The sequence below is a fragment of the Wyeomyia smithii genome, chromosome 2, assembly GCF_029784165.1.
Source record: "Wyeomyia smithii strain HCP4-BCI-WySm-NY-G18 chromosome 2, ASM2978416v1, whole genome shotgun sequence".
NCBI lineage: Eukaryota > Metazoa > Arthropoda > Insecta > Diptera > Culicidae > Wyeomyia > Wyeomyia smithii.
Window position 1 is genome coordinate 267069053 of NC_073695.1, and position 288358 is coordinate 267357410.

At 38.5% G+C, this 288358-nt stretch overlaps 3 protein-coding genes and 1 long non-coding RNA gene across 8 annotated transcripts; 3 read left to right on the plus strand and 1 right to left on the minus strand.

The window, feature by feature from the left end:
* Window positions 1-34909: 34909 nt before the first annotated feature.
* LOC129720586 (uncharacterized) lies at window positions 34910-35359 on the plus strand. Its single transcript, XM_055672073.1, has one exon. It carries the CDS (start codon window positions 34910-34912, stop codon window positions 35357-35359), a length of 450 nt encoding a protein of 149 aa, XP_055528048.1.
* A 14807-nt stretch (window positions 35360-50166) lies between these two features.
* LOC129725070 (ecdysone-inducible protein E75) lies at window positions 50167-234412 on the plus strand. Of its 4 annotated transcripts, none has more exons than XM_055680473.1 (6): window positions 50167-51025; window positions 59331-61830; window positions 160192-160280; window positions 204518-204662; window positions 221847-222082; window positions 229825-234412. In XM_055680473.1, the coding sequence occupies exons 2-6, from the start codon at window positions 61038-61040 to the stop codon at window positions 232204-232206; spliced, it is 3645 nt and encodes a 1214-aa protein (XP_055536448.1). In that variant the 5' UTR covers window positions 50167-51025; window positions 59331-61037; the 3' UTR covers window positions 232207-234412. The 4 variants fall into 4 exon arrangements, with proteins under 4 accessions (XP_055536448.1, XP_055536447.1, XP_055536450.1 ...); XM_055680472.1 differs by having other exon boundaries at window positions 50167-51020; XM_055680475.1 differs by lacking the exons at window positions 50167-51025; window positions 59331-61830 and adding an exon at window positions 140850-141807.
* LOC129725071 (uncharacterized) lies at window positions 221337-222069 on the minus strand. Its single transcript, XR_008728012.1, has 3 exons — window positions 221762-222069; window positions 221609-221699; window positions 221337-221538 (listed from the first exon to the last, which is right to left on the minus strand). It is a non-coding gene; the product is annotated as an uncharacterized LOC129725071 (long non-coding RNA).
* Window positions 234413-258119: 23707 nt separating the features above from the next.
* Window positions 258120-261811, plus strand: LOC129722934 (transmembrane protein 145-like). Of its 2 annotated transcripts, XM_055676800.1 has the most exons (8): window positions 258120-258311; window positions 258369-258518; window positions 258580-259094; window positions 259159-259283; window positions 259442-259830; window positions 259884-260332; window positions 260386-260696; window positions 260755-260915. In XM_055676800.1, the coding sequence occupies exons 1-8, from the start codon at window positions 258222-258224 to the stop codon at window positions 260784-260786; spliced, it is 2061 nt and encodes a 686-aa protein (XP_055532775.1). In that variant the 5' UTR covers window positions 258120-258221; the 3' UTR covers window positions 260787-260915. The 2 variants fall into 2 exon arrangements, with proteins under 2 accessions (XP_055532775.1, XP_055532774.1); XM_055676799.1 differs by having other exon boundaries at window positions 260386-261811.
* The last annotated feature ends 26547 nt before the right edge of the window (window positions 261812-288358 follow it).

The window sequence follows — 288358 nt, forward strand, 5'->3', positions numbered from 1 at the left end:
CGACTTTGACATCCTCTTCTCGCTGATTGTCATCCACAGCAGCATGTTCTTGGGGACCATGGTGTGTGAAAATAACCTTACCGCGGTGCTCACTTGTGGGAAGTAAAATACGAAGTGCCCTGCCAGTCGTTGCCATCCAGGGTGCGATACCTAAGCAGCAAAATTTGTTTCGATTATGAACTTTGTGCATCACAGCAACAAATTCTTATGCGAAACTAAGTTGCAGTTACATCTCAGTTTCTTATACAATGACAAAAAAAAGCGCAGGAGGCGGAGCCAATTGCAACATTTTCGTTGTTTCATCACAAGTTTCAAGAATGAAACAGCAATGTGTATGTGTATGAATGCTGGAATTTGATAACAACATGGTAAATGCTGCATGGTCAAATTTCAGCAAAGAGGATGTATCGTGGCAGCGACTAGGGTGAAATAGCAACTACATGGCGTTGTAAAAAGATTGTAAAATGGCAAATGGTCAGAATGCAAAAAGATTGTCTGTATAGCGATTTATCTTTGATTATTTCCAGAAATTTCAACTGGATTCAACTCCTGTTATCAATTTCTTTTCGATTTCATCGTTTTTGCTATTTACGTCATTTGCTGTAGAAACGCTTGCTAGTTTATGGCTTAGTTTTTAATTTTGCTTCCCTTATCATGCTCATCATGCTCATGCTCATTCTCAGTTTTTATTTTGCTTCTTTAAGTTATCAGCACCTCAGCGTGATAATTAAATTCAAAGCAATTTATTTCATTTCGTTTTAGAGATCCACACTGTATGAACGACTTCCAATCCAAATATCCAAAAATTACAACGCAGTAAATAACCTCATCTCAAAAACAAATATAAGGCAAACGATCGAACAAAAGCTACTGTTACATAGCTTGAGAACATGACAGCAACTTTTAGAAGTATAGTTGTGTGTTTGTTTTGTGTGTCTCGCAAGCATCACGTTGGCAACTTATATGCTCCACCCACTAGATCTATTCAGTGAAGGTTAGGTTTTCAAATGCCGTTTACACGTTCCAACAACAAATCCAACCTCGCGAATTACGTTGTGGGTGTGAAGATTTTTGAAGCAGCGATGCAACTTTAGTTATTGCTTGTATCTTTACAATTTCATCGTAGTAACAAAAAATGTTTCTTGAAACCTCGAAATTTCATTAGTGCAACAAATGATCACAATTTGTTTTTTTGTTATGTTTCAATTGTTGCTTGGGTAGGTTTCATTACCATCACTACCGCCACGTCGTGATTCACCGGGAAATCGACTTGACCATCTTAATCAGGTGCCGTCACTGCGTCATTGCCTGCAGCTCTGAGACTGGTGAACGGGACTGCTGCTTCCTGATATCTATGTCAATGTTCGCCAGGTACTTTTGCACCGTTTGGCCGGTCGCACCGACCTCCCGGCCAACCGCACGCAATGATGTAGCCACTTTTCCCCTCGGTCTTCCCATTCAGTATCCTTTAGATCTTCTTTTCACTCTGATTCATCGGCCGTCTGGAATCGGGGCTTTCTTTTAATGCTCTTATTGTTGTCCAGTAGTGCCAAGATGTTGTAAATGCCGGAACGGGCGTATGCAGTGTTCACAAACTACCGCACAATGTCCGGTTTCGACGCGACGGGGTACAGTTTTTTGAACCGTTTTCGCCATCACGGTTAGAGTTCAACTGATATAGTTCTCAAATTTTTTCTGCTGATTCATGGGTCAATATTATTGATGCTGCATGCGTAGTTTCGTCAAAGCGTGTAAAGGTAAACCCACGAAAAATCGGCATTTTTTGTCCATTTTTTTAACGAACACGTTATTACAATTATTATTTTACGATATGCTACTTATGATTTATGATATTTTTATATTTTCGCTTACTGGTTATGATTTTTTTCATTTCTTTTTTTTTTTACAACAGTGGAGGCACCATATTTTTGTAGAAATTCATTCAGATTGTATATTTAGATTACTTTAATTAGAATAATTTAGACAAATCCATATATTCTTATTTATTAGTTGACTGTACACATTTAATGAGCTATGCATTTTTAAATGATGTCGAGCCAATTCGTTTGAGTTTTTCCTGAGACAATTGGTTGAAATTTAAACCTACAACATTTGTGGATTTCTAAGACTTTAGGTAAACCTAAACTATAAACAGTGAGTCAAACATTCTGTACGGGCTGGTAATACTGGTTCTCCGGATGGTGGTTGAAGTTGGATGCAGGACCGATCGTGATATCGCAGAGTCAAAATTCGACACTATCTAGTTCCACTGAACAATGCACAGTGGTCCAATAAGGCAAAAACTGGAACTTAATTCCATAGCGCCTTTTACCTTCATCCTAGCTTAAAAGTGTCTTCGGAACAATTGTTGGTATGAATGACCCGCATAATCGCAAATTGTCAAAAAGTATGAAAAAATTACTATACTTATAATAAAAAAATAACTTTTTTGTGTTAAGAGATAGAAGAATAGTTTGTTCAGCAAAGTTGTAGAAGATTCAAAAAAAAAATATGAAACTTTGTTGAACAAATGAAAATCCTATCTTCTTTCGGTACAAAGTTATAAATATATTACATGAAACTTACTTAAAAGTTAGTTTTTTGTACTTAACTTTTGTTAGTTGCATTTTACACGAAAGTATTGTTCGGAGGAATTGTTGGGGCACACAAAACACATATTTTTGCTAAAGGTCATATATCTCCAGAACTTTTCCTTACAAAGGTATGTCATATTTTGGCTTATTTTTTCGATAACTTCAAGAACGTATAAGTTGAAAAGGGGCAAGTGGAATCATGATGTCAATACTTTTTCTTGAAGTTAAGCAAAAGTACTATAAACTTTTTTAGGTTCCATTTGTCCCAATCCACCCATATTAGAGTACGGCGAGCATATGTTACAGTAGGTTTTCATATATCCAATATACTAACTTTTTTGTGTTAAGAGATAGAGGAAAAAATATGCTGAAATGTGCTATAACTTCGTAAGGAAAAGTCCTGGAGATGTGTGGTCTTCAACAAAAACGTGTGTTTTGTATGCCCAAATGTTCCTTTAAAACACCGTTTTCTTGTAAAATTTAGCTAACAAAAGTTAAATGCAAAAAATTAACTTTTAAGTAACTTTTACAGAAAATTCTCTGTAACTCTGTACCCAATGAAGATAGAAATTTTGTTTCTTCAGCAAAGATTCATATTTTTGCACGTTCTAAAACTTAACCGAATGAACCATTCCTCTATCTCTTAACACAAAAAAGTTCGTATTTTTGATATATGAAAACCTACTGTAACATATGCTCGCCGTAATCTAATATAGGTGGATTGGGACAAATGGAACCTAAAGGAGTTTATAGTACTTCAGCCTAACTTCAAAGAAAAGTATTGACATTATGATTCCACTTGCCCCTTTTTAACTTAAACGTTCTTGAATTTATCGAAAAAAATCACAGGAAGGTTGTGTGCAAAGCCACGACCGCAAGGTTGAAGTAGAATACTTTTACACAGCTCTACTTACGGCCGGCTGTACATTAACCTACGGCCGGGCGAATCGGTTCGCGCCGCTTTTCGCGTTCAGCCTGGCAGAGGTCTAATGCGCACGCCCAACACAATAGAAAGGTGTTTTCGCATTGAAATTAGACACGGCTTTACTAAAGTAAGTGTTGGCAATTGCATCTACCGCTAATACCGCCGCTATCGTACGAAAGCGCGTCGTTTCATGTGGGGAATAATATCAACAACGAAAAATGACGCGCGTCTAAGCACACCCGAACTGTTTCGCCGTGCCGCTTCCATTTTCCCTTATAACATCGGCCTCAGGGAAGTACTGGCTCCACCTACTGCTGAGGCTGTTACAATACTGCTACTGGTACCCAAAGCTATTAAATCTTTAAACTAAGTGTTTTATTTGTCCTCAAAAGAACAATTGTTCAAATACATATCGGATATGATGCAATCGCATCTCTCTAATATTACCGACAGTAATATTCTTCTGAACAAAATGATCCAAATTTTCCATTAAAGGGAGTGCCGGCTGATGTACGGCAAAAATCTCACCCGATCGCTCGCGTTGGCGTTCAGCATGGCAGAGGCCTGAGACGTGGTGACCAACCACAGGGCTAGTGATTTGTTTAATTTGAGGGCAGCTACAGGCGCAACCCGCTGCTATCCTCTGTTACTGCTGAGTGCTGATATCTGCTGCTACTGCTGTCAACGTTGTGGACAGCTCACCTTCCGACTAATGAATGTAGCTAGATTTCCCTGAAACACGCTTTTATAGTCGAATAGTGCTACGAAATAGGCCACGCCTTTCAGTTCAGTTTTTCCATTCTCTAATGTTCTTCAGACGAATTATTCCACAATTCGCAATTGATTTTTGTATCCAGCGAATAAACACCGATGGTACTCTCACACACGCAACGATTCATCCCTACACGCAAAAGTTGAAGTCTTGTACAATCATTGTGTCTTCCCGATTCGCACAAATGTTGCACATAAATCGCACAATAAATGTGTGAAACGCATAACGCAACAGTTGTACTGCGAATACATTGACATAGAATGGAATCAGAATATATATCATATACCGACACTTTATTTCTCACGTCGAGTGTATTAGTGACTGCTACTCATGGAACAGTGCAAGCAGCAAGTGCAGTGCAAGCGACGAGGGGAATTTCTCTCTCGCTCGTAGAATTTCGTCACATACAATTTGCAGGTTGCTCTTTCGCTTCTCTTTCGGTTCGGATTGCGACGCGCAGGGCGATACCTCTTTGTTTTACGAAATGAGCGAGACAGAATGGTTTTGCTTCTCGCTCGCTTTGCAATGCTGCTTGAACTGTTTAGGTGTAGTAGTTTGGAGCTGCCGAATACATTGGAGAAACTCTAGAGCATTAATTGCGTTATGCCCAACACGCAATCATTGTACTGGTTCCGAATTACATCAACAATTGCTCTAAAAACGCACAATTTTGTACTGGTTTCGCACCATCCAACTTTTGCGTGTAACCGTATTGCGGCTTATAACATCAAGTGATTACGTTTGCTTGCTGTTGCGTGTTGCATCATGTTGCAACTTGGCAGCTGGGAGACGACGAAATTCTGTTTATGCTGATTGATTGAATCGACTTCATATTAGCTCAGCATAGTCGAACTAACTGTCTTTGTGAATGCGTTCTAACAGGGCAGTTTGTTATTCAAAATCGATTATGCTGATCACAGCCTTTGCGCTGCCCCAACAGTGGGGGGTTAACTCAATAAAGTAAAAATTAGACAACTACAACAGAATTTGATTGCATCCCGCACAGAATGTCTGCTTGTGTTGATGCCAGAAAATTATTAACCTTCAATTATTTGTTTATTTGCCTTGAAAAAGGCATTTTGCGGTTCAAAGTCGGTTGTTAATCGCAACCTTTGAGCTGCCCTAACAGTAGGGGAATTAATGTCGTTTTCGTTTTTGCGGTGTAGCTACCCTGCGAACTATACTTTGTCCTATCACTGTTTTTTTTTTACATTTTCCGGATTATCCCGGACTACCCTTTTTCTGTCCCGGACAGTCCGCGCAAGAAACAGAGTGTAGTTTTGAAGACACCAACACATTCACACGTATGTGTCAAAATAAAAAAAAAATGTGTCAAAATCGGTTTGCTTTGATTATCGTTCTTCGCGTGTCAACCATCAGGTTGAATTTTATTTTGTTATTTTGTCATTTTTCAGTAAATTGGCAAATTTTCCGTACAGTAGCACAAATGCGATAAAAGACATTGGCGATAATGACCAAAACAAAAGTAACAGTTACCTCTGGTATTACGCACACCATTGCAACTGCTCGGAAAGTGTTTTTTTTTTCAGCTGCAAAGCGTAGTCCGGGACGGGATAGTCCTGCCGTAAAAACGAATTCGACATAAGATACACGGACAACATGCACTGTGGAAAATATTTCACATTCAGTTAATTAGACGGGTGCGACAGATTTAAATTGCTAGGATCCAACACAGAATGCTTGCTTGCGTTGTCAAAAATTATTAACTTACAATAACTTGTTTATTTGCCTTGAAAAAGGCATTTTAATGTTCAAAATTGGATTTCCTGATGGCAATCTTCATGCTGCCCCAACACGGGACAATAATGGCAGTCTGGCTACACACGCTGAGAAAAACCGCGCTGCTCCTGAGACGTGGAGACCAACCACAGGGCTAGTGCTGCTGCTAAGGAAGGACGACTGCTGTTGTCACTGTCTAGAACTATTATGAGCGGCTTCGGCTGAAACAGGCTCTTATTTTGGGCAAATAGCATGTTTTCAATTGCAAGGTATATGATTCTGTCGACCGTGCTTAGGAATCAATCATATAACGACCAATCAGAGGTCGAATTTTCCGTTTTGACAAGGCTTGACTATTTTCAATAGTACAATAGTGCGAATAATAAAATTACAATTATCTTCTTTTAGGAAGAATCTTAGAAGATTTTCCAATCTATTGCTACAAGAACGAAGGAAATCCATCGAATACTAACCGATTTATTAGCATTTGAAATTGGACATATTTTTCACTTTTTTTCGGTTTTAGATTTTCATTTCACATCCCTATGTAGCCGAACTTCCTGAGAGAAGTATTCTACTTCGAAAAAAAGCTAAAATATGATATAACTTTGTAAGGAAAAGTCCTGGAGATATATGACCTTTTGCAAAAATGTGTGTTTTGTGTGCCCCAACAATTCCTTCGAACAATACTTTCGTGTAAAATGCAACTAACAAAAGTTAAGTACAAAAAACTAACTTTTAAGCTAGGTCCATGTAATATACTTTATAACTTTGTACCGAAAGAAGATAGGATTTTCATTTGTTCAACAAAGTTTCATATTTCTGAATCTTTTACAACTTTTCTGAACAAACTATTCTTCTATCTCTTAACACAAAAAAGTTAATTTTTTTATTTTTAGTATAGTAAACTTTTCATACTTTCTGACAATTTGCGATTATGCAGGTCATTCATACCAACAATTGTTTCGAAGACACTTTTAAGCTAGGATGAAGGCAAAAGGCTCCATGGAATTAGGTTCCAGTTTTTGCCTTATTGGACCACTGTGCAATGTGGTTACTTTCTGCTCTAACCTTTATTGATCGCGATAGAGAATTAGATGTATGATGTGGTATCTATAACATACTTTATTCGAGTGAGGATGAAATGTTCTTTCGATCTAGCGCACAGTAAAGAGAGCGAATAAAATAATGAGTTTCTCTTTGTGTGGTGTGGAGTTGTGTAGAGTTACAGATGTTCTTTTTTGAGGTGATAGTCCTAATATAGCGTGAACAATTTTTAACTTTGGAATTTACACGTTTTTTACGTGGATTTCCCAAGAAGTCGAGTTTCACACAGTAAGTTTTTATTGTGTTTTTTTTTTCAATTTTCAATCTATTTTTTACAATGAAAATATTCTTATTTTGACGATGAAAATAACTATTCATCTCATGAAAAAACAAAATAGAACTGAAACAATAATCACAAAGAACAAACGTCTATTCAGAAATAATAGTTTATAAAACTCGTTTCCAAATGTCAAAAGCAAGGCCTGGTAAAGCAATTTTTATTCGAAAATCGTCAGGCGATAGTGACGCTGTTAACCTTCGCTTTCAATTTCAAATCATTAGTTTTATGTGAAAATATGTGATATGGAAACAACTCGAATACTCTTGCATTAATTTTGACAGCAGAAGGGTTCTGAAAGATAAAACACCAGATGTGAGAGAAACCCGTAATCAAACTCGATTTTAGAAGCTCCATTAAACTGTACAATATTTATATGGTTCCGCACCATCCAACTATTGCGTGTAAGATAAAGTTGTCAAAAACTGATATGGTTTTGAAAAACAAATACAGAAAACAAAATCTAAAATAAAACTGGTAGGGTATCGAACGGTTTTCTGCAGCAGTCTTACGCAAAAACCTGCCGGAAAAAATCACTACCTAAGACGCTTAATACATTCTTTAAAATCTTTAATGAGGATTTAGAACTTGATGATAAAATAATTAGAATTTTAGAGTTTTGTTGCCTTTTTTGTGTCCTAGCTATATACATTTTTATTTGATTTTTCTATTTTTATTATATACTGCGTCAAAAAGATTTTAAAAGCTTTTCATTTTTATGTTAGTAAAACTTCTTAGGAAAAAAACTGTGTGGTTAGGGTGTCCCAAAAAAATCGATGTTGAAAAAGTCAAGGTGCTCAGCCCTAAATTGAAAGATAATGTTATTTAAAGCATTTTTGTAGAACATTTCGACTTTCTGAAAAATTGTTTTCAGGTTACCTTAACTAGAATTATGAAAAAATGAGATTTTCAAGCTACGAAACCACTCTTTGACACTTTATGAGAAAAATTCACTTTTCTGCGATGTTCAATGGGCTCTGTGAGTCAAAAAATTTAATGCGATACTGAACTAAACCATGAAAAATATTCAAAAACAACTTCACAAAAATAAAAAAATATATGGGAAAATCTGGAAATCGAACAGAATTGGAAAAATGCAAAAAAGTGGTTTTGTAGCTTGAAAAAGTAATTTTTTTCATAAATCACGTTTGGGCAACCTGAAAACAATTTTTTAGAAAGTCGAAATGTTCTAAAAATAGTTATAAATAACATTATCTTTCAATCTAGAACCGAGCACTTTGACTTTTTCAACATCGATTTTTTTTGGGACAGCCTACTGTAGATGATAGATACACAGAAAAATGTTAAAAAAATCAGTTTGAAAACTCATTCAACTTGTTTTCTGATTTTATGTGTATAACTACAATCTAGTATTGTTAAATTTAAGCGAATTAAAAAATATAATATCATGAAAATCTACTGACCACCCGAAAAAAAATTTACAATGTATTTTGCGGTGAGAACAGCAAACGGACAATGTTTTTTATTGTAACCATAAAAAACACGATATTTTTACTGTAAGCTTGCAAACGATTGTTGTTATTACCATGTTTTAACAACGTTTTTTGTTGTTGAATCTACCACCGACAATAATTTTACCATGAAAAACATTGTCAGTGACTTCTAAATGTATGGGAAAAATGCCTGGAAAAATGCTGTTAAGATAACAGTCCACATAAGCACTGCTGATGGTTGCAGCCGAAATACGTATCTGCGGACGGTATTAGATTAAAGGGCATTAGATTTTTTGTAGTGGAATTAAATGGAAACGTAACCTATTCTCAATATACATAAAGACCCCCCTTTTTCATGGTAAAAATGGCGAAAACGATGTTTTTTATTGTTCTGGACAATGATATTCAATGTAAAACTGATGTATTTACAATTAAAAACATAGTTAAATTATGGTATAACTATGTACAATTACAGCAACTTTTAAGGTTTTTTAATGTTATTTTTTTTCGGGCAATCATAATCAAATGTTATTCGAATTTCCTACTAAAGGGTGAGCACAAAATTATCCGTACACACAAAAAAGCAGCTATTTATCTATGAGTAAAACTCATCAAAATTTTACTAAATTGGCACCAGTTGGCTATGGACTTTTTAATATTCGTAGAAATTCCGAAAAAAAAAACAATTCTTGAGCAAACACCATAACCGTTATGTGCTCTACGGGGTACCCGGGTACCCTTTTAGGTTTCATGAGACGAATATTCACAATTCACCTCAACCAATAAAGATAAAAATCAATGACTTCTCAAAACTTTTTAAAAGGCAACTTTAGTTTTTATATAGTATCAAGGGGGATTGTGTTATGTCGAAATTTATAAATACTTGAACAAAAATTGGTTGGTTCAAAGTTCATAAATCTACTTTCACATGTTATTCTATTCAGCAGGTCAGCTTCCAGCTTCCTGAAGAACAGTTAAAATTGACCAAATACCTTATATGAGTACTTTCGGAACCAGGATGCTGTCCAGAGACCTGAAAATGACCCAAAGCAACATTTTGAAATTTAAAGTAATCTAGCAGGCCGAAAATCATGTGTCACTTGACTCAGTTCGACGAGTTGAAAATTTTCTTTATGTGTAGGTATGTAACGCTCTCCATGCCGTTCACTTTCCTTAGAAAAGGCAAGACTTAATCTTGCAAACAATCAAACGATATTTACAAACTCAATTTCCTAGTTGTCTCATCGTAAGTTATTAAAAATCGAAAACTAAATGAAAAAAAAAGAAGCAACCACATTATCACATTAGCAATCTATAAATGGCGGCCATTATGCCACAAAATTAGATTTCTAATTCGATTGTTACAATTCTATTTACGTTTTAACGAGTTCTGGATAAAACTGTGAGTTTTTTAAAAGTTCCAAACCTGCCCATAATGAAAACCTTTGCTTTCAAAAGTAGACTATAAAATATAGCTTAATATATTCCACTTAGCCTAGACGTCACTATTGTTAGGGCTCATCACCGCCCTGCGTTGGCGGGAACCCGGACAAGAGTCACGAAGGCATTGACCACCAATTCTCTCAACCGAGCATCGACGCGTGAAGTGAAAGAACACACGGGCGCGCTCCAACGTCAAATTGTTCTGGAAGCACTGCCTGTTTGCCGGATATGCGATTATTAGGTACTGGTACATGCCGAAATGAGGCTATAGCGAGAAATTCCGTTCCTGCGCGGTCGCAGCCTGCTCGGTTGTTGGCACGTGACGTCCTGTTTGGTCGATGCCCTCGATGATGGTGGAAAGATAGTGCTTCGTTTTTTTGTTATGTCGAACAAAAGAATGACGTCCCAAAAACTCAAGTGTTCCCGGTAGCCACGTGCTTTTTTGGGTGGAAAGGGGAGTTTGAGGAAATTATTTGAATTTCGCCGGCAGTAATAGACGTCTGATTACCGGATTCAATTTAAAACCGTTGATTTCTTGGAATGCTACATAATGAATCGTTTTATCGTGCCGCCCTACATTGAAGGGATAATTTCGAAAAGCGTCGAGACGTCTGTTCGCTAGACGACGAGTGGGTACAGTAGCACTGAATCCCTATTTATCAGGCGACACATACCGGGTGACAGGCGGAGTCTGTCTTCGTTGGCAAAACTTATTTTAGTTATAGCTTTTAAATTGCTACCATGATTTTAAAATTTGACAAATAAAAAATCGAATTTCAACCTGTGTGCACTTGGGTAGCTGTCGTCACCAATCCAGTTGTTTTCTGGTTCGTCCACACAAAAGAAGCATCAATAGCAGGCATGAAACAACCACCAGAAGAACCCGTCATAGCGTTATAATAATAATAAAAATAATGATGCACATACCGAGGAAGTACGACGGGCAAGAAGGTGGTACGAGCGGGTTTCCACAAGGAACGAAAACCTTCTGCCGAGACAGGATGGCAAACGAAGCTAGCGAGAACTCGTTTTTAGAGGCGGACTTCCAAGGGCAAGGACATATCAAACATGCGCAGTTGCGCTTCGTCTAGCACTCTCCCGGTGTACGTTTTAAGCTGCACATTTTTCCTATATACATAACCTCTATTGAGTATAGCGACGTTTAGGGAACTGCTTTGCGGTAGACAGGGAATCTCACACCCGGCCGGCGACCTACTCTGTACGGATCGGAGGAGGCGTAGGTCGTGGCGACGGCGATGGTGACAGTGGCGGCGGCGGCGGCATTGACTGCGGCGACTAGGACCGTGATGTATGGAGGGAAGAATACAATAGCGATTATAGAAGAACGAAGAGAGGGATGAGGATGTCCCCCGTTCCAGTGCTGCGCTTCGGTAAAAACCTGGCGAGTCTGGAATGCACAATGTTGTGGGAGATCGGTTCTTTGCTGACTGACTGATTTGCCACTAATATGTGCATGATGGGTGGGGGACAAGGAGTTGTAACGGCGGTCCAATGAAACAGGTTCAAATGTCATTGATTCAGGGCTTATGTAGACAGTATAGGATTCGCCTCAATGAGGTCAGAATATATGACCGTTTTTTTCCTGGTTCACTGTGTTTGCATCCAGGGATGTTTTGATAAATTATATGTGGTTTCGATGTTGGATGTCGCGATCAAAATTGATGACAAAATTTGTCGGCTGTGATTAAATGAAATAGAAAAAATAATAGCGTGACAGGCAGTTTCGAGTCGTTGCACATTATTTACCGATCGCACATAAAACTAGCTGTGGAATCGTTTTGAATTATTTCACAACTAATGACTGAAATCCAGACCTAGATATGACATTACTATTTACCTAAGCAACAATAACGTAAGCAGCAGTGTCATCATACCACTAATGTCTGGCCGACTTCTGTGCCTACTGGGTGCAAAAAAATGGGTGGCCGACTTCGATGGCAGGGAAAGCTGGAGCCTGGTTCTGAGTAAACGGTTCTGCCGGTCGCACAGTGCGTGAAATTTGCAATGAAATCGCATTTTGTTACAATATTTTTTTAAAAGCTGTTTTAGAAATTATTCAAAGGTGGTCCCCGTGGCTCTGTGGTTAGCGATGTCGGTCGGCTAGCTCTCCCACACGGTTGTGATATCGGGTTCGATTCCCGATCGATTCGAGGATCTTTTCGAGCTGGAAATTTTCTTGACTCAGCACTGCATTGGGTCACGGTGTATCGTTGTACTTATCCTACACATGCAAAATGTGCCAAAAAAAAAACAATATCGATAACGTATTCTCCCCAAGGCTAAGCGTGCGATATTGTTTCAAAGGTTGAAAAAGTTATCCTGACAGGGATATTTAGACAAAACGTATTTGGTCATTGAATATCAGTAAAGCGGCTATTACACGAAGCAAATATTTGCATAAAATGACAGTTATTATTTGTTTGTCCGTGTAATATCAAAATATCATTTGCAAAAAAATATTCGCTGTTGTATTTGCTATATAAAATATTAGCAAAGGTTTGCTTCGTCTAATGTCTTTCTTTGCTAGTGAATTCACGACTGAGCGAATATTTGGTTGATTTTTTTCTTTGGTCATACTGAAACTGGGTATGAGCAAACTACAGCAAATGAGTATCAATGTGTCGAATCAGTTTTTCATGTAGCAGACTAGCCAGTGCGATATTTTATGATATATTTGAAAAATTATCAACTTGATACGATAAATTATGTTTACTTAAAACAGTGAAAAGAATTGATGTGCAAAAAAAACTAAACAATAATTTTTGAGACATAAACAGTTAAACAGTGTAATTTACGGGATTGTCCATGGTTCGTGTTCGTGATATCAACGTGAAAACCTTCGCGTTTCTTTTGTGATTTCGAATTAGCTGCTGCTATTTATTGGACTGCATTGATTGTCATTTTTGATTTTAAATACTAATTATCAATAATACAAATTACAAATAATATTGTTGTGCTCCTTAAAAAAACATTTCATTTTAGACTTTTTTCATAAAGTATTGGAATGATTTCGAACCTTTATGATTATAATAAACACTTCTTGAATGTGCTGGGGCTTTCATCACAATGTGCTTTCCATCTATAGCGCCGATACAATGAGAAAAATTCCATCTATTCTTGAAATTATCAGCTAATTCCAGCCAATTTTCTTCAGTTAATGGGAACTATGATATTGAATATCATCGTTAATTGTTGAGCTAGAAGATGTTTGAGAGAGTTTTACCTTTAAAAAATCAGGCTTCAAAGCTTTGTATGTTGCGTCACAAATTTCGGGAATTATAGTTGATATTGTTGATTGTGGGATACGAAAGAGATATTGTAACGACATGAAACTATCACCTGTTGCAAGAAAGCGCAATGTGAGAGCCAGCCTTTCACCGGCAGAAAGAGTTTCTCGCATATTGGAATCCTGCTTTTTGATTAATGAAGATACCAATTCTAAAAGGGTGTGCAAATCGTGTTCATGCGCAGGAAGTTCTGATATAACAGCGGCACCTCATCTTCGAGCTCTCGAATAAGTTGATTGTAGAATCCACGGTCTTTTTGTCGTTTCATCCAATCACGCACCCACACGCTGCGCATCCAACGACGTTTCCGATTCTCACCATGTTCAATGGTGAATTGGCAAGCATGACCAAAAACGCAAACCAACAGCGAATCTTCTTCTTCAAAATCAGCCATTCTCACTTAAAACAAAATATATAATGTCGAACACTACCGTTATTGAACCAAACCCACTAAACCACAGAAACAATGTTTTCGATTGACAGTTGAATTATTGTGCTGCGAATGAAAACTAGATTTGCTTCATATTTTTCGCATCGTGTAATAGCATAGCAAACATATTTACCATAAAATGAACAACTTTGCTGAGACTTTGCTAGCATTCAATTAAACAGGTTTTTAAGAAAATATTTGCTGTAGTGTAATAGCATAACAAATATATTTGCTCGTAGAAAAAAATTTCGCAAATGAATCCGGTATCAAAAATAACAAATATTTGCTTCGTGTAATAGCCGCTTAAGATTTGGTTGTTTAGCTGTCACGATAAACCCCAACCACCAGCGCACAGCTGGAACGAAAATGAGACAAAGAATAGCAGGAACAACTAGAAGTATTTCATATAAAAGGTACTCATAGTTAATTTAATAGGAGTATAAATTCATTACTTAAAATTGCAGAAAATGAAACGTCTTAGCTCAAACTAAGTAAATGCTTAACTAAGTAAAAGCCTAAATGTTACCTATCATTGTGAAGAAAATGTGTTAAAACCTGCTGTGTAGAATACAAACCAAGGTACGGTTAAAAATTAGGTTAGTAGTACATACATGCAGTAATTTGTGATTAAAGTGCTGTATCTGCTGTCCAAGAGTCTGTAGGAAATTTTCACAAATAATCAACACAAAAAATACACAAAAACAGTATTGCCTCCATCTCTGGGTAAACGTTAAAAAAGTTCCTAAATATAAGGTTTTTGGTTTGACTTGATTCTTCAATTATGTGTTACTCATGTTCACCTATATTACTTCATATTACTCATGTACAAAAGCTATCTATTGTGTTTCCAAAAAAACACAATTCTTGGTACGATTTTTAAACGCAGCCACCTACGTATATAAAACGTTAAAAAATCAGAAAATTGTTTACTTTTATTGCATCTTGAACAGGCACACTAGTTTTTTACTGGATGACGGGCCAACTGCAACATAAAAGCAAATATAAAAATTAGCAGCAATTGCTAACCGGTAAACAAATGTTTTGAATGGTTTCTCTTTGCTTTTTAATGTCTGTGTTAGAAAAGTGAGCCAATGAAATATGATGCATGGAATCATTATTCTTGAAACTTTTCCTCCTTTTTCGTAGTAAAATAGCGGTGGAAATAATTATATTATAAGAATCTTGAATATTTTAGCTATCCAAATACACATTTCTTATTATTATAATGTCGTACCATTCTTCAAAAAGCTGAAATCCTCTCAACTTTACATGCTTAATACAGTTCTTACAGAATGTACCCCGGTATAGAGTTACTACTTACAATTTGCCTGCGATTAGCCAATGTAAACAAATTTCTGATGTGTTGCCAAAAGAATTAAATCGATAAAATTTATGAGGACAAAGATAACAAAAAAAAATTAAAGATGGCAGCGCATCGTCCTGGCAATCTGCTTGATTATATTTTCTTGTTATGAATAATCAACATCTTGGAACAGTTTTTGCAATCTGGTAGACCGTTAAAAGTAAGATAATCCAGAAATGTTATGTCATATGCGGTTACATTATTATGGTGTCATTGAATCAAATTTTGTTAAATGTATTTTTGGGATTAGAAAAACTATAATGGTTTTGAACTGAGAATATTTTGCCCTGCTTCCAGCACTCAATCGGTTTTTTATCGTTATTTAAACTTACCTAGTAATTTTCATTTTTTTGGTCTTTTTTAGATGAGCTCACAATTTTGCTATTCCCAGTAAAAGGGAGTTCATAATCTTTACCTTCTAAAGCCTTTGATCGTCAATGTTTTTATTTTCAGGATGTATGACTGTAGCCTTCCAGCTAGTCTCGAGGTACGATGTTGGCCTAACAAGCCATTTGTCGTAGGTTTGAGTCTCGGCTCGGGAGAGACTGTTTGTATTAGTAGAATCGTGGCGCTAGCCCCGCAATTGTCCTGTACACTTAACAGTTGGCTGCGAAGTCTGTGTATAATTAACAGAGAAAGTCGAGTTCCAATGGAGTCTCTTTTCAGCGGCTCTTGCATCTCGATATCTACCCATGCTCTGACGAGTCACAGCCGTGGCCAACATGTGACCCCTGGCGCGGTTCTTCTCCTCCGTCACTCGCTGGCACTCAGCGTCAAACTACTCATTGGGCGCAGCTGCCTCAGTTGTACCCAACACTTTTCGCGCTGTAGTGCTGATCGAACTGTGGATGTGCCTCCACTGTTCATTCAGGTTCCCTTCAACTCTTTCCTCAATCCGTTCATACACTTTCTGCGAGTACTCTACAGCCACTCCTTCAGTTGATAGCCGCTGGATGTTCAACTGCATCCTCCTCGTTGCCTTGGATTTCAGCACGTTGGATAGCCGGGCGCGGATTTTGGCTACTACGAGATAGTGATCCGAGTCAACGTTCGGTCCTCTGAACGACCTCACGTCTGTAACGTCTGAAAAGTGCCGTCCATCAATCAGAACATGGTCAATTTGAGAGCAAAGATCTCCATTCGGGTGCATCCAGGTGTGCTTACGTATGTTCCGGCGTGCAAAATAAGTGCTACATATAGCCATCCCCCTAGCTGCAGCGACATTGACAAGCCTCAGGCCATTGTCGTTCGTAGTAGAGTGGAAGCTTTCCCTACCAGTTCGGGGCGGAAGAAGTCTTCCTGCCCGACCTGTGCATTTGCATCTCCGATGACAATCTTTATATCGTGTCCTGGGCACTCATTGTATGTCTTTTCCAGGAGCTCATAGAACTCCTCCTTTTCGTCATCGGGTTTCTCGTTGGTCGGTGCGTACACATTTATTAGGCTGTAGTTGAAGAATTTGCCCTTAATTCTCAACACGCATATACGGTCACTGATCGGCCCTAATCTAATGACACGCTTCATCTGTTTTCCAATTAGCACGAAACCGACTCCTCTTTCTGCTTTCACGCCGCCGCTATAGTAGATGTGATACTTAAACGAAGTGTCCGCAATAGGATCTACTGCTCGGAATTCGCGTTCTCCCGATTTCGGCCACCGCACCTCTTGGATAGCTGCAACCTGCACATTGACTTTCCGCAGCTCTCTAGAAGGAACACTTTAGTGTGCTGTTGAACGGTGAGGGAAACAGTGGAGTCGAAAGGAGCAGGATGACTATTGAGAATGATGGTCAAGCTGTGGATCCACCATCCATGGACGAGGTGAAGAAAGCAGTGAAAGAGCTGAGAAACTGCAAGGCAGCCGGGAAGGACGGCCGAACTCTTCAAAGTCGGGAGCGAACAGCTGTATCGTGCCACCCATCGGATCATGCTGAGAGTGTGGTCTGATGAAGAATTGCCCTCGGACTGGTTGAAGGGTCTCATATGCCCGATCTACAAAAAAGGCCATCGCCTGGACTGTAGCAATTATGGGGGCATAACTCTTCTCAATACCGTGTACAAAATTCTCTCCCGCATCCTGTTCCACAGACTGAGGCCGTTGCAGGAGACCTTTGTTGACCAGTACCAATGCGGTTCTCGAGGGGGACACTCCACGACGGACCAAATGTTTACCTTGCGATAAATCCTCGATAAATTTCGAGAGTACAACTTGCAGACGCATCATCTGTTCATAGACTTCAGGGCAGCGTACGATTCAGTCAAGAGAAATGAGTTATGGCAGATTATGATTAAACATGGCTACCCAACAAAGCTGATTAGGCTGATTCGTGCCACCCTTGAAGGTTCTACATCAAGCGTCAGGATAGCCGGTGAGATATCGGACTCGTTCGTGACGTTAGATGGTTTGAAGCAGGGTGACGGGCTGTCGAACTTATTGTTCAACATCGCATTGGAAGGTGCTATACGGAGGGCTGGTGTGCAGAGAAGCGGCACCATCATTACGAAGTCGCACATGCTTCTCGGTTTTGCGGACGATATCGACATCATTGGTATCAACTGTAGAGCTGTGGAAGAGGTCTTCGGACCTCTCAGAAGGAAAGCTGCGAGATTAGGGCTCGTCAAAAACTCTGCCAAAACGAAATACATGGTGGCTGGCAGAGTGCGTGGTAGTCCGTCGGAGGTTGGTGCTGCGGTGGTGCTAGATGGGGAAACATTTGAAGTAGTCGACGAATTTATTTACCTGGGAACTTTAGTGACAGGTGACAACGAGGTTGGCCGTGAGATAAAGAGGCGGATAGCAGCCGCAAACAGGGCCTTTTACGGACTACGCAACCAGCTAAGGTCCCGCAGTCTGCAAAACCGTACTAAACTTGCACTCTATAAAACACTGATTCTTCCGGTGGCTCTCTACGGCCATGAATCATGGACGCTGAAAGAGGCTGATCGGCGAGCTCTTGGTGTTTTTGAGCGTAGGATTTTGCGTTCAATCCTTGGCGGCAAACTAGAAAATGGTGTTTGGCGCAGACGCATGAACCATGAAGTGTACCAGGCATACAAATCGGCGGATATAGTCAAGCGGATAAAACACGGCAGGCTTCAGTGGGCTGGGCATGTAGCGAGAATGCCGGATGAGCGTCAAGCGAAGGCTATATTTATCAGGAATCCCGATAGAGGTCGTCGACTTTGGGGTAGACCCCGCACTCGTTGGATGTGTGCTGTCGACGAGGATGCACGCGAAATAGGTGTTAGGGGCGATTGGAGGATAGCAGCCCAAGACCGAGGGACATGGCGACGTATCCTGGATTCGGCACTGGATCGATAATCGGTCTGTCGCCTTAAAAGTAAAAGTAAGTAAGTCGAGTTCCGAATCGGAATGTAGCAACAAGGCTTTGCTTTGCTTTTTATGACTGTTTTTAGGGTAAAATGTACGGGACAAAATTGACCTTCAAAATTCACTTAGCGTTAGGGTTCAATAGTCTGGTCTTCTGGAAAATGTACTCATGCTAAACTTCAGCTTAAAGGCTTCTGGAAATGGACCCTCAAAGTGGTCGAAGTTCTACTTTTTTGAACGTTAAAAAATGTACAGGTTCATGAAAGGAAATTAGAACATTTTCGAGCTGGAAGACTTCTCCTTAATACCAACGTTTTCTGCATTTCTAAGACATTCAGCACCAAAAAAAAGTCGATTCCGTAAATTTCACGTGTCTTGTTTTCATCGGTCAAAAAAGTGGAACTTTGACCGCTTTGAGGCACGACTTTCCGACATCTGTTTGTAAAGGCTACGTTAATCTTTTAGATGTTTACCAGAAACTTGTGATATATAAGTCCTCATACGTACGGAGAAAATAACAACTACCCGAAATTAACTCTGTAACTAGATTAAATTTATTGAATAAATTCTGACCACTTCTTACCTGTAGATTTTTTCGGGGTGTAGGTGTCTAATATCAGCACTTTGTTCCGGCGAAAGTAGGTCGGGAAAATATACTGTTTCGGACTAAACAACCCAGCAAACAAATTGGTTCATATAACTCGTGCTCAACTCTGTTGAGTGGACCCTTATTCGATAAAAAAATACCATATAAGAAGCATGAAATGCGCCTAGAAGAATATATGTACTGGTAAATTGCTTCATATATAACCAAATATTGCGTTTTATAGGTTTGAGCGACTTAGAATAAATATTCTTATACGACTTCTGGTTTGCTGGGAATGGACTATGCATCGGATATCTGCCTGGCTTTTCCGAGAAGATGAAACATCTGAATTCTACTGCTAAAATCAAAATTCGAGGTAGGTATAACAAAATATTTTTAAAATATAATTGGATATTTCAGTGGAGAAGATTATGTGGTTAAACCGGGGTCTCAACCAAAAGGGTACTAGTAGTAAGGGGAGGGGTAAAATAATTATTTGAAATATGACCACGTGGTTTGAAAACAGCTTGGTTACTTTACCAACTTTTGGTCACTTTTTCGCGATTTTGGGGACTCTTTTAATCAACTCAGTCACTAAAATTGTTACTTAGTTGTTACTTCAATATTTGATTTTCTGCGTATTGTTTTTTTTGTTTTGCTATTAGTAAGTGTGGGGGGTACATGCTCCAAGTGCGAGTCCTTTAGTGTGGGGTGAGTTGAGGATAATTAAAAAATACTACAAGGTGTACAGCCCTAGGGGTTGTATGAAATGGTGACGTGGGACGAATATAAATATTGATTTCAACTCTTGCTTAACATATTCCACTACGCCTGTTATACACCGTGTATCTAACACAGGTATAAGGGCTCCACTTGCTATCGTGTTAAGAACAAGAATGAAGTTGAATTTTCTACACGCAGTCTTTTGTATCGAGTTGAGCGAGGATTTTTGTAATGAGGGCGGAGCGACGCAGATTCAAGAAAGAGAAACGAAACAAAACACCTTCAATACTACTGAATTATTGTCATGAGCACCAAACGAAAATTTGTGCTTTTCTGATGCGAAAATTACCCTGGTCCTAGATTAACTAATCTACGTTATCGATATTGCAATTATAAAGGTGTTCGACTGGGTACAAAGCAACAACTGAACCGGAAAATCACCAAATTTATCAGTGAAATTTCTTAAAATGAGGGTTATAACTTGCTGCGATAAACTGTTCATAAGTAACACTACCGTTTGGTGCCCTGGTCGTTATTGTAAAAATGATTATTGAGAAATACATGGAAATTTTACACTAGTAGTAGTTGCGAAAATTATCATAATTCTTATCTTCAAGCATTCATAGTTCTGAAACGAACTGATTCCATAATTCTCAAATAGAAATGTGTGCTACAGAACGCTGATGATCGCACCACCGCACAGTGGTCCAATAAGGCAAAAAGTGGAACTTAATTCCATAGCGCCTTTCACATTCATCCTAGCTTAATAGTGTCTTCGGAACAACTGTTTGAATAAATGTCCCGCATAATCGTAAATTGTCAAAAATTATGAAAAGTTTACCATACTAAAAATAGAAAAACTAACTCTTTTGTTTTAAGAGATATAGGGATGGTTTATTCAGAAAAGTTATAGAAGATTCAAAAATATGAAACTTTGTTGAACAAACAAAAATCCTATCTTCATTACGTACATTATATGGAACTTACTTAAAATTTAGTTTTTTGTACTTAACTTTAATTGGTTGCATTTTACATGAAAGTGTTGTTCGCAGGAATTATTGGGGCACATGAAACACACTTTTTTGCCGAAGACTATACATCCTTAGGACTTTTCCTTATAAAGTTATATCATATTTTAGCTTATTTTTTCGGTAACTTCAAGAACGTATAAGTTTAAAAGGGGCAAGTAGAATCATGATATCAATACTTTTCCTTGAAGTACAAGTACTATAAACTTGTACTATAATCTTGTAGGTTCCTTTTGTCCCAATCCAGCCATATTAGAGTATATTAACTTTGTGTTAAGAGATGGAGGCATGACTCATTTAGCAAAGTTTTAGAACTCACAAAAATATGAATCTTAGCTGAACAAACAAAATTTCTATCTTCATTTAGAACAGAGTCACAGAGTGTTTTATGTAATAGTTTATTGAAGTTAATTTTTTGTACTTAACCTTTGTTAGTTAAATTTTACGAGAAAACGTTGTTCTAAAGAAACATTTGAGCATATAAAACACGGGTTTTTATTGAAGACCACACATCGCTATGACTTTTCCTTACAAAGTTATAGCATATTTGAGCTTACTCCATACTCCATTCGTTACCGTGTGACGAACAAGAATGAAGCTAAATTTTATACATGCAGTCTTTTGTGTCGAGTTGAGCGTAGATTTTTACGTTGAAGGCGTGGCCACGCAGTCTCGAGAAAGAGAAACCAAACAAAACACTTTGTTGAGTTAGAATATGTAGGCAGTGGAATTTATTCCGTCCATGTTATTCCGTGCTCGGGAAGCAAGGCGAGAGAAATATATGGGGTACCTCGACCTTGGAACTTTTCACCAATTTTCACCATTAAGCAGTAGAGCAACAATGTTAAACATTGTGTCAAGCAATTGTCACACATTTTAACTATCCACCGACACCTGAATGACACCTGTTCGCTTGCTATTATCGTTTGGAATCTAACGCAACATTTGCCAGTTTCATTTTCAATTTTACAAAATGTAATCTAGCATAGAAAACAAAGACGTAGTCCCACGTCAAAACTCTATTTTTGAATTTCTTTGCCACTACCAGACCTCTTAAATGAAGCTCTCCAAGGGGAATCATGAATGAGTCGTTTACAGCAACAATTCGATTCTGACAGGAAAAACTTATATGCAAATGCGAAATTCCGTAACCCAGTTGATCTTATTTATGTTGTTCCTTCGGTTTTGAAGAATATTCGAATGTAACGGGTGAAAACTAAAAATTTGAATTATTTGTTTGAGGCTCTTTATTTATTTTTTTGAGGCTCTCTTACTCTACAACAAACAGGCTTAGAGAGAAATGAGAGTATGCATATGAAATTTTTCTCTCTCCTCTATTTTTTGTTTCGTTTATCCACGCCCAGTTCTGTTCACAAATGAATTCTGTTCGAAACAAAGAGCATTCCACAGGCGCATTGTACAGTTCGCTATGAACTTCACAACAATTTTGCCAGAAAGTTCACGGTAAACCATTTTGAAAGCGAAAATCTTCCGGTTTCAATTGTGTATGGTTTCCTGCAAACCTCAACTATAATCCGCCAGGAAGGTAGTGAAAAACCGGTCAGAGTAGTAGACGAAAAAGGATTTTTTTCCTTTTCGTCTTAATCATGGTTCCTAGTAGTTAGGCCATCAATCAAAATGAATGGGTTGAAAGGCCGTAAAAATAAATGAACAAATAAACTCAATTCGGCATGATGCTCAGAATCCAGAATCCAATCCAAGGTGCCATTATGAAATCAAGAATTGCAACTTCCGGTTCTCGAAAAACAAGTTAAAATAGCCCAATATGGCTATTTTCGAAGGCGGGATGTTATCTGGACGTTAGAATGCGATCTGAATGCGCGGTTGATATCCTGAGGCCGAAAGTCGAACTCAGATACCATTACGAAATTAGGCCTATTGCCGAGTATTTCCCGAATTAAAATGTTATTCGAAGGTCCCAAATTAGAAGGTGCTGTTAATTTGAAGATTCCAAGAATTGTATGTACCTTTTATCCCGCGCAAAATTAGGTACGTTTGACTAGTCTTCTCTACTACATAAAAATATAATTCCGTAACGCAGTTGACTTGTTGCTATTATTCCTCTCGTTTTTGAGGTGAATAGCATTCACCATGTAGATGTGTTTTTTGTTTAATTCGCCTATAACTCAAAAATCAAAACGATGATTTGGTTGAAAGGTCCTTAAAATAAATAATAATAATAATAATAAAACGATGATTTGTGATTCTTTTTTTGCATTACAATGTAAGTTGATATTTAGACAAGACATTTAAATTTAGATATCATCAACAAAACTACGTATAACATGTCAAACCATGACTTTTTATGCTCAATTTGACTCTAGGTCAGTGCTGAAAATTATCACCACCTAGAAACTCAAACAGACTGATATCAAGCCAACCTTAGCGTCAAATATCTTTTCTACGCACAAACATAAACTGTAGCTAGACAACGGTCGCTAGACAAATCGAAATGTTGATTTTCGATGAACACATTTGTTGGTATTCATTCCTCAGTCAAAGTTCACATTCGTTTATATATTGTCAAAAATGAAATTCATTATCATCATCACAGAAACGAAAACGAATATCAGTGCCGGTAACTTGTATTGAATATTTGTATTACGTTGAGCTCAGATGCAATATTCAATATTAAATTCTTGGGATTCGACAAGCAACTGACTGATCTAGACCAGTTCATACGTAATCACAGCAGCCATCATAGTATATATTTCATATAATTTATTTAAGTTATAACGTTTAATACGTTTGTTCTAATAAATGATATTTCTCATAAATAAGGTCAATCATAATCACAAACTTATTATTTGAATTCATGAGCAATTGATCAGCCAAAGCGACCTGTCTATTGGTGATGATTCTTGGTTTCTTCTGAGTAATTTCATCATCTTTGAATAAACCATGATCAAACGCTTCAGAAGAATGACTAGTACGGAAATGCCGGATGATATTCCCGATGTCCAAAACGACTTAGGAATGTTTGGATTCGCTCCCAACATCAATTTGACAACGCCCACGTGCAATCAGCGGTAAAGCAACTTCCTGTAGCGTACGCTTCCCTAAAAGAAGGTTTTTAATGTTGAAGCACTTTTTACAACGTTGAAAACACATGAACGATAACCATACATGCATAAAGCTTTCTAGTTCTGATAATAACGTCATCACGAGAAGAGCTTCCAGTTGGTATTGCTAACCATTTCAGATTATTTTCGAACTAAAAAAAACCCTTCAAAAAATATCAGTACCTCAAGTCGAAATTGATTTTTTTGCCTTTGAGTTTCATTTTCTCGGTTGCTATTTTTAAATTGATAGATGAACAGATCCGAATATCTTCTGTTTCGTTCTTGTTGGGTATTATATTCATTTTGAGACGTCAAGTAACGATGAACACTTTTGTTTACATCGCATATCGGATAGTGAAACCGATTGTCATGGTAATATGTATCACCTACACGACGAAAAAGCTGAGTTTCAATGTTATGAAACTCATTTGATAATTTTAACCACTGCTCTAGGTCAAAACTCGAAGCGATGATATGTATTTTATTTTTTTTACCTTTGTTATACTAAACAAAGGTTATAAAATCGGTCGAAAAAACGCAGAATAGATCCGAAGACCAGAGGGCCGAGTGGTATATACCATTCGACTCAGTTCGACGAACTGAGCAATGTCTGTTCGTGTGTATGTGTGTGTGTGTATGTATATGACGAAAAATACTAACGCACCTTTCTTATAGAGCGCAATATCTGATTTTGATGATTTTATGTGCAAATGAAAGCTACTGTGCTCCCCCAGAATGCTACCGAGTGGATATTTGATTATTGGCTTAGATTTTAAGATATTGATCAAAGAGTATTTTTTTACATAGTTTAACTTAAAACATAAAATAAATCTGTTGAGGGCCAAGTGACGTATACCAATCGACTCAGTTCGTCTGAATGAACATTGCCTGTATACATGTGTATGTGTGTATGTACGTTAGTATTTGTAAATATGTTGTTTTCATATGTAGTATATCAAAATCGAACAAAAAAAAATTTAAAAAAAAACCTAAATTAATCCACCTAGTGGTGCAGAAACCTTTGTTATACTATCTATTACTATATACTTATTATGTTATCAGGGGGTGTTTTTCGGCTTCGCAGTCGCAAGACTGCGAAGCCGAAAAACACCCCCTGATAAAATCCCTCAGTCGATAGCATAAATTGCTTATTATGTCAGTAAACCCAAAACGTAAATCGCCTTAAGAAGTCTGATTTCAGTAATAAATTAAATGAATTTAAAAGATAGTATTCCAGAGGTTGAACAAAACACGAAAGAAAGAATAGATAGAATCAAATGCTGATGTGGTTTTCACAAATATTCTGAATATTATCACTAGAGTATGTATATGAGTGATAATTTTTCGATCACAAACCAATTTTTTGAATGCTGGCTAGAAGAAACTTGAAATTTTTTGAAATAATCGAGCTGGGGGAAACGGTAATAGATAAAAAAAATACAGATTTCATACTAAAACTGCGAAACCAAGTTTGAATACCACAATGGTTTAGTTTTTAAAAATCGCAGGACCTAGAATTATGAACCAGCATCGTATATTTATCACGGATTGCAGCAAACTTCTACAAATCTCTAGGAATTATAGTTCAGAAATATACAGGAATACACTGAATGCTTCTCAATTACATCTTGAACACAATTACATCTTGAAGAATTTTTTCTAAGCTTTTCAATGCTTGTCTCAGATTGAAAATCGGTAGTTGCGAACAGGGTCAAAATTGCATTTTCCTGATATAATCCAAAATGGCGGCCAAATTCAAGATGGCGGCCCAAAATTTTGATCGCTTCAAATGAAAGCCCTGTCGTTCCTCTTTACAGAAAAGTGCTACTTGTAGTAGGTTTCATAACGAATTTCAGAGATATAGCTCAAACAAAACATCAAGAAATGCTAGAATTTCAACTTTTTTAGAAAATATTTCACCTCTTGGCGACCGAGAGGTCATCAAATGCGATCAAACAAAATTGGCATTATCTATTTTTCTCTATTTCTAACAACTATGTGAATTTATATTAAATTCGAAAGACCTTGTGCACCTAGTAGCTTGTTTTCAGCGAGAATTGCTCAATTATATAAACGTTTTTTTGAATCATGTTTCATTGAAATTCATCTACTGATGAAAGTTGTCAATACAATTTAAAAAATGAAGGTTCTTCGCAACATTCAAAAATATTGGCTTTTAAGAGTGTAGTCTAATTTTAATCTTTTTAAAGGCCTAAGCTGTAAGGTGAAATCCGAAACAGGGACTTCATGAAACTTGCTACAAGAAGTAAGAGAATTTGGATGGATACTCTGATTGCACTGAATTCGAAATGAGAAAGCAATATTTATATCTTACATAAGCACAGTGTATCATATCATACATCTTTGGTAAAGCTTTCTGAAATATCCGGATCGCTAATTGTATTACATTTGCATGCTGTGAGGTTAGATTTTGCTACGAGGCTTGATTTCAGAATACTGTAAATGCTTCTTTTTCTTCGCAAATCTGGGTTCTACGTACAATTTAATATAGGGTAATCGCTCCTATATTCATCTCAGTACCTATATTAATCTCATCACGCCTTTTTGATCAATTTATCGTCAAATTTAAATAGGTGCTCCTAGCTGTTGAGCTGAATAATGGAGCGATTACCTTATGTTTAAAAGGAAGTAAGAACGGAAGCTTCGCATGCGAGAACAGGAGCTAAGTAGGCATTGCAGTTTTCTCTAAATTATATTTAAAATTGTTCAGAAAAAGTTATTAAAACCAAAAAGTTCATTCATTTACAACAATTGAGCCGCACTACGAAGGGCTTTTTTTTTCCTGTATGGGCTTCCTCACTGCGACCAGAATCGTAGATCTATTGTGAGATATGCCCGGGTGTCTGCTGTATCCCGCACTTCTGTTAATGGCAATATCTCTATTGAGAAGTGACAGGCTCTCTTTTAAACCTGCGAACATTAAATAAATAAATAAAGTGTTTTTTGTTTTTTTTTTTTCGATTCGATTTTGAAATACTATACATAAACAACACACATACACATACATACAGAAATTGTTCAGTTTGTCGATCTGAGTCGATTGGTGTACAACACATGGCCCTCCGTGACATTTATTTTATCTTAAAAGTTAAATGTCTTATAGAGAAAATACTCTTCCACTCGGTAGCATTCTGGGGGAGCACAGTAGCTTTCGTTTGCGTATAAGATCATCAAAATCGGATATTCCGTTCTGTAAGAAAGGTGCGTTAGTATTTTGTGGCACATACATACAGACAACATACATACACACACACACACATACACACGAACAGACATTGCTCAGTTCGTCGAGCTGAGTCGAATGGTATATACGGTTCGGCCCTCCGGACCTTGGATCTATTTTGCGTTTTTCGACCGATTTTATAACCTTTGTTCTGTATAACAAAGGTAAAAATCACACCTTTCACAGAATGCATTATCTGATTCAAGTGTTAAGAAGTGCAGATGAAAGCTCCAAACCCTTTTGAAAATCATACTGAGCGAGTTCTTTATTGGTTGCTTGAATTTCAGAATATTTACGAAAGAATTTTTAAAAATGGAGTATTTTACTTTTTGGATCATTTCTCTCTCTATCCTTTTTTCATATCACTATCTCTCTTTCTCTCGGTCTCTCTTATTTTCAACTACTATTTATCGCTCAGAAGAAACTAAGAGTAAAGACATTTGTGCATAATTTTCATACTATGGTAGTTCGTTCTAACTACACCAGTAAATAAATAAATGAACCTAGTATTTTTAATAGTTTTTTCACTAACAATATGCAATAGATTTCAGAGGAAACTGCAATGATCCGGTTCACGTTAACTTGATACACTTCACTTCTGTATAATATAAATATTGTTTTCTAAATTTATATTAAATTTATTTTAAGGTCAGTACAAACAGAGTATACATGTTATCCCGATCCTCGTTTTGGCAGCAAGTTTTATAAAGTTCTGAAAGTGTTTCAGATTTTACCATACAGCCTAGGTCTCCAACAAGAGTTACGTTCCCGAGTACACTTTAAACAGTCAAAATCTCTGAGTCTTGCGAAAAAATTTAATTTTGAAAAAATGCATTTGAAATAGAATTATTTTTAACAATTCTTAACAGCATCTGATGTGAACTGGGAATTGACATTTCAACAGCAGTTATAAATATTTCAATAAAATCTTTTAGCACTTGATCCTCACAGATTTTATCAAAATTTTTGTTGATTTCTTGAAATAAACACACGTATGATTCAAGCATTTTTTCTATGGCAACAAAGCATTTAATGCGCTGTAAAATTCTGAACTATAATTTCTTGAGAGCAAGTTTGTAGGACTTTGCTGCAATTCGTAGGAAATCTTTGATGCTTATCCATAATCTATAATCATTGTGTTCTTTTCTGGGTTTTGCGATTTTTGAAAACGAAGCCGTTGTGGTATTGAAAATGTATGTGAGAACCTCATCGAGGTTTGATTCAGTGATGTTATTTAGTTCACCCTCTGGAAAACTATCTTTTGAATATAATTTCAAACGATTTATGGTTTACTGGCATTACAAATTTATATGTAGTAATAGTTAGTATAAATTTATATGTAGTAATAGCTAGTACAACGAAGGTTTCTGCACTGCTAGGTGGAATAATTTAGGTTTTTAATAAAATAACGGTTGATGTTCAGGCAAGACATTTGAAGAGAAATAATAAGTATCTGGTTACTAAAATTGAGATATTATTCAGCAAACTACGTAAAATATGCAAAATCATGACATGGAATCGAGATGATTATCTGGGACCGGTAATCAACTTCAGGCGCCATTTGAAATAGTATTTTCAGAAACAGGATGTTGCTCATAGACCAGAAATCATTCCCAAGAGCAAATCGTCTTAAGTGGTATTAAGTCAATAATTCCAATACTTTCAAAGTGGAACTCAACTCTAGACCTCATTTTGAAATCCGAAATGGCGACTTCCAGTTTCTGTAAAGCAGCCCAAAATAGTAAAATAAAACCGTATATAGGTATTTCCGCTGTGTGCGTTCTTGGAATACTGATGTTATATTTAAACAAATTAATGTAAATAATAAAAAAAAAAAATAAAATTCTTGCATAAACAAACATAAAAATACTTCGGGCGAAAAATATCGATTAGGCACAACATATCAAAAAAGTTTCCCGATGGATTTTTTTGCATAGAAAAAGAAAAAACAAACATCAAATTTGAAATGCGCTTTTGATGCAGAATTAGTGTAGGTTTTAAATCTTAAATCTTAAAACTAAAGTTGAGTATACTTTGCCAGCCGTATATGTTTTGTATAGGGTAAGAATTCGTGAAACGAATCACTATGAATAGCAATGTTTATTATTGTTTTAAAATAAGGCCGTTACAAGTTTAATTCTTATTTTATAACCTTAGAAACTAAATTAATGCGAAATTTGTATCAGCCTAATTATTAAAAACTTCAAGAGTTTTAATCGAGAGCATTTTTGAAAACTTACTCAAATTCAATAAAAATTGGAAAATCAAGTTCTCTAGTTTCCTTTTGAAGTTTTTTTATATTTATTTGAAAAAAATAGACATCGCGATTTTTAGTGATCCGTTTCACGAATTCTGACCCTATACATATTGTAAATTTATTTTAATATGGTGCACAGTTGCTAAATTCCGACCATTTCCTTACACAACTCTGACACTGTGCGCCAGTGGGGTACAGCGGCAATATTTAAGGAACTTTGTGTGCAAAAAGTAAACTGTCTACACCCTTAGCGTAGGGATTTGACATAATGTGATTCTTAGCATTCAACCAGGACCAGGGTATCCTGCGACGATTCGGCGAACATTTGGCCGGCTGAATTACGAAACTGGTATCATCACACTCCACACCACCCACCGCAACCCTCCAGGAAGTGTACACATTCCGGCTGAAAATATCGGCCGATTGCAGGAATAAATAACGAGGAAATATAAGAAAAAATCACCGCCGAGAAATAGAAGCATATATACGAAGGGAAAATCTATTTTTCGAGTTTACCGCAAGTACCGTCGGTCGGAGGCTTTGAAGAGAATCTCGACGAAGGACACGTTATCCAACCCTGACACAGGGACAGGAGCATCAGCAGAGTATCCTTGAGAAATAACGAAGTTCAATGCAACCCGGTATACCGGGATCGGATGAGAGCGAGAGAAGCCTTGCTCTTTTCTCCCTTGCTATCGCTCACTCGCTCTCGGTTCTTATGTAGTTATTGCATGCATGCATCGGTTGCTACTCTCGCTTCCCGTTCCGTTTTCAGGACATCGAACGAAGGATGAGAAGGAACCGGCACAAAACACGCGAAGGGCGGAAGTTGCCGGGAGCGCATATAATCATTGCCATCGCACCAATGTTGCAGCCGTGATATTGAAATTTTGCGACGCGCATAGCAGGCGGTGCGGAAGGTCGCCGAAGGTAATGACCGTGAGGTAGGGTAGGGTCAGGGCAGCAGCGCAAGGAATAACAAACTACGGTGGAAGGGCCACCGTTCTGTTGCACTGGCTGATGTAAATCCTTGGCGGTGGAGCACCCTAGCAGGGTGGGAAATTTTTCCGGCTTCTAAATGTTAGAAGTTGTTAGCCGTTTCGAATTGTTTCTGCTGCTATACGTAAGAGAGGAATCTCACCCAAACTTTTGTCTTATTGCTGCTGAATGCTGATTTTCGTAATTTTTTCTGTTCTACTGTTGTTTTGGTAGAAAATGGCCAGATTTTCAGATAAATTTATTGCACTTGTTTATTTGTACACAGGATCTCCAAAAATTGATACGCTAAAATCTGATGATAAATAGTTGAAAATTATAGCAACCATTATTGAAGGGACAATTGAATATAGATATATGCACACCTAATGAATGCATATTTTAAATTGTTGTCACAAAGTTTCCCTCAAATCTGAACGAGTATTACCAACACCTAGATGAATCAGTGTGAAATCTCTCGTCAAAACACACCGCGATCAAAGTTCATTCGATCTGTTGACCTTGAGATCGGAAACAACGCCCGCTAATGTAGCAGCATTAGTTTATGCTAATTTTTAACTCATAAGCTACTTGAACGTTCCGAAAACTGCTGCGCAATTCACATCTACCTAGCGTGAGCGGCTAGAACACCACCCCCTGGAACATGGATTACCCCAGCCACCCTTTGTCATCCACTAACTTCTGACAAATCCACCACAAAAAAAAAACAAACGAAAACAGTCCAATCAGCCGAATATTTGTAAACAACTTCCGCCTTGAATGAGACAAAGACCGCGACGACGCCGCCGATCAGTCTTTATTATAGAAGAGTAGACGTAGTGGCGATCTCCTTTAGGTCAACACGGAGAGTTATGCGTCCACATCAGCAGTGGCCCAGCGCATAGTGGGTAAACGCCGGTCAACGAACAAAAATTTCAAAATTTTCGATCAATTGTCAATTATGTTGTTTCTATATTCGGATCCTCTTCTTAGATATATATTCGTTTGTGTTCAAAGATGGAAAAACAATCGTTCGAGTGATAATTATTCAGCATTCCAAATTGTTTCTCAATCTCTTTCGATAATTTTATAAATATAAGTAGTGAAAAATGCTTATTTACGATTACTTGGAATTCTTCGTTTTGTTTCGTACATCATTTTAGACATGCAATACGTGCAACTAAGAAACTAATATTAGAGCAGGACCTTCTACGGAACCTTTACTGAAGGGCATTTGGGACATTTCAATACAATGCCAGGACGCGCTGCAAAATTTACCAGAAACCATGTGTTTCGAAAATTCTTCTCGGTAAAGGCGTTCTAAAGTACAAGCAAGGTTGAGAATTGTGTTGTCAAATTCATTGGTGCTTTCTAGGTAAGAAATGCACAGAAAATGATTGCGAGACTGGTTTGATATTCTCCATAGAGTTAAGGAGAGCTTTGAAGAATTATAAGTTATTAACTTACAAAAAGAGATCATGTTTACTTGTGTTGCAAAATCATTATAGTCTTTATGAGTGCATTTTTTTTCATGTTCAGACCGATCCATAAATTGTATTATCGATTTCTTGTTGATTCATTGCAAAAGTTAGAGCATAACATTAACAGTCGGTGAAATTAATTTTACAGCGAAAAGCGCAACCAAGCAAGCTTTTCTTATTTTTTCGAGTAAGTAGGTGAACAATTCGTTAACAGGTAACAAGCGTGAATCCTATATATTTAACTGCAATAGCCAACTACAAAAGGCAGCTAGTTATTCTTCGGGTTGCTTTATCTACACGGTGACAAAAAAGTCCGGTCACACTTTTTTGGGGTTGCCTGTAGCCTACACGTTGCATCTCTCTGGTGCCATCTATATGTCAAATGAAACGGTTAACTTTGCTGCCAAAAGTGGCACAGTTTCGTTTCTGTGCAGTTTGTTTACATTGAGTTGTGAGCCATGGCTTTAAGAGCAGCTGTTATCGCTGGATATGTGAAAGGGTACAAACCCGGACACATATTCAAACACCTAAAACCGCTCGGAATCAACCGGAAATTCGTGTACCGGACCATAAATCGGTACCTAGAGACCGGAGGCACCGAGGACAAGGCACGATATGGACGACCAAGGTCTGTGAGAACTCCAAGGCTGAAAAAGATTATACGAGACCGGATTCGCCGGAATCCCGCCCAATCTGCACGGAAGCTGGCCAGGAACCTTAAAATGAACCGAGAATCAATCCGCCTGCTTCTGCGCAAGGATTTGAAACTTACACCGTACAAAAAACAGGTGGTTCATGGGGTTACCAAAGCTATAAAGGACAAGAGGTACCAACAGTAGCGGAACTTTGCTCGGTTGGAGCGCAGATAACGAGATTATTTTTTCGGACGAGAAGTTGTTCGTTTTGGAGCAAAGAGTCAATCGCCAAAATGATCGAGTTCGGAGTGTGAGCCTCCAGTAAGCTCCTGCGGACAAGCTGAACGTTTCCCGGTTCCAAAAGAAGACGTCAGCGATGGTTTAGGGAGCCATTTGCAAGAGAGGTAAATTGCCTCTGATTTTTATCGATAAAGGGGTAAAAGTCAACACAGAGTACTACCTGGACACGGTTTTGAATAAAAATGTTCTGCATCAAGCTGAACTATTGTTTGAAGACGATTACTACTGCTTCCAGCAAGATGGCGCCCCATCCCACACCGCAAAGGTTGTTCAGGCGTGGTGTGAGGAAAACTTGACCGATTTCATTTCGAAGAATGAATGGCCTCCGTCGTCTCCGGATATGAATCCGCTGGATTATTTCGTGTGGGGATACATGATGTCGTGGCTGCACGACTATAAAATAACAAATTTGGAGCAATTCAAGCGAGTTATCACGAAAATCTGGGACGAGATGCCGATGGAGCACGTGCGCGCCGCTTGCGACGACATTCCGAGACGTCTGAAGCTGGTTCGATCAGAGAAAGGTGGTGTAATTCCGAGATATCGTCTGTGAAGTATCTTTATGAGTTACTGAATGAAGCAATGAAAGCCAGATTCAGATTTTCTTCATTTTCTTTGAAATATTGAGATTTTTCTGTGTGACCGGACTGTTTTGTCACCCTGTAAGTAGTTCATACTCATACCAAAAACATATTGCACCTATCTGACGTGATTATATCGTTCACAAACGAAAAAAACAAACGAAAATAAAATAATTTACGTGAACGATATTCAGTGCCAAGTGATGAGTAGTTGTCATGTTTAGTACACGCTCTTACAGCAGTACCTACAATCAGGGTAATTTTTTTCTCATTACTAAAATTGGAAATTGGAATCCTTCGATAAAAACAAATGTTGATATTGAAATGAAAGTTATTCGATTTTTTTCTTTTGCTTTTTCAAAATGTAACTTAATTTTCGAAACTACTAAATATTTTTCTATTTACTGAAAACATCGAGAGCATCACGAAAGTTGTCCACTTTATATATTTGAAATTCAGTCAGTTTCCCAACTAATTTCATTCTTTCACCCACCAGAACGCAGATATTGTAGTTCAATTGTTCGAATATTGTACTACTGAAAATTGGCAATACTTGTTAAACCGCACTCCTGATCGGTCACTTAATTCTGGTTTTCCCTGACACGGACGACAGAATATTGTAGCTAGTTAACCGAGAAAGCACTATTTCAGTTCGGTTTTACCTCACGAGAGAGAAACATCGTTTGATTGGAACTCTTGAAACCGATTTTTTCCATATTGTCTATAAGATTTTATACGTGATTGGAGTGAAATAAAGTAGCTACACAGGGGTGACCGCTGAAACATGACGGAGGATTCAGGCGGTAGAGATCCGCCTTGGGCCTTTGGATCCAGATTCAACGGCCTGAACTTGGACCAACAAGATTTGGATTGGACACAGACACATACGAAAGGAAACAATCGAGGAAACAAAGGAAACAAAAGAACGGCAACACGAGAAACGCAACGAGAATACCAGTTCACGGAACAATTGAAAGTGGATTCAATACCAACTCACAATGGACTACGCTATCTTTTTTTAAACCGTACCGATGGAAAAAAGACAATGACTACTGTCTCCCCATTTTTCATCAGGAAAGCAATAGACAGCATTACTACAAACGTTTCGATCACCAGAACGAAAGAAGGCGGATTACTACTAAAAACCGTAGACAGACAACAGGCAGTAAAACTACTTAAGCAGACCAAACTTGGCAAAACAATAGAGGTTTAAATAAAGGAACATCCAACACTAAACACAACACGTGGAACAATTTTCTGCCCAGACCTCAACATGCATACCGACCAGGAAATCGTCGAGGAAATGAAAGACATACACGTTATTGATGTCAAACGAATCAAGCGCCGTAAGGGTGATCAGTATGAAGACTCAGGAGCATTCATTCTAACGTTCAATCTCGGAACCCTCCCTGGTTCCATAGATGCCGGTTTTCATCGCTGTAAAGTCCGACAGTATGTACCACCTCCATTGCGTTGCATGAACTGTCTGAAATTTGGCCATAAGAAGGATCAATGCAAAGGAAATCAAGTTTGTGCTAACTGCGCCAGTTTATACCACGGTAAGACTGAATGCCAACAAAAAACCACGTGTGTTGTTTGCCTGGAAGACCACCACGCCTTATCTAAGAACTGTCCAGTATACATCGATGAACTCGAGATCCAGCGACTAAGAGTAATCGAAAAGATCACTTATCGTGAAGCAAGACAAAAGAGAAGATCGTAAGCACCAGACCCAAATCCACCTCAGCTGAGAGAACTGTTCTCTAGTCAACTCAAAATTCGAAACAATATCAACAACGAGAGACAAGCAGAGAACCCCACTGGAGACCAACGTACAGAGAGAACCGAACGTAACCCACGCAACTTTAACAGCAGCGATTCACTAGATGCAACTTCAACTACACAGCATAGACATCAACAGCAGACAGAAGCTCAATTTCAGAATGACTCACGATACAGTTCGATAAATACAGGTACCACTAACACGACTAACAACATGATTTACGGAATAAACGAAAATAAAACTGATCCTAACACTACTAACTCAATTAGAAACCTCAGTAATCTATCGCAAGCAATATCTCAGTCGATATTTGTCGATGAGATAGATATAGATAACATCTAGTTTTTCGAATTGCTCAAACCTCTTGGCTTACTCAACACAACCACAATGGAAAATTGCATTTTACAATGAAATATTAATGGATTTTACAATAATTTCAACGAGCTAAAATTGATTATAAAAGATTTCAACCCATTTGCAATATGCATCCAAGAGAGTCATTTTAATCACTCTAGGGCACCTACGCTAAAAGACTATTCAATTTTCTATAAACTTGATCAGTTTCACATGCGGGCATCAGGAGGTGTAGCCATATGTGTAAAAAACGAATTCCATACCAAAGAATTGAATCTCAACACAAACTTACAAGCTGTGGCGGTCAACATGTTTTACCCACTTGAATTTACACTTGTTTCACTATATTTACCCCCAGACCAACAAACCCAAAGAACAGACATAGATCATCTTATACAATAAATAAGTGTTCCATTTCTCATAACCACTGACTGCAACGCTCACAATGTTATGTGGGGAAGCAGACAGAACAGTACCCGTGGAAAAATGCTGGAATCAATCATAAACGACTGGAACTTGAACGTCTTTATTGATGGTTCACCCACACATTTCAGTGTGGGAAATAATAGCTATTCCGCCATTGATGTCTCATTTGGTACTCCATGCCTATCAAACCATTTCTGTTGGACTGTTCACTCTGACTTATGCTCGAGTGACCATTTTCCAATTATAATTTCACCGCTCTCGAAAATGCAAAATACTACAAGACGCCCCCGTTGGATAACTTCTTCAGCTAACTGGAACCAATACCAGACTAATATAACTCTTAGCTTGAACGAAAAATCTCCAATAGAACCATTAGGCCAACTCGATCATCTTACCTTAAGCATTACGAACGCAGCAAAGCAGTCAACTCCCCAGACATCGAGCATAGTAAAGAAATGCAAACCTCCCTGGTGGTGTAAAGATATACAAAACTGCATCAACGCACGAAATAAGGCATTAAGAGTATTTAACCAAAAAATGGACACTGAATCTGAAACAAAATATACACGCAAAACTTTTCCTTATTACTTTAGAAGCAATAGCGCAAAATTACCTTTTAGGTAACAAATCCATTACTTAAAAAGCAACAAAATTCTTACCCAGTCAAGTAACAACACATACTGTCATATATTTAGCACGTGTTATGAGAGTACGACTATCTAATAATGGTCGTTTCAACCACATGCAACGTTTTTTCTGTCGAAAAATGCTCCCTTTCCACCTCAAGTCAAAAAAAATCACACACCGTCGCATAAGTTGCACATGTTACAAGTTTTTTCAATCTCCAATTCATGCGGTGGGCGTGTATTAGTTCGCTTGTTGTATGCATACGGAGTAGCGAAAAAATATGACAAGAGCTGCCAAGCAACATTTTCCCCGTCATAGAGTATGCAAACGTTGATGATTTCAAAGACTTGAAATGCGCCTTAAAACGACATCACGATCTGTAAACTGCGTTAGAGAAAAATAAAAACATTCGCTTTCTTGCAAGCTATTTACAGCACATAATCATTGGTTCATGGAAACTCATTTGGACCTGTTTGAATATACAAAACTCGTGCCCATCCAGAACAATATTCGCAACTTCGGCAACTCTGGTCAGACAGTATTACATATTTCCATTTCAAGTAAACACTGGGGGACGAAACGAAAGTGTTTCTAATTGGACATTTGAGGTTGACGGTTGAGATTCTGATTACGTGTGGATGAAGAGAGACAAAAATGAACCAGATCGTTGCATCAATACAAATGCAGCGAGTGAAGTCTTGCCAACACATGCATTGCGGTGCTTGGCTGTATGTTCTCCTGCAGAAACACATACAAGCGTGTGACCGTCATAATTTTTATTACTTTTTGTGTATTATGCGCAGTCATAAGACACAAAAAGTAATAAAAAAATGCCCAAAAGTAATAAAATATTCCCCGTTTGCGTTGGGTGTAAACTTGCAAAAGCTAGAGCCCGACGACTTATTAGGCAACACCAACGAGAGTCCTGGCCAAGCATGGAAAAGTTCACTCCTGGCCAAGCATGGAAAAGTTCACTCACTAGCAATATTTCATGCAAATGTGTTCTTTGATTTATTAGTTATCGTTCAACTATTTCCACTCGCGTACAAGTTTTCCATAGAAACGCTGCTGATTGTTTTTCGCTTCTAAGAGTTCCGAATACCTTAGAAGGACACTGAATGATTCAAACACGATAGTATTTATTGTATCCAAGTTCACTTGCATTCAACATTATCGCGAGAAGCTTTGAGATATTATCGCCAGTGATACAAAATTATGAATCCAAATGAACGTTAGATTGCGTTCAATTGTTTGCTTGCCGGAGCAAATAGGTATCATCAACAGCGAAGGAAAAAAATCACCTCTAGCGATTAATGAATAGACATAAAACAAGCCTAAGATACGTTGAAATCGTCGTCAGTATGCAAAAAACAAAGTATCGGTGCTGGTGCACTCTCTTTGTTTTCCTCTTTACGATATATTTCTATTCATTAGTGTACACCACAACACGTGGTTCTCAAAGTGCACAACTCGGTATATGAAGTTATTCGTCTCTGTTACACAGAGGGATCAGAACTTGTTATATCCTTATTCATTTGACTCATGAATATGATTTTTTGTCAGAAAAAGAAAGAAAATGACAGTGTATGCCCTCCTACTCTCGCTTAAACTCAACCGCTGCCGAAGTAGTCACTTCCCCCACACATTCCCTCACACCGCACCCAACCTCTGCTGCTGTTCAGGTGACATGATATTCTCCTGTTGCTATCCTTTCTTCCCCTGACTACCGGCCTATGGTGAGACAAACGCAACGATCGAATCGCTTCTCAGAGCTGATGTAGTCTAGTAGTCATGTGTTTGTTTTCTCCCAGAAACCTATGCGCCATATCATCATTTCATTATGGGTTGAGAGGATTCAAGTTTAGTCCCGGCCTGTACACTTCGTGAAGTGCACAAGTGATGAATAAACGACGATTGCATCATATTCGTTTCGTTTCCATCACTGATCATCAATGCTTATAGAAATTGTAGCATGGTTCATTAGCATCTGATACTTGAAATCACCAAGAACCATCGTGGTATATCACGGTGAAAGCACGACGTGGAGTAGCCGAATTACACCTACAAGCAACCAACATTTGAAAGAATCATTGCGATCGCTTGAGTGCAATCGTTTACGATTCTTTCGTGAAACACTCGCTATATGTTGCTCGCTCCGCCTAAAGCAGACAATACTGAAACAAAATCATCAAAGAAAGCTACCATATATTTCTTTGCTCTAAGTTGTCTCTTGCAAGCTTGAGAATGTGTAACTTTTAATAGCGATGGTTTGCTAGGATTGAAAGCTTATAAATAGCACGTTCAGAAATGATACCCGAATGATTGTTATGCGATACGAGTTTTTCCATCCTTGGTCCTGGCAGAAGTATACAACATCAATCGATAATTTAACACCAATAAAAGAAGTTTGGTCTAAAGTACAAAAGATATCAGGAAAAACCAATTTTCAAGGAATAACCTGCCTCAAAAGTAATTCTAAATTGATTCACTCACCAGATGCAATTGCTGAAGAATTGGGCAGAACTTTTTCGTTATCAGCTAGTTCCTCGGTCTATTCCCCACAATTTATTAAATACAAAAATCATACACAAAATACTGACATAATTTTTTTTGAAGAAATTATTCAAAGTGATTTGAATGCAAATTTTTCAATGCAAGAGTTACAAATCGCCTTGAAAAGCTGCAAGGGCTCCTCCACTGGCCCAGATAATATACACTACGATATGCTCAAAAATTTACCAATAAATGCACACCACTATCTTCTGCAGGTATTTAATAATATATGGAGTCAGCGTTTGATTCCGGCACAGTGGAAAGAATCAATTGTAATAGCAATTAAAAAACCTACAAAACTCCGTTAAATCCCGCAAACTATCGTCCAATATCATTAACCTGTTGCATTTGCAAAGTCCTCGAAAAAAATGATAAATCGTAGACTAATGTGGTACATTGAATCCAATAATTTACTAGATAACACTCAATCGGGTTTCAGAAAGTATAGAAGTACAATAGACAACTTAGCTGTACTAGAAAATGATATCCAAGAAGCTTTTCATAAAAGAGAACACTTGGTGTGTATCTTTTTCGATATTGAAAAGGCTTATGACACTGCCTGGAGATTCAATATAATGAAAACACTTTCCTCTTACGAAGTTAGAGGTAACATGCTGTGGTTCATCCATAACTTTCTCCAAGATAGAAGTTTCCGTGTAGCAATTGGAAATACGTTCTCACCAAAATTTACACAAGAAAATGGGGTCCCACAAGGCTCAGTGTGACACTATTCCTAGTGGCAATGAACACTTTAAAAAACTGTATTCCGCAAGGTGTTAGGAAATACAAGTTTGCGGACGATGTAGCAGTTTATACGTCCGGATCAAGCCTAACAAAAATACAACAGCGTTTGCAGTCCACCTTAAATAACTTAGAAAAGTGGAGTGAAACTACAGGATTTCGTTTTTCCGTCAGCAAAACAAAAATTGTTCATTTCTGTCGTAAAACAAGCTGCAATACTAACCCTCATTTAACTCTCTACGAACAGGAAATTGAGGTAGTAAATACCCACAGATTTTTGGGAATGTTCTTTGATAGAAGGTTAAACTGGGATCGACACCTGAAACACGCTTAAACTAAAGCTCTGGGAGCCATAAAAATAATCCGCACTTTATTAAACACAAACTGGGGGTCAAATAGGAAAATACTTCTTACCTTACATAACACACTAGTTTTGTCAAGGCTAGAATATGGAAACATTGTATACAACTCGGCGTCAAATACACGGTTGAAACAACTGAACTCAGTTCACCACTTGGGTATTAGATTAGCAACAGGTGCATTTCGTACAAGTCCGACCGTTAGTTTACTTTGTGATGCAGGTATGATGAATTTATCTTTCAGAAGAGATCTTCACACACTAGTATACGGAATAAAATCAATGGCATTACCAGATCATGTGTTATTCAATTAACTATCTAATCGTCATAATTCATCCTCATCAAAAAACTCCAAATCTATAGAACAGCGATTCAAAATGTTATGCTCCACATACAATTTAGAAATTAAAGATATTTACTACCGTGGGTTCCACCTAAACCCCCCGTGGAATTTTGGAGAACTGAAAGTAGATTTTTCTATGAGCAAGACTTTAAAATCAAATACATCTTCTGGAATCTACCAGAAAGAGTTCCTGGAACGAATCTCTAAATATGATGGATTTTATCTTATCTATACAGATGGTTCAAGGCTTGCTAGTAACGTTGGCTGTGCTGTATTCAGTAGACTTTATCAAACGCAAATGCGTTTACCCAATCAAACATCAATTTACTCAGCGGAACTTATTGCAATAAAAATCGCTATAGAATATGCCATCAAAGACGATTTACATAATAAATTCTAAATTATTTCGGATTCGAAAAGCTCACTGGAAGCGATACAAGATCCTTTTTCGGAAAATGCATTGATACAAGAAATACACAAACTTTTGCAACATACTATACAGACACTCAAAACTATCAGATTTCTATGGATTCCAAGCCACAAAGGAATACGAGGAAACGAAATTGTCGATGAACTAGCAAAGGAAGCAACCGCCCTGCCCTTAAAACATACAACCAAAACACACAGTGATCAAATAACAGCTTGTAAACGAGCTGTGATAAATAAATGGCAACGTCTCTGGGAAAATGTTGAAAACAATAAATTAAGATCGATCAAATCTAATGTGTCGCATTGGAACACCTCCTATTGCTTGCAAAGAAAAGATTCAGTTGTGATTACCAGACTCAGGATTGGGCATACAAAAATGACCCACGAGTATGTTTTTAAGCGAGAAGAGCCCCCTCAATGCCTAACTTGTAATCTGCCACTAAGCGTCGAGCATATAATTATGCACTGTCCAGAATATGAAATTTTGCGAGCCAAACATAAAATCGATAGCCAAAGTTTGAGTGATAATTTTGATAGAGTAAATAATTTATTAAAATTTCTTAAAGAATCTTACCTTTATAATCAAATTTGATATTATACTTAGATAGATTAAAGTTACTTTTCTTATGAATCATTAAATTCATTGTAAAATTTATATTTGAGTAAGATGCAAATAGCCGTTAATGTGCTCGGCATCATAAATAAATTGTTATTATTATAGAAAGCACTATTTAAGCTTTAGCGCAGCCTGCTTCTGCTCAAACGTATCGGTTCACTCGTGGATGGCCATCCGCCCGGTCCTAACCAGGTAGCAGCAGGTAGCAGTAGTGGCAGCGACAGAAAATACCAGCAGCGGGTGTACTAACAGCTTCAGCGGTACTCTTCCTTCTGTAAAAGGCTACCTTTGGCAAGCGGCGGCATCAGCAGTGCCTACTGGCCCTTTAGTGAAAAGCTGGCATATTTTGGCAACACACAAACGCTCGACGGGGTACCCGGGTATCTTTTCAGGTTTCATAACACGAAATTCCATATTTCATTGCAATCAAAAGTTATAAGACTCTGTGACATCTCAAAGCTCATTAAAAGGCAACTATTGATAATAGTGGTTTTTATGTAGAAACAAGGGGGTTCGATGGGGGGAGTTGAATTTTTTTACTCCTTAAATGCCCGACGGGGTACCCGGGTACCCACAAATTGAAATTGTTGTAACTTTGACAATTTTTATCCGATTTTGATAATTCCAGCACCAAAAAATTCAGTAGCATCTCTACTTCGAAACCTATTTTAGCGGTGCCCCGAGAGAATTTTCTCGTTGCCGGAGTCCGTTTTTTGGGGATACGTTCTGAAACTGAGGAATTTTATGAATGTTTGTACAAAATCTTACAATTATTGGTTCTAAGTTCATAAAATTACTTCCCACCGGCCCACAAAATGGTCCTGCCGGAACAGATTCCAACGGGGTTTCCAAACGATTAAATAATACAACGTCACATATCATCCAATATGTGTATTTTCAGGATCGGGATGATGTCCAGAAATCGAAAATCGAATGCGACGCCATTTTGGATTCCAAAATGGCGACCTCTGGTATCTGGAAAAGAACCAAAATTGGCCTAATACCACTCAAGAAAGGTATTTACGAAATCGGGTTGATACCCAGAGAACTCAAAACGAAACCAGACGAACCGGAAGTAGCCACCTTGAATTTCAAAATGACGTGTGAAACTGGCTTCCGGGCTCTAGGAATTCTCTAGATTCCGAAGATATCCATCTTGGGTGGTGTTCGGTAATTTTTATTTTTCCAGAAACCAGCAGTCATCATTTTGGTAATTAAAAATGGCTGCTATGGTCGTTTTCAGATCTCTGGACATCATCTCGACTCCGAAAATACTCGTATTAGGTGGTATTTGGTCAACTTTAGCTGTTTTTCTAAAACCAGAAGTCACCATCTTGAAATTCAAAATGGTATCTGCAGTTGATTTCCGGTCTCTGAACATCATACTGATTCCGCAAATACCCATATTAGGTATAATTTGGTTCATTTCTAGACACCGGAAGTTGTCATCTTTATAATCAAAATGGCCTCTGGGGTCGTTTTCAGGTCTCTAGACATCATTTCGATTCAGAAACTACTCATATGAGGTAGTATTTGGCCAACTTTACTTGTTTTCCAAAAATCGGATGTCGCCATCTTGAAATTCAACATAGCACCTGAAGTTGATTTCAGGTCTCTGAGCCGATATCCCGATTTCGGAAATACCCATATTCGATGGTGTTCGGCCAATTTTGATTCATTCCCAGAAACCGGAAGTCGCCATTTGATGTTCAAAATGTCCAATACGATCGTTGGCCTCTGGAAATCATTACGATTTCGTGAGTACTCATATGAGGTATCAATTGTAACTATACCAATAATATTATTAAATATTCATAAAAAGCCCAAGTTTCGAAATATATCTTCGAAAAAAAAACCGGATTTCCAGAAATGAGAAATTTTTTCGGGGCACCGCTGGCTCTGATTTCAAGGTAGATAAGTTGCTGAATCTGTTAGTTCTAAAACCATTAAAATCGGATGAAACCTGTCAAAGTTACAAGAGTTGCAATTTGTCGGTACCCGGGTAACCCGTCGAGCATGTCAGAGTATCTTTTTATCGTGCATATAACGGTTATGCTAACACTGTACTAATTGGTCGAATAATGCTCAATTTCTCTAACACGGTCGGATAGAATATTATACCTAGTTTGCAGAGAAAGCACTCTTTGGACTATATAAGAGCCTGTTTCTGCTGTTTTTAATTGTAGTAGTAAAATATGAGTTCTCCACATCTAAGTACTACAGTGATCGTCATTTTGTAGTTCTGTGGATAAAATTGAGTTTTACCACTATCCGCCATGTTTTGGCGAGTAGCAGAAAAACCTACTACACGTACAGTCAACTGATTCTGGGGCGTTAGGAAACTGATTTCTCCTCCGTTTGCATGACGAGTGGGATGACTCTCATTCTGTTGTTGCCTTGGCAGCATTTGCTACGGTTTTCAGAACTTTATCAGCTACTAAGTTGTCTATGTGGACAACAGAATATTACAGAATATAAAAATAACTTAACACATTTTCTTTTCTTGTTTCTTTCAACAGAGTCAACACAAGAACATATCGATCGTATTCCTAAACGTATTACAAGAAATACATTAATATAGGACAGGCTGTCATAATTCTACGTTAACTTGTGGTCGTGTCTTACAAACAACCTCTTCAACTATTTTCCTAAATCTACTTTGTAGTCAAAGATTGATAGCGGCTAAAACCGATTTTTTTTCTCCTCTGAGTTTTTATGTTTTTGACGTAGAATAACGTTTTCCTTGAGTACCCGAGTAAATCCAGAATTAAGTGAAACGGCAGAATGAAAGATTTCAGATGCTTATAAATTTGTTGCCGATGAACGGATTTTGGTCTCGTTAGATAGAAAAAGGATTTCAGTCTCGTTAGATAGCGAGCAAATTACTCTAGTTTATGTAATCTTTTGTTTTTTTTATTCGTAAAGTGCTTAAAATTCATAGCCAATTTGAAGAGCTCAGTTACGTGTCCGTAATAATCTAATATAAACCAGCTCTCAGTGAGGGAGCAGCCTCGTAGACGACAGATTGGAAGAGAAAACGAAACATTTCTTTGCCGTTTCCTACCCGCAATATTTTGGCAAGTGGTTTAACATTGACCAATTCAAATAAATGATTTCGAAGTGCCATTAGTGTTGTTACCCGGGCAAGTCTGATAATTTTTTTGTTCAGTGTGAATTGCCATTTTTCATATTATCTGGAATGATTCTCGTTTTCTTATTACTAACAGTATATTTCTTATATCCAAATTACAGCGATAAACACAGGTTCTGCTCTAGAGCTCCAACTACAAAAAAAAAAGAAAAATTAGAGCTTTTAGCCCATTCTTGTGAATTTAGGTGCCCCTAGTAGAGGTAACTTTCTCAGAAACTTGAAAGAATTTTTCCATAAGCCAACGTAGAAGCGACGAACCCGGCGAGCAATTACTCTACGGCCTTTTGACGCCTTTTTCTGCATACACTGGGGGCACCAAAATTCACAGGAATGGTTAAAAAGCTGTATTAGTTTTAGGTCAATTTGTTTAAGCTTTTTTTTTCGCTTTCATCACACTGGTTGATTTGCTCGATTTATATAGATGCACCAATCTGGTGGTTTTTTTCTGTTTTACACATTACCAAATGACTCAATCACAACAATTTAAACCAGCTTGATAATAAAATATGATCACATTTTGTGGAAACCCGTTCTTTTCTAAGGATTTTTATGTCACTCTTCATTCGCTTGATAGAACTAGAACTGCTAGAATCCAGAATTGCTTCAAGAACGTGTTTGTGGTCTTGGGAAGTATCGATTGTAATTTGTACTCTGCAGGAGGAATTCACTTAGAATGTAATAATTCTAATAGCTTTCCAGCAACAGCAAACGTACGAAAGTCTGAACTTCACTGGCATAACTCTCCTTACGACGAAGCTTCTTCTGCTTCTTGTCACATTAGGTAATACTTTCATCGGTATGCTCGTTGATGGTATACAGTTGACGAAAAACTATTGTACTTTCTCACATAATGTTCATCTGTATATGTAAAAACAATGTGTCACGCAGTCCATCTGATTTTTTTTTGAATCCCCCATTCTATCACCTACGCTGCGCCGGCTGGTTTTTTGCGTTAGTCCTCTCCGTAGATATTTAAGAAATTATACGTGTTTCGTTCGCTGAGGTGACTCGTGCCGTATCAAGAATTTTGCTTTTTCACTTTTGTTTTGCTTTTGTTATACTAAACAAAGGTTATAAAATTGGTCGAAAAACGCAAAATAGATCCAAGCTCCGGGGGTATATACCATACCGACTCAGCTCGACGAACTGAGCAATGTCTGTTCGTGAGTGTTGGCAGCTTGAGTTTTAGAATCTTTACAAAAGAATTTTTAGACCTGGAATATTTAACTTTTTGGTCCATTTCTCTCTATTTTTTAATTTCATTCTATCCATCTTCTTTTCTCTCTCTTTCTCTCGTTCTCTCTGTTTTTCAACCGCTATTCATTTCCCAAAGGAAACTGAGAGTAAAAGACAACTGTGCATAATTTTCATACTCTATGTAATGTGTCCTAACTTGTTACGTTCTCGAGTACATTAGAAGCCAAAATCCGTAAGACTTGCGAAAAACCTTCATGTTCAAATAATGCATTTGAAATAGAACTGAATTGAAAACTTTCGACAGCAGTTGTATGAATTTCAATGAAAATTTGTAACATTTGATCTTTACAGATTTTACAACGATTTATGTTGATTTTTTGAAATAATCACACGTAAGATTCAAGCAACGTTTTTCTGATAACAATGCATTTAACGTATTACTGAATAATTCTGAACTATATTTTCATGAGAACCGGTTTGTAAAAGATTGCTGTAGTTCGTAGAAAATATTCGATGCTTATTCATAATCTAGAATCATTTTTTTCAGGTCTTGCGATTTTTGAAACCAAGCCATTATGGTAATAAAACTTGGATTATGAGGAATTATATCAATAGTATTGCAATGAATTAACATACATATTCGCTGTTCTAAATTTCTGCACGTTCGATCATGTCGAAAATTCTTGAGTTGCTTGTAGCCAGTATTGAAAAAAATGGTTTGGGGTCGAAAAAATAGCTCACACTCAAGTGATAACTTTTACGTGAAAACCACTTCGAGGTTTGATTCAATGATCGTGTTTGGTTAACCCTCTGGAAAACTACCTACTTAATTCAATTTTAAAGATTTATGGCTTACTGGCAAAATAAGTTTACATGTAGTAATAGTTCGTATAACAAAGATTTCTGCACTGCTAGGTGGATTAATTTGGGTTTTTACTATTCTGTTCAATCGAATTTGCGTGTCAAAGGAGGTAAAGTCAAGAGGAAGACAAAGTCTCGTTCATCTCGTGCTGAGCTTTAACTCGCGGTAGGTCAAACAAATCGTTTGCTGTATAATGGAAATTATGCCCGTTAGTGCTGAAGTACTTGTCGATCGAAAACGCTGCTATTGATGAGAATAAAACGCGAATCATATCAGCCATATATTTTCAATTGACTACCACTTAGTAGCAGTACATGTGCATCAAAACTTTCCACGGTATTTCTCGATGAGGCACTACCTTCCACGGAAGAGTTATGTGCTTCGACTATCGACGATGAATGGGGCAACCGCGGCACTAGGTGTGGTAACGTTGAGCCGACAAATGACTGGTGTTCAGAATTGAAGCATCTTATAAAATTAGTTTGTAATACGAAACCTAGAGGGAACCTTTCTTGTTCTAATAAATCGATGTAGAGAGATAAGCACATACCGTAGAGATAAGCTTTTTTTGCTCTCCTAAGCTTCACTATGAAATTCTGAAGATTAAACGCTCTCTTGGCTTTTGACCACCGTACGATAAGGTTGTGTTCCTTTCAGACTGTCCGAAATCGCCAATACGTTTCCCGTGGCCACTGATAGTTCGCTCGTGTGTGCAGTTATCGAAGACTTTGAACAACTGGTTTTACGGGGAATGCCAGCAAGCGATGGAGGGGAAGAAAAGAGCTTGGAAAAATTATCTGTGCATCGCCACAAGAGAGAACGCGGCCAAATACCGACGAGCTCGAAATGAGTTGACCACGATTCTGCGGAGGAAGAAGCGTCAGCAGGAGGACAGAGATCGTGATGAGCTGGAGCAACTGTTTCGGCCTAACGATACACGCAAGTTTTTTTGAAAAAGTGAACCAATCTCGTAAAAGGCTACACACCGAGTCAAGATATATGTAGGGACGTGGAGGGAAACCTGATCACAAGCGAGCGCGAGGTGGTTGAAAAGTGGCAGCAGTTCTTCGATGAGCACCTCAATAGCGGAGCAACGGAAGGAGGCAGAATGGAAGTTATACTTGGTGTGCCTACATACGACAGTAGTTTCCCAGTCCCCGATATACTGGAGATCAAACAGTCACTTAAGAACAACAGAGCCGCCGGTAAGGACGGGCTACCGGCAGAGCTCTATAAACACGGCAAAGAGGCACTAGCAACGGTACTTTACTGGGTACTCTCTAGGATTTGGGAGGAAGAGAGACTACCGGAGGAATGGATGGAAGGAGTGGTATGCCCCATCTATGAAAAAGGTGACGGCTACAATGCAGCAACTACCGCGGTATAACGCTGATCAACGCTGCCTACAAAGTTCTCTCCCAGTTCCTACTCCACCGTCTTTCTCCTTTAGCGAAAGAATTCGTAGGGCAGTATCAAGCGGGTTTCACACAAGCAAGCGCTACTACGGATCAAATTTCCACTCTCCGGCAGATCCTGCAGAAATGCAGGGAGTTCAACGTCCCCTCACATCAGGTTTTCGTGGACTTCAAGGCAGTGTATGATACAGACCATAATGCACGAATACGGTTTTCCGGATAAACTTATCAAAGCTATCTTACACCGAGTGATATGTTACGTGTGCGTGCCGGGAACACTCTCGAATCCCTTCGAAGCGCGCAGAGGGTTGACACTAGGAGATGGATCATCCTGCACATTGTTTAACATTGCCCTTGAGGGTATAATCCGACGGTAGGGCATCGAAGCGAGAGGCACGATTCTCAGCAAAGATAGTCCACTCATAGGCTTCGCAGACGACCTGGACATTATTACAAGAAACTCAGCGACGGCGGAGGCAATCAACGCCAGACTAAAAGTGGAAGCTAGAAGAGTTGGACTAGAAAGCGTCTGAAACCAAGTATATGAAAGGAAGAGACTCGAAAGAAACCAACATTCGCCTCCCACGGACGGTGATCATGGACGACGACGAACTCGATGTGGTAGAGAAGTTCGTATACTTGGGATCTCTGGTAACCGTCGACAGTAACACAAGTAAGGAGGTCCAACGACGTATTTAAGCTGAAAATCGAGCCTACTTTGCCCTTTGCAGGACGCTTCGATCTAGGAGCATACGCCGCCGCACGAAACTGACGATGTACAAAACCCACGGTATATCACTTCGAATTTTTAGAAGCACAAAACTTGGAAATAGATAATGCGTTCACTGTGAAAACGTTATTTTTTGTTTGCTTCACCGCAGCAAACATAAAATAACGTTTTCACAGATGACACATTAACTGTTACCGAGTCTTGTGCCTTTGAAAATTCGAAGTGGTGGCTTTAAGTTGGCCATTTGTGAATTTATTACCATTGAGGGTAGAATACGTTTTTTTCAGTTTTTCAACTATCATACAGTCAACAAGCCTCAAAGAAAAAAATTTAAACAAGGATCAGCTTCAAAAATTAGATTTTATTTTCACACTTCTCGTAGTTGGAACCCAAACAATTTCGGTAATAAAGACATTTTTCTCCTTGCTTGACCAGCACTTGTACAGCGCCGCCCCCACTGTGCAGTGATGCAATCGCGCGAAGCGAAAACAAACAAGAGTAAAAGACTTGCAACGATTTGCAGCTCCGTTTGGTTTGCTTTCGCTTTTCCCAGTGAAAGAAAAGTAACATTCTTTCCACTACAAACTTGCACCGGATCCTGGCCCTGCTTGGTTAGCGTGCGTGGTGAGTGAGTGCCCACACTACTGCCACTCCCGGGTTTATTTAATGATAGTTGGGTTGGTAGAATGTTAGTGCTCCCGAAACCACCACACCGCCCCCTTCGGCGGCCTGTGCCGGTCGTCGGTCGATCCAATGGAACAACACCATACCACTCAGCCGGGATATTCTTTATGTACATGTTTTGTTCCCAAAGTGAGACTGGTGGAGGATAGACCGGTTGAGCGAGCCGAGAACAAGAGCCAGAGAGATAGAGAGAGAGGAAACCGGCCAAGTTCTCTCCGGGTATGTTGTTTCGCCATTGCCATTGCCGCTATCGTCGTCGTCGTCGTTGTCTGCTCCGCAAAAGTGCCGGGACCGGAATGTTTGTTGGGTCGGTCAGACTGTGTGGTGGTACATCACCTATTCATTCTCAATGAAAGCGACAGTAAAGGGAAATCTTTTGGGTGAATTGGTTGGTACTTTGGTTGGTCTTGTGCCGAGTGACGACGGTTCGCGTCTTGCCGTTTTATTTTAAAAATTTCTTTTAGAATACACTTGTACTAGGCAGTCGAGGATTTCTCGCTGGTTGACGCGCGTTTTCGATCAGTTGTTGTTTCCCGACTGTTTGTCAATTATCCCTGGAAGCCGGAGGCGCGGTCGGACTACCAGGATGAAACAAAGTGCTAAAACTAAGCAAGAACCTAAGTGAGTGAAACAATTTCTCCCAGGATATTCGGAACGGACACATTTTTGGGCTACGGCGGGCACCAGCGCAAGGGAGCAGCGTTTGTCCTTGGACTTTTACGGACTGTTTGTACTCTTCCGTGTGCGTTGGAGGCTTGAAATCGATCTCCCCGCACACTTGGATTGGATTTATTGTGTTTATAGTATACTGTGAAAGTGCTAGCTGATATGCTAATTAGAAAACACGTTCGACTGCTCTGCTGTTCTAGAAACTACGTACACTAAGCCGCTCGAATTGCCTACGTCAATCAGTGTAAACACAAGCTGCTGCTGACTGCTCTTTGGATAAACCGCAGGAACAGAGAGGCACGGGGATCAAAAGCAAAGCGGCGCGGCTCGTTGGGAAAGTGCCTACTATGATCGTTGGGTTGCTAGCGAGCTACTAAAAAGTACGGAACGAAGCTGTTGCACCCTACCAGCAACCTCAACCCCCCAACCGTGCTCAAGGAGAAAGGTGATGTGTGTGCTCTGTGTGTTGCTGATTCTTTTTTTTTTTTTTGCTCACTGCATGTTAAAGATCGCGCGAAAGGTGCGAGCACCTGGGGTGGCTGTGAGGGAAACGAGAGGGATTTGTGGTGATATGTGTGGCTCGTGATAATAGCGAGCTCCAAAATAGTAGCAAAAACAATAACAAAATGATACGAAACCGGAAGGGTTGTAGCTAAAAATGGAAAGTAAACATCATTAGAACAGTTTTCCTCCAAGCAGAAGTAGAGTGTTACATCAGTGTAACCTATACCTACAGGAAAAATCTTTTTAAAACAAGGGGTTTCAGGGTCTTTTCCAAAATTGTGCTGTTTTTTACTTTCTTCTTGAATGTAATATAGATTTTTGTGATTCTAAGGACGATTTTCAATAGAAATAAAAACTGGACTGATATTTCAAGCTCCGATGTTACTATTTTTTTTCACGAAATTATAGAAAAGACGGAACGGGGCCTAATTAGGACCAAACCAATCAGACATTGAAAAGAGTATTTATAAAGAGACCACTAATGGAGCCAAATTAAATTCGCAGTTTTCATTGAAAATTCTCTTGAAAAGTTTTGTGAAAAAAAATACTACCCTGAAGCCTTTTGAAAAATTTGATAAAAAAGCCATTGGCTGATAACACTAGCCTTCAATAGCTAAAAAGAGCTGCCCCAAAACTCGAAATAGCTGCCCTAGAAAAATTACAGCTTTTTAACCCATCCTGTGAATTTTGGTGTCCCTAGCCATTACCAAAACGCGTAAACTTACATGAGACTTCGCATAATAGTTGCTCATCGAGCTCGTCGCTTCAATGTTATGTTTACGAGAAAACTCATTTAAGTCTCAAAAAAAATGTAAGTGGCTGTGGGGCACCAAAATTCACAGGAATGGCTAAAAACCTATAATCTCTATTTTTTCTAGTTTGAGCTTGAGGACCAGTGTTATCGATTAGCTTGCAGGTAAAAAATCTAAAAATCGCTAACTGTTACAAGAGTGACACAAATCTTCTTGATCAGCGAGATGGCGTGTCTAAATTAGAACAGTATTTCGAATGAACTGATTTTTAGCAACAGATTAAAAGTTTCTGGTCGCAGTGATAAGTCCATACAGGCCAAATTTACCATGAAAATACATATATTGATAAGCGTTGGAATATCGAAGCAGGCGAAAAAAAAGTATAGGAACGCATGTAAAGCAGAATTCGAGTCCTTACCGGTTTTTTTTTTGTTTCACAGCAAATACTGCTTTATAAGATGAAATCAAATTCCGTGACGATTCCAAACTTTTATCCGACACCCTTACAAAAAGTAAAAATCAAATATTTTAATACTAATTAGAAGACACTTGTTTTCCAGCATACATGTTTGCTAAAAAAGAATTGAATATTATCTCTGCAATGTTATGAGATCGTTTTATTTTATGTTTCCAGTAAATTGAAAAGAGAAGTCAAGTTTCGTACTTCAATTATTCAATTATTACCTTCTGAATAAAACCTCCTAGCTGGTGTTGAGGTACGTTGTATGTTTGAGTTCCGGCTCGAGGGATAGATAATAGATTGCAAAAAAACCAAACAAATGCTGAAAAATTTGAAAAAAATACTGATTCATCAAGCTTCTAGTTTTGAAAATTAGGCAAAAAATAAACTTCACCCAATTTTATTCTTTATTTCTGGCCCCTGATCACAATTTATAATTCACAAGCAGAAAAAACCAAAATTGTTGGTGGCAAATATATGCGACTTATTTTCAAGCGGATTCAGGAATTCACACGTTTTTTACGTGCCACGTATCTCCAAGTAAAAATTGATATGAGTGACTCTTTTTCGGATTATGGATCGCACTGACTGTCGCAGGTTTTGAACCAGAGCTTTAACAGGATAAATATGAAAGAATATGTCTTTTTAACCTTTCATATGAACTTTGATGCCCTTAGCCAGCTCGGAAGTGCGTAAAATGCTCAATGAGTTCGTTATTTCTACGTTTGCTTGCGGGGAAACTTCATTTCAGTCTCTGAAAAGGAAAGTCTTCAAAGACTGAAATATAGTTTTTCAGTAAACAAACGTAAAAGCGGGATTTTTACCTGCATTATTTTGTTTCATTTGCTGGATCACAAAATTAATTTCTGTTAATATGTGAAATGAGCAATCAGCCAGTGTTGCCGCTCGTGATGAGGATTTTGTTCATGATTGTGAAATTTTCACTTCACACAACACCAAATTTCAAGAATAGAATATTCATTTTAGCGAAAAAACGATTCTGGTTCTAGAATCTGAGAGAAAATCTAAAGCATGTTTGTGAAATCCAACTATTTTGGCATGAATTTTTCGTATAATCCGGAAAAAAATGTCAGCACAATAGAATCCTTTTCTTCAGGTTTCCCAAATAATGTTTTAGGTTCTAACAAAGTAATACTTTACATCCAGAACACAGTTTTTTTTGGAAAAAAAGGTCTTTTTCTAGGATCTCCAAAAATTGAACACCTTTTGAAAAAAAAAAAGCTGAACAAAAAGTATCGCGAGGCTCTCTTTTTTTGTTGGTTCCAGAAATAACCTCTCGTTTCATCGTGTAACAACGAGAGTAAGCCGAGATTAATTATTTTACGATTTGAGTAGTTCTTAAACACATGATTTTGGAAGGCCTGTTTACACCACTATCCAATTTTTCAGAAACCTCAAATTGTGCAAACTATTGCATTATTGCATGAACAAACATAACCTGAAAATTACAACCCAATTGAAGAACATCGACACAAAACGGAATTACGCTTCTCGCACAATGGGTTCAAAATTATGGTCAAAAAAATGTTATAACGGTGCATTTTTTTAAAATATCAAATGAGTTGCACTACAAAACTTGTTGTTTGGATTTCGAACCCAGATCTGTTAATAAGAGAAAAAGGTGTGAAAATCACCTTTTTGGCGAATTTCTTATCATGTAATCTCGAACGCAACTTCCAATAACCGTCATTTAACATATTCAATATGTTAATTTTCAGAAAGATCGATTCAGTTTACTGAAAAGTATAGCAATTTTACGGTTTTAGCAGTTTTTGGACATAAAATTTTGGCAGCCTTTTTAACCCCACTTACCCCTTTTCAAAAAGTATGAGAATTTGCGAAATATTGCTTCATTGTATAGATGAACGAACCCTGAAAGTTTCAGCTCAATCGGAGAACTCCGATACAACCTCCTTTGCAAAGATGGTTGCGGTTCTCGCGAACTGGCTCTTAACGCCATTTTGATTCACCAAACTATGAAATTCTGCATATTGGTTTAGGGATCATAAATTGTATATTAAATCGCATGCAATGGACTTTGGATTCTGAATTTTGAGATCTCAGCCTTTAGTTTGGTTTAAATTTGGTTTTTTAAATTCTACAGGTTATATTCAGCGTTCTGAAATTGGATTTGAAACCGTCATGTTTTCTTAATATTGGATTTCAGATTTCAGAGCTTTACTTCTACGTTTTTTGGCGATACTAACCTTTTTTGAAGAAAAAGATACAGCTCGGCTAATTCAAGAAAAATTGCAGATCCACTTATTTTGTACATCTTTGCCAAAGAAAGCTAGCCTAAAAAAAATATGAATAAAAACCTAAATTTATCCACCTAGCGGTCAGACTCAGCCTTTCTCATTCAAACTTATTATCTGTAAAAATAGATTTTCATGAATGCTTAAATCCAATACAGTTATGTCCACTCTTTGGGTTTTAAAATATTGATGTTTTAATTGAAGTATAAAATATGAAATTTGACGTAATGTTAGTGCTTAGGAAATAGCGAAATTAAAGAAATGACTCTTAATTTCGAACAATTTAATCACGAGCGATACCGGGAACGTTCAAATAGTACGATACCACATTTAAATTATGTTAAGGCCATATATACGCAAAAGTTGGAATGTGCGCAACCAGATCATTTATGGGCGAAATTAGCGCATTTACTGATTAAGTTTGAAACCAGTACACCAAATGTGTGCTGGGCATAACGCATTTGATGCTCTAGCGAATTTTGAATGTATTTAGCACCTCCAAATCACCATACTTCAAAAGTTTCAACCGGTGTTGGTATCGCCATGATTATTTGTACTGGTGTTGGTAATGTTTTTTAGAAGGCTGCTATCGTTGAAGCAGTGCAATCAACAACAAACACTGATGATTTGTGTCATGAATGAATTGATGAAAATATTAACTGATTGTTTCCCTTTCATAAATCCGGTCATTAAAAACATCATCGATTTATTAACAAACAAAAAGACATTGGGTTTGTTCAAAACATTTTGAACTTGACTACGACTCTGGTTTTATTCATATGCATTCGGCTCCACGTTACTGGCACCAGCGTCAGTGAATCCAGTGGTACACATACACACGTACACACTCACACACAAACATATACACCTATACATGCATACATGCAGAAAATGCTCGATTCGTCAAACTGAGTCGGGTAGTATATGACATGCGGCCGTTTGGATCACTTTTCTACCTTTTAATTAGCCAATGATCGTTAGGAGAAAGTCAATATGTTTACTTCCATTATGTGATTTCACATTTTTATGAACAACGGACAAAGTAACAATCCGGTTACAATGGAATTCAATAGCAACCTTTGGGGCAACTAGACCTTTCATTTGACACTAATTTTGCGAAAATCGGTTCAGCCATCTCTGAGAAAAATGAGTGGGTTCAAAGAACCTCAGGATAACTTTTCTTTACATAACTTTTGAACCAAATGTTCAATCTTTATGACATTCAAAAGTAAAGGGTTTTGGAGACAGCCCGATCATTTGATCCGATTACAATAATTTATTACACTATTACAATTTCTATTACAATTACACTAATAATCCGATTACAATGAAATTCAATAGCAACCTATAGCGCAACTAGACCTTTCATTTGCAATTAATTTCAAGAAAATCGGTCCAGCCATAGCCATTGCACATACACACACACTCACACACACATACACATACACACATACATACATACAGAAAATGCTCAGTTCGTCGAAAGGGGTCGAGTGGTATTTGACATTCGGCCATTGGGATCACTTTTATACCTTTGGTTTTTCCAGTGATTGCTATACCTTTCTAGGAGAAAGGCAAAACATTCCATAAACGAGAACCTATTCTTAGAGAAAAATTCATCAATTAAAATACCTTTCTTTGTGATGTTTAAGTTAGAACTTAAAATTCCTGAATACGCAAAAACGTGTTTTTTTCTGGATATCCAAGCAACTGGCAACACTTCCGACCAAAATTTATACATTTTCTAAATTCCTTGGCCAATTCTCTTCAAATTGCTTTATCCAGAAACACGCTGTAACTCGAGTTTTGCTCATCATAGCTCCGAGCGATAAGTTTTTGTCATGTAAAGTTGTCTCAGAAATACAAAAAATAGTCAAATTTGAAATCAGAATATATTTATTCAGTCAAAAACTAAATTTAACTTTTTAAATTCAAAAACAACATATCTGGCAACACTGCCGTCAAAAAAAATTTTTTCGGATTCATCGAGTAATGTTTTTCTAAATGCGATTTCTAGAACGTCTATAGATACAATATATCCGGAGATATAAAAAAAAGAAACGAAGATTGTTCACAACCAGAGATAATTTGACTTTATTTCCTAAAAATGCTATAACTCAAGCGTTGGTTATAATACCTCTAGGTGTGAAATTTTCTCGAGAACACGATGAAATTATGAACAATTCATGACTAATTTTTTTTCAAAAATAATCTATCAATTTATTTCTAGACATTATGTATTTGTAGTAATGATTAAATCAGCATCTAGGTAGGAAAGTAGATTGCGTTGTTTACTTTCCATCTCGAAACTAAAGAAAATAAATCCAGCCAGTTACGCATGTTTTCTTTTCAAATGTTAACGAATTTATCTCAGCAGTGCATACCGCGTTGTACTTTTGTATATCCTCAATAGGGCGATTCATCACTCTTGTTTTGCTCAGCTGTGGTGTAGGCAGAATGTGTATTCTTTTTTCTGCGAGCAGCAGAAACACAGCACAAAGCAGAAGAAAGAAGTTTGGTAGAAAATATTACTACATGCAGCGTTTATGCTGGACAGAAGAGAGCGGTAAATATTCGCTCTGCTCTTTCCACATATTGAGGAGCAAACAAACTTGGTTCAAGATAATAAATGGATTTTAATTTTAGGATTTATTTATTTTGTTTTCTGACTCTCAATTTAAGTTTCTAATTTAATAATGGTAATCGGCTAGTTTCGAAAAAAAAGTTTCGTCGGATAATAGTTGAATTTATTAAGTTCATTTATTTTGAGCTACAAAACTCAGTTTAAGTTTTGATATTTTGTTACTAAATACAAAGACTGGTTTTTTTATGATTTGGATTTCGGAATCAGATTCTGGAATATTCGAAATTTGTAATTATGAGTTCTTTATTTCTTAATCTGCATTCTATTAGCAAGTTTTGGTTCCAGATTTTGGGCTTAAGTTTGTCATTAGATTAAGTGACTTCAATCAAAAAAAAATTCAAAGCTCTACAGTTAATCACTATAAAATGGAGTTTTTGAAACAAACAAACGAACCTCACCCAGTCTGACAGTAATTCAAGGTTTTTATCTTTGAATATTTTATAATAGATTGAATTTAAGTATTTCAAATGTTCAATTCTAAATTAAATTTCGGAATGTGGCCATCCAGCATGAGGGGTCAAAATCGTCAAAAATCTGTCCATGTGAAATGTGGATGGTTTCAAAATCAGATTGTGGGTTCTAAACTTTAACATTCTGTATTCAAATTTTTTTATTTTAAATATATTTTTCGCTCTAAATTCATTAAGTAAAGACAAATAATTTTTCTATATAAAATCGGTTGAAATAGATTGCAGTTTTTACATTTTTACACACTTTTGGGCAGTTTCAGGACAGGACAGTCTTACTTGAATGCTTTCACGGAATCCATTCTATATATTTATAACATTCTAACTTATTTCAAGATTACGATTCTTCTTGTTTCTTTAAAAAAAAGAAGAAGAAAACTGACGTGAATGATTCTTCCCTAGATACTTGATTCTGATTTCGAAAGAGTAAAGCAAAGATCCCAAAACTGGATCTCAAATTGAACATTGTGGATATTTAAATGTTGTCTTTTTTTTTGAGTGCTCGATTTCGCATTTTTATATTGAATTAGATTGTTTCTACATTCCGATGTCTTAGTCCCACATTCTGCAACGATAAGGTTTTCGAATATCGATGTTTGAAAACGCTTCTGCTCTGAGAATAGATTTAAAATTCAATATTATTAATTTACCATTTCGGGTTATGAATTTTACCCAACTCTTAATTCCGGAACTTGAATCCAGTTTTTAATTCATCGGCTCTGAATGTATATTTGTTGTTCTGAATGTGAATAACGTGCAACAGTTTCTTGATGCTGTAGATAAATTCTACATATTTACAGTACAGAGGATTCAAAGTTATGTTTCAAATATTGTTTTTCTCCGATTCCTGGATTTATTTCACTAAGTTTTGAAATTTCAAATTGGCTCAAGAATGCTAGTAGTATATTTTACTGTTTTCACCAACCGAATACCGAATTTTACAATCGTATCTTGTGCTCTGAAACGATGTGTCAAACAGTCGTAAGAGTCAAAATTCATCATGCGTCACCTGTTCATAAGCCAGGTGTATGCGCATGATTCTAAAATGGTAGTGTCAAAAATGTAAAAAATTCTACTGTATTGTAAAAATAAATGTAAAAAATGCAACTTTTCATATTTACCAATTGGGTTGTTTAGCAAACCACAAATTAATCAATCAAATTTCCAAATTGAAACAAATTCTCTTGAAACAGTACTCAGCCTTCCAGATTCCTTTGAAGGTAGACTACAATTTCTCTCACCTTGATAGAAACGCGCCGGTCCCATGTTCTGTCGCGTTCGGTAAGATATTAATCGCTGCTCAATCAAGAAAAAAAAACCACCCATCATACCGTGGCACTGACACTCAGCTGGTGTCCACACCAGCGCAGCTACTACAACCCTTGCCCCACAAGCAAAGCAACCATATGCTGCAATTAGCAACCAGAGCAGCAGGCTCGGGCTGTCGACAACATCGTCGGCATTCGCTCCAGCCCCTCGTCGCGACGTCGTCGTCGTGGCTGTCAATGTGTTGCAGGCCACACTTATTCACCACAATCTGCTCCGTAGCCTACTACCATACTCTCGCACTCGCGAATTCAATCATAAAAAGTAATAAACTAATTCAAGGTGAAATGTTGACCATGAAAATTATTTCCCGTGTCTTATTTTAGAATTTCGCACCATATAGCGCAACTAAACCACAGAGCGGAGCAGCCAGAGTCAGAGTCAGAGCCAGAGCATCAGCAGTTGTTCGGCGACGGTAGCGTAATAGCAGAGACCAGTCCGTGGAATGCGATTTGCGATTTTTTGGCTCGCATTCGTCGGGGCGCTACAAACCAACAAATATTAAACACGGAACCTCGACTGAAAAAAAAAACCTAACAACAACAACAACATCAACAAAGATCAAAAACAAACAACTGACAACACACATGCAGATGCGACAGGCGCGCACACGGGGGTCGTAGTGTGCGCGCTGGCATTTTTGCGCTCACTCAGTCGGTGGGCAATTTTTTCGGCTGTTTTGAGGAATAATCATAAATCATGATATATCATACCGTCGACGACGGCAAGTGAAGAGTACGACGAAATTGCGTCGGCTGTCGCGATCCCGAAATTTGCGGCGGAACAAACGAACAAGGGGCGCAAGAAGCGGATCGAAATTGGCAAGCGGCAAAACTTAAACTGACATTGAACGTGAAACCAGGGGCCCCAAGGACAGGAATGTAAAAAGCTGTGCGCAATCGAAACGAACGGAGCTTTTTTATGTTTTGTTTTAAAGTGAGGTGAGTGAGAGAGAGGATAAGGAGGCGCTGACGGTATGCAGGTAGGCCTTGAAGCACGGTCGCTCGCTAAAGGATACAAGTCCAAGGACCAACACGCGAGCCCAATATGAGAACCCACTGTGCTCTCCGGGTAAGTTACTCGTGACTCGTGACTGCAAGTACTAGTGACCTACAGAGTATCGTCGAGTCGGTTGTTGGTCCTGCGTGACTGTGCTATAATAAAATCGTCAACTCGGAAGGATAACGCGACGAACGAGTTCTATTGCCTCAGTTTATGGCGCTCCCATAGCTGCTGCGGTCATCGGTGCTAGAGTGTGGTGTAAGTGAGTGCCCTACACATACATAAACACTCCTAGCAGGTGGCGAGTGCGGTGCTTTCGTGAGTGATCCTCTCCCACTGTGTGTTCTACCACTGACATATATACTCACTTGTGTGACCGGTATGTGAACGTTACGTTCCCTAACCAGAATTTTACCCCGAGAGTTGGCAGCCTGGTTTTAGTGTGTGTATCAATGTGTGCTCTTTCTCTCTCTTTACTTCTGTGTTTTAATGCGTGATTTGCTATCAACAACACTCGGTGTCGGTCGATCTGTATTATAGTGTGTATGGGTGGCGGTGGTGATACATATACGAACGACAACACGACAGCAGATCTTATTTTGAGTTTCCAAAAATATTGACCTTGAACTCGTGTGCTCAGTTCGCACGTCGCAGCGAGCGTGGCAGCCTGCCTGCCTGCAAGGGGGTGGTATGGGCGAGGAAAACAAGAGCACACACAGAGTATGGTGAAAATATTCGATTTATCCGTGCCTACTGCGATGTGGTGGTGAGTCGTGCAGAAGAAGAAGGAAAATAAAACCCCACAATACTTTGGGCCGAGCGTGTGTTTGAATGTTGAATTATATTCGCCGAACCGAAACCGAGGCCAAGTTCAGCTCCTTTTGCACGAAATGCCTCTAATTTATCAATAATAATATTCTGTCGGTTTCGTAGAAGTGAGAAGAGAAAGGAAAATGTAGAATAGTGTGTCGCTCGGTCGGAGCTAAGTGTGACGGTGTTGTGAGGGTCGGAAAATAAATATCACCAGGAAAATGCAGTGCGTGAATAAACTCGTGAAAGAGGAAAAGGATTCGCTGGAAATCAGGACTTTGGTTATCAGTGACAAGCAGCGTATTATGTACTCACCACGTAGCAGTGTAGATTCGAAGAAAACTGTCAAACTTGCGCTTGGCGTTCCGCAGTCGGTTTCGGCGACGTCAAGTTGCTCGGCGGCCGGACCCGTAAGTAGCTGTGGCTATCATCAGCCGCCACAGGACCGCGCCAGGATTCAGATCATCGCCAAAACTTCCAACAAACCGTGTGAAAGTGTGGCGCCTGTCCAGGCGCAGGAAGTACACGTCATCCGTGACGGCCGCTTCTATGACCTTCACCATAACCATCATCAACCGCCGCAGCATGAACCTTCGCATCGTCCTCTCCAGGCCGGTTCACCGAATCCCAGCAGTCTAATCAAAACTGGTGAATGCAACGGGGTGGAACGCATAGCACCACCCTCACTGTCAACGCATCATCCTGCAACAGCCTCCGGTACTATCATTATCGAAGGCCCTCATCACTCAGTGGTTTCGTCCAGCAGCAAGCAGCACCTACCCCCACCATCGGCGGCCAATCTGATGGTGGTGCAGCAACATCATCAACAACAGCATCACCACGTGACCTCTATGCAGCCACCACCACCGCCGCCCCCATCAGGTATAAACAGCTGTAGTGGTGGGGGCGGTGGAGGTCCTGTCACCGTGGGTGGCGGTGGAGGTGGATCGGGAATGATGCCCAAAATGATGAAAAGTAGCCACGAGGAGCCTTCCAGCTCGATGCCTGATCTAGGTAAGTTTTTGCTTTTTGTCACTTGTTTCCAGGTGATTTATATCTTCGGTCAACAGTACTAAAATATGAGCGGTTCTGACCATATTTCCTGCAGATCAAGATATACATTTATGGAGTATAATTTTGTCACGTTAGCAACGTAATTAACACTTTTGGCACTATTCGTTGTATAATTTCAAGCTGAAAGGTTGCCTGGAATGTTTATAAGGGGTACGCATGCAAATTTTTCTCGCATCTCATGAAACGTTTTTTTGTAAACGGATGATTGGTTTTGTATGATATTGTTTGTAATGATAGATATTGAAAATTGATGAAAAGTTTCAAGGTCGAATATGAGCGTACAACGAACGAATCACATTTGAGAAGAGACCACGTTCAATCGTCTAAAGTAAACATGAACTGCCTGTTTTTCTTGTTCAGTTCTTATTTGTGCGATAGAATTCTTCGTGTACAGATTGATTCCTGCTTCTCGTCCCAGTTCAGCAACTTTTCCGAAGTTCCTCAAGGCAGCAATATGGGACCGCTACTGTTGTTAAATGTTATGATGAAAAATGTGAATTTTTGATCAAAGTTTAACACACGACATCATCTAAAGTAAGACAATAATAGGTTTATTACTTTCAGCCTTCGTTGTCTACTTCATTGTTGCAAATTTTCTTGGCAGAGCTAATGAATCTTCTACCTGCTTATCACAAATGACATTACTTTTGTTTTCAACTTTAACCAGGTGTCGGCTCCAAGATTTTCCAACCATGATATGATATTTTCTTCTCTCAACTTGTATCGTATTAGTATCGAACGTTCCAAAACAATCAAAGATTACAATTGAATTAATTTTCCATTGCTACAAGACGAATTGAATAGTTTAGACTGGTCTCTTCTCTGTAGTATCTCGGGTTCTGATTTGACTCTGGATTTTTTCAATAGACTCATTGTTCAACTCTATGCTAACATTGCGAACGTCTCAGTCCAAATTGAGCGTTCCATTATTCAGAACCGATATTTCACTAACACACGATAACACTCAAAAAAATTTTATGAACTTTTCTACAGATTCGAGTAGCGAACAATAGAACGATTTTCAAACGCAATTCCTTGGAAAAGTATAATGAAAATAAATACTACACTGTAAAGTGAATACTTGGCACTTCCGCCCACTAAGCATACTTTGTGAGCTTATCTCTGTTTTTTTTTGTTTGTTATTTTGATATTTTTCCTTACTGTTTATTCTATTTTTTATCCTAAGATACTCTTACGTGAAAATCAGTTCCAGACGAGGGCTTTAATTCAAAATAGCGACTTCCAGGTTCTGGAGAAACATTAACCAATATGAATATTTGGAAAATCGACATGATGTCCAAACACATGAATCAAACCACAGATACCATCTCGATTGCTAAGATGTCTACTTACAGTTTGTATAAATGTCAACAATAGTTAATTACATTATATTTTCGCACCAGATTTTTATGCACTTTTCATGTTCCTTGTAACTGTGTAACATTCACATATATGATTTGTAGCAAACTTTCCTGAAAAAAAAAACTCTTCTGAAAACAGTGAGGCGATACGATGTTTGTGGAAAAAGTTATTCACCTCAAATTGATTGAATATCCGACGAATGGCTCAACATTGGATTATTCTAGCAACACGTTCGTCAAACGTTTAATCAGTTTGGGGGGAATAACTTGTTCTACAAATATCGTAGGGCTTACGGTCTTCGAAAAAGTTTTTCACAAAAAAAAATTTCCTGCAAATATCATATATCGGAATCGTGTTAAGAGCCAACTGAACATCTCTGGAGAATAAATGTGAAAAAGTGGTTCGTATGGAAACCTAAAAATCGGGCGCAAAAGTATTGCTCTTCCGAACGATCTGAAAAGTTACACAGTTGTTATAAGACTCATAATGAACACAAAAAGTGCATGGGAGCGAAAAAATAACTTTTTTCCCATATAACCGTGTCCCAGTCTACTGCACACTGCGCCGAAAATGAAATCTAGCGAAACTCTTAATGATCTCACAATTTTACTAATAGGTTTGCGATCTTCTACAAAATTTCTTGCTATAATTAGAGCTTTAATTTGAATGCTATGATTAGCTTTCAGATTGGCCGCAGAGATGGCGCAGCGATGCCAACTCCTTTCTCTTACACGCTAAAACTTTTGCGGTTTTCGACAAAGTTGTGGATCATACAATTTAATGAAACTTTGTAGAATACTTTGTGTGTTTTTTGTGTTTTCGTAATATTTTAATGCATCCATAGATATCATGTAGAATTACACTTGCTATGTATTTACTGCATGGAATGCTCAGACCAGTGGTTAGATTTGTTGACTAAGTGTGCACTGGTCGACAAAAGCAAAAAAAAAATGCCCCAAAGCTTATTAATTGCCTTTTAAAGATTATAGGTTTTTGATTATTCTTGTGAATTTTGGAGCTTCGCTTCTACTTTGGCTTACGGAAAATCTTATTGAAGTATCTGAAAAAGGGGCACGAAAATTCACAGGTATCAAATTCGGATTTTCCAGTTTGAAATAGGAAAAAAAAAACGCCGGAAATTTAAAAATCAAAAAGTTCGATTTTCATTGTATTTTGAATTTTTTAATCTTGTTTTTTGATTTTTTGAACATAACTCGAAATGATGAGCAAGAAATTAACTCCAGATTTCATTTCAAAATTCCGAAATGGCAACTTCCGGTTTTTGTAAAAAAAAAGTCTAAAATTGCCAAATAACCAGGCTTCTTCTGTTCTCTTGATTTTTGCTAAAATTTCCTTCTCTACATGCCAAACCCCTTGGAGAACTAGACTATCTCTCACACAGAGTGAGTAATTATCCACATTTACGCGTAGAGTATTTCAGTCGCAGAGTTCCTTTGCACTCTTAATCATTGCGTGTTAGGGGTAAACATTTGTTTGCTCTCTCAGTTTAAGAGAGAGAAGTTTTCGTTAGATTCTTCTTTGCTAGAAGAGAAATTGGCCAAATATCAAAACATTTAGGTTCACATTGAAGCCACATCCTAACCGTTTTCGAATTTAATATTATAGGAAGGTTCACACCTCACCATGGGTGCGTATTCTGCAGAAAGTTCGATTTTATACCGTTTTTGCCGCACCCCAGAGCGATGAGAACGGTAACGCTCAGTTGATCGCCGAGCGATTTATTTCACTTTTCTTGCGTGCGCGGATGAGCAATTTACAAGAGTTTCACTGGGTTTTTGGTCTGTCCAATTAGGAGCGTCTTTTCGTCAGTGAAATTATTACTCTGCGCTCTCTCTACAGTAGATGATGTGATGCACATTCAATGTAAGCTCACAGTGGTTAAGAGGAAAAAAACTGTTTTCTCTAAGATGAAGATGAGCAAAAGAAAGCCTGCAAATAACAGGTGACAACTAAAAATTTGGATTTTTTCTACTTTGACAGTAGCGGATGAACTCAAAGAAAAACTGATATACATTTTTTCACGCGGTTTTTTTACGCGAATTCCGGAATTTACGCAGTATTTTTTTTTTTGCGCGGATTTCGATTTCTCTTCACTCGAATTGCAAAATTATCGCAAGTTTTTTTCACGCGGATTCCGGAATTTACGCGGTTTTTTACGCGTTTTGTTTTAGGCGGCACATTTACCCCGCGTAAAAAGCGACTTTAGTGTATTTCTCATAAAGATACATTCATTATGAACGAAAAAAAAAACATTTAAGAAGGAACACAAAACCGCAAAGAAATTTTGTTGTCTGGTGTTTTGGGAGAAACGGAGTCATAATTTTTTTTCAAACATTCGTGTTGGTATACTTCTTGATTGCTGGCAAGCTAGGGTAACGGGGGTATATTGGCCAGCTTTGGGAAGTGTTCGCACAGTTCATTAAAAACAAACACAATTTTTCACAATATAAATACCTACTCTATTATACCATTGTTAAAATCTAAGTGTTTATTTTAATATACACCGTTCAACAATGCAATATATTGAAAAATATCCTAGAAATATCAAAATTTCTACGAAGTGCTAAAAACATATTTTGGTCCACCAAATTTTTACTTTGGCCCACCTTTATATCTACAGACGTGTATGGGAATAGTTCGGACTAATTATATTTAAGATCATCATCGGCATTTTCAGAGCAAAAATAGTGGGTTTGAGGAGAACATCCTTCTGCTGTGAATTTTTGTAAATTTTAGACATCTAAAAATAAAATGATTTGGCTTATAGCGGTTTGACAGGCATTCTCATCTAATTTCATATAGTTAAATGTGATAAATTAAGAAGTAATTACCTGTAAATTGTCACAAGCTGCTTCTTTGTTCACGTGCAACGGCAGAACGGTAATCAAAGAGATGTCAAAACTTGGCATGGCTAAAATATGTTTGCTTCAGAAAGAAGCAAACATATTTCGGCCATGCGTTTGACCAGTTTTTCAACTTTTTCCATCATGTTAGAGTATACAAACTGTCTCTATGACATTTTATTGATGTTACTACAACAACGAATTGTTTCAAAAACATACATATTTGTTACAATAGCTTCCGGACGTTGACTCGTATATTACCACTTCCTCTTGACTTTGGGTTGACTCAGCCATGACTTTGAATATGTATGAACTAATTCCAAAATAACACTACCTAGAACCAGTCTTTCGCCGAAAATTATAGTGTAGTATGATTCAGATAAAATGCGTAAAATGTTACCGGGTGGGCCAAAATATGCATGTGGGCCAAAATACCCCCGTTACCCTACTAGGTTTTAACCACGATTAAGACAAGAAGGAAAAAGTCCTTTTCTATCTTTACTCTGGTTGGTCTTCTGTGAACTTTTGGCTAAAAATGTGCAGCTCATAGCGAACTGTACAATGCGCTTGCGAAATGCTCCTTGTTTGAACGCCATCTTGAACAGAGCTGAGCATACAAAAACAAAACAAAAAATACTGGCATAAATAGAAGAGAGAGAGTTTGTTGTGGAGTAAGAGATCTTCAAAACAACTTCAAATTTTTAGTTCTCATCCGTTAATGGCATTGATTCTATTTTATTCTGGATAAAACACAAATTTCTACATAACTCGGGAACTAATCAAGCAAATGGAACCAAATTTGGAAAGTGAGTTTTTTAGAGTACAAGACAAATTTTAGGACGATTTGACACCGATCCCTACTCTAAAACAGGAGGGGGGAGGTTTTGTCACACGCAAATGTAACACATTTTTCAACCATTTTGTTGAGGATTTCGTTTGATTGATTTCATTCCTGCAAGATTTCTACCGCTTAATGGACGAAAGAGGAACTCATTGCGATAGTGTTTCCAAATACCTTCCAGAGTCATGTGAACCACCATAAAGCGCACTTGTAATGCAGACGGTAAAAAATGAAGATGTCGACGATTTGAGTTCTATCTTTCAATACGAAATTCGTGGAAATAAACATGTTTTATGAATAGATCAGTAGATTGTAAGAATAAACACGGAAAAGTAACCAACTATCCACAAAATTAGACGTAAAGCATCTAAAGTCCAATGTATTACAAAGAACGATTTGTCTTTGAGCAGATCCAGTATCCGATTCGTCATGTATTTGAAGACTATAATCAAATCTCAAGACCAATCTTTGGAAGCATGTGGATTTAATTAGAAATGCTCATGCTTTCAATGTTTAAAATTATTTAATTAAGTTAGTTGAATGAGGGAAATAAAATGGGCGAGACGAAAATTGCCGGGTCTGCTAGTGTAAGATAGAAAAATAAAGAAAATGAAATAATCTTAATAAATGTTGAGAACGGTTTCCTTGGAGATTCGTTTATAAAGAGCATTTTTGATTTAAATTACGTTATATGATCTTCTAAGAAATACAGAAATATTTTTTACTAGTTTCTTGAGAAAAGCTTAAAATCTTAAAAGCTTAAATCATCAATAACATTGATCTTTACGAGCTTATTTCATTTTTTGTCATATTGACTTACATTTTAAGTTTAGTAAAGCGGGCAATGTATGTAGTTTCGCGGGGATGCGAAGATGAACTGGAATAGAAGGTGTGACTAGAATTAGAAAAAATTTTGGACGAGAGAAAATTTTTTCTAATTCTAGTCACACCTTCTATTCCCGTTCATCTTCGCATCCCCGCGAAAATACATACATTGCCCGCTTTACTAAACTTAAAATAACATTGATTTTACACGATAAAAATTTGAAGAAATCAAGCAATGATTTTTTGCAAAATTGAGCACAAAGTTTCATCAAAATTTAACATGTTCATTCCAGATTTCGACATTGGCTTCGTTTAAGATTGCACTTTAGGAGCTAAATATACTATTACTATTTTTAAAATTCAATATTTAGTCAACCTAAAGTTCGATAAGAACTGTTGCTCAATGCTGCAATAGCGTAACTTATTTATTTGGCCAGGGCAATTTACGAAGAGTGAATCTGAAAAAGCGATGTTGAACTAACTCTAGTCTTTCCCCACCATTGTATAATAAGTTGTCCAGACAACCCAACAGTACTCTAACATAGAGTGAGATAATGAGCGGTTTAACGATTTGAGGCAATAGATAGCCGCGAATTTCCTAGCTGAAGATAAATCCCAAAATTCCAGAGGTTTTATTGACAGTTAGGCAATGGAAGTATGCTCCAAAATTACTCCCAAGTCATTAACTTGGCTTACATACGCGATTTCTGTCGCTAACAAACCTTATTTAAGATGTATCGTCTGTTGTTTTCCGCGAGAACGAAATAACCGACCATCTTGACGGACTGACATCCATACAGTTCCGATGGTACCAATCGGCAAAGATATCAAGCTGACGTTGAAGAAAGCAACAGTCTTCGATTGCATGAGCAGAAAGATGAAGTTGCAGGCCATCCGCGTAAGATAACCGTGGTCCTTTAATAATTTGGTTCATTTCGTTGAAATAGAGCAGAAAGATAAGCGATCCTAAGTGGCCCCCCTGCGGTAATTCGGACGTTTTGGCAACTTCCAATCGCAACGACGTCAGACGGGGTTAGATTTAATTGACATTATCCAAAGGTTGTTGATGATTGTTAGCTGTACAAAAATCGAATGAGCGAAACGAAACAAATAAATTCACGTAAGCGCAAGTGAAAATATTTCATCACATGTTCTTTTAAAATTATTGGCAGGGATAGGAATCAATTTGGACTACTAATTAATTACCACTCGAACATTTAGCTTTTTCGCAGTCTTTCGAATGTAATAACTGAGAGTAACATACTTTATACATTTCTCGAAATTATAATGCACTGTCTAACCGTTACCATATAATTTCGCTTCATTTCTAAAAATCAACAATATGAAATCTGACCTGTCTCACTGATTTTGGGGAACTCCTATGGGGATGCGTGAACATGTCTGTTATTACTTAGATTACCTTTCATTACTCTAGTTTTTTATATTTTGAGCAATTTAAGGTGTTTCTGAATTCTTAGTAATTTGAAATGTCGCTTGAGAAGTTTAGTACGTTTTTTGAGTTTCTGCCGTATATTTAATGAAACGTTTTGCATTCTTATCTCAGAGTTTCATTCAAATCAGTCCAGAGATTGTCGAGAAACACAGACTCATAACAGAAGTTCAACGAAAGCCAAAATCAGTTAGAATTTATTTACTTAAGCAGGCATTACACGAAGCAAATATTTGCCGTATTTTGGTACGAAATTTCTTTGCACAAAATAAAATCCGTACTAAAAATAGCAAATATTTGCTTCGTCTAATACCAGCTTTAGAACCTAAGATTTGAAAGATATATTTTTGAAATATACCGTTGGCAACAACTCCGTTTAAAAGCACTCCAACTACAAAGAACAGAAATTTATCGTGAGTAGCGTAAACAGTTTTTAGACCTGACGTTTTAAGAAGTTTCTTCGTAAACATGTTTTTGTTTACCTAACAACCACCACGTCAATAACGTTACTTTAGATTGAATTTGCTGTTTAACTTGCATTCCAATATCCTGAATGACTCAGTAGTTAAAAAAATAAAATAATCTGATTGGGTTATTCTTGCAATTTATTCTCACCATTTTCGACTCAAACAACAAAGTTTTAAAATGTTTGTTCTGTTTTAAATTGTGACTGATTTAAAACTGAAAAAGAAGGGGTCTCTTTAATCCATGAACTCGTTGAAAATTGATTTTGTTCTGAAATTGAATGAGTAAATTGTCCTGATTCATTCTTACCACACACACACACAATTTCCCTGTTGCGCATATATTTCCGGCCCCCGCCTTCATTAGCAATGTCTCAACAACTCAATTAATAAGCTATGACTTATTATGTGGATATAACCTCTCCAGCAGTAGGTACTAGCAAAAACCCCGTGCGTAAAACATACGCACTGTAATCATTCACTGGAACATTGACGCAATTGAGAAGGTCGAATTTGACGAATTTGGCTTCCATCGGCAGCGGCTACTGGTTTGTTCAACCTTCAGAAACGAGCTTACTTATCGAAGATTGCTCGTGTACAAACTGTATATTCAAAAACATTAGGTCAGACAACCACTGTGATCGAAGCAAAAGTCGACCCAAATCCAAGCGGATGATCGAATGACGCCAAATGCGAAACAAAAAAAAAACCAAAAGTTTTCCGCATGGCAAAGCATACTGTGCTTCTGGGTTTTTGGATTGGTGGGCCACTCCACACAGCAGTGTGCCTCACCGTAGTATAGGGTGGTTGCTGACTGTTCCCCAACAAGTAAGTGTTCTATCTACACACCGGCTGCTCTACAATGTGTGAAAATAACGTTCTAAAAGGTGACTTCATTTACCGATGATGGTGGCGGCCTAACTGGACAGGAACGGCACAAATGGAAATGAAGGTGACAGAGCTCAAACAAATAAATAACCAGCAACGGGCCATCGCCGTCGACGGCAAGCGACGATGACGACGCGGCATTGTTTAAAGCTGATAAATATAAACCACCGCGCGTCGGTCGGTCGGTCGGTCGATCGGTCGGTCTGTGGGGCAGGAGCACTTGGAGGCATGGAGCCTTAGCCGCTCATTCAGCAGCCATCGTCGTCCTAAACATCACGCAGTGAAGCAGGCGTTGACGAAAAACACTTTTTTTTCGGTGTGTTTTTTTTTTGTCTGTCACTGCTACCTTTGCGCCGCTGCTGCTGTCGGTGTCCATTGACCGCGTTGAAGGTTACACCGGAGAACGGTTTAAGCTTAGTAATGTTGTGGTCACTTGTCACGCCGCCGTCCGTCCGGGTCGGAGTTGCAAAATAGTGGTTTTATTGGGGCGGAATGTTTCACACGAGAGCAGAGATGTTTATTGCAATTAGGCGCGTTTCGCTAGAGTAATATGCATGTAAATAATGGTATTCTTAGATTTGCAAAAAAAAAATCGTTAGAACCTCTCCAATGAAGGGAGGTGGTACTAGTTTCTATGAGAAATAGGAAATTAAGATAGATTTTTTTCGGTTTGGATAAAACCAATGGCACGGATTGAATCACCTGACGGTCAATCGACGATAACGGCCAGAGCGATAACGACAAGAATAAATTGGAGAAACAGGCGGCGTCAATCTGTTTACGCGCGACTTTGAAAAATGATGGAAATCGTGAATTTTAGCATATTACAAATTAATCATTTGACTCTTGACTTTGAATTCATTTTCGATAGAGAGATCTAAGCTTGTAAAATATGAATTTATGCTAACAATATTGTTGAAAGCCGACGATAGATAGGGTAAGAAACGAATTTTGAACAGCTTATGCAGTTTCAAACATTAATATATCAATTCGTTCACTATCTTTTTCTCTGCCGGCATTTATCTTCAGATTAAAACATTGATTACTTTATTATCGTGAAATAAATAATAAACTATTACTAATTAATGACAAACTATTTCCGAACTAGGTGCTTCCAGATCGTGCATCGCGGTCAAAAGTAAAAACCAACCTGAAAATAATCCCTTTTTTACTGTTAACCTTTTAGATATTTAGCTCAGCGGAGCACTTTTATAAATTGAAATATTTGATAATAAGAGAAAACTCCCAAATTTTCTCATTGAATAAAAAATTCCGGTGCTTCGCTGAATAATTGGGCTTGAGAAAATGGTTCGTCAAGTAGATGATCTGGGGATCCCTATTCTACAGGGTGCGACGGAAAAAATGCGAAATTTTATGGTGTTTTTTCAAATATTATTTGATGTAGTTTTAGGCAATAATATTAACAATGTCGAATGACATCCAACGGCTTTGGCCATCTCTTTTAGCGACTTTTGGGTGAAAAGTAAACTCGTTATCACTCCTTTGCCGTACATTTTCATTTCTTTGCAATACAACGATTTTTTCGATGTTCTGTTGCAGCACTTAAAAGTGAATGTAAACAAACACAATGTTCAGCAAAACAGGTTATTCGATACACAAACTAACCCAATATTAATGTTTGAAATTTGCATTCGCATTTTTTCTGCCGCATACTGTAAACTATTTCTATAATCTTCCTAATTCGTTCCTCGTGGAGAGGAATGATTTTTACCTTCAAAATTACATTTAAACTACCAAGTCTTGTAACTACAAGCACACCTAATGCAAACTATCTTTTAAGTACATGATCGATGTCACGAATATATAATCATCATCCGGTTCCATATTACTTGTAAGTTTATTAAAATTGAGTCTGAGGGGATTAACAGGAATTCTAAACTTTTGTTTGAAGAATAATAGAATAGAATAATAAGTTATTGTTAAACAAGGAAGAAAATGCTTCAAAGGATTCAGAATAAAATTCTGAAATTCTGATTTTGAAGCGTCCTCCTTGGTGTACACTGACTTACTGGTGTTGAAACATTAGAAGCTATGTCAAATAAAATTATTAACATTTTTCGACCAAAATCGTTGCAATCCTCAATTGCTACGATAAGCTCTCTTTATAGCCAATAAGTAAGCAATTAAGTTAGTTGTAAGTTTACTTCCCTTTTTTGACAAGTAGGTTTAGATCCATACGAATGATAAGTCCTAATTGCGGAAGCAAACAAATCTTAACAATTAAAATTACAATTTTTCTAATAGTGTACAGTGGTCTAAACTCGAAAAATCGTAATCGTTTTAGATTTGACTGTGATATATTGATTTTATGTACCCAGTATCTACAGCAAGTTTATTCCCTGTAACAAGGCTTTTCTTTTGGCGTTTTCGGTTTTCTAATTAATTCCCCTTGGAGTTAGATATAAAAATTGTTTTTTTCTAATTTTCGAAATATGCTTTCTTCAACAAAGTTGTAGGAAAATCTATAAGAAAAAGAATTACTGAACACTGTAATCTTATATCTGAATGTTTGAAATGACGAAATAGAGTTTTACGAGGAACACCCCTCAAAATGAGTTTTTTGTCCACAACTTTTTCTGTAATCGTCGAAACAATTCAGGATGTTTAAAGATCAAATAAATTTCTTTTTGAGCGTCTTAGTAGAATGGAATTGAATATTGAGAATAGGTTATGTTTCCATTTAATTCTACTACAAAAAATCGAATACCCTCTAATCGAATACCGTCCGCAGATACGTATTTCGGCTGCTACATGCAACCATCATCAGTGCTTATGTGGACTGTTGGTCCACATTAGTCCACACAGTCCACATAAGCATTGATGATGGTTGCATGTAGCAGCCGAAATACGTATCTGCGGACGGTATTCGATTAGAGGGTATTCGATTTTTTGTAGTAGAATTAAATGGAAACATAACCTATTCTCAATATTCATGTTTAAAGATTTTGTTCATTCTGCAAATGCATCGCATTTTTGTAGAATATATTGGTTTGATATTTTCATTTGTTGTAAAGATATTGTGATTGGACACATACTCATTATTTACTAATATTCACCATATATACTTCAAGCTACTAACTTTTATATATTAAAGAAACTCGCATTAGATGCACGAAAACAACATATACGTGTTGTTTTGGAGGCGATATATATATACTGGGGAAAGCTAGTGTGCACTTCTTTGATATAAGCATCAATATACGATAACATCCGTGTTACGATTCTAAGCCTTAAATCGTAAAACAATCAGGCTCTGGCATTGTATACCATTTAAAACTAACTTCTGCGGATTATAATTAGCATTGTTTACGAGTTTGACTTCCACAAGATATATTTACGATAATTTTGATTCATTTGTATACGGTATGATATTGACTGGGTTTGGGCCCGGACACTCCGGGATCTTTACAGGAAGGATCATTATGTCTTTCAACAGGACGGTGCACCGGCCCACACGGTGGTGTAGGGAGAATTTGACTGATTTTCTCGAAACGACTTTGTGGCCTCCCAGCTCTCCGGACCTTACTCTCCTGAACTTTTACATGCTGGCCAAGCAGAGCGAATATAAAGTGAGCGCTGTGGACTGTGTCGAAGATCTTAGACGAGATTCCAATGGACCAAGTTTGTCCTGCGTGCGATTCTTTCAAGAAACGTGCTCCCGACTAATATGTCGTCAAAGTTCTCAATAAACATGGTCTCAATAAAAAGTGACTCAAAAAAGAAAATCATGTTTTTTCATTTTTTTGAACACATTTTCAAAGTGTATTCTAACTTATTGAATACCTTTAGAACACTTTACAGTGTTGCTGGATCGTGCTTTCCCAAAATCATATATAGCGGTTCGAAATTCAGTCCAGAAATATAGCACGCATTATGAATATATTAGAGGACCAACAAAAATCGATTTTTCGAATATCGTTTTGCGGTAGGGATCAAAAGTTTCGTCTTCTCAAAAAAGTACCCATGCAAAATTTCAGCCCGATCGGACATCGGGAACACGTGCTTGAGGTTGCGGTCAAAGTTTCATGAAAAATATCGATGAAAAAAAGCACAGGTAGTGATACATGAAATTGTCGATACCGAAATTTTTTTGGTGCCATATGTCTTAGAAATGCATGAAACGTCGAGATTTGGTGTAACCTCGAAAAAAAAATTCCTGAAAAACCAACTTTCTGGGTCTTAGGAAATTTTCGAGCTTGGAGCCAATGATACATAAAAAAATCAACTTTCGAATTTCGTTTAGTGGTAGGGCTCAAAACTTTCGCCCTCTCGAATAGAGTCCCCATGCTAAATTTCAGCTCGACCGGACATCGGAAACATGTTCCTCAAAGCGGTCAAAGTTTCAACTTTTAACCCGATGAAAATTATGCACATGTTCATGAAATTGTCGATATCGGTTTTTTTTTCTTTCTCCTCTTTATGCCAGTATATTTTGTTTTGTTTATGCATGCTCATGTCTATTCAAAATGACATCGAAACAAGGAGCATTGCGCAAGCGTAGTGTACAGTTCTAACTAAACTGCACAATAATCTTGGCAAAAAGATCACGGTAAACAATTTTAAAAGCGAAAATCATCGGGTTTCGACTTTGTATAATTTTTTGCAAACCCCAACAATAATTCGCCAGGGAGGTAGTCGAAGACCGGCCAAAGTAATGGACAAAAATGTCTAAATCATGGTTCAAGTCTACTGATTTAGGCTTCAGAGCAAGTCCACGCTACTTCGCAAATCGATTCTGATCGACCATTTCCGATTTCGCTGAAACTTTGCACAGTTGTTTCCGGTTGATAAAGAGGTCATTCTATACTATCAGTTCTTCATGTAGGCTCACGAATGCTGTTTCAAAAGGGCCTATCCAAAAATGTGACTGATGAATGAAATAATTTGTATCAGAAAAACGGCTTGTTTGATTGAAATGGTGTCTTCAGCAAAGTTGTAGGTAATAAAATTGCGATCCTAAAAAAAATTATACACTGTAAAATTTTTTTTTCTGGGCCAAATATTCCAAATTGTCACAAAATCTAATATATCTTAAAAAGTACCTTTTTTAAAAATCTAATTTTTTCACGCATTGAATACGAAAATGTGTCTACTATCTGTCAAAATTTGGCAAAATGAAAAACAAAAAAGTTATGAACGTTTGAATATTTTATCATTTTCAATCAGAACTTATTATTAAGGATTTTTTTCTGTTGTTGTTATAAATTATCGCTAAGAGCATGATACAAATCCAGCGCGTTATTTTTGTGGTATGATCACCTATTATATATATATATATATATATATATATATATATATATATATATATATATATATATATATATATATATATATATATATATATATATATATATATATATATATATATATATATATATATATATATATATATATATATATATATATATATATATATATATATATATATATATATATATATATATATATATATATATATGTATATAAATATATATATATATATATATATATATATATATATATATATATATATATATATTTATTTGAATCGTAATTTTGTTACCTACAACTTTTCTGAAGACACCATTACAATCAAACAAGTCGTTTTCCTGATACAAAATATTTTATTCATCAATCACATTTTTGGATAGGCCCTTCTGAAACAGCAGTCGTGAGTCTACATGAAGAACTGATAGTGTAGAATAACCTCTTTATCAAATGGGAACAACTATGCAAAGTTTCAGCGAAATCGGAAAGGACATCCTAAAAAAATATTTATTTTTATTTATTTTCCATGGAATGCCTCATCAATCAAGATGTGTACCAGAATTAATGTTTAACAAAATTGATTCTATTTTATCAAAAACACCGAGCCGACACCATAACGTTCCTGAACAACCACTCGACACTATTAGTACTCAAAATACGTAGCCCACCGAATATGGATTTCTATAATATTTTGAATTCATTGGCGGAGAGCCACGAAGTTGCAAACTGTTGATTGGTAGAATTAAAATATGCATCGTTCTTGTTCCGGAATCCTGAAAGGCTTCGTCGTGTATATTTGGTTAGCGCTAGCTTCGTTGTACTAAAGAAAGCAAATGAACCACTCATGATTGTGAAGAATTACGGGATACATACGCGAAGAAAATTCAGTTTTGGAACCGTTTCGATTATCATCGATTCAGCATTGATGATGATCAGCATTCGATGATGATGGTTATGTTGCCAGAACAAAAAGAAACTTTTTCTGATGCAAAATTCTAGCAAACCTCTTTTTATTCAAATCTGTGACACATCACGTGATTATTAGATACTAATCAAATTCAATTACTAATATTTCTATTTTTTAAATCATACACAAAAAGACTACGTAATCATCAAAGAAATAATTAGGTTGATTTGAGTTCTCAAAAATAGTTCTCCTTCTCTTTATGCTCACATAGCAAAATCATATCAAGATGAATATGCGTGCATCGTACACATCTACAGAAATGAGTACTACTTCGCTTTGAAGCACGAGGAACTGATATTATTCGCCATTTTTTGTACAGAAGCATAAAATGAAAATTTTCCAAGAATATTATCCATTCAGAGATAAAAGGCTTGAAAGCATATTCAAATAATTTCTAGGCGATGAAAAAGTGACCTAAACGCCATAACAATTAGTTTTTATTATTATTTTTATTTATTTCCCTTTTGGTTATGCTTATATACGGTTTACTGTGAGAAAACATTTAGACATCATTAATCCAGGCATCTTTTAAGTTTTTTTCACATAAATTACGTGTTGCTCACTCTTGGTTCTAGAGGTATCATTCGAATACGCAAATTTCGGTTGATAGAGCAAACTTGAGCAATGGCTTCCAAAGTTTGAAGGATATTTCAAATAAGGGGAAGAAGCGAAATTCAGAGAGGAACTTTTGGGTACTTTTTTTGACGATCGATTTTAAATCGAAAGTATCTTTTTCCTCTAAGCATAAAGAAGCATGACGAAGCCTTTAACTTGCACATGTGCTACGTTTTGTCTCAATAGTAACATTTGAAATGTAGAAGATACATACCTCTACCGTTGCCATTTTGGTTTTAACTTGGGAAGATATAGAGTATGTTGAAAAATTAATTTGAAAACTAAGATTTTTTTTCAAAATAACGTCACTTGAATAGTTTTTTTTTTTTTTTTTTTTTTTTAAGGGGGGATTTGTTAGTAGCTTAAGTATTTATGATAAATATTAGTAAATAATGAGTATGTGTGTCCAATCACAAATGGTGACTTCTCAACACTGTTAGAAATTTGTAATTTTAATTGTTAGGATTTGTTTGCTTTCGCAATTAGGACTTATCATTCGTAGGGATTTAAACCTACTTGTCAGAAAAGGGGAAGTAAACTTACAACTAACTTAAATTGCTAACTTATTGGCTATAAAGAGAGCTTACCGTAGCAATTGAGGATTGCAACGATTTTTGTCGAAAATTGTTAATAATTTTATTTGACATAGCTTCTAATGGTTCAACACCAGTAAGTCTATGTAATTCGAGTGTACCAAACCAAGGAGGACGCTTCAAAATCATTTTCAGAATTTTATTCTGATTCCTTTGGAGCGTTTTCTTCCTTGTTGAACAGCAACTTGACCAGATCGGTACAGCATAAAGCATTGCTGGTCTAAAAATTTGTTTGTAAATCAAAAGTTTGTTCTTTAAACAAAGTTTAGAATTCCTGTTAATGAGAGGATATAAACATCTCGTATATTTGATGCACTTGGCTTGTATACTCTCAATGTGCTCTTTGAAAATAAGTTTTTTATCATAAATTAGTCCCAAGTACTTAACCTTGTCGGACCAATTTAAAATAACCCCATTCATCTTGACAACGTGATTATTGTTTGACTGAGGAAAGAAGCCCTAGGCTTATGCGGAAAAATTATCATTTGAGTTTTAGAAGCATTGGGAGAGATTTTCCACTTTTGCAAGTAGGAAGAAAAAATATCTAAACTTTTCTGCAATCGACTGCATATGACACGAAGACTTTTTCCTTTTACGGAAATGCTTGTGTCATCGCAGAACAATGACTTTGTGCATCCTGGAGGCAAATCAGGAAGATCTGAAATGAATATGTTGTACAGGACTGGACCCAAGACTGAACCTTGAGGTACACCTGCTCTGACAGGAAATCTATCAGATTTTGAATTCTGATAGACAACCTGCAGAGTTCGATCAGTAAGATAATTTTTTAAAATTTTGATTAGGAAAATTGTAAAATTAAAAGTTTGCAATTTCGCAATCAAACCTTTATGCCAAACACTGTCGAATGCTTTTTCTATGTCTAAAAGAGCAGCTCCAGTGGAATAACCTTCAGATTTGTTAGCTCGTATCATATTAGTAACTCTGAGCAATTGATGAGTTGTGGAATGCCCATGGCGAAATCCAAACTGTTCATTTGCAAAAATTGAATTTTCGTTGATGTGTGACATCATTCTGTTAAGAATAATTCTCTCAAACAGTTTACTTATTGAAGAAAGCAAACTGATTGGTCGATAACTTGAAACTTCAGCTGGGTTCTTATCCGGTTTTAAAATGGGAGTAATTATTGCATTTTTCCATAATTTGGGAAAATATGCAATTTTGAAGCAGCAATTGAAAATTTTCACTAAAAATTCCATTGTGCTCTCAGGGAGATGTTTGATTAGTATATTAAAGATTCCATCGTCACCAGGTGCCTTCATATTTTTGAAATTTTTAATATTTGATTTAATCTCATTCAAGTTAGTTTCAATTATTTCTGCAGGTAAAAAATTCTGGGAAGAAATTAAATCAAATTGACGTGTGACTTCGTTTTCAATTGGACTCACAAAATTCAAATTTATGTTATGAACACTCTCAAACTGCTGAGCAAGTCTTTGAGCCTTTTGTTCATTGGATACAAGAAAACATTCACCATCTTTTAAAACTGGAATAGGCTTTGAAGGTTTCTTAAGAATCTTCGACAGCTTCCAAAATGGTTTTGAATATGGTTTCAATTTTTCAACTTTAGTCCTAAAATTTTGATTTCTCAGAAGAGTAAATCTATGCTTAATCTCTTTCTGTAAATCTTTATAAATAGTTTTAAAAACAGGGTCACGAGAACGTTGATATTGACGTCTGCGGACATTTTTCAAACGAATTAGAAGTTGAAGATTTTCGTCAATTATTGATGAATCAAATTTCACTTGAGCCTTTGGAACAGAATAATTCCTGGCATCAACAATTGCACATTTTAATGCTTCCAAAGCGGAATCAATATTCACTTCGTTTTGTAAATCAAGCTCATAATTGAAATTGCTCTCAATATGAGTTTTGTAACTTTCCCATTTAGCCTTGTTATAATTAAAAACCGAGCTCATAGGGTTTAAAACTGATTCATGGGATAAAGAAAAAGTTATTGGAAGATGGTCAGAATCAAAGTCAGCATGTGTGATCAAATCACTACATACATGACTTTGATCTGTTAGCACCAAATCAATTGTTGAAGGGTTTCTTACAGAAGAAAAGCATGTAGGACTATTCGGAGACAAAATAGAATAGTATCCTGAAGAACAATCATTGAATAAAATTTTGCCATTGGAATTACTTTGAGAATTATTCCATGAACGATGTTTAGCGTTAAAATCGCCGATTATGAAAAATTTCGAACGATTTCTGGTGAGTTTTTGTAAATCACCTTTAAAATAATTTTTGAGCTCGCGTGTGCATTGAAATGGTAAATATGCTGCGGCAATAAATAAAATCCCAAGTTCAGTTTGAACTTCAATTCCCAAAGTTTCAATAACTTTCGTCTCAAGATGGGGAAGAGCACGATGTTTGATTCGGCGATGAATAACAATTGCAACTCCACCGCCGGAACCCTGAATCCTATCATATCTATGAACCACGTAATTGGGATCATATTTTAATTTTATGTTAGGTTTCAAAAATGTTTCAGTAATAATTGCAATATGCACATTATTTACTGTTAAAAAATTAAAAAGCTCATTCTCATTGGCCTTCAATGAGCGAGCATTCCAATTTAATATTTTAATTGTTTTATTTAAAATCATTGCTAAATTTTAAATTAGAAACAATTTTAATAGTAAAATTTGTGCCTATTTCAATGGCTTCAAACATTGATTTTGCCTGCAACATGGCGTTCATAAGATCGAACATTGCCTGTTGCAAAAAAGAAAGTTTACCTGCCGTAATAGGCCCCAAGCAGTTGACATTAGAAAAAATATTTTCGGCAGCAATATTAGCTGGAGTAATAGGTATACAATTATTTTCTAGCGTGTTTTGCTTACCCATATTAACGGTCATTTTCGAACTACCAACACTAGGCAGTATAATGTTCGAACTACCTGTAACCTGTGCAGAAGTTAAACGGGTATGCAAAGGAGTAGGTAAACTATGCGTCACTGGTACGCTTGGGGAATTTTGTTTTGAAGTTGGTTTTAATTGAGAAATTGAATTTTGTTTACCTTGCCTTGCCTTAACAATTGCTAAACGGATAAAAATTTGACATATGGTTGCCGCACAGCGAAAATTTTTACTCTCTTTCACAGGACATGTGTCCTTTTTGTGAGAAGAGTCTCCACAATTAAGACATTTTTGGTCCATGTTACAGAATTTGGAACCATGGCCATAACGTTGGCAAGTACGGCATTGGGTGATATGCTTTTCACCTCCGCCATACTGCCTATAAATTTCCCACTTTACACGCACATTATACAAAGCATGTGCTTTTTCAAAAAAATTTAAGTTGTTAACCTCATTGCGGTTAAAATGAATTAAATAATTAACAAGGGAAATTCCAGTTCTCTGACTGTTTTCGCCTCGTGATTTTTGTTTCATAAGAATTACTTGGGTAGGGGCTATGCCAAGTAATTCTGTTAAAGTAAGTTTGATCTCATCAACGGTTTGATCGTTGGTGAGACCTTTCAAGACAACCTTGAACGGCTTGGCGTTCTTGGTGTCATATGTAAAAAATTTGTACATCTTGTCAGTTAAATACTGAACAAGACGATCACGACCCTTTACTGAGTCGGCTAATAAGCGGCATTCACCTCTACGGCCAATTTGATAGGTAACTTTAACGTCAGAAACAAACGTTGAAAGTTCCTTTTTGAATATATTAAATTCAGAAGAAATAGTTACCACAATAGGTGGAACTTTCTCCTTTTTTAAAGATTTTATATTTTGTATAGTTTCATTATTGGTAACTTCCATTTCACCAGCTTCTTGCTCAGGCAAAATATCAAAAGGATTGTCGCTACAGACACTCGATGTGTCAGAAAGAGATGCCTCTCTTTTCCTCCCCGCAGCGATGCGAGGTTTCTTTTTCCGTCCAGCCATTTCAGGTGATACGAAAAAAGTTAAAACAAATGTTAAATTCAAAAGTAGGTAGTCTTGAGAAAGACTGATGGGAAATAACTTTCAGGTAATCTTTAAAAGACACACTGACAAAACACAAACTTTGAAGCTATAGGCAGTCAAAGACCAGTCCACAAGCAACCGAAAAACGTCTGATCTGTAGGACAGTTCAAGACGCACAAACTTGAATAGTTAAAACCACTTAACAGTGCGTTTCATTATCGTATGGGTGAACTTACGAGGTTAATAATATCATTGCAGTATGTCTAAAACATGCATAAAACATATTAGCATATAGAATTGGTTCAATAAGAAATCCACTTTTCTGATTTTTGTCTATGGAACGTTTTACTGTGCGACGGAGAGATAGAGTATGTTGTTCCTTAGTTTATTTGAATAAAAGTAAGCCAATAACTTTAGATCGAAACCCCGCCGCCAGTAGCGCTGCAAAATTAAAATTTTCAGTCTTTCACTTCAGAGGAATGGTTTTATCTTCATAGAGCAAAGAATGTTTTTCATGCAAATTTATCGTGACAACATTGTCTACAACTTTGCTGGAAACACCATTTCTCCAAAGTGCAAGACTGAAAAGTTTTTGCAAAAAAAGTCACTAACTGCGGAGCTCCGAACTAAAACTTGCTGTCATTCTTCAAGGCTTTTTATTTACCAAATGTGGTCTGAAGATGGTCCCAGATGGTCTCGAGGTACGATGCTGGCCTAACAAGCCATTCGTCGTAAGTTTGAGTCTCGGCTTGGGAGAGACTGTTAGTGTCAGTAGGATCGTAGCCCTAGCCCCGCAATTGTTTTGTACACTAAACAGTCGGCTACGAAGTCTGTGTATAAAAATAGAAGGTCAAGTTCCGAATCGGAATGTAGCACCAAGGCTTTGCTTTTTTGTTCTGAAGAGGGTATTTCAAGAAAACCAGTTTTTGAAGAGCAATTAAAAAAAATGAAGAAGTTGTGTAAGAGCCATGACCGCAAGGTTACGTAGAATCACGACAGCTTTATGCCAGTGTAATTTTGCAATAGTTGTCTTGTTGCGTTGGAGACTGATCGCAAGTAACAAGCTTTAAACAACCTTCTCCTTTTCAATGAGATCACGATAGCCTATCGTGTATCAATATGTTTATGTCAATAACTTTTTGTGGAAATGAGGTGGCGCCTTGAAGAGATTTAAAATAACATCTGGGGTCGTTTTACGACCTCTGGATATCATCATGATTCCAAAGTTAGCATCATAAAATCACAATATTCCTGATTTTGTTGGACACATTGCTAAGTTTACAATCGATTTTCGCAGAAATCCGGGAAATTGGATAAAACTGACTGAGTTATGAGCATTAGAAATTGGACAATTTTAGTGATACTGTCGATGTTTTCGGTATTTCCATTAGTTATTAGCATCAAAAGTTCATGATTTTGAGCTCTCGTACCAGTGTGCAATGCTTCAACTAAGTATATGTTAGAATGCATACACCCTTTTAAACAATTACGCATTGATAATTAAAAAGTACCCTCATCCGTGTTAGATATTCAGTTTGCTAAGCAATGTGCCAAGTTTTATTTGATTAAATTAGTGTTTTCTGATACAGCAGTTGATATTAGATTCACTGTAAAAAGTGAAACTTTTACACGGTATAATCATCTTTGTTTTAATTATGTGATCAGAAAAAGATGACCCATGTACTCGAAACCAAACCGCAATCGTCAGTCATTTCACCACTCTAGTTGACTGTTTTTTTCTCCTGCTCGTATTTATTTTACGAGGAAAATGTTACCTCTTCCAAACAAACAATCAGTAAAACGCATCAGTGGAGACACCTTTCACCCAGTGACATTGACGGCTGCCAATGTCATTAACATCGCGTGCGAACGACGACCCGAACGAACAACAGTCCGCGCTCAGTCCTAGTAGCCGTGTCTAAAGTGTCAATATTTATCATCAAGGTTTAGTTTTCTTTGCTGCACACAGCGCAGAAGAGCCCCTATTTGTTTTCAAGTAGATTCGCCCAAGGCTTTTCCTTCCTAACGAATGACTTTCAAGACGTAAGCTTACACCGGTTGTAAAGAAGAGAACGAAGAGCATACAAAATAATGTAAGCTAGAGCCCCCGTGTATGTTTATGTACATACGCATTCCTGTATATAGCATAGAGATAGATCAAGTAAAAACGAAAAACTCGGTAAGCTTCACTTTTCTTCGTATAAAAGTGTTCAAATTAAAACACGGCCCGCATCGAGCCAACGTTGACCGAGCGAGCGGCGAGGCCAAACTTTCTTCCGAATTTATATACGAATAAATAAGCATTGAAATGCATCAATAATAATGATAATGAAGGTAAAAACGTGAAAACAAAAAAAAGCAAACGAAACGCTGAAGCAACAACGCGAGCACTTTCGGCTTTCATTTTCCATTAATTTTCTTCGCGAAGTTGTTTACTAGCGCTGCACAATCGAATCGGTTTTGATACCGTCGCGTTCGGTTTCGAAGCACGCCGTTTGAATTTACTTTGCAACTTGGCTGCATGCCCCGGCGGGTTCACTCGGTTCAGTCCTCCACCGTGGTTTTGTCATGGAGGGAGGGAAATCCATCCAGCGAATACATAACCAGCGAGTGCATGCACAGCAGAGTGCGCGGGTGATTGAAACCTGAGAGGGTGGCCACCCAACATCGAAAGTTCATTCGTGTTATCCTGCTTTCGATGTGAATACTGCTGCTGTAATAATGGGTACGATGTTTCGGAGGAGAGGTTGAATGGACTGGCGCTAGGAAAGCTACGTTACGATCGTGCACCCATTCACGGAGAAACAATATGCTTCAACTGGCAACCCTGTGGTGCCATCTCGCGCGCAGGTCCATTGCACACGGTGATGCTACTACTATCCATTAGATGGCTCCACCGGTTCCGGTTGTGATGGAGGCCAAGCAATCTATCTTGGTCGCTTCGCACTGGACAGGCGGAATGGATGGGGTTTCCCACGGGCTGTATCTTCTCTTTTCCCCAGTAGAATATAGTTTACATTACTAATGCTAGAACGGACCCGGTGCTCGGCCCGATGGATGTACACTCGTGTTTTATTTTTTCCTTCTTCTTTTCTCCAACAAAAACAACACGATGACCCTGAACCGGCTCGTTTGACTCGACAGAGTTCGTTTACATTTCTGCGCGCTTGTCGTAGCTGGGGCCGACGACGGTCCGAAGCAAGTCGGAGCACACCGGGAGAAAGTTGCTGGGAATTTCACTTTTTTGTGAGGTAAAATAAAACACTTTTTCAGCCTCGAAGGTCTCTACAGGATCGTTGAACCATTCCAGCGTAGCTTTTCGTGTAGTTTCGCTCATTCTAGTTGGCATCGAATTTTCAGAAAAAAAAAGTTGAACTTTATGACAAATGTGATTTTTCTGAAAGCATAGAACCTCGCGCTCAGTTTGCTCACAGTGCTTCAACATTTCCTTAGAACTCAGGCAAGCGTCAAAACAAGATCGTTAAAAAGCACAACGATCGGATCGGACGGAAAGAGAAACCTTGGAACCGAGCAATCCGAGCGCGCGGCGGTGGTTCTCTGTTTCACTTGTTCTTGTTTTGCCTTTTTTTCGCTGATGCTGCCTGCCTGCCCGCCTGCTTTACCGTGCGCACTAGTTTGCACAGGAGACCTACTATTCCAGAATTTTCAAGAGCAGTCCACCACCGATCCGTGGCCAAAGTCGAGCAGGAAAGCAGCTGCCTACTTGATTTTCCACCACCACCGCGCGCAACACCCAAACCACCACCACCCCCTACGAGGATGACGACGGTGATGATGATGCTGTTGGAGTTCTACAGAAAAAGGCGACACCTTCGGGTCTTCAGCATCGCAAGGCAGTGGCTACTTTGTTTCTTCGACCGCGGGCGTGCGCGCGGATGATAGTTAGTAAAGAACAACACAAAAGTCAACGTTCTTTGGATCGCATGGCTCGCGGCTTTCCAGCAGAGTGCTAACGCGCCGCAGAAAGCTGGAAATACCACGCAGGATCGTATGTATAAAAATATTGAATTGGTAGAGTTGATCAGAGGTTTATGACCTGAGAAAAGCTCGAAGCGAAGCATGGAATGAAAAGAGAGAAAAGAGACCCCTGTAGTAAACCATTCGAGAGGGTACGGCACGGGTGGACGCACCGAGCAGCGGGTGGTGAATAAGGCGCCTGGTAATGACGACATGTAGCAGAGTGGACGAGCAAGAGAAACCGGAGAAACAGCAAAAGGGCGAAACAATAATGTGAGCTGAGGATCGCAATTTTCCGTGCCCGATCTTGACGCTCGACCGATCGTTTATTTTGTTTTAAACTTGCGAGATGGTAAATTGCTGTCGTTGCCAATGAATTTTTGTGATCAGGTTTGAGTTCCAATTTGGTGTCTCAGTATTTTGGACAGAAGGGTTTTTGTACTATACCTATTGGTATAATTTTCTACCAATATTTCAAGACTTTAATGATTACGGTTATTTTTAACACTGTTGGGGTTTGCAAAACATGTCAGTCACAGTTGAACAATTTTTGATACTATTGGCAAAATTCTAGGATTCTTGTATAAGAAGACCACCTATACTTAAAAATCTGTGTAAAAATAAATATTCTAAAATTCGCCAAAACAAACTTTATTTTTGGAATGTTTTTAATGATTTCTGCTTAATAATTTCGGAAAATTCTGAAAAGTAGAGCAAAGTCCACCTGAGAACCAAAAGGAAAAACTAAAAAAGGTCATATAAATCGGTGAATATTCTGGAATGAAGAAAAACACGTCAAAAGCGGCTTTTGTGTACTAAAGCATTTTTTTCTCGGACTCTTGTAGGTTAAAGGAGTATTCAAACAATTGAGAATATAATTTAGAGTAATGTTCTGCATGCTCAAGCTTTCAAAAATTTTGAATTTAATTTAAGACACGCATATTCTTTGAAATCATTTTCTGACATTTTTGACCTTCGGAAATTTTCTTAGGTGATTTCAAGCTTAGGTTACGACCAGTGCCAGTGGCTTCACTTCCTCATGTGATGAAAGGCATAATCCCAGAGATTTTAGGATCGAATCAGCGTCATCAGCGCGGAGCGGTGGAGACGTTACCAACTACGCTAGGCCGACGTCTTTGTTCCAATTTAAAGTTTCAGATTTTGTTCATAGTTTAATTTTTGTCCATTTTAAGTAAATATATAGAGCCTGATCTGAATCATTCTTGGCTTTTTGGTCTTCAAAATATTTTTTAGTGATTTTAGTCTGCAGGGTACAGAACATCAGCTGGCTATGTTTATCGTAGAAAGTCCTATTTGCAGCTGCAACTCGTCGTTTATTTTCGCGGCTCATCTCGTTATACAGTAAGGTCTTTTTTACACGAGGGATGCGTTCCAAATTTGTATGGGATCGCGTAAAAAAAGATTTTTTGAGTTGCGAATATAACGAAAAAAACCGTTTTAAAATGTTTGAAACTCGTTTGAATATGATACTGGTCAATCTAGAGACCAAAATTCAATATTTTAAATTCTCAGTATCTACACCAAAAATTGTGAGTTTTCTTTTTTTTTATTCTCGCTTATTTTCCGTCGGTCTATTTCCGCCACTGTTGTGGCCAATCACCGACGCCCAGGGAGGCGACTCCACACCCAGGACCCTAACTCACGACCCGTTTATTAACGGACCGGCGCCAACGGCTTTACTTCCTTATGCGATGGAAGGCGTGATCCCAGAGATTTTTCGCCTCAGAAAATCTCCCGGTGTCGGCTAGGATTGAATCTAGACCAGTTGGGTTGGTTGCGAGTGGATCACGCCACCTCACAACCATCGACACCGAGCGTGGTTGGCGGAGACGTTACCAACCACACTAGGCCCCCGCTGTGAATTTTCTTGAAAACTGATATATGGTACCTATTGGCCTGAAACGGAAAACGTGATTGAAATGAGGTCGATATCTTGTACCGTTTTAGAGTTATTAAGGAAAGCTAATCGCGTAAAAAATCGTGTAAAAAAAGACCTTACTGTACAATTTTCCGAAGGTAGGGGAGCTGCGTAGTCGCAAGGCTACAGAATCCGCTTTGTCAAGCGGATGGTCATGGGTTCGAATCTTAGTAGAGTCAAGCCAATTTGATAACAAAAAAGGACTTCAAGTACGGGTTTATTCTCAGGCTCAGGGTCCCCACCAGTTAACCTTCCTTTACGCTGAAATCTACAATACCTTCGCGTGACTTCCTCTTAACAAAAATAAGTCCCTTTTATCACATAAAACTGGCCAGAAGGACGCACAATGAAACTTCTCCAGGGAATTATGATTGGCGATATTTGGCAGGAGCAACGAGGCTCGGTATAGAAGAACAGTAAGCGTGTATGAAGGAAGGGTAGCACATTACACACAAGCACTGATAAAAAAAATAATAATAAGCAATGCCACTTTTCAAAAGCGGTATTGCTAATAATAGAAGTGCGCGATACAGCAGACACCCGGGCATATCTCACAATAGATCAACGATTCTGGTCGTAGTGAGGAAGTCCATACAAAAAAAAAATCCGAAGGTATATGAATTCCTCAATCAAATTGAAGATTTCCCCATCTAACTCCATATCAGCACCAATCTCGCCGCTTCTGTACTGAAAGGCCCGAGAGCCTGTTTCATAGCTCTACGTTTATTCTTGATTATATTGATGACATCCGCAAAGCCAAGAAACATGTGAGAATTTGTAATGATGATGACGCTTCATTCCATGTTTGCTTTTCGTCCTGCATCCTCCAAGGCAATGTTGAAGAGAAGGTCGGAAAGATACGCACGATGTAGATCCCTTCAGCGTCATTCGAATCTTCTGAATCAGTTTTATCGGAAAAACGTGCTCTAGCATTATCTACCACAGCTCATTATGCTTGACTGAGTCGGACGCCGTCTTGAAATCCACAAACAGACGGAGAGTCTGCAGGTTGTGTTCCCAAGACTTGTCTAGAATCTGTCGCAGGGTGAAGGTTTGATCCGTTGTGGAGCGTCCCTCTTGAAAACCAGCTTGGTATTCATCTACAAACGGTTTTGCCAACGATTTAAATCTTAAGAACGATATACAGAAAAGCACTTTGTACGCAGAATTTGACAACGTGATGCTATTATAGGTTCTCCCTTCGAGTCGATGGATTTTATTGTAGATAGGAAAAATGAGGCCTTTCAATCAGTCATTCGGCATTTATTCATCTGGCCAGGTTCCAAAAATGATCGCTATCCAGGGGGCACCACGTGGAGGTACACTACCGTTCCCCCCATGGTGTTCCGTTAGATTTGCAAAATTAGCAGAATTATTTTTAATACCGAATTAAGATACGTTGTGCTCTTACAACTATTAAATAAATGGCTTCAAAGATTAGAATCATTTGCTACTGCTCTTTAACGTTTGGACATTTTTCGGATGGTGATGAAAAAAAAGACAGATAATTGAGTTTGACAAATTTCCTATGGAAGCTAATTATATTAGCATATTTGCAAAAAAATTCTACACCTTTGCGAGCCACCGTTAACCGGAACATTCACCATGATGGGTAATGATATGCTTTAAGGTATGTTTTTGAGTTCTTTCCTTGTTTTATTTATCAATTCTTCCTCAGTTTTCGCGATAAGTTGGAGTAGATCTTACGCTTCAGGTTTGGCCAGTAATTTTCGATGGAACGCAGCTGGGGGATGTTTGGCGGGTTCGCCAAGCATATCGATATCAGGGATGTTACGGATGTGATTTTTCAGTCATCTACAGATGCGGATGCGGATGCGGATATGTGATTACGGTTGCAGATGTTGATGCGGATGTCAATTTTCATGTGGATGTTCCGCATTCGCGGATGCGGATGCAGATATCCGAAGCACCCCTTGTGTTTTATTTTGCTTATTTCACATAACCATGCCCCTCCCCAGTGCAATAGATATTTGGGCGAGCAGTAAGTACACCAAAGAAAATTTTTCTGCAATATTTTATGAAGCGATATTTTTTTCAATATCCGCATGGTATGATGCGGATGCGGATGCGGATATCCGTTACATCCCTAATCGATATTCAGTCGCTCAATCACCTCCAACGATCGCTTCAAATAGTAGGCCGACGCCAGATGCGGCCAAAATACCGCGTCTTCGCATTTATGGTTTTTTTGATGAACGACGCAACTTCCGACAGGCACGTACTATAAACTTCCCCGTTCACGGCCAGTCCGGAGCGAAAGAAAAACGGTTTAAACATCCTTTTCTCACCAGCCACAGCAGCACTTCCTTGGCGAACTTGGGGCGTGGAATGAACTTCACCTCGGAGCTCACTTCCTCCGCGGGGGAAGTAAAACACGAAGTGCCCTGCCAGTCGTTGCCATCCAGGGTAAGATAAGTCTTGACTTGACCATCTTATATAGCTTCTGTCGTTGCGTCGTTGCCTGCAGTTCTGAGACCAATAAACGGCTTTTTTTTCCAATGTATGCCTGAAGGGCACTGGGTACTGGAATACCACTGCGACAGTCTTACTGATTGTCTTTTGTGGCAGGCCCCGATTGCTGTGCACAGGTTACGGATTGCTCGTACTGTTTTGTTGTAAACCTGTACCCCAATTAGGTACAACATAGTTGATGAAACTAATGACCTGCTCGGGATTAGAGCTCCATACTTGGCATGGAGTTAAAAGGTAACTTCCTAAGAAGTTGTACCTAGAGGAAGCAAAAGCTCCGCAAGAGCAAAGCAAATGCTCTGAACTCTCTGGTTCAGATTTGCAGAATCGGCAGGTGTCGTTCAACACTACACCGATTTTCTTTAAATGATAAAAAGCGGGACAGTGTCCGGTAAGGAGTCCCGTGATTATCCGTTGTTCATTACGATTTAGACTAAGTAACTTTCTGGTGGTTCCGGGGTTCGGATAGATTAACCCTTTTAGCTTGTTTACAACCCTGTACCTGTTGCCATTGGGATGCTATTTCTAGCCAATAAACCGCTGAGCTGATCCCTGTCTTGCTAGGTAGTCAGCGTGTTCATTACCCTCGACTCCGCAGTGTCCGGGCACCCAAAACAGAAAAACTGAGTTCTGCCGGGAGAGTTCCCGGAGAGTTTCAATGCATTCCCAAACAAGTTTGGAAGCGCATTTGACGGACTTCAGTGCTAGTAGTGCTGCTTGACTGTCCTAGAATATACCGATTTGTCGCCTAGGGTCGTCGGCCGTTCAGAACTGGGCTTTCTTTCGATGCTCTGATTGTTGTTCAATAGTGCCAAGATGTTGCAGATGGGTATATTCAGCGTCCATAAAGTGCCGCACGATGTCCGTTTTCGACGCGACAGAGTACCGTTCATTGAACGCGCACACTTCTGAACAGAGTAGCCTCACGGTTTTCGCCATCATGGTTAGAATTCGATTGATAGAGCTATCAAGTTTATGCTGCATAGGTAGTTTCGTCGGTGCGTGTGAAGGTAAACCCATAAAAAATAGGTAATTTTTGTGTTAAATTTCGGAATGGCTTCTGGTGTCCACATCCAGCCTTTGAGTTCAGGAAATACCCGTATTGACTGTTATTTGGTAATTTTGGGTTGCTTTCCAGAAACCGGAATCGGCAATATTGAATTCAATGATGGTGTCTGGGGTCGATTTCCGGTCTCCGCACATTATCTTTGTCCCAGTCTTTTCCGTATTGTGTGTACTTGACTATCGAGGGCTGCTTTCCAGAAACGTCGGGGTCGGTGTCCAACTTTATCTCTAGATTTCATTATATTGAATACTATTTGGCCATTCAAGGCTGTTTCCCAAAAAATTGATGTCGCCATCTTGGATTTTAGAATGGTTTTTGGGATCGATTTTCTACCTCTGAACATCACTGCAGTCCTAAAAATTTCCATATTGGGTTTTGTTGTTGCCTTTCTCCTAGAAAGGTATAGCAATCACTGGAAAAACCAAAGGTATAAAGTGGTCCCAATGGCCGAATGTCATATACCACTCGACCTCTTTCGACGAACTGAGCATTTTCTGTATGTATGTATGTATGTGTGTATGTGTGTATGTGTGTGTGTATGTGCAACTTTTTTTTTTCTCACTCACTTTTCTCAGAGATGGCTGGACCGATTTTCATAAAATTAATTGCAAATGAAAGGTCTAGTTGCGCCATAGGTTGCTATTGAATTTCATTGTAATCGGATTCAGTGCGTCTTGAACTGTCCTACAGATCAGACGTTTTTTCGGTTGCTTGTGGACTGGTCTTTGACTGCCTATAGCTTCAAAGTTTGTGTTTTGTCAGTATGTCTTTTAAAGACTACCTGAAAGTTATTTCCCATCAGTCTTTCTCAAGACTACCTACTTTTGAATTTAACATTTGTTTTAACTTTTTTCGCATCACCTGAAATGGCTGGACGGAAAAAGAAACCTCGCATCGCTGCGGGGAGGAAAAGAGAGGCATCTCTTTCTGACACATCGAGTGTCTGTAGTGACAATCCTTTTGATATTTTGCCTGAGCAAGAAGCTGGTGAAATGGAAGTTACCAATAATGAAACTATACAAAATATAAAATCTTTAAAAAAGGAGAAAGTTCCACCTATTGTGGTAACTATTTCTTCTGAATTTAATATATTCAAAAAGGAACTTTCAACGTTTGTTTCTGACGTTAAAGTTACCTATCAAATTGGCCGTAGAGGTGAATGCCGCTTATTAGCCGACTCAGTAAAGGGTCGTGATCGTCTTGTTCAGTATTTAACTGACAAGATGTACAAATTTTTTACATATGACACCAAGAACGCCAAGCCGTTCAAGGTTGTCTTGAAAGGTCTCACCAACGATCAAACCGTTGATGAGATCAAACTTACTTTAACAGAATTACTTGGCATAGCCCCTACCCAAGTAATTCTTATGAAACAAAAATCACGAGGCGAAAACAGTCAGAGAACTGGAATTTCCCTTGTTAATTATTTAATTCATTTTAACCGCAATGAGGTTAACAACTTAAATTTTTTTGAAAAAGCACATGCTTTGTATAATGTGCGTGTAAAGTGGGAAATTTATAGGAAGTATGGCGGAGGTGAAAAGCATATCACCCAATGCCGTACTTGCCAACGTTATGGCCATGGTTCCAAATTCTGTAACATGGACCAAAAATGTCTTAATTGTGGAGAATCTTCTCACAAAAAGGACACATGTCCTGTGAAAGAGAGTAAAAATTTTCGCTGTGCGAATTGTAACGGCAACCATATGTCAAATTTTTATCAATGCCTAGTCCGTTTAGCAATTGTTAAGGCAAGGCAAGGTAAACAAAATTCAATTTCTCAATTAAAACCAACTTCAAAACAAAATTCTCCAAGCGTACCAGTGACGCATAGTTTACCTACTCCTTTGCATACCCGTTTAACTTATGCACAGGTTACAGGTAGTTCGAACATTATACCGCCTAGTGTTGGTAGTTCGAAAATGACCGTTAATATGGGTAAGCAAAACACGCTAGAAAATAATTGTACACCTATCACTCCAGCTAATATTGCTACCGAAAATATTTTTTCTAATGTCAACTGCCTGGGGCCTGTTACGGCAGGTAAACTTTCTTTTTTGCAAAAGGCAATGTTCGATCTTATGAACGCCATGTTGCAGGCAAAATCAATGTTTGAAGCCATTCAAATAGGCACAAATTTTACTATTAAAATTGTTTCTAATTTAAAATTTAGCAATGATTTTAAATAAAACAATTAAAATATTAAATTGGAATGCTCGCTCATTGAAGGCCAATGAGAATGAGCTTTTTAATTTTTTAACAGTAAATAATGTGCATATTGCAATTATTACTGAAACATTTTTGAAACCTAACATAAAATTAAAATATGATCCCAATTCCAATTACGTGGTTCATAGATATGATAGGATTCAGGGTTCCGGCGGTGGAGTTGCAATTGTTATTCATCGCCGAATCAAACATCGTGCTCTTCCCCATCTTGAGACGAAAGTTATTGAAACTTTGGGAATTGAAGTTCAAACTGAACTTGGGATTTTATTTATTACCGCAGCATATTTACCATTTCAATGCACACGCGAGCTCAAAAATTATTTTAAAGGTGATTTACAAAAACTCACCAGAAATCGTTCGAAATTTTTCATAATCGGCGATTTTAACGCTAAACATCGTTCATGGAATAATTCTCAAAGTAATTCCAATGGCAAAATTTTATTCAATGATTGTTCTTCAGGATACTATTCTATTTTGTCTCCGAATGGTCCTACATGCTTTTCTTCTGTAAGAAACCCTTCAACAATTGATTTGGTGCTGACAGATCAAAGTCATGTATGTAGTGATTTGATCACACATGCTGACTTTGATTCTGACCATCTTCCAATAACTTTTTCTTTATCACATGAATCAGTTTTAAAGCCTATGAGCGCTGTTTTTAATTATAACAAAGCTAATTGGGAAAGATACAAAAATTATATTGAGAGAAATTTCAATAATGAGCTTGATTTGCAAAACGAAGTGAATATTGATTCCGCTTTGGAAGCATTAAAATGTGCAATTGTTGATGCCAGGAATTATTCTGTTCCAAAGGCTCAAGTGAAATTTGATTCACCAATAATTGACGAAAATCTTCAACTTCTAATTCGTTTGAAAAATGTCCGCAGACGTCAATATCAACGTTCTCGTGACCCTGTTTTTAAAACTATTTATAAAGATTTACAGAAAGAGATTAAACATAGATTTACTCTTCTGAGAAATCAAAATTTTGAGACTAAAGTTGAAAAATTGAAACCATATTCAAAACCATTTTGGAAGCTGTCGAAGATTCTTAAGAAACCTTCAAAGCCTATTCCAGTTTTAAAAGATGGTGAACGTTTTCTTGTATCCAATGAACAAAAGGCTCAAAGACTTGCTCAGCAGTTTGAGAGTGTTCATAACTCAAATTTGAATTTTGTGAGTCCAATTGAAAATGAAGTCACACGTCAATTTGATTTAATTTCTTCCCAGAATTTTTTACCTGCAGAAATAATTGAAACTAACTTGAATGAGATTAAATCAATTATTAAAAATTTAAAAAATATGAAAGCACCTGGTGACGATGGAATCTTTAATATACTAATCAAACATCTCCCTGAGAGCACAATGGATTTTTTAGTGAAAATTTTCAATTGCTGCTTCAAAATTGCATATTTTCCCAAATTATGGAAAAATGCAAAAATTACTCCCATTTTAAAACCGGATAAGAACCCAGCTGAAGTTTCAAGTTATCGACCAATCAGTTTGCTTTCTTCAATAAGTAAACTGTTTGAGAGAGTTATTCTTAACAGAATGATGTCACACATCAACGAAAATTCAATTTTTGCAAATGAACAGTTTGGATTTCGCCATGGGCATTCCACAACTCATCAATTGCTCAGAGTTACTAATATGATACGAGCTAACAAATCTGAAGGTTATTCCACTGGAGCTGCTCTTTTAGACATAGAAAAAGCATTCGACAGTGTTTGGCATAAAGGTTTGATTGCGAAATTGCAAACTTTTAATTTTCCAATTTTCCTAATCAAAATTTTAAAAAATTATCTTACTGATCGAACTCTGCAGGTTGTCTATCAGAATTCAAAATCTGATAGATTTCCTGTCAGAGCAGGTGTGCCTCAAGGTTCAGTCTTGGGTCCAGTCCTGTACAACATATTCACTTCAGATCTTCCTGATTTGCCTCCAGGATGCACAAAGTCATTGTTCTGCGATGACACAAGCATTTCCGTAAAAGGAAAAAGTCTTCGTGTCATATGCAGTCGATTGCAGAAAAGTTTAGATATTTTTTCTTCCTACTTGCAAAAGTGGAAAATCTCTCCCAATGCTTCTAAAACTCAAATGATAATTTTTCCGCATAAGCCTAGGGCTTCTTTCCTCAAGCCAAACAATAATCACGTTGTCAAGATGAATGGGGTTATTTTAAGTTGGTCCGACAAGGTTAAGTACTTGGGACTAGTTTATGATAAAAAACTTATTTTCAAAGAGCACATTGAGAGTATACAAGCCAAGTGCATCAAATATACGAGATGTTTATATCCTCTCATTAACAGGAATTCTAAACTTTGTTTAAAGAACAAACTTTTGATTTACAAACAAATTTTTAGACCAGCAATGCTTTATGCTGTACCGATCTGGTCAAGTTGCTGTTCAACAAGGAAGAAAACGCTCCAAAGGATTCAGAATAAAATTCTGAAAATGATTTTGAAGCGTCCTCCTTGGTTTGGTACACTCGAATTACATAGACTTACTGGTGTTGAACCATTAGAAGCTATGTCAAATAAAATTATTAACAATTTTCGACAAAAATCGTTGCAATCCTCAATTGCTACGATAAGCTCTCTTTATAGCCAATAAGTTAGCAATTAAGTTAGTTGTAAGTTTACTTCCCCTTTTCTGACAAGTAGGTTTAAATCCCTACGAATGATAAGTCCTAATTGCGAAAGCAAACAAATCCTAACAATTAAAATTACAAATTTCTAACAGTGTTGAGAAGTCACCATTTGTGATTGGACACACATACTCATTATTTACTTATATTTATCATAAATACTTAAGCTACTAACAAATCCCCCCTTAAAAAAAAAAAAAAAAAATTGTAATCGGATTTTTAGTTTAGAGGTTATCTATCAAAATGTAAAAATCACGAAACATCAATATCTGAGAAACCACATAACCGATTTCAATAAAACTGGTTTCAAATAATCGGGCTGTCTCCAGAACCCTTAACTTTTAAATTTCGTTATGATTGAACATATGGTTCAAAAGTTATGTAAAGAAAAGTTATCCTAAGGTTGTTTAAACTCACCCATTTTTCTCAGAGATGGCTGAACCGATTTCCACAAAATTAGTGTCAAATGTAAGGTCTAGTTGCCCCATAGGTTGCTCTTGAATTTCATTGTAATCGGATTGTAACTTTGTCCGTTGTTCATAAAAATGTGGAATCACATAATGAAAGTAAACATATTGACTTTCTCCTAACGATCACTGGCTAATTAATAGGTAGAAAAGTGATCCAAATGGCTGAATATCATATACTACTCGACTCAGTTCGACAAATCGAGCATTTTCTGCACGTATGCATGTATAGGTGTATATGTTTGTGTGTGGGTGTGTACGTGTGTATGTGCACCTTTTTTCGCACTCACTTTTCTCTGAGATGGTCTGACCGATTCTTTCTATCTTGGTGTCAAATGAAGGGTCTATTTGCTGCTTTTTTTTTTTCCTCATCTATAGTTTATTTGACACGGCGCCAATTATATCTGGTAGCTTACTTTCTAAAGTAAAGTAACTAAAAGTAACTAAAAGCAAATTTTTTATCCTCGCTGCCGACTACGAGCTGAAACTAAATCTAGCTTAAGCTAGAATGTTTTGCATGAAAAGCACTGATTTGTTGTTTGATGGTTTTCCATCGCCATAGGTAAGCAGCATATTGAATATGTTCCGCTGCTGGGCCAAGATATTACGGACTGGCATATTGGGTTGTCTCCCTCGGGGCCTGAGAGTATCGTGCGGGTCTAGTTGCTGTTTCCGGATCCGGGGTCTTAACGTGTTCTTGTCGTTTGGTTGGATGTAGGCGGAAGGGGATAGGACTAAACTGGGGCGTGGATGGATTTCAGGAAAACGTATATAAGGGACATGTAGGATAGGTCACGGCTCGCCAAGACATCACGAACAGGAACAGCCGGCTGCCTACCTTCGGCCTGCAGGGAAGCTACTAATCTAGACCTGGCGTCACGGTGTACAGGGCATGACCAAACAACGTGCTCTATGTCGTGATAACCTTCACCACAGGCACAGATACCACTCTCCCCGAGCCCAACACGACGGAGATGCGCGTCAAATCTATAGTGATTGAACATAAGCCGGGACATCACGCAAATGAAATCCCGACCTACATCCAACCCCTTGAACCACGGGTTCGTCGATACCTTGGGGATTATGGAATGTAACCACCTTCCCAGTTCCCCCTTGGTCCAAGAATTTTGCCAACTGATGATCGTATTCTGACGAACAAATGCGAAAAATTCATTAAAGGCAATTGGTCTTTCATAAATATCACCGTTTGTTGCGCCCACCTTAGCCAAAGAGTCCACTTTCTCATTACCCGGTATCGAGCAGTGAGAAGGGACCCACGCTAAGGTAATCTGATACGATTTTTCGGATAAAGCACTCAGATGTTCCCGTATTTTCCCCAGGAAATACGGAGAGTGCTTAACATCTTTCATCGATCGGAGAGCCTCAATGGAACTGAGACTGTCCGTAAAGATGAAATAATGGTCCGTGGGCATATTTTCGATAATCCCTAGGGTGTACTGAATTGCAGCTAATGCTGCGACGTAAACAGAAGCAGGATTATCGAGCTTATGGGAGACGGTTAAATTGTTGTTGAAGATACCGAAGCCAGTGGACCCATCAAGAAGTGATCCGTCAGTGTAGTACATATTGTCGCAGTTGATGTTTCGATATTTATTGGAAAAAAATTTAGGGATCTGCTGCACGCGTAAATGATCCGGGATTCCACGAGTTTCTTCTATCATGGATGTATCGAAAAACACAGTAGAATCAGTAGTATTTGATAAGTCGACACGATTTGGAATATTCGAAGAAGGGTTAATATTTTGGGACATGTGATTGAAATACAATGTCATAAAACGGGTTTGAGAATTAAGTTCGATTAACCTTTCAAAATTTTCAATCACGGGACGGTTCAAGACCTCACATTTGATTAGAATACGAGAAGACAGGCTCCAGAAGCGGTTTTTCAAAGGTAGAACTCCAGCTAAGACCTCAAAACTCATAGTATGGGTCGATTGCATGCAACCTAAGGCGATACGCAAACAACGATATTGTATTCGCTCCAGTTTGATCAAATGTGCGTTTGCTGCGGAGCGGAAGCAGAAACACCCGTACTCAATAACAGACAATATCGTTGTTTGGTAAAGTCTTATAAGGTCTCCTGGATGGCCTCCCCACCATTGTCCGGTTATTGTACGAAGAAAATTCACTCCTTGTTGACATTTTTTCATCAGATACCTCACGTGGCAACCCCAGGTGCCTTTAGAGTCGAACCAGATACCAAGATATTTGTGTACCAAAACCTGAGAAATCGTTTTACCCATTAATTGTGTTTGAAGCTGAGCAGGTTCATGCTTCCTAGAAAAAACTACTATCTCAGTCTTCTCCGGAGAGAATTCGATACCTAGCTGTAAAGCCCAAGCAGACAAATTGTCCAAGGTATCTTGCAATGGTCCTTGCAAATCGGCAGCTTTGGCTCCTGTAACAGAGATTACACTGTCGTCTGCAAGTTGTCTTATCGTGCATGAATTTGCCAGACATTCGTCGATGTCATTTACATAAAAGTTGTAAAGAAGGGGGCTTAAACATGAGCCCTGGGGAAGACCCATGTAGCTAATGCGAAAAGTTGCCAAATCGCCGTGCGTAAAATGCATGTGCTTTTCGGACAACAAATTGTGCAAAAAATTGTTCAAAATTGGAGAAAATCCTTGTCGGTGAAGTTTACCCGAAAGAATGTCAATAGAAACGGAATCAAAAGCCCCCTTAATGTCCAAGAACGCAGACGCCATTTGTTCTTTGCGAGCATACGCCAGCTGAATATCTGTTGAAAGCAACGCAAGACAATCATTCGTCCCTTTGGCACGGCGGAAGCCAAATTGAGTATGTGATAGTAGACCACTTGATTCGACCCAATGGTCTAAACGACGGAGTATCATTTTTTCCATCAATTTCCGGATACAGGATAGCATTGCAATCGGCCTATAAGAGTTGTGATCAGAAGCTGGTTTCCCTGGTTTTTGGATGGCGATCACCTTCACTTGCCTCCAATCCTGCGGTACAATGTTTTGCTCCAGGAACTTATTGAACAAGTTCAACAAGCGCCTCTTGGCATTGCCGGGTAGATTCTTCAACAAGTTGAATTTGATTCTATCTAACCCAGGCGCGTTATTGTTACAGGACAGGAGGGCAACTGAAAATTCTGCCATCGTAAAAGGTGATTCTATCGCGTCGTGGCCCGGAGACGCATCGCGAACAATGTTTTGCTCAGGAACAGAGTCCGGACATACTTTCCTGGCAAAATCAAATATCTACCGACTTGAAGACTCCTCGCTTTCGTTGACCGTTACGCGATTCCGCATTCTTCGGGCTGTGTTCCAAAGAGTGCTCATCGATGTCTCCCTTGACGTCTCGTTCACGAACCGACGCCAATATCCGCGTTTCTTTGCTTTCGCCAAACTTTTAAGCTTGGTATTAAGCTCCGAATACCGTAAATAGTCGCCAGGTATACCTCCCTTCTGGTAGGCCTTAAACGCGTCGGATCTTTGCGTGTAGACATCGGAGCACTCTTGGTCCCACCACGGAGTGGGAGGCCGTTCTTTGATCGTTACGCCGGGATATTTCTTCGTTTGGGCTCGCAACGCGGCGTCGAGAATCAAGCCCGCGAGGAGGTTGTATTCTTCAAGTGGTGGATGATGTTGAATCGACTCGACCGCTTTTGAAATCATTTCCTCGTATAACTTCCAATCGACATTCCGTGTGAGGTCATACGGAATGTCAATTGGTCGCATGCGAGTCGACCCGCTATTAATTGAAATAAGAATAGGCAAATGGTCGCTACCGTGAGGATCAAGGATTACCTTCCATGTGCAATCCAACCGTAGCGAAGTCGAACATAAGGATAGATCCAAAGCGCTTGGGCGCGCTGGAGGTTTCGGGATACGTGTCATTTCACCGTTGTTTAAAATAGTCATGTCGAAGTCATCGCAAAGGTTATAGATTAAAGAGGAGCGGTTATCATTGTAGGGGGAACCCCAAGCCACACCATGAGAGTTGAAGTCTCCCAAAATCAAACGTGGCGAGGGAAGAAGTTCTATTAAATCAAAGAGCAGCCGTTGCCCAACCTGTGCTCTGGGAGGAATATATATTGAGGCAATACAAAGCTCTTTACCTTGTATTGTCATTTGACATGCGACAACTTCGATGCCTGGAATCGAGGGGAGGTTAATACGATAGAAAGAATAGCACTTTTTAATCCCTAAAAGTACTCCTCCATATGGGCTGTCTCGATCAAGGCGAATAATATTAAAATCATGGAAGTTGAGATCAATATTTGAAGTAAGCCAAGTTTCACAAAGGGAAAATGCATCGCATTTGTTTTTATTCATCAAAACTTTAAACGAATCAATTTTTGGTAAAATACTTCTACAATTCCACTGTAAGACAGAGATAGAATCCTTCATATACGCAGTTGAATTAGGCATTGAAGGATACAATCGCTGCAAGGAGGGGCCATTGGGCAGTCAACTGCTTCAAAAATGATCTAACTGTTGGGAGGAATGCTGTAAGAAAAATTTTAATTGGATCGGGTATATTGAAATTTTCAAAAATCCAGTCCACAATGTCAGAAAATTTCACTAATCCAGAGTTTGTTTCATCAACTGGATGTGCAAAAGGAACAACTGGGGTTTAAGATGTTCCTGGCAGTGCTGGGAGCTCCTTCTGGGACTTTAAATTTGCAAGCCCAGGAGGAGTTTGCTTCGGTTTTTCCGCAGCACTGTTTGGTTTGTTCGTACTTTTCATTACACTTTGGGAAATCTTAGGACCTTTACGGGGAAGTTTAGGAGAAGAAACATTTTTCCTCTTCCTAGACTCCCCAGGATTGGCATAAGATGTTCCCGCTGATGAATCGTCAGAATCGGTTTCATCGGAGGGCAACAGATCAAAGGGGTTCGATGTTATGGTAGAAGTGGTCACGGTCTTCTTCAGCATCTCAGCGTAAGAACGCTTTGAACGCTCCTTAAGTGACCGCTTGATTTTATCTCTGCGCTGCATGTACACCGGGCATGTGGCTCATGCTCATGCTGGTTTTCCCCACAGTGAATACATTTTTCAGCATTAACACTGCAAGAATCTTCCGCATGAGTCTCCCCACACTTGCTACATCGTGCCTTATTGCAGCAGTAGGCGGCTGTGTGGCCTAACTGCTTGCAATTGGTGCAATTCATAACACGGGGTACATACAATCGCACAGGCAGACGAACCCGGTCGATCGAGACGTGGCTAGGGAGTGCAGATCCGGCAAACGTAACGCGAAACGAGTCTGACGGAGTGTAAACTTTTTTACCGCCGACGAGAGACATGGACCGCAATTGCTTACAATCCAAAATCTTCGCCTGTGTTTCGGTATTTTTGAAGCAACCGGTTACGCTTTTTAGGATACACTCGACAGACAGACTCGAATCGGTTACGACACCGTCGATCTCCACGTCTCGTGCGGGTATGTAAACGCGATACTCGCGTGTGAAGAGCTCAGAGCAAGCGATAGCATTGGCCTGTGCCAGATCACTGACCACGACACGGAGCTTGTTAGGTCGGACCTTGGAAATTTCAGTCACGGCCTTGTACCCCTTCGTCAGGTCTTTTGAAATTTGCAGTATGTTTAATCGCTTTGAATTCACTCCTGCCTTTGGACGAAAATAAACAGTATAGCTGCCCTGTTGAGATCCTTCCGGGTAAAGCCTGGGGCGAGGGGGGACTGGAGAATGAACAGGGGAGGGGGTAACAGAAGGGTCAGGGTCAGGGGGGCTCGGGGATGGTGGCACGGGAGGCGAGGGATCTATATCCATCGCGCTAAATGTAGCGCACTAGCGAACTAGCGCCGACAAGAACACGTACCTCTTTACTTCTTCCTTCCAGCAGTGGTTGTCCGATCGTTCGAAGCTGCACCCAAAGCAGCCAGCAGCACCAGTACAGCAGCACCAATACAGCCACCAGCAGTGAGCCGGGTGTGAGATCACTCAGCACAGCGACACGGACTCGACTGTCAACTGATGGCCTTGAATAATACACTCTTTTGTTTGGCTATTCGTACACACGGACCGGATTGTAATAGAACGACCACTTTGCACGTCCGTTTCTGTCGAGTGTTCGACGCGGAATGTATTTGCTGCTTATGTTGCTATTGAATTTTATTGTAATCAAACTTTTAGTTTTGGCGCTGCGTCAGAATGTGAATATCGCTTTTATATCTCAGAAGCTATGAACATAGTTGAATTCAAATTAATGAGCTTTTGAACCCTTAAACAAGCATGGAAATTTTCACTCACTAGCAATATTTCGTGCAAATGTGTTCTTTGATTCATCAGGTATCGTTCAATTGTTTCCACTCGCGTACAAGTTTTCCATAGAAACGCTACTGATTGTTTTTCGCTTCTAAGAGTTCCGAATACCATAGAAGGAGACTGAATGATTCAAACACGATAGTATTTATTGTATCCAAGTTCACTTGCATTCAACGTTATCGCGAGAATCTTTGAGATATTATCGCCAGTGATACAAAATTATGAATCCAAATGAACGTTAGATTGCATTCAACTGTTTGCTTACCGGAGCAAGTAGGTATCATCAATGCTTACAGAAATGGTACCATGGTGCATTAGTATGTGATATTTGAAATAACTAAGAATCATCGCGGTATATCACGGTGAAAGCACGATGTGGAGTAGCCGAATTACGCCTGCAAGCAACCAACATTTGAAAGAATCACTGCGATCGCTTGAATGCAATCGTTTACGATTCTTTCGTGAAGCACTCGCTATATGTTGCTCGCTCCGCCTAAAGCAGGCAATACTGAAACAAAATCATCAAAGAAAGCTACCATATATTTCTTTGCTATAAGTTGTCTATTGCATGCGTGGGAATGTGTAACTTTTAATAACGATGGTTTGCTGGGATTGAAAGCTTATGAATAGCAAGTTCAGAAATGATACCCGAATGATTGTTATGTGACACGATTTTTTCCATCCTTGCCCTTAAACAATGAATTTCATAATGTTTGAACATGTGATTTGAAAGTTATAGAAAGACTGTTTAAAACTATATCTACGATCAAAATATGTGGCCTCAACATCATTTAAATTTGATATTGTACTATTTCAATGTTTGCGGCCTTGCTCGGGATTGAAGTTGAAATTAAAAGTCATTGCTATCATTTCACTTTTTTTTAAAGTCATTTCAATCATTTCACTTTTTCAAAAGGGCCAAATGTCGTATATCACTCAACTCAGTTCGACGAGCTGAGCATTTTCTGTATGTGTGTGTGTAACGCTCTCATAATCTCACTCGATTTTCTCAAAAATGGCTGAACCGATTCCAATGTAAATAATTGCAAATGAAAGGTCTAGTTGCCACATAAGACCCTATTGAATTTTATTGTAATCTGATTTCTAGTTTAGAGGTTATGTATCAAAATGTAAAAATCACGAAACATCAATATCTCAGAAACTACACAACCGATTTGAACAAAATTGATTTTAAATGAACGGGCTACCTAAAAAACCCTTAACTTTCGAATTTTATGAATATTGAACATGTGGTTCAAAAGTTATGGAATGAAACGTGTTCTGGAGACTATTTAATCTCACTCATGTTTCTCAGACATGGCTGGACCGATTCTCGAAAATCAGTGTCATATGGAAGGTCTTGTTGCCCCATAAGTCCCTATTGATTTCTTCTGCAAACGGATTATAAATCTATTTTTACAAATAATAAGTTTGAATGAGAAAGGCTGAGTCTGACCGCTAGGTGGATTAATTTAGGTTTTCCGGAATTCATTTTAAATTGGGCTGTTTCCGGAATTAATTTTAAATTTCATGACGGCGATTCTAGTTTAATATGGATATTCCAGGATTTAGAATGATGCTTAGATTCTTAGATCCGAACCCCGGTAACCGTTTTAAAATCCAAAATGGCTACTGCTAATGTTTTTAAAACAGCCATAAGTGACCATATATAATATATGAATACTCCGGCATTAGTATTAGCTCAGATATCAGGAATCAACTCTAGATATCTTAAAACCCACTTGTGGTGTTTATAATTGGTTAAATATCACTGAATATGGGTATTCCTAAAACCAAGATGATGCCAGAAACCGACCGCAGATGTCATTCAAGTTGACGTCTGCTGGTTTCAGAAATACGGCTGCAAATTTAAGTATTTTCGGACTTGTTGTGAAAAGGAGGCAGTGGAAGAGAAATTACTCCTAATTGTGAACCAGTTAATCAACGTCGAGAACGTTCAACTAGTATGACATGAACATAAACGAAAGCATAAACATGATGAAAAAGTGAGGTCAAACAATATGAAATATAACTTGAAGTAAATGAGGTGAACCAAACGAGTTGGTGTTCAAACGACAAATAAACAGCTAATAAATTTAAAAAATCCAAATTAAATACGAAAACAAAACAACTTCTATAACATTTTGCAGTTGAAAACTGTTTAGCTTCTTGCTCCTGAGACAAGAAGTAGAATTCATTGGTGTGAATACTCTCAAATATAGAAAGGAACCAGAATAAAAATATAGTAATCCAATACAAAACCTTGAAATGATACAACATATTAATACGCAGAATGAAACAGTTATTTCGAGACAACACGGCTTTTTGAAGTTATCAATATAATTAGATTTTTCGATCGATTTCAAAGGCACGTTTCTTATAGGAAATAAATCAAATAAGTCTACGAAGACTGTTTCAAGACATCCAATATTTAATGAATCATTATATGATTATTACTATGTTTCATATTTACAATAAATAGAGAGCGGTTACATCTAGGAAACAAGTTTGCTTAGGAAAATTTGATGACAATAATACATGAGTTTATATTTGATATCATTTCAAACGGTAACGAAATTGTCTTATTAAAACGCTTATGATATGTTTTGCACAGTAAAACTTCAGTTGTATCTTACACTTCTATCATAAAATACATACAAAAAAAACCAAAAAAGTGATCTTTGAATTAATGTTTATTTCCTATATTTGAAAAATAATGCGGGTTTTCTGGCTTGATTTTTTTCAGAAAATTTTCAGATTTGAAATTGAAGTTTCCAAGTTCTGGTGTAAATCTATTCTTTTCTTAAAAGCAATTTTTCCCAAACTCTGAAAATTCTAATTTTGAAAGTAAAAGTTTCTTACTCTATCAAACGTTTCAAATCAAGCAAATTATAAAAACTAAGGCTGTAATTTCCTCGAATTTTTGGTACCTGTTATGAAGAAATAAACTGTGTGTTTTATTGTAAAGTGGAAAAAATACGAAAGCTACATTAGGACAGAAAAAAGTATCAAAATTCTCTAAAAAAGTACGTGGTTTCAAGACGACCCCATCCGTGTAAACTAAATAGTAATTTTGATACCAAAGAAAGCCTCCGTTAATCCTATATATGATTAATTTAGTCTTCAGTTCTTCAAAAGACTTGGTTTTGTTTTGCAAAAACAGCACAGAAAAAATGCCATTCCAGCGAAACCAAACAATCAAAACAAATTCAAGACCATAACGTAACTTTTATGGACGAAAAAACTGGTTGCCCGCCTAGTAGATGGAAAAATTTAAAAGGATTTGATTCAAGTTGCGAACCCAATTTCACAAAAAAACACCGTCAGTTTAAAACAAAACACCCATTGCATCACCTGACGCTACCAATCACAACCGAAATGTTTAATTGGTAGCCCAGAACCGGACCAGAAATATACACAGAGAGGGTCTCACGTGCACCTGTCCTGATCTGCTATATTATGTACGCGCTTGGTGTTCCATCGTCATCCTCCACAACCCACCACCCGTGTAGAATCGTTCGATGTATCGATTTTCAAAGCTTCGAAAACTGGCACGCATACAGGAGCACGCGTTCCTTCCTCAGTATCTCAGTGTGTCATGAGAACATACGCAATTGCGAAATGTTTATTTTCGCCCCAAACTGCCGTGGTTGCCAAATTTGGCCCCACCGAAAAATTGTCTTCTCTAGTGACCTATTTCCCTCCCGCAAGCACTGATATCAATGAGCGTCTCGTCCGTCCATCCGTCCGCAGCCCACCCAGCTGATGGTGCACGTCGGTTTTTTCTTTCTGCCTTTCTTGCATTTCATTTTGATATTGTCATTTAATAGCTTTAATCTAATTGCTGGGTAAATGACAGTGTACATGCTGTCGTCAATCGTGCCAAGCTTGGACGGAGACCACATAAAAAAACACCTCTCATATTGCCATATTTTCGGCGACCCACCCGACGGGCTAACCTTCAAACATTCGCAGTTCGCTTGACGTTCTTGTGTGTTGTTGTTATTGCTATTTTTTGCACTCTCCTTCTTTTCTGATATGAAAATCAATGTTGTGGAGATGATGGGTATCGCGTTCCACCACACCATGAATATCATCACTACAACTCAGCGTTCGGTCTCGCAGTGTGTTGGGGGCTACTGTCTTTATATAAATTCAAGGTTAGTCGGTCATTGACTTTGCTTCCACGGCACGCGGTTCGAGTAGGCGGACAGGCAGGCGCGGGGGTTGGCAGCAAAGTAGTAAGCAGTAATAGAACGAACTCTCGCACACGTCCACAGCACACTTCAGCCATCGACTCTGGCTATGGTTGCTGAGTCTTGATAAGGTTTTGTGAGGAACAACTGTTGATAAGGGTCGGAAAGGAAGAGACACGGGGAGGACGGTTGAGATTATTTGGGGAGGCCCACACTTCTTTAACACAAGAGCTCTCTGTCAGAGTCACACGCACACACAGCCGGTCCAGTTTTGATGACCGGGAAGAGCGCGAGGAACGTTTGTTCTACTCTACTTCTTCGGTGCGATTGTTGCTGTATGGGGATTTTTTTTTGCTGTTGTCTCATTTTGCACGTACTCCTGACCGATTGGTTCGAAATGGTGCGGGGAGTATTGCAAACAAAACAAAATTTGAGTTCCATTCGATGGGAGTGTGTGTGTGGATAGGTGGACGGAAAATGAATGGGATGACGGAGGGGCAACGGGATGTAAGTATTACGCGAGTTATGACTGTGTTTTTGCGTAATAAAAATACGTGATAATTTTGGCGAAGCAGGAAATCGCAGCAGGCCAGAGTGGGTGGCTGCCGGCAGGTGGGAGTTGGGAAGAGCGATGCGGGATGAAACGGCATAATGAGTGACTGATGGAACTGCTTACCTTGGTTGCTGTTTTCGCTTCGTTGATGCGAATATTTGGTTCATCCTTTGTAGGTATCTGGGACTCTTTATGTTGTACATGTGCTGATGTTGGAATTTTTTTTTTTTTTCAAAGAGTTAATAACACAGCTGTTCCGCTGCATTGCTTTTACATGAAAAATGTAGCTTATTCCCAATCATTCAGCAGAAATTTAAAAAAAAATACTAAATTATCAGTTATAGCCTACTTAAGTGGGTTCTTATGCTATCAAAATTGAACCCGTTGTTGAAACTTTAAAGCTAATTTTGCTATTACTATTTGCTAATTAAGCGTTAGTTTTCGGACTGTATTGTCTCATTTTTTTCAAATTTGTCTTAGGTTTTCAAATTTTGATTCGAAATCGATTTTACTATCGAATAAAATTATTCCTTTAACTTCTCCATGCATCAGTTAATTGAGAACTTTTTTCAATCAAATTTAACCTCAGACACCAGTTTTAAATCTAAGATGATGATTTCCGGTTTCTAGAAAAAAGACTAACATCATTGAATATTGATATTTCCGGAACCAGAATAATGCCCAGAGGCCAAATACCATCTCTGTTTTGATTAGAACCGCTGGAATCGGAATGATGCCCAGAGCTCTTATATCGAAACCTTTTATTCTGGGCAATGCCGTGTACCTTGTGGCTGGTTGAGGATTATAATAAAGCATTGAGGAAAAAGAAAAATATTGAAACAAAATGGAGTTCAACGTAAATAATAATCGCAGAGATATTACGTTTTCTCAAAACAAAAGTGCAATGCAAATGTAAAAAGTTAAATCCCGAAGTTGGAAAAATCAGAGCTGATTCTATTCAAGTTGCACACTAATTTCTTTCGAATCTTTGTGTACCAGTTGGTTGAAATTTACATTTAAATTAACGGAAATACAATACTTCGAATCGCTAATAATTACCAAAATTTTACGGCCGTTGAAGTTTTTTTCGTGCTCCAGTTAAATCTCTCAAGTATTTTTTTTAAAGTCATGTTTTGAGAGTTTTCTCAAAACATGACTTTAAAAAAAATATTTGAGAGATTTAACTGCATTTGCATTTTACATTCATGTTTGTCTTTTGTACCTTGATTGCATGTTTTTATTGTTTCGGTTTATTGCGTTTTTTTCTTTCTGTGCCAGAACATGAACAAAAATAAAACAAAATTGATGAAAATTGAATACAAAATTACTGAAGGAAAACGAAGATAAAATTGAACGCAAATGGAAGAAAGAAAAAATGTAAAATTATCTAATCTTCTAAACATATAAAAATGCAGTGCTGTCTGTCTGCACATCTCGAGAACTAATCAAGTTCGACACCACTCCCTCTTCTCAAAGAAAGGGCTCTTATACAAATCGAACATAAGCTTCATGGTGGTTTGGCACTTCTTCATACTCTGGAAGGGGCGGAGGTCTCCCAGACAATTTAAACAAATACACTAAGGTCGTTTTTTCGCGGGGGATGCGTTCCAAATTTGTATGGGCCCGCGTAAAAAACGACTTTTTTGAGTTGCAAATATAACAAAGCAAACCGTCTTAAAACGTTGAAATCTCGTTTGAATATGATAGTGGCCAATCTAGAGACCAAAATTCAATATTTCAAATTTTGAGTATTTATACCAAAAATTGTGAATTTTCTTGAAAGCTGATATATGATCACTCGTGGACTAAAACGAAAAACGTAATTTAAATGGGGTCGATATCTTGTACTGTTTTTGAGTAATGGAAGAAAGCAACTCGCGTAAAAAACGACCTTACTGTATTTCACCCAATTTTTTCCGGAATACAGCCTAAAATGATCGCAATGATGCACATGAGCCAAAAATCGACTCCAGACGCCATTTTTAAATTCAAGATGAAAAATTCCGGTTTCTGGAAAACAGCTGAACATGACCGAATACATTAAGTGGTATTGTTGGGTATAGTGGGTGTTTCCGGAACAAAAATGACGCTCAGAGGCCAAAAATTTGATCCAAATGCCATTCCGAAATCCAAGATGGCGACTTTCGGTTTCTGAAAAATAGCCGAAAGTGACCAAAAACCATCTTACATGGCAATTTCCGAAATCGTAATGATGCATTGAAGCCTCACATCGACCTCAGAAACAATTTGACGACTTCCGGTTTCTGGAAAGCAGCCAAAAATGACCGATTTCCAACCAATATCCGGAACCAAAATTGATGCGAAGAAGCTAAAAATCGACCTCAGCTACTATGTTGAATTCTTAGATGGCACCTTCCAGGGTCTGGAAGACGGCCGAAAATGACCAAATACCATCCAATATAAATCTTTTCGGAACCATAATGACGCCCAAACAACATCGTATGCTTAGCCTTGAGGCTAATAGCGGTCTCGATCAATTAGAATAATTGAGATAATTCCTTATCGATATTGTTTTTGGCACATTTTGCATGTGTAGGATAAGTACAACGATACACCGTGCCCCAGTGCTGAGTCGAGAAAATTTCCAGCTTGAAAAGATCCTCGAATCCTCCTCCTTGTGATATCGGGAATCGAACCCGATATCACAACCGTGTGAGAGAGCTAGCCGACCGACATCGCTAACCACAGAGCCACGGGGACCACATGATGATGTCCAGAGGCCAGGAATCAATTTCACATGCTATTTTGAAGTCCAAGATGACGACTCCCGGTTTCTGGGAAACAGTCTAATACCACCCAATATGATTATTTCCTTAATCGTGGTGATGCACAGAAGCCAAAAATCGACCTCAGATACCATTTTGGATATTAAGATAGCGACTACCGGTTTTTGACACAGAGTATGAAAATAATGCAAAGTCAACTATGACTCTTAGTTTAGGAATTGATAGGAAGAAAGAGAGACAGATAGAAAGAAAAAGAGAGCAAAATAGAGAGTGATGAAAAGAGAGAATAGAAGAGAGAGAGAGCAGGAGTGAAGGAGAGAGAATATAAAATAGAGAGAGAGAGGAGGTGAGAGAGAGGGAGTGAGTGAGAGAGAAAGTGAAAAAGAGGGAGTGAGTCAGAGAAAGAGAGAGAGGGAGTAAGTGAGAAAGAGGAGGAGAGAGAAAGTGGGTGAGAGAGAAGGGGAGAGAGGAGAGAGAGGAAGTGAAGGAGGGATAGGAAGTGAACGAGAGAGAGGAAGTGAAGGAGAGAGAGAGAAGGCGAGAGAGAGAGAGGGAAAGAGAGAGAACAGAAGAGATTTTTTATACAGAGACAGAGTTAAAGTAAGTAATAAAGAAGAACGAGTGAAAGGACAGAGAGTGAGAGCAGGGCAGAAAGAGAATAAGTGAAACATAGAAAGTGAAAAAGAGAAAGAGAAAGAAATGATCCAAAGAAATTTAATCGACCATTTTTGATTTGTTCAAAATATTGCAAAAATGTTCCTATGGGCTGAAGATATCTTATGTTAAAGTGCTTTTAAATATTGAGAATATTTTTAGAGCTACAATGGTTTATTTGATTGGTGTGAGGTTTTCTGGAAGCTGTAGATGGTAATTCAAAAAATTAAAAAAAAATCAAATTGAGCAATCTCAAAAAGTTTAGTTATTTGATTTTTTTTATAGAAATTACCTACAATGAACATGCGGTCAGGTTTTTTTTAGGCGGGGGATACATACCTCGTAAAAAATCGCAATAATTCTAAAACCCGCGTAAAGTCAACCACCAAGAAAGGTTTTAGAAAAACCCGAGACGCTCTACGACCAGTATTTACAATTGCCCTCTTTGACGATTATTCCGGATCCTTCGAAGGGCGGAGATTTTTTTGACTAAGTCTTTTACTCTATAAACACTTAGACGTTTTTAGTTTCCAACCCGTGTTAATTCTAAAATCCACATAGTGTAGGGAATATATTCTAAGCAGCTTTAGGAGCCGCCTGTATGTTGAAACGAAGGTGAAATACAAACATAAGTATATCAGTTTGTCCTCTATCTTTTTCTCAGTCAGTACTTGTTTTCAGATTCTAAAACCTATTTAGCAAACTTTAACAATAATCAATTAATGTTCCCTATCAAGGGACACTATTCCAATCACCCTGAACCTTTTAAGCAGTTTGCATTTGTTTTGCAGGAGACACTCAAATAGCGCCTGAATAGCTGTAACTTTTTTCGTTTGATGTTTTTTCGAAGATTTTTCTGTGTTAAACGGAATTTTATGTATTCGTAAGACAGCTAGTTGATCAGAGTTTTCGTTCTCATCATCCAAATTGTTGATATTGGTCAAAATTCAGAGGATTGAGGTCCTGTTTATTTCGACTGATTAAATGAGGCGCCACTGCTTGAACCGTTCCTTACCCTATTTTTTCAGTTTACGCGGTATCGCGTGAAATAACGCGTTGTATCGAAAATCCACGGGAATTTGACAAACCCGCATAAAACATCCGCGTGTGAAAACCGTGTGCCAATTCAGTCTATTGATCTATGGCGAAGTTGTGGACAGTCATCTTGTTCTTAAAAAAAACCCTTAAACAAAACAAAAAATTTAAAAAAACACAAATATATAATCATCAATTTAATATTAAGACTAAAATCCCACTTATTTAAAATCTGAGTTTTTTTTCCACAGAAACTACACAATATAAGTTGAACGTTGATTGTTGTTGGAACTGAGACGAAAAAAAAATAAAAAAAAAACAAAAAATTAACTTTTTGTCATATTTTTACAATGTATTTTTGTTATAAGAAAAACATGATGACTGTTTATAATTTTGCCGAAGATACAATACCAATAAAGCAAACGGGCACTCGCTTCATCCTTTGTAGTTTTTATAAAAATAAGATTAAAAAAATGACCTTTTGACGCACTTTTGCATACACCAGGAGCAGGAGTACCAAAACTCACAGAAAGAGTTGAATAAAGCCATATTGTTTTCAAGCCAACTTTTTTAAGCTCTAGGGAAACGTTTTGGCAACTTTTGTCGCCCAGTGTTATCCACAAGAAATCCGTTTTGGCTCTGAAAATATTTCTATTATTATGGTATTTTACTCACCATTTTAAATTTTTTTTTAAATAATCGTTATTGAAACGAAAATTACTGAAGGCACAAAATGACATCTGTGCGAAGTTCCTGGTTAATCAAAAATGACAATTGGAAAATATATTGGAATTGGGACGATCTTATCTGGAACTGCTGTTAGATAAATATTTGCTTTTCGATTTTCTTTCTGGTATTTCCTCTCTTTGCTGGGCAATTTGCTTGCACAATCGCGTTAAAATTTGTGTCAATCAAAAAAAGGGGGAACATTTCGAAACATGACAAAAATATAGCAAACTCAAACATAAAAATTAAAACAAAAACATAAGAACAAAAACAAACTTACAAAATTGTGACAAATAGCTGTACAAAAACTATTTCGAGATAACATTTAGAATTGAGAAAAAAAAATGATAAAATTTGTAAAAAAAATCCAAATTCGAAAAAACAACAAACCTGATATTATCCAAATTGAAACTATGCAGATTTTCTATGAATTTTTCACTTCAATTTTGTTCGAACTTTGACAACCTGTTTCTCTAACTTTGTCTTAGACTGTTTGCTATTTTAAACTATTAAATCGAGTATCTTCGGGAGCATGAAACCAAGCTTTACAGTTTTTTCAGCTGCATTTTTGGTAATTTGAATCTATCCGAGCCATCTTCCCGAAATTAGGCGGGGGTGTAAATCGTTTGAAATCCGTCCACGTGGTATGTGGATGGCCCCAAACATGTTTTTCACATTCACACATAGCTATTGTCGACTAAGATGATTTGTCCATCATTGTGGAAATTTCTGTCAAATATTTCATTCGGGTTGCTGAGAATATTGAACACAACATATTCCCAACTTAAATATCGCTCACAAAAACGAAAATACCCAACACGGAAAAAATGAATATCGCTCAAAAACCGATAACATTGAGAAAATTTTTTCAATCGTTTCATGTTGTACGATAGTAAAAATATTTCCTTAAAGTATGAAAAAATCATGCAAAACTGTATTTAAATTAACAATTTCGACTGAGTTGCAATATAAGTCATAAATTAAGCAGAGTTACGATAGATTTAAATCGATAGTGAGCCAAATTTTATCTCATTACGTTTGCTGGCTGGATGTCACTTTTACAACCCACCTGCTAATCAGCAGGGTGGCCACTCTATCGGGAAAACGGGAAATGCGGGAAAAAGTCGGGAATTAAATTACATCGGGAAAAATGCGGGAAAAAGTCGGGAATTTCTCTATTTAATCGGGATTTTTGACCAAGTTTTTTTTTTGTTGATTCAACGTACACTAAAGTCGCTTTTTACGCGGGGGATACGTGCCGCGTGAAAAAAACCGCGTAAATTCCGGAAACCGCGTAAAAAAAACCATCGTTAATTTTGCATTCCGAGTGAAGGGAAACCGAAATCCGGGCAAAAAAAATACCGCGTAAATTCCGGAATTCGCGTAAAAAACCGCGTAAATTCTGGAATCCGCGTAAAAAAAAACGCGTAAAAAGCGACCTTAGTGTATTGTGTATGATGTTATTACAAATTATGGAGGAGTTGGGGATTTCGCCGTGAACAAATCACTCATCCAATATGCGCGTAAATCTTACGCAAAATGAGTAGAGGCCTTGAATGCAAAATAGAATGAAGTAGACAGGCATGAAAATGCAACAAAGTGCCGGCAGGAAGCAGACTAAGAGGCAGGGGAGTTGGAGGAGCATGGCTGCAAGCTGGTCCCTTAAAAGTCATATTTTTCATCAGCAGTCAATTTTTAAATTAAAGAGTCAAAAAGTAACCCAGCCTTTTTGACCAGCTTGACTACTTTCATCAGCCCTGCCTTTCATATGAAATAAGTTTTGTTTTAGAATTGCATCAACTCGAGATCTGGTGTTATCTAAAAAAAAATATTTGCCTGGAAAGTTTTTAAGATGGAATAGCAAATTACCTTTGAAACAAAGAACCGGGTTCCGGTTCGGTTCGAAGTCCGGTCCGGAGTCATGGGAATGGAAATTGGCAATTTTTTTCGAGAAAGCGGTTATAGTTAAACATCATTTATAAATTCTTATATTTATGTTAGAAACTGTTTTAATTATTAAGAACAACGCAAAACAAGTTTTGCTGTAAAATCTTACTAATATTACTAGTTATTGTTACTTTTAATTTGATGTTTTCTTCGATTGAACAAATTGAAGATAAAAAAGTGACACACAAGGCTCACTCTGAAGTTTTTCAAATAGAAGATTTTTATTTTAGCTAGTATTTTAGAAGAAATATTTATCGAACTTTAGCTCTGCTTCAGCGAAACTCAGTACTTTTTAAAATAGTGAATTAGATTTTGAAATTACATAAAGTGTAAAAAACAGCATTTTTAGAGTTTTTGAAACTAGCCACAAGATAGAGTAAAAATTATCTTTGATTTTTTTAAAAACAATTTTTTTGTACATGTTTTTAATCCATATTTTTATGTCAATTATACATTTTGGCTGAAAGTAACGATTTTTGAAAAACACCTTTTGAAGCTCGTTTTTGATGGTTTTCGAGAAAGCATTTCATTTACTTTCTTTGTTTTTATTTTAAATACGAAATTTTACATTTTCTTCGTTTTTCAACTGGTCTTGAGGTACGAAGCCAGTCGTTGTAGATTCGAGTCTTTGCTCGGGCCAAATCGATTTGCTTGATAAGTGTGATGCTTTCGGCAAAGTTTCAAATAGTAGTTTTATTATTGTGTGAAGAAAAAAAAGTGTTTGCGGAAAAAAAAATTTAAAAAAATAACACAGACTAAATATCTCAGCAGCTCAGCACGCTCTTTTTTTAATCTATATGTTCTTTTTTAAACTGCAAAATGGTACAATGATGATTTGAACACGGAGCGGAAAAAAACAAATGGTAGATTTTAAAATTTTCTGAAAGTTTTTTTTCGAAACCAGAACGATTTGTTTGATTAGTGTAATGTTTTCGGTAAAGTTTTAGGTAGTAGTTTAGACCTTCTGAAATAAGTATTCAATGCTGAAAGCAACTTTTTAGGCGAAAAGTTAAAAACCAATTATCTTAAAAAGTTTGGTTTTTTTAAATGAAAACTGAACATTGATGGTTGTTCGAGCATGGAGAAAAAAACTTCTAAATTCTAAAGTTCTAAGTTGTAAATTTTCAAACGGAAATCCAAAACCAACTTTTTCTTTTGCTTTTCAAGTTGAACTCTATATTCTTATCGAATTTTTCATGCAAATATTTTATTTCAATTTCTCGAAAAGTTCAACAGAAATTTAAAAAACACTGTTTTCTCTTGAACGTTTTTTCAAGTCATGTTAGTGTAGGAAAAGCTTCTTCATATAAAAAATATAATTTAAGACCATTTTAACGATTTCTCTTTTAGGTTTTGAAGTAAAATTTTGGTCACTTCCTCCAGGTTTTGAAGTCACTTTTTTGTCCTTTTCCTCGAAATTTTGGTCTTGTCAAATTTCAGCGTTGGATGTAAAAATGGTCGGAGAAGAGCAAAGGGACGCAACTTTGATGCACGAGCAAATCACAATGCTGAACAAAGTGTGAATTAACTTCTGAAAAAGTTTTCAGGATTTTTGTTAACGCCTAATTCGAAATACAGTTAAATCGCAGTATTTTCTGGCCCAACGTAACTGGGTTATGTTAAGCCACAGTAACTGGGTTATGTTCAGCTGTTGACGGAACAGAACCCAGCAACCGAGAATCGGGAATTTCTTGAGATCATGCGGGAAAAAGTCGGGAAAAATGCGGGAATTCAAAAATGTAAACTGAGTGGCCACTCTGTAATCAGTGATTAAAACATTCGATTCCGCACAATGTTCTAGTTTTTTTCTGTCGCATTCGAACACCTTCGAATCTGAGCGAAATCACGGCCATCGCCGTGCTGATAAAACGCTTACCACAAGGCCTCCACTACACTGTTTACACCCCGTTCGGGTGACAACCAAAATCGAGTCGGGACAGCAGCCGAAATTGAACGGCCATGAACGACGGTCGTCTTTCGCGCTCGAATGCGCAAATTTTGTTCTTTCACACTCGGGGCGCTCGTGGACGTGCGCGCAGAAACGGTCCACACATCGCACCGCGCGCGCGCGATGACGCGCTAAATGTACGAGCATCGCAACGCCGTTGGCCCTGAAATCGGACAAACGTATCATCGCATCGCATCATCACAGCAACGTTCACGAGAATCACGGAAGTAAATCGAAACGTTGCTCGATGTCGTCACCGTTGATGATAGTAACGAGCAGCCGCTTACTACGATTTAGGGAAGAGGTACGATCGGATGGATTGCTGCGAGCTGCTAATGGCTAGCACCAACAAGAGCGCCTCCACATATCGCGCCGCCGCAGTGCAGGGTCGGTAATTTGTGCTGCTAAAGTAGCTTGGCGACCTTTTAGCGTTTGTTGATCTTGCGCTAAACGGGCGCTGCGCTCCGTTTGTGTGCCATGCTTTGGTTGGTGCTGCGTTGGTTCTGCACGCATTCTAGCGCACTGGTCTAATGGTTGGCTAAGAACGATCTTGCGCCAGGGTCGAATGAATTATGCAGTTTGATATCGAGAAATGGAATCAATCCAATTAAACCCCCCTCCGTCCTTGGTTACTTTGATTAGTTTATGCGCGTGTCAGGGATTTCATGCAATCTTGTCTGTGGAGCTGACAACGCCTTTACAGATTTTAATGAAGCGCTGTGAATGTGGTGACATTGGTAATATAAACAATTTTACATTTTGAAATTTGGTCGAAAAATACAAAACAACTGTACGGAATGTACAATAAGTCGAGGAAAGAAAATCAAGGTCACACAATTCCAAGTGTACGTGTCCATACATACATACATACATACATAGCAATATCAACCAATTGGCAGCGCAAAACTTCTGGTGAAAATACCAACTAAGTTTTGAATAAAGTCTGGTCATTTCGTATGATAGAGAATATTTTTCCGGTTGAATTTCTGTAGGGTTTCCATTGTAAAAAGTAGTGAGTTGTATCTGAAACACGGCCGCATTAGTCATCCTTATTCATCAAACATATTAAAATAAGAAGTTGTAAAACTTTTTATTTTCACAAGTTTGTTCTGAAGGAATACCCAAGTAACGAAACTGGTTTTATCAAAATTTTATAGCGCTGTTTTGGCTGTATTAGGCGCAATAAAACTTTTATGAAACCAATATTTTTACTAGGGTAAACTCTTTCAAAGACTCTTCGACTTTTTTATACCATGCGGGAAGATTTTTTAGCAATCTTGAGCTGTTTTATTATTAACCTTCTTTTTTAATCTTAAAATCATGTTTCTGCTCTTCTGAGCTCAATTTGGGATCGAATTCGTATATCACCTTTTAATCATTCTGAGCTTGATTTAAAATTTTCCTTTCTGCCTGCCTCTGGTGACCAACAAATCTTGAAATCTTTTTCATCGAAATTCTTGTTTGCCTTGATTCCTCACCTGTTAATTTCTCAGCAATAAAACTTAGGTGTAAAAGAAAGGCATCGGGGCATTGTAAAATTTCAGCGAGAAAGAGTATATGTGGGGAGACTGAGAATAAAACATGCTTGAGATTCAAACACACGAAATCAAATCGTATTCGTTATCCCTCAAAGCCTCCCTAGTGGCGGTAAAAATGTCTTAATCGTAATGAGTTTCAACGTTCAATCCAACGAGCAAAAAATAATGACCCAACTTGTCCTCGATTCCCCCGAATTCAAGGTCAATCATTCACCTATCGAAAAGTAAACAAAATGGAAATTTTTAGAATCATCTGTTAGCATATATTCAAATATAGAATTTGTGCGCAGCACAAATCTCAGCAAAAATGGTAATGTTATTACGTTGCAGGAATTGGCTGCGAAAGGCCAATGAGGGGGAAAAAACTCGCTTCTCAAGAACGAAATCAAGGAAAAAAAATCAACAATAAAAAAAACGAATCGCTCGATCAGAACGCGATCGTTCCGTTCCGCTGTGTTCCACTCGTATGTAGGCTAACGCGAGTAACTCTTCTGGTTCACAGCTTGGTCGAATTGTTACCCGGAGAAAAAATACGTAAGCAAATATTACAAATAAATAACACCACGTTCATACATACAAACATACATACGTACATAGAACTTCCATCGGCAAGTGAGAACCAGAATCCGGCGGCTGGCCAGCCTGTAAGCAGAATTATGGCAGAGGATGGCTCGAGGAACGTACGGCAGACTAATTATTATGCCAAGTAGGCAGCAGCAAAAGAAAGGAGAATAACAACAAAGTCCAGAAGAACCACCGGCATATACTTCTCCATTATTAATAAATGTACATACGAACGAATGCAGTCAAGTAATGAAAACAACAACCGAGAGAACAACCAACAACAAACGACAAGCAGGCGAGGCGTTGTTGGGCGATGAGTTCTATCTACGTCGCGTACGTCGTAAAAAATGAGGCAGCAACCCCAGCAGGCGAGCGAGCAGCAAAAGCAAACCTGGGGAGGGCTTTGCACCGAACTGTCGTGGAACCTTGACTTGCTGTTGTTGCTGTTGTTGCTGCTGCCGGTTGGTCTTGTGGCGAAAGCCAGCGATGTATAGAGAGTGCCCGTACATAAATAAGCATAACGTTAAAAAATGAACCAAGGTCATAGCCCTATCATGGTTTTGCTGCGGAATCCCAACACGCACACCAACACGAGCGCACTCGTAATCGCCCTGGAGAGGAAAATGATTTTTTTTTTCGTCGGAAGAGGAAACTCTTCGTGACGAATCTCCCCAGAGGAATGTTAGTGTGTTAAAGTGAAAAAGTTGGTAGTACCCTCTTAGATTCTAGTATATTTTTTGAGGTTACAGTAACTTTGCTCTCAGGCGATCTCGAAAAAAAAGTTTTTTTTGGCTCAAAGTTCTTTAAGCTGGTAAAAAACAAGAAAAAACGCCGAAAAGCCAAAAAAAACAAATTTTCTACCCACGCCCCGCTTCTACCCGCGCCTTTAAGACACTGCAAGAAACTAGTGAAACCACCCGGGGAAGCTAGTACTAATCCCGATCTTTCAAGTGAAGACTGTCATTTTTGCAGCTTTTCGAGAAATTTTTGTTTGAAAAAGTGAATTTTTAATCTAGAAGGTTCTAAACCCTAGGAGAAAGTTGAGAAATCGCCCAGGGTATGTTCGACAGAATGATGTCTTTTTTAAATATGAAAAAATGTCTAGAACATAGTAGGCCTCTGAAATCACATCAGAAAAAGTTATTTGTATTTCGATTTATAGAAACTTTTAGAATGTCTGTCTATAAAACTACCTGTATGTGGTTGATTTTCAAGAGATAGAACCAAAGTGTCTTAAGCAAAGTTTCCTACATGAGATTATCTACAACTTTGCTGAAGACTTCGTTTTGATTTGATAAGTGAATAAAAATTTTATCTCACTTTCAAGAGAATTAATCAAAAATTTATTTGCATTAGAAGATGCCCCCAAAGATCTACAAAAACTTTGTCGAATACACTCTAGCATTTAAATGACATTTTCATACTCAAAAGGCTGACAATCACGTTTTTCGCGTTTTAAACCATTGTGGCTAGCGAAAAATAACCGAACCACCTAACTGAAAATAAAATTCAAGATGCATAATAAAAATAAAAAAAAAAATTTACATGTGGTTTGGAGTAAGTTGTGAGTCATTCTCAGAGATTTATAATATTCCATATTAAACTCTCGGTTGCCTAAAAAATGACTAAGCCCCAGAAAGTCTGTTTTCGACCAATTTTTTTTTTCTTTTCGAGATTATATCACATCTTGACATTTGGCTTAAAAAAAATTTTCAGTTTTTTCAATTTCATGTACTCCCGTTGATTTTTGAGTTTAAAAAACGGCGATTACGAATATCTCGCTGCCTTCTATTGCGGACGGACCAACAGAGTTAACACTTATACAGCACCTTCCCCAGCGCTAGATTTTGCATCTCCCTTCTGTGTGGGAAGCACCGTCGACATGCAGAGAAAGTACATACACAAAAAATCACTCTATGTTGCAAAAGTTCTTATGAGAAATTACACGAGAAATGTCAAAATGCTTGGATTTTTATGAAAAAAAAAAACAGTATTTTGTATATATTGCTAGATTGCACATAGTTTTCATAATATCATTAAATAAGGGGAGCATTTCCAGACAATAATCTGCAGCTTTAATTTTTTTTTGTGTTTCTGTATTCTTTGTTTCTTGTTTCCTCGAGTTCTGTAAGCTCTTTTCTAAGCTATTCGGCTGATAAAAAAATAGAAATTTTGACAATATTGAAAGAGGCAGGTTGAGAGAGAGCGAGTCAATGACTATCATGTAACAAAGCGAGATTAGAAAAACAATGGTTTAGCGTGCTTATATCACTCACTCTGTGTTGCATTTGAGATGACCACGCGAGGATATAGAAGAGGAAAAATGGGAGATAACAACGTAAGAAATGAAGTGTTTTCCTGCTATTATTAGCAATACCGCTTACCGTACAACGCACGTGCTAGTTTAATTATCCGTTTCGTAGTTCAGTCAATCGTCAATTCGAGAACAACAATATTTGAATTGTTGCTTATGCCAGTGGAATTCTAATAAAGTGCTGATACTAGATTGTTTTCCGTGGGTAAACCACGACCATCAAATGGCAACCAAATAAGTAGGCAATAAAAAAAAGAATAGCAATAAAATTCCCAAGACAACGAGATGGAAAAAACAGGGAGAAAAACCGGAAACGAAAATTCTTTATTTTTTATTTAATTTTTTATTATTTTTTTTTTAAATATTTGAATCCGAGTGATCGTTGATTGCAGAAAAATATGCATTCCAAGCCTTTGGTTAAGATCTGAAAGATAAACTTAGCCTTTGCAAGCGGGCTTCCGGAAGTCGTACCTCAAAGCGGTCCAAGCTTGACTTTTTGACCAATGAAAAAACATAAAATTTTGGATGTCTAGAAAAAAATGATACCAAATGTCTGAGAAATTCATGGGTTGTTAACATCTGATGCTGCTAAGGAAAAAATAATCTTTTAACCGACTTTTTGGGAGTCAGAATGTTTAGAGCTAAAAGACAGAAAGTCGAATTAAAAAAAAACTTTTTTGAGACAACACCAGAACTCAAAATTTTATTCGAAAATCTGGCCACACTACTGCATAAAGGAAAGATTTTGTTGTGTTGCTTAATAACCAGAAAAATCCTAGAATTTCAAATGAAAATTGAGAAACTTAAAACTATTTCCGTAGAAATCTTATATCTCGAGATCGACACATACTACCTCAGGATGATGGGCGTTTCTTACGTGAAATTTTTTTAAGGTACACGACGAAACTATCAAATTTGAAATGTAATTTTCTGCAGTTCTTACAGGGTGGGGGGTATTCCAATCTAAACCAAAATCGGGATTTTTCAACGATACACTAGATAAACGATTCCGCCAACTTTCAGCAAAATCTGTGATGGTCGATGCAAAGATTATACTTTTTCGTGATCGCTTCGTATGGGAAATGACCCATTTCCATGATTGTGTCTTATTTAGTCTTAAGAGACTTTTTTCAACCAATTCAGAATTTATTCTTTTTTATTCTTTCAAGTTTTTCGAAGTGTTTACATATGTTTTAGGCTTCATTTGCGAGTTTTTTTATATTAAAAATTAAGTACAATATTTGATAATATTTGGTTTTTCTTAAATTTAGTATTTCATCTGAATGATAGATGCTTTTTCAAGTTATTGGATACTAATTAGAGATCAATTTTTGAAGTTGAACTAAGTTAAGATAGGTGTCTGAATTTCAAAATTTAGTAATTCAACCATGGAAAGAGTGGTTATATATTAGCCATTTCTTATTAGATAACACTGGTCGACAAAAGCGAAAAAAGTGCTACCCTAAAGCTCAAAATAGCTGCCCTAGAAAAATTATAAGTTTTTAGCCATTCCTGGGAGTTTTGGTACCCTCAGCCATTACTATCTTGCGTCAACTGACGTTAGTGTTCGCACAATAATTGTTCGCCGGGTGACGAACTTCAACGTTACGTTTACGACAAATTCAAATGTTAGTGGATGGGGGCACAAAAATTCACAGGAATGGCCAAAAACCCATAATCTTTCATGTTTTTCTAGTTTGAGCTTGAGGGCCACACCTGTGTTGACCAGTGTTATCGAGGTTTTTGCATCAACCTAAAACAATATCGCACGCTTAGCCTTGGGGCAAATAGCGGTCTCGATCAACTAGATTAGTTCAGAGAATTCGTTATCGTTATTGTTTTTTGCACATTTTGCATGTGTAGGATAAGTACAACGATACACCGTGCCCCAGTGCTGAGTCGAGAAAATTTCCAGCTCGAAAAGATCCTCGACTCGATCGGGAATCGAACCCGATATCACAACCCTGTGGGAGAGCTAGCCGACCGACATCGCTAACCACAGAGCCACGGGGACCATCAACCTACGGGTCTCCTACGAAAGGCAGAAAATCGAAAGGCAGAATCACGAAAGGCAGAATCACGAAAAGCAGAATCACGAAAGGCAGAATATTTCATAAGGCAGAATAACGAATGGCAGAATCACAAAGAGCACGTATGGCAGAATCAAAAAATGGTCTATTTTTTTTTAAACAACACACACTCGCGGCCTTTGGCCGACTCTATTGTCCAAGTGTATGCTGTCCTTACTCGCTACCGCTCGTTCGGACTTAACTAAGGGAAAGAAAACCTGTCTGAATAATCCTAGAAAACCAATAGATCAGTTGTTTGTATGCGAGATGCCGCCGCTTCCGACGGCGGGTCGGCGGCCGGCTCGGATCGCGGAAACCACGGCGGCTTTGTGCCGCCTCGGTTCCTTGCCCTCGATTATGCGTCTTCGCCGCATGAATTGTTTTATGTTAATTATAACCATCAAGCCGTTGAGTCTAGTGTAAGTTATACCTAACATCGAAAGATTACTCTCCGCGATGCCATGAGAGTCTTTAGGACCTGAGCCAAACCAGTTTGCGCGTTTCGGATCTGATAATTAGGCTTGAACTGCACCTCCCATCAAAACTGGTCATATCTGACCAGTTATTATGTCTGGTTACCAAATAATATCAAATAATAAATGTAGAGTAGCAGCTTTGATACCGTGACCAGGATTCGCACCAATTTTCCATCACGCACTTGGCTATAGTGAGTCAGATTCTGCTCTCAGTGATTCTGCCTTTCGTGCCCTTCGAAATTCTGCCTTTTGAAATATTCTGCCTTGTGTGTACGGTCATAGAGTTATGCCTTTCATGATTCTGCCTTTCGTGCTTCTGCCTTTCGTGATTCTGCCTTCTGTGGCGAACCCCAACCTACAGCTTTTTCTAATGCAGCAAGGCTGAGAAGGCGACTCAATCGATCGCAGCTTTCCACAGCAGACGGACTAATCGGTGGATTGCACAGCATTGCTGAACATGTCCGGTCATATAAGTAACATTGTCCAGATCTGTCGCGTCGCGTCTGCTTTCGGCCATTTGGCCACTGCTAATAGCTTTGAGTATACCGGTCGAGTGTTTATGCCGTGCTAAACCAAACAAGCTTATCATTGTTTTGAGAAATACATTATAACATAGTAACAACTAGCGTATAATTGAGTTCTTGCTTTGCTTTTTGATGTTATTGAAATTATCGTTTTTGCCTTTCTCCTAGAAAGGTATAGCAATCACTGGAAAAACCAAAGGTATAAAAGTGCTCCAAAGGGTCGAATCTCGTATATCAATCGATTTAGTTTGACGAGCTGAGCATTTTCTGTATGTGTGTGTAAGTAACGCTCTCCCAATCTCACTCGATTTTCTCAGAGATGGCTCGACCGATCTTCATGAAATTAATTGCAAATGAAAGGTCTACTTGCCCCATAAGACCCTATTGAATTTCATTGCAATCGGATTTTTAGTTTATAGGTTATGTTTAAAAATGTGAAAACCACGAAACATCATTATCTCAGAAACTACTGAACCGATTTTAACAAAATTGGTTTTAAATGAACGAGCTACATAGAAAAACCCTTAACTTTTGAGTTTCATGAAGATTGAACGTGTGGTTCAGAAGTTATTCAACGAAACGTGTTTTGGAGAGTGTTTAATCTCACTCATGTTTCTCAGAGATGGCTGAACAGATTTCCACAAAAACAGTGTCATTTGGAGGGTCCAATTACCCCATAAGACCCTATTGATTTTTTTTGCAATCGCACTATTACTTTGCCTGTTATGTTTAAAAATGTGAAATCCAGCTATAAAAAGAAACATATTCCGAAGACTACTTAAACTCACTCACTTTTCTCAGAGACGGCTGAACCGATTTCCACGAAATTAGTGACAAATGAAAGGTCTAGCTGCCTCATAACACCCTATTGAATTTCAATGTAGTCGGTCTGTTACTTTGTCTGTAATGTATCAGAATATGAAAATCACAAAACTTTATTATCTCAGAAAGTACACAACCGATTTAAACAATATTGGTATCAAATGAACGGGCTAGTTAAAGGTTAATTGATGAATTCTATAGTGATTAAACACGTGGTTCAAAAATTGTGAAAAGAAACATGTTCCGGTGACTTTTCAAATTCACTCGTTTTCCCAAAATTCCAACCGTTATGTATTAAATTATAAAAACAACGAAAGTCTATTATCCCAAAGATCACACGACTTATTTGAACATATCTAGTGTCATTTGAACGGGTTGTCTCTCAAACTCACAAGTAAGAAATTTCATAGCAATTTGATATGTGGTTCAAAAGTTATGAAAAGAAACGAAATTCAAAGACTATTTAAAACTGTAACTGCTTCGACCAAAACATATGGCCTCAACAAAATTTAAATTTGGTATTGTGCTATTCGTACGTTCTCGGTATTGCTCGTGATTGAAGTGTACGAAATTCAAAGTCATTTCTTTTATTTCGCTATTTCTTCAGCACGAATATTTTACTCCTAATTATTTTTTTTTTAAATTTTTGCCTTTCTCCTAGAAAGGTATAGCAATCACGTGCAAAACCGAAAATATGAAAGTGCTCCAAAGGGCCGAATGGCATATATCACTCGACTCAGTTCGACGAGCTGAGCATTTTCTGTATGTATGTGTGTGTGTATGTGCAGATTTTTATTTTCACTCACTTTTCTCAGAGTTGGCTGGACCGATTTTAATGAAATTATATGCAAATGAAAGTTCTAGTTGCCCCATAAGACCCTATTAAATTTCATTTTAATTGGATTTTTATTTTAGAGGTTATGTTTAAAAATGTAAAAATCACGAAACATCAATATCTCAGAAACCATAAAACCGATTTTAAGAAAATTGGTATCAAATGAACGGGCTATCTTAAAAACCCTTAACTTTTGAATTTTATATAGATTGAACATGTGGTTCAAAAGTTATGAAAAGAAATGTCTTCTGAAGACTGTTTAGTTTCACTAATGTTTCTTGGAGATGGCTTGACCGATTTCCACAAAATCAGTGTCATATGAAAGGTCTAGTTACCCCATAAGACCCTATTGATTTTTTTGCAATCGGACTATTACTTTGCCTGTTATGTTTAAAAATTTGAAATCTAGCTATGAAAAGAAACATATTCCGAAGAATACATAAACTCACTCACTTTTCTCAGAGATGGCTGAACCGATTTTCACGAAATTAGTGTCAAATGAAAGGTCTAGCTGACTCATAACACCCAATTTTGAATTTTACTGTAATCGAACTGTAACTTCGTCTGTAATGTACCGAATTGTGAAAATCACGAAACTTCCGTATCACTGGAAGTACACAACCGATTTGATCATTTGTATTATAGGATGAACAGGCTAGTTAAGGGTTAACTGATGAATATGATTTAACACGTGGTTTCAAAGTTTGGCTGCCCTATACGTTCCCATTTCATTTAATTATAATCGAACTAAGCAACTGTTATGTATTAAATTGTTAATAAAACAACGAAATTCTATTATCTCAAAGATTACACGACTTATTTGAACATTACTAGTGTCATACGAACGAGTCATCTCTCAAACTTACAAATAACAAACTTCATAACAATTTGATCTGTGGTTCAAAAGTTATGGAAAGGAAAGAAATTCAAAGGCTATTTAAAACTATACCTGCTTTGATCCATATATGTGGCCACAATATAATTTAAATGTGGTATCGTACCATTTGAATGTTCCCGGTATCGCTCGTGATTGAATTGTTCGGAATTAAGGGTCATTTCTTTTATTTCGCTATACATTACGTCAAATTTCATATTTTATACTTCTTTTACAACATCATTATTTTAGAACCCAAAAAGTGAATACACATTTATTGGATTGAAGCGTTCATGTAAATCTATTTTTACAAATAATAAGTTTGAATGAGGAAGGCTGGGTCTGACCGCTAGGTGGATTAATTTAGGTTTTTTTAAATACGTAAAATTTAATGCTGCGCTAAGGCTAATATAGGATGAGTTTTATGCGTTCAATATCAAACAATTTCCATTCTGTGAAAACACCCTTGAATCGTTCGTGTATCCGATTTCAAATAGTTTCGTTTAGTTTGCTGTTTGCTGAAAAAGTATTTTAATTTTTGCTTGACAGTAAAGCTACAAACGAAGTTTTTTTCTGATTCGAATATGTCTGATGCGGAGGCGCTAATATGAAACAGTTTCACCCATTAATCTAGTAAAAATTATTGTTTATATCGCTCTAACGTCTCAGCATTTAGAAATTCACTGTTAGATAAAATTGCTAGAAATTTAAGCGTTGCAATTCCGTCTACTATGCGTCATGCGGTCGTGTTATGGATACCACCCTTTTACTTTTTAGCTATTTTTTTGATTTCAGAGGCGTTCCTCTGCCCCGTCAAACGGATTTCTTTTCAATTTGCAATTAATTTCTGTCGAATCCCTTTTGCTTTTTTACATTTTGCGGGCATTTTGGCTGGATTCTGATCATGCAATTTTCCGGTCATTCTGTCTTCTAGAAATTGGAGATATATTTGAGATTATTTTATTTTAAAATGACAATTTTTTTATCCACGTGTAAATTTCAACGAAATCGTCACAACGTTAATTCTGTGTGATATGGCTGTGAAAATTTTATTCAATCTTTAAATACTCACATCTCATAGTCTCTGTTATTTTTCTTCAAGAATTATGGCATTGAATTAAAAACGCGGATTTTTGCAAGACTTTTAAGAATGCACGTGTTTTCATACCTGCCTGTTCTATTTTTTGCCATTTTCAATTAGAAACTAGATTTAGCAAAAGATAACTGATGTCATTTTCGCAATTGGAGGGCAAATATTATTAAAAAAAAAACAGGAGGGTTGTGTGCAAAGCCACGACCGCAAGGTTGAAGTAGAATACTTTTACAAGAAAGATAACCCGGCTGCTAGCGTGTCAGTCATTTTTCAAGCGTGTCAGTCAAGATAATTCAGTACGTTCTGAGACATGGAGATAAAGTAAAATTTATAACTTTTACAAATTTAAAAATATGAATTAACTCGTTAGGAAATTTTAACTCTTCAATCAAGTTTTTATTTCATCCTGAAAAGGACAATTTGTTGTTCATTTTAGTATCGGATAAGATGCCGATCACATCTTTGCGTTATCACTGTCAGTGTGAATACAATATTCCTTGTGATAAAATAAACAGTGAAAAGCTGATTTAACACTCAAAACTAGACGGCTCCGGGGTTGTCAAAATGAGTCAACTTTTCATTGAATGCATTTACTAGTGCCCATTATCGCACAGAGACTGCATTTCACTAAAGTGCCTCACTGCATCAGCTGCTATCGATGCTGAGATCCGCTGCAACTAGTGCGCTATCCATTGCTACGCCACAGCTGTGGCCGCTTTCCGCCATCGCTGGTATCCACTGCACTGCTAGTGCTGCTGCTAAGGGAGGACTACTGCTGTTGTCGCTGTCTAGAACTATTATGAGCTGTTTCGGCTGAAACAGGCTCTTATATAGGCCAAATAGCATGTGTTAAATTGCAAGGTATATGATTCTGTCGACCGTGCTTGAGAAGCAATCATATAACGACCAATCAGTGGTCGAATTTTTCGTTTTGACAAGGCTTGACTATTTTCAATAGTACAATAATGTGAATAATAAAACTACAATTATCTTCTTTTGGGAAGAATCTTAAAAGATTTTCCAATCTATTGCTGCAAGAACGAAGGAAATCCATCGAATACTAACTGATTTATTAGCATTTGAAATTGGACATATTTTTCACATTTTTCGGTTTTAGATTTTCATTTCACATCTCCATGTAGCCGAACTTCCTGAGAGAAGTATTCTACTTCAAAAAACTTTGCTCTGCGAAAAAACAAATTAAGTCAAGAGTAATATAGTAAACAGTTGCAATTTTCGAATAGCACACTTTAGCGCGGAGCACATTAAACAATCAATTAAAATCTCAAGAATTCTATTCTCTTATAAAAAATTTCACAGATCATATAGTTTTTAGTCAACAAATCTTTGAAAAAATAAAACACGAAAATCTTTTCAATGTGTCTTACTTGCAAAGTATAGACGAATATTAGGATCTTCTATGAACTTTTTGAGGTATTTTTTTAGTTTTGGGCAGTATATAAGTATCGATTTTTAATGAAGTCTTCCATACATTCGAACATAAAAAACTCAAGGTTAAGAGTAAGAAAACATTTCTAAACGAAATTAAAGCAGATGGGAAAATCAAACCGTAACGACCAATAAAATTTGAATAAAAAAGTTTTAGAGAAAATCGAATTTAATTTTGATATTTGCTCTATTATTGTCAGACTTGTAAACACAGGTTCTGCTCTAAACTCAAACTGAAAAAATGAATTATTACAGCTTTTTAACCATTCCTCTGCACTTTGGTGCCCCTGGTAAAGATAACTTTCTCAAAGACTTTAAAAACTTTAGTTTTTTTTTGCTTTATGATTCTTCATATGTCAGAGCATCTTCCTACAAAAGATTAATTCTCTATGACTTTTCTTTCAAATTTTACTCTGAAGCTTTCAAATTTAACTGTGAACAGTTGCCACTTTATTGCTATTATTGCAAGGTCCATTTCAATTTTCATCAGTATTTGGTTCTCTTTTTCAATTCTACACCTTTTGCCAACTGGCCTGAACTAGAGACGGATGGCATTTTTGGTTTCCAAAAACGTTATATATGTTGTGGTTTTAATGAAGTACCTGATTTATGCTAATGCAAAAGATTTATGGTTTAGGATAAGAACAATTATATTCAGTTTCTAAGGAGGAGTGCGAGAAGAGTTCTGCAGTTTTCACTGAATTATGAGTGAACGTTGTAGCTTGCTCGGAATCCCTTAGTTACCAGTCAATGCCAGTTTGAAGTTTGAGACTACCAGCATTACAGGCGGGAAAGACCTTCGCCAAAACTTACTTATCTCATCCGTCGAATTGTCAACGTCAATTGTTATGAAGTACAATACGATTAGCCTTTCCAACCGTTTGTGGTTTTCCCTTGTTGTGCGTACACATCCGACATCACACTTGCTCGCGTGGTTGCGCTGTGTACGTGTGTATGTGCGTGTGTCTGTGTGCGTGCTCTGCTCAGTAAAATAAGTCGGAATGTGATAACTATTAGGCACTGAACTGTGAGGAGCTGTGCGCCGCGTCCGTGCGGTCGGTCGATGGGTTAATGTACCACAGTTTATTTACTTTTGCTGCGCTTCTCTTGCGAGTTTGCCTCGTTTTGCTTTTTTTTTTTCGTTGTTTTTCCTTTCCCTTTGCCGAAGCAACGACTTTTCACGTCGGTCGGTCGGCTTTTTGTTCATGAACCATTTCCCTGCCAACATATATGTGGAAGCATATAACACTTGTACATATATTTCCTCGCGGTGCATCCCGCCTGCTGCGATGCTTCGGAGTCGGCTCTCGTGCTGCATTGCAGCGCACTGCACACTGTGGCAGAGTTTTCCATGAGACGTCTTGCTTTTGCGAATATGTTGTTTCTGTTCATGTTTGCATATTTCGAAAAACACCTCTCTTTGCACTCCGCCTGTGAACTCGTGACGAAATCGCGATCAGTACGCCGACTAAAATGTATGCACAAGTAAGCACCAGCCTGCAGATCGACGAACGATGGGGCGAAAGCATGGACCCATAGTTTTGCTTGATCAGTGGTAGAGTGCAGCAATTGATGGAGTTGAGGAGCGGCGAGTGCAGCGAAGAGCACAGAGAGAGAGAGAGCGAGATTGCCCACGTTTACACGTACATATTCGTATGGAAAAGTCAATGTCTCCTGTGACCGATCTGCGTGCGTTCACATTTCGAGAAATTGAGCCCGGATTAGGGGTTGCTGACACTTCATAGCGGTAGCAGCCAGTAGGCTGCGCAATGTTATTACAGTTCATTGAAGAGTGCTGCTAATCGGCTGCCAGAGAGTTGAATGTTTTAATACGAAGTGAGTCGATGACAGTACGATTGATGATGGTCAAAACGCAGCTGACAGGCATTCAAATTGATTCGACTGTTGACGAGAAAATTCAGTCTACAAACAAAACATTTTTTTCTAACAACATACAGTGATCAGTAAAGATTTACTCAACATAATGACTGAAAAGCAAATGAAAGCGAAAAAATGTTTAACCGAAATCAAGTGGGCTTGTGACCCCACAGGCCGGCTATTATTGGGAGAAAGTATTTGAATGTTAAAACCAAATCGATTTGAAAATTATTGAAAAAAAAAAATCAATCATGACATAATGCATCTAAATTGAGGTACAATTTATATTTTTTGTCTTGAGGGGAAATAATTACAAAATTAAAATACTACTAATAACTAGTTTAGGGCAATGTCTGGAAAATTTATGTCGACTCGATTATGAAGAGTTGCCTCCATCGCTTAGGGCATCTTCAGTGGTGGTCCAAATCGTTGTTTTGTTCTATTTTTTTTTTTTGGAACAAACTCAAACTCACTGCTGCACCGGTGGTGTAAATTTTGTTTTATACCAGATCTAAATTTGAAACTGGTATACGTTTTGGTCTATTTTTGTCACTTTTTGGAACAAGAAATAGATCGTTCTAAAACCCTTTGTACGCTACCAATAGGTGGGTAAAATGTAATATTTTAATTGAATACCTCATTTTTAGCTATTTCCATACAAGCATTTTGCGAGTGTTGGGGAATATACAAAACAAAGATTTTTTATGACAATTCACAATTCATTTTTGTGGCTTTTCTGAAGAAGAAAATGACCAGATTTGTCGTTTTTGGCTTCAAGGAAACCCAGCAAAAGGGGAAATTCTGGAAGATTCTTTCAACTTGGGGAGACGAAAATGGAAAATGAACATCTACGCGATCAAATATTTTTCGCTATCCTCTGAAGCCCTACTTGTAGCAAGAATTTTTTGATCATACCAATCCATCCTGAGAAATGTCACTGACGCTCAGGTCAAACCGTCAAACCCATAAAGTCTTGTGGATATAAAGTGTCTTGCAAAAGTAATCGTTTAATATGCGTAAAAATTATCGAATTTTCGTTTGAGTGCTTTTTATCATAACAGGTCTCATAAACTGATATCATGGGGTATTTAATTGTGGACAGTGTGACAGAAGTCAGCGGTTTGAAACAACAAGATATACAACACCGGTGCGGAGAACGAAAAGTTGGCCTATATTAACTGGTTCTATCCAGGTTTCGCTGGTGTAAATCTAGTATAAAGTTGTTTCAAAAATAGACCACCGCCGACCACCGAATGAAGAATTCCATATTATTCCACGCAAATTTAAATGATATTGCACATAATTTTCAAACAAAACTGTGGTTTACTACAAAAGCAAGTAAAATTCAAATGACAAATTATGAATTTTTTTAAATCTCAGCGGGTTTGTCAATTTTGGGTCGAAGTTCTACAGTTCCATTTTTATTTCACGTTCATTATTATGAACAGTGGGATAAAATATAAATACTTTTTTTCGGAAAATTTGTCAAAACCATTTCCCTTTCAACTGTTGTTCTCAGTTCTTTCACGGTCGCCATATAGTTTATCTCATTAATTACCATTAGCGCGGGGAAAATCCAGCTGAGCAAACCCCGCCAAATGATGTGTCGTCAAATATCGACCATTTTTTATTTGATTTGAAAATCTTTGACTCAGTCACTGACTGAGAATTTTTCTCGGATAAATTTTCGGAGAATGAATTGTAGGGAATGGATGCTGGCTTGTAGAAAAATAATACATTTTGAAAAAAAAAAATTTTGGATGCGAAAAATTCTGAATAAATACTAAATTTTGAAGTGAAACGAGACGGAATCCAAGCATTATTTTATCATTGTTAACAGTACATGGTTACCTAATTTTTAATATTTTTGATGCCATAAAATGCAATAGAATCATAACAGCGCAGTCTGCTGTTGGCAGTGCTGACAACACGGGCGCAAAATTTGACACACGCATTTGACTTCAAACTAGAAAAAAGCAAAAACCGGAATTTCAAGAGACGCTATACGCCCATTTCGACCGAAATTAGTTACGATCGTGCAGTTTATTGGTTTAAAGAGTAAAGTATACTTAGCTTGAATGGTTACACGACTCTCACGTACCGATGTTTGTGGAAAATGTTCTAGTGTACGCAAAAATATAAACAACACCGAAAGAGATAAAATAGTGATGTGAAAAATAGCAAGATTGAAACGTTTTAAAGGTTTCACGGTGAAACCAAATACGCAAACTGATTAAATTAGGTGCTCTGATGCTGGTTTGACAGTTTCACAATAAATAACCGCAGGTTAGTTGAAAAATTAAGGATATTCTATGAGGCATTCCCGAAATGTGGTAGTATGCAGGAGGAAGCCATCGGTCCTCCCATGCTTGGATTCCGGCCCGTTTCACGTAAATTTACAAAGTTTTCATTTTAATTTTTTTTAAAGAGACGAAGTTAAAATAAAATTTTCGTTGAAAAATGAAAATTGAATTTTTTCTTGGATCTTTTTTTCAAGTTCAACATTTTTTATTCTTTTATAAAGATAGCCTTTAGATCATCGTATTTATCGCGTTACCATCACTTGTAATATAATCTTTATAAATAGATATCAGCTTCAGGATTTTAGTTTTTACCATTTTTGATGTTCTCGTCATTGTTGGTTTTTCGATAGCTGAATACGTTATTCTTCGTCGACTAGGTTTGTTAAAATGTTTAAGATGTAAATATATGAGACAAATTTTTACGAACTTTTACGTAAAAATCAAGTTTTACACAATTTTCGAAATTTTAAAGATGCAATTAGATTTTAATAAAAATTTCAAATAATAAATCCCATGGCGACTAGCATTCTTACGGCATTCGTTTTTGAGATGTTTCATAATTAAGTTTGAAAAACTTTACTTTTTCTTCTTTTTTTGTGGTTCTTCAGCAACAAACATAAGCTCATTGAAATATGCGATCAATATAACACAGTTCACTTTATGACAGTTGAGAGATTGAATGATAAATGCATTTTATTTTAAATCGGAAATATCTTAAAAACGGGTGCATTTAGAAACTTAGTCGCCAAGAACTTTATGATTAGAAATTACCCTTAAAAACATATTGCATCATTAGAAGTTGATTACACTGGTCAACAAAAGCGAAAAAAAACCTTCGTCTAAGTGTCGCATAGTAATTGCTCGCCGTCATATTCACGAGAAAACTCATTTAGGTCTCTGAAAAATAGTAGAAGGGTGGTATTCAAGACACGACCGCATGACGTTGACTACCGTATTCTTATATTCCATTAAAACAAATAGTAGAGGGAATTTCAACTCCAGTATTTGTTGCAATTTTATCTAACAGTGCATTTCTGAATGCTGAGACGTTAAAACGTTTTAAATAATAATACATACTAGAAGAATGGATCTCTCTTATTTAATCGCTGTCATTTCATACATATTCGAATCAAACCTTTGTTCAGTTACCAAGACAATCATTTAATTTAGCGAATTGGGTACAATTTTCCTATCTAAGCAAAAAGCAAACTCAACGAAACTATCTGAAATTGGAGACCAAAACGATTCAAGCAAAAATTTTAAATTTTAAAATTGTTTGACATTAAATAGATAAAGCTCATGCTAGGTTAGCTCCAGCTTAGCATATAACTTCATGTATTAAAAATAGTAGGAGAATGGTATTAAAGACCCGACCGCATGACGTAGGACTCTATATTATTCATCTAACAGTGCTTTCTTATTTGCTGACATTAGAGCGCTTTGAACAATAATTAATAAATAATATAAATGACATATATGGATGAAACCTGGTGCGGTTTTGGAATCAAAATGAGGGGCGCCGACCGCTGTCGTAAAATTAACATCAACAAAAAGACGCATATTTGCAAGGTTTTATCCGCCAGCAGCAGCATTTTGTAAAACAGAAAATTCAATTAGCCGTTTCTATTACACAATTTCGAGGCACCAAAAGGTGCCAGTTGCCGAATATATCCTTGTTTTCTGGTTAGTCCGTCCAGAATTCTTTCAAGATAGCGTCCGTATGTAGCCGGTACGGTTTGGTAATGAAACTGATGGGGTGAAATGTTCGAACGATACGTTTTATACCAAAGCTTCGTCAGATAATCAGAAAGAAGGAGGGGCTACATAGATGATGAAATGGTAGAGACAAATGTTTCTTGAAAGCTGCGCCGGCCGCTGTCGTAAAATTAACACCAACACAAACATGCATTTTTGCAAGGTTTTTTCCGCTAGCAACAGCATTTGGTAAAACAGAAAATTCAATTAGCCGCTTCTGTAACAAAATTTCGAGGCACCAAAAGGTACCAGTTGCCGATTATTCTCGTTTACTGGTAGTCCGTCCAGAGTTCCAGCCATTTTAGTATTTTGCAGTGCCATTTATTACTAATAGCCACCAGCATAACGGGTGAAACCGGCACGAGATGACCGGTACTCTTTTGTCTTTCCTCCTTTCAGCTGCTAACACCTAGCGTCCACATGTCACTGGTGCGGTTTTGGAATATCAAAATGATGGGGCGCCGGGCGCTGTCGTAAAATTAACACCAACAAAAAGACGCATATTTGCAAGGTTTTATCCGCCAGCAGCAGCATTTTGTATAACAGAAAAATCAATTAGCCGCTTCTATTACACCAGCGGTTTTCAACCGGGGGGGAATTTAACCGTTGCAGGGGGGGGAGGGAGAATTGCGAGTGGAAAAATTTCACATGTAATGGGCTTTTGTGATTGACGGTGGTGCGACATTTTTTTCATTTTTTTTATCAAATGTGCTTGTTAACGATAAATCGTCACACACACCTTCACAGGGATGCTGAATTGTATGCCCGTGCATTGGTGTTCTCCTGCTCCTGCTTGAAACCTGGTCAAAATTAAAGTTTAAAAAGCCTTATATTTTTTAATTACTACAGCTTTTCTTTCATGGTGCCCATAGGGGGGAAAAAGCTTGTAAAAATTATCAAAAGGGGGTGCATGAACTGAAGAAGGTTGAAAACCACTGTATTACACAATTTCGAGGCACCAAAAGGGGCCAGTTGCCGAATATACCCTTGTTTTTGGTTAGTCCGTCCAGAATTCTTTCAAGATAGCGTCCGTATGTAACCGGTACTGTCTAGTAATGAAACTGATGGGGTGAAATGTTCGAACGATACGTTTTATACCAAGGCTTCGTCAGATAATTAAAAAGAAGGAGGGGCTACATAGATGATGAAATGGTAGAGACAAATGTTTCTTGAAAGCTGCGCCGGCCGCTGTCGTAATATTAACACCAACACAAACATGCATTTTTGCAAGGTTTTATCCGCCAGCAGCAGCATTTGGTAAAACAGAAAATTCAATTAGCCGCTTCTGTACCAAAATTTCGAGGCACCAAAAGGTGCCAGTTGCCGATTATAGTTTCCTGGTTAGTCCGTCCATTATTCTAGCCATTTAAGTGTTTTGCAGTAGCCATTTACTACTAAAAGCCACCAGCATTACGGGTGAAACCGGCACGAGATGACAGGTACTCTTTTGTCTTTCCTCCTTTCAGCTGCTATCACTTAGCGTCCGCATGTCACTGGTGCGGTTTTGGAATTAAAATGATGGGCCGCCGGCCGCTGTCGTAAAATAAACACCAACAAAAAGATGCATATTTGCAAGGTTTTTTCCGCTAGCAGCAGCATAAACATCGGAAACAGAAAGTGACAACAACAATAACAACAAAGTCAGATTGATTGTATCCGTTAGTGTCGACTGTGCTTGGGAAGAGAGGTAGTGATTGGCTTCGCGGTGTGATTTAGACAATCGATATTGATTACCAATTTTTCAATAGTGTATCTCAAAAAATAGTTCGTTTTTGTTACATGAATTTAACCGTAAAAGAATTTCTGATCGATTGATGCCAAAACCTCGAAAACCTGATTTTAGATGACTGCAAAATAAGCGCTCAAAACCTGACCACTTTTCCCTGATTTTCCCTGGTTGAATTACTAGATTTTCAAATTCAGGGGCCTAACTTCGATATAGACGTTAGTCAACGCCAAAAAATGTTGGTGGATAGGGGCACCAAAATTCACAGGAAAGGGTAAAAAGCTATAATCTTTAATTTTTTCCAGTTCGAGTTTCATTATTTCCCTTGTAGAAGACTGATCCACTGCGACCATTTTTTTCATCTATTGTGGTACAGTTCGAGCTTAAGTGCTACATCAGTGTTGACCAGTGTTCAAAAGTCTCAAAAATGTTGAAATTGAAAAAAAAAAATTAAAGCTTAACTTCTAAGTAAAAATTGTCTTACATTTCTTCATCTTAGACTTCTTATCACGAGTTTTGGGACAACTTCAAGCTCCAACAAAAAAAAAATTGAAGGAAAATTTTCCCTTTTTCAAATTCAATTTAGTTTTTTTTTTCAATTTTCTAAATTTAAATTCAAAATAACGTTAAAATTTATGCATTTGAGAGGTTATTCATTATATACCTTTTGATTTGAAATGGCTATCTGAATATTTTTAAATTAAACTTAAGAATGTTGGAAGAATTGGAAAAATGCTTTGAAACTTAACCGTCGATGAAGAAAAAAAATCATTTTTCCTTATTGGACTTTCTACCAAAAGGTTTTTTTTATAATTTTAGGTTTCATTCAAAAAATAAATGTAAAAATTCAGCACTTTTGTTTTGTTAAAATTTAGTGTTCATATAAAATTTCATTTTAGTACATTTTTTATATTGTATAATTCTTCAACAAGGCAGCATCCGTTCCCTATAAATAATTTTAGGACAGTTCTCCTGTACAACCATAGGTTTCTGAGCAACATGCTACAAGCTCGAGTAAATTCAATGCCGAACTACATACCCCTTTTTAAAATATTACTCTTAAGAGCCAGTTCGCGACAGGCGCAACCGCATGTTGTTTTGATGTTCTCCGATTGGGCTGAAATTTTCAGCGTTTGTTTGTCTATTCGAGGTAGGAAGTTTTGCAAAATTTCAATATGTTTCATTGAGGTCAAGTGGGGTAAAACGGCCCTTGAAAATGATGTCCAAAAAAAGTGCAATAACTCCTGCTAGACTTGCTAGATTTTTCTAAAAATTTGTGGTATTATTCTACACTAAGAGTACTTCAAAACGCATGGTCACAATATATGATAAAAAGGTAACATGACGAAAAAAAATGCATTTTTCTTTCAAAAATTGTCAATTTACAGGGCCATCCTACTCTTCTCAACATCGCTAGAAAAAATACCTGAATATAGTGTTGTGTAGAGCAAATCAAAAGTTTTAATGTCATGTGTAAGTCAAGTGTGCCAAATAGGGTAAAACGTCCCTGGAATGTTTTTTTTTAAAAACCGTCAAAATCACCATTTTTCCTGCTATTACCAGTATATACCTATTTTACCAAAGGATACACCGTTTGGGGTAAAACTTCCTTTGAAGATTTTTTTTTCGAAAAATTTCGTCAAAATCTCCAAAATTGCAAGAACTTGGGTTGGACCAGACAGATTTACTAAAAATTTAGCTTATCACTATAGTTGAATACTAACTGAAGGGTGAGGTGACAAAAGTGACAAATAGATTTACATGATGAAAAAAAAATGTTTTTTTGGAAAATACTTGGCGATTTTCGGGGTGCTATTTTTTCTACAGAAAACAGTCCAAAACCCGAAGTTAGCATTTTATAAAACATCTAAAGGGCTTTTCTTTGATATCAAATCGTATACAACAACAAAAATTTTCAGCAGATCCCCAAAGCAGCAGCGGATGAGCCAAAAAACCATAGAGACGAGATAAGAAAACTGTGACTAAATTTTAGGAAAATCTCAAACTTCATTAAAAAAATATTCATGATAAAATAAATAAATAAAAATCCTGTTCATAGATTCCCTCTAAAGCATTGATCTCAGGTTTTGCATGGTCGCCATGTTATTTACCCGGACGAACACATACGATTTGTATAGATTCTCTAGGATTCCTCACATTGGATTCGTGAGCGTCTTTGAAAAGGATTCCTGAAAAAAGAACTCTCAGGAATGCCCTGTATATGGCTCAAGGATTCTCGAATAAGAATCCTGAGTGGGAATCCTCCGGATCGTGTTTGAGATTCCTTTCACGATTCCGTCACCGAGTTAAAGGTATCCTGGGGATTCTTACTCAGGATTCTCTGCGTTTTAGTGAGGGTATCTGTCCAATTGACATTATTGAGATGAAAATCCAGCTACTAACTATCAAATAAGAGAAAGACAAATTTTGAGTACACGAAAAGAAAGTTATGATAAAACTAATTTTTTTCTACCTTAAAGTCATCTTGGAAAAAAAAAGAAAACTATCAACAATTCCTATAAACATAGTTTTGGTCGTGTTGTTAGCATATATCGTAGAAAATAGGCTTTCAACCAACTGAAACTTGATCTCCTTTTCAAATCATACTGCTCGTGCGTTTAGTTCACAGCGTTTCTAGTTCTAGTGCGGCAAGGATTCGCCACTCTTGCACGCGTTTTAAACTTGTTGCCGATCATTAACCCCCTCGCCAAAGCCGGAGAACGGTGACGCAACCACAAACGCAGCAACCAGGTTCTATCCACTATACTTATTGCTGTGGCTAGCCTACTGAGTCTATTTTCTGACGAAGTCAGTAGAAGACGAAGACACGAAGACTAGAACGATGCCACGAGGACTCACGCGCTTCTCTATTGTCGGTCGATCCAAAGTCTTTGAACCCCACATCCAACACCAATGCCATTTGTGCGAAACAAGCTCCTTTCCCTTCCTCATTTGGCCTTCGGTCTTCCGCCGTCCGTCGCAACCCACAACCGCACAGTCGTGGTTAGAACGAATGAAGTTGCTGCCCGAGAATGTTGTTTTTATGCAAACTTACCATGTTCTATGTTTGGTCCATGCTGCTTAGCACGGTGCTGTTGACACCGCTCTCTCCGTATGTATGCGAGGCAGCATGAACAACCACAAAAAAGAACGAATCAAACAGAACGATCGTTTTCGCTCATTTGAGAGGAAGAGATTCTATGCTTCGAGAGCGTAGAAGGAATGATCATTCTATGTTGGGTTTTATTCTGTTCTTTACTTGGGGGAAGCCCTCATCATAACCATCGCGGAAAGCATAAATGTACGAGAGCAAAAAATATAAATGAAAACGAAATTCTCTCGCTTTTTACGAGTGCTCGAGCGCAGTGAACTACGTGAAGTTTTCCTTGTCAACCACCCCGGTGGGAGATGGAATTTTCTCGCGAGCAAGAGAGAGCCGTTTCGGGTGTTTATTTACACACTCTTTCCGCCGCCGCGTTCATTCAACACACATCCCCCTCCACATGACCTTCAACTTCTGGTGTGCGCGCGGTGTGGTGTTGATATTTTACATTACATCGCGACCGTAGTAGGCTCGACCAGCAGAGTACAAATTTTCCTTTCGTTAGTCTTGGGCTAAGCGCACCGCTCGCTACTCGCGTCTCCGCTGCTATCGTCTCTCACGACGACGACGGGCTACTCTCTCACGTTTTTGGTTTGGCTTGCTTGGTTGGTGGTGCGCGCGATTCCTTGAGCCGCGGTGGGTCCGCATTTCGGTACGAGCTTTTATTTGACGATATCGCTCGAATATCGGCGGTCGATGTTTTTGGGTTCGCGCTCTGTTTCGCGGGTTGCTTCGATGGCGCGCGCGAGTGTTCGCTACTACCTGGTGGCTATTGTGCACAGATCGTCCAGTTGAAGAGGGAATTGGTTTTGTTTGTTTCAATAGGTTTTTAGTGTTGATTTAATTGTCCCTAGGACGATTTACCGCAACGTTCAGGCGATATCGTGGATTAATCGTTTTTCGGTTCACGTTGGAGAAGAAAAATTGATTGTGGATTTGTTTGCTATTTTTGTGACGTGTTTATAAAAAGAAAAATATACTTGTGATATGAAAGTTTGTGAATAAAAAATCTGATAGAATATGTTGTCAGACGTAACGTACCCGGGCTCGGTAATTAAGGAGAATACGATGAGTGTCGTGCAGGTACCGAAGTGTTCACAGTCGCAGACGCCGGTGATTAGTTACCGTCCGGGGTCTGGGGAACCGTGCATCCCGAACAGCACCACCGTCGGTCGGATCGAGGAGATCCGTCCGCCAAAGGAATTTATTGCAGTGCAATCAACCTACAGCAACCATCCTAAAATGATTAACAGTGCAATGAAAAGTGCAATGCTGGAAAACTCCTCCTTGCCGAAGCAGTCGCTAGCTGGGGACTATCTGCAGTCCCATCATCATCAACAACAGCAGCAGCAGCTTGCACACCATCTTCAGTTTTCAAAAGGACCAATTTTGTTGGTTCAGAAAAACGAGGACTGTGCTCGGTATTCGCATCCGGCATCGTCCTCGGTTCCACAACAGTCTCAGCAGGCACATCACCATATGCTTCCGGCAGTGTCTCCTGTTTCCTCTCCTATTCATCATCCAGGACCACTGGGTAATCACCCGGACAAACCTCCAGTCATAATGGATAACAGTGTTGCTAGCAGCTCCAAGGGAGAACCGGAACTTAACATAGGTAAATAAGGGATAAACCCAACCCAACTAGAAAGTTAACACTTTCGCTTTTCGCCGAATGTCAATTGATCTGATGAAGATGCGCTTGTTTTTAAATTTGCTCCCATCTGAGCTAGAGCCCAACAAAATAACCAAGATAAAATGTACAGACAATTTTCACCCTGCGAAACCCTCGACAATGGAAGAAAAAACTCTGCCATGCAGATTCAGGCATTCAGCAGCAGCAGCAGCAGCAGCAAGAGCCACTCTACACGGTCACCAGTGCATTGCCCTTCCATTCATTCGCGAGTGAACCAGCTAAGCCAATGCCCTCGTAGCCGTGAGTCGTTGACCTTTCTCTTCCAATTTCATCCATCCAGCTCGGAGGAGCCAAGGCGCGATCTAGACACACCGGTGTGGTACATGGAATGAACCCCAGCAGCAGTAGTCAAAGCAGGCGACGACTCACTCACTGCTCACTGGCTGCGGTTTTGTGTTTGTTTGGCCCCAGACAGTGGGTAAATAGAATGGAATTGATAGTTTAAAAGGCTTCTGCGGCCCGAAGTGGCAAGTCATTTTTCCTCATGTTGCCCCGTTTTCGTAACCTCGTAGGCCTTGCTTTTTTTCTTATGAAGTAAGTTCTTCTGAGCAAACAATACTTGGCCCACAGTCGTTTTTTTATTAGTCTTTCCCTATAACGTCGACTGCCTTCCAAGAACACCCTGCCTTCTTGAATGCATAATTTTTTCCCTTCATGTACACATGCATAACAGACCTAATTGAAACACGAGCACATATGTAAGGCAAGGCAAAGATGGGGGCGCCTGCTCATTGCCCTTGATTTTCCCTTCCTTATTTCGCCATCGCCGCATGGCCTGTAAACTTTTTGCCTGCCATAGCAATATCGTTTTTTTTCTCTCATTGTTTGTTTTTCAACCCGCTGATGGGTGGCGAAAACGCCTAAATGGCTGCATTTTCCGGTACACTACACGTTAGATACGGCCTCGCTCTTTCAGTGGCCTTCGTATCTGCTGGGACAGCATAGGAGGTTCACTTAGCCATTGACCATGTGCTTTCAGCTTGTGGTGAGTGAAGAGTATCTGGTCATTCCCCGGTGAACGTTGCCAGTACAAGAACCGATCAAGTTGGCCGTGATTGCTCTCTCTCTCATCCGAAAATGGATAAGGGTTCAGGGATAGAGCCGAGTTCATCCGGAAGTGAACGTAGTTCTGAGAGTTGTGAGCAAACAACCGTGAGAAAGAGAGCAAAAACAAGAGCGCTCGAAAGTTTGAGAGCGGGTGAACTTTTTCTCTCATAAGGCTCTCGCTCTTTTGACGGGGTGGCATATCGTACCGTAGTAAACGGTCGATTTCAAGTGCAGGCGCTGAACTTGAAACGGGACGTTGACGTTGCCGCGGCTGTTGAACGCTGGGGTCTGCTCGCGAGCGCTCTCACACGCCGATGGTTTGATGATCTCTTTACGATTGTATTCCCCCGTCTCATATCACAGTGCAACAACAGAAAAACGGTGCGCGCCTTGGCATTCACGAGACATTCACCTCTCGGGACATTCTTCCTGATTTGCAGCACAGCTGCTCACATTAAACCGACCGAATCCAATTATTATTTTTGGTCACACGACGCACACATGCACAGCGTCGTAAGCGAGAGCAACGGTTCATTGACGGGTATGACACATAATAAGCAGAGGGAGGAAATGATAACAAGTGTTGGCTTTTCCTCCGAAATTGTGTTCAACTTTTTTCGGGGGATTCGAACTCGTTGAAGGTTCCCACTTTCAAGGATTCGCTAAAACATGACACTGTTAGATAAGCTTGGACAGCTTGAACACGAACCTTGGGGAGTTCGTTCTCCATGTGTGTGAGCTGATAAAATTCGGTGTTATTGGCAGATTGCTGCCACCAAGGTTAGCCATTTGTCGAAGCTGCTAATGACATCGCCATTTCGGCTGCCGGATTATTAATTTCAGTTGAAGGTTTTTTCGCTTATCTTTTTTGCGGAAGTATGAATTGCAGTCGCGAATCTCAAAGTCACTCGTACCTGTTTTTTATTATAAACAAGTTCATGGTCGGTTTGATTGATAAAGCAAGTTTGTGTTATCGGGTGCAAATAACTCATCAAAAATGTCTTGATAATTAAAAAACAATTGCAGTAGCCTTTCCCTTTCTTGAACAAAAAAATGACAATCAATTAGATTCAACTTTTATTGTAAAGCCAATTACTCCACTTCAACCGGTCATCCGATAAACATTTTTCATTACGGATAAAAACAAACGCCGTCAATAAAAGTGACTTTCGCTTTTCAATATCTGATTTCAATTGCGGCTCTCCACCAGACGGCATCCGCTGTCAACAAATCGCCTATCGGTGAAAGCTTGCTTCCCTGGTAGTTTTTCTTCATTGTTACAAATCCAGCAAAAAAAAAATTAACAAAATTTGGCAATTTCGCCCCTTAAGTTCGGTGACCTTTCCAGCAAATGCCACACCGTTCAAAACTAGGTGAAAGTGGATCCATTTCACACGCACACGACGGCCGTACTCAGTCTGTGTCTCGTACAAATAATAATGCAAGGTAGAGTACCTTAGACCGGGGCCAATAAACTCTGCGCCACAATAAATGAGCATCGCAATAGGCAGCCACACTTCTTTCGGTGGTAAACTTTCACAAAGGCGAAACCCCCGCTCCGCCAAAACTCCGGTTTCCCGCCCGCCAGCCACGGAGTCGGGGCCTGCTGCTGTGATCGCGGGCTGTTTTTACATCACCTTACAAAACAGACCCAACCGAACGCAGTTCAATAGACTCTCCGGCTCTTCGGTTTGGGTGCATCTAATCTCCTCTTTTTCCTCCCTCGTTTTACTCCGGCTTTGCTCGTTCGCTCACTCGCTGATGGTGACCGTTTAGCTATGCTTCGAATTTTCCTCTGTCTCTGTCTGGTGGTAGAAATGCTGCAAGTCAATGACCTGCACTGTGATACTCAACTGTTCATTGTTGGTTCGACATCACTCTCACTTTCGGTTTCCATTCCCTTGCTGCTGCGTCTCCCTCTTTCCCATCATACGAGCATCTCTCGTCTAATCGGCTATAAAGCAGGACTAAAACCTGAAATCAGTCTTCTGTAACTTTGTGGGATGACTCATGAGAGGGAAGGAAAATCACCCTCTCTATTCTGTAGAAGCCACCAAACGCCTACTACTCCTTGACTTCAGCAGCGACGAAATGCTGCAACTCTGCAGAAAAATGGCATCGACAAACAACAACAATTCGTAAAAGGGTCGCGCGTACCGTAAAAACCGTAGGAGGGAGAAGAAAAGAGCCGAAACATAATCAAACACTCGTTAGGAGGGCTTCATGGTTCGGGGAGTCCTACATTTTTGTGACTAAAAATCGAGGAAGGAAAAGCAATCACGAGTATCACGAGAAAAGTGAACAACAACAACAACGGTGACGACGACGACGACGACGGCTGGGGCAGGGCATTGAACTTTTGCGGTGAAAACGGTGGAAACTTGGAGCTGTGTGGAGTTTTGCGACATTGAAACCACTTGGGAAAGTTGCCGGGAGATTATTCGCCTTGAAGGGAAAAATAACCTTTACTTGAGCGACAGTAATAATATATTTGTTGAAGGAAAAATCGTTTTGAATTTTCTTCGTTTTTATTGACTAAATGAGGTTCAGGAGTGGAAACGTCTATCTAATCTAACTGAAGTTCATCATCAAATTCAATCAAATTGAAATGGATCTCGAATACAGTACGAATTCATTATCTATTCAACAAGACTCCAATCCTAAGCATCCATTCCAAATCCTAGACTAATGAAAATTAAATCCAATGCAAATTTCATTTAAATCCTATTTTAATAATAAATTTGGAGTATCCAAATCTCAGCTACATCCTATTTTAATTCAATTCTAGTAAAATCCATTAAAAATTTAATACAAATGTAGTTAAAATGCATTTAGACTCCAATCCCAATGAAATTCAAAATTGATTTAAATTCAGCTGAAATTAAAGCCAACCTAATACTGAATCATATTAGAATACAAATTAATTCCATATTGATCCACTCTGTACAAGCCTACTATAATCTCAATTAAATTTAAATCCAACCCAAATTGATTCCAAATTCACACCTAAATTCAATCCAAATCCATTTTAAACTCAATCCACATCTAATTTGAATCAAAATCGAAAACTAAATGTAGATCGGCAAACGAATTCTAAACTTCTCGTGCTATTATACAAAAAAAAAGTATTTACATTTGGTGCGAACAAAGCGAAACTGTTAACCTTTTAAACCTTACTTTCTTCATACAACATGTTAATTTTTGTTTTCTTTTCTACTAATTATTTACAATGGTTCAAAAACTTTTTATACAATTTGTTTCCCCTCAGTCGTTTAGTTTTTTCTCAATTTTCCCATATTTCCTATTTTACTTGAATCACCAATTTCTCCCATTTTTTTGCATTGTTTTGCGACTTATTGATCTTTTGTTGTTGAATTTTTATGTTAATTTTGAACCTGGAACTTGTACCTTGAATTTGGATACGAATTTTGTGTGTGTTGTGTGCTCCAATTGTGCTGACGATTTTTGAAATAGAGGCATTTAAAATCGATTCTTTTTATTTTCAAAAATTCTCAACTTTGAGGCCTTTGACTGATTTTAAATTTTTTGACGTCAAATTGAAGGCCTTGTCCAAACTGTACTCTTAATAACAATAACTATGCAAAACTCTTCATGCAAATCATATTTTGCCGTCTTGGAGGGTTCAAGACCCAAAAGACCCTTTCAGGTGAAATTTTTTTGTTTACTCCATTTATTTTCAAAATTTAGTTTAAATTCAATGCATCATATTTTTTTTCATTTCACTTTAGAAATGGTAGAATATATAAAATTCAACAGCATTTGCATGCAGCATGCAGATGAGCAATATTGATTAAAAGTGAATCCAAATTAAATCTACATCATATTACAATACAATAAACAACTAATCCAAATCCAGTCAAATTTCAACTCAAATTCATCCGACTCCAACCTAGATTCTTTCCAAATACAATCCAACTGCTATTCAATCCAGAATAAACCCAAATCCAATCAGAACCAATCCAAATCCATTCCAAACACAATTCAAATCCTCTAATCTAATTTGAATCCTATCCAAATCCAATCTAAAACCGATCCAAATCCGATACAAATCTAATCCAAATCCAATCTCAATCCTATCCAAATTCAATCCGAATCCAATCCAAATCCTTTCAAAATAAAATTTAAATGCTATCCAATCCAAATCCAATCCAAATCTAATCTAAATTTAATCCAAATTTAATTCAAATCTAATCCAAATCCAATCCGATTCCGATCCAAATCCTTTCCACATACAATCTTATTCCTATTCAATCTAAATCCTATCCTATCTAAATCCTATCCAAATCCAGTCGAAATTCGATCTGAATCCCATCCAAATCCTTTCCAAATAAAATTCAAATGTTATCCAATTTTAATCCTACCCAAACCCAATCCAAATTCGATCCAGATCTAATCCAAATCTAATCCAAATTCAATCAAAATTTAATCCAAATCTGATCCAAATTCAATCTAATTCCGATCCAAATCCTTTTCACATACAATCTTAATCCTAATCAATCTAAATCCTATCCAAACCCGATCCAAAGCTAATCTAAATTGAATCCAAATCCAATCCAGGTACATTTCAAATAAAATCCAAATTGATCTCAAATCGAATCCAAATCTGATACAAATGCTTTTCAAATTCAATCAAAAACCAATTGAAATCCAATCCAAATCCGATCCAAATTCAATCCAAATCCTTTCCAAATACAATCCTATCCAAATCCAATCTAAATCTAATTCAAATCCAATTGAAATCCAATCCAAATCCAAGCAAAAGCCAATGCATTGTATTTTGATTGGCTATTGATTGGATTTGGATCCAATCCAATCCAAATCTTCTGAAATATGAATTAAATATTTTTTCCTGTCAAAGCTGAATGTGTTATACACTAAAGTCGCTTTTTACGCGGGGGATACGTGCCGCGTAAAAAAAACCGCGTAAATCCCGGAATCCGCGTAAAAAAACCGCGTAAATTCCGGAATCCGCGTAAAAAAAAACCATCGTTAATTTTGCATTCCGAGTGAAGGGAAACCGAAATCCGGGCAAAAAAAATACCGCGTAAATTCCGAAATCCGCGTAAAAAAAAACCGCGTAAATTTCGGAATCCACGTAAAAAAAACCGCGTAAATACTGGAATCCGCGTAAAAAGAACCCGCGTAAAAAGCGACCTTAGTGTACTAATAAAACATTTCAGTGAATTCATGCTTGAAGAACCACGAATAACCTACAAAAAAGCGTAATTTCATAAAGAAGCTCAAATTCTTCAAGTGTAATTTTGAATAAGCTTGTTAAACTGCTAAAATTATTTGACATCATCAAAATGCAAATATTCTTAAAATTACTGAAAGTGAAAAAAATTGTCTAAGATCCAAACTTCAAGAAAAAAAAATGTCTCTCATTTTCTCTGAACATTTTATTAGAAGTTGTTGTAACTTCAAGTTTCCTGAAAAAAATTAAAGAAATTCAACATTTTATAGGGCCTCATTAGATCCCCACAATCCATTTTCAGACCAAAAGTTTCAGAATAAAGCCTGTGAAAATTACTCTTGAGTCTAACATTTTTTTCCACCTACAGAAAACTCTCAGTTTACTAAGTTAAATACATGTGCAATAATTTATTCAAATCAAAAATGGTCCATTAAATTTTTGCGTATTTTCAGATTATTTGGTATGGATTCTCTCTTTGAAGAAATATAAAGGAATACATGGCAAACTAGAACTAATTACGAAAGAAATACAAAAATCCAACTCAAATTTTATCCTAATCCAATCGATATTCAATTCAAATCCCATCCAAATCCTATCGGAGTTATATAAAAAACCCATTTTAAATCTCATCTAAATTCTCCCCAAATCCAGTTCAAATTCAATCCAAATTCATTCGGAATCCAATTCAAATTCACTCCAAATTTAATCCAAATCCATTCAAAATCTTTCAAATTCCAATCCAAATCCTATCGAAATCGAATCCAAAAATAATCCTTATTAAATCCAAATACGATGCAAATCCAATCCAATAATCCTATTTAATCCAAATCTCATCCAATCCAAATCCTAGCCAAATCCAATCCAAATCTAATACAAATTCAACAAATCCTATCCAAATTCAATTTGAATTCAAACCCAATACTCTCCAAATAAAATCCAAATCCTATCCAATCTAAATTTCATCCAAATCCATTACAAATCCGATCCAAATCTAAATTCAACCCAAATGCAATCTAAATCTAATCCAATTCCGATCAAAATCCTTTCCACATACAATCTTAATCCCAATCAATCCAAATCCTATTCAATATAAATGCTATTCAAATCCAACACGAATCTTATACAAATCCTATCTATAAATCCAAACCAAAACAATTCCTGATCAAATCGAAAGCTAATCCAAATACAATCTAAATCTAATTCAAACTTAATCCAAATACAATTCAAACCCAATCCAATCAAAATCCGAATTCAATATAAATCCAATCCTATTCAATCCAAGTCCAATTCAAAACGAACCTAAATTTTAATTCAATTTTAACCCAGAACTAATCCAAATCCAATCCAATCAAAATCCAATCCAAATACCATCCAAATTCAACCCAAATCTAATAGAAATCCTATCCAAATCCTATCAAACTACAATTCAAATCCAAAACCAACTTAATGCCAATCTAAGTGCAATTCAAAGCAAATTCATTCAAACATCCAATCCGAATATAATCGTAAAAATTCCATAAAATTACCATCGAAATCGTGAACAAATTCTGATTTCTTTGTTCCTTAACTTCTGAAGTGCAAAATGGGAATTCTGTACCTAATTTCAATACCTTCTTTTATCCATTTGATTGGTTTAACATTTTTTGCAAGCTTTTACAAGTTTTGTCGATTTGAAGGTTAAAACGATCACAAGGGAGATACAAAAAGTCCCTTGTTATTATTTAGAATTTGTTCTGTTTAAGTTCTAATGAGCAAATTCATACCAAATGATTTTAAAATACGCGAAAATTTAATCGATTCATATGAACTAATCTTTGCACACATATTCAACTTAGTAAAATGAATATTTTCCTCGGGTAGAAAGATTTGTTAGGCTCAGGAGTAAATGAAATTTCATAGGTTTTAAAAAACAGGTTTTATTCAAAAACCTTTTGTTGTACAGCAAAACCCCTGAGAACAAACTGATGAGGCCCTATAAAAGATATGCAGCGTGAATTTTTTTATGCCAAAAAAACCCAAAAAATACACTAAGGTCTTTTTTCATGTATCTTTTTTATGATGATTTCGGGATTTAGGCCTTTTTTTCGCGGGTTTTGGAATTTACGCGGTTTTATTTCAAGGGGATTTTGGAATTGACGCGGATTTTCCAGAAAATTTGTTTTTTAAGCGGCATGTTTTTATCGTTTTTTTTTGTGTTCAAATCGCTTACTTAGAGTGTCCGATGGAGGTTACTTAATCCAATTACTGTATATTCACTGATTTGTACTATCTTTTTTATTTTTTCTCGATATTCAGCTCGATTCTCAGGTGAAATCAGCTCTGCTATTGATTCTTTTTCGAATGCTTTCTACGCGGATTTCAGAATTTAGGCATTTTCACGCGGATTTCGGCATTCACACGGTTGTTTTGATGCAGATTCCAAAATTCACACGATTTTTTTACACTGTTTTGTACGCGCTTTTTGATAAATATTATTGTTTTTTTTTTGTTTTTTTTTTCAAAACTAAGATTAAAAAGTTCAACCTTATGGAAATATGCCTCTCTGTAGGTTATTCATGGTTATCCAGCAACAAGTATAAATTCATTAAAATGTAAGATCAATATAACACAGTTCATTCTTTGACAGCAAAAATAATGGATTAATAATTTAGAAGTTTTTTGTATATTGTTTTTACAAGGTATTACAGGTCGGATTCGATTTTCCGGAGACACGAACATTCCCGGACTCGATTATCCCGGGTTTGATTGTCCGGAATTTCAGACTCGATTATCCGGAGTGATATTTTTTTGCTGTTTGTTAATTTTTATTTTGAAATTTTACCTTTTCTATTCCTTCTGATAGTTTTGCTGCCATTTCAGGCCATTTTGGCATGTTTTGGCACATATCCGAGCTAAGTGAAACCAATCAATGTCTATTTTTTTGCTCTTCGAAAGTTTACCACTTTTTCCCGCAGATATAATTTCTACGCCACTACATCATGCAAGTAAAATAACAGAAGAAAATTATTACTTCACGCTCGTTTATTGCAAATTTTAGTAATTTTTTCATGATTCAATCATCCGGAATATTCAAAAATTCATTCGTAGAAAGTTTTTCTATACAATCAAAGGTTTCTAAGCTACAATGCTATAAATAAAGCCCATGTCATAAATCCTACGTGCTTTTAGAGAAATACTTTTGAGTCTGAAAAAAATTTGAACCAACGGAAATTACTCAGCTTCCATATTGGATTTTATCATAAAAAAGAGAACAGCGAATATGAAAGAAAATCGTTTTTCGAATAATCTTTAATTTTTTTATTCCTGATCCCAGTTTTCTTTTATAATAAACCGTACCACGTTTTTAGGATTACAGAAAAATAGGAACAACTTATTTCATTTAATTCCATTTTCGTCTAATTTTTCGCTGTTTGATCCCCGTTTCCTTGGTTTTTCTTATAATACTTATAGTGTTTTTAACTCTTAAACACTATTGCTGATTTTTTGGTAACAGCACTCAAATCTAATATAAAAAATTTTGTTCTTGTAAACAACAACTTATCGTATTTTGTTGTTTCATGAATCGCCATCCTTACTCCCCACAAACCTGCCCGAATTAAATTGATACAATTCAAGGCTACCTTTCCTTTTCGTTCGAGCTAGCTTGGCTGGCTATACTCACGGTGAACCGGAGAAACCATTTAACGACACGCACCGCATCGCACCTCAAAAGTGAAATTTTGCACCGCGCATTAAATTTCAGTATCACTGGGTTAAAAATTCGTCTCCGCGCTCAAGCGGCAAGTTTCTCCCATAAAATCTCGCCAAGTTCCGTGGCACGAGAGTCAATGCACTGTTGTAAACCGTGCTGTGTTTGTGCAAAAGAGGAAAGGGGAGACGACGGCGGACAGGTGAATGGCACCCTACTGTCGCGTAACGCGTACTTTATCCAAACTGAAATAATGACACCACCATCCGGTTTGCAAGCCCCCACCCCGTTATGAGGAACTATTCAAATTAGTTTTGTTTTTATTGCTTCGACTGAGAAAAGGAGGTAATTAAGGAACAGAAAACAAAGTGACTCTTTAATGTTGGAATCCCCGAAACCGACAACGCCTCCGGCGACCAACGTTGGTGTCATTACCCTAGCGCGCAAAATTGCTGTAACACAAAAAAATAGGCGCAGAAAAAAAGCGCCCGCCAAACGAAAGTGAAAAGTAAAAGTTTTACTTTCCGAATTATGCGAGGGGTGCTTTGAAGGGGAGGGGGTTGAGACACGGTTTATGTTGGCTTTCTTTTCACCGCTCGTCCAATAAAACACCACTGGGGCACACACATTGCTGCGGCTGACAGGGAAGAAGGGAGGCTGGAGATTACGATGAGGTCTTTGACCGAGTGTAGAAATGGCGACAAGTCGCAAAAATCCGCAGAAGGCCGCGTTTATGACGATTTATGCGGAAACCGGTGACCTGAACGGGTCGAACTTGTGATTAATTGTGTGTTTATGCTTATGAACACAGTTCTTCGCAGATTTGCTCCATGTTTTTTCACCTAATTTATACTGAAAAGCAGCTTGGCTCAACTCCTCGAGCTTCTCTTTGCGTAGGCTAGAATAACTTTGTTGGCTGGCAGGATTTGCATAATAATATTGATATTATACAATCGGAGTGTGACACTCATAGTTTCGAAAAAAGGGGTTTAGTTTATCAGGAAGTTGCTTTTCGAGAAGCGAAGTGATTGAAACATCTTTCATAGTTATTTTAAATACTTTTTATGGATTTTCAAAAGATTTTTTACCGATTTCCAACATTTTTGAACGTTTTAAAATGGCGAGGGTTTTTTTCATCATCGACCAGATTTTTCAAAGATTTTGAGAAACAAAAAACTTTAAAGATGTTCATAGATTTTTAGATTCTCATAAATTGTTGACTTATAAGTTTGTGATACATTTTTGTTTAATCTTCATAGATTGCCAAAAATGCTTGAGTTAGTTTTTTACCCCAATGTGAAATGCTTTTGAATATAAAATACCCATTTTAAGCGTGAAGCCTAAAAACTTATTGCAAGACTGTTTCATTGAGGTTCGAACAGCATATTTTCTCCATGTTAGGTGATTGGTGTCTTGTTTTCGAACCTACGGAAAGTTCATGTCTTCAAGACGTTTCAATTGAAATTCCAAATTTTACTGTCTCTTAATCGTCTTCCATTTCACTTGTCACTAACAATTTTCCCAACAAAACACAGACCTAATCATCGTACACTACTAGCCCAGTTAATCTCTCCTAAAACAAAGAGAAACGACCGAAATCACTTTCATTCAATTGTTTCCCACTACCGACCGTAACGACTGAATAGTATATCAGTAGTAGGTAGTAGCAGCAATTAAAACGATTCATCCGAAAAAAGCAAAGCTTCATTACACGGGGGAAAACTTTCAGCAATCCAAGCTGGCCGCGCATCCAAGCGACGACGTTCGAGAGAAAAGCGAAAGGAGAAAAAGCACGCGAACCGTCGACGCTGGCGGGCAGGCGTCGTCGATCGCCACACAGTGCGGCGCACTGTTTTATCACTCAATTAGCCACCGATCGAGCGGCGATCCGCTCCGAAGACTGGCAAGAAGATCAGGAAAGCCGAAGAAGACCGAACCAGAGAAAGTTGTTTATTGCGGTGGAGCACAGAGCGGGTTTTCGTTATATAAGCTTACATAACCTCCAACTGGTGCTGCTGCTGTCTGCTTTGTTCGGCGGGCCCGAGCCCGAGCCTCGAGACATGAAGATTATATAAAGCAGCAGTGGAATGGGGAAGCGAAGCGCGGCTAGGCGATAGAGAAGAAAGTCGAAAAGCAGAGGCTGCAAAGAGCCTCGCTCGACCGAAGCTGGGGATGAAGGTAGAGGCCGAGAAAAACTATAAATCTCGGAGTGATACGGATACAACAGAAGAGGTTGGGCGCGATTGAAGGGCACGGTGGGTGGGTGACGAGGGTGAGAGGATGTTGAAAGATGGTTGCTACCAAACAGACGAAGAAAAACCCGGCTCATACTCGACGAATATTTTTCGATTGCACAGCAAAGCGATATGAAACGAGATGGAGAGTTAATATAAAGGGAAGGGGAGGTGAATTTCTCCACTTTCTTTTCGATTTTTTTTTACTTTCACCGGTTTTATTTTGGTTTCGATTGGGTAGGCCTACTTTGATCATAGACCGGCCGCCACAGACCTACACACACACACATGGCGAGTGGAATGACCGAAGTTTGGCAACCGGCGTCGCTTACGGCGCTGGTGCAGCGTGAAGGATGAGTATTCGCGGTTTGAAGCGAATGACATTGCATCCGTGACCCCAAGGTGGTGAGGGGTGAGGAGGGGTAGGCGGTCTACTAGTGTGGTTCGTTGGCTGGACGCGCAGCTGAATCAGTGGCAATGCACCGTCGTTTAAAGGGAGGGGTGACCGTGAAGAGCAGTAATTGGATGCATTGGATGGACTCGGTGAAAGTGAATAGGCCTATACAAACAAGACTCGAGCTAGGAAAAAAATTGTTTGTATATGGTTAGAAACCAAAATATTAATTTGAAAGTAAAATTCGGAGCTAGAAAAGCTTAGCTAAATGTTTTTCGGTGTAAATCTATTAAGAATAATCATTCTGAAACTCAGACAAAAGAGGCCTTTAGTTACACATTCATTATCTCTCGCTTCACATCACATGCAACGTTTTATGTAAGGGTTTAGACCTCGATAGCGGTCTTAAAATCAAGCGAATTTTCTTGGTTTTCCACACCAATCGAACCGTCTGTTGTACAAGATTTATATGATACATGAACAACATAATACATATCATGTTAGCTATCGACACTTGCTGGAACATTTTCGAAATAAATATTACGTCGCGGAAGAAAAGTAAATCAGCAGAAACGTCCACAAAGTTCATTAAAATATAATCTTGCATAATTAATCATCTGTTTTTCAACAAAAGGTGTTCAACTCACAGCTTGCAATCCATCATTTATTCGCGTTTGTGACGTTGTAACAATTAATTCATTACTCTTCACGAGGATATGATTTCCAGTAATTTCAACATTGGTTTTGAAGTAGAATTTCGTCTTGCCGCAGCATTCTAGAATAGGGGTGCAAATTAAAATACCGAAAACATCGAGAGCGTCACGTAAATTGTGCAATTTGAAATGCTAGTAACTAAGTTAGCTTTCAAACGAGTTTTCTTCATACTTGCAGCAATCGATTTGAAAAAAAGTATGATTTTAAGATGCCTACTATTGTACTATTGAAAAATGCAGAGCCTTGTTTTGAACGCAGATTCCTGATCGATCAGAGCTCAACACAAGGCCAACATCATTCAATATGGATATTTCCGTAATCGGAATGATGCATTTGAAGTCCAAGATGGTGACTTGCTTGGTTTCTAAAAACAGTCAGAATTGGCCGAACATCATCTAATATGAGTGTTTTCGGAGTCGGAATGATATCCAGAGGCCGTGAATTGATTCCAGCTACCATTTTCAATCTTTTAATGGTCGCTACATTATTTTTGGAGAGTCATGTGATTAATGTATGATGAAAATTAATTAGTCTATCGTAATCTTAACATTAAAGAAAGTTGAATGATAAATTATTGAAATTTACCATCTCAGACCATCAAATTAAATAATTCCAATCGAGTGTTTTCCTTAGTTTATTGCAAGAAATACATTGACATTAGACAAACAGTCGTAACTCTACGTTGACTTTGCGGTCGTGTCGCATACACAATCTCTTCGACTTTTTTTAGTGGGCAATATTTTGCACCAGTTTTTTTAACGCATTTTGAATTAACCGTTTGATCTAAGGACTAAGATCCCATTGTTTTAGTTCAAACTAGATTCTTCTAGTTTGTTTTCACAAGATTTAGTCAATCAGTTGAATCTCAACAGCTAGTTTCTATTAATTCACCAGATCTTCTAGATATTCTATCAACTGCTGCTATGATTACTTACGTTGGTTTTCAAAATATTTTCAGACCCCAAAATTCGTGAAATCTTGGTTCGAAACATCAGCTTATTTGAGCAGCATGACATAATTTCACAGAAGTAATTCTTGAGTCTTATTTCTGAAAGTTCGTTTTAATGAGACAGATGACGGACTCACAGAGCGCTTTCAAATTCAAACTTCATTGAAAAAGAATGAGTTTCAGGGGAAAATGGTGTGAAAAGCTTCGGAGAAAGCTAAAACCATTCCAATTTTGAGATCGACAATTTTGCCGGATTTTTTATGGAGAAACTTCGTTTAAGTTTTCTAAGGCTTTACATCTTACGATAACGTAACGATCTTAAATACCCCCTCCCCCCCTATGTAACAATAAATAACGCAGACATAACCCCTTCTCCACCCCCTTTCATGCGTTACGTAATTTGTGTACGACGCATTACAGAGCTGGTTAAGGGCATCAATATTCACAGGATGCTATAATACTTCATTTATTTTCAGTAACTGGTCGACAAAAGCAAAAAAACGCCCTGAAGCTCAAACTAGAAAAAACGAAAGTTAACCATTCTTGTGAATTTCGGTGCCCCTAGAGATAATAACTTTTTCAGAAACTCAAATGACTTTTCCCGTAAGCTAACGCTGAAGCGACGAACCCGGCGAGTAATTTCTCTGCGAACTTTTTACATACTTTTGCATACACTAGGGGCACCAAATTTCACAGGAGTACTTAAAAAACTATAATCTTTCTAGGGTAACTATTTTGAGCTTTGGGGTAACATTTCTTTTTCGCTATTGTCGACCAATGTTATAGCTTTTTGCCGTTTCTGTGAGTCTCAGTGCCTTTAGCCAGCTCGAAAGTGCGTAAAGTCTTCAGAGATTTCAATGAAGTTTTCCTGTAAGCATACGTGAAAGCGACGAACCCGATTACTCTGCGGCCTTTTGACGCACTTCCGAGCTGGCTAGAGACACCAAAATTCACAGGAATGGTTAAAAAGCTATTAGTTTTCATATTTTTCCAGTCTGAGCTTTGGGGCAAGATTTTTTTTCGCTTTAGTCGATCAATGTAATAGTATAATGTTAACTATTGAACCAATCTATGAAATAGAGAATGCTGACGCTCTTCATTGCTGTTAAAGCTTATCCAGAATGGCAAGGTTACGTTGAATTTTATGTGAGTGCTCTGTTAGTTATTTTTTCTGCATGAAATTTTTTTTAGTAGCGAGTTTTATTATTTTATATTTCTCGAAAAATCAAAACAATCATTCGACTTTCATTTTTCATTTTTTTTACCTGAAACCAACAATTACAGGTCGAACTCGATTGTATATAGTCTACCCACTTAAAGTCAGAAAACCCCTTTCTTGTAATAAACAATTATATCTTGTAGTTATTTTTTATGTAAACACAGTCAAACGGAAAGAAAAAAAAATCAGGATATTTTAATTTATTTACCTTCATCTGTAACGGTTTTTTTTTATTTTCATTTGACACAATTTAAAAAAAAGTTGTTTCTTTTATTTTCAATTTCTTTCAATTTTTCAACTTTTTTTTTTATTTATTTTCAACTCTTTTTGAATTTAATTCACTAATATTTATTCAAAAAAAAGTTTTGATCAGGATATATTAATTTGTTTACTTTCAACCCTAAACGTTGTTTTATATATATTTTCTTTTATTGATTTTCATTTTTTTTTTAAATTCTTTGTAATTTATTTCTAACATTTTTGGATTTTTTTTGTATTAATTTCGAAGAAAAGTTTCGATCAGGATACATTGGTTCGTTTACCTTCAACCCTGAACGCTTTTTTCAAATAATTTTATTTATTTTTTTTTTTATAATTTTTAATTTCTTTCATTTATTTTATTTCTAACTTATTTAAAAAAATTTATAACTTTTTTTCAATATTTTCAAATTTTATTCAATTTTTCACGAATTACTTATATTTTTTCAATTGTTTTTATTTATTTTCATATTTTTAGGTTTATTTTTATTTTTATTTTTTTTATTCTATGAATCAATTATGAAACGTCCAATGCAAACGCAGATTATAGAAATTTACCACATGGAGTGCAACGCTTTTTGTCATATAGGCCCCCTTCCTCCAGAAGCATTACATATCTTATGGATGTTTCCTTACATTTCAGCTTTAGAAAAGGCATACACTGAGGTCGTTTTTTACGTGGATCGCTTTTCTCAATTACTCGGTATCGGTACAAGTTATCGACCTCATTTCAATCACGTTTTCCGTTTTAGGCCACGAGTGATCTTATATCAGTTTTCAAAAAAAACACAATTTTTGGTGTAAATACTTCAAATTTAAAATATTGCATTTTGGTCTCTAGATTGGCCACTATCATATTCTTACGTTTTAGGACGGTTTTCTTTGTTATATTTGCAACTCAAAAAAGTCGTTTTTTACGCGGGCTCATACAAATTTGGAACGCATCCCCCGCGTAAAAAACGACCTTAGTGAATTTGAAATTGATAAAAAAAATACTATATATAATCGAGTCCCACATGTACAAATTGCAGCTCAATAAAAAGTTTAACTACAAAGAAAACTATATACAACAAACACTTGTTGAGAAAAACATTATTGAAAGTTATATCCAAAAAACCGGTAGAGTTGATGAGTGAAAATTAAAAGCACTAGCCTAGATCAATTTTTGATGTCCTGAAGGTGAAGCATGTTTAAAAAGTTTGTTGCCAAATGGCTTTCCCAAAGCTGATGTCTTGAAGGAAAAAGTACCTTTTAACACTTTAACTTTCTATGAATCGCATTTCTGCAGAAGTAAAGTTGTTAGGGTTGTGGATCTAATTTCCGTCGTATTGGCATCAGCAAAAATGTGACAGACCAAGTACTATATAGGAAAAGTGAAAATTTCGATGGACAATATGATTTATGTACGGTCTTTGCCTGAGTGAACTAAATACGTTGAGTTCACTACAAACAAAGTATCAGTACATACATTCGCATTATTTGGTTGTGAGGAATGAAACCAGAGATGTTTTCAATGTTTTCTTTCCAAAATGACGGGCATTGGCAATTATGACCAAGAAGCGATCTTCCCTACTGATGTCGTGAGGACAAACAATCTTTTGAAAACTGTAATTTTCTTTGAGTCGCATTTGTTTTCATTTAAAATGAAAAAAAATATACTCAAGTGTTTGAAAGTTGATTGATTTATTGGCAACGAAACATCTTGGTCGTTGAATTTCCTTGGAAATATAACAAAAAATAAATTTTTACCTAACTTTCTAAGAACGATACAGGAAATAATCTTTAGCAAGCAATAAATATCGATTGATTCGATATTGAGCTCCTTTTCCGAATATCAGCGAGATACGATCAAAGAAACCTAGATGAGAAACAAAGTTTCCCTCACTAAAAATCGCCACTTTTCTGTTGTCACGGCTACTGAAAGTTATTGATAGAGGAATCGCTCCTATATTCATCTCAGTACCCAAATTCATCTCATTACGCCTTTGAATCAATTTATCGTCTAATTTCACCACATTTTCAACGTAAAACTTCCTACTACTTGACAAAATCGAGAAGCAAATAGATTTTACTTCTAAAATCTGTAGAAATTTGACGGTGAATTGGACAAATGAGAGAAATAAGATGAATATAGGTGCACCTAGCTGTTGAGATGAATAACGGAACGATTACCCTAGTACATTCAACTACAATTTCAGTTTCCCTATTTGTTCACTGAATAACCAATTATGGACATTCAAGCATCATAAACACAAATCAGGAAAAGTTAGCGCTAAATTAAGACACTAGAAAACTAGCCGGAGGCACTTCGCCCAAAATTACCCCCCAAAAAAAGCGTTAACCAAGAAAAAAAACCCCAAAAGGTGAAACCAACTTTCAAAGCCGGAGTCCACCGGAGTTTAACGACCCCACCGAAGGGGGCCACAGAGCAGGGAAGAAAAAACAACAACATATCTACTACCTCTGCCTTCAACTTCTTCACGCGAAACACATTCAAACTCTATGGTCTTTGAACTTGCCTCGAAATTGCAGTGAAAATTCAACGTTTTGTTTTTCTCATCTTCTTATCTTTCTTCTCACATTTGCAGAGTTCGACGGGACCACCGTTCTGTGTCGTGTGTGCGGTGACAAAGCTTCCGGTTTCCATTACGGTGTGCATTCCTGCGAAGGTTGCAAGGTAAGTCAATCAACCATTTGTTTTATTGCTACTCTATTTCACTACATACCACCTGAGTGGACTTGGAGACTTGGAGTACAGTGTAGTACAGCCAACAGACTATAAAAAAAAACGGAAGATGAATAACCCCGCGTACCCTGGTTCACAGTTGCTTGCGATGACCTTTCCGGTGAACCGTCGTCGTTGGTTCAGAACAGTAGGTACGGGCGCGTACATATTCTGCCTCGGCCGGCGGGAAGTTACGAACGGAGAAGTGGTTGGTTGTGTGGTGTAGGTACGTACAACAATTGAGCACATTGACCGACTGATGACAGTTGATGATGGCTTGCTTGGATGCACCCGCCGTCTATCGACACGCATTCTACCCTTCGCTTCGCTAGCATAGCGCATAAAGCGTTGCATTAGACCACACAGAGGCCCCGGGTTGATCGCCGCCGGTCGGTACACCGTGCGTTTCGAACAATAATCCTCTTGAGGGCGGTATGTTACAATGCGGGTGGGTGGATGGACGGACGGATGGGCGCGGTGGCATGCGAAGAATTATTAACACACAAAAGCCAATCCATCCGATGACGATCATGGCGCGCGAAGCCGAGGTGAATGGATGGAAATACCCTTGAATGAATCACATTGCTGCCGCGTTGTTTTGAAACTGGCCTTTAGCGGCTGGACTCTTTTTTTCTGCTTCTCTCCCTTCGGTAGTTTGTTTACTGTTAAAGTTCTGATGATGACGATGAGCAACAACGACGACGACGACGACGGCGGACGACGACTTGCGTGTTGGAGAAGGAAAAAAATCGAGGTTACGTATCGAGTAGGGTTTAGTCGCTGCGAAGTGTGTGTATGTGTGTAGCTGTGTGTGGTATAGTTTCTCCTACTTTGTATAATCACAGTTTATTGACTTCTGTACGTAGGTTAGTGACCGACCCCGGGCCGGGCGGTGCGCTCCATCGTTTCCAGAAGTAAACTTGCTGTGGCTCTTTCCTCATCTTTTTTTTGCTTCTCTTATGTTCGCCTCACTGTGTGGTTTATATGTGATTCGTTCGCCTCGTTTATGGTGTAGAAACAGAAGGCAGAAAAACTTTCCGATTGAGGAGGAAGTTTTGTAATGAAGGTTAGTTTCCACTTGCTTGGCTAAGAATGGGTTCAATTAGTAATTTGTTTGGAGATTTTCTTGTATAACCCACATGAGGCTGGTAAAGTGGTTGGAATTGATTAGACTCTTCCTATGGATTGCAAATGATTTTAATGCTGAGTTCATGAAGTTATCTAATCTTTTTGGAAAAAAATTACCATCTTCGAAATGCAGCAACTTATTAACACTCATTTGATGAAAGTCAATAAAACCGTCAAACACTTCTTTATGGTTATAAGGAAGGGTTAGTATGACTGTCTACTCGAATCTGTCTCTGAATTCTGCAGCTCCATGAGTGCCACATAGAGAGAAAGAAATGTGTAACAATGCGAAATATTCAATTAACAGAGTTCGGCTTATTTGCAAACGTTATTTATCTGGCTTGTGAGAGTTAGCGTGTATGAAGATTTAAAAAGGCCCATATTCAAAAATCTAACTGCACGTTCGAGCTAATATACTTACTAATCATACTGGGCAAATCAAAAATGATACTTAAGAACCATAGTTTGCAAACATATTTCACAAGGTTAAAGTTTTGGTGAAAATAGAGAATAGGTGCCAGTTTGGGTTTCATATTCTATCAAATTCTCATTCTAAAATAAAAATTTGATCATCCATCCGTCATGAGACATTTATCAGTTTAACGTTTCAACGCCTGAAATCAATCTTCAAAAGCGGACACAATCTTTTGATCGAACCGAGCTATCAGCGCACATGCCTTGGGAATACAGTTCTCAAATTGCTAAATAGCTTCGAGTCGGAAGAGTTCAAAGACAAATGAAAAAGAAAAAACAATAATAGCTACAAGCAAAAGTCCACCATACCTGACATCACTGTCAATGATGATTGAAACACGTATATTTTTTTTTTTTCAAATGAGGTTGTTTCAACTGAAATACTGTTACGCTGGGCCAGGAAATGAAAATTATTAGTCCGAGTGAGTAATTAGGAAGAAACAAAAACATCCAATGGAGAAAAAAACACTTTCTGGCTTCGGAAGTTTAAACGAGGAAATATTATTTCACTGAAGCCGCAAAAGATATCTTACAACCACTCTTTTTTCTCCACTGTAAAAAGATGTTTATTCTATAGAAGAAAATATTGGAAACTGTAGCTTGTAACTACCAACGTTTAGAGGTCTCTCTGGACGATCATTTTACATCTATGATTTCAATTGCGGCAAGTGATATGTAATTATAAAGAACGAAGATTGTCACCTCCTACATCCTACATCCCCCCTTTTTTAGAATAGTCACTGACGCATTGAAATTTGGAGCATAATGTACATTTTTTCTCAATCAAGTCGATAGCAATCAGACGTGAAGATGATCTCGTTCATTAGTGAAAAACTATCTTTATTTACAAGATCCACCACATCCAGATTTTGAATTTCCAGGTTTTTACGTCGGTTTCTGGAAAACAGTCAAATGGTTTATTGCCATCCAATATGGGAATTTTCGAAGACGGGATGATGCTATGAGGTCGATAATCTACTCCAGACGCAATTTTTAATCCAATATGGCGACTTTGGGATTCTGGAAAACAGCCCAAAATTCCCGAATTGAGCATCTAATATGAGTATTTTCTGATACAGGATGATGCTTTGAGACCACAAATCGACTGCGAAAGCCATTTTGAAATTTATGATGGCGACTTCCAGTTACTGGAAAACAGCCCAAAATGGACAAATACTATCTAATATGGATATTTAGAGAATTGGGATGATACCGAGAAGTAGAGAATCAACTCTAGACATTATTTAAAAATCTAAGATTGGGATTTCTGGTTTCTGTAAAACAGTGTAAAACTGCTGAACATAATCCAATATAGGTATTTCCGCTCTTCTGTGTTCTAAGAATATTCATGTTGTATTTAATATGATAACATTGATCAGCACAGGTTTACCCTAAAGCTCAAACTGAAAATAATGAAAGATAGTATCTTTTTGGTCGTTTCTCTGAATTTGGATGTCATAGCCAGCTTGGAAGTGCGTGAAGTCTTCAGATACTTAAATGAAGTTTACCAGTAAGCAAACCTAGAAACGACAAACCCGACGAGCAATTACTCTGTCGTCTTTTGATGCGCTCCCGAGCCGGCCAGAGGCACCAAAATTCGTAGGAATAGTTTGAAAGATATAATCTTTCATATTGTTGAAGTTTGGGCTCTAGGGCAAAGTTTGCTTTTGCTTTTGTCGATTGTATAACATGCAAAATGTGATGTACTACATGAGAAATAGAAATGATTTTTGAATTTTGTACACTTTAATCTCGAGTAGCGCCGGGAACACTCAACTAATCTCTTATAATGCTTGAGGATCTGCAATACGAAAGAAAAGGATAAAGGTTTAAAAACATATATGAAAAATGGTATCTGTTTGGCAAAAAATAAAACGGAAAATTAAAAACTGAAAATACATCAAGAAATAAATTCTACTGAAAGGAGAAAAAAATGTTGGAGCAACTTATAGATTATGTATGTGTGATCAAAATCGCGAATCTATACCCGAATTTTACGTGTCGGAGATTTGAAGAAAAAAGTAGGAGGGCGGTATTAAAGACACGATCGCACGACGTAGGATTGGGTATTTTTCTATATTTTTTATCTAACAGTGCATTTTTATTTGCTGAGACATTAGGGCGCTTTGAAAAATGATTAATATAAATAAAATAAATGCATGAAACCTTATTTATGTTGGCATCTCCACTTCGCAGATATTCGAATTAGAAAAGCATTTGTTCGTAGCTTGTAATGACAAGACAAACATTTGAATAAGCGAATTCGGTAGATTCTTCCTTTCTCAGTAAACAGCAAATACGAACCTATTCGGTATTTGAGACCAGAACGATTCACTGCAACGGCCGCTGTCGAAAAGTAAACACCAAGAAAAATATGCTTATTTTCAGGCTTTCCTCGCTATCAGCAACATTTTGTAAAGGAGAAAATTCAACTAGCCACTTCAATTACAACACTTTGAGGCACCAAAAGGTGCCAGTTGCCGATGATTCTTGTTCTTTGATCATTACTGCCAGAATTCGAGGCATTTCAATACTTTTGCAGTAGCCATGTTCTACTAAAGGCCACCAGCATTACACGGGTGAAACCTGGCACGAGATGACCGGTACTATTTTGTCTTTCCTCCTTTCAACAGCTAGCACAGCTACATCACTGGTACGGTTTTAGAATGAGGACGATGGGGTGAAATGTTCGAATGTACCTTTTATATCAAGGTTTCGTCAGTTAGTTGGAAACAGGGAGGAGTTAAGAAGAGAAGAGAATGGCAAGGGAAATAAAAAAGCTTGGGAAACAGAAAGTGACAACAGCAACGACAACAAATCGTTTACAAAGTCAGATCGGTTATATCCGATAGTGTCGGCTGTGCTTGGGAAGAGAGGTAATGATTGGCTGCTCGGCATGATTTAGACAATCGATGTTTTTTACCAATTTTTCAATAGTGTATCTTAAACAATAGGTTGTTTTTGTTACATAAATTTAACCGTAAAAGAATTTCTGATCGATTGGGGCCAGAACCTCGATAACCTGATTATAAATGACTGAAATATAAGCGTTCAAAACCGGACCACTTTTCCCTGGTTTCCCCTGGTTGAATTACTCTGCCGTGAGATGACATTGTGACGTAGATCCAAGTGATCAGTTTTTCAGTACGGCCCAAAAACGAAAGAATTCTTCGTCACTTTTGTATGGAAATGTGTGCCAACGTCACTTTGTTTTTTTTTTTTTTTTTTATGCAACGTACGGATAAGTAACAACGAAAAGGAAGATACCAAAAGATAGGTCTTCGAATAATGAACAAATTGGCATGAAAAACTTATATTCGAGAAAGTGGCACTTACGTCACTTTGTCATCTCACGGCAGTACTAGATTTTCAAATTCAGGTTTCTAGCTTCCAGATAGACGTAGTCCTACGTCAAAATCGATGTTACGAAATTAGGGATGTGGAACAAAACTGGTGCCAAAATTATTTTTTGTGCAAAAAATTTGCTGAGGTTGGAAATTACAAAGTTGGAAAAAATCATCTATTTAAATCTTTCTTAGAGAAGAACATATTATTGAATCAAATGGTCTGATTGAAGTATGATATTGATCGAAGATGGGAAATAAGGAAAACGGAACAATATTCATGGTACAGAAGGCCAAAAGATTTGAATTGATATTAAAATTTCTAATTTAGTTGAAGGAAGGTTGCAGAAAAGATCATTGTGTATAAAAAATAAACAAACAGCAATTCTAGCAAGTTTTTTCACTATAGCTATATGTGTTCTTTATCGAAAAATTTTAGATCCGTATTTTATTTTGTTTGACTTTTCTGAAACAGTGTGGCACAAAAAATCGACTTTTTTCAAATTTAAAATGTTCAAAAAATTTATAACTTCTCGGTCGTTTAACTAATTTTAATTATTTTGGCGTCTAATTGAAGATAATTATTGGGCCTTACAAGGAAAAAATATCGCATTGTTCTTTAAGTAATCATAACTATGCAAAAATCTTGATGCAACTTGTTTTCACCATGACCACCATGCGTCGCCATTGGAAAAAGTTACTGCAGTGCAGTATTATGATCAAAATCATGTTTCACTGTTTTGCAGGTTCAGGACCCAGAATAGCCTATCGTTTGGATAGAATTTTTTGCATGGATCTGCTGTATATACTAAGGCTTACACAGGGCATGCGTTCCAAATTTGTAAAGGACCACGTTAAAATACTTTTTTGAGTTTAAATCTGTTTAAATTTGGAATATGATAGAGGATCAATCTAAAGGTTAAAATAAAATATATTAAATTTGCAGTATTTAAACAAAAAATTGTGATTTAAAAAAAACGAATATATGATTTGATTTGAGCCTAGAATTTAAAAACCCAATTGAAATGTAGTCGAAATCCTGTTCCGTGTTTGAGTAGTGGAGAAAATCAACCCCCAGATAAAACCGCTTAAAAAGATCCCCAGTAAACAGACAAACGACAAGATACGACATGTTCTTCCGGAGCCGAAATACTTCCGGAAAAGTATGATAACAATTAATATAACTGAACTAGACGTATAATTTTTTTTTTTTGCATTTTCGACACCATTTACCCACTATTTATGCATCATATAATTTCTCTTTCCTTCTCTCCCCCATTAAATATTACACTGTGCTACAAATGAAAAAAAAAATGCAAGAACTTCTGAAGTGACCAAGTGTATGTTGTAGGTCTTATTGAGTGTATCATTCGCTCATACTAGAAATTTCCCAAACACCCCCAAAATCTGAAGTTATGGTCAAAATACAGTTTTTTGGACCTGGTTTTTGAAAATCGGTGAATATTTAGCTGAGCTGAGTATATTTTTAATGAAAACCAGAATTTTTGGCTTCTATCGCACAATTATTTCACGGTGCTTCAAATGAAGAAAAAGTGCAACAACTTCTTAAGTGACCTAGTGTAGGTTGTAGGTCTTGTTGAGTGTAAAATTCGCTCATACTAGTAAAATTGCGTGAAAAAGTCTAAAAAATTAGATTTAAACACAAATAGCTCAACATGTTTTAGTGATATTAGTACAATCCCGTAAATATTTTGAAAGATCTGTTTATCTTCTTTCCAAAACAGCTAAGATATTGAAAATCGGTTCAGAAATGACTGACTTAAAAAACTTGTATGCAATGAGGTTCAAAAAACGGTATTTTGACCATAACTTCAGATTTTGAGGGCGAATGTTACACTCAACAAGACCTGCAACCTACACTAGGTTCCATTAGAAGTTCTAAATCGCTGTAGGACAGCGTTATGTAAGATTTATTTTCCGAGAAAAACATTGGAGTTAATTGAGAAAAAAAAAATTTAAAAATTTGTAGAGAAAAAAGACAAGTTAACCAATTCGGTTCATATCGTGTTGGAGTAAAAAAAAGTGAAAACTGAGTAACAAACTTAAGTACACATTCATTAAGTTGGAATGGATTCGCTGCTTGCCCAGAGTTCATTTGTTATAATCTTAGAGAGAAAATTTTGAACTATTTAAAGATTTTTATTTACATTTCAATCCAAACTGTTTTTTTTTAATAGAAGCAGCTTTAAATTGCTTGCAATTACAATTCATAAAAAAACTTCAATCGCTCGGAAATGGCTCGGCGGGTAACTACTAATACCGAAGCAAGCTGTTCCTGCATTTAGCATCGATCCTCATCTAGCAATTCCTCCAATTCAACGTCTTCGAAGGTTTTTGGTCTTCCTTTACGCGGGCAGTCATCATCATCGACATTTTTCGTCTTTAAAACCACGGAACAAAACACGACACGTTGTTTCACCTAACAGCAGCATTTCCTTGAGCCTTTTTAACTCCCGATGCCTTTTAGTTCCATTTTCCGGAAGGAACGATAATTTGTCACAAAATCAGACATCTTCATTCAACTAAACTTAGGCGTCGTACACAAATTACGTAACATCTGAAGGGGGGAGGGGGGGTTAAGTCTGCGTTACTAATTGTTACATAGGGGGAGAGGGGGGTTGTTGAGATCGTTACGTAACTGTGATGTTTGCTCAAAATTGCAAATTTGCAGGGGGGGCAGGTGGTCCAGTGTTACGTAATTTTAAGGGGGGGGAGTAATGTCGAACGTTACTTATCGTTACATATGGGGGGGAGGGGTCTGAAATCTAGGTTTTTAGCGTTACGTAATTTGTGTACGACGCTTTATTGACGCCTCAACAAAAACACTAACGTGTCAAAGCGATTTTTTATTATGTCTCAGCTAGACTCATCTCGTTATGTAAATATGTTAAAACCGACCAGCACTTACTACAGGCGCCATCTGTTGAAAAATAGCGAGAACTTAGATGCACAGCTAATATTTGAAAAAGATATAAGTTGAAGCTACTATCTGAAAAACGCTATTCATATTTCTGCTATTTTAGTCTCACATTTGCAGCGTTTTCCGTGTGAGATCTCCAAAAATTAATTTTTAAAATAATATTTACTACGGGCTTCCTAGCTGTTTTTCCTATTTAAAACAGAATGCAGCCCTAGGGCTCTACTTATAGCAGCGGTTCTCAACCTGGGGTACGCGTACCCCTAGGGGTACGCGAGAGCCTTTAGAGGGGACGCGAAAGAAAAATCAGTAATGGCGGACAAAGCAATTTTTTTACAATACTTTTTTTGTTGTACAAACTTGCTCTTAAAACATGACTGTAGCAATCAAACAAAACAGAGTTCAATTTGAAACCTAAACTAGACTACAACAACGTGATCCCTCACTACTCTCTCTCACTCTGGGAAAACATTCCAAGCCAGGGGGTACAATTGATATGGGGAATATCGCAAAGGGGTACGCGGACAAAAAAAGGTTGAGAACCGCTGACTTATAGCATATAGCTTTTTAACCAGTTTTGTAAAATTTGGTGCCTCTAGTAGAAGTGCGTCAAAGTGTGCCTAGAAATTGATCACCGGGTTCGTCGCTTAATCGGTATGTTTACGGGTAAACTTATTCAAGTCTCTGAAAAAATGTTGGTGCTATCGTCACCATAATTTGAAAAGCTATTATCTTTCACATAATTCCGCGCCGAGCTCTATGGCAAAACCTGTGTTGACGAGTGTTATTAATTAAAAACTTAATTTCGATAGCATCGAAACAACACATAGAAAATAATTCGGCCTGCCTAGCGTCTGAAAAAAACTGTAATCTGGGGTAATCAGAAAAGTTGGTTGCAATTGAGAGATCCAGAAGAAGCTGGAGATTTTTTTTAAATCATGGAATTTTTACCGTTCAAAATGTTTATTCTTTTTCTAAAATTTTTCTCACTTTCTCGAAATTACAATGTTCACAATATCTGTTGATGGAGAACTTTAACGTTTTTCACTTATTAGAACATAGAATGGATTACTGACAGATAACAGTAGGAAAAGTTATATCGAATCAAAAAAATCTATTTGAAAAGTTTCTAACTAACATTGTCCTTTAGACTCAAAGGGAAAGGTGTGAAACGAGAACAATATTTGTTGTTATCAATAAAATTGCGGCCATTTTTCAGCACGAAATTTTTCTGCCGTTTTTTTCGAAAGAGATTTCGCAGAGAAATACTTGAAATTTTTGATTGAAATTTAATTGAAAAATAAACCACAGCAGGTAAATTTTCGACTAGTTTTAATAAAAAGATTTGCCAAGAAATCTTTTTATTAAAACACATTGAACTCTCCGACGGCGGCGCCGTTTCATGTCTGATTATACTTTTCGAACCACGAGCTGTAACCGTTTGACCTTCAAGAACTATCCGAATAAATCTGAGATTTTGTATAACAGTGAGAATATGATCGGAGCATTAATAAACAATCGTTTTTATAACTTCAAAAAGTTACACGTGTACATGTGATAAACCTAATTTAAGCTTAGGGGGCTTGATTTGGTACTAGAAATAATCCGTAATAGGGTAATCGCTCCATTATTCATCTCAACAGCTAGGTGCACCTATATTCATCTTATTTCTCTCATTTGTCCAATTCACCGTCAAATTTCTACAGATTTTGAAAGTAAAATCTATTTGCTTCTCGATTTTGTCAAGTGGTTGAAAGTTTTACGTTGAAAGTATGGTAAAATTTGACGATAAATTGATTCAAAGGCGTAATGAGATGAATTTAGGTACTGAGATGAATATAGAAGCGATTACCTAGATTCCTAAATTTGATAAATTTCTTTTTTCCAATCTGGTCATTTTTACTTCTTCGAGAGGTGAGGCATTTTAAAAAATTAATTTATTCCACCTCTTCGAACAAAGCATTAGCTATTGCATACTTTTAACGCATTGCGGGAGGAAACCCGCAAGCAGTAACCTCGCACCTATAAAGGACTAAATCGCGCACATGAGCGCAAAAAATGCCGCAAAACCCGATTATGCTGCGACGACTTATTCGCGCCTTGAGGACGACGACGACAACGACCCAGGGGAAAACTTGTTTCCCAGCGCCGCCAACTGGTGCCCACTGTGACGCGCTGGTAGTGTGAACCAAGTTGGCAAATGTCTGCAGCATAAAGCTCTCGAGCGAGCTCCCCGAGCAGCCCGCAGTCAATGACCGATCAATGAAGTTTATCGGCCTTTCGAGTTTCTCCCCGTTTGGCTTTGTTCGATTCGCTGCTGCTGCCTGCCTGCTTGGGCGCGCGCTCTCTCGCGGGTATGCTAGAAGTTAGGTTCGAGTCTGACGCGGCGGCGGCGGCAGCGGCAGCGGCCGGCCGTACGAATGACCAAGTCCGGCTGTTGCGATAGATATGCTGTAATACGACGAGTATGTGCGGCGGGGGCAGCGGCCGGTTGCAACGTTTGGCACCGCCAAACTAGTTAGAGCGCAAAGTTGCCTTCGCTCCGCATCCTTTCCATCCTCTCGGTTCTTCACTTCCACTATCTTATGTGCCGTATAGTCATTGAACTACACTTTATTAGAATGCGATATTTTTATTAGTTTGCTCGATAAATCGATCCTATAACCCTGATGGTCAACGTGCCGCCTAAGTTGGACTGGCCGAGGCCGCGAAACATTTTTGTGGGCGAAATCTTCGCACTTCAACTTCTAGCGCGCCAACAGAGTTGGGCAACTGACGGCACGTTCGCGTTTCCGAGGAAGTTGCGCAGATTATTTTTTCCAACTTCGACGATTATGTCAAAATATCCTCCGTTTAGAGGAGATACCGGAGTAGAAACGGAACTACCGATGGCTACCGGAAGTTTTCGCGCTGCAAGTTAGGGGCGTTTTTTGTTGTTGTTGTACATTCTTGAGCTCTATTTTAAAGCGCAACAATTTACTAGCAACAAAAAATATCAAAAATGCCTAATTGCTTCCCATTTAGTAAATGGCCATTATTTTCAACAGCTGTCGGAATGAGTGCTCCTGTTTGGAGTACCGCCGTTTTAGTTTCCGACAGCAAAAAACACTCCAAAACTTGTCCCGGTTCCGCCCACTCCAACCAAGCTCCTACGTACAAAAATTCGCGCGTTTTTTTCCTCTGCCTTTTACTGCTCAGAACTAAGTTGAAACCTCGATTAACTCTTGTACGCTCACCAGAGACACTCGAGCTTTTCGCAGTTGGCATTGTACAGTACACTGACCCGGTCCAATGTGGGCCGTTCGGCAAACGCCGCCGACGACGGCCAGGTGGCACGCGACGGACGAAGCGCGAGTGCGACTTCAAGCAGAACCTCAAGACAAGAACTGTCAATGCTGCCGCTGCTCTCCAGCTTTTAGCTTTCAGCAAAAGAAAAGCTGCTTGCAATTTGACGGGGCAGAAGCGAAAAAAACACTAGAAACGCCAGCATTAAATTGCTTAGATTCGACACAGCACAATCTCGTTCGAGCTTGACCGGTTTTGATTTTTTTTTTCGCATCAACGAGAAAAACAAACGGAGCGCGCTCGGAAAAGCCTCCTCCATGGATTGGTGAAGGAGCGGAGGCACGCGCGCGCTGCTCCACTCGAGTGTCCTTGAAAGTGTTCCCAATTTAAAAATTTTTCTTTACCTTCAGCGCCGTACTGCCTTGGCTGACGGTAGTTGCGAACTTGTATAATTTTTGCAGCACCGCTTATTTGTAAGTGGACGGCAGGTTAAGAGACCAGAGCGGGCGCGCGGTTTGCGTGATAAAAAGCTGCACCTGAGTAACTATGCTGGCGCTATGCTAGGCGCGAAGTTTCTGCTTCTATTCAGAGTATAATTCAGCTTATGGGTAGTCAAATTCAGAAATTAAATTCCCTCGTTTTTCCAATTTTTCTGCAATGTGTTATTTTAACATCTTAATAAAATACAGCGTTTTGTAGTGCTAAAACTGAAGTAGCAGTTAAAATGCATTGATATTCAAGCTCAGATGTTATTTCAGATTTGTCCGGAGAGACTCAAACGTACAACGCTTTCGTACAGGAATAAAAAATCTGTCTCGGACTTATTCTATTTTATGACATCTAATCACAAAATCATAACTAAATACACAAAACGACATTCAGTTTCGTGAATTTTTGAGCCCCTTACCGCCTCGGAAGTGCGTCAAGTCTTCAAAGACTTCTATGAAATTTTCCCGTAAGTCAAAAGAGAAACGACGAACCCGATGAGCAATTGATCTTCGAGTTTTTGACGCACGTTCGAAGCAGATAGTTATACCGAAATTCACAGGAACGGTTAAAAGCTATAATTTTTCACTTTTCTTCAGCTCGAGCACAAGAGCATTTTTTTCAGTGAATAAAATGCAAAAATATATTAAAAACAGTTGATTGTCAAAAGAATAGAAAAAACGAACAAAACATTCGATTGAACTAAATTTATTTACTTCTGGCCGAAATAGTACTAATAAAAACTAGTTTTAGCTACGAAAAATTACTTAGCCCCAAACTTAGTTGTTCTACTAAAAACTTTGATCCACTTAAAACCTTGAATTTTTGAAAGAAAAAAAAAGATTTTTTGATGTGGGATGTTCAGGCTACATACAAGCTTCTAAAAAATCAGACAAACGAACAATGTATTGGAAAAAAAAAATTACAAACGGAGAAACATTTTCAGGAGTTTTTTTTTTTGTATTTCACACCAAAAACCATTGATCCACATTTTTTTTAACGGAAAACAACAATACAGTCATACCTCGATATAACGCAATTTTTATCTCGATATAACGTAACTTTTTAAGATGTATTGAAATTGAAAATAAATGATACAGCAACCGTTCTTAGGGTATAAATTGCTTCAACAAAATGTTTGTAGTATGTTCTGAAACCAATAAAACCAACGCGAAAATTGTCCTAAATGGGCATACGAAGGTTTAAAAATACTAATAGGTGATGGGAAATAGGTTTTCACACATCCTTCAGTAACATCACAGTCTTGCACCAATAAAAAAAAATCTGCTTGTTGAAATTTTCTCTGGATGGGCTAAAGAAAGTTTTAAAGATATTGAGAGGTGATGGGAAATAGGTTTTCGCGCATGTTCGAGTAACAATCAACGGTCTCGCATCAAATTAAAACATTCTTTTTTTGCCTGTTGAAAATTGTCCTAAATGGGCATGAGAATAGTTTAAAAATACTGATAGGTAATGGGAAAAAGGTTTTCACGCATCTATGAGTAATCTCTCGTATCGGGTGAAAAAAATTTTGTTTTTGCTTTTGAACATATTTCTAAATGGGCATAAGAAAGGTTTAAAAATACTGATGGTTTCCGGAAAACAGATTTTCGCTCATCTTTGAATAACCATAAATTGACAAAATTAACAAAAAATCGCATAAATTACACAAAAAAAAAATTTTTTGCTTCGATATACCGTAACGAAAATAAAAATAAAGTTGCCTTATATCGAGATATGACTGTATTTCGAGTGTGAAACGTTATTAATTTGTTAACGACAATCAAAAAAAAAATTCGAAAAAACGAACAAGTCATTTGATTACACTTGTTTGTTTTGCAATAAATATGAGTAAAAAATAGCTTTGAGAATTGGAAAAAATAGTTTTCAAACTAAAAAGATTGATCTAGTAATGGACGTGGATAACATTGAATTTTTAACAGGAAGCTTTGGGGTGAAATGTCCCAGTTCGGGGACCATGAATGTATTTAGCGAGCCTTCGGTAAATTATTTTGGCATACATTTAGCAACAACTTTGCTAGGAATAAAGATCGGACTCGATTATGCGGAGACTCAATCATCCGGAATAATAGACTCGATTAACCGGATTTTTTTTTGGTGTTCGTTTTTAATTTTTATTCCGAAATTTAACCTTTACCATCCCTTCTGACATATTTATTAGCATTTATGTCACTTCCCGCGTTTGCGACATGTTCGAATTAAGTGAAAATAATCAATGTCCAATAATTTTTTTTTGCTTTCCAAGATTTTACCCCCACCGCCTCAGAAAAAAATCTGGTGACGCCACTTCTTCATACAAATGAAATAAAAAAAATATATTTTATGTTCGTTAATCACAATTTTGAATATTTTACTGTGATTCGATTATCCAGAAAACTTGATTATCTGGAAGTTTTTTTTTTTTTGATATTCCGGATAATCGAGTCCGACCTGTATCAACTTTCTTCTGTAGGAAATTCAAAAAAATACTTCGGAAAAAATAACTAAAAAATCGAAAGCAAAAAAAAATAATTATGCCATAAAATATTTGGAAAACTACGCGTCTCTTTTTTCTTTGGAAATAATGGAGGTGCCAGATTTTTAAACACTCTCACCTCTTTTATGTTTTTTTCGTATCTTAAAATCAATTGTTTTTGAACTCTATAAACAGGGTATGCTTAAACAGAGTTTTTAATGAGCAGTACGGTGAAGTCTCCAGTTCCTAGTATTTGAAGTTAAAATGAACGCGAGTGCTTCATGTTAATTCTTTTTCTTATATAATAACGTTTGTTACTAGAACTGAAAAAGATACTATCCATTCACTAGATTGTCTTGTTATTGACACTAAAATTGAGAAATTCAAGAGTTTTTGGACATAAATAATCATGAATTTTCAACAGAAACTAACAATATATAAGAAATTAGAAAAATCTAACGATTGAAAAAATACAAATGTAGGTTAGATTCGATTATCCGGAGACTCAATTATCCGGAATTTTAGTTTATTCGGAATTTTATTTTTTTTTGTGTTTGTTTTCAATTTTCATTCCGAAATTCAACCTTTACCATCCTCTCTGGCATATTTGTTACCATTTATGTCACTTCCCACATGTTTGGGACATGTTCGAATTAAATGAAAATAATCAATGTCCATTAATTTATTTTGCTTCCCACGCTTTTACCATTTTTCGCCACAGAAAAATTCAAGTGACGCCACAACATCAGACAAATAAAATGTAAAAAGGGATGAATTTATCTTATGTTCGTTATTCGCAATTTTGAATATTTTTCTGTGATTCGATTATCCGGAATGAATTTTGTTTCTGATATTCCAACCTGCATCAACTTTCTTCTGTAGGAAATATAAAAAATTCTTCTGAAAAAAAAATCTGAAAATCGAAAGCAAAAAAATTACGCCATAAAATATATGGAAAACCATGCGGCTCCTTTTTCTTTGAAAAGAATGGAGGTGCCTAGTTCTCCAACACTTTAAGCATGTTTTATGTTTTTTTTTCTCAATCTTAATCTCATGTTTCTGTCACTAAGTGCCAAAAACAAGCAAGTGCAAAATGTAATACCAGGAGGATAACACACAATAAACACTTCAATGATAGACCAGAAATTGTACAATCAATTGATAACAGTTTTAAATTCGAAACACAGTGTTTTTAATGAGCAGTACGGTGAAGTCATCAGTTTCTAGTACTTGAAATTAAAATCAATTTTTACAAGAGTGTTTCATGTTAATTCTCATTGTTATACAGTAAAGTCCTTTTTTACACGGTTCTTCCGTTATTTTCCAAATAACGCGATTTTTTTTACATCGTTTTCTCAAATAACGCGGTTTTTTTACACGATTTTTTTTGTCTTCGCGTGAAATTGTTACAGTGAGTAACAGTAACGGCAACAGACTATAGTAGGCTGTTTTTTACACAGTTTCATTTTTACATGGTTCTTTTTTACACGGTTCTTTTTTACGACGTTTTTCCAAATAACGCGTTTTTTTTTGAGTGGTACGTTGAATCGTGTAAAAAAGAACTTTACTGTTTGTTAAATTTTGTTACTAGAACTGGAAAAGATAACATCAATTCACTAGATTGTCTAGTTATTGGCACCAAAGTTGAGGAATTCTAGAGTTTTTGAACATAAATAAACAGGACCCATCAATAAAAATTTCCAAAAATATTAATACCGGTTGGATTCGATTATTCTTTGGGATATTTTTTCAATTTTCCGGCTAAGCGAATCACAAAAAAATTGCAATCAACAAACGTAAAATAATTATATTTTAGTTATTTCACTTGTATGATACAGTGGCTTAGAACTTATTTCTGTGGGAAACAGGAGTGACGTCTCGAGAAGCAAAAAATAATAGAGATTAAATTTAATAATAAAAATAGAAAACAAACAGTGAAACAAATGACTCCGGATAATCGAATCCGACCTGTAAAAAAAATACGACTGCAAGAACTTGTTTTACTATAGACCGGAATGCATAACAAATAAAGAACTTTTTTCACACACAAAAATTGATCCAGGAATGGATGTAGATAACACAAAACTTTGAACAGAAAAAAATTATATTTTTGGTGCTAAATGTTCAAAAGCGGACAGTAAGATTTTTTAGCGACCCTTAAGCCAGTTAGTTTATCATAAATTTTCCTATTACTTAACTTAAAAATTTCTAAAAATTATAAATTTAAAAATTCTAAAAGGAATAGGTACAAAACCAAAATTTGAAGAGAAGGAATAATTTTTTGGAATAAATTTAGATACCGATTTGTTTTATTTTCAAACCAAAAACTGATTTGTCCAATTGACTTAATTCAGCGAACCATTCGAATTCCAGTTGAGGGGGAATCGAGGTCTTTCCTTTGTAAAGAAAATAAATGAGAATTGCCTATACCCACATTAAAGCGTACATTGACCAGGTGAGCATATCAGAAAAAGAGGGAATGGTAAAATTTGGAAACTTTTTACATCATCTTGCTCTTTCATTCATTTTTGTTCAAAATCTCTGCTGGGCATTCCAGAACATTCGGGTGCCTGATCTGTTGAAAAAAAAATGATGCAATTGATTGAAATAATGACTTCGGCAAAGTTGTAGATAAGAAAATTGTAGGTCTGGAACCCGGAATTTTGTTTCCTCTATACAAAAATTTTAATTATTAGTAAATGTTCAAAAGTTAAAAGGGGGTTTCTCTGGACCTCGTCTAAACCCGAATTTAAATCAATCTAAATCCGTTTTTGTGATATACTAAATTTTTGGTTCATGAGATTTTTATTTTATACTTTATGACACCTTTTGGAAAATAAGATCTAAAAATCATGACATTTTTAATTGTCTATAATCAGTTATAACCATCAAAAAACTTTGGTAGATATTACCAAAATATATAAATATTACATATTTATTGTGTTAAAAAAATTGCTGTCTAATTTTCTCTACAAAACTGCAATTTTCAATCTACAAGTTTGTCAAAGACACTATTCCAATTGAATACATATTTTCCCGAAATTTATTACACCTCATTCATGTGTGTCACTTTTAAATAAGCTCTTCTGATTTTCCGAGTCTTTAAATTTCTGTTCAAGGGAATTAGGGACTTTCCTTAATGGGGGAAACAAAATAGAATTGCCAGTGCCGGGTACGTTGACCAGCAAACCAGCCGAGCATATCAGAAAGAAAAGGAATGATAAACGTTTTGAAAAATTTTCACAACTCTTTCACTTGTCTTTGTAGAGAGGGTGGAATCTTTCTTGGATGTTCTGGAATCTTCGAAATTCGTCTTTGTTTCAACGAAAATATTCAGTAAATTGGTATATCACGAACAAGTTCAATTTCTTCTATAGAAGCATTATGATCCCGTGGTTATCATGATGAAAGAGTCTTGCAAAGTCCATCATCAACGGCAGGTTTTTCGTGCCCCTTTCCCGAGCGCGGAATGCAATACTCGGTCGGAACGGGCGGCGGCAGCACTAACCTAAGCCTGTGATGACGATAAGTACAATGCCCTAGCCTGACTTTTCCCTCTACACAGAATTCATTGCCCTTCTTTTCTCTGTTTTGCTTTGTCTTTTCTCTTTGCATTTATACATTTATATAGAGGCTGCCTTCCCGGCATGACGAACAGTGCGCTGAGAGCTTAAAATAGTACCGAGTCAGGGTGTGCGAGAGAGAATGATCGAACAAAACGCACGCGGTACAGCAGCAGGCGATGCACGGGAAAAGCGCCGAGTGGGTTGGTGGGTGGTTTTGGGTCGCGGTTGGCTGCAGTCACAAGAACCTAGCAACAAATGACTTCTCGCTTCTTCTTTCGCGATCACCTCCTTTTGTGTGTGTGTGTGTGTGTGTGTGTGTGTGTGTGTGTGTACAAGCAACGGTGGCCATTCACTTTGGGCGCTTGCTTTACAATCGCTAGCCTTGTACGCGTTTCACTACTGAACGGTGAGAGGACGAGTGAGAGCAACTCTGCTGGGTGACGGCAATGCTGGCAGGCAGCAGCAGGCTGCATTCTAGCGTGCGAGCGAAACAGCAAACCGAGAAGTGTGTACGCGAGAATCGGGCAATTTAGGTCATCAACCTTACATATAGGTTACTGATGGTAATAAACTGAGTCGCGAGTGGAAATATTTTCACGCTGATGATAATTAATTGAACCCAAAGAAAGAACGAAATGTTTGATTTTCGTGCGAGAGTGGCGGAAATTGTTTGTCTAGATATTTTGCACTCGTGAGTTATGGCCAGCTTGTCCGGGTCAAACTCCGAGCAAAATATATTTAGAGCGAAGCTCCGAGGTGTCTAATTCGGACCAGACATGTCTGCTATGACTAGCAGTACTGTGCCGAATAGACAAAAAATTCCATTGTCCTGATTAAAGCACAATTTACTAACAAAAACACAAATATTGATGACAAGTACTTTTTCCTGCGAGGGAGAACAGCAAAAAAACGGCACCCACGACTGCGAGGGTTCACTCGAAAGGTCTATGAGCTGTTAATGTGTCAATGCTATATTTGTATACATAAACAGATATAAATATTCGGTCAAATCGACCCTTTGCACGGTGTGTCTTTCGACGAGTCGTGCGTCATTCGCGCAAATTGCCGTACAGCAGAGCGAGACAACCGATGATTCCCTATATCACACCAACACTGCCGCACGGCGAAGATTCAATATCACACACACGGCTACACCCGCACCCATCGAGAAGGGGGTGGTGGGACTTTTCCGTTTCATTCGATCAACTCACTCACTCGCGCTCACGGCAGGCCCGGATGATGATTTGCGAGCGAGCGAGCGAGTGTGTGTGTGTGGGTGCGTGTGCAGTTGTGATCGACAAACTAGCTCGAAGGTGCAATGAACCTTCAATGAGGTTTCGCAAGCAAAGGCAGCAAGCCATGGCACACAGTGGAACGTTCGGAACGTTGTTGCTGCACTTTTGTTTCTTGTTTTTTTTTTCTCTCTCCCTAGTTTCGTTTGATTATGAGCTCGAAGGAACGTTTAAGAGGGTGACGGTGGGTCGGTTGCACTAGGTTGTAAGGTACAGATAATGTATCTTGACGGTAGAACGGCAGTTGTCACATTGTGCGGTTCCAGGCGCTTGTAGTAGGCGGGGGTGAGTGGGGTGATTTTGAAATCCTAGCCGTGTGGGTCACGTGGGCTATGCAGATTGATTGTTTGTTGGTGAGCTGGGTTTGGAAGTGCTAGAACGCGGATCGCCTGCTTCGATGTAGGAGCTGTCAGCTGGTCGGTCGGTTGGTCGGTTGGTTGGTTGGTTGGTAGACGCACGGATCGGAGCCACGAAACGGTGCACCACCATGAGAATGAGACGACGTCGTCGCTGACACATATAAGCATAGGAACGAATATGCGTGTGCGACAGACAGAGACAGGGCGGACCAGCCAGCCGGTTCGAGAGTCAGAGGCTATTGACTTGTAACTGTTGTGTCAGTCGGTTAGCAATGAATTCATATCAAAGGCACATAAATAAACCGAAATGGGTGAAACTGACACGAACTGCACGGGCCGTGTTTCATAATGGCCACCCCGGCGCTCCGGTGCGGTCAGTTGTTGTGCTTGGCGAGCGATTAGCCAAGCGAATGCGTGTTGATTCTAGAACATTGCATTGATCTCTTTCCTGTTTTTTTTTTTCATTCGGATTGTGCGACTCAATTTTCCTTCTATGTTTGTTTCATGAAAATATTACTGGATCTAATTTTGTTTGTGCAAAAATTGGAGCTTTTTTTCTAGGGTATTTCAACTTCCCTGAGTAGATATTAAATTTATGGTTCGGTAGTAAGAATGTGCTTGTTTTTTATTTTGCTTCTCAATTTAAAGACAGCCTTATCTTGTATTATTGTTCCTGATAATGCAAAGTTGTCGGGCCTAACTTGACTGACAAACATCAACAGAGGCTCTTTCGTTCGAGAAGTTTCCGAGCTGCGTCATCCTCATTGGTGGTTTTTGTCTGGATCGTCGAAACAGTGATTAAAGGGACACGAAATGTTACTTTTCCAGCAAACTCTTCGATAGTTGCGTTCCTTCCATCATATTATGTTTTCGTTCATATTCAATATGAGATTCAATTTACTGTTTCACATATTTTGACCTAAAAAATTCGTTTTAGAGTCGTAGTGTCTTCAGCAAAGGTGTTCCATTGTTTATTTCCCATCTAACACAAATTTAAGCTTTGTGTTGAATCCATTTAGAAGTGGGAAACAAATTTTACTTCTATCATCTTGCATATACAAATTAATTTTGTTCGACAAAAATGTGGTAATTTTATTAGACTTTGTGTGACAAGTTTGCCGAACACACCATACTTCTAAAGTTGTGGTACACTGTATAAAGAACTTCAGCGAAGATACTATGCTTCTATTTGTCAATTTAAATGGACTTTCGTGAAGTTTTCTGAAGATTATCCCTTGATTTTGTTTTCTTCAATATAAACTTTTAAATTTCTACAATTTTTTAATGTTCTACAATGATGATTGTCATCAAAAACACACAATTTCACTTTTTTCTTCTATTTACTGAAGATTTTTGTTAAAATAATCCACTGATTTACTAACAGATCTCCAGAGAGACAAATGCCTATGTCTAGATTGAAATGATGTTCGACTTCAACGTGATTATATTAATGGTTTTGTCTGTGAAAATTTGCGGATTTGGTGCTTCCATATCTTTAGATTTGGTCTTCTATATCTGAAGATAAAAATCAACTTTCGTCGTGTGTGTGTGTGTTTTTTTTTTCAAACAAACAATATTGCAGTACATTGGAAAATTGTAGAAAGTTGTATAAAAAAACATGGTTCAAGGGATATTCTAAAAAAACTCAACAAAAGTCCTTTTAATAAATAGGCAGATAGAAATATGATGTCTTTGACAAAGATGTTTCTTTTGAAATGTACAGTAACTTTGCCGAACATAGCAGATTTTCATGTGCGAAACCAAGATAAATAAAGTTCTATTAAATGGAACAACTTTGTTAAAGACATTACGACACTAAAATTTTTTTGGGCCAAAACAATTTCGATAACGTTTTCACAGCTTTGGAAACTATGAGCAATGGACATAATTACCGTGTAAGACCATCGCTTTTTTCCAGACAGCAAAAAAATTTGATGACAAAATTTAGTAAACAAAACTTTTTTCTGAATTAATGAAACAATTTGTGTCGAAGTTCTATAAAAATACAACACAACCAAGAACAGTCTCTCAACATTAATTTTATTTTCAATAAATCGCATGTTCTGATTTTTAATGAATCCCAAATCGACTGTCTGAGCCGTAGGAAAAACCAAACCGAGTTTTTAAATTCACTAGGGAAGCATTACCACTTTACTTCTATTATTATCTGGTCTATTTCTATTTTCGTAAGTACTTGTTTTCTTCGTCAATGGAAAAAAGACAAGTTTGCTTCAGATGAATTTAATTTATTAATTGAAACTAAAGAGAAAAAAATGTGTGGAATCCTGACGCCAACCTCAGTCCTGTATTCTGAAAAAAATTTAAACCAATGGGCAATGATCCAAAAGCCTAATACAAGGGAAAATTTGGATTTAGGGTGACCAATATTTCCGATGAAATAATTATACTAACTTTCTCATCTTTGTAGATAGAGATAAATAGAAGTAACCGATACAAATTAAACTTTTTTTTCGGTGTTCTAACTTTCTTATTAAAATTCTCTTCGGGCGTCCGAAAGAGCTTTTTAGGATAAACAGTTTGCAATGCTGAAATCGAAAATAAATAATAAATACGCCCTTTTCATTTGTTTGACGTTCTTTTCGGGGTGAGCACAAAAAATATCTTTTGGCTTCAGTTTGAAGGACATATTTGACTGTAAATTTGAAAAAAAAAACTTATAAATATGTTACTTTTTATGCAAATTCAATTTGAAAACATGATGACTAATAAACACTTTGGACTGGATTATATATAGTTCCCGATTTTTTTTTTTCATTATATGTAATCGGATCAGAAAAAAACGTTTCTTTTTCATTTTACATAAATATTTTCTTGTTTTCGAATAAATTAGAGGTTTTTTTTGACACATTACCCGAAACGTCAAAAAATACATTTCTCACAACACATTGGCAGTTATATTTGATGTTATTGCAGCCGAACTTAAAGAAAAATTTTGATTAGTGTGCATTGATTTGTCAACTTGTTTTTTTTAGTTTTAATTTTTTTTTAAGTTGCGAATTTTTTTAAATATTTGTCTAAATTTTCAATTTTATTTATTTTAAATTTTTTTAAAACACTGAAATTTTTTTTGCAATTTTCTATTTTTTTCTAATTTTTGATTTTATTTTTTTTAATTCATAATTCAATAAGTGAATGACTATTTATTATGTAGCACAAAAATAAATATTTTCGACCTCCTCTTTTTCAGTATAGATCTTCAAAATTTTCCGTATGGGTTACAAACTTTGTCCCCCTCCCTTTCCATCAAGCGCTTCGTATTTTATGGATGTTCCCTTAGAATATATCAACTTTGATAAATCATATTTGAAATTAAAAAAAAAATTTTGCTACTCTACATAATAAAATCAAAAATTATATAGAGCTGAGCCATATAAAAACGAGTGCAACCTGTACTAAACTAGATATTATGACCTTCAATTTGATCAAAAATCGATCAACTAGTTCAAAAGTTATGAATGTTCAGAAAAAATATATCGAGTAGAGCCGTTTTTTCTGACCACCCTTTTTTGGAGCTGGTCACCCTAACGGTCCAACAAAATGATGTGGATCTCATTATATTCGATGAAAATTAGTCCCTGCCACTTTGAGCACAAATGAAGCAATTTTTGTGACCAGTTCCTTAACAGGGTGACCATAAAAAACTTCTTTTTTTTCTGTATATTTTATTTAAAAAAAAATTATAACTTTTGAACCAGTGGATCGATTCTAATAGTTTTGAGTCGAATTAAAGATAATTATTTCTAGATTTGAAAAAAAAAATACCGAGAAATTGAATATGCGTGTTTTTGAGGGCGAAAATTATCAAATTGTTTTAATTTGTATCATGTTTTGAAATTGAATTTACTCAAATATTGATAAAAACATATTTCTATTTATTTTCGTTTATTCAGGATCAAAGGAACCTTTATAATGGGGCCAACGAATTTTTTTTGTTACAAAAGAAACCCAAATGAAAATGGCGTATCTATATTAATAAAAAAAAGTTTGCTGTCCGTAGGTCACGATTAAACTCAAGAAAGGATCAGCGAATCGGTGTGAAAATTTGTATTCAGGATTTTTTAGGGCTGAAAAAGGTAATGGTGGTTCGAGACCCCTCCCTTAACTGCAAGAGAGAGTTGCCATACGAATGACATACAAATTTCTGCATAACTCGAGAACTAATCAACCAAATTTAGAATGTGAGGATTCTAGAGTCAAAAAAATGATTCTAGATGATTTGACACCCTTACTTATTCTTGAAGGGGGGAGTTAGAGAGGTTTTCGAAATAAATGAACACATGTTTTGACCAATTTTTTCGAAAAACAGTTTAATATAATCAAGATGATACCCAGAGGCCAGAAATTAACTCCACATGCCATTTTGAAATCTAAGATGGCGATTTTATAATAAGAAAGGTATTCTTGTATTAGAAATAATATTCGGGAAATTGATTACCGATTGATAAAAAAAAGTTTTTTGCGATATTTCATTTATAAAAATGTGCTAATTTTCGAAATTACTGGACAAAAATACCTGACTGTTTACTACTAAAACCTTTCGAATGACACATTTCCCAATTGGCGAATTGGACGCGAAAACCAAATTACTATTCAGGCACAAAGCAAACTCTGCCGGCTAATGAGCAACGCAAATTCCCGGGAAAATAGCCATTTCGGCCGCTAGCCTGTTGTGAACAGGTAAAACAAAACCAAAACAATGTGGAACGTACAAACGCAGCCGGAGAGTTCAATCACCTGAGGGGCACCTAGCTAGAGCACACTCGTTTGTGACTCACAGCCCAAAACTTCTCGCGTGTGTTTGTGTGTGCCAGAGCAAAAACGTAACACCGCATGTGCACAAGTAATCAACAGTATGATGTGGAATTTGGTTGAAGAAAAAAAAAAGTTCAACAACCGTCCATCCATCCATCCATCGCAGCAACCCACAAAAATCAAAGAACGATATGACTCAATCAAAGCGAAACTCCGAACAAAGCGAACCGAAGGAGCACTACTCCACCGACGATCCAAACAGGCCAAACGTGCCCCAACCAACCGCCCGGCCGCCCACTTTCCACAACTCACTCCTCTTCGTACGACTCTAATTTTTCCCGCCCTGTTCCACTCACCTCATTTACCCTCATTTAAGGCGGCTTTAAACATGCGGGAATGTTTTGCCCAAAAATAAACCACTCGGAAATAGGTGAAACAAACAATTATAGGTTAAATCTCGTCCACAGTCCCTCTCGTGCGCGCGCGTTTTCAATCCATCCATCATTACCTGCTTCGATTGTTGCTTGTTACAATGCCCCAGAAGAATCTGGAAAGAAAGACGAACCAGATCTCGTTTCCTCATTCCCGTCCGCTGCTACGCAGTTTTCTCCGACCGCTACCCACCCCACCCCTGTCTCTTCTATTCCTGGGTTTGGTATTCGATGTCAAGAGAGTGCAATGACTTTTCTCGGTTCCTGCTCTGGCTCCCCAGTTTCGTAAACGTGCTGGTCGCGAGCGTACAATGATCTTTCTACGGCTACAAATACACACTCACAAAAGGTAGAACACGAGTGCGCAAAAAAAACGAAGAACCTTCTCTGGCCCATCCTATCTGCCACTCGTTCGCCACCTCAATGCACGAGAATGATATGATCATATACCCCCTTCTTCACGGATAGGCTCTTTTTGCTGGGTTGGTCGGCCGGTCGGTCGGTCCCTCCCTTCGCTGCTCTCGGCATCCCGGCAGTCCACACTTTCACCTCTTACCGCATTGCACTGCACAGCCAGTGTGGCAAAAACTGACAGCAATCGCAAGCAAGCCTGAAGCGCCGCTCTATTGCTGCTGTGTGTTACGACACATACTTGCATCCTCTTGTTGTCGCTGCGTACGCTCTTTCTCTCGCGGGGATTAGGAGAAATTGTGTGCGCATGTGTCACTGAACTCTCGGTTCCATCATTACAATCATCGCCGTCATCGCCGGGGAGGGAGGGTATGAAAGGGTGGTAGGAAGTAAGTCCTCAGCTTGTCATCGCTACTATCACTAGTGGCGGCCGGTACTGATTTGCTTGGATGATTGCTAGCAGCCGAGAGTCGTCGTCACCAATCAGAGGCCCTGACGATGATGACGATAGCTACTACTACTACTACAACTACTACTCTGCTGACGATGATTCGTACGATTACGGCCTGTATGTCGTTCCACACTGTTCCGGGTCTTTGAACCTTTCCAGTGATGTTTTGGTTTGCTCGTCCGCTGAAGGAGAAAGGGAAGGTCGGTCGGTCGGTACAGTGAATTGTGGGCATCATCCCGGGCGGAAGGGCGACCGCGACCGCACACAGAGGTGTGGGGAGGGGGAGGGTGGTACCGACGTAGAAGGGAGGTTTGACCTAGATTCTACGGTACGGTTTGCGGCTTGTTCTAAGAGGAAATGTGTGTTGCGCTTGTGTGCGTGTGCAGAGGGTTTTTTCCACGGTCTACTGACGTGTGCCCGCCCAGAGGTGACACAAAATTTTGGAACTGAAACGAAGGTTAAATATTGGCGCTGGGAAAGTTGCAAAAGATAGCAGATAAAGTAGAATAACTAGGTAGAAGTGCTCTAGCTAGAATTATGTTTTACGATAGAAAATCAACATTTCGTAAAGGTTAGTTAAACAATATTCATGAATCAATAAATCAATCGGAGAATTAACCTCTATGATTACAACAGCAATTTCGCGATGGCTCCGTAGCCATCGAAAAACAACAAGAAAAACTTATTGTTCGTTGAAAATATGAAGAAAATAGTTCCAACACGACTGCCTTGCGGCGTCTAAGTTGTGAACTAGAGATTAAAATCAAAATCGAAAAGACGAGACAAACAAAGCATATGATTTTGAATCGTTCAGAATGGTGGAGAAAATGTGTTTTCCTTTAATATTCTTTTACACGGAAGTGCAATTCTGCAGATATCTATGACGTTGGCAGAAGAAACTTTTAAAAAATATGTTTGCGGAGAACTTCATATCATGTAAAATCTTTCTTAGAAAATGCCGCAAAAAATGGTTTTTTTTTGTTCGTTGATGACTTTACTTTACTTTTAGTGTGTAATGAGATTTGAATGTTTCTTAAGAAAATATTGCAGTATTGCTATGTAAACTTTTGTACTTTCATTCTTCACTTCAGGTTTACCAGCTAAAGCAGCTTTTTCATTTAAACATAAACCTACAAGTGGATATTTTCTGGCAAGCACAAACAAGTAAATTTTAAAACCACATTGTCATCCAATGTCAATAACCATCAGAAACAGTTATAGAATGAATAACACACCGTTATGATACAGCAAAACGCACGTGAAACGTTCGTCCTAGAAGCAAAACTGTTCTTTCCTAGAGACGAACCGACGACGACAAAGCCCCCTACTCAACAAGCCACAAGGCCATTTTTGATTAAAAACATTGTTCGCGCGTTCTGTTGTAAATTTGCACAGGTGCTGCACCTCTACTGATGTTGTTTTGTCTTCAGATGCGTACCACACCGCAGACGAAGAACAGGACGTGCCAAATACATACGGGACAGAGAGTGAGGTCGAATCCCTCTTGTAAGTTATGTTTGCGTCTAGACGGAATAGCGCACTGTTGTTGCATTGCCACGATGCGCACATTTACTGTTACACACCGAACGTGAGAACGTTTCAGTAAACAGCGCTATTTTTTCGCTGAGATTTTTTGTTTATGCAGCGAACGAACGATGTTTGAGGTTACGTTCTACTCACAAAGCCACCACAGGGGTCAACCGCCTTTCAGAATCCGCCAGAAGACTCTCGAAATTGCATTCACTAATCGATAAGTTCGAATGCACAAGTTTGTTCAATTAAAATTGTGATGGCGAATGGCAGTCGGTTTTATCAGCACCTCAAATTTAACACCTGCGAGTTTGATAAGATTAGAGGAAATGAAAAACAGTTTTAGCACCTTCTTTATCATACCTCTGAAAGGTTACTAACGTTAATAATACAAATTCTTTGTTCAATCTCAAACTGACGAGCTTTTGTTTAAGTCCAACGTCACACATCATTCAGTTTAATAGACTAGTCTCCTTGTGGATCAAAATGCATCGAATGAAAATCACAAAACTATACAAGAAACGAATCTCAAAACAAGCATTATTCTGATCAAACGTTCTAAACAAAGTTGGAGAAAAAATAGAAAATAATCGTCGCAAAATAAAAATTGACCTAAATCTCTTGACAGGTTCTGTGATCTTTTGGGGTTGGAAGTCCACAAAATGATATTAGAAATTTCATTCAGTCCGTACAAAAACAGTTCTAATTTTTCAGAGATTTTCCTGGTTTAAAGAGAAGTTTTGGAATTTCAACATTTTTCCTGACACTCCTGATCGACATCGTAAAGAAATGAGGTCGAAGTCTTTCTGAGGTTCAATTCGAAGTATGGAAACATAAGAAGCCTAATAAAATATAACTGAAAAAATATCCAAAAATGACTAAATATACTGATAAAAAACAAAGTTTTTGAGTTTGCATTAATATTCTGCTGCTATGGTTTACCTAAATTACCAGAAATTATAAATATATGAAAAATCCGCGTTATTATAACGAGTTGCTGACAAAATTTCTCAACAAATACTTATGCTTACTTTGGCACTGTTATGTACAGTTTTTTTGATGAAGTGGTGTAGCAGAGCAAAAAGCAAATAGGAAGGGTAAAAAACACACACAGGCACGAATGAATAATAAGCATATAACTTACACTCAAAAGTCGTATTGCTAATGGAAGTCACATAACGTGTTTCACGTAGGACTACGATAGTTTTAAACATTATCAGAAAAACTTTCAGACGCTTCGAACAATATCGAAGCAAAAATTACAAAGATGTTTATTGGAATAGAGATGAGGTGAAGCTTTCTGTTTGCTACCTTTAATAACAGGCTTTCGAGGAAAACTCCCAGTAGAGGAGGAGCCTCGTAGACCAGAAAATACTTGTCGCAAAATAGTTCACAGCTATGTACTCAAACTGATCTTTTTATTCTGCAAATTGTTTACATTTTCCATAGCTCTTTATTAGAACATTGGATTCGATAACTTTGGTAGACAAAAGCGAGAAAAAATTTGGCCGCAGAGCTTAAAATAGTTTCCCTAGAAGACTATAGCATTTCAATTGTAAACTGCAATCTTTAATTTATTTCCAGCTTGAGCTCTAGGGCAAAACCTGTGTTTATCAGTGTAATTAATTTAAAAAAAAGGAAGCAAAATTATCAAAAACGTGAAATAAATACAAATATTAAAAATAAAAAAATATATTTCGACAACGCAAAATGTAAAAAAATGATAAAATTATCGAAATATGAAGGCATGGGAAATTTTCAAAAAGTTAGCAAAAATATTCAAATATGAAAACATTAAAAAATGTTCACAATATTTGGAAAACCCAAAGAAAAAAAAATGCGAAAACCATCAAAACTATTCAAATTCTCAAAAATGCAGAAAAGCTATAGAAGTAGGCGATAAAACTTTCTAAAAATGTAATAGGTTTAAAGGGCAAAAAGCAAAAACATATTGAAAAGGTTGAAGAAAGTCATCTTGAAAACTCAAAAACGAAGGTGAATTTTGTTTAACAAAAGAATTCAAAAACAGTCAAAAAATGTTCGAAAATATGTCAGTGTTGTGAAAATATAATAAAAAAAAAAAAAAAACAAAACGATAAAAGTGAATAAAAATTTGTCGAAAATAACAAACAATTTTTAAATCATGTAAAAAGGCACTATAAAAAATATTTAAAAAAAAATCAATTTCAAACAAAGCCGAAATTGTCAACAAAATTACAACTGTTCAAAAAATGTATACAGTTTGCAAAATAAATATGCTAAAAAAATGCCAAAAACGTGGAGAAAATTCTAAAACATTTTAAAGGGATAAACCAACTGTGCAAAAAATCATAATAAAACAGGGTTTTGTACGATTTTTGTTATTTTTATTAAAAAAAATAGAAAGGTTAGAAAATAAATACCAAAAACTGAATGAAAAGGTGAAAACTTTAGTAAAAATAAAAATATGAAAGATGAAATTAAATTGAAAGATGTCGTAAAATATCAATTTAATCAAAAACCGTGAAATAAATACAAAACTTAATATGAAATAAATTATATGAAAATGCCAAAAAAATTGTTATTTGAAATTGTCGATAAAATATTGAAGTATGAAGAAAGAGAAGAAAAACGATTTAGGAAAATTTCGAAATATGTTAGGAATATTTATCAAACGTCAGGAAACGATAAAATGCAAAACAGTATGAATTCCCCAAAAATGCATAGAATATCTAAAGCTATTGACCGAAATAATAAAAATGTCTCAAAAAAATTATGGAGATAAAAAAATGTACGAAAGAAACAAAACAGGTGCAAGTAGTGAAAACAACTTAGAAAGCTTGAAATAAAAAATCATGATCAAGAGCAAAAAAAAATTACGCAAAAAAAAATAAAAGGAACAAAAATGAGAAATTGAAGAAAATGAAAATATAAACTACAAGAAAGTAACAGAAATGTACGAGGAAAATACGTGAAAAGTTGTCAAAAATGTCAAACGATCATCAAATAACATAAATTTGAAGTACTGTAAAAATGTAAACAATTTGCAAAAAAATAACTATGCCAAATAAATAAAAAAAAAGGAACAAAATTCAAAAAAGTATCAAAATAATCTGAAAAATGTCAAGACATGTGAACAATATTTGAAAATTTTGAAAAAGCATAAAATTTCGTAAAATAAAAAGAAATAAAAAGGAAAATGATGAAAAAAGTCATCTCCGACAACTTAGAGAGAAAATAATCAAAAAAGGTGCAAGAAGTAAAAGTTAGTTTAAAAGATTGAAAAAACGATGCTCAAAAGCCACAAATGGAGTAAAAAATTTCTAAGGTAAAAAAATAAATAATAAAGAAAATAAAACTATGTTAAATGCAAAAAATAACAAGAAAATAACAATACAATGAATACATTGAAAGTTGTCGAAAAAATCAAACGACCATCCATTCAAAACAAATTCGAATAGAGTACTGTAAAAATGAAAACAATTTGCAAAAAAAAACTATGCTAAATAATTTCTAAGAACAGTCGTAAAGCTCAAGCTTAAGAAGCTTGAAAAATCACAGATGTAAAACTCTGTAAAAAATGATTGGAATGTAAGACAAACTAAGCCAAATAAAATACCAAAAAGTGAAAAAATATCAACAAATAGGCAAAAATATGAAGCAAGTCAAATATGTCGAACTGTTAACAAAAGTGAAAAAGTTAAAAAGAATGAAAGATCAGATTCAAAAAATATCGAAAAAAAGAAATATAAAAGTCAAAAAAGTAGAAAATATAACTAAAAACATGACAGAAATAAGAAATAACACTGGTTGAAATCGAAAATACAGCTGCCCTAGAAAGATCATAGCTTTTTAACTATTACTGTGAATTTTGATGCCCTTAGTGCATGCAAAACTGTGTCAAAAGGCCGCTGGGTTCGTCGCTTCTACGTTGGCTTACGGGAAATCTCATCGAAGTATCCGATAAAGTTGTCTTTGCTAGGGGAACAAAACTCACAGGAATGGTAAAGAAACTATAATCTCTTTTTTTCTAGTTGGAGCTCTAGGCCAAAACCAGTTGTCACCAGTGTGATCAATGTGTAAAAAGAGACTGGAAATTATAAAAAAGGTATAAAAATAAATAAACGAAATTTCGGAAAAAAAAAATTATTTAAAGAAAACGATACGTCTCCATCAAACATTGCAGTAACCCATCAATGGAGACACTTGGTGATTTAATTAAACTGAATAGTGCCATTAATGATTTGAAAAGTTCTATCTTCAATACAAAAATATATTTCTGTTAAAATGTTTTGTGTAACATTTTCTGACGGATCCTAAAAAATATCCAACGACAGAATCTTGAACGTACCAAAACGGCAGAATACGGTTTGTAAAAGGATTTTCGAATAATTAATGTTATTGAAAGTTCGGTTTTGTAATTTTCCTTGTAATGATGCCCAATTATAACCTTCAATTTGAAGTCAAAACATTCAAAATTGATCAAACGGCACACCGTTATACATTTTTTTTAAATTGAAAACTTTGAAAAAAGTCAATGCTTTATTTCAGAAAGTGTCACTAAGGTCGATAAGATTTTTTCGATAAAGATCAATCACAGCGATTTTGAGTGTGAAGGAGCAAAAAAATGGATAGGTTTCTTTTGCATAAAATTGTCGAATGGAATACAACAAATATTCGTTACCTAAAAAACTCAAAGAAATAATAAAGCCCAATTATATTTTTTGTAGAATGACCTAGACTTTTTATAGAATTATCATAAGCTTTTTTTTTGTTTGATGACAAATTTCTTTCATTCACAAGGAAGGTGATACCTCAGAGCCATATTTAGGAACTTTTTCTTTATCGCAGACCGTGTTTCAAGTTTTGCTAATCCGCGCCCAAACCAAAACTTATATGATTCTATTAAACCAGCAATATTCAAATTGAAACAAACAACGCGGAAAGGTCATTACTTTCCGCGCCATTTCCCAGCCAAGTAACACTATCACACGTCACCGTGTATCATCAGGTCGCGGGTGTCGGTCGTTTTCCGAAATCCGTTATGCAATGACTCATTATGTAAGCGCGAGGAACGCTGACAAACGAACAAACTGACAGGAACAACATCGACTAAAAAATAAAAATAAACGTTGACCTCGCCGTTAGGGAAATTCCGCTTTATAGAAAAAAAAGATAACAGAACAACAAAAAAAGACACACGACCTAAAGAAGGAAAGTAACTTCGAGAATGTAAACTTCGAGAATCCTCCTCGATACGACGACGGACGGCTAATTGCCCAGAAAAAGAGAAGAAAAAATCCCTCTCACCGCGAGCTTAGCCGGTCATTGGCCTCAGATTGCATCGCCGTGACCACGTTTGAGACTCTGACGATGACGACGGTGGGGGGGGGAGGGAAGGGGGAATGGACCCCAACGGCCCCTTTTCTCACCCTTTTTTCATCCCGTCACTAGTCGTGTATACACCGCGTACGACGACCCAAAGACGGCGGGGACAGGAGAAACGGCTGCGGCGACGAAGAAAACAAGAAAGAGGAGCAAACGAAACGAAGCGAAATATGTGACGTCATCGTGATTTCCTGGTTTGCACTGCACCTCATCAGTGCTCTCGCGTTTTGTTGGTGTGTGCAACACGGTTGCGATTCTTCCACGACCCGGGTCATTGAACTGGCCGTCCATACGAGAGACAAACGACGAGCCACCAGGCGGCAGCAACAGCAAGCGAGGCTGTGTGTTGTACAACAACCTAACCCAGTCTGAAACCCCACCGCAACATTGTCCCTCCTCTTCACTCCATTTTCTGGTATCTGCTTTTTGCCTTTCTTCGTGCTTGTTCACACTATTCGGTCGACAGTAAACCCCAACCCACTACTCCCCCTTCTTCTTTCTTCTGCAATCATTTGTTTGTTTTGGAAAAGTTATGAAACTGTACAAAATCGTTCCCCCCAATCTCGCAGCAGATCGGACGAAAAATGGAACCTAGTAAAATTGTGGCTTGCTCCCTTTTCTTTTTCAGGGGCTTCGGGTTCACACACAAATTAGGTCAGGCAAGGAGAATGGCCTGAGAAGATTCTGGTCCGGGATTTTCACATTCCGACAGGAGCCTGTGTTCGTTTTTGTTTTACAGGTTGTTGTTCTTTTTTTTCTCCCCATTTTTCGACTGTCCCCATTCATGGTGTCAACAACAGCAATTTACCAATTGCCAGCGAAACAATAAAATTCACAACAGCAGCGAAGAAGAAAGCCCGCGTACCCGCGAGCAAACAACAAACTCGGCGATGCTCGGGTTAATGAACCTCTATGGAACACAAAACAGAAAGAGTCTTTCTCTCGTGGCTGCTGCTCTCTTTCGCTCCTATGCATGTTTTAGTATGTTTCGACTTCAATCCAGTCGCATATACTGGCGTAAAATTTGAAACGGCGAAGAAGGGGGTTTTACTGCGAAGGTGTGTTGCATAATGCTGAAATAATACTGTTGAAGTTGAAATCGGACGGTGAGGCGTGAGGTCTGCCTGCCGTCGTCGTCGTCGTCTTGTTGATGATTGACTGAGTTCATGTTGTCCGGATGGTCCCGGACGTGAAACTGGGACATGATAGTTGGGAGTCGGTGACAGCGGTGGGGAGGAGAAGAGGGGGTTGAATAAATTTAAAAGATTTATGCAGTGCTGGGAATTTCGCTGCCCGCGAGACGCATCTTCCCGATGCATGCTCGATACGGACATGGAAACTGTGACGATTGAGTAAGAATTTCGAATACACGCAGCCAAAGTAAGCCACTGTGAAAGTTGAGCCGAAATGAGTAATCGAGGCTGCAGCGGTCATTGACACTGGAGGAGCTGTTGCAAATTCGACAGGAACGCTGATGAATCACCGGAGCAACCGGAGCAGAAATCAGACCGGGGATTTTGGGCTAGCATTATCGCGTGGCCACGCACCGCAGTGTGACACACTTTCCTGCTTTAATTCACCATGTAACGCTTTACTGTTACCTATTATTATGTCGTTATTTGCATACATGCAATGCGTCTCTCTATGGGCAGCTCATCGGCGTTTGGGGCAACGATCGAATGCTGACGGACACTGCCTGTCGCTGTGTGAAGTTTAAAGTTGAAAACTAATTTACTCGGGGGCTGAGTTGTGAACACGCATAGTGCACGCATCTTGTGAACTATCAGTTTGATAGTTAATTAATTTAAATACTCGCACGGTGCTAATCAAATTCGATTACCGAAGTGGGTAGATTGAAGGAATTCAAATGAATAATGTTTTTTGATAGAAAAATTAATTCATAATTTGCCTGCGAGCTCAAAAACTAATATGATTCGATCAATAAATCTGAAGGCTATTCCACTTGAGGTAAAATTTCTAGATACAGAAAAAGCATTAGACAGTGTTTGGTTTGAAACTTTCATAGCAAAAATATCAAAGATGTCTCAATAGTCAATAAATCTTCATCAGACTATATTTTATTCTCAATAATCCTACGGTTAACATTGTAAAAAAATATGACTTTGTAAAATTTGTAATCAGAAAATCAGCCGTCATTTTTCTTTCGAAGTCTGAAGGCCGAGTTTTGAAAAGAATCATCTTAAAACCATTTTTCGACTAGTAATTACTTCATAGGCACTCAAATTGAGGTTCTTGAGTCTAAATGAATGGCAGTAAGCAGATTGGTTAAACAAAATCTCAATTTTCACCGAAAAATGGATTAAATATTACATCCAATATTCCATTATCGAGAAGTCATGTTTATCATGTAAGCAAAGGCTGAAGGTGCAAACAGTAGAATTTATTAATTCACCACCTGTGCACTGTTATCTTTACAGGTTCGTTGCAGTTGCATCTGCAATGTTGTTATATTAATGGGTCTGCACGCAGTCAGGGTCAGAGCAGACTACTGTGTTTACTTTAGAACACGTGGTTTGTGAGTGTTCTTACAAGTTTTCATTGTTGTCAAGGTTACCTTTTTAGTATATATTTTCAAATAATCATCATTTTCTTGATTTGACCAGAACATTACTTAGTTTTTGTATTCTGTGCAGTTCATACTCAAAACTCATTCAAGATTGTTTTTCAACTTTCGAATAGTAAATAATTGAGTTCGCTTGATCAACAAGTTTCTCTTGGGAATAAAATAATTATTTAAAAATTGCAAAACCTAGCAGTAATTTTGACGATTTTGAGCGTAAAAATCTCAGCTTTTACCTGACAAATAGTGCTCAAATTGCTACTCTATGCATGCATCAGCGGTGCAAACAAACGAGCAAAGTTTCACACACGTCATTCTGATGATTTTTAAGAATCTTATCTTGCGAAATTCGGGCGAAATCCGAGCACGGAGTTTCACCTTAAGGTTATCAAATAAATCAATTTTTTCAGCAAACTGACTTTAAAAGAAATGTGAGAAGTATTTTATTTGTACTTATTTTTCAAAAAAAAAAAAAATGTGAAAAAAACCGCATTATTTAAAAAAACGACGTAAACATCCGCGTTGTTTGGAGAAACGTCGCAGAAAAATCGTGTAAAAATGTAACTGTAAAAAACACCCTACTTTAGTCTGTTACCGTTACTGTTACTTACTGTAATACTCAAATCATAATTTTCACTAAAACTTTTTTTAAGATTTTCTACATATTTGATACACTCTACAAAGTCATTGGCCATCCAGACATATTTTGCTACACATTTTAGCTCGCTATAGTTCAAAATAAAAAAGTTATTTAATTATTATCGGTTTTTCAAGGGTTACTTGAACTTAAAATTACTCATTAGTATGCAAAAATACGCAGATAACTATTTAAAATTCGAAAGTACGTCTTTTATAATTCCAAAAGAATATAAAATCATTGGTTTACTTGAGTTTTGTTTTTATGAAGAAATTCTTTTGCTTAAAAAATCATTCTCTTCCAAATATTTTTGTTTGTTTTTTTTTTTTCATAAGATAGCGGTTCTAATCTTCAGCGGAGATTAAAGCCTATAATCCCGCATAATTTCTACAAAACTCTACAAATAGCAAAATGTAAAAAATGTGGAAAAATCATAAACGACCTTTTTCAAAAAAAAAAGTTTCGTCTAGGGACTTTACTGCCGTGATATAACATTATGACGTAGAGTCCATTAGATCAGTTTTTCAATACGGCCCAAAAACGAACGGGTTATCTGTCACTTTTGTATTGAAATGGTGCATACGTCATTTCGTTTTCTTGATTTTATGCAATGTACGAATAAGTTAGAGCTAAAAGGAAAATACCAAAAGATAGGTCTTCGAATAACGAACAAATTGGCATAAGAACCCCATATTTGAAAAAAAAAACGGCGCTTACGTCAGTCTGCGAGATTACGGCAGTTTACGGGTTAGCAGAATAGTCAAAATAGCAGTCACAGGGACTCGAGTTTTCAGAGGCACAACAGCAGAATAAAAAAAAGAGATATAGAACTCTGAATGCTACGAATAACAAAACTAAAAAAAAAAATACGCCAAATGATTTGGGAATTGGCAAAAATTTGATCGATTATTTCTGATTTGAATGAAACTTTGCACACGTTGCTGACCCAACAAACTGAGTGAAAAAATTGTTGAGACTCAAGAATTACACTGATCGATGAAAACAAAAAAAAAAGTTGTCCTAAAGCTCAAAATAGTTGCCCTAGAAAGATTATAACTTTTTACCGATTCCTGTGAAATTTGGAGTCTCCAACTAGTGTAGAAGTGCGTCGAGCTGCTGCAGAGTAATTGCTCGCCAGGTTCTTCGCTTCTACATTTGCTTATGGAAAAGCTCATTTAAGTCTCTGAAAAGGAATCATCTTTAAGAGCACCAACATTAACAAAAATGGTTGAAAAGCTATAACCTTCCCATTTTTTTCCAGTTGGAGCTGTCAACCTGTGCTCACTAGTGTAATTGTGAAAATTCAAAAAAAAAAACTTCAGCAACAGAAATAGATTTAATAAAATGAATGACACTGGTTGACGAAAGCGAAAAATAAATTACTTCGGAGCTCGAACTGAAAAAAAATGAAAGGTTTTAGCTTTTTAACCATTCCCCGTAGGCAAATGGAGAAACGACGAACTCGATGAGTAATTACTCTGCGGCTTTTGACACATTTTCAAGGCGAATAAGGGCACCAACACTCACAGGTTCGGTTAAAAGCCATAATTTGTCATTTTTTCCCAGTTCGAGCTCTAAGGCAAAGCTCTTGTTGACCAGCCTAATTTCAACACAATCTTTTAAGGTTAAGCTCTGTTCTCGAATTTTTCCCGAGTTTAGCAAGATAATTTTCTCGAGAATCATTGAAATTACGATTGTTTGCACCACTGGCGTTTTCATTTCTTAGGTGAAAGCTAAAAATTTTACGCTCAAAATCGCGAAATGAAAAGAAACCTAACCTCAAAATTGTAAGAAAAAAGCCTCCGTCCAGTTTCACCTTAAAGATTGCGAGATTCTGTGAATAGACATAGAGGACTGAATATTCCATAAGGCAGAATATATACGGGCACGAAAGACAGAATTAAAACACAGGAATATACAATTATAAACTCCACGAATAACAATAATTGTTGCTGAGAGTTCATCTGTTGGAATTATTTGTGCGTTAGGAGTATTTTCGGCTGAGCACTCTCAAAAAAGTAAGACGACTTTTGTTTTCACAGCCCGACGTTTCGTCACTGATCAGTGACATCTTCAGGGGTATGAGGTCAGGTCGGCTAAAAAGACATGGCTTATAACGGCACGTTTTTCTCACATGTGTGGGATTCAGCCTATGTCTTGTCTAACTTATTGTTTATGGCTATTGTGTCTGTCACTTACATAAATCTTGTTCGTTCCTTGTCAGCTTTTCCAAGATTATCGTCAACACTCTTTGGGGCGATTTAGGTACCATAAATCTGTTTGCTGTGGACCTATTGCGATTTGAAAGGTGAGACATCGGTGTTATTAGTGGTGAGGTCACAATAGGTCCACAGCTAATAAATTGATGATACCCCAAATCGCCTCGAAGAGCGTTGACGATTAACTTCAAAAAGTATGCTGACAATAGCCATAGATAATAAGTTAGACTAGACATATCTGTTAACCCCTTTAATTATAGAAGAGATACGAGTTGTTAATAAACCCCTGCAGTTTCCCCTGAAGATGTCACTGATCAGTGACGAAACGTCGGACAGTAAAAAATAAAAGTCGTTCTACTTTTTTGAGACTGCCCAACCGAAAATACCCCTAAGGCACAAAAAAGCTACGAATAACAGTAAGAAAAGTAGACATACTATTTTTTCAGTTTCTTTGTTTAAACTGTATATATACTATAAACCATCAGGATTAGATTAATTTTTCCGTCAATGATCGGAAGCGGCAGCCTCATGCAAGTGAACGACTAATATACTCATTTGCTACGATAACTCAAGCATATTCGTTTTTTTCTTCTCTCAAGAGGGAGGCTGCGAGTGTTTTTTCTTGTATCAAATTAGTGCAAAATAATGATGATTGAAAGTTAAGCCGACACAATGCTCATTTTACTTTTGTTCGTTTTGCAGAAATGTTTCGTTGTTTTTAAATAAGTGAGAAGAATTTTATTCCCACTAACCCATCAAAAGAATAAAATACATTTCTTACAACAAAAAACTATATCTTGTAGTTATTTATTATGTAGATGCAGTCAAACGCAAAGAAAAATTTTGCTCAGAGTATATTGATTTGTTTGCTTTTACCTCTGAACTTAATTTTTTTGTGCAATGTTTTGTTTTATTTATTTTATTATTTTCCATTTATTTTTTTATATCGTTTATCTTCTTTTTTATTTTTTCGCATGTTTTCTGTTACTTAAGATTTTTTTTTTTGATTTTTTTTATTTCATTAATCGATTAAGAAACGTCCATATGTTACCCAGTGCAAAAATTTTGTTTGACACTCTCTCTTAGGCAATCACCCCAAGCCCTCCAGAAGCGCCACGTATTCAATGGAAGTTCCCTCAGGAAATTTCAGCTTTAGATAAGTCATTTAAAAGAAAACAGAATTCTTGCTCTATAAAATCCAGTCCAATCTGCATTTATTTTTTGCCACCCCCATGGCTAATTTTGTTAACCTTAGACATAAAATCAATTCAAAATTTGTATCGACCTTAAGGTGTTTAGTGTCAAAGTTTGTTTATAAAAGTAAACCTGTTTAAAATCGAAGCATGGACTTTTTTTTTAGAAACATGTATTTGAACAACTATTAAAAAAGCTTAATTGTGGCTGTAATTCCATGGCCACAAAACCGCACTATGTAAAATGAAAATACGAAAAAAAAACATATAACACTTAATAAAATTATTTCCTTTCAAGAAGAGGAACGTAACATCGGCATGAAAAGTTTACCGAGTTGTGAAGATAATATTTGAAAATCTGTGTGGGGAAAGTGATTGAAGTAACCAGCATTCACACTAAATTGTAGTATATTGAAATGTGGAAAATTGTCTCTAATAATTGTTGCTTGGAAATTCAAGTAAAGTTTTAAATCAAGGCCCATAGAATTATTATTTTTTATTTTAATTTGTTTATGGTCGAGTTCATTTATTCAAAATCATGTTTACTAAAACAAATTCATCAAAAAAATCGCGAATGTCACGAGAAAAACTAGCCCAATAAAAAATCCTCCCGATTTTTCCATCAATTATATCTATTTAACACGGCATCTTGAAATTTTTAGATAGATTTAGATGAATACGCATAAAACCGGTTTATCGTTCACACACAAAAATGAAAAAAAAAAAAAAACAGTTATTATTCAATTGATTTATTATTTGATCAACCAAATAATGATCCTGAATTCGTGGTCGAGTTCTCTACTAATTTGATAGGTTTTCGTGTCCATTTATCTCTATCCATAACTTTATAAAAGTTTCTGAAAAATCCGAGGAAAAATCTGTACATTTCCTGGGATCAGAATAGGAAACATTAAAATTTTGTTGAGTCGGATTGATCATAAATTCTATTTACTATAATAAAACTTAGTCGAAAGAATGTGTTACTCAATGATATTACTGAGAAAAATAAAAGTATTGCTGAGCAAAAAATGAGAAAAATAAAGTAAAAATATGACTAAAATCGAGGTAAAATGAGTATAAAATCGAGGTATACTGGTACTACTAAATAATCGAGATTACCTGTAGTTTTAGAAATTAATAAATCGAGCTGAAAAAGCAGCTTCAGCCTTAGATTAGCCTTAGTTAAAAACGAGATTCAAAGAGGTTCAAATTAGAATATCTGGATACGGATGTAGATTTTGAAAAATTTCTTAGAAATGGTAGCTTTCATGTTTATTTTGTGTTGGAACAGTAAACGATTCTATTTGGGTGAAAAAAAATTGAAGAAATAGTTTTTATTCGAAAATTAATTTGGCATTAAATTAGCTGTTAGTAAATATTCAAAAAACAAATAAAAAATGAACATAAATTATGATTCCCTCCGAGACCGAAACCTGATCCTTCGTGTTGTCTGTCTGCCGTCGTGTGTGCCAACCGGTGATCATACATGCGCATACATATTAATAGATCGCGCAATGCACACGGAGTGGAGCACTTTTTCATAATTCCGTCCCCGATCCGATCCGGCACGGTCCAATTTAGAAAAACGCATCGCCTTCGCGCACACAATTGCCCCGCCAGCTATTTCGCAGTTCTCGGCGGAGGTGCTTGCAGTGCTCAGTCAGCATGCATAACGGGTGATTCGAGAAGGGTTCCTCTTAGGAGGGATTCGATAATCGCCTACGGTGGTGGCGCCATTTGTGCAGCTTTAGAGTAAGGCCAGGGTGCTCATTTTTTTGCGAGTGCGAAATTCGTAACTTCTGCCAGTCCCCAATGCTACCTACTTTTGGACACCACGCTCTTGTTTCTTCATCAGGCAAAGCTTGATCTCCTTCGATTTACCCGCGTACGCCATCGTTTGTTGTTTGCCTGCTGCCAGTTGTTGCTGTAAATTCCTCTCACTTTCCTCTTGCTAGCTTGCCTACTTGCAGGTCTCGGAACCGCTCAAACCCCCTTACCTGCGTACAAACAGAGCAGTGTCCCAAACTGTGAACGGAGAGTCATCGCTAGAGCAGGAGAGCAATATATCGACCTGCATTTTTTTCACTCGTCCGTTTGCCAACTACTTCTGCTGGTGGCCATGCTGAATCACAGCCGCTGCCACCGTCGTCGTCGTTGCCGTCGTACTAAACTAAGCAAAGCCGTGTGCCAGCGACGACCGCGTCTCTCGTTTGCACTCCTACCACACAGTAGTAGTACTGACTGGCAGCGCCGGGGTAGATGACCAAAAATTGGGTCACGAAAAAACCTACCAACACAGGGGCACATTCCGAGGGCATACCCATACCAGTGTACCCTGAACTAAGTAGTCACTGTCAAGCTAAACACGACGGCGGCGGCGGCGGTTGCGGTGACGACGATGACGATGGCGACGGCGGCGCGTAGCACGAGGCCCGTACGATGGTTGCCTTTTCGAAACGTGCAACCCCGTTCCGTTTTCAAGCCGATGGCCGCGCAGATGCTTCGACTCGGGGGCTACGAGTGTGTTTGCAAGTAGCAGCGAGTGATAGAGATAGAATGTGTAGTAAGCCATGGTAACAGCGTCGTCGACATCGTCGTCGTCGTCGTCGCCGTGTGTACAGCCAAGTGTTGTGCTCTACGTGCTAAGCTGTTTTGGTGGGTGGGTGGTTGGTTGGGTTGCTTGGATGGGTGCTCCTGGCTGGCTGGCAAAGTGCTAACCGAAATTGTTTGACTGTGTATCACACCAACTAACAGCATCAGGGGGCCTTCTAGAGCTGACTGGTTGATAGGTTTAGCTACGTTGCTATATCGTGAGGTAGCAGAAACAGGGGGGTAAATGTGCAGGCTCACGGCAACGGCAATGACAGGTCGTTGAACTGTGCGCCTTGCTTTTGCTTCTCGGTAGCCTTTGTTCGTACGTAAACCAGTTGGAAAACTAGCATGATTTGGGCTTCACCGTTCGAACTGTAGCGAACTGTGTTCTTAAGGACATCTTGGGGTTCACCAAAAGCCAATCTCTTTTTTTATCTGCAAAAGCAGAAAGTGTCTAGCAGAGAGTTCTTGATACAATTACAACAACGAATTCAGATACCCTTTCGAATAAATTACCACAGCTGATTCATGGCAAGGAAAAAAAAGTAAAGCGAAAAATTTGAGTTGCTGAGAATAAACCTCGAATACCAACCAAAAACCATCCGTCTCCATCGGATGGACTATGCTTCACAGGGCCACTCCATCCTGTATTTCGTTACATTTTTTCGGCCAAAGTCGTCTGACAGCAAGTCGCGTGCTATACGGTGGCCCTGCCGCCGTAACAGCCGTACTGGTTCAGCTGGTATGAGCTGTTCTCTCGAGTAGTGAGGATCCGGGCCGGGCTGGGTCCGAGGGAATTGGGTTCAAGTGAAAAGTGGCACTTCATGTGCAAAGTAGAAGAAGGCTGGGTACTGACAGGGTTTGTGACTGTACCGATGTGTGTGTGTAACTGTGTGTCATAGTGTCCATGCAGGGAATAGCATAACAGCCTGTCGAGCAAGAAGTAACGGTGGTAGGGCATTACTTTACCATACGGCTACGAGAGCCGTACTCGAGCCGCCGAGCGAAAGAGATGCCAAAATGCACGCAAACAGCGCGCGCCGCATACACACACTCACACACAGAGTTACCACAGCAGGCCAAGAGGTAGACTTGAATCAAAACACAAAACTTGGCGCGCTCGGGCCGCACACACCAGTGCAAGTGTGAGTTGTTTGGTATACCGTTTTTCTCAAGTTTCATTCGCAAATTGAACTCTGGAATGTGAGCATCTACTCCGCCGATTTGGTCCGTCTTTCGACTCAAGCGAGTGCTAAAGGCAAACGTCATCGCAGCAAGCCAATCGTAGTTTAAGTCGCCGTCGCCGCCGTAGTTTTGTCTTCACCGTCGTCGTCGCCTGCTTGCCTGTAACGTCTAAGAAGGAGTCCAATTTTCCCTGGAGAGTAGTGCAAAGTGTGATGAGTGCGCGAAAAGCATGACCCACTAGATCATGCGTTGAAGAAGTGCAATAAGTCAGTCGGTGGTTTTGTTGTGCGTCTAGCTTTTCTTTCTAATCTCTTACGAGGAGAGGTCAAGCAAAAGGATAAATCCTCGTGCGTGCGTGTCCACAGTGAGAAGAGACCTTTGCAAACGGCACCAGCAAGACGAACAGATTGGGCAGAACAAGATGGGATGTGCAGTGCAGCAGCAGGAGCCCGCCAGCAAGGAGAAATCTTCGGCGGCGCTCAAGACTGAAGCAAGTTTAAAAGTTCCAAGCAGTCAGTGTGGTAGTTTAAAAAGTCCTAACGATAGCAATAGTACTAGTAACAATAGTAGCAACGGCAACGGCCAAAGCCTCAAGAAGGCTCACAGTGCACTAGTTAAGATTCTCGAATCCGCTCCGCTGAATAGTTCAAATTTGAATAGGATTACCCTCCTCAACGGAAGTGCTAGTGGAGGCAACGCTAGCAATAGTAGTAATAGTAATAATAATAATCATAGTCAGGTAGTAGTTGTTCCCAAAACGGAACCAAAAAGTGTTCAAGCGGGCAGTCCGGCGTGTGGTCCGCCGGACGCCAATTCCGGTAGTAGTCAAAAGGAAGATCCGCCTTCGGTAAAGATTAAGGCTACCCCGAAGATCGACCTTTGTCCGTGGAAGAAGACCACAATCGCCAAAGAGTGGATTAGTGCCTGCGAGCAGGAACTTCGGAAGCAGCAGGAGCAAGCAGCAGCAACCGAAACATTGGACCGTAACCAACAACCTCATCAGAAGGAGAAAGAAGGCGATAGTCCTTGTGCCATAACCTGTGATGATCAATTCCAGCATCATCATCATCATCATCATCAGTCTCACTCGGGAGGCTGTCGAAGTCGGGAGTCATCGCAAAGCTCCGATCATTCGTCACTGTCAGCCTCACCGGAGCCAACCAGTGATGACAGCTGCAGCAACAGCAGCTCCACCAGTGACTGCTGCTCCGACTATTTGATCAATGATCTCTGCAAGCAGTTCGAGGAGAACCTATGCGAAGATCATGTACGTTCACCCCAATGCGATATGTATTTTGTTTTTTTTTTTGTTTCGCTACTGCTACACACAAGCTCTCCAAAGCCATTCTTCAGACCATTAATACGCTTACTTACATATTTAGCAATTATCACTGGTGGTCAACCTTCAAATTAATTCATTCTCTTTCTTTTTTTCTTGTTCTCTCCCCCTCTCTCACTTGTTCATTCACAGGGCTTCTTCAGGCGCTCGATTCAGCAGAAAATTCAGTATCGCCCTTGTACTAAAAACCAGCAGTGTAGCATACTACGAATAAACCGTAATCGTTGTCAGTATTGCAGACTGAAAAAATGCATCGCCGTTGGAATGAGTCGCGATGGTGAGTAATTATAGTAGGTTAAGACCTTTCCATTTTTTTCGTGTGTATTTTTTTTATTTTAAATTTTATACTGCTCCCGCAGAAGTTGGTCTTTTATTTATTTCATTTCAAGGCGCGGGATCCGTGCCTGGCTGGTGTTGCCAGTTTATTTGGCTGCTTAGAAAAGCATTGTTTTTTTTCCCTAACATACGATTAACTGAGTAAATGGCGACTATTGACCTCGCTCGGTATACTTTCAATGCAAATTCCGTTATTTGAACTACACACAGCTAGTCAGCAACCCTGCCGCCCATTTGTGGTCGCCACGGTTCAACTGTGACGTGACACACACACAGATCCATGCTTTGGCACTTCTTCTCACTCACTCTCAGGGCAGTGTGTATTCGTCATTGTCTTTACTGCTGCCATCGCGTTTTTGCGCCCAACCACAAGCGGATAGTGCGCTCTTTGTCCAACATCCCGGAGTGTGCGCAATAGAAAGTGATGTAGCAACACTGAACAGTTGGTAAGAGCGAGCAAGCAGCAAAAAGCACAAAAAGAGAGAGGAAGAGAGATAACGAGAACCGAGCGCAAGAGATACGTCGAGGCTAAAGCGAAGTTCATTGACCGTCTAACTAGGCCATAATCATTTTGAACTCTATTTAGGTCAGAAAAATATTCGCCTGCTCGCTGTGTTCGCTAGCCTAGCGCTCGCTCGCTCGTTCGCTCGTTGCTCTAGCGCTAACTTTGCAAAGCATGCCGCCGCGTGCAAACCGTGCGTTTCTGGCGTTTTTTGTCGAGGTTAGCGCACGATTCGCTCGTCGTCCCTTTGTGCGTTGTTATGACACGAGACAAGGGGCCCTGACAAGACGTTGTCGCGTTGACAACACAGGCTGGCTGATTGCGGGGCGAGAGGCGGAGGGCGGGGACTGGCCTTTTTTTGCTCGCTCCTGCAGAGCGGATGATAGCGTGACCCGTTTTCCTCATTTGCAGGAGGATAAGAAACAATGATAACTTGTGTCCAACACTTACGTCAGTGGCTGGCTAATAGAAGTTAGGTGGATTGTGTTCTGGAAACATGATTGGAAATGATTTAATTATGATCAAGGAGGGAAAATGTCACGACTACCTATGGGGCCATCCACATACCACGTGGACAGATTTTTAACGATTTTGACCCCCCCCCTCCCCCTCCGTGGACAACTGCCCATATAAATTCTAAAAAAATTGTATGGACCGTGGACATTAGCCAAACCCCCCCGAAGCTGTCCACGTGGTATGTGGATGGCCCCTAACGGTAGTGTTTATTTATAGTCACTTCAATCATACGCGAGAGGTTAGCTTCTGTTTTCTTGAAATTAGCCAACAAAATTTTTCGATTTTGCGGTTGGCCACACTTATTAAAACCCAACCTAATTCAAAAACTAGCCAAACCGTCCAATGCCGAATGACAGCAGTCAATCAATAAAAGACACATAGTCAAGACCTAGGTCGCATCATCATAGCAAGCGTTAGCTGTCATGATCGGTTGCCATCGTCGGTTTTTTTTTTCTATCTATCCATTTCGCATTTCAAGGCAATTTTGCGCCATCGACGTCTGCGCCTGCTATGTTTTCGATTGAGCAACCCAGCCGGAGTCGCGTAGACCTCGATTGTCTACTAAATTTGCGCCATTTACATCGCACACATCGTGCCCTCACACTGCACATTTTCCTAATCTCGGCGAAGGCGATCGCTCTTCTGTTCCATTGTTTGTCTGACTGTCTTTTTTTTTTTGTTAACTTTTTTTCGGGTTGAGGTTTTCTTAAGGCCTCCATGTGTCCTCGGGTCCAATTCTTCGCCACCGTAGTAGGAGATGCATGTCGTGTAGTAATACACCTCTGTAGCAGTGATATACTTCAACATGCAAAAGTAGCTAGTGGATGTGGAATAAGCAGAGTTCTCCGCGAAAAAAGTAAAGGCAAATGCGCTAGAAATCGCGAGAGCCGAGCCGTTCACCAACACCAACTCGATCGTCTGTGCACTCGATCGCAGCGCGATTACGAAAGATGTGCGCCGCTGCGCGCATCGTGCTTTCTGTTTATTGTTTCTGTGCTAGTGTGTGTTGGTTGCTTAGCGCCGAAGAGCTTGTTGGGGAAGCGGTGCGTGTGAAATCTAAAAATTTCACTTTCTCTTGTTTCGTAATCGACTGCGACGTCGAAGAAGCAGTGGAAGAAGCAGAAGCAAAAAGTATGCTGAGAAAGAGGCAAAGCGAAATGTCAATCACCTTTTGATGATAGTTACCCGAGCAGCTTATGAATATGTAACGAAAAACAAAGCTTTTGGAGAAGGTGGTGAGTGCAAATTTAGTGTTTTTTTTCGGCCTCGCGACCAGCCGGAAATGAGTCGCTCTATATTCATGCAACAGAGTTTTACGGCACATTTCGGACGGTTTTCGAAAACAAGATTCATAAAAAAGGTTGGTATTATGATATTATGTTGTTCGGACCAAGAGGTGGCATAAGCTTTCGATTTCTAACCTAACATCTGAGCACTTGGAGTTGCTATGGACTTGCGTACCGGGGGCCAATACGGGCGATTTTTTGGTGTCATTGCTGAACCGTAATGACTGTCAGCTACAATAGACGGCCAAGCAGGATAGCATCATCGTGCTGTCGCATGGATCACCATTTTTAAATTCTTTTATCGCAGACGCGAACGGAACCAGACACAGTTCGCTAAACTGTCCAAAGGGGTGATTAATTCTGCAAACGGCTGCGAGTGATCACCTGCTGTCGACGTAGGACACTTTTGCACCCACCACAATGCACGAGCCCTAGAGTCTGACACACTGTGTGCTGTCCTTCTCGCGCTGCCGTAGCCTTCGACTTTTGAAAGTACCATTCGAACGGCCTGCGCACTCACTCATACCAGGGAACGGGGTTCGATGCTTACATAAAACTCCGGGTCGAGCCGCGTACGAGATAGAGCAAGTTAGTGACCGCAGCGGTGGGAGCGAGATGCTCTGCAAACGTCATTCCTCTCTCTCTCTCTTCGTATGCATATGGGGCTGTATGCGTGCAGCAGTAGTGTATGGAAAACGAGGCAAGCTGTGATGTCGTTGACTCTTAATTCGGTCATGCACGGTCATTCACTTGTTTTACAATTCATGAAAAAAGATTATACATTTTGCTAGCCTTCTCCCTTTCTCACATGCCTTTCAGAGGACCCAATCATGCTTCACCTTCAAGCTGATGAGATTATTTCAACACAACGTCGACTGAATGTGATCTATAAAGGCGGCGGTAACTGGACTATTTGTGTGCTCGATCGTGTTCGCTTTTGCGCTCTCGAAAAAAATTAGGGCTAAACCTAAATTCGACGAATTTGGATCGCTTTCGCAGCATTGTTTTTTTTTCGCGAAAATGACCTCAAAAACTAATAACCAGCGCACACATGTGCGTTGTTGCTCCTCAGTCTATGTGAGCTGGTTGTCGATTCGCTACTCGTTTCGCGTTCCCATTTCGCGATGCTTCCCTCATCATTATCATCATCATCACCATCTTCTTTTGGGGGCCTCTCTTGCACACTCAGTGGGTAGTAATTTCGCTTGTACCATATTTTTATAGGTTAAGCAACCGAACTGAACTGGGTGCTGGCCGAAAAAAAAACGCACTGTAAACATAGCCGAGAAGGAACATCAGGGGTGATAAAGAGCACGACAGTTTCTTTGTTGGGCAGCGCAAACAATGGCTCCTTCGATGAGTTTTGTCGCTGTCGCTAAGCGTGAGATACTTTTCAGTCCATCTCTCGCCCCCACTCGCTTGCACCAGTGTAATTGCAACCGTGTGATTTATTAGATCTCTTTTCGCTTTTGCACGCAACACGACGAATCAAAACTTTCACTTCGCCTGCTACTGCATCTTTTGACGTTCGAAAAGACAAACAGATGGACGACATTCGGGGGTCTCTAGCTGTGTTTTTTGCTTTGTTTTCATCTGCTGAAGCAGGTCGTTAACCGTAGTTCCAGCGAGAGCCCATCGAAGACCTCGCGAAGCCACCACAAGCGCCGGGAGGTGAATGAACTGGAAGGCCGGACTACGCTGCGCCTAGTTGAGACCGCGCTCCGTCTGTCCGTTCGTTCGCAGCTGCTGCCAATTGATGGCGGCCGTTTTCACTTTTCATTTCGCCTCATGCTAAAAACTTGCTGCAAAACGAGCGCGATACCGCGAGCTACTGGCGGGTTGCCTCCGGCTTGGCTGCAGAGGTTATTCACCTAGCTCGCCAATTGTAGGTCACCTCGGGCGTGCGTGTGTCAGTGGTTGTAGTGTGGGTATGCAAGTACGCGCGCATAATCTATTGTACTCCGCAGCACACAAACAACGTCGGAATGACGTGCTCTTATCATCTACCAAACCAGAACACGGAGGAAAATTCAAATGGGTTAACGATGAGCCCGGGGCGCTACTCACGCTCTTACTCACCCACAAACAGGCGGACCTGGCACCATCGTGACAGTTAACGTTAATGATGAAAATGATGATGACGATAATGATGATTGCGCAAAATCGCTGGGTGCTCAGTGGATGCAGCGCAGGGACGGGTGGTTGCTAATTGGAGCATATTCCTAGTGGTTCAATTTCCCTTCCGGGCGGCATCCGACGAGTTTCACACGAGTCAGTCAGTGACCTTTTGGCACGATTTGACTTGGCTGGCAGCTGGTTGGTGAACTTTTGCCACGTGTTTGGGATTCGTTGGTTAATTTTCAGCATCCTGCCGGGGGGTGTTTGGTCTTGCGTAAGGAAGGGATCGCATAGTTTGTGGGGGTTAAATTCAACCACCCGGAGAAAAACTGCGGAACATAATAACTTTTTTCCAGCAGCATTTGATGCAGAAGTTGCATTAAAAAATATTGAAAACTGTATTCTTTGTTATACAACAGCAAACATCATTCCTTCGGGTTTCATCGACTAGTGTCTTAGTAAATCTGAAAATGCAGGCAAAAAGGAAACTTGGTCTTTCAACCAGCTTTGCAGTTTTTTTCGAGCTATTTAGGCGCAACGAACAAACGCATTTGGGAACATGTGTTTGAAGAAATAAAACCAACAGTTCAATACAACAGTTGCAGTTTGGTTTCACCCAATGCATAAGAGATGAAGCCAAACAAGTTTTAAATAGTCACTAATTTAACTATTTTCGAGTCGTTTCATCATCCTGTTTCTTCGCTTTATCATCGAGTCAACAAGAGATAAGTCAACTCTTTTAAGACAGTAGCAACTATTTTTGTTTTTATATAACGTTGCTTCAAGCCTAAACAAATAAAACCGGAATAATTACATGAAGAAAAGCTCGAACAACTTTTTATTCATGTTTTATTTTGTAATTATGTTTTCTCATTCCTCTGGAACCAGTCATTTTAAGATTCTCTTGATTAAACTTTGACGGGAATCCCCGCAAACGAAAGTTTTCGAGAGACGGTGAAAATTCGAACAGCAAAACAACTTATCAAAACTTCAAAACAAAACGATCGATTGCTACTGTCATCGTACGCTAAGTAAAAACTAATCACTCGGCGCCTGCTTTGCCACGACAGCCTCGTTCGAGCGCTGAACCAATTCCACGCTCAAGTTACATGATTTCGCGCTTTTTGGAACAACGCACGGACAACACACAAGCACACATACGACTCCCTCTTCATTTGCGAGTGGTATGGAAACAACACTCCATCGAAAAGGCATCAGTAATAGTAGCAATAATAAAAAACGGCACACACGAGAAAGTACCAGGACAGTGTCCTCCGCCACCCACTGCCCCCTGCCCGGCGGGATCCCAAAAGCTGGTGTGGGCCACTACAACTGATTACGCCACAAGCCGTGTTGACGACGGTCGTCGTCTCGTAAACGTCGTCAGTCGCGCCGCTTTTCGCTAACGCCGATCACGACGGCCTGCTGCTTGCGTGAATATCGAATCGCGCAGCACGGCGCGACTCTGGCCGCAATAAGTGAGAGTGAGAGTGATGGTTCCGGTTCGAACCCGGACTACGACGCTACGCGCGGTGCGTGCTGTGGTACGAGCGCGAAAAGTAGGCCACCGTTTGCTTTTTTGCTGCCCATCGCGCACCGGGTAAAGATTTTGGAAAGTCTCCAAGCATGGCACGCGTTGCGTTCGCTTTGGTTTCACGCGAGGGGGGAAGTGAGAGCAAAAAAGGGGCCGAGGCAAACACTTTCCATTTCACCACAAACGAAACCACCCTCCTCCCGCTTCTGATTCACATCGATTTACATAAACTGCCATCTCCATTGAGAAAGAGTTCATTTACCTCAAAGGTAACGAAAGGGGGAGGAAGCATTTCGATGCTGTCTGTGGCTTTTTTTACATTTTTTTTCTTTTCGGAACGAAATCGAAATTGAACACTTTCACCAGTCGCTTGCTCCGCTCGGCCCGGTCGTCGTCGTCGACGATTCATAATGTACTCAATTACAGCTGCACAGTGAATGAAAACCAGGGCAACAATAACAGCAACGGGGCTGCGAAAAAATAAGAAAGAAAAAAAAGCGAGCGCTAATTATGTGTATGCACTGGAAAGTGTTATCTCTGTTTTCACTATCGGGCGTGCGCGCTCGTCCACCCGCCTGCTTTGCTTGAGAGCAAATCTCAGCATCCATCTGAAAAAGCCGTGCTTTTTGATACTCGGTTGCTACGGTTTACCTTAATTCCAAATCCATTCGAGCCATTGTTTAAGCTGCTATGATTTTTTCTTAATGCCTTGTATTCAACTTGTTTAAGCTGCTATGATTTTTTCTTAATGCCTTGTATTCAACTTTGAGCGTGCAAATTGAAATTTCTTTTGCATCTCTTGGAACGTAACTGTGCTAAAATCAAGCGGATTTTCATCTTTTTGCGCCAAACGAATCCTGTTGTATTCGGTCAAATTAGTCGAAAATTCACACATTTAATTTCTGAGTATTATTTTTTTTATTAAAAGTACTTTTCATACAAACAGCTATGGCAGATGTTTCGACATGACACCTCTTTGGGAATGGATTCCATTGGAATTTTATTCCAGATTTTCTGAATGTTAGAGATCTGTTCCATGTTGGTGATCTTGTAATCAGCAAGCTTCGACAATAAATAAACAACTAAAGTCTAAGGGGTTCAGATTAATTTTTACCCAGAAAATTCTTCCAACTGTGCCTATACCAGCTATGAAACAAGTTCGCCTAGTGGTTATCTCCGGAAAGTTTTCGAAGACTCTTAGCATGGATTTTCTACAAAACTTCCGTTTTATAATAAAAAGCTTGACTTTGTCACTTTTATCGATGAAAACCTCGAAAGCAAACTAGCCCTCGAACCTAACTAAAGCTGCTCTTTGGAGTCGAGGAATTCCTTTTTGAGACTCTGAAATATTGTCTATCCCACAATCGATTATTTTGTGCATTGTGTGGCTGTTCCAGGACAGTTACTCATTAGAAAAAACTAACTTGTATCTAGCGTGCCTCGAAAGTTACATTTTTGCTCTATCGAGACTTGGAAACGGCGTGAACTTCACGCTTCTTGTAGGTCTTACATTCAAGGTGTCTGTTGCCAAAATATTGTGGACAGATCCAATACAAAGGGTGTATACAAAGGACAATTGGTCCTCCAAAGAAGTTGTCTTCCTGTACCTTTTAATGGTTTTATAGAAGAAATCTCGCTTAACCCCACACGATTTTAGACGTTTTCAAGAGCGGTCGCCGTCCAAAAACCACTTGACTTCGTCTTCCTGAAATTGCTTCATCGTGCATCAGAAACAAAGCACAACTGATAGACAGACAATATCATTGGAGAGCAGAGGTAATGGTAGCTTAAAACTGTCGAAAAAACATCTTCTACGTGCGAATCCAGCCGAATTAATTACCCGTCTTTCTATATCAAAATAGATGCTCCTGAATATTTTAAGACTTCTCCGAACTCTCTATGATCAACATTTATTTATTTATTTATTTATTTATTTCTTCTAACGAGGTTATAATCAACATTTGAATCACTATTCAATTACCACGAAAATTCGAATCCGCACAAAAATCAGCGTAAGCTTCCAAAGAAACATAAAAATTCTCAAGGGAAATACGGCTTTTCAGTCTTAGGGGTGTATCGAAACGCTACTAGGTTTTATGTCCGACGTTTCGGCCTTTGAACTTGGCCTTCCTCAGGGGATCTACAAATTTAACATTTTATAAAAAAGTACTTTTTTCTCAAAAAACTTACATACCGTTGTACCGTTTTTCGTTCAGCGTACAAAGCTTTACGATAGGTTGTCATAGCTATCTATAGGTTATCTTTCAAAATACCTATATTGAAACGTTAGAGTTAGTTTGAGCTTTAGAAACTACCTACAAACTTTTACCACATCACAAAGCACGATGCGTTGGTGGATTTAATTCGTTTTCTCGAGCTTTTTATCGCACCTCTGGTAAAACCAAGATGGACTCTCACTAATTTTCGTTTCTATATAATTAAGATAAAAGACTGAAAAAGCCGTATTTCCCTTTAAATTTCATGTTACAACCGTCTTTTAATTTGAACATAAAAATTATAATGAAAAAGACGCGTAACAGGGACTGCAGCGTACAACTTTTTAGGAGCTTGTTATCCGCCATAGATATTTAATGCAAACCCCAAAACTGTTTTGGAAACATTCTTGAAGATTTTTGAGTGTCCATGCTCTTTTAAAAGACATATTAATTTGATGTCAGCGCTCAAAAATATATTTTACTTTGGAAAAAAGCTGCTAGTCAAAGGATTCGACAGAAGTTTCTCGTCCCAATCCCAATAGATCAAATAATGTTTGCTTTCATCAGCCCGGACCAATTTGATGTCCTGCAGGTGAAAAGCTTTATGACGTTCTCTGATGTCTTGATGGAAAACGTGCTTTTGTAACCTTTTGTTATCTATTAACATAAAAGACAAATTTGTAACGTACAGTTCCAGCATAATTTTTAAAAGAAACGATTTTTACCAAACTTAACATACGAGTTTTTCTTACAAAAGAGGTGGTCATTAGGGTGGCAGCGGAAAGGGTCAAGTCATTTAAAAAAGCGACCATGTACATTTTGTTATTAGCAAAAAAAGAAGACCTGTGCTAAATTTCAGCTCAATAGGACATGCTTTAGGTGTGCCCAAAACGCCCAAACCCGTGATTTTTTGACCCTCGAGAATCTACCAGTACATGAAATTGGAAACATTGATTTTTTTAAAGCCTTAAATGACATAGAAACGCATAAAACGTCGAGATCTGGTGTTATCCTGAAAACGAATTTTCGGCCCAAATTCGATTTTCTGGAACTGGTTTTTTTTGGGCAATCGAGAGCCTAATATGGGATATTTTAAAATCGACTTTTAAAATGACTCATAACTTACTCTTAACCACATGTGAATTATTCTAATGTTTATCAGGCATCTCGAACTTGATTTTCATTAGAGTGGGTAATTTATTTTTCATTAGGGCCCCTCAATTATGTCCGATTGAACACACGTCGTTTCTTTAGGCCAATAAACAAAATGGACATGGTCAGTTTTTGAACCATTTTAATACAGAAGTGACAAGTTTTTGGGTCGTACTGAAAAACTGATCAAATAGATCTATGTCACAATGTCATCTCACGGCAGCCTAGTGGAAAAGGAGATGTCTTCAATGATAAAGTCTAATTCAACTGATTGAGATCGATGATTTTCAGACTTTTGGTCATGTCTGGAGGCCAAAAGTTGTTGTTCAAGAGCCGAAACAAGAAATTTGACTCCATTTTTGAATCCAAGATGGCGACTATCGGTTCTGGGAGCTGTATAAAACTATGAAAAACATTCCCAAACCCCCCATTATTGGTGTTTCCGGAATCAGACCGACCAGAAAAGATCATAATTCCACATCATGTTTTGAATCAAGTTGACGACTTCCACTTTCTCGAGAACTAATTATAATTAAAGAAAATATTAAAATGCTCTTTATTATTAGCATTTTTGGAACTTGGGCCACGCCTAGAAAACGTAAATCGGTGTCCAATGACATTATAATTCAAGATAATGACTTCCGCTCTCAGAAATTTCACGGTAACTAATCATTCGAAAACGAGACGATGGTCCTGGTCGACAAAATGTCCGGTGCTAATTTCAAACTAAGAAAAATGTTTCAATTCTCCTTAATATTATGATAATTCTACAACCCAAATTAAGAGCAAAAGCTGCAAACCGCTATCTGATGTCATTTTGAATTCTTCTGAATGGCGAAAAGCTGGATGGAATCAAGAAACCTGTTCAAAAACCGTATAATATCAATATTTCCGGAGCTAAAATGGCCGGGAATCGATGTTTTACAGCATTTAGAATTACTTTCGGTTTCAGGATATCCGTGAAAATCATTCTTACATTCCCGAGCTTGGCCTTTTTGGAACAAAATGGCGTCCATAGAACGATGACCGAACAAAAATATTTTTAAAACCGGAACTACATTCAGAAAATAGAAATTGGTGTATGATACCACTTTGATGCGGAAAGCTAATAACACTAAAATATCGGTATTGTTGTGAGTAGAGAAAGGCTTAGAAGCTGGAAAATAATTCTTAAAAAATTGATAGAGGTTGAAAAAATTGATAGAGGATAGAGGCAAATTCGACACAACATTTGTACCAAATACATTTATTTTAACTGCGTTAAAGCAACAGTTTTGATCTTATTTTTGAATAGGAATATGGAATGTGTTGACATTGTTTTTTCAATAACCTGAAAGTAAACTAATTATTTGCATGTGTTAGTACTTGCTCTTCATCACATGATTATTCATTTTATACAAAACTAGTGGAACGGTCTCGGCGATGCTCGGGGTCAAAGATTTCGAAATTAAGAATAGTTTTTTAAATTCCTTTACAACGACGTCATACACGTTGTTTTGTTATAAATTTCTTAATTTTTAGTACTCAGATACCCATTTTTTTTCCTCAAAGGTCTTTCTTAAACATCAACGAACATTTTAATGTAAAAAAATCACATGTCATCGCTTTGAATTTCAATTTAGAGACAAATTGAAAAAGTCATAATTTTGCATGTTTTACGCAGTTCTGTGATTAATATTTCAAAAGTAAAAAGAATATAAACGAACATTTCAATGTAAAATAAATCACATATCATTGCTTTAAATTTTGATTTATAGGCAATGTCTTTCCTGAACATCAATGAACATTTTCATGTAAAAAACCTACCTATCCTAAATGATAGTAATTATGTAGGAATAATATTAGTAAGATCTGCGTTACGGAATTCTACTTTTATATAGAAGACAAAAAATCGCAATCCTCATGATTCGCAAAGTTAATGACCGCCTCTACTTGCTTTGTATGTATGCGCAGAACATTCTTACGAAAAGCTCCTCAGCTCAAATGGCTGAGAGCTTTCTAGCTGCGCTAGAGCTTTAGCTCTAATTCGAGCAAAGCTCGCGGTGTGCGTCTCGGGAAACTTTGCCGTGATGGTTGCAACAAGCGTTACCACCCGTAGTACGAGCACTCACCGTCACCACCCAACACAGCAAGCAATAACACAACCAACACTTGTTCGCTTGATCACGGTGTGGCGCTCAGCAACAGCTCCCGTATACTGTATATGTGTTTTGGAGAAGAACGACGCAAGCGAGCGCAAACATGAAATAAATATAGGGGGTGAATCAAGGTTATCACGAGTCAAGGACAGCGTATTTTTCTTCTTTCTTTTGCTCCCTGCCTGCTGCTGCTTGCTCCTCCTCAGTTGTTGCCCGTTCAACGACGGTCTACGAGCGGTGGCTTCTCCAGCCAGACATTGCACCGCACCGACCCGACCGAGGCGAGGTTAAATTGCGAGATAGAATTTTTTGTTTTTCAATCGGATTTCACCATATTCCAGCGCGGACGATTGTGCGATTGTATTCGCGTGGGTGGATTAAATTATTTTATATGTGAGGAAAAAGACTGTTCCCTGATATTCCCTGATTTCCGGGAATAGAGCGAGTGACAGACTGACTGACTGGTTGCGCAGTTTAAATTTTAAATTAAAATTAGATGACGTACGAGCTTGTTTGCTCCCAAACAAACAGCCACCAATTGGTTTCCACATTAAGGGGATGACTGTCTACTGCCATACATAGTTGTTGTAGCTGGCACAGGATCGCGGTAGGGAGCACTAGCAGTCAAGAACAAGGTCCATCGGCAAAATTGCCCGGTATGTGCGCCGTGTGAACGAAAATAAACCACTTCGCGAGGCGTGTGTATGTGTATGTATGTATTCCCGTGTACATATGTATGCCTCGTTCTCCGACCTGGGGTGGATGGTAGCATTCAATTCGGATAAGTTCAAGGCCAACTATAACGACTCACTGCCACCGCGCGGAAACTCCAGATGCGCAAAAATGTGTGCGCGTCGCCGACGCCGTCGCTCGGCTGTGTGTGTTTGCCTGTGAGTGCCCTAAATGCCGTCGCTGGCGTACCAGCAGCCAATCGATGGGCAAAACAGTTCAGTTCAGTGGCACGCGCGATCTTCCCTAACTACACTCGGTTGTAGACAGAACTTACGCGGCTAGACGATCGTAATTCTGAGGGTCAAACTACTGTAACCGGGATCGTAGTAGCCTTGTAGTAAGTTGTAATTTTTTGCTGCTTCCAACCGCAGAGCTTTTTTATGCTGTCTGGCTGGAAGGCTTTTCCGCTCGCATGATATATCGTGAACTCGGTCGGTCGAGTTATTATGAGTGAGTGGTTCAGGTTTTATTTTTCTTTTCCTTGCTCTCTGTGTATGCGCGCCTGTATCGGTGAGTGAAAACGCGCTTGACTGAGTATCGTGGCGAGGGCTCTATGGGTGTTCGGAACACGGCAGGTTCGAGCTTTACAGTTAGTTCGTTGATGTCGGTGGTCGCATTTCAGCAGTCACTCTGGCTGATAGTAGTGCGCTTTTGTAAGTTGATCGGAACCTGAAGCGTGATCGCGTTGTGATAGATCTCTATCTGAATCCTTCTCCCCCTTTCTCTCCGTGTCTGCTTGTCTGTCGATCGATCGGTCGGGGACAGGAGGAAAAATCAATGGTACAAATTTTGGAACCAAAAACGTCAAGTGCTACGGTATAGGAAGTGCTGGTGTGATCTCCATCGACTGTGTGTCTGTGTAAGCGAATGTTCCTGCTTGTTCTAGATAAGGCAATTTGCAAATCACCGTACAACAGCAGCAACCTGTGCGATATCGGTTTGTGTGCGAATTGTAGAAGTAAATAGTAAAAAGGTGAAAAAAAATAAAGAGTTTGCCCACCACCTGGCTTACACAGTGATTAGTAAAGTTACAAATGAAAACAAGCTGCTGCTAAAAGCCGCCTGGCACGAAGTGAAAAGCTACAACCAGTGCCCGAATAGAGAGAGTGTGGTGTGCACGAGGAAAAAGCAGAGCAGTGAAAAGAAGTAGGCTTTTGCAGGCAGCGCAGCTAGTGAAAGTGTGTTGCTGTCAGTCGGCTGGTATGGGTATGGGTTACTGCGACTACTAGAGAGTCGGCCGCATCAATCTCCCCGTAGCCTGCTGCCGCCGGTCGTCGGTCGAACGGATGGATCGGAATTGGAAACGCAATTTGACGTGCTGTACGACAACGGAGAAAATCAATTTCCAAGTGAAGCAACAAGGGATGCAAGGGATTGCACGAACCTGCGACGCAATCCAGTGATAGTGTTAGAAAATAGCATGTGATTGTAAAACAAAAGTAAAAAAAAAAGTTTTAAACAAAGTGTCACACAAATAACGAGCAGTGAAAATTGTACCAAAGAAAAAGTTCCCAGTTTAGACAAACAAAAAGAAAAACGAAACAACCACCATTTGCAAACATCTCTGGCTAAGGAGCACACGTTCAGAGGAAAATAAAATGAGCGAAGAATTACCGATATTAAAAGGAATCCTGAAGGGAGTTGTTTCCTATCACAATGCACGTAGGTTGAAATCGTATATATTCCCGGTGTTGAACTATTTGTTTTGCTCCCGTCCGCATATCTTCCCCATCGTGGGTGGCAAGCTACAGTTACTAACCATGCCGCAGATGCCACTAATCATCCTCGTTCTACAAGCAAAGTTTTTTTTTTGCTCAGAACTAGTCAGAAGAAATAAATCTTCTCGGGTTTGTCCCCGGTGAAGGTCAATTTAAAGTACGCAATCTGCGTGCTTATTTTTGACAGTCACTGTTTAACATCCTCTTGACCTTTAACTGCGGGAGATTGCCTTCATGTATGTACAGAGAGTGTGTATGTACACCGTGATGATCTTTGACCTTGATCCTTCGAACTCTCCGGGGGAACGCTCCGTGTGCGCTATTGGTGCTTGCTGTGTGAAAGCGACCTTTCCATCGGAATGAGAGAGAGAGCGAGAAAGGGGAAAGAGCACGATATATTAGGTTGACATTCATCAGTAACAAGAGCAGCAAGTTGATTGCCGGAGAGAAAGCGGAATTATAAAAAAAAAATTTTCACATGAGTTTTTTTTTGCTTCTCTGCTACTGCACCCGGCGAATATCCTAGCGCTTGCTGTGCGATGAAAGTTGCAACTAGGCGGCGATCGGTTTTAAATCACTCACCATCATGCTCTATCTAATGGCACGTGTTATCGACCATCGTCAGCTGGTACACATTGCTTTGCTAATCCGGCTACTTGAATGGAGACGCTTTCTTTCTGCCTACTTTTTCCTCGCAGCTAGCTTATGCATTTGTTGATTATTTTTCCTACCTTTCTCACGCGTAACTTACCAGATTACTATGCCCGACACACACGATGCAGACTCTCATTGACGAAAGTGAAACGGCGGATAAATAAAAAAAATTGAGCACTCTCCCCTTCATTCCAATTTAATACACCTTAGTTTTTGCAAGCCGAGGGAAATCTCTGATCTCGCAGCCAGTCAAAATAAAGGCCAAAAGTGCCGCGCGCGCGAGATTCGTTCGTGTTTTCGCTTTTGTTCCTCCTTTCTTTTCGCGGGGCTCGCTGTACTGTTTGTAATTTCTCTACTAAACAGATACTCCCATTTTGCAGCGATTCACCTCCTCCTCCTCCTCCTCCTCCTCCAGCATTTATCCAAAGTGAGCTGGGTGGTGGAGGGGGAGGGTACTGACTTCAGGTTCCGAATTCGAACTCCTATAGCAAACACAACGCGCGCCTACCTTGTTTTCGTTTTCTCGCGCAAGGCAAAAGCGCGCGCGCGGGCCGTTCGTCGCAGCTGGCCGATCATCATCAGCTGCAGGCGGCGCAGCGCGTGAAAGTAACACACATTTCTTTCGCTCATCTTCGACTCGTTTCCCCCATTTCACTCCAAGAGAGCCCAGGCTACTACTACTATCAGTCACAATAATACACCCAGCCTACTGGCTTATTTTGGGCTCGTGTCTTTTCACTTTCCGTTTAGTTCCTTGTTCGTGTTCATAGCGAGCGTTAGAGAAAGAAATTGAATTTCGAGACGGTTTTGCCCGAGCGAAGATGCAAAAAAGGGGGGCACGACAACAATTTTCTGCAGTGGAGCAATCGAAAATTCCTCTGTCGCTGCCTGTGAACGGGGGAAAAAGTGAAAAGCCACGCAGAGAAGGTCGTTCACCAGAGTGCGCTTTCGATTTCCTCTATCTGTCTCAAGCCCCCGGCCTAGCGCTGCAACAGCAGCAGCAGCAGTAGCAGCGGGGGAAACTTTACGCCCCGTCATTATTGGAGGGTCGTTCAACCTCTGCCTTTACCAGACACAAACAGTGCCTCCGCGTTTCGAGCGAGTGCGCCACGCAGCGGAAGGAGACGTACGAATGCCACACCGGCTCGTTTACTCGCTTAGTAGGTCATAGTAGACTTTCGCTTTATGCGATTGACACGGAACTGACAGACTTAACTAGGTTACAAAGCCTCAGTGACGATGCCACACGGCCTTTTTTTCGTGTCTGATGACCAAAGGTGCGACACGCTCGACTGTGGCAACAGGCAGACCAGCAGCGTCAGAAACAAGTTCAGCAGAAGGCCGCGCGGGATCCTTCAGCCTTATAGCGCCTTTGTGAGTTGAGTGCCCAGTGGCTCATCTAGATCCATTTAGGCATTGGAACGTAGCCGCGCAAGCACAAACAAACAAGCAAAAGCATCACCCCACCGTCAATGGAAGTCGTTCGTTCTCGAGGCCTCTTCCGAGTGAAGTTGAAGAACGACGCGCACAACAGAAAAAATAAAACATAAGCATCGAGGTGAACCCTTTCGCCACGACGAACCCGGCCGTGGCTACCAGGGCCAGTGTGGCTTCCTTGTTGCGGGCCTTACTACCGCAGTTTTACGACTTTCAGTTCAGTCAAGATCGACCGGAATTCACGGACAAGAGCAGAACACTGACGCAAGGCAGGTGTTGCCAGTGGCGCTGTGTAAGACACGTGTTCGATGATCACCACAGCGTGTATCTTCCACCGATAAGAGGCGGAATGTAAATTTAATTCGTATTTTTTACGTTTAGTTTTTGATGGACGATAAATCTCCCGAAGGGTCTAGTTTTATGATACGCATCACAACCCTGAAATCAATAGATTTGTTCAAATTTGGGGGACTTCCTACGTTGTGATATTGAAATTTTAAGGCAAAATTATTAATGGATTTATGTTTTCTACCCGGGATGTCAGTTTTGTAGAGCCACTGTGTGTCAGCAAGAATAAATGTTAATTATACAAATAATTGTACTCACCTTTATAGTGCTGACTCCAGATGTTTAGAAGGTTCTTTGAAATATTTTTCAAAGAAACTGTAATTTGTGTTAAATTCAGTGTGTCATTGGTCGCAAATGTTCAAATTCGTTGTTGCATTCCGAACTTGTGTATCATCATGCCACTTCTAATTGTTTATTTGTCTTTAGAAGCAGTCAAATCTGACGAAAATTTTTAGTTCTTGAATCTCTATTGAAGCAGTATGAATTAATTTGTTGTTTCGGTTTTTCGTAAGACTGGTATAAAAAATACTACTCACAGTTGATAAAACCATTCTGCTATTATTTTGGATAGGGTATTTATACTTCGTTGTTCCAAATTGTTCTTCCCGGAAGAATGATGGCTGCGATCTGTAATAGATAAAATATAAAATAATTTAGTTATCAATGTCATTACGGTTTTGGTCAATTACTTTGGATTCATCTGAAATTATACATTTTGAAATTTCCTATGAGACTCCCACTAATCAAATGTTTTCTCTCCTTCTCCCCTTACAGCGGTCAGGTTTGGGCGCGTGCCGAAGCGCGAAAAGGCTCGTATTCTGGCGGCCATGCAGCAGAGCACCCAGAACCGAGGGAACCAGCGGGCCCTGGCCACCGAGCTGGACGATCAGCCCCGCCTGCTGGCGGCGGTCCTGCGAGCGCACATGGAAACGTGCGAATTCACCCGTGAAAAGGTTACTGCGATGCGACAGCGCGCCCGCGATTGTCCCTCCTACTCGATGCCTACTTTGGTAAGTAAACCGACGTCATCCGCATGCATTACACCCAGCCATCTTCCGCGTCTTCTTGTTTGCCTGTCTGCTTGTCTGCCAGCAGCCTGCATGACATAATCAGAATCACATACCGTACCGTGTGTGTGTCCCGAGTCGCAATTAAATCCTGCCGCGCATTAGCAACTCGACCGTTACTAGCCAAGTAGAAGCGTGGATATCTGCCGCAATTTACAACCAGCAATGGTTAAATTTGCGCGGGAAATTTGAATAGAATGGAATATGTGACCGATAGTGACCGCGGCTGCGGCAACCGAAGCCAGCCAGACATTCGAATATTTTCCGGTCACTAGGGGCGCAGCCGCCAGCCAGTTGCGAAAAATTGCTTTTCAAGGTCATCGTTCGCAATGACAAGTTCAGCCAGAACTCGTTCGCACACCACACCAGCAGACGACGAGAGAATGCGAGACCCAGTGTGTATATAGGATTTTTTTTTCGGTTTTGTTTGTGATTGCTGAGCTCCGCTATCGCGCGACGTTCGTTCGCTGATTTGGCAAACGATGATGATGGTGTGGTGGTGTAGTAGCAGCCGCCAGCCAGCTTCCACTCCCGTTCCCGCTATCCGCGTCATTCAGTACATAACGTTTGCCATTGACCTTGAGGATGAGCACAGGGTATAGCAACAGACTCAGCAAAACACGAGGCGAACAAACTTTTTGCTGTTCTGCTCATCATCTGTGCTTGTAGGTCGTAATTTAGTGTGTGCGGAAGCAATAGCACTTGATAGCACAAACATAATCCAAGTAACCTCTAGCGAGGACAATGTTTGCCGTGCGAACGCCGTTTTCAGGGCTTTGCTACTACGCTGACGCGTGCCATTTTTAGTACCGGGAAGCGTTACACGTTCGCGCTGGAATAGCCCACGTGCGCACGAAGCAAGCGGCCGCTGTTGCTACTGGCAGCGATTGCAGCGTCTAGTTAGTGCGATACGAAACCAGAAACGTGCACTAGTCAAACAGTGCACCTTATGCCTCGGGCCAACAACAAACAGCAGCAGCAACAACAGACAGATAAATGCGGAAATAAACTCTACTAGAATATACGGTTATAGGACCTTGAGGTGCATGTCGAATGGCAGCGCTAATTTAGTAGAATAAAAAACAACACGTAGCGCTGACGATGACGGCGCCACTCGCCTCCCTCCGCTTAGAAGGGATTCGCCGCCACCACCACTATATTATATCGCGAGTAAACGCGAAAGCATGTATAGTGGTGGTGTGGTGAGTGACGCGTCGTCGTTTCGCTTATTTATTTTCATATCTTTTTTTTTTGTTGTGCTCTTCAGGCGACAACCCAACATGGGGTTCATGATCGGTCGAATGATCGATAGACGGTCGCGTTCTTATGTATGTATGTGCATAACATGAAGGGGATACAATGAACAAACGAAAAAAAAGCCTCAAAGGGTCAACCTGCTGGCATGAATGTGCATAGTTTAAACCGTCTAGCCAGCCAGTTTCCTGTGATCAGATTTCGTTCCGTTTTTTTTTCTTCTGTTTGTCGCATAGGTTGCGCCACATGTGCGATCGAACTGACGGGCATGCATGTTTGGTTTGATGGTTGATCGTAAATTTCATTTCCTTTTTGGGATTCATTAAATTTCGATAAACTATCATCGTTCAGGGTTTTTCGAAACCTAAGCAGAATTTAATCGACTATGAGCATAGGCTATGAGCAAAAGACATCTGCAACTGCCAGCATTGACGTGTAAGAAAATATTTTTTTCCACTTTTGTTTCAACAAGTTTCATCTACCGAGAAAATTTATGTAAAATTTTTCGTCCAGATTAGTTTTTTTTCTGAATTGCTGATGACCTCTGCTGAAAACCAATTATTTGGATCTTCCGGAGCTCGAGCTTACTCCGATTTGAACGGATTTTGGGTTCTAAAACCACACTGATACGAAAATTTGTGTATAAAACGTGTTAATGCAAAATTTTGTACGAAAGCTATCGCGTTTATTTCATATTTTGTACAGAAAAAAACTCGTAAAAGTCTAAGCAAACAGTAGTTTTATAAATTTGCAGAGAAAAAAAAAATAAAAAGTCAGAAAATAATTACCAAGTCTAGAGTTTTATCGTAAAGGTTAACAGTGCTTTACTAAATGTTGAAGTCTCGCAAGTAAAAAAACATCTGCTGAGAATATAAATTTTTGACGTAGAACTACGTCTTAGCGGACTATGTTGGAGTACATTCTGCGGAAACTAAACCCGAGGTGTAACCTCGTAATGAAATATTTAAAACGGTTACTTCTAATAATGGATAACAATAGTCAACATATCTTTGGATTGATATAATGATGGACAATTTTGTGATACTTCAGTAATTGCTTTTACTTCATTGTTCAGAAATGAAAATCGAAGAAAAATTTCAAGGTCAAGTTTCCACATACAATGAACCATTTACGAGCGAGCACGCTTGACACAGACTGCATAAGTAGACCCCAACTGCCTGCCAAGATATCCTTTATATCAGGGACAAAAAATTGACAGAATATCCCCGTCCCAATAGGTTAACTAATGAGCCTAGACTATCTCGATGTCCCGAGGGTAAAGCTTTTTCGAGAAATTCAACGGGTTTGTTGGCCAAGCAAAAAATGTCTGTAACTAAGGAAAATACATGGCTTTTATGATTTTGGGACGCTTGACCGAAGTTTGACATTATTATTATTGCCTGAAAATGTGTATTTTTGGTGCGAGGGATTTTTCGTATTATTTAAGAGTTATAATATTATATAAGAAGAATTTCACTTCAGTATTTCAAGTTTTAGAAAAAAAAAATGTTTCATGCCTGAAAGGTTTCTGTCTGAAAAAAAATGTATAGAAATATTGTTTAAATAATAGCAAAATCGAATAGATATTGATTTTAAATATCAATTTTAAATATGTTTCGTGATTTGATTTCCCCCTTTTATTTTTTTTTCTACCTGTCAGGTTACATTTCAGAGCTATTTATTAGAATATTTATTTTCAACTTGTCTATATGCAGACTTCGACACCTTTCCGGAGTGAGATTCATATAGCAAATCAGTCCTAAATAATGTACTTGATCAGACCAATATAAGACCACATCGTTCATCTTGGTGGATTCATGATTAATTGAGCTCTCGATTTTTATCTTTTTGGCCTTCTTACTCTGGTTTGAAATGGGAATCAACTATTCTTTTTCATTTTTTTTTTTTTTAAAGTATTTGACAGGCTTCATAGTAAATATAAGAAGCGAAATTTTTCGCGCAAATTTCACGTAATATTTTCAATGCATTCTTCGGAGCTCATGCAAGTTTGGGATGCTGTTTTTCACGTGAATTTTGAGGTTTACGCGATTACGTATCTTCTGTATAAAAAGAAACTCTAGGCTAAATCCGATTTTTTCATCAAATAATAAAAAAAAATGTATATTTCAGAATACATTTTTCGAAAAACAGTTTTCTTCATATTTTCCATTGAAAATGTAATTTAAAATACGATGCAAAACAAATTATTAATATAAAACACTTTTCTTGGCTTTTGTTTAAAATTTTAGTGAAACTTTTTCTTACTGATTTTTTGTACTTAAATTGTAGAAAGAAATTGATAAATATAGTTATTCTATCTTTAAGAACTTAAATTATATTTTGTGTTGGCCTTTTTTCGCTCTTTATGTTAATCGAAAATTGCTTTCGAAAAAATGCATATTCCACACTTTAACTTGTTTTAAATAATTATTAGAATTTTTACTCTGTACATTAACTTTAACATTTCCCATGCCAAGTGCAAATTGATGTCTCTATGGTAAAGAATCCCTCGAATTTCTCCAGTAAATTCGTTCATATGAAGAAGGAAGGTTTGAGAATGAAAAAAGTTATCTGAATATTCAATTTACTCACTGTAAATTCCGAATTTCTGAGAAAAAGTTTTAAGGCCTCTTTGGGAAGTAAACACTAAAAAGCTTTTGATACTGATTCAAAGCAAATTTTTGGTTGTTTTGCAGAAAATTTATCAAAATTCACTTTACTCCTAAGACTTCAATTCAGTCTAGGTCTAACGCAACATGAGAGCACTAAAACAATTTTCATTTGTGATTTGTCTGTGTGGATTTGCTTAATTTGTTCATTCTTATTCGAAGCATTAGACTCTGATAAGCGAGTTCTTCAAAGCTACTTAGGCTAATTCAGGTATTACCAAATTTGTCATCTTAAATAGGAACAATTTGGAAGCTAGAGATGCTGTGATATACGATAAACTTTTTTATCCGGCTTTTTTATAGCAGGTAAACATTTTAGTGAAACCTTATTATGTAATGCGTAAATATTTTAATGTGTAAATGCGTAAATGTGTTAATATTTCAAATAGCAGTTTTGGATTTTTTATTCTGTTCAGGAACAAAATAATTACAAATTATTAATTACAAAAGTTTTTGACCATTTTTCATGCTAAGTTCGTGTTGATGTCTCTATAGTAAAGAACGCAGTTGATGTTGACATTTCACATAAAGAAGGTCCTCGCATTTTCCAAGTGGAACGCTTTACTCCGAAGACTTCAACTCAGTCTAGGTCTAATGTAACCCAAAGTGCGAGCACTTAAACCATTCCTATCGTGTAAGAGGATAAAAAGTAAGTTGATCATCATGTTTTTGTGAGTTTTTTTGGATAGATTTGCTCAGTTTATTCATTCCTATTCGCAGCATGGAACAACTATGCTCTCTGATAGGCGAGTTTTTTGGAATCACGGAAGTTTTTAAATATTTTTTGAACCTTGTTTCTCATGATTTTCATCTTGATTCTAAGGTGGTATTACCTCTCCTTTTTAGTCCCTTTTTAAAAGATTTAGCACACATCATAAAAAAATATGCAGACTTGAAAAAACTCACTTTACGTTGAAATCCGAATTTGTTCAAATAAACTTCAAAACCACTCTTGGCTTTAAAGCTGAATATGGATTCGAAAATTGTTTTTGGTTACTGTGCAAAAAAAGTTGCCAGAATTCGCTTTACTCCCAAGACTTCAACTCCTTCTAGGTTTAATATAACCCAGAGAACGAGCACTAAATCAGTTTGAGACAACTCTGATCTTTGATAAGCGGTTTTTTTAACTTCTTAGGTTATTTCAAAGTAATACTAAATTTGACATAAAAAAACAATTTCGAAGCTATCCTTGATAAAAGATTAACTTTTTCCGATTTTTGTTTAGCAGGTAAACATTCTAGTGAAACATTTTCTCACAGAATTTGCTGTACTAAGGTTGTAGAATGATATTACTAAAATAAATTCATTCTGTACAGATCTTCAAGAATTTGGAAAAAGATTTTTTACTGGCTTTTTATTATATAGAAGGGCATGATAGCAATAGTAAACAAATTAAAAACTGCTTTGGCAAATGCGTATATTATATTTAATTATGTTATTATTACAAAGCTGACAATATGCCAAGTGCAAGTTGATGTCTTAATGGTAAAGATAGCAGTTAATGTTGACGTAATGATTTCAATGGAGTTTTGTGGAGTTTATGTAGAATGACCATTAAAATCATTTTTTTTTTGGCAAAGTTGTTGCACATTTAAAAAAAAACAACTTTGCCGAAGACACCATACTTCTATCTGCATATTTGAATGCACTTTCGAGGAGTTTTCTACACATACAACCACAGATCACATTTTTCCGCTCTCGAAAGTGTTTTGATTAAGTCATGAAAACTACTTCAACTCGCTTTAACTTTGAATAAAATGTCCCAACCTAATTGACGTTAATTATCCTGGGCAATGTCAAGCCTGCTGTGTTTGAGAATAAACACGCTTTCAAGGTTAGAACATTTTCTTCGTTGGGCGTTCTCACAATAAAACGCCGTACGTTTTCTTATTTTATTTCATTATTTCATGGACGTCGTCGGTTCCCCCTTCGGTTCCACGAATCCTAATCGATGTGTAGTACCCCCAAGCCCCAATGCCACAGTTAATTAAAACATCCCTGATATTTACTGTTGCGAGTAGAAAAAAAAAACGGGATGAATTCTCACTAGAACTGGGGACCTAAACTACCTAACGAAGCGAATTTTCCCTTATCAAAATGTCAAATCACCCCCGACGTCTCTTCCACGTTATCTAGCTGACAAAGTTTTGCGTTAACCTCCAACACCCACCCGGTGTGTGACCACTCGTACCCTAGCCAAATAAAGCAGACATTATCATCCATTTCCTGCTACGACTTAACACTCATATTCTGAAACAGGACTGGATCAGCCCCACTCAGGCTAATATTTTAATGAGATGCAGACCAACAATCACACCCTCACACCCCACCCCCCTCTCACCGACCCATTCGCAAACGGGCGCAGGTGGGCGGAAATAGTGACAGAAAACACGCATTAAAAAAGTGGGAAGGCGGGAGACTCTTCTCCCGAAAAACAAAAAAAAAAACGATACGCCAAAGCGACGACCACCAAAACCTTGAACCCAGTTCGTCGACCTTGGCGTGGCATTTTTTCCCTCGCTGCGGTGTGTGACTGTACACCAGTGACATTACAACAGGAGGGTGGCAGCAGAGGAAGGCAAGAACAACACATTTCGTTAGTTTGCCGTTTCGTTCTCGCATGCGTTTTGCGCGGCTGGTCTACGTGCGCGAGGCGTAAGAACGACGTCATATCGATCCGATACTATCTTGACTGTGAACGCACACGCATACCAGAGCGTCACGCCAGTCAGTCACTCACGGAACTCCCGATAGCAGTTCGCGGCAGAACACGCGTGCTTCTAATTAATCATAAACTAATGACGCGGGTTCAATAAAGGGAAGAGGAAAAAAAAACCTTAAACACGACCACTTGGCTACCGCACACTCTTGGGTGGGATTGCGTTTCGAAACGTTCTAAACGTTCGAACAATCCCCGATCGGACGCTGACCTTGGAGTGAACCAAAAATAGTTTCGCGAATAATAATTCCGCTCCCGTGGCGTTGTGAGCGAGTGTGTATGTGTATGCCTGTATCCGTACGCGGTTGCTAAATAAACACGGCCGTCCATATCAATAATTCTTCAAGGTCAGCGGGCCAGGGGGGAAGCGTTTTTCCTGCTTGTCTCGCTCTCCATCCCATCCAAGCAAGCAAGCAAGCAAATAGACTGGACTGACACATATGCGAAACCAGAAGAGATAACCGGAGAATGCGTGTCGCGGTTGTGTTGGTGAGTGCCCCTTCGACGCCGACGACAGAACGTATAGACGTCACACGTGCGCACACGGAGGGAACAAGCGTGACGCAATGCTAGCAATTAACTGCGATTCTCCGTTCACTGGCACTGGCAGCTGCCGCCAGTGTTGCTGTTATTGGACGAAGGCCAAATCGACCGAGAGAACGGTACTTGAGATTGTGATCGGCTTGTCGTATCGGCGTACACCAGCGGCTTGCGGCTGGCGTCGTCCAGAGGGGTAAGGGGGCGGGGGGGACGGCAGATAGAATTGATTACAACAGTTTTACGCGCTCGCCTAGCCCGGAAGTGAACTATCAGAGAAGCAAAATGGCGCTTCCGCGTGGCTGATTAAGTTCACCTTTATCACCCCCTCGCGCGTGTTTAGAACGGTTTTCGAGAGCACGGCGAAGGAGGCGCGTAATGTTTTTATTGATTCGATGTTCGATGCTTGCTTCCGCTTGCTGTGATGATGTTCTTTATCTTTATGCTTGGATAAGATACTTATATGCCGAATAACTACAATTTGTTTTCTCTTTCTAATTCAACAGGCATGCCCGCTGAACCCGGCCCCAGAGCTGCAGTCGGAGCAGGAGTTTAGCCAACGGTTCGCCCACGTTATCCGCGGGGTGATCGACTTCGCCGGCATGATTCCCGGCTTCCAGATGCTAACCCAAGACGACAAGTTTACCCTGCTGAAGGCCGGCCTGTTCGATGCGCTGTTCGTGCGGCTGATCTGCATGTTCGACTCGCAGATCAACTCGATCATCTGCCTGAACGGTCAGGTGATGCGTCGCGATACGATCCAGAATGGCGCCAACGCACGGTTCCTGGTCGATTCGACGTTCAACTTTGCCGAACGGATGAACTCGATGAACCTGACCGATGCGGAAATCGGTCTGTTCTGTGCCATCGTGCTGATCACACCGGATCGGCCCGGTTTGCGAAATGTGGAACTGATCGAGCGGATGTACTCGAAGTTGAAGGCCTGTCTGCAGTCGATCGTATCGCAGAACCGACCCGACAAGCCGGAGTTTATGCAAGAGTTGCTCAGAACCATGCCGGACCTGAGGACGCTCAGCACGTTGCACACGGAGAAGCTGGTGGTGTTTCGAACGGAGCACAAAGAATTACTGCGGCAGCAAATGTGGAATGCCGAAGAAGATCTCGCCAAGAGTCCTAGCTCGAATGGCACGTGGAGCTGCGATGGTAACATTGTGGAGGACGTCGCCAAGAGTCCGATGGGCTCGGTTTCCAGCACGGAGTCGGCGGAAACCACATCCGACTATTCCCATACGGCATCATCGCTGAGTGCTTCGGCACCACTACTTGCGGCAACCCTTTCCGGACAGTGTCCGATTCGTCATCGGGCCAGCTCCGGTTCGTCTGCCGAGGATGATATTATTGGAGGAGCGGCGCATTTGGCGCAAAACGGTTTGACGATTACTCCGGTGATTCGATCCGTAGGAACGCATCACGTGCGATACCGAAAGCTGGACTCACCCACCGATTCTGGAATTGAATCCGGAAACGAGAAGCACGACCACAAACCGGTCAGCAGCGGATCATCGTCCTGCTCGAGTCCACGCTCCTCGCTGGAGGATCAATCGGACGACAAGCGACACATCGTGGAAAATATGCCAGTTTTGAAGCGAGTCCTTCAGGCTCCCCCACTGTACGACACGAACAGCTTGATGGACGAAGCGTACAAGCCTCACAAAAAGTTCCGTGCGATGCGCCAACGAGAAAGCGAAGCAGAATCTGCTCCCAGCTCATCCTCATCGTCGTCGACAATTACACTTGCATCACACTCGCCTAAACCGTCATCGTCCTCTGGTTCCAGCAGCTCAGCAGCGGTGGTCACAGTGCACAGTAGCAGCTCCAGCGGAGGTTCCCAGTCTCCGCCTCAGCAGCCACAGTCCCAGCTCCATATGCATTTAACGCGGCCACTGCATCAGTCACCACACCAAAGCCTCCACAACAATCATCACCACAACCAGCAGCAGCAACATCAGCAGCAGCAGCATCATCATCATCAACATCATGTTCTGCAGCAACAGCAGCAGCAGCAGCAACACCACCACCAACAACAACTATCGGCAACTCCACCGGCAAGCCATCAGTCGTCTTCCCTGTCCAGCACACACTCCGTTCTGGCTAAATCTCTGATGGAGCAACCATCGATGACCCCAGAGCAGATGAAACGTTCCGACATCATCCACAATTACATCATGCGAGAGTCGCACCAACAGCAGGCCCAGCACCATTCGGCCGATCATCAAGCAGGAGGACCACCCTATCGAAGTGGTCTACTAGTGTGCAGTCCACGATCCTCTTCGGTTTCACCATTAACCTCCAGCAGTAGCAGCAGTAGTAGCAGTAACTCATCCTCTGCCTCCGGCTGTCCTTTTTCCTCCTCATCCATCAACAATAACAACGGCAGATGGCAGGGTGGACCAACGAGTGTCATCACTACGACCCGCCAGCAAACTCCCTCTCCGTCGCTCAATTCCACCGGAAGTGCCGACACTTCCTCTTCCAGTACAAGCAGCAGCATCCGCTACTTCCAGTCGCCACATTCGACTTCGATCTCGCCCCCGGTCGCTGCTTTGGTTCCGGCCAGCACCACAACCGGTTCCATCGGGTCACCGCAGTCCACGTCCTCGTCGCCAATGGTAACCGGACCCTCCCCCTCGCCCCGTCTGCTGGAACTTCAGGTCGACATTGCCGGCCATGGTGCGTCCACAAACGGTACGGTCGATGCCCCGTTAAACCTCTCGAAAAAATCTCCCTCCCCTGCACCAATGCGACCGATGGTCCCGTCCTCTTCCACGGCAACTGCCGCCTCCACCACTACCACCAACAACCAGAACAACGCCACCACCTCCGCCAACACCACCACCACCATCCACAAGGTGCTGCTGGAAACATAAATCCATTCGGGATGCAATTAACTAAAACTAAAAAACAACCAACCAACCAACAAAGAAAAAGAGGCAGATCAGTTTACACACTTGCTGTACAAAGTTTAAGCTGTAAGAGTAACCTACTCTAGTACGATAGTATTTTATAACGAACGCAAAAACAAGGAACAAAAAACAAAATCAAGACAGTAAGCCAGAGAGATCATATTGGGAGGAGAATACTATTACTGCTACTGCAACTACTACTACTAATTGTGTAAATTGTTCAATCAAATTCAATCTACGCAAACGAGCAAAATCAATGGAAATAAGCATAATGTTGATATTTTATAAAACAAGGAAAAACAAATAAGAGGATCTCGTTCCCCTCCTACACACCTTACTCCCCTGCCCTCTTCCATCCTGTAGCGAAACCTAACACAGATGCATCGAGGAATAAAAGGTAAAAAATACACACATACGCACAAACGTGTACGCGATCATTGCAAATCAGTGAAAGTGAAAAAGATCAAACTTGTTGGCTGGCTGGCTGGCCAGCATGAGCAAACTAAACCTATTGTGCGCGTATGTGTGTATTTGTGAATGCAAAAATACACACCCACTAGCAAACACGATCCTCTGTGGAGCCTACGTTCCGATACACAACAAAAGTGGAAACAAGCAGCAAGAGACTAAAATTTTGTTATCAAACAAGCAAACAAAGCCGAAACAGAACCATCGCCGTTTGTGAATATATAGTGGAGGCGCGGAATTTAGCCCTTGAGCAGAACAACACAAATAAACACAGCAACTACGAAATAATAGTAATCATAGTAAAACCAGAAGAAAAAAAAAAACAAGCAGGAAACCAATATTCCAAATTTTACCAAACCATTTTTTTCAGTGTGTGCGTGTGTATCTGATAAAAAAAAACAATGAGATAAACTACATCAAAGTGAGATGAATACGTTTTTAAGACAGTGTCACGATAATGGAACGCAAAAATAATACACACAGAGAACCGTACTTTATAAAATAAGTCAGAAATATTGAAAGTAAAAGCAAAAAGAATCAGTGAAATTATCAATTCGTTTCTAATTTCTAATTTCACGTGAACAAAAAAAGGATTATTTAAAACTACTTTTAAATGAAGAAGAAAAAAAAGAAAGAGGAAAAAAACTCAAGCTGCAGCTTGTGCTAAAACCAAGTTGAACATGTTGTAAATAATGTAATAAGAATTATGATTATTTTTTAAATTCAAGCAAAAAAACAAGCAGATTTTTATTTATTGAAACAAATGCTTATCGTCTTCTCCTTATTATCTTCTATAATATTTTGTCCTTCATGTTGTTCGATCCAACAGAAAAGAAAAAAAAACTGTGTAAATAGCAATCGAATGTAAAAGTGCTTAGATTAGAAAACAGCAACACACATACAGAGCCTACACACACCTCTACACACAACATATACACAAACACGTGAGACCAAGTTTTAATTTAAAACGACCATTTTTAATCGACACAATAGGTTTTTTTCCTTTATAATTATGATTATTTTTTAATAACAAGAGAAGCAAAAAAAAAACTTTATCAAAACTAAGACAAAAAGGATCAATGTTTTAAAAGGAAGCAAACTGTAAACAAGAGAGAGACTAAGTTTAAAAAACTTGCAAGCGAGCGTGAATGAGCAAATAGAAAAGAGAGCAAGAGAAGTAGTTCGCGAGATAGCGCAGGAGTTGTTCCTGGCGATTTATATTATTACAACTACTACTATTACTACTACTAGTAAGCAGAGTACGAGTAATTGAAACAGTGAGATAACAAGAAAAAAAAAACAGAGCGAAAGTAGACAAGAATCACACCCCCGAAATTATTGCAGATGCCGTGGAAGAAGAAAACGGAAAATAAAGTAAAGAAAAAAAACATAAACAGGTGGCGAAAAAATGTGCAACAGAAAAACAACCCTACATGTGTAAGCAGAAAGTTTAGCGTTAGAAGTATAGCTGTGTAACTCTAATAAGCAAAAAACCCGAATGGATGGCAGAGACGACTGCAGATCGGAGTGAATGCGGAACCGAATGAAAGGCAGAAATAAAGATAACTATTTGAAAAAAATATAACAAACCAGGAAACAACAACAAAAAACACACACATACATACACTCACTCACAAGCGCATGTGCAAGCAGAGTATAAAAGAAAAACAAAAAATTAAAGCAAAAAAAAAACAACAAAAAACACTAAATTCATATAATTGTATTGAGAGTCAACAAAATGAAGATGAACATAAGAAGTAAAACACAGGATAATAAGCCAGCGACGAGAAGGAGCGGACCCCGTGCAAAAGTCTTATAACAGAAAAAAACACAGATGAAACAAAGCAAAAACAATGTACGACGAAACAAAACGTAAATGCAATGCAGATGAGAGTAATCTAGGGACAAAAACACATTTTGCTAGAGCAGTAAATTAAACAAAACAAAAAAAAAACTAAACAAAAGATAGAACCAGAGAGAAAGAGTAAAAATAAAACAAACAACACAAAAAACAGTTGAATTGAGGAATGATTGAATAAAATAAAGTATTAAATATTGCTTCATTGTTGCAATTATAATGAAAATAAAATCCTCCTGGTTGGGTTGCTAAATGGAATGCTAAAAGAAAGCCAAGTACACTCGATGATGGAGAAAAGAGTGAGGGAATCTCGATTATTTTCGCTTGTTTTGCTTCGTTCGCTATTTTTGTAAGATTTGATTGGACTTTTGTTTCAGGTCGCATATCTATGTTAGAGTGAAGAGATTCATTTTTCTACCAAGACATCAAAAAACACGAATGGCCGAGCTTGGGCTTGGACACTTCTTGCGCTAATTGCTTTGCTAAACTGTTAGGATGCATTGACTTGTTTTGTATTTGATTGAATAAATGTGTTATAGGGGCCTATCACAGAGGACGAGGGGAACGTCGAGTTATTCGCCTGACCAATTCAGGTATTGCAGATGAAGAATCGGCTAGATTTTGGACGAGTAGTTGAAAAAAACCCAGTTTCTAGTGACAAAAGCGAAAAATAGCGTCTAGAGGCCGAAGAATAATTGCTTCGCCTCTACGTTTGTTCACGGAAAAACTTCATTGAAGTCTTTGGAGACTTTACGCACTTTTGAGCTTGGCTAGAAGCACCCAATTTCACAGGAATGGTATGGCTTTCTTTTGTCTCTGTCACCGGAAGCTGGATTTTTTTCAAAAATCTCCAAACCGTTTTGAGACATTTGTCAACGAAAAAAAATCGAAATCCAAATCGAAAAATAGACAAGCAACAAGCCGCTCAACATCCACATATCTAGTAGAGTTCAGGTCGGGTCCGGGTTCGGGTTTGAAAAAGTCAGGGTCAAGCCGGTGTGGGTTTGAAACCTGAAACTCGACTATCTCAAATTAAAAAATTAATAAGATGATGATGTTTAATATCAGGCAACTGTAAAAATCACTAATATATTAACACCATTCGTTGAACGCAGGCGCAAATTGGTATAAAAAAATCTGGTTTCAACCGAAAAAAAACGGGTCTATCAAATCCGACCCTCACTAATACCTGTATTTTACAATACTCGACAAAAGCGGAAAAATGTTGCTCTAAAGCTCAGAATAGGTAAAGCTTGTAGCTTCTTAACTATTCCTGTAAATTGTTATGCTCCTAGTGTATGCAGAAGTGCGTACGAAGTTTCAAAGCTGCAAGTTGACGCTATCGGCGGCTAACTCCGTAGTTCGGTATGTTTGGCTGTTCAACTTTTCGCCGGAGATTGAGGACAGGGAGATATGAGCCGTTGTGGAACAGAGTGGTCTAAAGACCATTTTTTTCGAAAATGAGTTTTTTGCATAAACCGCATCTACTCAAGAAGCTGAAGTTGGGAGATTAAGAAAATTTCGGAAAATCGAATTTTAGAGCTGATTTATTCCGTGTTGAAAATTCGTCTGAAACAGAATGGCCGTTTTGTTTCGGAACAGAGTGGTCTATGTACATAAATTGATGTAATACTATCATGTAACACGTAACATGTAGCATATTACATGTGATAATGCACATGCCACTTGTTTTGTACATGTCTCACGTGATATGTTACATGTTACACGTAATGTAACACGAAAAATGTAACATGTAAAATATTATGTAATATGTAATATCTTGTGTAACATGTAATGTAACACGTGACATCTTACATGTGACATGCTATATGTATCATATAACATGTGACACTAGCCATTTTATACGATTTACCGTCTTTTTTTGTCATTTACCGGGTTTGTGTACATAGACCACTCTGTTCCGAAACGATTCGAGGATTCCAGTGAATATATATATGAAGTCAGAGGGGTCTATGTACATTGGTGAGATAAAATCACTGATTTCGCAAAGAAACTGTTAACTTTATGTATCCCAATGTTAAACCACTTCATAACCTTTATATTAGAACATTTTGTTTGAAAGAATCCGTTGAACAGAATTTTATTCAGATTTTTCGAGAATTGCTTTTCCTGAACAATTTGCTCGATGGTACATAGAACACTCTGGTTCACAACGGCTCATATGGGCGATTATGTCTAAGTATGGGAATATAAAGCGTATGGTTCGTGAAATGTATGGAGCAAGGAGGTGAGGAAATACAAGCAACTGTCAATATCCGTAATACACGTGCTCGAGTTTTCTACGGAGGCAGGGTGAAAAAATGCTATCAATATGGTAGCACGGAACATTTGAGAGCGGACTGCCCGGCAAGGCGAACCGTTAACGATAGACTGAAGACGGATCAAGCCATCTCATACAGCGGTGCCCTGAAAGGAACATGGAATAGACCCAAAAAGATTATAGATCGTAATCAGCAGCAGTAAGAAAATGGCGGAACAATGACGAATCTGAACACGTTGCTAGCGGCTGCTAGCAAAAACCGGACACGTTCACTGTAGAGTAAGCGAACGGCGGCGAGCATGCCACTATCAGCGGATGGCAAAATGTGATGACGAGGAATCGGAATAACCAAATGAAGATCAGTGAGAGTCATAGCGAATTTCTTTATTCCACGGGTGGAATAAAAAAACGATTTCGATCTACGATCTGAAGCCTTGCGTTAGTGTGCGTGAGACCATGTGCGATGTAAACATAATGATGACAAAATTCGCCACCCGACTCCTGCTTGTTCTCGATGGCTTACTGAAAATTGTGATTAAAGCACATTAATTCAATAACAAACACATTTGCTGCAGCAATTATTTCTCGTTTGCGTTTCATGGTTTCACTGCACAGAGCGACGAATCACATTTTTCACTCGCGTGTCTTGGCCGTTTTGACAGATACGATGTAATAGCATTGGTGAACCCACTAGCAAAACTGACAAAAGTTACAGTGCGGACCAGTCTGTTTTGCAGGCGCTTCCAGGTCAATTCTGGGTCAAATTCAAGCGAATAAAGAAGGGCTTTGACAGCAGTTCGGGCGACTCCAGGTCAAAACGAGGTTAGCGGGTGGAATAAAGAAATTCGCTATAGACATTTTATTTTTGCAGGAAGTTTGCTATGCAAATTTTTCTTTTATTCGTTCTCATTATGCTTAAGTTAACACCGCGGAAAATGGGTCAGGTACCGCTATTCTAATATCTACGTAATTCATTTGAATTTTGTCACCCGCTACTGGATCCAAATGGACGAATATCATCTGTAGTGTAAAATGGAGTAAATGACGGTAATATCTACGCGTATTCGGGAACTAACAGGAAAAAGATAGTAATCGTTTGTTCGTGAACGATTTATCCGTTCATCTTGACAAAGGGGGAAAGAAGATCGATGTTATTAGTGGGCATCTTAACTGCATTTCGAACAACTGTGATTCTAAGAATTTTAGTATTAGTTTAAAACAGCTTGTCGAAATGTTTCATTTTAAAGATATTGCAGTGAAGCTTAAGAAAAATGTTCACACCTTTATTAGAAACGGTAGCTCATCAAGACTAGATCGTTTTTATACCAGCTCTTCTCTCTTTTTACGGAATATGAGGGGCCATCCACATACCACGTGGACAGCTTGGGGGGGAGGGGGGTTGTGTAATGTCCACGGTCCCTACAAAAAAAAGAATTTATACGGGCATTTGTCCACGGGGGCCCCCAGTTATCGAAAAAAAAGCTGAAACATGCTATAACTTTGTAAGGAAAAGTCCTGGAGATGTGTCGTCTTCAACAAAAACGTGTGTCTTGTTTGTCCAAATGCTTCTTTAAAACAACATCTTCTCGTAAAATGTAGGTAACAAAAGTTAAGTAAAAAAAAATTAACTTTTAAGTAACTTTTACAGAAAATACTCTGTAACTCTGTACCCAATGAAGATAGGATTATTTTTGTTCAGCAAAGATTCATATTTTTACACGTTCTAAAACTTTGCTGAACTAACCATTCCTCTATCTCTTGACACAAAAAAGTTAGTATATTGGATATATGAAAACCTACTGTAACATATGCTTGCCGTACTCTAATATGGGTGGATTTGGACAAATGGAACCTAAAGGAGTTTATAGGACTTCAGATTAACTTCAAGGAAAAGTACTGACATCATGATTCCACTAGCCCCTTTTTAACCTATACGTTCTTCAAGTTATCGAAAAATTAAGCTAAGATATGATATAACTTTGTAAGGAAAATCCTGGAGATATATGACCTTTGGCAAAAATGTGTGTTTTGTATGCCCTTAAAATTCCTCCGAACAATACTGCAAAATGCATCTAACAAAAGTTAAGTATTTTTTTTTTTTTTTTTTAAGGGGGGATTTGTTAGTAGCTTAAGTATTTATGATAAATATTAGTAAATAATGAGTATGTGTGTCCAATCACAAATGGTGACTTCTCAACACTGTTAGAAATTTGTAATTTTAATTGTTAGGATTTGTTTGCTTTCGCAATTAGGACTTATCATTCGTAGGGATTTAAACCTACTTGTCAGAGAAGGGGAAGTAAACTTACAACTAACTTATTGGCTATAAAGGGAGCTTATCGTAGCAATTGAGGATTGCAACGATTTTTGTCGAAAATTATAAATAATTTTATTTGACATAGCTTCTAATGGTTCAACACCAGTAAGTCTATGTAATTCGAGTGTACCAAACCAAGGAGGACGCTTCAAAATCATTTTCAGAATTTTATTCTGAATCCTTTGGAGCGTTTTCTTCCTTGTTGAACAGCAACATGACCAGATCGGTACAGCATAAAGCATTGCTGGTCTAAAAATTTGTTTGTAAATCAAAAGTTTGTTCTTCAAACAAAGTTTAGAATTCCTGTTAATGAGAGGATATAAACATCTCGTATATTTGATGCACTTGGCTTGTATACTCTCAATGTGCTCTTTGAAAATAAGTTTTTTATCATAAATTAGTCCCAAGTACTTAACCTTGTCGGACCAACTTAAAATAACCCCATTCATCTTGACAACGTGATTATTGTTTGGCTTGAGGAAAGAAGCCCTAGGTTTATGCGAAAAAATTATCATTTGAGTTTTAGAAGCATTGGGAGAGATTTTCCACTTTTGCAAGTAGGAAGAAAAAATATCTAAACTTTTCTGCAATCGACTGCATATGACACGAAGACTTTTTCCTTTTACGGAAATGCTTGTGTCATCGCAGAACAATGACTTTGTGCATCCTGGAGGCAAATCAGGAAGATCTGAAGTGAATATGTTGTACAGGACTGGACCCAAGACTGAACCTTGAGGCACACCTGCTCTGACAGGAAATCTATCAGATTTTGAATTCTGATAGACAACCTGCAGAGTTCGATCAGTAAGATAATTTTTTAAAATTTTGATAAGGAAAATTGGAAAATTAAAAGTTTGCAATTTCGCAATCAAACCTTTATGCCAAACACTGTCGAATGCTTTTTCTATGTCTAAAAGAGCAGCTCCAGTGGAATAACCTTCAGATTTGTTAGCTCGTATCATATTAGTAACTCTGAGCAATTGATGAGTTGTGGAATGCCCATGGCGAAATCCAAACTGTTCATTTGCAAAAATTGAATTTTCGTTGATGTGTGACATCACTCTGTTAAGAATAACTCTCTCAAACAGTTTACTTATTGAAGAAAGCAAACTGATTGGTCGATAACTTGAAACTTCAGCTGGGTTCTTATCCGGTTTTAAAATGGGAGTAATTTTTGCATTTTTCCATAATTTGGGAAAATATGCAATTTTGAAGCAGCAATTGAAAATTTTCACTAAAAAATCCATTGTGCTCTCAGGGAGATGTTTGATTAGTATATTAAAGATTCCATCGTCACCAGGTGCTTTCATATTTTTGAAATTTTTAATAATTGATTTAATCTCATTCAAGTTAGTTTCAATTATTTCTGCAGGTAAAAATTCTGGGAAGAAATTAAATCAAATTGACGTGTGACTTCATTTTCAATTGGACTCACAAAATTCAAATTTGAGTTATGAACACTCTCAAACTGCTGAGCAAGTCTTTGAGCCTTTTGTTCATTGGATACAAGAAAACGTTCACCATCTTTTAAAACTGGAATAGGCTTTGAAGGTTTCTTAAGAATCTTCGACAGCTTCCAAAATGGTTTGAATATGGTTTCAATTTTTCAACTTTAGTCTCAAAATTTTGATTTCTCAGAAGAGTAAATCTATGTTTAATCTCTTTCTGTAAATCTTTATAAATAGTTTTAAAAACAGGGTCACGAGAACGTTGATATTGACGTCTGCGGACATTTTTCAAACGAATTAGAAGTTGAAGATTTTCGTCAATTATTGGTGAATCAAATTTCACTTGAGCCTTTGGAACAGAATAATTCCTGGCATCAACAATTGCACATTTTAATGCTTCCAAAGCGGAATCAATATTCACTTCGTTTTGCAAATCAAGTTCATTATTGAGATTTCTCTCAATATAATTTTTGTATCTTTCCCAATTAGCTTTGTTATAATTAAAAACAGAGCTCATAGGGTTTAAAACTGATTCATGTGATAAAGAAAAAGTTATTGGAAGATGGTCAGAATCAAAGTCAGCATGTGTGATCAAATCACTACATACATGACTTTGATCTGTCAGCACCAAATCAATTGTTGAAGGGTTTCTTACAGAAGAAAAGCATGTAGGACTATTCGAAGACAAAATAGAATAGTATCCTGAAGAACAATCATTGAATAAAATTTTGCCATTGGAATTACTTTGAGAATTATTCCATGAACGATGTTTAGCGTTAAAATCGCCGATTATGAAAAATTTCGAACGATTTCTGGTGAGTTTTTGTAAATCACCTTTAAAATAATTTTTGTGCTCGCGTGTGCATTGAAATGGTAAATATGCTGCCGCAATAAATAAAATCCCAAGTTCAGTTTGAACTTCAATTCCCAAAGTTTCAATAACTTTCGTCTCAAGATGGGGAAGAGCACGATGTTTGATTCGGCGATGAATAACAATTGCAACTCCACCGCCGGAACCCTGAATCCTATCATATCTATGAACCACGTAATTGGGATCATATTTTAATTTTATGTTAGGTTTCAAAAATGTTTCAGTAATAATTGCAATATGCACATTATTTACTGTTAAAAAATTAAAAAGCTCATTCTCATTGGCCTTCAATGAGCGAGCATTCCAATTTAATATTTTAATTGTTTTATTTAAAATCATTGCTAAATTTTAAATTAGAAACAATTTTAATAGTAAAATTTGTGCCTATTTGAATGGCTTCAAACATTGATTTTGCCTGCAACATGGCGTTCATAAGATCGAACATTGCCTGTTGCAAAAAAGAAAGTTTACCTGCCGTAATAGGCCCCAGGCAGTTGACATTAGAAAAAATATTTTCGGCAGCAATATTAGCTGGAGTAATAGGTGTACAATTATTTTCTAGCGTGTTTTGCTTACCCATATTAACGGTCATTTTCGAACTACCAGCACTAGGCGGTATAATGTTCGAACTACCTGTAACCTGTGCATAAGTTAAACGGGTATGCAAAGGAGTAGGTAAACTATGCGTCACTGGTACGCTTGGAGAATTTTGTTTTGAAGTTGGTTTTAATTGAGAAATTGAATTTTGTTTACCTTGCCTTGCCTTAACAATTGCTAAACGGACTGGGCATTGATAAAAATTTGACATATGGTTGCCGTTACAATTCGCACAGCGAAAATTTTTACTCTCTTTCACAGGACATGTGTCCTTTTTGTGAGAAGAGTCTCCACAATTAAGACATTTTTGGTCCATGTTACAGAATTTGGAACCATGGCCATAACGTTGGGAAGTACGGCATTGGGTGATATGCTTTTCACCTCCGCCATACTTCCTATAAGTTTCCCACTTTACACGCACATTATACAAAGCATGTGCTTTTTCAAAAAATTTTAAGTTGTTAACCTCATTGCGGTTAAAATGAATTAAATAATTAACAAGGGAAATTCCAGTTCTCTGACTGTTTTCGCCTCGTGATTTTTGTTTCATTAGAATTACTTGGGTAGGGGCTATGCCAAGTAATTCTGTTAAAGTAAGTTTGATCTCATCAACGGTTTGATCGTTGGAGAGACCTTTCAAGACAACCTTGAACGGCTTGGCGTTCTTGGTGTCATATGTAAAAAATTTGTACATCTTGTCAGTTAAATACTGAACAAGACGATCACGACCCTTTACTGAGTCGGCTAATAAGCGGCATTCACCTCTACGGCCAATTTGATAGGTAACTTTAACGTCAGAAACAAACGTTGAAAGTTCCTTTTTGAATATATTAAATTCAGAAGAAATAGTTACCACAATAGGTGGAACTTTCTCCTTTTTTAAAGATTTTATATTTTGTATAGTTTCATTATTGGTAACTTCCATTTCACCAGCTTCTTGCTCAGGCAAAATATCAAAAGGATTGTCACTACAGACACTCGATGTGTCAGAAAGAGATGCCTCTCTTTTCCTCCCCGCAGCGATGCGAGGTTTCTTTTTCCGTCCAGCCATTTCAGGTGATACGAAAAAAGTTAAAACAAATGTTAAATTCAAAAGTAGGTAGTCTTGAGAAAGACTGATGGGAAATAACTTTCAGGTAGTCTTTAAAAGACACACTGACAAAACACAAACTTTGAAGCTATAGGCAGTCAAAGACCAGTCCACAAGCAACCGAAAAAACGTCTGATCTGTAGGACAGTTCAAGACGCACTGAACAAAAGTTAAGTACAAAATCTAAATTAATCCACCTAGGGGTGCAGAAACCTTTGTTATACTAACTATAATTGTATACTTATTATGCTGCCTATAATCGCATATCAGTCCCATCTTTATTTTCATCAAGTTGAGAAAACAGCACGTAAAGGTATTTTTCGTGCATAAGTTATGTCAACTGTTGAGCGTGGTTTATTCCCATATTTTCGACAATATATAATGAGATAGACATTTACCATAACTTCTTAATAAGAACGACAAGAATGCACGTGAGACTGGTATGCGATTATAGGCAGTAGGCCAGTAAATCACAAATCGTATAGCAACGTAAATCCAATTTCAATTATGAATAAAATGAATTCAAAAGATAATTTTCAGAAGGTGAACCAAAGACGATCTTTGAACTACAGCTCGACGGGGTTTTCGCAAATATTATAGATGTTATCACTGGAGTACATGAGTCTTATAACCAATTTTTAAATGCTGGATAGAAGCAACATATTTTCTTTAAATAAACAGAAACAGTAAACAGTAAATAGTAATAAATAACAAAGATGCTGATTTCATACTAGAACAGCAAATATGTATGTTAGTTCGAGGCAGTTCTAATTTTTTAATTCCCCATAATCCAGGTTTGAATACCACATTCGCATTATTTTCAGAAATCGCAGGACCTAGAATTATGAATCAGCATCAAGTCTTTTTTACGAATTGAAGCAAACTTCTACTAACCTCAGATCAGCATTACAAAGAAAAAATATAACCATTGACGAAAGTTGTCAATTCGATTCTATCTCAAATGCATAATCTGGAAATGAAGGTTTTCGCGACATTTGAGAGATTTGGATTTTCGGAGTGTAGACGAGAACATTATTCTTTTTGAAGGCCTAGGCTGTACGATAGAATTTGTCTTAAATTAGAAACCAATATTTATATCTTATATGAGCGTAGTGTATCATATCATAGGAATAAGTGACTTTCCACCTGCGCACACTAGTAAACGTGTATAGCCATGTAAAGTTGTTTCAGTTTCATCCAAACTACAAATGATCGCATCTCGATGTTCACAATTTTTTTAAATTCTTGGTCACGAGTTAAAAGTATATTTAGAACCTAATATTAAATAAAAGTTCAACTGAAAAATTTTCCAGCTGTCCAAAACGTAGCATTGCGAACAAAACCGCGGTTTTTTATGTTTTCTGCATCTGCAATATCTGCATCGCTAATTGTGTTACATTTGCACACTGTGGGATCAGGTTTTGCTTCAATGCTCCCCGAAAGCTGTAAAAGCTTCTTATTTTTCGCAAATCTGGGTTCAACGTACAATTGATTATACATTTCAAAGAAAGTGTGGACGGAAGCTTCGCAAGCAAGAAAAGAAGCTAAGTAAGCATTGCGATTTGCTCTTATGCAAAGTTGTCGATGATTGTTGCTTTCCTTTGAGAAATAAATAGCGATACGAAAAAAAAAAAGAGGGATAGAGAAGAGTTAGTAGGAAAAGCATGGAGAGAGAGATAAATTATCCAGAAAGTAAAATATCCCATGTCTAAAATATACTTTGGTCAAAACTCTACAGCTCAAGCAACCAACATAAAATCGCACTCAGTATGATTTTCAAAGAGCTCCGGGGTTTTCATTTGAGCATGCGAACATCAAAATCGGAATATGCGTACTATAAAAAGGGTGTTTTTTTTGTTTTTTTTTTTAATTTTTGTTCGATTTTGATATACTACACATAAAACAACATATTTACACATCTATACATACAGGCACACATTCACATACATACAGAAATTGTTCAGTTCGTCGATCTGAGTCGATCAGTCTACAACACATGGCCCTCCGTGCCATTCATTTTGCCTTGAAAGTTAAATGTCTCATATAAAAAATACTCTTTGATCAATAATTCAAAATCTAAGCCACTAATCGAAAATCCACTCGGTAGCATTCTGGGGGAGAACAGTAGCTTTCGTTTGCGTATAAGATCATCAAAATCGGATATTGTGTCCTGTAAGAAAGGTGCGTTAGTTTTTTGCGGCACATACATACAGACAACATACATACACACACACATACACACACACATACACACACACAGTTCGTCGAGCTGAGTCGAATGGTATATACGATTCGGCCCTCCGGATCTTGGATCTATTTTGCGTTTTTCGACCGATTTTATAACCTTTGTTTAGTATAACAAAGGTAAAACCTAACTATTAAGTAAGTTCCTTTCAATATACTTTATAACTTTGTACCGAAAGAAGATAGGATTTTCATTTGTTCAACAAAGTTTCATATATCTTCTGCAACTTTGCTGAACAAACTATTTTTCTATCTTTCAACACAAAAAAGTTAATTTTTTTATTTTTAGTATAGTAAACTTTTCATACTATTTGACAATTTGCAATTATGCGGGTCATTCATACAAACAATTGTTCCGAAGACACTTTTAAGCTAGGATGAAGGTAAAAGGCGCTATGGAATTAAGTTCCACTTTTTGCCTTATTGGACCACTGTGCAGTGGTTTTCTCAGATCACTTTACAATTTTGATGAGGATTAATGGGACTGTTGGAGATATCGCTCCAATTGGACGAAGTCACTGGAATATTAATAGTACACTGGCTGTAGATGATACGCTTTGCGCAATGCTCGCAATGCTCGTGAGCGGTTGAGTGAAGGTGTTTATTTAAAAGAAAGCTATTTTAATAGCATCCATCTTATGTTACAAGGAGAGTCAACAGAGTTACTGTAGAGTTCGGTTTCAAAAGAGGGTATGTGGTGAGAAGCTTGAAAATAAACCCATGTTAAAGTCTTTCGACTCTACTAAGTTTCGGACCCACGACCACCCGGACGGACTATGGACCACTATGATAATTATACACAAGGCCACGGTGCACCCACAGACCGTTATTATCGAGCTAAAACTACCATAAATTCATATTGCTGGCCTGCTCCGATTTTTAATTAAAAGCGAAAGTTAACAGCGTCACAATCGCCTGACGATTTTCAATTGAATATCTTTTCCATCCCATCTCTAATGATGGGTTATTTGGAAATATTCTAAGGAGAATATAATGTGTTACAGCATTCTCAGTGAGGTAAGATTCAACGAAATATCAAACGATCGAGTCAAATATGTTTTGGTAACTTTAATATTATTTTTGTGTTAGACAATATACTTCTCTAATTTTCATTCCAAGTTCTGCTCTCGTCGTGTTCGGTCGCAATTTCATTTCGATCTCGATAGTGCCGACCACTAATTTGCCCTCAAGGTCACCGTGCATTGTATCGAGTGTGCACTGTTGAAGACAGCAAAAACAAGGAAGAAAAAGTCAACAATAGCCCGTGCGTTGTGTCGCTACTTGGAGAAATCCAGTATCCGACGCACGGCTGTTTAGCTGTATTGGTGCTGCTGTGTGGTTGGAACGGCTGCAGCTTTTGCTACCGGACTCTTGTGTGAAGGACTGGACCGCCTAGCCCTCCCGGATACAAAGTTCCAAGGGTTAAAAATGGAGCCCCGCAGAAAGCTACCCATCGGCTTAAGCAGTATCCGGTGGGCAAAGCTGGTATTGGGGCTGTATTTTTCCGGCCGAAAGTAAAAGCATTGAACACGATGCAAATCTGTAGAGATCTGGCACGGTTTACAGCCGTGACTGAAATTACCAAAGTACGCCCGAACAAGCTACGTGTTTTGGTGTCCGACCTCAAGCAAGCAAACGAGATTGCTGCTTGTGAGCTCTTCACGCGGGAGTACCACGCAGTGGTTAAAATTATCAAATGAGTTTCACAACATTGAAACTACGCTTTTTCGTCGTGTAGGTGATACATATTACCATGACAATCGGTTTCACTATCCGATATGCGATGTAAACAAAAGTGTTCATCGTTACTTGACGTCTCAAAATGAATATACAACCCAACAAGAACGAAACAGCAGATATTCGGATTGGTTCATCTATCAATTCAAAAATAGCAACCGTGGAAATGAAACTCAAAGGCAAAAAAATCAATTTCGATTTGAGGTACTGATATTTTTTGAAGTGCAGTTACATTTTTTTTATTTCGAAAATAATCTGAAATGGATAGCAATACCAACTGGAAGCTCTTCTCGTGATAACGATATTATCAAAACTAGAAAGCTTTGTGCAGGTATGGTTATCGTCCATATGTTTTCAACGTTGTAAAAAGTGCTTCAACATTAAAAACCTTCTAAACCTTCTTTTAGGGAAGCGTACGCTACAGGAAGTTGCTTTACCGCTGATTGCACGTGGGCGATGTCAAATTGATGTTGGGAGCGAATGCAAACATTCCTAAGTCGTTTTAGACGTCGGGAATATCATTCGGCATATCCGTACTAGTCATTCTTTTGAAGCGTATGAGCATGGTTTATTCAAAGATAATTAAATTACACAGAAGAAACCAAGAATCATCACCAATAGACAGGTCGCTTTAGCTGATCAATTGTTCATGAATTCAAAAAATAAGTTTGTGATTATGATTGAACTTATTTATGAGAAATATGATTTATAAGAATGAACGTATTAAACGTTATAACCTAAATAAATTTAATGAATAATATACTATGATGGCTGCTGTAATTACGTATGAACTGGTCTAGGTCAGTCGGTTGCTTGTCGAATCCCAGAAATTTAATATTGAATATTGCATCTGAGCTCAACGTAATACAAATAATTAGTACAAGTTACTGACACTGATATTCGTTCTCATTTCCGTGATGATGATAATGAATTTCAACTTTGACAACATATAAACGAATGTGAACTTTGACTGAGGAATGAATACCAACAAACGTGTTCATCGAAAATCAACATTTCGATCTGTCTAGCGACCGTTGTCTAGCTTCAGTTCATGTTTGTGCATAGAAAAGATATTTGACGCTAAGGTTGGCTTGATATCAGTCTGTTTGAGTTTCTGGGCGGTGATTTTTCTCAGCACTGGTACCACGTGTACATTCCAGCTCGCGTAGTTGATATTGACGGTGTGGTCAGCGAATCGAGTCTGACCGTCGAGGACCTGTTGAAGGCTGGAAGGTGTTGAACTCGGGAAGTCTAGGAAGAGGAAAAACCTTTATTCCCCTAGACTTCCTAGGAAAGGACAGAGAAGGTCTCCATCTGAAGTGACTGATACTAAGAAACAAAAAAGTGCTGTAGAAAATCCGAAGTAAACTCCTCCGGGATTGGCAAAATTAAATTCAAGTAAGGAGTTTCCGGCACTTCCAGGACCTTAAAAAACCAACTGTTCCTTCTTTTTCGTCCAAGATTCAGCCAGAATCTGGACTGTTGAAGTTTTCAGATATTGTGGACTGGATTTTCGAAAACTTTAACATAACTGATCCTCTTAAAAGTCTTCTTGTGGCATTTTGTAACCCGGGTGCGTCTGGTCAACCCAAAACCGACGTCAAAATTTAGCGGATGACTTAAGCGCCACTCCCGAAGGAGGCCATTCAACTTTCTCTGTTGCCCAGCTGATGAGACCCCTCTTACGGGCGGGTACTGTTTGTTTCTGAGTTTCGGTTCGAGAACGGCTCGTCTGAGTCAGAATCCACGGCAGCAAGTCCTCACGCGACCAAGAAAATAAACCATACCAAAAACTCTATTCAATCGGATTTGAGCATGAGCATAAGCATGATTGACCGCCCGCTGTTGCTACTCCGTTATTGCCAGATCAGCTGTAATTACACAGAGAACCAATGGATGATGCTTGGGATTAACATTCATCCTCAATGTGTAAAAACTGGTGACCTTAATCTTTATATTAGGCAATACCAGCGCCGGCCGCATCCGAATGCAGGTCAAAGAAGGAGTGTGTATAGGAATATGTTGACGTGATACTCGCTTTATTGGAAGCTGAGAACACCTCAGCACTTCCACGAGAAATCACTGGGATGTTGGAGAAAAGGGTAAGGTTTGCAGCAGATTTCGTTTTGGTAAACGATGCGCTGAGTTCTAATACCAGGTTCATAATACCAAATATCGCGCGTACGAGTTCATTATATCTTTTACGGAAATCATAACGCGATCCGAACTCATTCCGGTTGATGATGTAACACCGCAAAAATAAAGCGCACGCAAGGATACCGGACCTATAACCTAATCAAGACAGACTCAAATATTCGAAAATCTGTTTATGAAGTCATTATGCAACTACCGAAACGTATCTCTCATTGATTTATCTCAGCTGACTACACAATGTTACGAAGCAACCAGATATGCATTAACCAAAAACAAGAAAAAAGTAAATATATAGGCCCTCAACACATACTGCAAGCGGCCAGCAAGAGAACTTCAAAAACGGCCTATTTGCTTGGCCATTGCCGTTTGAAACGAACGAAAAAAGAAAGAAAAAGAAAAAAAGGATGTGTGCGTTGACAGACGAGTCGCGTATAATCCTGATTTTAATTGCAAATTATTGCGATATTTGGTGGCGATTAATTACGATGTTTTGTCGCGATTAATTATTTACGATATTTATCGAACGAACGGAACCTACTCCGAATTACTGCGTGCTGGAATAGAACCTACGGGTGGACAGTCTGCGAATAAATGGTTTGGTACACCTCGGAAGTCACAAAACACCGAAAATCCATAGTTGAGCAAAGCTCACCTGGGCCGAAAACACGTTTACCCCGGAAAGTTATGCGCGACCGCTCTATTCCCTCTTACCGACGCATACGCGGAGACACGGTATTTCGCGTTGATTACCACTTACTTCTTGAATAACGAAGCGAAGATACCTACTGAGTATGAAAAACTGGCAAAGTTTCATGCATTCATAGCTAGAAATTTTCACAAAATGCAAATATGCATATCTAACAAGACCGAGTACTAATTAGATTCAAGAAAATGCCAAAACAATCGCAATCATAATTTATTTGCCATGCTAACCGACAAGATTTCTACTTAATTAAATTAAAAACTGTCTATGTGTTTCAGTATTTACTCAAAAGCTAGAAAAATCATAAAACAAGGGCATAAAACTGCTCAAAATGAAAGCAGAGAAAAAAAAAACATTGGTTCCCTTTTGCCATGCAAATCAAACAAAAAACACAGGCAAAACGTCACCAACACTAATACTTATCCTTTAATTCCCGCGTCCTCTCTGAACTATCATGCTAGTGCGAGAACGTGCCGCACGCAAGAGCAACGGTCATCCTGCACTCGCACTTCTCTCGCTTTTCCTTGTTCACATTGCACTTACTCACACACACTTATGACAAGGCAAGGGATAGCGGGAAACGTTCTCCGCCACCGAAAACGAAATGCAGCTCTCACAAATTAGCCACAAATTGCACGAATCTTTCACGGATTTCAACATTGACGTCACTCTCACCGATAATACGAAACCGCCACATTTCGTATTACCTTTTACTCCACCCTTTGCACTTAAAATATAACGATTACGCGACGGGAAGGCTAAATAAAATACGTCGACATTATTGCACTATCTCCAACCGTACTCGACAACCCTCGGAACACTTCATCGCGATTCAAATCAAACACTCGGAATTCACACCGCAACAACAGCGGCCTTCATTCAATAAAAGTAGACACATCACTTTTCCAGATAGAAAATATATAACGAAAAAACGATGAAAAATTCCGACGAGAAACATTTTCACGTCCGTTCTTGATCACAGCTTGCTTCGATCACCAAAAAAAAAACTCTATTCAATCGGATTTGCCTTTTATCATCACGGGGACTGTTCTCGGTACACTTTATCTATGAACGCTTTAGATACCATCAGAGGAGGCTGCAGAGTATAAGCCAGCCCTACTTGCAACTACAAAAAAGAAATGTAAAACGATAGCGACCTAAACGGCGATTCTTGTTAAACCAAAAATAAAGTCCGAAAAGGTTTCTTAATTAGAGAATTTAATTTAGCTTCTATTCATTCATATTCATTTAGCTTCTATTCATTACACGTGTTTCCTGTATTGCTAGCAGAAAAAAAAAATACATTAGTCTGCAACGGGATTCGAACCCACGCGCCCTAGCGCGGTTTCTTGCTTATCTTTAACTTCTACATCAGCGCGCGAACGCTCTCGGCTTTCGCCGACTTCTTGTTACGGGTCGCTTATAGCGGGTATAGCTCTACCGACATGGTAATGGGTTGAGTGCGTGAGTTAGTAAAACGATTCTAATTCTGCAGCGATTGCATCGCTGACCTAGGGTTTACCTTCGGTTTGTGGAGGCGAGCGGTTATTCACGGCCACAAAAAAAAATATTATCGGTAGAGGGATTTCGATCCCACGATCTTCGAGTCGGCTCGTACTTTGGGGGTTGACACTTTCCCGAAGTGGGCTAGTCGGCCTAACCTCTGAACCAATGGTTCATTATAGCCGGTGCACATGTACCGGACGATTTGATCATGCGCATGTCAAAGAAAAAATGAGGGTGTACTCACTGACTACCATGGATTTACGTGTGACCTCTTACTGCTCCTGATATCTGCGTGATTCGCTCGGTGTCCCACGGCGGTAGTTGCTTTTTGAATTGTTGCAGCGGATGTCCGACTGCAGCGTGGCTTGGCGTGACGACGCTCTTCCGGCTTGACGTGATGACGTCCCTCTGGCAGGTTGGCTGTTGCCGGGAATCTCTGCTCCTAGACAGTGTGGACACGGCTTCTGGCGTAGGTGGCGGCTAGAGTTGCGGTGTTTCGGCAGTTGCTGCGGTATCACCTTATAATCGCATTTTCTATTCACGACTCTCTTCCCAATAGGTTTTTTTCTAGCTAGCCAGCTATCTTCTCTTTTTCACGGTCTAGAACAAAGTGGCAGAGTACCAGTTAGAAATCCCTCAGACAAACTGCCATTGTAAAATCCGCGGCACTAGATTTCCGGCGTTCGCTGTTCGGACTCAGCCGAACCGACTCCTTTGAACTCAGAAACGAACGATTTGCAGATCTAACTTTACGAGAGAAGTTATCTTATCCCATGGGCAACGTCACCATCCGCTACCCCTGGAGTTTCCCTAGACCCATCGGTGGTTTCGGCAAGTGAGCTACCCACACAATACTCGGGTTCCCCGGGATCTTGAGTGTCTAACGCTACTTCTCCTCAAACTCCTGCGGCCAATGGAGAGGATATCTTTGCTGCGAGCTTTCGGTTGATCGTCCATATTCAAGGGGTCAACCGTTTTAAATTTACTTGATTTTCGTAATGCTACAATTTCTACCAACAGTTAAAACGTTTTTGAAGCAGTTGACTGCTAAATGGCCCCTCCTTGCAGCGATCGTATCCTTCGATGACTTAATCATCGGCTGAGATGAAGGATTCTATCTCTATTTTACAGTGGAATTGTAGAAGTATCATCCCCAAAATTGATTCATTTAAAGTTTTGATTAATAAGCATAAATGCGATGCTTTTTCCCTTCTGTGAAACTTGGCTCACTTCAAATGTAGATCTTAGCTTCCATGATTTTAATATAATTCGCCTTGACCGAGACTCCCCTTACGGAGGAGTACTTCTAGAGATTAAGAAGTGCTTTTCCTTCTATCGTATTAACCTCCCCTCGGTCCCAGGCGTCGAAGCTGTCGCATGTCAAATGACAATACAAGGTAAAGAGCTTTGTATTGCCTCGATATATATTCCTCCCAGAGCACAGGTTGGGCAACGGCTGCTCTTTGATTTAATAGAACTTCTTCCCTCGCCACGTTTGATTTTGGGAGATTTTAGCTCTCGCGGCCTGGCTTGGGGTTCCCCTTCTAATGATAACCGTTCCTCTTTGATCTATAACTTCTGCGACGACTTCGATATGCCAATATTAAACAACGGGGACATGACACGCGTTCCGAAACCTCCAGCGCGCCCCAGTGCTTTAGATTTATCTTTATGTTCAACATCGCTACGGTTGGATTGCATATGGAAGGTAGTCCTTGATCCCCACGGTAGCAATCATTTGCCTATCCAAATTTCAATTGATAATGGTTCAACTCGCACGCGATCAGTTGATATTCCGTATGACCTCACACGGAATATCGATTGGAAATTATACGAGAAAATGATTTCAGAAACTGTCGAGTCGATTCAACATCACCCACCACTTGAAGAATACAACCTCCTCGCGAGCTTGATTCTCGATGCCGCGTTGCAAGCCCAAACGAAGAAATATCCCGGCGTGACGATCAAAGAACGGCCTCCCACTCCGTGGTGGGACAAAGAGTGCTCCGATGTCTACACGGAAAAATCCGACGCGTTTAAGGCCTTCTTTCGGGTGAAACGTGAACCCGACGACTTTAAGCGGTATTTGGAGCTTGAGACCAAGTTTAAAAGCTTGTCTAAAGCAAAGAAACGCGGATATTGGCGTCGGTTTGTAAACGAGATGTCGAGGGAGACATCAATGAGCACTCTTTGGAACACAGCCCGAAGAATGCGGAATCGCGTAACGGTCAACGAAAGCGAGGAGTCTTCAAGTCGGTGGATATTTGATTTTGCCAGGAAAGTATGTCCGGACTCTGTTTCTGCGCAAAACTTTGTTCGCGATACGTCTCCGGCCCACGACGCGATAGAATCACCTTTCACGATGGCAGAATTTTCAGTTGCCCTCCTGTAACAATAACGCGCCTGGGTTAGATAGAATCAAATTCAACTTGTTGAAGAATCTACCCGGCAATGCCAAGAGGCGCTTGTTGAACTTGTTCAATAAGTTCCTGGAGCAAAACATTGTACCGCAGGATTGGAGGCAAGTGAAGGTGATCGCCATCCAAAACCAGGGAAACCAGCTTCTGATCACATCTCTTATAGGCCGATTGCAATGCTATTCTGTATCCGGGAATTGATGGAAAAAATGATACTCCGTCGTTTAGACCACTGGGTCGAATCAAATGGTCTACTATTAGATACTCAATTTGGCTTACGCCGTGCCAAAGGAACGAATGATTGTCTTGCGTTGCTTTCTACAGATATTCAGCTAGCCTATGCTTGCAAAGAACAAATGGCATCTGTGTTCTTAGACATTAAGGGGGCTTTTGATTCCGTTTCTATTGACATTCTTTCGGGCAAACTTCACCGACAAGGATTTTCACCAATTTTAAACAACTTTTTGCATAATTTGTTGTCCGAAAAGCATATGCATTTTACGCATATCGCCCCCTCCCTTATAATTTCCCCCTTATTTTACGCCCCCTCCTTTATAATTTTTATGTGAATGACATTGACGCATTTCTGGCAAATTTATGCACGATAAGACAACTTGCAGACGACAGCGTGGTCTCTGTTACAGGAGCCAAAGCTGCCGATTTGCAAGGACCATTGCAAGATACCTTGGACAATTTGTCTGCTTGGGCTTTACAGCTAGGTATCGAATTATCTCCGGAGAAGACTGAGATAGTTGTTTTTACTAGGAAGCGCGAGCCTGCTCAGCTCCACTTACAATTAATGGGTGAACGATGTCTCAGGTTTTGGTATATAAATATCTTGGTGTCTGGTTCGATTCGAAAGGCACCTGGGGATGTCACGTTCGGTATTTGATGAAAAAATGTCAACAGCGAGTAAATTTTCTCCGGACAATTACTGGATCGTGGTGGGGCGCCCACCCAGGAGACCTTATAAGGCTTTACCAAACAACGATATTGTCGGTGCTTGAGTACGGGTGTTTCTGCTTCCGCTCCGCTGCAAACACCCTTTAATCCAGCTGGAACGATTGCAGTATCGTTTTTTGCGTAATGCCTTAGGTTGCATGCATTCGACCCATACGATGAGTTTGTAAGTTTTGGCGGGCGTTCTCCCTTCAAAAGAACGCTTTTGGGATCTGACTACTCGTATTCTCATCAAATGTGAGGTTTTGAACCCCTTGGTAATTGAAAATTTCGATAGGCTAGTTGAACTTAATTCTCAAACCCGTTTCATGACTGTGTGTTTCAATCACATGTCTCAAAGTATAAATCCTTCCTCATACACCTCCAATCGTGTCAACTTGTTAGATACTTCTGTTTCTACTGTGTTTTTCGATACGTGCATGATGGAAGAAACTCGTGGAATCCCGGATCATTTACGCGTGCAGCAGATCCCTAAGATATTTTATAACAAATTTAAAACAGCAACTGCGACAATGCGTTTTATACTGATGGATCACTTCTCAACGGGTCCACTGGCTTCGGTATCTTTAACAATAATTTTACCGTCTCCTAGAGGCTCGATAATCCTGCTTCTGTTTACGTCGCAGAATTAGCTGCAATTCAGTACACCCTAGGGATTATCGAAAAAATGCCCACGGACCATTATTTCATCTTTACGGACAGTCTCAGTTCCATTGAGGCTCTCCGATCGATGAAAGATGTTAAGCACTCTCCGTATTTCCTGGGGAAAATACGGGAACATCTGAGTGCTTTATCCGAAAAATCTTCTCAGATTACCTTAGTGTGGGTCCCTTCTCATTGTTCCAATTCGGGCAATGAGAAAGCGGACACTTTGGCTAAGGTGGGCGCAACGAACGGTGATATTTACAACTGACCAATTGCCTACAATGAATTTTTAAAACTTTCACGTCAGAATACACTTATCAACTGGAAGGCCTCGTGGGATAAGGGAGAACTTGGTGGGTGGCTACACAGCATCATCCCCAAGGTTTCCACCAAACCTTGGTTTCGGGGGTTGGATGTAGGACGAGATTTCATTCGCATGATGTCTCGGATTATGTCTCACCACTACGGGTTAGATGCACATCTCCTGCGTATTTCGCTGGCGAGCAGTAATCATTGCGTTTGTGGATTGGGGTACCAAGACATTGAACACGTGGTTTGGGTGTGAGCTGAATTCCGCGGCGCCAGATCTCTACTTTTGGATACCCTCAGGGCCCGAGGAATACAGCCCTATGTGCCAGTTCGTGACATCCTCGCTCAGCGAAACTTGCCATACATGCTACTTGTTTATAGCTATTTGAAGAGCATCAAGGTGCCCATTTAACAGCGAAACGAATCTCGGATAAAAGAAAACCATGTTAGTTTTAGTAATAGATTTAGTGCCAGCTCGTAGTCGGCAGCGAGGATAAAAAATTTGCCTTTAGCTTAGAAGATATTTTAGACCATAAGGCATTAGATTGGCATTAATTGGCTCCGTAAAACATTAATTTGTATTGTGCCGTGTGACCAGGGTTGATATTTGTTGACACTCTTGAGTGAAAATGAAAAATAGCATCCATAAACGTTATTTCTTTACAATCCTTTCAGAGTTCTCCCTTCCCGCTTTTTGCATGGAAGTGAACTGTCAAAACACCTCATTATATTTCATGCGATGAAAGCAAGACAACAAAATCAGTTTATCAGTTAACGAAGATTGTCAAGGCATCGGTCAGTGTCAGTGAAAAAGTGTTTCGGTGAGGTTTATTTTGGTTGAGTGGACTGTTTGTTTTTCTTTTTCGCTTTGAATTGAAGATCATTTGGTTGGATTTGTCGTCAAATTTTATTCCGTAACCGTGAACGATGCGCGCGATCTATTTCATCTGAGTATAACAGCACGTTACTAGGACGAAAATCTAGTGTATCTGAAAGAGTGCTGCGATCATTGGAAGTGAAAATTGAAAATGATTGGCTGTAATTTTCAAAGAATTTTGCTGGGGAAAATGACTTTTATCAGCACTGGCCGTGTCAAATAAATGTTGTGTGAAATCTCTAATTTTAACATATTTTATGTAAAAAAGCATGATCTTCGAGTGGAATAATAAAATTTAAGGTAGGTGGGTGGGCACCTATTCAAAAAGCATTTTTTCTGAAAAAAATATGGCGGCTAAATCCAATATGACGACTACTCACTTTGATATCTGCAAAAGAAAGCCCTAGTATTTCCCATTCTAATGATATGTTGGTTTAGGTAATTTCATAGGGAAATTCAAAAGTTAGAGCAATTTTGGTGAGCCGAAATTTGAAAAAAAAACGAAAATTTTTAAAAAAGTATTGATTTCCAGTTAACGGGGGGTTCATCAATTTGATCAACCAAATGCAGTTTCTTTACTTATTAAACATGGGCTTCCAAAAAACAATACTTGAATCGTTTTCAATACCATCATCAATAGGTGGGCCTGTCTCAGCGGGAATTGCTCATAGTTTCATTTGCTTGTCGATTCCATATACGTAGGTAAGTGTATTTTGTTTATCTATTCGATGATTTCGTGCAAATGTTAAGATTCACATTGATGGTGTAAAAACACATTTTTAGTTGACGATAAAATCTAAAATATTAAATTTAAAAAACTTTGTTCAGCGTACATTTTTTACAACTCATTATAGTTATTGTTTCTTATACATTGTTGGTTTTTAATTTTCATCACTTCAAATAGCAAAGTCGAAGCAAACAATTGCGAGGCTAGCGTTACGATCCTACTAATACTAACAGTCTCTCCCGAGCCAAGGTTCGAACATACGACGACAGACTTGTTAGAACTGCAGCGTACCTCGAGACCAGCTCGGGGGTTCAACACGCCTTTTTGAAAAAATTATATGTTGCACAGATGCACCAAGTTAAAAAGTCTCATGTGCGGAACAAAACAAAAAACGTCTAAGTAATCACAAGTGAATTTTTTCACCGCCTCCTTTTTTCTCAAATTATCAAAAAACGATAGAAAATCAGTTTGTGCTGCCGATACATTATCAATCGAACGATTTTTTTTCCAATCTCTACACATGACACCCATTCATAGACACCCGCCAAGGCGGTCAGTGCCATTAAATCCTTTTTGTGTTTCGTCACACAAGGGTAAATAATGTAAGTCGCTCCCTAACAACGGTTTCGCCGTAACACACAAACAAACCATTTCCAAGCAGCAGCAACTGTGCGTAATGTTTTTTTTTTTGTTTTCATTAACATACTTGTGCAAGGAAGTGAAAAATTACGGAAAATCTAGTTGTTTCAAAGTACTATTATCAAAAAGAAATGCTGAAATTACTAAACATTCTGTGCGTACTCTGGCTGATCGATGCAAGTGAGGCAAAATATGTCGAGGGTCATCTGAAAACCAGTGCGGTAAGTTTGCGGCGTGTCTTTCTCCTGGCTGTTATCTATATAAATTTGGTTTTTCAGGACTGGGCCTTTCTGGCTAGGTTTTGCTTCCTGTCCAACCATGGTCATTACCAGTACGAAATTGAGTATGAAAAACGGATCGGCGAACTGAAACTGCTGCTGTATTACGATGATAAAACCCAGTGGCCAGCAGTGTACAAAACCGATAAGGTGAGATGGGGTTCGATTGCGTTAGTTGATCGATTATTGATTATAGTGTATCCACCTACAGACTTGCAACGAGAAAATTTCCGTCCTGAGTCCGATCGATAATCAGATCGTACCGCTGACCTACAGGAATCATTTGTACTCCGGGTGCACACTGATAACGCCAAGCTCGAAGGACAGTGGCGGGATCTTGCGACGACCGGCACCGGAACCCAGTAGTCCGGAACGAACACCACCAAAAGAAGACGATTCATTTTCCTATGATCAGTTCCTAAAATCAAGTACCACAGAGGTCAGCGCCGGCACGGATGGCTACGAGACTAACTTCACGGAAGTTGATGGAATGGAAACCATGGAAACGAATGCCACCGAGTTGGGCGGCGCTGGGGTAATTCTGGTCCAAAATGTAGGCTACAACAGTTTAGAGAACAGCACTGAATACAAGGTGTTGGTTGAGGAACTGTTCCCGAATGGGGATGGTAATGGCGTCAATGTTAGTCGGATTCGAAGGGCTGCCAAGCTGGATCGGCTGATTGTGAGTTGTACAAACCATGGCACCTTTACCAGCTCGAGACAGCGGTAAGTGATGATGAATTCGCCGATGTTAATTTGCTTTTGGGGATTTAAAATAATTTACTTCCAGATGGTGGTACATAGCGATTGCTAACTGTGGCAGCAACAAGGGTTTGGATGTGATTTACAGATTCCGAATGACAAATGGCGCTCTAGGAGATTTTTGGCATGAACACTTTTCAGCTGATGAAATGTGTGAGTATACGAGGGTAGACGTGCATCACATATAGGGTCAAATTTGGGTATAAAAGCACTGCCATCTGCCGTTCCGTCGATATTTTCAGGAAGTTTACCATAGTCGCTGTATAATATCCTCAACCACCTCAAAGCGATTTAAACTCCTTCTTTCACAGATATTCCTCCGATACTGCTGGTCGAGTCAATCTCCTACACACTGCTGCTGTTGGCCGTGTTCCTGTGCGCAATCGAACTCAAAACCCGCCATTTGTATCACTGCACTTATCGACTGTTCGCTTTGAGTGTTCTACTCCAGTGGTTTGGAATTCTGCTGCTAAGCGTAACCTGGGCGAAGTATGCTGTCTCCGGAATTGGACCTTTCACCAGCTTCGGAGGGTTCTTTACGAGTGCCAGTGAAATCACATTTCTGCTACTGTTACTGCTGATGGCCAAAGGGTACACAATTACTCGAGCTAGGTTGAAGACCTGTGCCACTGTTAAGATTACAGTTTTCACCAATTTGTATGCCATCGTCTACATTTCCCTGTACATCTATCAGGCGGAAGTAATGAACATGTTGTTTTTTCTCAATTCAGCAATAAAATAAGTATGTTTCAGGCATTCGATCCCGGCGATGTACTAAACCTCTACGAATCCCCCGCTGGATTTGGACTGGCCGGTCTTCGCTGCGTTGGTTGGGGTTTCTTCATCTACTCGTGTGCTGCCACCATCCGCAAGTTCACCGAGAAAGGACCATTCTACTATCCATTCGCTCTACTAGGGTCTCTGTGGATTATGAGCGGACCGATTTTGACCGTAATTGGAGTGAATGTTCTCGACCCATGGGTGAGGGAAAGTGTAATGCACGGTGCTCTCGGGCTGGTTGCCTTTATGGGTCACTTGGCGTTTCTTTGGTTGACATGGCCTTCAAGAGCTAACAAAAGCTTTCCATATCACGTGCGGACAAATCACGTAGGCATATCTACAGTTGATGATGAAGTGACCTACCCCAGACACACCTACGAACCGGCTCCGCCGGAAGCAGGTGTTATTATTCCACTATCGAGGTATAATTCAAATTATATTAGATGGCTTATTTTTCATTTCATTACTTTTCCAGTAACACCGGCACTTTGAACGGAATCTACGACCAGTATCTGCGTGAGCGGAATGTCTATCACAGTGCATCAACTCCCGTCAGCTACGTATCGTTCCCAGTAGCAGCAAAAAACTTCAAACCGCATGGCGTAAACCATCACAACCACTCAAACAATCACGTCCGATCACTTTCCCGTCATCAGCAGTCAACCAGCAGTGATTCCATGGCCGACGACAATCATTCAGCAAACATTTTTAGTCCGCCGCAAAGTGCTCCGCAAAGTTTGGCAATCAATAACAACAATAACAACAATGACGACAACAACAACTATGGTAATGACATTTTAGTAGACTCGGGTCATCCCTCTTTGGATATTTCCATTTCCACCAGTCCACCTAAATATGATACACGCGACACTCTAAGCAACGGCCATCTTAAAACGAGCGATCACCCAAAGACAGGAATGGTGGAATCCGATCAACAACCGACAGTGACGCCTTCTGCGCCTCCCGCTGCCGATGAGTTGGACATAAATAGCCCACGGGTGGAACCGAAACCTTTCAATCCGTTCATTGTAGGATCGAATTCGTTGGGCGCGGCCGCAGATGAACGCCGCCGGTTGTCGAATAAAATACTCCTGCCGAGTCTTGATAGTGGCAACCACCAGCCTCAGCATACCGAGGGGAGCACCGTTCCGAAGCACCTGTTTGCGGCCAAACGGGAGGAACGGACCAACTAAACTGCCGTACGGTACGTGGACCGGTTAATCAGATCTTTCATGCTATAAGCCGAAAGTTGAGTGCACGACAAATGACTACTAAAATCACATGAACGCACTCCAATTGTGATAGTTTCGAGTGCCTTTGTAAAACTCTCATGGTTGGTTGATCCTCAAATACAGTGGTGGGTATGATACTGCTAAATTGCTAATTCGCTAATGAGCGGGGTGATTTTCAATTAAAATTGGCGATATATCGTTATTATATACTTTTTTATATTGTTCCGATCACACATTAAAGAGCAACATTCATTTGCATGCAAGGTCGCGAATCAAGTATATTATTCTACCCCTCAAGCTTGTGTGCAATTAGCAACGATGTGTTTTCATCAAGCATTAACTCTTGAATTTGTTGAGTTTATCTATGTGATCCTTTTTCGAGATGTTGAATTTTTGATCAGTGTTGCCCACCACTATTCAAATAACGCAATGAAATATTTCTAGTACTGCATGTACTGCCGTTCTAAGCAAGATTGGTATAAATTACGATGAGTTTAAGTTGGTTCCCGGATACAACAAGCGAAAAGAGGATGTAAATCTCTTCGAGGGTCGTAGTGTCACAGTATATTATTTCTCTCTTTTCTTTGCATGGCACACCTAGAAGTACAACGGTAGTACATAGGGATTTATATGTACATTGAACAGCATGTATTCATTGAACAAAATATACTAAACAACTGCTCAAAAGCAAAACGTCCGTGTTTTTATTTTTCGAAATCTCGTTTCAAGAAATAGTAACGCTATTTATTGACAGTAGTATACTGCCGCGCATAGCATGTCAGTCCCATTTGCATTTTCAGCAAGCCGAGAAAAACGTGTTTTTAAATGATTTCATACCAATGCTTCTTATGAGATGGGACAATATGTTTGGATGTTTTCCCGAAGTTTTTCAGAACAAAGTTGTTGAGTCGATCTATTGTTACGAGACTATGCATAGCTAGGCACCATTTCCGCGTATTAACTCAATGGTGAAAATGCAAATGGGACTGACTAGCTATGCGCGGCAGTATAGAACAGCTAGGTATACGATTTTTTTTAGAGATAAACTGGTGTCCTGAAAGTCAAATCTCTATGTTCAGCATACATAACACCAGTCTACAACGTTTTGACTCGATTCCACTTTAATCCACATTGCCTTCAGATCAGCTTCTTCAATTATATATTATAGGAGCGTTAAAAGCGCCATTACTATATCACAATAGAGCAAGATCGCGCGAAATGACCTATGGTCGAATATCGACCATTTTTGATTTGAATGAAACTTTGCACACTATTTGGCTTAGCAAACTGAGCATTTTTCACAGGTGGAGAGATTTTTTACACCCATGAGTTACATTCTAGAAGGGCGTATGCCTTTTGGCCTAGGTTTTATTCGAAGCATTGTAGCCCAGAAACCGTTTGTTGTATAGAAAAACTTTCTGAGAATGAGTTGTAGGGAATTAAAAATGCACCATAAAAAAAATATACACTGTACAAAAAAAAATTTTTTTTTACCAAAAAAAATTAAAAATAAACATTAAATTTCAATTTAAAAAAAAAGAGTTGAATTTTTTTTTATTTGACGTTAATACGCAACTTTTAAAAAAAAAGTTCAGGATGGAGAAATGAAAAATAATTTTTTTATGGAATATTAATTTTTTTATAAAAATTCAAATTTAAACATTTTTCAAAATATTTGTATTCTGATGATTTTAAAAGATGCAGAGAGTCATTTTGAATCAAAAAGCTCTTGGTAGTAAACATTCTAAAGGCATTGGCTTTCGAGCTATTTCTAATTTAGCTCGAAAAATTATAATTATTTAGAAAAATACACGTTTTTCTTAATTTGTCCATGGTCTCCATTTACAGCATTTGGGATTGGTGTATTCCATTTTTACTTTATTCATCTTCACAAAATGCAAACTGTTACTAACACATCTGGAGTAGTGCAATCGTATGTATATACGAAAACAGATATTATAGGTAACCCAGTAGTTATTGGTTGCGTACTGTACAAACAGTTATTACTAGTAAACAAGTAGGTAGTGTTGCACGACAAACATATTTTTTATAAAACATTCGGCAAGGGGGAACGTGTAGATAGACTAAGGTTTAGCCCTTGAGTTATTTATCCAATCGTTTTGTTTGCATGGAACGAATTGTATATTTTTAATCAAGCATTCCAATGAACGTATGGTTTTTGCTGGAGAACCATGGACAAATTAAGAAAAACGTGTATTTTTCTAAATAATTATAATTTTTCAAGCTTAAATCAGAAATAACTCGAAAAGCAATGCCTTTAGAATGTTTACTACCAAGAGCTCTTTGATTCAAAATGACTCTCTGCATCTTTTGAAATCTTCAGAATACAAATATTTTGAAAAATGTTTGAATTAGAATTTTTATAAAGAAATTAATCTACCATAAAAAAATTATTTTTCATTTCTCCATCCTGGACTTTTGTTTAAAAGTTGCGTATTAACGTCAAGTTTCTTTAAAAAAAATAAAAAAAAATTCAACTCTTTTTTTTAAATCGAAATTTAATGTTTATTTTTAATTTTTTTTGGTCAAAAAAATTTTTTTTTGTACAGTGTATATTTTTTTTATGGTGCATTTTAAATTCCCTACAACTCAATCTCAGACAGTTTTTCTATACAACCAACGGTTTATGGGCTACAATGCTTCGAATAAAACCTAGGCCAAAAGGCATACACCCTTCTAGAATGTAACTCATGGGTGTAAAAAATCTCTCCATCTGTGAAAAATGCGCAGTTTGCTAAGCCAAATACGTGTGCAAACTTTCATTCAAATCAAAAATGGTCGATTAAATTTTCGCGTATTTCCAGGCGATTAGAAATGATTTCGCTCAATAGTAATACCGGCAAGTTTGTTGAATTTATCATCATTTCGGATTGCCATTTGATTTGCCAACGATTCTAAAGCTCTTGTTGTTTCTGGCGGAATTACCTGCCATTTCCGGCACTTTCATTGTCACGATCAGAACTTAGCGCCCATATAGTGTCGGTATGGTCTTGGAATGACAGTTAAGGTTAAATTTCTGCATGCTACTTTTTATACGTAATTATTGATAGTTATACTTCCGGTGGGCGTGTCGTTGTGCACTCGATCAAGCAAAACAACGACAACAACAAAAAATCGTTTTCAAATTCAAATCATTTGTATACTTGAATGTCGACTGTGTCGGTAAAGAAAGCTAGTGACTGGTTGCTCGGTTCGATTCAGACAATCCATGTTATTCACCACATTTTTAATAGTGTATCTCAGCAATTGGTTTTATTTGTTACAAGAGCTCAATCTTAAAAGAATTTATGATCGATTGATGTCAAAAACTCGTGAATCTGATGAGAAATGACTGAAATATAAGTGCTTAAACCTTGCCCACTTTTTTATGCTTTCAATGCTATTCAGATTTTCATTTCAGGCCCTTAACTTCTGGATAGACGTAGTCCTACGCCAAAACAAATGTAAAGTGGGCAGTGTATGTAAATTTAAAATAATTCGTAAAATTAATGGGAACTGAGGATGTGAATTAGACTTTGAAAAAATTATACGGGACTCGAACCGCAATCTCTGATGTCACCGGCATGCACTGAAAATAAATCGCATGCTAATCCCTAATGCTCTTTACATATGAACATATGAATAAACGATCCTAATCGTTCTATTATGTCGACCCATATCGATTTTTTTTTTGGAATCCACGGTATTTTAACGTGTTTCGGCATTAGACGTGTGTAAGCATTGAAATCTGAGTGTAAAATGATTGATTTTGGTATGCATGACATGGCAAACCGAAGTGTAAGACACTTGATTTTGTGCTGTGAACTGAAACGCAAGTGTATTACACGTAGATATGAAATGTTTCATCTATTAGCACAAAAGTGAGTGGAATCCTCTTGGCAGTAATATATCGATTTTTTACAATGTGGTGTTTTAACCAGTTGAACTACCGGAAAGGTGCGTTTTCAGAGCCCATTATCGTATCACGTTCCTAACACATCTCGATCAACACACACTGTCTTGTGAGAGTTGTGTTTGTGACTGAGAGAGAGACTATCTCACCGAATATCTTTAACCTCACTTTTCTGGCAGTTAGTGGTTATTTTGTCTACATTTTGGACTTTATGCTTTTTTCTGATAGAGCAATCGTGTGCGACGTGGAAATGCTGCTCAATTTATAATTGTTCTTAGTGTACTAGCACCTCACGCATAACATTAAAAAGGGCATTTTAGTCACAATCAAAATGATCTGCTATAGTTGAGAACAAAACTGCATCACCCAAAGGTAAACAAAATTACCAGTGGCTGTCAAACTCAGATGTGCGACTTCACCGTGCGATGGTCTATATTAGCGACGCTCTGGTATACCTATGGCTTGCGTGTGAATGGGACTTTCAATCGGTGTTCTGCCACCGAACAGGTTGAATAGAACAGCTTCGTTATGCCAAAATTACAGCTTCGTTATGCCAAAATTACTGTAGGAACTAATTTCATTTTTAAGTTGTTTGTTTGTAAAACAAACAATGAATTTGACATGATTTTGTTTGTACAGTGAGGTTCTTTTTAAGCGGGTTGCTTTTTTTCAATAACTCAAAAATGGTACAAGATATCAAGCCCATTCCAGTCACGTTTTAGTTTTAGGACACAAGTAGTCTGCCGGTACCCGGATAACTGTCCCATAATGAAAAACAACATGTTGAGAAAACGGCGATTTAATATTACCCGTGAATTTTCTGATTTCCAGCAATTACATCCAGAACCAATGACCATAACAGTTTCATGACAGCACAACTTTATCGTTGAGAACAAAAAAACATGGATGGAATTGGTTTTACGTTATATAACTTGAAAAAAAGACAAAATGGGACAAAATATGCGGGTACATTTCGAAAGTACTCGCATATTTTGTCCCATCACATATAAATTCAACCAGCAACCGGCAGTATCATTGGCAACGTAGATTGTACTACAGAAAAACAACATTAGTCTAGTTAGTTAAATGACATACTTCTATATGCCTAAAATAATCCAATATACACTAATCTGGAGCAAAATTATATGTTTGCAGTTTGTACCACTATGCAGTGGGACTGTAATGCGGGTACTTCCAATATGGGACAAAAACAACTTGGTATTTTTTCCATGTTTTTCCATACAAAAGTATCAATTTTTATTTTTTTTCCAGATAAAATGATAACAATTAAGTCGATTCCTGATGATAACTCAAAAGTGACCAAAATCAGTATGGGACAGTTATGCGGGTACCGGCAGTAGTCATGTGTTAGTTTTCAAAAAAATGCACAAGTTTTGGTGTGAATACTGAACAACTATAACATTGCATTTTGGCCTTAAGAATGACCACTATCATATTCAGCCTAAGTTCAAACGTGTTGGGACGGTTTCCTACATTATTTTTTCAACTCGATTTAGTCTTATTTTTACGCGGTTCCATACAAATTTGAAACTTATCCGCCGCGTAAAAACCTAACTCTAGCTGGAAAAGAATGTTTAATTGTAAATTTTTTTTCCGAATCATGAAACTCTCCTGAGTTCTTATTTCGGTCACAGATATGCCACTTGGTGAACTTAAGATGTATCATGTATATTTTTTTCTATATTTTTTTCAGTGGTGATTAGGTTAGCATGTCTTCTCGTTGAGTTTGTATTATTTTTGCCAAGTAATGTTAAAATTTTAAATAGATTTCAGAACTGGAGTAATCAGTCATTTTCTACTAGTCCTAGTCACGTAATCAAAAAGACTAAAATGTGGAACATAATTCATTCTCGCATTCATCCTAGCTTCGGAACAATTGTTTGCATGAATGACCCGCAAGAAACTAATAAAATAAAGAAAAACTACTTTGTGTGTGGAGGAACAAAGTTTCAGAAAATATAGAAATACGTAACTTTGCTGAATAAAAAAAAATCCTATCTTCATTGAGTAGGGAGTTATGGAGTATTTGTATTCTTTAAGATTTTACTCGTGTCACACTTTTACGTCAACCTTTACGTCTTGTACCGGCCGGATTCGAGATGAACACCATTTTTGCGGGATTGTTGTCCGGCATTCTTACAACATGTCTCGCCCATTGTACCCTTCCAGCTTTAGCGACTCTGGGCTCGGCGTAGAGTTGCGTCAACTCGTGGTTCATTCTTCGCCGCAATACGCCATCCTCAAATATTACGCCGAAATGGTACTGATGGTGATCGGCGATAAACATTCCATCTTTTTCAGCGTGTGAGTCAATTCCATCTCTCAGGCGGTTCTAACATATATCGTACGATATGCCAGTCCGAGTGAACCAATTCAGAGACGATTATCGGGACACTCTCACTCACAAGGTGATTCAAACCAAAGATTTTCGTTGCACGGCTCGATCGGATCGGAAGATGATAATGAATTACCGATTGGAGCAAATGAGATAATCGAAACATCGTATTAACGAGCGATGGTAATCCCGCATACAGTTAACAGGCTATGAGGTTCACGGAGTATTCTTTTTCTTAATTTATTTGTCACATAGGTTTTCTCCTCGAGAGACGATACAAAACATCGCCTATTATGCGTGATCAGAATCCAATAGAATTCTCTCATGATAATTCTCTGATACGATTTTAACCATCCTTGTATGTGTGTGTATGTGCTACTTTTTATTCTCACTCACTTTTCTTAGAGATGGCTGGACCGATTTTCACAAAATTAATCTCAAATGAAAGATCTAGTTACACCATAATACACTATTTAATTACACTGTAACCAGACTGTAACCGAATTTCACACATTATACTTAATTCATTGTGAAATTCATTCACTTGAAATACAACATCACTATTCTTGGAATGCAAAGAGTGGAAATACCTTCATTGGATTGTATTTGGTATTTTTAGGATGTATTTCAGAATACGGAATCTCAAGTTCATTCCTGGCCTCTTAGGCGGAATCTGAAGTTGATTCCCGGCCTCTTAGCATCATCTCGTTTCCCGAAAAACCCTCAGTGACATTTTTATATTACAATCATATTTTTTTTTGCGTGATATATACGAAGCAATTTTCTTCAAATTAAGTTTGGATGTGTGTGTATCTGTACATGTATGTATGTGTGAATGTATGCTAGTGAGTATTATCAAGATTTTTTTTCCAAAAATTGAAGTTTTTTGGCAAATCTATTTCAACAAATAATAACGTGCAGATGAGAAAGGCTAGGTGGATTAATTCGTGTTCATCCTATGCGTTCTCAAATTTACCGAGAAAGAAAACATGCTACTTTGTAAGGAAAAGTCTTAGGGATGTGTGATCCTTGGCAAACACGTGTGTTTTGCATGCCTTAGAAATTTCTTGGAACAACGTTTTCTTGTCATTCTGTGCCGAACACGCATCAGTACTGGACGTGTTTGGTGATCGGTCCGATAGAGTATAAAACAAAAGACGTGTGAACAAGTGTTGGCATTGTTTGCCTGGTCGAGTGAAATAAATCCGGGTTCAAGGTCGTTCCTTTGTGCAACTGTTTCGCATCGTGACTGCCAGCTGGTGCGTAAGCCGATTTGGCTGCTGGCTGGATTGTGCTACAGCAGTGGACGAGACACAAACGAGGAAAAAGAAGAAGCCATCAGTGTCAGCGAGTCGTATCGCTGTGTGGAGTGATCTCACACCTGGCTCGCTGCTGGTGGCTGTTTGGTGCTGCTGTATTGGTGCTGCTGGCTGTAACGGCTGCTACTTCGAACGATCGGACAACCTACCTTACTGGAAGGGAGAAATAAAAAGGTACGTGTTCTTGTCAGCGCTAGTGCGCTAAACATAGCGCGATGGATGTAGATCCCTCGCCTCCCGCGCCACCATCCCCGAACCCCTCTGACCCTGACCCTTCTGTTACCCCCTCCCCTGTTCATTCTTCAGTCCCCCCTCGCCCCAGGCTTTACCCAGACGGAGCCCAGGGCAGCTATACTGTTTATTTTCGGCCAAAGGCAGGACCGAAATCGAAAAAGTTGAACCTCTTGCAGATTTCTAAAGACCTGACGAAGGAGTACAAGGGCGTGACCGAAATTTCCAAGGTCCGGCCTAACAAGCTCCGTGTCGTGGTCGGTAACCTGAAAGAGGCCAACGATATAGCTTGCTCTGAGCTCTTCACACGCGAGTATCGCGTTTACATACCCGCACGAGACGTGGAGATCGACGGTGTCATAACCGATTCGAGTCTGTCCGTCGAGTGTATACTGCAAAGTGCCAAAGGGTGCTTTAAGAACAAAACGTGTCCCGAAGTAAAGGTGCTCGACTGCAAGCAATTGCGGTCAGCATCGATCATCGGTGGCAAAACAGTATACACTCCGTCAGACTCGTTTCGAGTTACGTTCGCCGGGTCTGCACTACCAAGCCACGTCTCGATCCACCGGGTTCGTCTCCCTGTGAGGCTCTACGTGCCCCGCGTCATGAACTGCCTGAATTGCAAGCAGTTAGGCCATACAGCCGCCTACTGCTGCAATAAGGCACGTTGTGGCAAGTGTGGGGAGTCTCATGCGGAAGATTCTTGCAGTGTTAACGCTGAAAAGTGTATTCACTGCGGAGAAAATCTGCATGAGCTCTCGACATGTGCGGTGTACATGCAGCGCAGGGATAAAATAAAACGGTCTCTCAAAGAGCGTTCAAAGCGTTCCTACGCTGACATGCTGAAGAAGACCGTTACCACTTCTCCCGTTACTTCGAACCCCTTCGATCTGTTGCCCTCTGAGGAAACCGATTCTGACGATTCACCAGCGGGAGCATCTTTCGCCAATCCTGGGGAGTCTAGAAAGAGGAAAAATATTTCCTCTCCTAAACTTCCCAGAAAAGGTCCTAAGATTTCTCAAAGTGAAATGAAAGTTACAAACAAACCAAACAGTGCTGCGGAAAAACCGAAGCAAACTCCTCCTGGGCTGGCAAATTTAAAGTCCCAGAAGGAGTTCCCAGCACTGCCAGGAACATCTAAAACCCCAGTTGCTCCTTTTACACTCCCAGTTGATGAAACAAACTCTGGATTAGTGAAATTTTCTGACATTGTGGACTGGATTTTTGAAACTTTCAATGTACCCGATCCAATTAAAATTTTTCTTACAGCATTCCTCCCAACAGTTAGATCATTTTTGAAGCAGTTGACTGCCCAATGGCCTCTCCTTGCAGCGATTGTATCCTTCGATGCCTAATTCAACTGCGTATATGAAGGATTCTATCTCTGTCTTACAGTGGAATTGTAGAAGTATTTTACCAAAAATTGATTCGTTTAAAGTTTTGATAAATAAAAACAAATGCGATGCATTTTCCCTTTGTGAAACTTGGCTTACTTCAAATATTGATCTCAACTTCCATGATTTTAATATTATTCGCCTTGATCGAGACACCCCATATGGAGGAGTACTTTTAGGGATTAAAAAGTGCTATTCTTTCTATCGTATTAACCTCCCCTCGATTCCAGGCATCGAAGTTGTCGCATGTCAAATGACAATACAAGGTAAAGAGCTTTGTATTGCCTCAATATATATTCCCCCCAGAGCACAGGTTGGGCAACGGCTGCTCTTTGATTTAATAGAACTTCTTCCCTCGCCACGTTTGATTTTGGGAGACTTCAACTCTCATGGCGTGGCTTGGGGTTCCCCATACAATGATAATCGCTCCTCTTTAATCTATAACCTTTGCGATGACTTCGACATGACTATTTTAAACAACGGTGAAATGACACGTATCCCGAAACCTCCAGCGCGCCCAAGCGCTTTGGATCTATCCTTATGTTCGACGTCGCTACGGTTGGATTGCACATGGAAGGTAATCCTCGATCCTCACGGTAGCGACCATCTGCCTATTCTTATTTCAATTACTAACGGGTCAACTCGCATGCGACCAATTGACATTCCGTATGACCTCACACGAAATGTCGATTGGAAGTTATACGAGGAAATGATTTCAAAAGCGGTCGAGTCGATTCAACATCATTCACCACTTGAAGAATACAACCTCCTCGCGGGCTTGATTCTCGACGCCGCGTTGCAAGCCCAAACGAAGAAATATCCCGGCGTAACGATCAAAGAACGGCCTCCCACTCCGTGGTGGGACCAAGAGTGCTCCGATGTCTACACGCAAAGATCCGACGCGTTTAAGGCCTACCAGACGGGAGGTATACCTGGCGACTATTTACGGTATTCGGAGCTTGATACCAAGCTTAAAAGCTTGGCTAAAGCAAAGAAACGTGGATATTGGCGTCGGTTCGTGAACGAGACGTCGAGGGAGACATCGATGAGCACTCTTTGGAACACAGCCCGAAGAATGCGGAATCGCGTAACGGTCAACGAAAGCGAGGAGTCTTCAAGTAGGTGGATATTTGATTTTGCCAGGAAAGTATGTCCGGACTCTGTTCCTGAGCAAAATATTGTTCGCGATGCGTCTCCGAGCCACGACGCGATAGAATCACCTTTTACGATGGCAGAACTTTCAGTTGCCCTCCTGTCCTGTAACAATAACGCGCCTGGATTAGATAGATTCAAATTCAACTTGTTGAAGAATCTACCCGGCAATGCCAAGAGGCGCTTGTTGAACTTGTTCAATAAGTTCCTGGAGCAAAACATTGTACCGCAGGATTGGAGGCAAGTGAAGGTGATCGCCATCCAAAAACCAGGGAAACCAGCTTCTAATCACAACTCTTATAGGCCGATTGCAATGCTATCCTGTATCCGGAAATTGATGGAAAAAATGATACTCCGTCGTTTAGACCACTGGGTCGAATCAAATGGTCTACTATCAGAAACTCAATTTGGCTTCCGCCGTGCCAAAGGGACGAATGATTGTCTTGCGTTGCTTTCAACAGATATTCAGCTGGCGTATGCTCGTAAAGAACAAATGGCGTCTGCGTTCTTGGACATTAAGGGGGCTTTTGATTCCGTTTCTATTGACATTCTTTCGGGTAAACTTCACCGACAAGGATTTTCTCCAATTTTGAACAATTTTTTGCACAATTTGTTGTCCGAAAAGCACATGCATTTTACGCATGGCGATTTGGCAACTTTTCGCATTAGCTACATGGGTCTTCCCCAGGGCTCATGTTTAAGCCCCCTTCTTTACAACTTTTATGTAAATGATATCGACGAATGTCTGGCAAATTCATGCACGATAAGACAACTTGCAGACGACAGTGTAATCTCTGTTACAGGAGCCAAAGCTGCCGATTTGCAAGGACCATTGCAAGATACCTTGGACAATTTGTCTGCTTGGGCTTTACAGCTAGGTATCGAATTCTCTCCGGAGAAGACTGAGATAGTAGTTTTTTCTAGGAAGCATGAACCTGCTCAGCTTCAAACACAATTAATGGGTAAAACGATTTCTCAGGTTTTGGTACACAAATATCTTGGTGTCTGGTTCGACTCTGAAGGCACCTGGGGTTGTCACGTGAGGTATCTGATGAAAAAATGTCAACAAAGAGTGAATTTTCTTCGTACAATAACCGGACAATGGTGGGGAGCCCATCCAGGAGACCTTATAAGGCTTTACCAAACAACGATATTGTCTGTTATTGAATACGGGTGTTTCTGCTTCCGCTCCGCAGCAAACACACATTTGATCAAACTGGAGCGAATACAATATCGTTGTTTGCGTATCGCCTTAGGTTGCATGCAGTCGACCCATACGATGAGTTTGGAGGTTTTAGCTGGAGTACTACCATTGAAAAACCGCTTCTGGAGCCTGTCTTCTCGTATTCTTATCAAATGTGAGGTCTTGAACCGTCCCGTGATTGAAAATTTTGAAAGGTTAATCGAACTTAATTCTCAAACCCGTTTTATGACATTGTATTTCAATCACATGTCCCAAAATATTAACCCTTCTTCGAATATTCCAAATCGTGTCGACTTATCAAATACTTCTGATTCTACTGTGTTTTTCGATACATCCATGATAGAAGAAACTCGTGGAATCCCGGATCATTTACGCGTGCAGCAGATCCCTAAAATTTTTTCCAATAAATATCGAAACATCAACTGCGACAATATGTACTACACTGACGGATCACTTCTTGATGGGTCCACTGGCTTCGGTATCTTCAATAACAATTTAACCGTCTCCCATAAGCTCGATAATCCTGCTTCTGTTTACGTCGCAGAATTAGCTGCAATTCAGTACACCCTAGGGATTATCGAAAAAATGCCCACGGACCATTATTTCATCTTTACGGACAGTCTCAGTTCCATTGAGGCTCTCCGATCGATGAAAGATGTTAAGCACTCTCCGTATTTCCTGGGGAAAATACGGGAACATCTGAGTGCTTTATCCGAAAAATCTACTCAGATTACCTTAGCGTGGGTCCCTTCTCACTGCTCGATACCGGGTAATGAGAAAGCGGACTCTTTGGCTAAGGTGGGCGCAACAAACGGTGATATTTATGAAAGACCAATTGCCTTTAATGAATTTTTCGCACTTGTACGTCAGAATACGATCATCAGTTGGCAAAATGCTTGGACCAGAGGGGAATTGGGAAGGTGGTTACATTCCATAGTCCCCAAAGTATCGACGAACCCGTGGTTCAAGGGGTTGGATGTAGGTCGGGATTTCATTTGCGTGATGTCCCGGCTTATGTCCAATCACTATAGATTTGACGCGCTCCTCCGTCGTGTTGGGCTCGGGGAAAGTGGTATCTGTGCCTGTGGTGAAGGTTATCACGACATAGAGCATGTGGTTTGGTCATGCCCTGTACACCGTGACGCCAGGTCTAAATTAATAGCTTCCCTGCAGGCCGAGGGTAGACAGCCGGCTGTTCCTGTTCGTGATGTCTTGGCGAGCCGTGACCTATCCTACATGTCCCTTATATACGTTTTCCTGAAATCCATCCACGCCCCAGTCTAGTCCCGTTCCCCTCCGTCTACACCCAACAAAACGACAAGAACACGTTTGAACCTTAAGCACAAAACCAGCAACCAGACCCCGCACAATAGAACCAGGACCCAAGGACTACGAGCCTCTGTCCCAACTCACGACATCGTGGCTCAGCAGAACGAATCCATACATGCCATTCGACGATTATCAGTCGACCATTGAACAACAAAACACTGATTGGAAATCCCATGCTAGTTTTAAGTTAGACTTAATTTCAGCTCGTAGTCGGCAGCGAGGATAAAAAATTTGCTTTAGTTTTTAAGTCATCAGATATAATTGGCGCCGTTAAACATTAAATTGTATTTGTGCCGTGTCAAATAAATGTTATGTGAAGAAAAAAAAAAAAAAAAACGTTTTTTGTAAAATACGACTAACAAAAGTTAAGTACAAAAAACTAAATTCAAAGTAACTTAAAATACTCTATAACTCTTCACTCAATGAAGCTAGGGATTTTGTTGATTTCGCAAATTTTCATATTTTCACATTTTCTGTAATTTTGTTAAAAAAATCATTTTTCTTTATTTTAACACAAAAAGTTTAGGTTCTTTAATACTTGAAAACTTACTGTATGCCAGGGTGGCGAAAACCTGGCAAAACCTAGAAAATCAGGGAATGTCAATGGGAACTGAAAAACAATCAGGAAACATTTTTAACCGAGAGCCGATTCTTTTTTGGGCAGCTCTTCAGCCCCAAAACAAAATTATTAAGCGTAAAAGCCTTATACGGAGCCTTTACTGTTTGGTTCATATCAGATCGAATACATTTTTCACAGGGATTTCACAGCTGCGTTCATCTACTTTGCACTTTTTTGTGCTGAATGTTGGAAAGTATCAAAGAAATTAATGTTATATTTCAGGGAATATCAGAGAATTTAATTGTGAAAACTTTTTTGCCACCCTGTATGCACACCAAAAACTGATATTGCTGGATAGAGGCAAGTGAAACCTATAGCAGTTTACAGTATTTGAGCTTATGGAAACTATTTTTAGGAATGCAAGATGCTGTCCACATAAACACTGAAGATAGTTGTATGTATAAGAGAGTATTCGATTTTTTATAGTAGAATTAAATGGAAACATAACCTATTCTGAATATTCAATTCCATTCTACTAGTTAAGACGCTCAATGTGAAATTTATTTAACTAACAAAAGTTAAGTACGAAAAACGCAATTTTGAGTATTTTCCATATAAAACACTCTGTAACTTTGTACTTACTGACGTGTGAAGATAGGAATTTCGTTTATTGAGCAGTTTCATATTTTGACATCTTCTCTCTATCTCTAAACCCAAAGATATATATATATATATATATATATATATATATATATATATATATATATATATATATATATATATATATATATATATATATATATATATATATATATATATATATATATATATATATATATATATATATATATATATATATATATATATATATATATATATATATATATATATATATATATATATATATATATATATATATATATATATATATATATATATATATATATATATATATATATATATATATATATATATATATATATATATATATATATATTAAGGCTGTGCGAGATTTCGAATGATTTCGTATAATTTCGCAAAACTCGAAATTTCCCGAAATTTCGCGAAATTTCGGTTTCGCGAAATTGCCGAAAAATCTCGTTGAATTTCGCTAAATTCCGCCTAAAATTTCGCGAAATTAAAGTTCCAATTTCGACGATTACGAAATTTCGCGAAATTTCGGACCAAATTTCCGATGCACATTATAACATTATTTTGGTTTGTGCTCATTGCGACTATAAATTAAATTGAATATATCTCAACAGATATCTGGTATACTAAGTCAGTTATAGAAGAATAAACTCTCAGCCGGTAATTTTTGTTTTTAAAGACAAAACCGTAACATCATGCGGGAGGTATTTTTTATTCACGCAGAGCATAAAATTCATGTCATCACTGAAGTCAAATTCGAGGAATATGAAGCCGTCCAAATGCGCTACAAGGTATCTAGTAATTTGTTTGTAGGAATAAATTTTACGCATCTTTTACGTACATCAAAATGTGGTTATATTTGCAGCCCACAAGGTTAAAGAGGTCACTTTTTGTCTTTCGTTTAGGAGGGCATAGCAATTTCTGTCAAAACTAAAGCTCTGAAGCTCTATCTTACAGGCCAAATGTTCTATGCTACTCGACTTGTAAAAATTTACAAGCGTTTTTTCGGATTTCTCTGTGTTAGAGGACTCCTCTTCGCACACCGTAGTGTATTTAAATGTGTTTTATCAGATAGTTCATTGCTATCACTAGGCTGACGGGATATCATGCCTTATAGTGTGCAGACTTAGTGATCGATGTGTCAAGCAGAAAAAGTTGTAATTGCCTGAATTTTTAGTATTGTTTCAAAACACTCTAACTTCAAAGTCAGCATAAGTTTCAAAATTGCCAGGTACCTTATCAAAAATATTTTAAACGTGTTATCAAAAGAGTATACTTGATCAATGAATGAATAAAAAGTAAATGGTTCGCTATCGTTGAACACATAATTAAGAAATGTTACTCTTGTTTAGGGGACACACAATTTTACAATGTCAAAAACAAGTTCAGATTATGGCATAGAAGTGATTCTGACTTTGCACTTGACGAATATACAAGGTAGAAGAAAAGAAAGGTTAGAAAGAACGAGAAATAAGAGAACGAGGATGATTTCGAATAACTTGATTGAGTAAAGAGAAAACTATTTGTTTGTTGCATTACAACATTCCATTCTAACTGTTGATTGGTTGAAAGAAAAATAATTTTTGGTTTGTTTCAAAGGGGCCGTTCCCAAACACGTAGTCATATATAGGGAGACGGGGGGTGGCTTATCAAAAGACCACGAAAAATCCCCCCGCGTGCGGGTTAACGAATAGACCACGTAGTCTTTTTTCTGACTTATAATTTATTATTGCCACTAAGTCAAGTCGAAGCTTTCGCAATTTTTTAATTAATATATTTATTTGACACGACTAATTAATAAGTGTCACGGAAAGTTTGAGAGTTGTCAGCAATTAACTGTAATCAAATTTTTGAAACATATTTCAAATTTATCCGAACGAAGAAAATTTTTTTTTGTTTTAAACAGGCTTTGCCTTATATGGCATTTACTTCTTTAGAATAATAGTTCTATTTTGCAATGCGTCGGGATTTATGTTATTTTTCCTGAAAGTATATTTCAATACTCAACGACCGGTAAAAAAATCAACGTTTTGGTCTTAAAAACAATATATAAGACCTGGATGTTCGTGAACTGAAGGAAGAAAGAAAGATGTTTATATTTTGTTCGACATTCAAAAACTTTGTAATTTATTTCAAGGGAAATACGGCTTTTTCAGTCTTAGGGGTGTATCAAAACGCTACTAGGTTTTATGTCCGACGTTTCGGCCTTTGAACTTGGCCTTCCTAAGGGGATCTACAAGTTTATTAAAAACATTTTATAAAAAATAGTACATTTTTTTTCTTCAAAAACTCTGACATTGTTTTTTTCAAAAAACTTACATATAGTTGTACCGTTTTTCGTACAAAGCTTTACGATAGGTTGTCATAGCTGTCTATAAGATCTCTTTCAAAGTACCTATATTGAAACGTTAGAGTTAGTTTGAGCTTTACTGCCGCTCATGGCAAGTCCGTCCCAATTGCATTTTTATCAATTTTGAGTTTAATTTATGGAATCAATTCCTTTTTATATCTACTTTCGATAAAACAAATATTGACGTTGACTAACGTCTATATCGAAGTTAGGCCCCTGAATTTAAAAATCTAGTAATTCAACCAGGGAAAACCAGAGAAAAGTGGTCAGGTTTTGAGCGCTTATTTTGCAGTCATCTATAATCAGGTTTTCGAGGTTTTGGCATCAATCGATCAGAAATTCTTTTACGGTTAAATTTATGTAACAAAAACAAACTATTGTTTGAGATACACTATTGAAAAATTGGTAATTAATATCGATTGTCTAAATCATACCGCGCAGCCAATCACTACCTCTCTTCCCAAGCACAGTCGACACTAACGGATACAATCGATCTGACTTTGTTGTTATTGTTGTTGTCACTTTCTGTTTCCGATGTTTATGCTGCTGCTAGCGGAAAAAACCTTGCAAATATGCATCTTTTTGTTGGTGTTAATTTTACGACAGCGGCCGGCGCCCCATCATTCTGATTCCAAAACCGCACCAGTGACATGCGGACGCTAGGTGATAGCAGCTGAAAGGAGGAAATACAAAATAGTACCGGTCATCTCGTGCCGGTTTCACCCGTAATGCTGGTGGCTTTAGTAGTAAATGGCTACTGCAAAACACTTAAATGGCTGGAATTCTGGACGGACTAACCAGGAAACTATAATCGGCAACTGGCACCTTTTGGTGCCTCTAAATTTTGTTACAGAAGCGGCAAATTGAATTTTCTGTTTTACCAAATGATGCTGCTAGCGGAAAAAACCTTGCAAAAATGCATGTTTGTGTTGGTGTTAATATTATGACAGCGGCCGGCGCAGCTTTCAAGAAACATTTGTCTCTTCCATTCCATAATTTGCGTAGCCCATCCCACTTTTAATTTATCTGACGAAGCCTTGGTATAAAACGTACCGTTCGAACATTTCACCCCATCAGTTTCATTACTAAACCGTACCGGCTACATACGGACGCTATCTTGAAAGAATTCTGGACGGACTGACCAAAAAAATGGATATATTCGGCACCTGGCCCCTTTTGGTGCCTCGAAATTTTGTTACAGAAGCGGCTAATTGAATTTTCTGTTTTATTACGAAATGCTGCTGCTAGCGGAAAAAACCTTGCAAATATGCATCTTTTTGTTGGTGTTAATTTTACGACAGCGGCCGGCGCCCCATCATTCTGATTCCAAAACCGCACCAGTGACATGCGGACGCTAGGTGATAGCAGCTGAAAGGAGGAAATACAAAATAGTACCGGTCATCTCGTGCCGGTTTCACCCGTAATGCTGGTGGCTTTAGTAGTAAATGGCTACTGCAAAACACTTAAATGGCTGGAATTCTGGACGGACTAACCAGGAAACTATAATCGGCAACTGGCACCTTTTGGTGCCTCTAAATTTTGTTACAGAAGCGGCAAATTGAATTTTCTGTTTTACCAAATGATGCTGCTAGCGGAAAAAACCTTGCAAAAATGCATGTTTGTGTTGGTGTTAATATTATGACAGCGGCCGGCGCAGCTTTCAAGAAACATTTGTCTCTTCCATTCCATAATTTGCGTAGCCCATCCCACTTTTAATTTATCTGACGAAGCCTTGGTATAAAACGTACCGTTCGAACATTTCACCCCATCAGTTTCATTACTAAACCGTACCGGCTACATACGGACGCTATCTTGAAAGAATTCTGGACGGACTGACCAAAAAAATGGATATATTCGGCACCTGGCCCCTTTTGGTGCCTCGAAATTTTGTTACAGAAGCGGCTAATTGAATTTTCTGTTTTATTACAAAATGCTGCTGCTAGCGGAAAAAACCTTGCAAATATGCATCTTTTTGTTGGTGTTAATTTTACGACAGCGGCCGGCGCCCCATCATTCTGATTCCAAAACCGCACCAGTGACATGCGGACGCTAGGTGATAGCAGCTGAAAGGAGGAAATACAAAATAGTACCGGTCATCTCGTGCCGGTTTCACCCGTAATGCTGGTGGCTTTAGTAGTAAATGGCTACTGCAAAACACTTAAATGGCTGGAATTCTGGACGGACTAACCAGGAAACTATAATCGGCAACTGGCACCTTTTGGTGCCTCTAAATTTTGTTACAGAAGCGGCAAATTGAATTTTCTGTTTTACCAAATGATGCTGCTAGCGGAAAAAACCTTGCAAAAATGCATGTTTGTGTTGGTGTTAATATTATGACAGCGGCCGGCGCAGCTTTCAAGAAACATTTGTCTCTTCCATTCCATAATTTGCGTAGCCCATCCCACTTTTAATTTATCTGACGAAGCCTTGGTATAAAACGTACCGTTCGAACATTTCACCCCATCAGTTTCATTACTAAACCGTACCGGCTACATACGGACGCTATCTTGAAAGAATTCTGGACGGACTGACCAAAAACATGGATATATTCGGCACCTGGCCCCTTTTGGTGCCTCGAAATTTTGTTACAGAAGCGGCTAATTGAATTTTCTGTTTTGTTACGAAATGCTGCTGCTAGCGGAAAAAACCTTGCAAATATGCATCTTTTTGTTGGTGTTAATTTTACGACAGCGGCCGGCGCCCCATCATTCTGATTCCAAAACCGCACCAGTGACATGCGGACGCTAGGTGATAGCAGCTGAAAGGAGGAAATACAAAATAGTACCGGTCATCTCGTGCCGGTTTCACCCGTAATGCTGGTGGCTTTAGTAGTAAATGGCTACTGCAAAACACTTAAATGGCTGGAATTCTGGACGGACTAACCAGGAAAATATAATCGGCAACTGGCACCTTTTGGTGCCTCTAAATTTTGTTACAGAAGCGGCAAATTGAATTTTCTGTTTTACCAAATGATGCTGCTAGCGGAAAAAACCTTGCAAAAATGCATGTTTGTGTTGGTGTTAATATTATGACAGCGGCCGGCGCAGCTTTCAAGAAACATTTGTCTCTTCCATTCCATAATTTGCGTAGCCCATCCCACTTTTAATTTATCTGACGAAGCCTTGGTATAAAACGTACCGTTCGAACATTTCACCCCATCAGTTTCATTACTAAACCGTACCGGCTACATACGGACGCTATCTTGAAAGAATTCTGGACGGACTGACCAAAAAAATGGATATATTCGGCACCTGGCCCCTTTTGGTGCCTCGAAATTTTGTTACAGAAGCGGCTAATTGAATTTTCTGTTTTATTACAAAATGCTGCTGCTAGCGGAAAAAACCTTGCAAATATGCATCTTTTTGTTGGTGTTAATTTTACGACAGCGGCCGGCGCCCCATCATTCTGATTCCAAAACCGCACCAGTGACATGCGGACGCTAGGTGATAGCAGCTGAAAGGAGGAAATACAAAATAGTACCGGTCATCTCGTGCCGGTTTCACCCGTAATGCTGGTGGCTTTAGTAGTAAATGGCTACTGCAAAACACTTAAATGGCTGGAATTCTGGACGGACTAACCAGGAAACTATAATCGGCAACTGGCACCTTTTGGTGCCTCTAAATTTTGTTACAGAAGCGGCTAATTGAATTTTCTGTTTTACCAAATGCTGCTGCTAGCGGAAAAAAACCTTGCAAAAATGCATGTTTGTGTTGGTGTTAATATTACGACAGCGGCCGGCGCAGCTTTCAAGAAACATTTGTCTCTGCCATTTCATCATCTATGTAGCCCATCCCTCTTTCTATTTATCTGACGAAGCCTTGGTATAAAACGTATCGTTCGAACATTTCACTCCATCAGTTTCATTATTAAACCGTACCGGCTACATACGGACGCTATCTTGAAAGAATTCTGGACGGACTGACCAAAAACATGGATATATTCGGCACCTGGCCCCTTTTGGTGCCTCGAAATTTTGTTACAGAAGCGGCTAATTGAATTTTCTGTTTTGTTACGAAATGCTGCTGCTAGCGGAAAAAACCTTGCAAATATGCATCTTTTTGTTGGTGTTAATTTTACGACAGCGGCCGGCGCCCCATCATTCTGATTCCAAAACCGCACCAGTGACATGCGGACGCTAGGTGATAGCAGCTGAAAGGAGGAAATACAAAATAGTACCGGTCATCTCGTGCCGGTTTCACCCGTAATGCTGGTGGCTTTAGTAGTAAATGGCTACTGCAAAACACTTAAATGGCTGGAATTCTGGACGGACTAACCAGGAAACTATAATCGGCAACTGGCACCTTTTGGTGCCTCTAAATTTTGTTACAGAAGCGGCAAATTGAATTTTCTGTTTTACCAAATGATGCTGCTAGCGGAAAAAACCTTGCAAAAATGCATGTTTGTGTTGGTGTTAATATTATGACAGCGGCCGGCGCAGCTTTCAAGAAACATTTGTCTCTTCCATTCCATAATTTGCGTAGCCCATCCCACTTTTGATTTATCTGACGAAGCCTTGGTATAAAACGTACCGTTCGAACATTTCACCCCATCAGTTTCATTACTAAACCGTACCGGCTACATACGGACGCTATCTTGAAAGAATTCTGGACGGACTGACCAAAAACATGGATATATTCGGCACCTGGCCCCTTTTGGTGCCTCGAAATTTTGTTACAGAAGCGGCTAATTGAATTTTCTGTTTTGTTACGAAATGCTGCTGCTAGCGGAAAAAACCTTGCAAATATGCATCTTTTTGTTGGTGTTAATTTTACGACAGCGGCCGGCGCCCCATCATTCTGATTCCAAAACCGCACCAGTGACATGCGGACGCTAGGTGATAGCAGCTGAAAGGAGGAAATACAAAATAGTACCGGTCATCTCGTGCCGGTTTCACCCGTAATGCTGGTGGCTTTAGTAGTAAATGGCTACTGCAAAACACTTAAATGGCTGGAATTCTGGACGGACTAACCAGGAAACTATAATCGGCAACTGGCACCTTTTGGTGCCTCTAAATTTTGTTACAGAAGCGGCAAATTGAATTTTCTGTTTTACCAAATGATGCTGCTAGCGGAAAAAACCTTGCAAAAATGCATGTTTGTGTTGGTGTTAATATTATGACAGCGGCCGGCGCAGCTTTCAAGAAACATTTGTCTCTTCCATTCCATAATTTGCGTAGCCCATCCCACTTTTGATTTATCTGACGAAGCCTTGGTATAAAACGTACCGTTCGAACATTTCACCCCATCAGTTTCATTACTAAACCGTACCGGCTACATACGGACGCTATCTTGAAAGAATTCTGGACGGACTGACCAAAAACATGGATATATTCGGCACCTGGCCCCTTTTGGTGCCTCGAAATTTTGTTACAGAAGCGGCTAATTGAATTTTCTGTTTTGTTACGAAATGCTGCTGCTAGCGGAAAAAACCTTGCAAATATGCATCTTTTTGTTGGTGTTAATTTTACGACAGCGGCCGGCGCCCCATCATTCTGATTCCAAAACCGCACCAGTGACATGCGGACGCTAGGTGATAGCAGCTGAAAGGAGGAAATACAAAATAGTACCGGTCATCTCGTGCCGGTTTCACCCGTAATGCTGGTGGCTTTAGTAGTAAATGGCTACTGCAAAACACTTAAATGGCTGGAATTCTGGACGGACTAACCAGGAAACTATAATCGGCAACTGGCACCTTTTGGTGCCTCTAAATTTTGTTACAGAAGCGGCAAATTGAATTTTCTGTTTTACCAAATGATGCTGCTAGCGGAAAAAACCTTGCAAAAATGCATGTTTGTGTTGGTGTTAATATTATGACAGCGGCCGGCGCAGCTTTCAAGAAACATTTGTCTCTTCCATTCCATAATTTGCGTAGCCCATCCCACTTTTAATTTATCTGACGAAGCCTTGGTATAAAACGTACCGTTCGAACATTTCACCCCATCAGTTTCATTACTAAACCGTACCGGCTACATACGGACGCTATCTTGAAAGAATTCTGGACGGACTGACCAAAAACATGGATATATTCGGCACCTGGCCCCTTTTGGTGCCTCGAAATTTTGTTACAGAAGCGGCTAATTGAATTTTCTGTTTTGTTACGAAATGCTGCTGCTAGCGGAAAAAACCTTGTAAATATGCATCTTTTTGTTGGTGTTAATTTTACGACAGCGGCCGGCGCCCCATCATTCTGATTCCAAAACCGCACCAGTGACATGCGGACGCTAGGTGATAGCAGCTGAAAGGAGGAAATACAAAATAGTACCGGTCATCTCGTGCCGGTTTCACCCGTAATGCTGGTGGCTTTAGTAGTAAATGGCTACTGCAAAACACTTAAATGGCTGGAATTCTGGACGGACTAACCAGGAAACTATAATCGGCAACTGGCACCTTTTGGTGCCTCTAAATTTTGTTACAGAAGCGGCAAATTGAATTTTCTGTTTTACCAAATGATGCTGCTAGCGGAAAAAACCTTGCAAAAATGCATGTTTGTGTTGGTGTTAATATTATGACAGCGGCCGGCGCAGCTTTCAAGAAACATTTGTCTCTTCCATTCCATAATTTGCGTAGCCCATCCCACTTTTAATTTATCTGACGAAGCCTTGGTATAAAACGTACCGTTCGAACATTTCACCCCATCAGTTTCATTACTAAACCGTACCGGCTACATACGGACGCTATCTTGAAAGAATTCTGGACGGACTGACCAAAAAAATGGATATATTCGGCACCTGGCCCCTTTTGGTGCCTCGAAATTTTGTTACAGAAGCGGCTAATTGAATTTTCTGTTTTATTACAAAATGCTGCTGCTAGCGGAAAAAACCTTGCAAATATGCATCTTTTTGTTGGTGTTAATTTTACGACAGCGGCCGGCGCCCCATCATTCTGATTCCAAAACCGCACCAGTGACATGCGGACGCTAGGTGATAGCAGCTGAAAGGAGGAAATACAAAATAGTACCGGTCATCTCGTGCCGGTTTCACCCGTAATGCTGGTGGCTTTAGTAGTAAATGGCTACTGCAAAACACTTAAATGGCTGGAATTCTGGACGGACTAACCAGGAAACTATAATCGGCAACTGGCACCTTTTGGTGCCTCTAAATTTTGTTACAGAAGCGGCTAATTGAATTTTCTGTTTTACCAAATGTTGCTGCTAGCGGAAAAAAACCTTGCAAAAATGCATGTTTGTGTTGGTGTTAATATTACGACAGCGGCCGGCGCAGCTTTCAAGAAACATTTGTCTCTGCCATTTCATCATCTATGTAGCCCATCCCTCTTTCTATTTATCTGACGAAGCCTTGGTATAAAACGTATCGTTCGAACATTTCACTCCATCAGTTTCATTATTAAACCGTACCGGATACATACGGACGCTCGGAGGAAAAACAAAATAGTACCGGTCATCTCGTGCCGGTTTGATCCGTGATGCTGGTGGCTACTGCAAAGTACTAAAATGGCTGGAATTCTGGACGGAAACCAGTAAACAAGAAATCGGCAACTGGCACCTTTTGGTGCCTCGCAGTTTTATAATAGAAGCGGTTAGTTGAATTTTATGTTTTACAATTGCTGTTGCTAGCGGAAAAAAAACCTTGCAAAAATGCATGTTCATGTTGATGTTAATTTCACGACAGCGCTAGGTGTTAGCAGCTGAAAGGAGGAAAGACAAAATAGTACCGGTCATCTCGTGCCGGTTTCACCCGTTATGCTGGTGGCTGTTAGTAATAAATGGCTACTGCAAAATACTAAAATGGCTGGAATTCTGGACGAAAATAATCGGAAACTGGTACCTTTTGGAGCCTCGAAATTTTGTTACAGAAGTTTTGTAAAAGAAGCGTTGCAATTCCCTATACTATTTGCTTCAATGGAATATTTTTTTTTTAAGAATACGGTAGTCAACGTCATGCGGTCGTGTCTTGAATACCACCCTCCTACTTTTTTTGAATACTTTGTTCTGAGGAACTATGAAAAAATAGCAAGTTGGTTTGTCCCATAGCAAAAGTGATCGCTAGTCGGTCCCATTGAAAAAATCTTCGCAATTTAACCCCACAGCCAATAATGATTATGAAAAATGTGATATTTACCAAAACTAATGGTCTTCAGGTTTAGAATTGGATGTACCAAGTGATATTCGATAGGAGGTTTGATTAAATTTTACGCGTTCTACATCGTGTGGCTCTAGCTGATAGTACAATGTTTTCTTCAAGACAAAGTTTCCACCAGTAGCTTCTTTCAGCTGTTGTTTGTTGACAGTGAACGCTTTAGGTGTGTCACTGTATTGTTAGTTGAAGCATTCTTGAGTAAATACTACTTTTCGTATTTTATCCGTATTTTATGTAACGACGTGCTTAAGAATTGTTCAATTATTGTCGTGAATTTCGTTTTGAAGAATTTGTCAGTCATATTAAATACTTCGGTACGCTACTTAGCTGTTTTTTAACGGAGCAAACATTTTCCTAAGCTATAGGTATTCTTTCATATTTGTTTCCACTGCTACGTGAAAGCTGTCCGCCGTCACGAACGTGTGTCCGCTCTCAGGAAAATTTAGAACAAGTTCCTACACCTAAACTGACTTTGAATTTATCAGTATGTAAAAACAAAATCTAATTTTATTTTGAGCGGCGCAGTTGGTAGGTATATTGTGTTATGCTTCTCACAAAAAACTTGTTTAATAAAGCACGAAAGAAGGTCATTTATGAATTGACCAGCGATAGATTCATTCCAAACGCACGGTATAGCACCGCCATCGATTTGCAGTAGTTTGTTTTTCATCACCGGTCGTAGCTGGCTATGGGACTGACTTGCTATCATTCTGGCTACGTACCGTAAAAGTAATCGCATGTGAGTCCCAGCTTATGATTTTCAACAAATTTTAATCAAATTTCGATGTTCATGCAAGTTTTATGATGCAAAAGTGTTAGATTGTCATTGCAGTACTAAATTCTGTTGATGGTATTGATTGAAAAAGCATTTGAGTGCAAAATTTCACCTAAAGCGTTACGATTTTCAATTGCTGTTTTCTCGTCAGCACCAAAACGCAAATGGGACGGACTTGCTATGAGCGGCAGTTTAGAGATCACCTACAAACTTTTACCACATCACAAAGCACGATGCGTTGGTGGATTCAATTTCTTTTTCTCGGGCTTTTTATCGCATCACTCCCCTACGTCCCAGGTTTAAGTAATGCTATCGTCAGGTGCCTAAAAGATGATTACCCGTTGATCACTATGGGGCCGTGTCGACTGGTGTGCCCCAAGGTAGTAACTTGGGGCCAATTCTTTTTCTGCTGTTTATTAATGACCTGGCCAAGTTAGAGCTGCATGGAAAGTTACGTCTCTTTGCTGACGACACGTCAGTCTTCTATCAAGAAACAGAATGCACTGCTATCCAGCTTCAAACTAATTTGATGTCAATGAATCTATCGATAACCAAGTATATGCTCATTCACTCGTTCCGCAGAGAACTCCCGGCCCGCGAGCCAATTGAAATCGCCAATCATGTCATCGAAGAAGTATTTGAATACCCATTTCTCGGCCTAACGCTAGACAATAGAATGAACTGGAAGGCCCATCTTGAGTCTCTCAAGCGAAAGCTAACATCACTCTGTGGTATATTAAGGAAGGTATAAGGTGGTATATTTTGCCTTTGGCGACTATGAAAACACTATACTTCTCACTAATCCATTCTCGGCTCCAGTACCTAGTTGCAACGTGGGGACTGGCTTGCAAATCTTCTTTGAGAGAGCTACAGGTGATACAAAACAGAAGCTTGAAAGCCGTGTTCCGGAAACCTCATCTGTATCCCACTCATCTACTATACGAAGATCCCAGGGACTCAACCCTACCAATCCGTGTACCCCAGGAGTATCAAATGTTGATCCACTTGCGAAATAACATCACTTCAACCGTCCTTGTCACAAGAAGAATGCACGAAAACCGCTCAAGCAGACAAACTGGTCACCTGTATTTGCCACGATTCAACACGGAATACGGTCGCAAAAAATGTCGTACATTGGTAGCAAACTGTTTAACGACCTCCCCCCATCATGTAAAAATGCCCCCACAACATATATCTTCAAGCGTCGTTTGCGAGCTATCATGAAAACGAAAATACCACAGTATCTAGCCCAATTCTGGATTACACCCGAATACCACAAACACTACTCACCAATGCCTCTGCCGTACGCCGTAACCAGAGCAACGCCATCAACGCGCGAACCACCAGCACCACCCCACAATTGTCGACAAGTATCATCACCACCTTCAACTTATAGTTAACAACATCGTATCACACTTCCTTAAAAGAGCAGATGCTCACTGGAAGTGCAAACTTGTTCTAGCGATTCAAGTGTAAAAAATATATCGGAAATAAATTAAATTAAAATTAAATTAAAAGGTTTCACTTATTATCAACTAAATATTTTTCTAGATGATTTCTAGATGAATATACAATTTACCATAACTATAAGCGAAAAATTTATCGTAGATGATCAATTTGCTTAAACAAATTTTATTTATTTTGATACTCAACAACAAATTGAAAATCATTTTGAATATACTCAACAGAAAAGCGTATTTTAAATTACTTTCAGGTAAGGAAATTATTATATTTGTTAAAGACAATGAAATATTATCAATAATTAAACAACCATTATCTGTTTGTTATTTTGGTTTTGAAAAAATGATATTACTAAGAATTCTATTTACAATTTGCGCAATATCTAATAATCAGTTTTCTTGAACCTTCATTTTTTTCATAAATTTTT

Coding starts and splice junctions, on each gene's coding strand:
- LOC129725070 (XM_055680473.1), top strand. CDS start 61,038: ATGCAGTGCGTGAATAAACTCGTGAAAGAGGAAAAGGATTCGCTGGAA. Junction 61,831..160,191: donor CAGCTCGATGCCTGATCTAG/GTAAGTTTTTGC, acceptor TCACATTTGCAG/AGTTCGACGGGACCACCGTT. Junction 222,083..229,824: donor CCTACTCGATGCCTACTTTG/GTAAGTAAACCG, acceptor CTAATTCAACAG/GCATGCCCGCTGAACCCGGC.
- LOC129720586 (XM_055672073.1), top strand. CDS start 34,910: ATGCATACCGACCAGGAAATCGTCGAGGAAATGAAAGACATACACGTT.
- LOC129722934 (XM_055676799.1), top strand. CDS start 258,222: ATGCTGAAATTACTAAACATTCTGTGCGTACTCTGGCTGATCGATGCA. Junction 258,519..258,579: donor CAGTGTACAAAACCGATAAG/GTGAGATGGGGT, acceptor ATCCACCTACAG/ACTTGCAACGAGAAAATTTC. Junction 259,095..259,158: donor TTTACCAGCTCGAGACAGCG/GTAAGTGATGAT, acceptor ATTTACTTCCAG/ATGGTGGTACATAGCGATTG.